The sequence below is a fragment of the Centrocercus urophasianus genome, unplaced genomic scaffold (genome assembly GCF_019232065.1).
Source record: "Centrocercus urophasianus isolate 14NV4802_14NV808 unplaced genomic scaffold, USGS_Curo_1.0 seq_24, whole genome shotgun sequence".
Classification (NCBI taxonomy): Eukaryota; Metazoa; Chordata; class Aves; order Galliformes; family Phasianidae; genus Centrocercus; species Centrocercus urophasianus.
In genome coordinates this window covers 14,044,489-14,303,389 of record NW_024884800.1, presented here as the reverse complement: position 1 = coordinate 14,303,389, position 258,901 = coordinate 14,044,489, and the positions used below count along the sequence as shown (strand labels likewise).

The window sequence follows — 258,901 nt, the reverse complement described above, 5'->3', positions numbered from 1 at the left end:
AGGAGCAGTCTCAGTTCAACACCTGAGATTCCTACTTCCAGGACACCATGCCCCACACTAAAAGAGAACAGCATTCAATGAAGTTGAAACTTCCATCACCTCTTGTTAACACCAAAGTCATTAAAATCCACAGCCTTGTTATGGATCAGTTGGAACGTCTTTAAACCCAATTTATTGTGTCACCTTCTAGCTGCACATATTTGATATTTCTGTGCTTATTTTGATCATCTACTTTTACATTCTTTGTCACATAACAGTGATGCACATACCTTCTTGAGGATGAATGCTGGTAACTTAACTACAGTAAGCCATGTGCATGTTTTCATAATACCTCATAGACTGTAATTCATGGTTTGTTTGCTTATCTGTTTTTCTGCCAACACAGAAATAATTTCTCCTTCATTAGAAGGAATTATCTATCTAGAATTAGAATTTTCAAATTAATGAAAATATACACAGGAAAAAAAAGAACTATTTCATTTTTATTGCATTTAAACCATAGTCTTAGCAGCATATACTGAGTTGTTTGCCTACACAATAGAATCCATCTGAACACAAAAGCAAAATGAGCTGTACAGCATTTTCACATCAAAAGAAATCAGTAAAAGCTCTACTTAGCCAGGTCTGCTACATCTGACTTTTCGAGTCTGATTTGCACAACACAAATGTACCCAAACCTTACATTAATACAGCATTTTCAACTAGGATAACATCCAGTTCATTGACATTTTGCTCTTCTGTAGTTATTCCTATTTAAAGACAAAATGGGCTCAAAAATGTAAAATATATATGGCTAACAACAGACCAAATCTAAGGGATTATTTCAAGAGTCAGACACTGAAGCACCAGGCACACAATACCTGTCTGTGTAAGTGAGCTCACATGCAGACATTTTGCTCCTCAACTGTTAACAGTTATAATAGCTTGAAAAAAAAAAATAAAGATCTGTAGTTCTTTGCTGTCTTAATTCTGATTTCCAAAACACTGCTTTCAGAGTTTGACCAAGATGACAGCTGCTTGCCAGTGCCAACATGTTATTGGCTTCTCTGTAAGGTTTTTTTGTTGGATTTTTTTTTTGACCTCTGTAACGATAATGCATGAAAAAGAAAGAAAATAATCTTACCTCTCCATTTCTGACTTCTCAGTTTTTTGCTATCTAACCCTGAAGTGAAAGAAATTACATGTACTTTCCCACATTTGTTTCTCATCTTTGCAAATCCCAGTGGCTCCACAGTCTCAAATGTGAGATAATCTGTAGATCAATGAGGGCGGATGTAAAACTCTTGCTAAGCCATGTTTTCCCAGCTGGGGGTAAATTCGCTTGCCTGTATGTAAAATTTCCTAATTAGAAATGTCAAGTCTCTGTTAAAAGCTTCCAAGAAATTGATGCTGAGCTCCTCAAATTTTTAACTCTTCCATAGCTGGGCCATATCTGACTAGTTAAGAGAAACTTTCCATATTGCTTATAATTAGGGCTATATGAGTGGAAGAATCAAACCTTTCCAATTGTCAAATCTGGCACAAAATGCACCCTCTGCCTTGCAGAGTTTGAACAGCTGCTGACCTAGGGCCCCTTGCTTACGGAAAGCCTTGATAAAGCCCAAGATAATATCAGCTCCTGAACTGACTGCGCTTCAAAATTTGACTGGATTTGAGTTTCTGTATATCCCCCATAAAAATAACCCCATTACACCCTACTTGGGAGGTGCCCCGTGAGGATCAGAGCCTGAGCCTGGTGTAAACAGAGCCGTTACAGGAAGCCTGTAGACAAGAGCAAGGCTGGGGGCTGGGGACATCCTGAAGCACCATGATCTCACACTGAAAGCCTCATTCTTCCTGAGAAGGAGGCACAAAAATTTGGAAATACAGCTAGTTGCTAACTGGAAATAAGTAAAAAAATACATCCTGGGAACAAAGTAATGAACTCCAACCCAGATCAATTCCCAGTGCTCTCTTCAGAGACCATAGAAGCATCCAAGAACAGAGAGGTCAAGCCCAGCACAGATTCTCTCACCTAGACTAGGACATAACATTGCAAGGATGGCACTGTGCACAGAAAAACATACCTGATTTCTCTCCCCAGATTAAAGTCCCCAACTCCTGTGCCACCCATCCCCACCCACCACAGCCTTCTCTATCTCCCCTTCCTCCAGCAGTCATCAGGGATCAACAGGACTCCACATAAAGCAAACCAGGGAAGGAAGTAAAACAGATACCAGGTCTGGAACCTACAAGATTAGTGGTAATTTCAAAATCATGGAGGAATCTTCCTTATGAGGGAAATTTCAGTAAGTACCTTCCTTAGGAGAGCACCCTTCCCTTTCCATATTTCACTCTCCACAGATACTTGACAGATACATAACCTTTAAAATGAAATACAGAATCAAACATCTACAAATTTCTCCTGCTCAGTGCTACAGAAAGAACTGTGTTTGCAAAAAAAAGTCCTGTTCCTCATGAGTATGTTCTCAGACAACAATTGCACAGGTTACATGCATGAAATAAACAACTTTGGGCAGTTAGTGACCTTCCCAGGTGTTAACAGATCTGAGAAAGGGTATATAGGATTAAAATTTCCCTGCTTCTTTTATGTCCTCACCACTGGTCATGCACCTATTGCAATTCTGATTTAAATGTGAGGCTGGAAAAAAGTAGCATAACAGACTCAAAATCAATAACCTGTTCACTGATTACTATGGACTTTTTATTACTATAACACGGATGTGTCCTGGATGGGTCCCTCTGATGTGGTGTGCTTCCTAACTCTCATTATAATTTGAAGATATTTTAAAACAAGGGAATAGAATAGTTTAAGCAAGTACAACTTCCAGTGTTAAAATCATGCTGTTGTACAAAATGATTGAGTAAAATTGGAGAATGTTGGTATTGCTGGAGTGGCAAATTGTTTTAAAGATGTGCACAGAGAGAGCCCTAACATGGATTTCACATAAATGTACAAGTCAGGAATGTGTTCATTGAAGAGAGTGTAAATAACAGTACCTTGAAAACATGAACATGGTATAACACAGGAATCATGGCAATGGCATTCGTGTTACTCTCATTTTATCCAGTAGCCATGGTTACATGGCTGATACTTGGAAATCTGAAGTTTAAAATGCCTCTGAATCAGCAGACACAAATTCAAGACAAGATGTTCATACTTGGGTCAGAACTTCAAAAAGAAAACATATCTGCGTTTGAGTTCTCAGATAAAGTTGGAAATTAAACATAAAAAAAAAGGAAGAAAACAAATGCCTATCGAGGTGTTCTGCGAGATGTTTTCTGAAGTACAGGTTAGGAAATGGAACTTATTCTAACAGAAGTTACATTACAAGTCTGTCTTTAAATTGCCATCAATACTGCTAACTGTAACAAACACGGCTAAATCTTGGGCAGCTTCAGCTCTCTCAGAAAGACATCCTGGGCAGGAGAAAGCTCAGAAACCACAGCAAGTCCTTACACTGCTGCCAGCCTCATTTTTAACACTTGAAGTATACAGCAAGAAGTCTTATTTCTGTGTGCTTATCCAAAGAGAAGTACTAACATTTTCCCAAACAAAATAATGCCGGAAGTCATCTGTGTATCCAAGCTTTCACAGAGCGTATCAGTAATTGTCCTCCCTGCTTAGGCTGCTATCTATGAAATAACCCATGTTTCACTCCCACTTGCAGAGTTCCATTTATTGCTATGATTAGGTGGTGAATAAGTATAGGGCTTCAGGCCCCAAGTGCTATTCTCTCCCTATGAACAATCAAACAACTGCACTGTGTTCTTCATACAATAGCTGGAAAGCTTAAACTTGTGCTCATTCTTTTTCTTTCCGTAAGGAATAAAAAAATTATGGAGGGTAAAAAAAAAAAAGAAAAAAGGGCAGCACATTAAAGGAGTATCTTTTACACTTTAAGTGAAATAACAGGCTAAAATGTGATGCCGCTAACACGGTGTAAAATGGCTTTCAGATAATGGGAAGACATGAAAGCGGATGCCAGAAATGATAAGTAAAATGTTTCCCAGGAAGACAGCAGTTTCATTATAGGAGGTAAAAAACAAACACATTTTCAAAAAGCAAATACATTTGGACTGTAAACAGGGGTCCAAAAGATTGCTCAAAGGCTCGCCAATTGACTCCAACGCTCACACATAACAAATATCCCTTTGTTCTGACTCATTCTGCCCATACATAATAGCCACTTAGTGAGTTTCAAAGACAAGTAAGAGAATAATTGAAAAAAAAGGAAATAAAACAGGTTATGTCGGCAGTGAAATTTCCATTTAAGAAAGGCTACTAAAACCCAGATAACCTGTCCTTAAAGAATAAAAGTTAGATGGGCTCTCGCACAGCAATTAAGGTTAAGGGAGACTCTTTCTTTTACATCGTGGTAAGAGCAGACTGTAGTTAAAGCAGAAATATAAAAGTGTAGGGATGTATTTCTTGACACACAGCATAATCAGCAGGGCACAGCAGCTGTGGGAGGCACAGCCCAGGCACCCAGCAGCCCTCTGGCTCTCGGCAGGAATGGAGGCACGCGGCGGCTCCAGGTGGAAGAGAAAAGCTCCTGAGAATGCCGTGTAATAACCTCTGAAGCACCAGGATCAGATGTCTGCCAGAGCTGGATATTGATGGTTATATTGTTTTTTTCTTATTAGATTACTGCCTGACTGAGGTTTTTTGCTCTTTTTTTCCTTTAAACAGGCTCTTCCCCTAATCCCAAACCCAAAATAATCTTACCAGAAGAGGCTTTGTGCCAAGAACTAAAAAGCACACCATTTCAGGAAATGATACAAGTGATTGCTAGGAATAATCTATCCAGAGCAGGACAGAAGCATGATTTCAGTCTTTCCTCAGCTTCTCCCCAGCCTACAGCTCTGCCCCCAGCCACACTGCCCAGCACAGCTCCAGGCGTAGATGTGAAGCTTACCAGTTGTTCTGCCTTTCTGGGCACTTGGACTTTACATTGTCTCCAACAGAATGCAGTCAGCATTTTGTGGGTACTTACATAGTGCTGGAAGCAATATGCTGCTCTGTCCAGTCTTGCTGCAGAAGAGACAACAGATTTGAGTATTAGGCTCCTGGGCATCTCTGCTGGCACAGAGCCGTCTGTAGTAGGCATCAAAATTGTTATTCACTGTCATGGGGAACCTGATGTAATTAGCTGCTGAGTGAACACATGTACAGTGCTGGCACAGTGTAGGTAAACAGGGAGAAGAAGCAAAGAAGGACAAGGAAACTCAAGCCCTAACCAGTGCTGGTTAGGGATGCATTGATTCCATCCTACGCAGTTTTCATGACTGTCTTGACAAGAGATCTAAGGTTAGCCAAAATTTAGTAACCCTCGTTTGTTTGCTGTTTCACAGCTTGAAATCAGTTGAAACCAGTGAAAGTTGCTTAACGCCAGTATCATTAAAGTAAAAACATCTAATGAAAATTCTTCTTCCCTTTCTCTCATTTCTAACCAAAATTCTCCCATGCTCTTTTGGTCCCTGTTAAAATTAGTCACGACCTATTGAGGTGAGTCACTGTGACAGACAAGAGAAAAATGCCACATTGTCAGGAAGCAGCCTTGAAATGTGCTTAAACTCAGGAGAAAATTGCAATTTGGGGAGCTAATTCTCATTTCTTGCTGACTGTAGATTTCACAGATTTTAATTAGATATCTATCATTCTCATAATCACTTCTGTAATTACAAAGAGTTATGAAATGCTGGAGGTGGCTCTTTGTTATTCAAAGTTCACTTGGAAAAAAAAAAAAAAAAAAAAAAGACAGAGATGGATTTTGAGAAACTCCAAGTTTCTTCCTGGCAGAAACAATGTGCTATTTTAGATCATGGGAAGTCAACACACTGATCCAAGCTCAGCTGTGATCATTGTAGCTCTATAAATCACAATTTGGTTTCACGTTCTGGTACTGCAAGAACTACCATTACACCATGAATTTTTCCCCCAGAACACACAGCCCAGAGTCTACCTGCAGGAATGTGTTGCAGTCGCTTTCCATCACTTGGATACTGATAGCTAGGTGAACTCTGGACCCAAATACATAGAAGAGCATAGAAGATGACACTGACCTCAATCACACTTGCTAAACGCCATTACATTCACAAGAGGATAAAAGGTGCGACTGTGAGTGGGATTCTATCCTCCCTGATAAAATAATTTGTTTAGACTGGATTTAAAAACAAACAGAAGTAAACTCATTAACTGAGGGACTCCTACTTCCCTCACCTGGCACAAGAATGATCAGATAAAAACCAAGCCCCAGCCTGCAGCATAATGTGACATATACCAAACATTTCCAGCAAGAGGGACACGTGCTTATTTGGCATGAACCCATGATTGGGAAGCAGATCTTACTAGCAGCTTCAAGCAGAAGAAAAGTAAAACAAGCCCTTTAAAACTGCAAAGAGAATCTTTCATTATAAGGTAAATACATCAAAAAAGGCAGCACAGCTCTTTCAATTCTGACATGTGTTGTGCTATTAAATAAAATAACAGTGCTAAATTAAAGCAAGAAGATCCCTTAAGGGTTCCATGTATTTTGCTTTCCTCATGGGAAATAATAAAAAGCTTAAGACCCCGAGTCTGACAGCATTCATTAGAAATGGAAAATCAGCCTCACAGCCACATTCCAAATTTTCATGATCACTGCTCTGAATTTTGTCTAGCGAATGGATTTCTAGGAGAAAACTGTGACTTGCTACCATGATAACAGGTGCCAGTCGGCTGTTCCCACGATCAGTACGTCACGGCAGAGCTCTGTCATGTTCTCCTCTTCCTTGACTAATTCTGCTCAGGAGCCACCTGATGTCATTTTTCTCCTTACACCAGAAGGTAATTTTAAGGGAGAAAAGTCTTCCAAAACAAGGACTTGGTCACTCTGAAATGTGACATTTTCCAGCAGGAAACTTATTCCAACACCAAACACAAAAAACACTGAGTTTGATTCGGTGCTGGAGAAACACAGTGCAATGCGACTCTCTAGGCTGAAATTACCCTGATTAAAAAAAAAAAATAGAAAATATGGAAATACCACCAATTATCAGGTGTGAGGCACTGCTATTAAAGTTGTGGTAGAGCCAACTCAGCATGAAAACTGCTCTTGGATACAACAAAAAAACAAACAATATGTCACGCATCTGCTTAAATCGGTTCTAAGTTGGGAAAAATAAGAAGCTCCCACAGTGCTGAGATTTGTGTTTGTTTGTGTCCTTCAAGCAGTCTGAGCTCTGGGGACGCATGCTGAAAACTTGAGGTCAATACTAAATATTGTCTAGGTCAACTGTGCAAGCCCGACGTTACTCCTGAAAAGAAAAAAACCAAATGATTTCCTTAAAGCAGCCTCTAGGCTTCTATTTTTCCCTTTCCTAAAGGAAGATGATTACTTAGCAAGTTTTCAAATTAAATATTTGCGCAGCAGAATATCATTAGCATAGAATGTGTGATATTTCTTTTCAAAAATGATCCATTAGAAGGGAAATATTGTCCACATTTATACTTCAACCCATGGTCTGTAGCTCATGCCTCATCTAAACAACTGCATATTTTGGTTACAGCTTTCTATATTCTTACTTTTGTCTGGCACTGTGCCGTGGAGCAAATAGATTGAGAGATGCAGCAATACGCATAACCTTTAGCTTCGCTGTTATCACAAGGAAAACAGTTACTGTTGCTATGGTTGTTTGGTCAGACTGTCACCCCATATCAACATTGTTAGTATTCACACTTGATAAAAAGATATCTTTAAAAAAAAAAAAAAAAAAAAAGGAAAGAAAGAAGAGACAGAAAAGTAAAGCAAAATGCTCTATAAAAAGCAGCCCAATTCTCTCATCTAATCTCTTTAAAAAATCTGCTGTGCTGATGGCAGCCTATATGCCTATCACTGAAACCATTTAAGACTTCAAATAATGGAAAAGATAGGTAGAATATAATGACAAATAGAACACCAATGCGTATTTTTTCTGATTACAGTGATGTTTAGATTGTTATTTGCAAACCACCCATAAGGTATTTTCAAGGTCAGGAAGAACACTGACTAGAAAAAGGAAAAAACAGAGATGATTTTCGAGTGCATCTAAACTGTGTTAAATCTCGGTGCCGTACTCTCTACAGACTGAAGCCTCTCCCATATGAGACTATTATTTCTCAGCATCTTGTTAGCCCTGCTTTGCACATAACCTTGTGAACCACTCAGCTTTCAGAATAACAACCCCCAGCCCTAAAGCCATACTGCCAACTTTTATGATTAGACTGAGAAATTTAAATTAAACTTTCTTCCAAGCACAGATGAACACGGCGAACATTTGACAGTATTCCTGCAAGGTATGTTGTTAAACAGTTCAACAGTCTAAACAGTGAAGCACATAAGCCAAAACAAACTTAAATAGATCCCACAGCAAACCCATCCATTGGAGCTCAGATAAAAGCACAGAGAGCTTTTTATCCACAGAATTGCGAGTGGCCCAGTTGCCACCCCCCATCGATGGCCAAAGAGGATTACGTAAAGAACAAGATTCCCATTAAGCATAAATACACAAACATCAGCAGCTTCTCAGTCTTCATCACAGCCCATGTCTACAGAGCACTTCCCTGTACCCACAAATAACATACTGATGCACTCTGCTCATCCAGCCACATCCGCAGAAAGGAGCAGAAGGTTGCTGGAGGATTTTGTTTTCCTAAAATCCATTTGCTTTGCTATCTTCAGGAAATAGGATGCCAGTTTCTGTCCTTCCAGCTGTAATGGAGCCAATATTTTACCTGTTGCCTTCATGCGAAAGGGCGGGAAAGGTTTTATTCCATCCTGTGGAGAAGATGGAGGATCCATGCTTGCAGCCCACTGATTTGTAACTATTGCTACATGCATAAATAAAAGTCGGCTTATTTAAAAATCGTGACAACTGACGCTCTTTCAGATGTCTTAACAGAGACCCCTCTTGTTTGACATAACTAAAACTAGAGCTTTCCTAGAAAATTCATCACAAGATGGTGGCTAAGCCACAGTTGTTTCCAATGTTGGGAACAACAGCTCTTACTTTTTTGCCTCATCACAATGCTGCAATGCAGCTCGCCAGCTCATTGGCAAATGTACATAAACGTATACCCAACGGAACTGTAATATACAAACAATGCTATTATTAAAAAGCTAGAGTTTGAGAACGACAGAGTAGCAGCTTGCTGTGCTATGCATGTGCACTCTCAAGTGCTCAACATTGTGCTGGCACCTTTTTGTGCTCCATCATAAGGCTCCAGCTTTTACCTTGAAGAAGCCTCCCTCATGATTACTATAAGCACAGAAGTTGCAACGTACTTGCTTTGGAAGGCTGAGGAAAAGCTGTCTGCTGACAGTCACAGATTTATATTCTTTTTGGAGGGGTAAGCCACAACAGGCTCTCTGGAAGCAGTACGGTATATTTAAGCATAAATAGAATAATCACTTGTATCAGCAGGGCTGGTAAGACTGCCATTTGTTTTGACATTAATGCATTTACTGAATTGACGTTCCTGAACTCAGCATATTGATTTATATTTTGTAGAGGTTACACCCCACAGAAGAGCACAGGAGAGAAAGCGTGAGACTGACCACCCATGTGACAAGCAGAATTCCCCCCAGTTCATTACAGAACAGTTGGCAAAAGCATTCTCTCACACACAGTGACAGTGTCACTTAACAACTAAGGAAAATGAACTGCAGAAGAAGAACTGCATCTGAGGCATGAGGGGAAGAAAGTCCAGGCAAACGTCTACTTATAATCTACTGCAGATCTAGCTCAGACATATCCGTCAGGCAAAAGGGAACGAACAAGCATCTTGTTCTCAATTCTCTTTTTCTTTCTCTCTGATACAAAGTTGAAGCTCTACGGAAAAACAGAAAGCTATCTCAGCTCTCATCAAATCTCAGAAAAAATTTCAGCTATAAGAGAACTGTGAGAACATAATGAAATCCAGTTATGACATGTTGCTCAGCTTGAGCAGTCCCTCTACGTCTGCGTGAGCCTCCTGTTGGCCATGCCCCGCTGAGCTCTGTGTCTCCCTGCAGCTCCTGCAGGCTTGTAAGAAACTCCCTTGGAAGGTAAATAGGTGTGCATGGCTGGAGAGAGCCAGGGGGGTGTTTAGGTTTGGGTTGCTTTGCTTTATTCGTTTTCTGAGTGCATCAGTATCCTTTAAGTGCTATAAAATCAAAGCAATTATAGAGCATTTTCTTAAGTTAAGAGCCAGAAAGGAAAACCACCACAGCAATAGGAGGGAAATAAAATAGGAAAACAGAACATAAGAAATGGAAACATAAGAACAATTATCCTTCTAGGGTACTGCATATTTGAAGGAGGGTATGAAATGGCAAAAGCTAACTCAGCTCCAGAATGTCAGGCTATCACAGCTACTGAACATGTCATGGAACGGAGAGCATGCACAACAGTAAGAGACGAGAAGCTGAAATGCACAATGGCCGTGGGGCTGGAAAGGATGGAAAGCACCCTGAGCAGTGCTGTGCCACTCACAGGTGCACACACCTGGGAGGGCACATGCCTTCTGCATCTTGTTCGACTCCTGCTGTAGAAGACAGGAGAAAAAGCAATGCTAATGGTACTACAGACCATGTAAACCACAAGTTTAGTCATCATGTCCAACAAGGGGATTTTTGCTATGTGCTTTTACAGATATGAGGATCATGGGGTGAAGACTGAAATTTGTTATTGCCAAAGTAGAACTAAAGAACTGTTAACTAAGAGGGAATTAATCCACTAAATTATAAAGGGAGCGATATTGTACATTTTCCACTATGTGAGGTATTTAAATGAAGGCCGGTGTTTTTCTAAAGAATTTTTTTCCACGAGGCCACGTTTATTTCTGTTGGTGCAGGTCCCAGAACACCCTATGTGCTATGAAATCCCTAGATGACACTGTACCCATTCCGTTTTGCAGGGCCTTCACAAGGCAGAAGCGTTACTTCACCCTTTTTATCTAAAGCACAACACCCAAAAAACAAAAGCGAGAGAATTTTGGCTGACATGGAAACCCTTTTGTCCAGAACAAGTTTTCTGTCTAAATCTTTCATCTGGCAATACGAGCAGGTGCCCTCTGCTTTGATTAAATCAGGCCAGCAAAGGCCGAGAGGAACTTGGACTGAATTCTGAAGACTGCTGCTGGTCAACACACAACGTGGATTTCAAGGAGACCTTCTGTTCAGCCCTCGCCGGCGGGAAGCTGAGAGATGAGGTAGATATGTGCACAGAGAGAAAAGCAAGCAGAAAGATGCCTATCACTCAGCCTTTCCCAGACTTTGATCTTCCTTCACACTTGTATTAAAAAAAAAAAAAAAGAGAAGAAGGAGAAAGATAACAAACACGACTGCCCACTGGACTTAAAGTTCTGTAAGTACAACTCATGTGCAGGAGATATCAGCCCTTCCCTGGAGCTGGGCCTCCGCTCCTCCTGTAGCTCCTCAGTGCAGTGATGTGCAGCCGCATCTGTCATGAGGCATTACCCGATGTCAGCAATGTAATGCAATAAGAGATACAACCGGTTCTGGCACGTAAGAAAATGACAAATCAGTCTGGAGAATTTGAAGAGACAGTTTTCTGGAGGAACGCAGGTGCAGAAGCTGGGCTTTAACAAAACTTCTTTCAAATGCAGGAAGTAAACAATAAAAAAAGGCCATTTTACCCTAAGTAGATTTTAGAAAATAGGTTTTCTCTCCAAATGTTTTGCTACAGCTGCAAACCACAGATTCAAAAGCTGACAAACAAAATTTCTTTCAAACTCCAGCATGAGGAGAATTGTGGAGTGAAAGAGACTGAGGGCTTCATATCCATTAGGATCCCACCACTTCGTTCCAATCAGGAATCAAGCACGGAATGTAATAAACTGTCTGTATCTTTCTTACTGCTAGAAGTTCAACAATTTCACATGTTCAGAGTTGTGTCTTCACATAGGAATGAAGAGTTAGCAAAGGTCTTAGTGAGACTGTAAGCCTTTCTGCACAGAAGCAGTGCTACCTTTGAGCAGCGCTGACACGAAGGAGCACTCCCTTTGTTACAAGTCTGTTATTTTCTGCCCTTGGTGGCCCCTCTTGCTGGTACAAAAGATTCTGGGTTCAGCAGTGCACGTATCAAATGATCCCATTTGATCAAGGTTAAGAGATGTTTTCATCAGACCAGAAGCTTTTTTTTTTTTTTAACTTTACTTTCTGTCCACTGCCACCCAGAACATTGCCTCTCTCATGAAACAACAGTTAAAAACCCAAAGGAGCTGGATTTTTCATGCGTGCTCAAGCTCTACCATCATCTCACAGGACACAGACTGCAATCTCCTGCTAACTGTCCTCTCCAAAGCATCACACAGACTAAGTAAACCCATGACACATTCTCCACAGGTCTACCCAAAGCCTTCCCAGGCTGAAACTTGGGTGATGAGAGGCGAGGCGAGATCAGGAGAGATTTGTTCTCCAATCAAGGTCAGGCCTGTGAGTGTCTCTGTACACCTTCCACAGGAACCAATGGGAGCTGAGCAGCAAGAGGAGGAAAATACAGAAACAGAAGTGCTGCTATTTTAAAAATAAAAGTAAAATATTATTTTTATATCAAAGAAGAAAAAGAAAAAACCAACACAATCCAACAACAACAACGAAACCATACCAATAAGAACAGGTACAAAAAGACGTGCGCTGACATAACCCAAAGACCCCAGATACGTTGAAGGTATGGATTTTGTACCTCAGTACAGACTGACTTGCTGATATTTTGTCAGTACCAGAGATAATCTTTTAAAATCATATTATGTTTGCAGCATTAATTATGCTTTTGGCTGACGCTGCAGCATAACTGCACATTTAGCACTTTTGTTATTTTTTTTAAAGGAGAGGAAAAAAAGAAGAAAAAAAAAAGTGGAAAAACAAGTCAGGACTGATTTATCAGAGATGCAGATAACTCTGGACACAAGGAGCATCTTAACTTGAAGAGTGGAGGGGTGCTTTCTGACAGACACCACAGTTCTGTTGGCAAACAAAACACTGCTTGCAGTACCCACACACTACAGCACTCCCAGCTCCCACCAACACCCACAGCAATGCACAGCACACATGGGCTCACTGTGCCACCCCGGGACATGAGCAGCCAGCTCTGAAAGCATTCTGCAGAAGCAAATAGGCTGTTTTGGCAAAGCTGATCAAACCATGCTATTTACATACAGGACCGGGAGCTGGTTACATGCACATCTGAAGTATAACTCTAATGCTGGTTCTTCCTTCTCCCCCTTTAAAAATCTATATAGTACCTGAGAAACTGTCACCAGTGTTTGGAGCTTTATCCACTGTTTCTAAAGTTCTCTGAATATGATACATACAAGGGCATACAATAAGGAACCCACTGGCCTAACGAGTATTTATTTTTCCACTCACTGCCACACCAATTTTAACTAAATAAGATACCAAACCAGTTAATAAGCCCTACTAATAAGATCCACTGTCTATTAGCATAGGAAGCTAAAGTAATTTCTTGCTGTGACTATTTATGAGAGCAGTTATTCACTTGGTAACCATTTACAAAGTAACAGCACTAAAAAATACAATAGATTGAGGACCTAGTAGATGGGAAATTAAATGCTGGATGGTTTAAATTGCATCTTTTTAAAAATACATATATCCAGTGAGAATAAAAGGGGAAAAATTCCTGTGAATAAGAGTAACAAATAAATGGTGTCTCCTGTTTTCCAAAGCCACTACAGTCACTCTGCCTGTGCATAGGAAGGTAAGCTCCCTGCCTTGGTTGCCCCGCAGCCCATGAGATGCAGAAGACATTGAGGTCGCGACAGTAACAAGTACCATTAAAACTAAGGTCACATTTAAGCCAATTAAGTGTTGTCACTGATCACAAAATCCTAATAAATTAGGAATTAATTAGCCAGCCTCTCCCAAAAGCAACAGAGTTCCATGCTCAGCTGTCTAGAATGCAGTGCCGAGCCGTGTGCGACCATAACCAGGAGTGTGTCAGAGCCACTGGAGCACACAGCTTTGCAAACGTCCCCGAAGCAGAGGCTCGTTAGTTGGGAAACATTCTTTCCCAAGTGGCAGGCACAATCTAATTTATCATCTCCCAGTAATTGCTGTCTCCAAGTGTTTTATTCCACACAGGCAAGCAGAAGGAAGCTTTCTGGGACGAAGCGCACCAACATGAGGAGATGGATTAAATTAGACCTTTTAGTGTTCCTCTCATGGCAACTGACAGTTTGCGCTTTTTGCTCTCACTGAATCTAATCTCTCCCTCCTTGTGGGGCGGGAACACACTCTATGTCCAGTGGAAACTGCTGTGGAATATTCCCAATTGTCCCCATGACTCAGATGGGAGACAGGTTTGGATAAAGAGGACCAGAGAATGATAGAATCATTAGGGCTGGAAAAGACCTCTCATATCATCTAGTCCAACCATCAGCTCATCCCCACATGCCCACTGAACCGTGTCCCTCAGTGTCACATGTCCATTTTCTTGAACACCTCCAGGGACAGTGACCCCACCACTCACCACCAGCAGTCTGTGCCAGTGCATCACCACTCTTTCCGAGAAGACATCTTCCCCAGTAACAAATGAACCTCCCCTGATCAGACAGCCTCAGAGAGGGTTTGGAAAGAGTTTCATCTCAGCACTGTGCACATACTAGAACTCATGTACACTGGTTACGCCAATGTAGCACAAAGTGACAGAAAGCCTTCCAAACCACAAGAAAATCTGGCTTCCAGAAACTACTGCAAAGTATTTGCCATTCTTCAGGAATTCCTGAATAAGTCAACAGTAAAGCAAGGGATGCAAAAACTACTCTGTCTACAGTGTACAAATGAAAAAGCCATCTAGCTGTGAAATTTATTAAGAGATTAAAACACTTCTTGATCTCAGCTGCGCCATCAGCTCCTGGTTGGCACTGGTGCACTCAGCAAAGCGGACGGCAGTGTGTTGCAGGCTCCCTCGCAGGGAGCACTGACTCCAGCACTAGTTCTGTACGTTTCCACTTCCACATCTTTGCGTGCAGTATGCCTATTATTTATCTGCTTGAATGCCATCCCTTGGCATAACAAAACACATTTGTTTCACAGAAATCCAAGTGCTCCTCCCCATCTGCGGGCTGGCTGTGCTGCTCTGCCGAAGAGTGCCTCTGAAGCTTCAGGAGGTTACCCAAACAATATGACACCAAAGCTGAACACAAGTTAGCTATTCAGAGTCTTTTCCTGGGAGGAGAGAAGGGAAGGAGGAGCCAGAAAAAGTGAAGTCTCGCCTCATTTTTGGCAAATTATTAATTAATTCATTTCAAATTTGAACGAAGTCAGCATCATTGCAGTGATTTGGGAGTTGCACATCAGCAAACTACATAAAAATAATAAAGAAAGAAAGAAGTCTTAGGGGTGCTTTGAGAGTTGGGTCGTGTTGGACCTTTTTAGTCCAGATCATTTCAGTGGTTCTGCAAAACCAAAAAATGGCAAAAGGGTTGGGGTTACCATCTGCAGAGAGGGGCAGAATGAAGGGGACAGAGCTGGAACTTCTGAGCCAGATTTACTGTCAGAAAGGAGACTGCTGCTAGAGACAGGTTTGCAGCAAAATGCTGCACTTGATACACAGAGTAGAACTCATGAAAAGTTTAATTGAACACAGAAGCTTTCAAATTCTGAGTTGAAACTTTCATGAGATAGAGGTGCAGAGGCTGCATGGGACCAGGAAGCTTCACACCTATTGGTAAAGATCTGCCATTTCCAAAAAACTGGAGTTTATAGCCAACTTTGTGCATCTCACATAAATATTCACTGATCTGCTGACAAATGTGAATGTGCCCTCTGGCATCAGAGACTAGTGAAATTTTCCAAGTGATTCATCACAGCAAATAAAATCTCATGTAGGTGTTAAACAATTATTTGCCATTTAAACCTACTTAGTCTTGACTTAAAGACAATGCTTAAGATGAATTTTGTTGCTGAACTCCAGCTCCAGTCTATACTGACATACTGACATAAGTAGCAGGTTTGGTGCTGTGTCTACTATTTGTCCTTCAAGATTTTCAGCTGAAGTTAACCTGCCTGAACACCTGAAATTCTTTCTGAAATTCTACCTGAGATACTGCTGAGGCAAGTAACAGGACACAGGGAAAAGAAAAAATAAGGTTGGCTGCAGAATTAACTGAGATGTGGTGGGTGGGAGGAAGACGGAAAACACACTCAGCACAGTGTCCAAGCTGCACTCCTGAAGAAGCATGCCTTACATCTCAATGCCAGCAGGTGAAGGAACAGGGAAGAGGAAAGTAGAGGTCAGTGAGGGTGTTACAAGCAGCCAGCAGGATGGGATATAGGACTGCCATTCTGCCTGCTGCTATGGGGATGAGAAGGCTGAGAAGTGCTTCAAACCATGCAAATGCGACAAAAAAAGCCAGCCCAATTCTAGCACTTCTCTTACGTTTCTTCTTACTATTCATGAAGAAATGAATTGCTACAGAATTGCACACAACCAGGCGGAGGGTTCAAGGAGGATATGGGCTTCTTCCTGGGAAAAGAAAGAAAAAGAAATATCTGCTGGCAACAGCCAGGTACCTCATTGTAGCACCTGCAGCGGTCAGCCTGATCTTTCACTGAAGAGAAAATATTCAATGTAGTTTCCAATGCTGCAGAAAAAAAGAAACCCAGCAAACAAACAGCAGCTACAAAAACCACAGACAATATCACAACTAAAGAAAGGCTTAGAAATGGATCTCAGACTGATCTGTGTCAACATTCAGATAGTGTTTTAATCATCCTGGACAGCTTCCTCCCAGCATCCTGAATTTCATAAGTCAGAGCCAGTTTTAATTAGAACAGCCTCCCAGCACCCCCTCTGCATATAGCTGTGACTTCAGCTATAACACAGAATAGAAGCACTCACCTCACCCAGCGGAGGCACAGATAAAAGACATGTTGTCTGAAAATCTTCATTTTCCTCATTTCTCTTGTTGTTGTTTCAGGTGTTTTTTTTTCATTAGAGACTCTACTACTGCTGATACCCCTAAGGCAAAGCTTACGTGAGTGGCTCTGAGCTTGCACCTCCTATGCAGTCAGAAAAGTGCTGTTCTGAAATAGCGCTAGCAGCAGAAACCATTCACGAACTGGGCAGCCAACTTCTAGGCACTGCTACACATCAGTCTCCTTTAAAAGAACTAACTGGAAAACTCCTCAGTCTTATGTCTTAGTTCTAAAGGATCATAGTGGCAGAGGGTTTCTGAACAGGAGGGTTACCAGGTCACAATGCCCACAGCATTTCAATCCTCCTGAGGAGCTGGCCTCAGTCCACTGCCAGCCCCCCACCACTCACCAGTGCTGGCTGAATCTTTCTGGAGACCAAATAGTGGGTGTGAGCGCGATGAAGTGGTGGGTGGTGCATTTCAACAGCTGCAACAGCAACAGTGGGGCACCTCCACTGGCATGTAGATTTGTATGAGTGCAATATGTAGGCATTTGTTTATCACTGGTAAAAATGCACAGCTCATGGTGGTGGCTTTGTTGAAAAAGAGCAGTTTGTAGCTGAGAACTTGCTCTGCCAACTAGTGCTACAATGCTCTTTGTAGTAATTTCCATGGAAATAAATAGGAAGCATTACTTTCAGAGCAGCCTATGTAAATATTTTGTTACAACCAAAAATACCATCAGATTCCTAAAGCAGTTTATGAGACACAACCAAATCATTAATTCCTCTCCTGCCATGCCATTTGCCTGTAGTTGCCCTATTAACCCCATTGGAAGTGGCAATGGACCATACTGTACAAAAGCTGTGTTTTTCCTTTCCCCTTCAGTAATGCACACTTGCTCACAGCACACTTTCTGACCTGCCAGAGCTTGACTTCACCCCTGCTGTAGAATCTGCAAGGAGTATTTGCACGTAACAGGCAAATGAACCAAGCAAGGTCACAAAGCCCAGAATGGATTAGAAATAAATACCGTGGGTCAGCGCCTCAGGGGGCTGTTGAAATCAGGAGTGCTTCATCTGCTTATACCAACAGAAGATTTGTGGCAGAAATACTGAATTTAATGCAGAAATATTTCTATTCAGTCTTGAATCTGCATTTCAGCCACCCCATACCAGACAAATGTGTCATTTTAAAATATAACACATCACAAAACTCTGTCTCTGCCCTATTGCTCCTCTTGCCGCTGTAACTGCCAGCATAATATTATTTGCTTGAAAGAAGTTACTCCCAGTATACGCCATGGAAGAAAGAGGAAAATCCTTCCAAATGGTTTATTCAGAAATGAAAAATTGGGGATCGGCAGCTTTTATATCCAAGACTCGCACCTAGTGTACAGAAAGATGAATGTATGGATGGATTTAATCTAGACCATTACTAGAAATCTCCTGTGACCTGAATTCTTATCAGTGTAACTCTGCAGATCCTCCTGCGAATGGAGGGAGAGCTGGACAAGCCAGGAACGTGAGCCAAAGGGTTAGGAAACTGGCACCCTTTATTTTTTCCTCTTTTGCCATTCAGAAGTTTCTGTTTGTTTGTTTGTTGGCATGTTTTTGAAAGGGATCAATTCTCTAATACGATTGAGTTATGCACATCTCATTTACTGGAAGAAAACATGAGAAGAGCAGCTTACTGGAAGGGAAACTTATAAGAAAGGCTAAATTGGATCTCAAATAGCTCCTATAACACAGCTATTCTTTATTTGGTTTTGACATTTTTTCACTTGTCTCTGGAAAAGTACATTACTCGGGAGGAACTGCTGATGAATTTCTGACAGTATGCCTGGGGTTTTTGTTTCTTTTTAAAAAGGCACCTTGTAGCACAGTTTCCAAACTTTGCATCAAAATCACACCATCGCCAAAATATTCCAGGAACCATGTGCAGAATTAGCCTTCCTTCATGTACAATTCAAAATGTTCTTTGGATGTCAATACATAATAGCTCAACAAAGGTGGCTTTGTTAGCAGAGTTTTTGAGAATAAAATAAAAAGAGGCCTCAAAAAAATGGTAGAAACTCTGGAAGCACAGTCAGCAAGGGCTAAAGTCTGATACAGGCCCATTCCAAGCATTTTTGAGGCATTTTGTAAACCATATGTAGTCTTAGACGCTCTGCCAAGCCTCGCCTCCTTTTTCAGGGTTTTAGGACCGTCAAGATCACAATGGCTCTGATCAAAATCAGGGAAATTTTTTTCAAACATTCTGTCAAACAATCTGCCTTCAGGACATTTCTCAACATCTGAAAGTCCAGAGAGTGCATGGTCACCCAGTGCTGCTCCATATGGATCACAACACAGAGAGGTGGGCAGCAAACACCAGGTTAACTGGGATCAACACTCACAGACCGTACTTCCCACGGTTTGTAACAAAGCAGGTTTTGACTTGAGGTCCAAAGTCACAATTTCTTCACCAAAAGGGACTGTGTGTTTCTAGCCAAGGAAGAATGGAGCACTATCCATTATGAACATGCCAGTAAGCTCTAAAAGGGAGAGAAACAACTGAGATCCACAGGCACAGCAGTGAGCTCAGGCAAAGCCTGCAGCGATTTCTTTCATACAGCACATTGACAGCACACCAAGTTTCATAATTCTCGTGGAATTACGACTCATAGAGATGCTGCAAAATAAGTTCTGGCAAGAATGGGTGAGAGTGACCCACACACCATCCTCAGGTGCTGTAACCCCAACCCACTCAGGGTTAAACAAGACATAGATTACATATCTTTCCAAGGGTAATCATTTTAGTGCTCTTCACTTACTTCACACTGATGCTGAGGTTATAATGCAAACAGCTGCTATGAGTTCTCATGGATTCGCAACTTACCTTCTCCTGCAGTAACATCATCATCTGCCAACGTACCTGAAAGTAACACAGACTCGTGTCAAATTTCACTAACAGGATCACAGCAGGTGTCACTTTGTTTTGGAATTACAATCGTGAACATTTTGCTAATCAGATTTGCAAAGCATAAGCACTCCCAAGGCTTAACAACAAGAGAAGGTAAATGCTTGTTGGGAATATCTGCATGGCTGTGTGCTGGCCTGCATGCTGTGCTCACACGTGCCACTTGTGCCTCTCCTTGTGTGTACTTACTGAGACACACCTCAGAAAAACAAGCTAAACCAACAGCCAGTGCTGCTGATGCGTTTCTGAAAGGTTTTTTCCTGCAAAAGCTGACCATTTTGAAAAGCTACAAAAATGCTTTGGCACAAAATGCATGAAGGGCATACATTAACATACATTGATTACTTGTATTTTTAAATGTAAATGTGGTCTGCTCAGCATCTAATAGAATTATGCCTGCGGCAGTTAGCAAACATCATCGACATTCAATCCTCTGTTCTGAAGAATTGCAAAACATCTGATTCAACAGTTTTTATCGGGATAATATTCATAGTGCAAAGAGGAAACAATTCAGAAATGCAGCTGGTTCTGTTTCTCAGGTTTGGGGGTTTTGATCACAATTTCCCCAGGTGCTGACGCCTTTATGAGAGGTGATGGAGTTCCCTGTGGCACAGTGCTGGTAACCTGTACACAGGTGCATGTCTCCTGCTCTATCCTCTCCCAAAGATGGCAAGTCAGGCTTGGCTCAGCAGCACTCCCACCCCAGCAGCCAGTCCTCCTCTGAGGGAAAGTCACAGGCCAGAACACATCTTCTAAAAGCATCTGAAGTGAACTGCCTGTCGTACATATGGCACAAGCTGGGAAGCCCACTCTTAATATCAAGGGTATTCATACAGTCAACAGATTATCTCTTCAATCAGGTCTGGTCAGTAGCAATCAAGCAGTTAATAGCTCTACAGCAAACAGGGGGATGCCCGGAGTCTCACACACACAATAAATCCATAACTTTTTCCTTGTCCTGATAGGAGACTCACATTTTCACCCCCGCTGATAAATGCACAAAGACAACTCTCTATCAATCAATAACCCAGCGCTCTTCTGACATTCTTTTGAATCCATATAGTTAATTAATATATATATGCACATCCAAAATCTATACAGATTAAGCCTGGATTACAAAATCCTTTCCTTGCCCAGTTTGAATAACCGTGCAAAAATGAAGATCCAGCCAAAGAAAGCTGCTCTAATTCTTGTGTATTTATTTGGCTTGAAACCTGCCATCAAAGAAAAGACTGTCGTTATTTGAGCAGCAGACCTTAAGTGATAGATTTCCAAGTGCATCATTTTTAGAGACATTAGAGCTATCAGGCCTATATGGTTGCTAAGATACCATGAATCATGAAGGAAAATATAAGATAATGGTAGGCAGACACTGCGATGTTTATCAGAGTATTTTCTCTGCATCTTTCTTAATAGCATCATGATTAGGATCATTTTCAATAGTTCCCATCTATTTTCCAGCTAGGTGAAAGAATGCAACTGCATTAAGTTGGCAAACATTGTTTATAATTCACATTTTGCCAAGTGTAAATGAATCTGTGGAAGTCAGGATTTGTAATTGCTACAGCAGAACTTATTAATAAGTAAGAAGGTGTGGCTGCGCACAGGTTTCTCTCCTGGCTATTAAATACTATCTCCAGACTTGGAATGAAATCATCCTTCAGTGATTTCAAGTATATTCTGCGATAACACAGACTGTGCTTTCAAAGAGTTTTTAAATTAAATTTGTAGCTGAGGTAATTGCTGCTGCAAAATTATGCAATCGAAGTAAAGCTTTATGCTGCAGCTTTCTTGATATTATAATTTAACTGCCTCTTTTCTAAATCATAAAAGTGTGAGATATCAGATTAGTGCAAAGCATTAGGTTATTACTGAATTATTTCATCTTTTATCTCTGAGACTAGACAGTGATAAGCAAAGGGACAAATCCACAGCCCACTGTGCAGTGCTGCATGCCAGCTCCCAAAAAACTCTTCTCTGGGTTCACTCTTCTACTGCTTTAAAAAGGTAACATCCAAGATTGGGAAAGCATTGTTCATCAGCCCCCTTCTCTGACTTGCATCCCCATAACTGAGCCTATGTGTAAAGGTTTAATTCCTGCACAGGAATACTCAAACATATTGTTAATAGAAAACTTAATGGAAAAGCTGTTCTGAAAGTAACATTTTGTATTTTATGATGTTGGTCCAGTACATCAGACGCAGATGTTGGTGGTATGGCAGCAGAGGCTGAACCTTCCCACCAATATCCCATTACATTCGGTTGCCGTGTGACAGATGGCAGCAGAGGGGCAGTCTGGTGGAATGGCATCTGACACAGAAGTGCAGACGAAGCAAAGGGGTGGAACTGAATTGCTCCATGTGGAAAAAATGGCACCCATCAACATTCATCAGTGCTTGCTGAACGTTTCTGGAGACCAACACAGTGGGTCTGAGGGTGTGAGCACAGCGAGGCAGTGGGTGGTGCATGTTAGCAGTAGCAAGTGCAACGTTAGAGACAAGTCATGTTCTGGATGGCCACGCACATCTGTCACACCATGAAATGAACAGCATCTCGATCAGCACGTCCATGCAAATTATCAGATCATGACCAACTATGTACAGAGCAGAACATTATCTTCAGCGTGTTGGAAACTACTGTAGCAGTGTTGAAATATCGCAAAGTTTTTGCCTCATGAGGCCCACGAATGCTCATGCAGAAACAGAAAGAACATTGTCTGCAAGTTTGGCAGGACCTATTGAACAAATACAAGGCTGAAGGCAACAGTTTTCTGGATCATATCATTACTGGTGCCAAGACATGATGTTACCACTACAAGCCAAAGTAGCAGCAGTTCTTGGAGTAGCAACACATGAATTCTCCCATCAACTAAAAAATTCAAGACACAGCCCTCAGCTGGTAAAGTGATGTGCATTGTTGGGATAGAAAAGGGGTGATCCTTCCGGATTTCCTGGAACTCAGACAAATCATCAACTCTGATGCTAACTAAGCTGAAGGCTCACATTTCCAGCATCAAAACAGAGAAGAAGACAACCCCTCCCTTGCAACAAGGTAACGTCAGGTCCCATACCAGTTTGAACGCCATGGAACACATTGCCAGTCTTGGCTGGAGCGTCCTACCACAGCCGCTGTATAGTCCACATAAGGCACCTTCTGACTTCTATCTGTTCAGGCTGCTGGACAACACCTTCCTAGCAATTATACCATCATAGCAGCCATGAAACAGTGGGTCTCCTCAAGTGGTGCAGATTTTCAGAAGCATGACATGCAGGACCTTATTCACTGCTAATGAAAAAGGGTAGCTACATTGTGGTCTCTATCAAAAAGCAGAATTTTGCAGATGAGAATTTGCTCTTTCTGATAGTGTTACTGTGCTCTTCATAGCTGGTGCAGTTTCTATAGAAATAAATAGGAGGTATTACTTTCAGAGCAATCTACGCAGGTGTTTCTTATTTGCCATTCAGGAAACCCACAAGCTTGTGGACCATGTGTCTCATCCATAATAACCCTGGAAAGATTCTTGGAGGCAACGTCACTGGATTACAAAATACCAATTAGAAATTTCCTGGCTAGAATGCAATATTTCTCTAACTGAAATCCTTTTTGACTGAATTCACTTTGAAACGCAGCCATCATAACATCATTCTGAATTGCATAGACTCTCGTCTGTTTAATAAATAAAGTAGAATGGAAAGACTGGTGTTTTTGCCACAAAGCACATTTCTGGGTGCAATATCACCCAGCCAGAAGTCCTACCTTTTGTGCAGACATGGTCATCTCGTCTATGTTCAGAAGAGGTCTTACACTGGAAAGGAAGAATATTAGTTACACTACTGTAGCATTATCCTACTACTATATTATATCCTCCTGGTATTAGAAGGGCAGCACATAATGAAAGGTAAAGACTAGACAGTTGGACTTTCCTCGTCCAAGCTTTCAAATAAAGCACCTTTGCATTTTGCACTAGAGAGACATTTTAATGTATCTTGCTTTCTGAAAACAAAACAGGATAGGGTGAGGGTGAGGGAGGAAGCTGGTGGCACACAGGAGGAGGCACCAAGCAGCCTAAGAGAGCAGTGACAATATGCTACAGCAATTAACCTGCAGCTGCTATGAGATTTAAACCGAATCTCCCACAAAACATAAGCAGTGACACCTTCCTGGAAGCGTCCTCTCTGTGTCCAGTACATATTTGTTGTTTAGCTTGCAGTTCTGTCTCAAAGCAAGGTTTCCCTGTCCTTGAAAAGAACTACGAACACTGCCTCATAATCCAACACTTTCAAGAACACTGGACATTTTTCCATTCACTTAACAAACATCAGTAGGAAGGCCTGAGAGAGGCTGAGAGAGGTCTGCTCACAGCAAAGAAAAGGGGCAGTAATATTTCTAATTTTCCTGGCACCAGCAAAGGTAAATACACATTGATGCTTGGAGACTGTAACTTTTTAAAAGTAAATGAGCCTTGAAGATTATCTGTCAGCTAAAACGTACCCAAGGGCTTGCATTGCAATGCTTCTTTTTTAAAGAATGTTTGTTTTAACATTATGGTTGCAACCAGTGGAAGAAAAATGTAGAGCCGTCATAAAAGATGTGAGTAGATACCCAGTTGTTAGAGCTGGTTTAGGAACAATCATAGGAGTGATGGACTGTGCGACCCAGGAGAGGTTCCTTCCAACCCTAATGATTCTCAGAATTGATTTTCTTTTGCAACTCACTTTCAGTTAGCTTTAGAAAGAAAAAAAAATAAAAAGGGTGAGATCAATGCTAGCTTCAATGACACAGTCATTCCAGCTCCCGCAGCATTTTCTTACCATGGCAATCTCTTTATTTTCTTTCTTATATGAAGACCATTCTCTACTTCTCTCTTCCTGGTTGTGCATAAATATAAGGGGTTGAACTCCTAGTTTACTGACTCCAGGGCTGAATGCAACATTAATACAAATTAGTTAGCTCTCAGAGAGTGAGTATATAGTTATTCTGCCCACAGTTCAGGAGAAGTGATCTCTGCATTCGTTATCATGCTTGCTAAACAGACTCCTCTAGCCAGAAGCTAGAACAGAACTGCATATGTAAGAAATGTTTCTCTCTCTAGAAAGATGCATTCTGTAAATTTAACATTGCAGGGTATTAACACAGTTCTGTACAAACTGGTATTTCCACTGCTAAAATGCTGGCGGACCATTAAAGGCAAATTTCCTTGCTTTCAGTCTGCAGTGTAAGGGGAGGAAAGAACTATTTATTCCCCTCTTTCCCTATTCCTTTTTCAGCCCACTGACATAACAGTCTGGATCTAAACAAGAAATCTAACCCTAAACTGTCTCTCCTATACTTTTCTAATGATTTGCTGTTTCCACTGGGCTTTTCTATATCTTCTGCTTCTTCCTTTCATATCCCATACCACAGCTGACAAAAGGGAGTAAGAATCATCAGGCTGCACCTATGATAGAACGCTGTTTCATGCTGCAAATCAAGCCATGGCCTGAGCTTGCTGCTGCTGCTATGCTCACTATTCACTGACGGTCACCACACTCTGGAACACCTCCTACCACCTACCATCCAAATCCCCATGGCAGGAAGACACACTGACCTAACAGACACTCTGCAGATCTCTGCATCAGACTGCAGTGTGTTACCACCTACCACACTCTCGGTTGTCTGCCTTAGATGAACAAATTACCTCACCAGTGCCCACCATGCCAGAGTTTTGCTCTACATGCTTTCCTGACTTGTAGTTTCACTCACTGTCTGAAACCACCTCCTTGCTTCATCTATGGCAAGTGGAAGAGTATTCTTCTGCATACTGCCTATGTATGGATGCCTGTAAGGACTGTCGTGCTGTGGCTGGAGAACAATAATGAATAACTGCTGCCTGCAGATCAGGAAAAGAATTAAACTGAGATGATGACTCCGAGGTCCATCTCCATCTCCTGTGTCACGAAGGTTTGATGGTTGGACTAGATGACCTTAAAGGTCATTTCCAAACTTAATGATTCTACAACCATAAGGTTTAGGATGAGATGTAGAGATTAGCATCTGAGAAGACTACAGTGATTAGAGAATGGTTTATGGGAACTCCAAGATTTCCCTCTCAAGACAGCTGCTCAAAAATGAATTGCAGAGCAGGCAGCCCAGGCATTTCTGGAGGAATCAAGCTGGTTGATGGCATAAAGAAATCTCCTTAAAAGTAAAAGTTAAAAAAGAAAGCACCAATGGCTTTAGCATGCCACATGGTGCATTCTCCAAACTGCCTTCCAGAGTCCCTGATACTAAGTACAGAACAGCCTTCATTTTAGATGAGAAGGAACAGCAATACAGAAAAGAAGAACTAGAAGGATGTAATGCCAAAATGCCCAACGAGACTGAATGTTGAATACTGAAATCAATGTGTGACAACACTTAGGCCTTTCCACAGGGCTGCCTATTGTTCATGGGCTATGAGGGCTTGGGCCAGACAGGATATCCAGAAGCAACGGGACCTGAAGCAGGCACAGGATGTGAACTTGCCACCCCAGGCTTCCTCATGGCCTGGCACAGCATGATCTCACCTGACAGCAGGCAGCTGCTGCTAGAGCCACATGTTATGCAGCAAAGCAGCACTTAAAAGTTGAAGACAGCCAGGACCCCACATAGAAGCAGCAGCCATTACAAAATGAAAGTACAAATGCACCCACCTTGACAGATTCATCCCCAGGAATGGGGTCCTGCTGCTTCACTTGCCCTACATACTTTGTACCTTTTTGCAGGCAACACTTCAGCTTGAAAACCTGAGCAGACCTCTCCCTGGCAAGCCCTGTGGAGATCTCCCTCAGGCAGTGTTAGCAGCAGTCAGTCTCTTCTAGTACTCACCATATATCTTGTTTTTGTATTTCTCACTTTAACAGCTCTCCATCCCAATGAGAGTGCAGAAGCAAGCTATGCAGACAGAAGCTGGCATGTCTACACAGCAGCAAGGCTGGCTATCATTTTGTAACAGGTTTATATAGCTGTCTATACTGAATGTTAGTATTAAGCTTTGCCTTCTCACATGTTAAGACATCTCCTCAGCTCCACAGGACGAATCCTAGCTCTGATCCAGCCTCTGCTTTGCAGCAGCAGTGCTCACACCCTTCTTGCGTGGCTTGGACAGCCTAATGGCAAGGGCAGCCCAGGAGCTAGGGAGCCTTTGTGTTGTTATTCTTCACTTTTTAAGTGCTGATGCTAAGAATTAGCACGAAAAAAGTTGTCTGGTCTAATTCATCTATCCCCATAGGGCGGCTCATGCATTCCTGCTCTTACACTACACTATCTTATATTTTTTGTGACAGAATTTCATTTACTTTATGCCAATACAATCCAATTAGTTTATATTGCAGCACTAAGATCCAGACTTGCAGTAGTTTGCTTTTTACATGCCATCTTTCCCTTCAGCCTTTCAGAACTGTCATCAATAAACATTTTAACCAGTCCAAATGTACCTGCTCCTTGTAAGGCAGTGACAAAATCTAGGTTTTAGGCATAGTCCAACATCCAAGAAAAGTCTGTGGCTTTTCTAAGTTTTCTTTCTACTGTGCTTCTTTCCTTATCACACACATCTTCCACACCTTTTTGACTTTGTTTTGTTTTTTTGCTTGTTTCTGTTAAATCCCAGATCTCTCTTCTTCTTCTGTTCTCCCATACCTCCTGCCACTCTTTGGATTTTCCTCAACTCATCAGGAGGAAATACGTGGATACAATTTAAGGAGTTGACCTGCTCTGTCCTTAATTTGTTTTGTCCCAGTCTTACTGTTCATATTGCTTTTGTTGTTTTCCAGACAGACAATTTCTGGTTGATAAATGCATGGGAGAAGCACGTATCCAAAAAGCACTGCCATTTCATATAGCCCAGTGTTTGGCATGGACTCACAGAAATGTTGGTGGCCTTGCCCGGGAATTAATACCTGCAAGTCCCAGAGATGGTTGGCTTCAGTTTCCTTCGTTCACAAAACCCACTGCTTTACTGACACTGAAGTCCGATACAGTGGTGTGTAAATAGCAGATAACAGCCTGTACATTGTTAGCACACTTTTTGTGGATCTATTATGAAATTCATTTATTCCACTATCCCCTATGATCCCTCTTTTCATTTTATTGTTATATTCTAACCTTCACCTCGACTGCTCCATTGCTTTTCATTCTTCTGAAGAAAGTATATTTATTTCAATACTTGATCTTGAGCATTTTAGCTAACAATACCTATAACATCCCTTCAAATACCTGTTCCTGCTCCAGCAGAATTTCTTCTATTGCTTCAGGCAGTGTGATATCATTTCATTTTCCCTTGAAGAAGTGCAAGGTATTTTGGACAGTTTTCTGGGTTATATCAGAAGGTGCTGTAGGTGGGCACATTGCTCCTCAGCAGCTGGCCACGTAAGCTCTAGGGAAACACTGCATGCACAGTCCCCTCTTTAGCTGCAGATCACATCTGGGATGAATCTCCAATAGTAGCGCTGCCGCCATGGAAAAAGTTGTGATTAAAACTGCTTAAATATGTGGACAATAATAGAGAAATAGGCAAAAGTGCTAAACTTTTCAACATTTTCAAAACCAAACTTTCTGGTACTGTTTTTTGAAAATCCTATTTCTCGAGGGGGGGAGGGGAGTGGAAGAGGTCTGAATTTTCTATAGAAACAAAAAATAGTAAGAAAAGAGTTATATGACATTTAAAATAAAATAAAATAAAAATGTTCATTTAAGGAGAAGCTGTAGTCCTGAACAAAATGAAAAGATACAAACATTCTGAATGGAGGCAAGCAAGTTAAGTATTTCTGCTTTCTTGTTACTAAGAACTTCACATCCAAGAAAATTCTCCTAATGCCCTGAAAAGAAGCTCTTAACTGTGAACAGTGTGCTCAAAACTCAGCCAGTAAAACATCTTACCTCCCAAGGGAGGAAAATTTGCCCTTGCAAGATTTCTTGTTGTTCTTGACACAAGAGTTGATTGATGAACTGTTTTCATCTCTCACTAAAAATCAATGTTATTAGACAGAGGAGCTATATTCTGGTGTTTCACATGCACTAGTTCTCAAACTATATAAGAGGAGGAGCTGCAATTTGACCCTTTCACATTCTGTATCTGACTGATGGCCATTTTACAAAACCACGTTCCCATTCTCCGATTTACAAGATCACTAAACCATAAGAAATACTTTCAAGTGATAAGTTACTGAAAGCAGTAGCCTCCTCATCACACTCACAAAATATTGTATCCACAGAGGCTTCCATGTTCTGTTCCACTTAGGCTTTTTTTTTTATTGTAGACTTTAACTATCAGATAAATACTAAGTAGTTCTTACCTTACAGAGATAAGAAATAATATAACTGAGTCTTTTTCAATCCAGGACTAGAATATCACACATGTTGTCAGGTTAACGGCGTTCACTGCTCAGATACAATTTCATTTACTAGGAACACCTTACTGAGTCAACAACACTAAATACTTTTACTTCTGCATCATAACATGTAAGTGAATGAATTGATGCACTAATTTCAGTCTTTTTATACATATATAGATATATGTATATATATATAATGTGTACACCCACCTTAAAGATGCGGTGAAACTGCACAAAGCTGTGTTTCAAATATGGATTTCTACTGGCAATGTCAAACTAGCAGTACCAGACTGCAACACACTGGGGCTTTTTTTAGAGAGAAGGTCTATGAGGTTCACTGTTTGCCCCAAAAGGTGTTCCAAATTTTTGCCCTGGGAGCAAAGATGCTGAGGTCACTCCCACACCCATCCAAATTCTAGGGCACATTTTCATTGACTTCAGTGATGCTGAATTGAGCACCCTAACTGAAATGTTACATCTGCTCCAAAAAGCCTTTTCAAAGGAGTTGCTTCACAAATTTGGTAGACTCAAGACTTGTTGTCTGCATCCAAAGGTTTTACTAATCAAACCTTCCTGAGACAGGCTTGAAACAGAAATGAAAAGACACTGTATGGAAGAGAAGGTAGAAACAGAAAGTTTTGCGTCATCGGAGACCACAAAGGAATGTGAAATTTGGTAACCTAGTAAGAAACATAACGTTTAGGTTCCCATTAAACTAAAGAGAGAAATACAAATCTGTCTTAGATCTGATCAGTCACCCAACAGCATAATACTGTTTTTATTCTTTATGCCAAGTGCAATTAACGTCAAATTGGAACAATCTAGTAAAAAAGCTTAAATAATAAGACACCATTCTCCATAATGGGAAGTTCCACAACACACTCCCCCACATACACACATAAACAAACAGCAAACTAAAAAGCTCTAATAGCAGCCTTTCTATTGGCTTTACACATTATCATCGCTCATTGATTGCTATGATACATGTTTAATTACGAGGACAATGATCTGACCAAAGCAGTTTTAGCACCTATAATTGTTCAAGCTTCTAACAATGTTCTCTAGTGTGAAATATTATCAAGTAACTAAGAGCCGCCTTCAGGAAACATCACTCCCTGTGCCAGAAGCATTCATTGCCTGCTGAAGCTCTTTCATTGAGTCTCTCCACTTTGAGTGGCAAGTCTTCCCCGATATCTGCTTACAAGAACACTGAGAAATGTGGTTTTCATTCCCACTGTCTCTTGTTGCTTTCACTGGTTCAAATTCAGATTAATATAACTAATATTGGACTCTAGCAGTAAGGTCTGTCTTTGTTGGTTTCTTTACAGAATCTTAATTGTTTTTGTCAGTTACAAATTACGAGTTCAACACAGAATATCTTGAATTTAAGTGGACAGACTTTCCCTGTTTCACATAGATTAAGTCTTCTACCCATAAGGGAACAAAGCCGAGTCTCTTGTCTTCAACTTCAATTTAAATTTCTACCCTTATGCATATCACAGTAGCTATACCCAGAAATTCAGTGAGTTTTACAGTCATTGCTAAGGAACAGTAGAAATGGCTTCACTGCGTTTTCCTCCTTTTTTCCCCTCCTCTCATACATTTCAGGAGACATATGGAAAGAGATTAAATGCAGGAACATAACAAATGGTCCACACCGTTGTCACCAGACAGGGCACTAGTCACAAAACTTGCATGGTCTCATGCTCCCTTTTTCTGCACTTCTCTGCTTTGTAAGCTGAACATAGAAACTTTACACCCTGCACCTGATGAAATCCCGTATTTCTGGGGATGGTACAAGCATGGCAGATGAGAATCAATTTGATTTTTATAAAAAACTCTGGAAAATGAACAAATAACAACAACAAAAAGCAGAAAGCTCTGAGCAGTTTAGGAAGATGAAGTGTCCCTGCAATCACCCTAGCAGGCAGAGCCATAATCACAAGCACATTGGTAACACCCTACACAGCAGAAGGCTCTTTGCTGCAGCCCCCACAGGAGCCCCATCTCAGCTCTGCCCACCTGCCCAGGAAAACTTCAGCACTGGAAGCTGTAGTTATTCCCAGAGCAGAAATAACTGACACAGAGAAATGAAGAGACTCGAGGAGAATCCAGTCCTGCATGAAGTGAAAGCAGCAATGAGATGTCACAGCTTAGAAAGCAGAGAGCCATGGTATGGAAATGGGGGAAGGAGAGCAAAGAGAGCTGTGCTTCTTAGCTGCCAGGGCAGAGGGCACAAGGGGAAATTTCAAAAGTCCCTCAGATAATAGGGGAGGATAAAGCTGCACGGCCTGTGTGCAGTGCTTGCAGCCAGCTTAGCCACCAGAATTGGAAGGGAGGAGAGCTGCCAGTTTTAGGTCTTTTTAGACTTAAGTACTTTAGGGCAATAATTCATCTTTCTGCTCCATGCTTTTCTCAGCACAGTGGAGACTACTGTTTTTGTGCCTCTGGACAATGCAAAGAACAGGGCAGCACCTAGCACAAACAAGGTGGCTGAATGCATTGCAGAAAGAGCCCAAACCCCATCGCCAGTGTATTTTTTCCCTTCTCACTCGTTGCCTAATGTTTACCGTCCAGGGCATTTGAGGTTTGGGTTTTGCATTGACTTCTCCAGGACTGATGGCAGGCTTGAAGCTAAACACACGTTCAGATGCTCTGGCACAGCAGCGACAATAAGCCCAGCACAGCAGAGGATTAAATCTCAACCACAGCCACTGTTAGGATATTGAACTGCAGACTTTGCATTGCTTTATTGCTAATTTCTGCACATATGTCTGTGATCAGTTGCAGGGCTCTGGCATATGGTGAATGCACCTGCTAAGTTAGCCAGTGCCATGGCCTCCGACAACAAGGAGCACTTCTGGCAGGATCTGCCAGGGTTAAAAGAAGGGATTACGAAGGCTCTCATGCTGTACTGCCTTACATTCCCCAAACAAACACAGCACATGCCACTGTAATAATCTCAAACAAACAGTCTGAAATGCTTACAGCATGCTACAAAACAGATTCATCACTTTCTCACTGCTAACCAAATTTATTATTAAGTATCCATGACTCAAATTGGTAAAATATATTATTGCATTTTTTGGTGCCCGTTTGTGTGAGTTGGGGTGGAATATTAACACGCTGCTTATTCACCCAACTCACATTTTCATCTATAAAGTTACATATATCGCATAAGAAATTGGCAGCCGTATCTGCAAGAGGGAATCATAAACTCCAACTAGTCTTTATTACAGATTTTGTCGATAGCATTCACACTGTTCCTTTAGCAGCAAAATCCCTGAGACATATTCTCCACGTTTCCTGTTCATTCACCCACTATCCAATTAACAGCCTGTTAAGCTGCTCACCTGCAGAGCCATCTATTCTCAGGCCTCTGAAGCACAGCTCTAATCCCTCCACTACTCATACCTGATTGCTGGACTTACACGGTTGCAGTTCTGGATGCTTTTTCAAGCCCAAACAAATTGCCTCTCCCAGTGTCCTCCAGCATCTTTATAGGGATTATTATTCCCCAGATCCTTTCAGGCCTACCCATGCGCTCGATTTGCTAGACCTGCAGTCAGGCTTTTAAAGCAGCTCTTTGCAGAGATCAGATAGAGCTATTTACCATGTTTATCCTTCTGTGTTTCCACAGACTTGTTTTGGCATCAGCCTCGTCTGCCAGATTGGAAGCAGTGTGACAGCAGCGCTGTGCTGCCCGCATGAGGATGGGAACAGAGCTTTTAGGACAAAGAATCCTGAGCTCAGATCCAAGACTACAAGGCGTGTAATATTCCACCTCCAAACCTGCTCCCCAAAAGGAGGTTCTGGCTTGAAGCCACAGCTACAGAGCAGGGAGATCTTGTAGGAATTCCAATTCTCCTTCAAGTAGCTAAAAAATTGAAAATGAACTTCAAATCGTATGCACTGAGACACCTTCTAAAGATTCGAATGTCATTAAATCCAAACCTCACAACCTCATCTTTACTTTGGACTTGAATCTGAATTTGCGTGTGCTAGGCATCTATATTATTCTATACTATGTCATACGCAACACTATTCTTCAATCACAAGAAAAAAAGAATATTTTCAATTTATTCACCTCTGTTAATTTTTCTGTGGATACTGAATGTGTGGGTAGCATCTCTGAGGTAATTAGCACAGTCTCCATTTGCCTCAGCACTATTTCCATAACCCTCTGTCCTCTCCAGGGATTCTTTTTACAAGATTATTTTTTCACTCCTCAAATTTAAATTACTCCCTGCGCTTACACCTGAATATATGGAATATATAATTCTCATGACATGTTTCAAACTCAGTCTTTGGAGGCTTCCCTGTCCTAGTGCTGCTAGCAGTCTTTGTCTATGGAAGACTGGAAGACTCTCCAGAGCATATTACCATCAACATCTGCCAGAGATGCTGTGCAATATTAGTCAAAGTGTCTTTAATAATGCAAGAAAGGCCAGCAGCCCACAGAATATCAAGACAGATATCAAAGAATTACGAACCTCTTTCTCAATGCAGATTTCATAGGTATTCTTCACTGTTTTCCCCCTCCATTTTATATTAGCAAAAGTTGGTGGTTTCTTTTTCACATTCAGCGTATGTCAGAAAAAAATATATTTTATTTGCCACCATTTATACATTAATGTATACAAATTAGTGTAAGGATCAGGTATGTAACACCTTGTCTACGTGAAACATAGTTGATTTCTAACAAGTCAATTAGAAATTGCATTATAGCTGCAGGTAAGGAAGCTGGAAGCCAAAGGCCACTGAACACAAGCTGCCAAGTTCCCTATTTTGTTTTTATCAAGCCACTAAAGTTAACACTGCTTCACTACCAGCAAGCTTTTCCTGGAACGAGTCAGGATGCGATCACATAACGGGCCCCTGACCTTTTGGCTACATAGTGCTTTTGCAAATCAATAGCACAGAAATTAATGTGTTTATCATATGAGAGCATTTTTAAAATTTCATACATACTGTCATTAATTACCTCAAATGCCCATGATACTATGTTTGGAAGTGCTGGTCCACTGCTTTCAAAATTCTGCACAGGAACAAGTTGAATCAGGCAGTCTGAAAAATCAAACCAACTAATTCTTCTATTCTCCCCAGGTCATTAATCTTCATGGGACAAAGTACCACCGGCAGCTCAGTGGTGTGGCACTGATGGACTGGGGAGACAACAAAACCACTCAGCCATAACTGAGAGGAGTATTTGCCTTGTATCTTCTGCAACCTCCTCCCTGAAATTTCTGTCCATTTCCTCAGTCAGTTTGGTGCAAATGATTATAATCTATGGTTTTTCATTGGCCTTCTGTCAGAGCCATCCATCCACGCTCACACCAACCACTCCCTGCGGACATCCACACACCCGCTTTGATTTTCCCTTTCTCAGGGATATGAGCGTTCTTGCATTGCAGCCTTCAAATTTGTTGAGTCAAAGGCATGAACCCTGAGACAGCTTCCTCTGCAACCTCTTTTTCTCCTGTTTCCATAAGGCCCTGCAGCCTCAATGTCAATGTTTGTTTTTTCACTGGAGAGTGGTATTGACATAGTTGTGCAGGAGTCTGACAGTACAATTTTAATACCGAAACTGAAGGCTGTTTGCCATGGTAGGGAGCATTACATACCTCAAAATCACAGGCTGCCATAACAACAGAGGGAACAACACATAATATCAGCGTTAAAAAAATTCTGCATGAGAGAGAGAAAGAAATAAAAAAGCAACCTTCAAGCTTTTTCCCCTAGTAAACTACTGTCTACTCAAACAGCAGACTTGTACAGCACATTTTGCACATATTCTCATGATTACCTATTTTAAACACGCTAAAAAGATATCCGCAGACGTATCCAAATAGGTAATCTATTCAGTAAGGCCTTCACTTGAAAGGCTGGCTACCTGTTTCACCCTGCTGAAACCAAGGCAGGTGCTGCACCGCGCTCATCGCTGCACTGAAGAGCTAATTCCAGATGCAGGCAGTCCTGTCTGCCCTTTGGCTTCAAATAGGTTTTGTTTCATTCCCTACCAAAAGGGAACATAGACATATTTGCCCGTGCATCTGTGTGCGTCCTCTGGGAGGGGATGTTTGCCTGTTTATTAAAAGGGGTAAAATTTCATCAGTGTATTACTGAAGTCAAAGGAATTTTGCAAGTTTTAACTGTATTCACATTCTACTGTACACCATTCTACTCCATGCTGGAATAGCAGAACAATTCCAACAATAATTACGTTAGAAACAATCCTGTTATGGTGTTACAGGCACAAATGTCAATATTAAATTCAGAGGCCGTTAGCTGAATTCAGTTGAGAGGGTATTTTTTTGCTCCCATCACAAACACGACAGTGACACAGAAAGCTGAGACCAACCTGATAGAAGCACACAAAAAATCAATTAGAAAAACAGTACTAAAAAGTCTGTTTCATTTTCCCAGCCAAAAATTATGCTCTTTTGTGCGTGGTGTGCAATGCACGCGATTTACCTTCAGGTCACATTTGCTTTTGTCTGAAAGCTTAAGGGGAAAAACACACAAGTGTTTTTCTTTAACCCGCAGCAGTACAGTCAAAGGCACTGATGAGGTCACAACAGTACATAATAAACATTCAGTAAAGAAAACGGTGCCATATGTTGCTTTTCCTCTGCTCTACTTAGTTCTCTGGAAAATGATCAACAGTAGTTGCAGTTAAACCGCATCATATTTTTCTGGTATCAAATGGGGTTAAAAAGTCATGTAAACAGATACACATGAACTAAACAGAAACAGCTGGAAAGCTCCCAGAAGGGACCTCTAACAACCTCCAAGCTGGACGGACCATGGTAGATCAAGGGATCGCTATTAAGATTAAAGGCTTACACCAGACCCGCTGTGAAATTCAATCTGCTGAATTTAAAATGTTGATGGAACAAAATGGAAAGTACTAAATGGTCCTATTTATTAATTCGTAAAAAGAAAGGTGACGAGAGAGAGGCTGTGTTTCCTGTGCTCCCAGCATGCACGGTGCTATTTGCTGAGACAAACAGCTCTGTAGGTGCCTTCTATGAAAATCAAACATTTCAAGCAAACTCTTGTATTGATTTTCTAGGGGAGGGGAAAAAAATTTCCTGCATCATTAGCACTTCTGTGAGGTTCTTTTTTAATGGTTTTGGACCAAATTCTTCTTAGAGAAAACTTCAGCAGTGATTTGGAATTAATTTTATATCTGTACTCCAAAGAGCAAGCTCTCTTTTTTTTTCCCCCCCTTGTTAGTTTGACCTATGCTATTCCAATTGCATTTAATGGGATTATACTGCTGTGCCTAACAAATAACTAATATGACAGCTGCTTGAGCCTGCAGGTGCTATTGGTGTTTTACCATCCTCATGGGATAACTATCCCTGAACTGTGTCTCTTACCTAAGCTGGAGGAATGCCCTACAATTCCCCCACAAAAGCCCGGCTCTGGTTGCTCCTGCAGGGATATGTCAGCACTGTGTTTGTGCTGCCGCCGACTTCCCCACACAGGTTGTCACCCTCCATAAGTCACTCAACTTCAAATCTCAGATCCATTACCAGCCAAAAAGTCCAAATGTTTAAATCTCAAAAATCTCTCGAACATTCTGCAGTTCCCTCCGTTTGAAATTCAATGTCTTCAAAGAAGTGACAGCATGACAGTAATTAGTTACACGTGCTGGGAGATTTACACTTGTTGAGAGATTTGAGAGAGCTTCCTCCAAAGACAGTGTAGAATTTATATATATTTGGAATAATATTTAGACTTCTGTCATAGATTCACCATCTGCATTTGTTGGCACATGTGCTCCCCAGGCAAAGACCTCTGCTGGCAATGTAAATTAGGTCACAGCATCACTGCTCCTCTGGGATTGCTGGGAAACCTTCAACCCTATGGAAGAACAAGAGCAGGCTGCAACTGGGAAGGGAAACCCCATCACCTGGGGTTGGATTTTCACATGATGGTGGTATCCTTATAGCCAGCATGGAGCCAGCACAGAGCTGCACCACATGGCCGTGTCCTGCACTGTGAATCAGACCTTTAGCCACAGTGCAAATAGAGGAGTTGGCTTAAAGCATGAAAAAATATTTTCCGTTTCAAAACACACTGTTGAAACACTAAAAAAAAATGTCTTTGAGAAGATTATTAGAAACTGTAACAAGCCACTTGCTTTGTGCTTCAGCCAGTTCCCACACTGAGGCCCACTGACAACATTTTGGAAGCCAATCAAAACAGATCTACGTGTCTAAAAGCTTAAGCCAGAGAGGTTACGTTCTCATCTGGCACATGGCATCGTAATTCAGCTGGCTCTAAAACTGCCACTTCAACAGGTCCCTGAGAACAGGCTGCTACCTGAGTGCCAAAAGCCAGGAGCTCAAGGAGCATCTGCCAGAGCCCTGCACCAGTACAGCCATGGGAGCTATTTAGAAGCAGGTCAGAGGGGTTCAAGCTTTTGGCAAAGGCACAAGTTTGATAAAAGACATGGCAGGGAAAGTGAAACTTTAGTCAGCTGTAAAAAACAAGATTATCTTTAGTTCTGCTTCTTTTAGAAATGCATCAATTTTTGCTCTGCTGCTGTGTTAACTCCAGAGTTTTTCAATCTTACTTTAATCTCACAGCATTTGTAAGCAAGGCACATACTTAGGAAACTTGGAAGAAGCCCATTCACCAGGTGGGTTTCCCCAAAGAGATCCCTCAATTCCAACTATCTGGCAACATTCTTGGAAGCCAACCCAATACAAAGGGACCACACAGCACCTCTGTGAGTTGATTTCTGAGAATTATGGTTTCAGTGAGAACCGTACATCTTTACTCTTAATATACAGCCTCATTAAGTTTTCATAAAAGATCTGCATTATTAAAGTCCCTGTTCTCTCCTGACGAATTGAGGTATAGGCATCTCAGGTGATGTTATGGTGCCCATTCAACAGAACTTGCAATAGAGATGCTATTTTTAAAAAGAGCACTTAGCAATGGGGCAGGTGACCTGTTTTTGCAGGACAAAGCCCACTCTCATCAACAGGAGAGAGAAAGCACTTTGTTACGGGGGGAAGGGGGGAAGGAGCGTCTGTTAAACTGCATGCTCATCTGCCTGTCCGTCACATCTTGCTTGCAAAGCGTTTCTCAGAAAAGAAGAATAAAGCCCAGGGAGGGTGCTTCAGTGAGCATCTCAGGGCTGGCAACCTCTTTTATAATTACCCTATTGTAGCATGTGGAAAGAAAAAGATAAGAAAACCAGCGTAGAAAAATATTCAGTCCCCGTTGTTTGGGCTTACTCCCTCCTACAAAACATCAATCTGCCATTATCCTCCTGCCAGGTAAATGGGTGAGGTGGCTAAAAGCAACCTGCCAAAGAAATTTTTAACTCGGGAGCACATCATCACAACAGAGACAAGATTTTCCCTGATGACTGCAAGCTACTTCAAGACAGGTGGCTCTTGGTGGCACACAAAAAACACTACACTGCCCGGCGTGCAGGAGAGACTCTCACTTTGCATGATAACGAGACTTCCAGGTTTGGAAGCAGCTAACAAAGTAGCTCTGGAGGAGGCCCATTGTGCTCGCGTTCATTAGGGAGCCTGATTTACAGATGAAGTGAAACCAAATGGCAGCATCGCTGCCTTAGCCTGAAGCCCTCTTGGAAGTCCTGAGCATTAAGGGAAAGCTCTGGAATTATAAGCATCAAGAAGTGAGAGTTCAGAAAGAGAAATTTAAATTTAGACGTCAGTGCTGAGATGGAAATTAGGCTGAGAGTATAGGAATGGGTTCACAGATGACATGAAATAAAATGGGAAGTCTATGGAAGGCAGTGAGGAGAGGTAAGATCGCAGCAGCATCGTCCTGTGCTCAGCAGGTGCTGGCTGGAGGCTCTCAGTCCCACCCGGGGGTTACAAGGTTAGCACGTGTAAGGCTGTAACTCAGCTGAGAGAAAAATCTCTGGGCAGTCTCAGATTCGGTGTAACCCTCCAACCCTGCCCTCCTCATCCGGATATGGAGTCCTCAGTACAGGAGGGCCACAAAAATGACACGAGGGATGGAACACCTCCATACGAGGACAGGCTGAGAGCTGGGCTGTGCATCGTGGAGAAGGGAAGGCTCCAGGAAGACCTGAGAGCAGCCTGTCACTAACTAGAGAGGCTGTATAGAGATTGGGTGACGGAGCACTGGAACGGGCTGCCCAGGGAGGTGGTGGAGTCTCCTTCTCTGGAGATGTTCAAGACCTGCCTGGATGCCTACCTGTGCGACCTGCTGTAGGGAACCTGCTTTGGCAGGGGGTTGGACTCGATGATCTCTGGAGGTCCCTTCCAACCCCTACAATTCTGTGATTCTGTGATTCTGTAAGAAAGAGGGAACAGACTCTTGTGCAGGGTCTGTTGTGATAAGACAAAGAGAAATGGTTTAAAACTAAAAGGGGAGAGATTTAGACAGGATATAAGGAATTTTTTTTATAGTGAGAGAGGTGAGGCACTGGCACCGGTTGTCCAGAGAGGTGGGGGTGCCCCATCCCTGGAGACACTCAAGGTCAGGCTGGACCGAGCTCTGAGCTCCTCATGGAGCTGTAGGTGTCCCTGTTCATCGCAGGGGGGTTGGACCAGATGGCCTTTAAAGGTCCCTTCCAACTCAAACGATTCTATGATTCCACTCACAAACAATTGTCATTGGGTAAGAAACTATGTAAGTACAAAGGAATCATAAGGGATTCTGATTAATAAAAGCAGGTTTTTGTTACCCTTCCTTTTCTGGAAACAGCTTAACTGAAGTTTTATTGTAATGTCATAACACTTCTGTTCCACTTGAGGACATAAGGAACAACAAAGAGCCTTCCTCTTGCAGAGCACTGGGAAAGCAGGAGGCCTGAGGAGAAAGAAAAATGCCTCCAGAAATAAAGAACGGGGACTGTCTGTAAGAGCTGTGAAGCACAGAAGCTTGACTCAGTGACATCAGAGAGTATTTCTGCTATCAAAATGGGAAGTTATTACAGTCTGCAATCAGAAAAAAAGATGAAAGCTATACCAATGAAGTGAAGTGCCAAACTCACACTTGAGAAACTGTAGAACTAAGTGCCTATTAAAAAGCCAGAAATCAGACAAAGAAACATGCAAGGGACAAGGTTAAATATCATCAAAGAGAAGGATTGAAAGAAGGTCAATAACTGCTCGGACAGGAAAGGAAGATGAATAGAAAATTGTTCTGGACCACCTGAAACCTCTGCTTGGCAGAAAGGTATTGATGGGATTTGAAGTGACCAAGAAAAATGTGAAAGATGTGTCCTCTTTTCTCTCACAAAGTGAACTAAAAAAAGACAGAGAGAGAAAGAAAAGCCAAAGTCAAGGAAACCTCCTTGCAAGTTTCAGGGGATTACTTAGGAAAAAGGACAGGCTTCAGACTGGATGCTATAAAACAGGGACTTTTCAGAAAAGTGCTTTGCATATTTACATAATAAAAACTGGTGTATAATTACTGGATTAGCAACATACGCTTCCTTGTATTTTAACCATATAGGAACTAGTTTCTACTTTTAAATTGACAGAACACATTGCAGACCCTTTGAAAAATCACCAGTAATTTATCCTGCTTGCCCAGACAAGCCTCAGAACTGCAGGCTTCATGAATGCTGCAATCATCTCATCAAGAAAACAAAAGCATAGACCACACTTTAAAACTGCTTATGAAAATCAAGGAGGAAAAAAGCTCCTTGGTAAGAGAGGAAATGGCTCTGGAGGATCTAGGAGAAGCCTTGCTTATGGCACAGGCTCCTCATGGGAACTTCAGTCCCGTTAGCTCCCCACGCTTCATTTCTTTACCCCATAGCAGAGGTCACTGCTTTTCCTGCTTTGGTGTAAAGAATGTGGAGTTGTGACTATGAGGCAACACAGCTGAATGCAGCATTTACTGTAATGAGTCTCTGATGTAGTTTCTCACTCCTTTGTGTTTTCAGTTCCTTTTCCAAAATGAGCAAATGCCCTTCCAACAAATGATTTTGTCCATAATTGTACGAGAGGATTTCCAGAAACAGGGGATGGGTAAGTAGAAATGTCTGGAAAGGAAAGCAATATTACTTGCTGCTATAGGGAGCATGAGTGAGAGAGGGTCAGAGAGGGCTAGGGGCAGCTGAAGAAGCCCTGAGCAGAGTCCCCAGATAGAGGCATGGGGCAGAGCCTCTTGCAGCACAGAGGGGTATACTGGCCGCACCAAGCTCAGCAAATCTTTTGGGCCTGCCAGGGGCTGCGAGGGTGATAAATCCTTCTCTGCCCTCCCTTTTAGATCCTGGCACTTCTTCCTTCTGCACCCCAGCTCGTTGACTGAGAAATGCATTCAGTAAGTGCAGGCAGAACATGGTCAAACCATGACAACTATCACAAATGCTCAGCCCAAGTCTGCATTCTCTTGGAAGAGCCACATAACTGATAAAGAATATACCAGGTTATTTCCTCGTATTTTGGTGTGTCAAACCAGAACCAAGCTGCAGGACAGAGATGGGGCAGTCCTGGCCCCCTCTGCTGTTTGTGGGCACCAATAGATCCTGTAATTTCTCCATGCAGCATTTCAAACTATGTATATTGAAATAAGAAACTTACATAACATCAAGGACAGCAGAATTCAGCTGTCATAGTGACAGAAGCTTGAGAGGCTAGATGAGCACCTGATGCATGCAAACAGATCAAGCTAAGCAGGAGCCAGGAGGAGACATCATGGCCACAACCTTGAGCAAAGCAAGCCGCCTCTCCCTGCCTCCCAGGGTAAGAAGCCTTAAGCAGGGTTTGGGCCAAGTGTTAGGGAAAGGCTTGGTTGTAAGACCTGCCTCAGAAAGGCTCCATTTCCACTGGGTTTCCATTCATACCCAGCAGCGCTCATCGGTTTTAGGTAAGCTACAACACATGAAAAGACCTTTTTTTTGTTTTGTTTTTTCACCAAACTTGATCTCCATTGCAGGAGTAATTGTAATGAATTCCCAATCAGGATAAATACAGCCTGTGGGATGAATTTAAGAAGGTGAAATTAGAGGTTGGTAACGGAGACAACAACTGCTGGGAAGCACTGCAAGAAAATGATGGATGAGACCAAGGCAACAAATGGATAGATTGTCAAACACACAAACCGACAGCACAAGGGGAAATTGATGGCAGCTGTTCCAGCCCGAGCCCGGACCTACCACACTGCCTTAAAGCATCATTAACTTTAGTATAAAAGCTAGTGCTACAGAGACTTTATTAGGCAGAATCACAGGTGCTTAAGAACCTGGTGAAGTATTTTTCTTGACACAAGCATTCCTGCTGCACGACCAGACTCTGAGGGCCTCGTGGGTACCCTGGAGTGACCCAGCATGTTTGACATGCTTAAGGTTTCTGGGGCGCTCCAGTAAAAGGCCTTCCTGGCCAAAAATAAACCCTGTGTCTAGTCAGGCAAAAATAAAGTCCATTTACAGAGGTGAAGAGGCTAACAAAGTGCCCATATTGGAAGCTGTGCCTTGTAGAAAGTGCAATAAGTGGGCAGGAGAAGTGGTACAACGTACGTCTGCCAACAGAGATCCGAGCAGTTCGCTGCTGACATCCTTAACATCTCATCACCTACCTGGGTGGGTGGAGGGGTGTTGCCACAAAAGTTCACACCAGGTCACACTGCCATGCACGCACCCCAGTGCACAGGATGGCAGGCAGGCTGCCTCTGCGCACGCTCAGGAGCTCTTCCTGTAGCATCCATTCAACTCAGTTTTAGTTGAAAACTAAAGTTGATTGGTGTTGAGAAAATTAAAACAAGCTGAATCAGTAAAGAGAGCAAAACTTTCCATAGATGTGAGCTGCACAGAAAATCTTGAGAAGAAAAAAAGTCCTGCTCGCCTTGTCAGTAATTCCTTTGGCTACTTTTGATAATATCCTAGAAGCTGTTAAAGGACATTCAACAAAAAGGTCACTTGAAAGTGTTTGCAAAGATTAAGGAAGATTAGGATGCGTTTACTTGCAGTACCTGTCGCATGCTCTATTCACCGTCATGGAGGAAGAAAACAGCAGAATTAATCCTCAGTGAGGGAATTAGGATGATATTGTGCTGGGTCACGTTCCTGGATCATAAGATTTCCACCAGTCAATCCTGAGTTATTGTAGTACAAATACTTAACCTAATTTGATAGCTAGTCTAGTAAAAAAAAATTACAATAGGAAATTGGATTCTTGGTGCTTCGGCATAATCTTTCCATAAAAAAACAAGAGGCATTAAGCTTGACACCAGCGATGTCCATCCCTTTTTAATGCAGGCTATATCACAAAGCAGGCCTCTACCATTCTGTTGCTGTCAGCCCTCCTCATAAGCAGATTTTTGCAGTTAGCATGAATTACTGTAGTGTGAGGATGCCCAGGCTTGGTTAGATGGAGATCATCATTAGGTGTCATCAAGGTGAAGCAAGACAAGGGTTAGGATGCCCCAGTACAGAAAAGCCTTTTACTGAAGTTCTTTCCTTTAAACACCTGCAGAACAGTAAGCCTCAGTCACATGCTTTTCTGCAAATTTCATCCTGAAATACATGTTTTCCCTTAACTACTATCCACACATTCACTTGAGACAGCTTGTGCAAATGACATAGCTGTAACAGTTACACAGTTCAAGCAGAATATTGAAACACATGGAGCTTAAAGACAGAGTTTGACTTTTTGCTTTCAAGGCCTCGTCAGCACCACATACAGGACTCTCTAAGTCATTCGTGTAGGTAAGGGTATCCATATCCACACGCTGTTCATGGGAATGTAACTCCACTGTTACACTATTTCCAACTTCCACCAAAGAGTTCTTAAAAGCAATACTTGTGCTCTAGTAAGGTCACCTGAAAAGAAGTATTTCCAAAGCACTTCTTTGGAGCATGGGAAACAGACAAAGCCTCCAAGTCCTGTTACCATAGCAGATGCTGCAGATCAATGCCAGTCCTCTCTCTCCTCCAGCAAAGGCATGAGGAGTCTGGCACACTTAATGGGGTGCTTAAAACAAAAACAGAGGCATTAAACTCAAGGAATAGCATGTGTGAAGGGTGTGCAGTGAGGCAGGGTGATGTCTACTTCTAGAAAGGAACCGGGAGAAGGAAATCTAATCTTTTTCACACCTTGAAGTATGTTTTCTCCTGGTTCCCCTCCCTCACACAGAGCCCTTCCTGAAGTGGCTGCTCACACAGCACAGAAATGCCATTTGGCCTCTTAGAAACAAAAGGACAAGCTAATAAATGTAAAGCTAACAACATAATCCCAAGTGGACACACTCCAAGCATATTCTTCTCAGCCAGTCTGTAAACCAGCCTAGGCTGGAGACAAAAGCATCTTGGAGAAATAAAGTGCTCCAGTCTCTGCTGAGATCTCAGAAGCAACAAACTCTTCCACCACCTCTCACCATGCAGCAGCAGAACAGCAGAAGCTGTCGAGGATGTTTGCTGTAGGCAGGCACTCATCTGGCTTGTTTTATGGTGCTCACCATTTCTGTAGAAAATACTCCTCGTCTCTATAAATCCTTTCAAGATAGTTCAATAAACAATGTCAGGAGTTGCAGGAGCTCCCAGACAACTTGCTAGCAAGAGATGAGCAATCATAAATTTTAAAAGTGAGGAAAAAGCATTTCTTAAACAGAAGCGATGCAAAAATGCAAAACAGTAAAATCTAATATGAAGAGAAGAACAAAAAGCTTAAGCAGCAGTTATCCCAAGTAGTCTGTGACTTGTGCAAAGCCAGTGCTTTTATTACATCCAACTTAGGCTTCTTTCCAATATATTTTTTTTAATATTCGCAATGCAACGGGGAGCAAAGTGTCACTGAGCAAGGCACTGTACAAACAGGAGAATAAACAGCATTTGCCCCAGGGAGTTTAGGTTGTGTTTAGAGAAGACGGATGGCAAATACAGGAACAGAGGTTCAAAGGCAGCTGATGGTTGATGGAGCAGCTCTGCACTCAGTAGTCAAACCTCTTGAGCATTAGCCCAGTGACCAGCACTTTGGGTCTCGTTGCTTCCTCTAGCCATAATGCTGCTTGCAGAGTGAAATTCAAATGCCTCGCAGGACTGCACTGGGACGTATCTTGCTTTGCATAAATCTATAGAGTTTCATCCATTCTGAAAATTCATCAAATCCACCCTAATATTCCTGCTCTAAGGAAAACATGTGGATGTAGAATGCACGCATGCCTAAACTCTTTCCAGCAGCTGACAACAAAACCAACCAAATTCAAGCCTGGAGAAAACATACCCTACTTTAGAACACTCGAATTAGTCACACTCATTTAACTCTCCACATTCCTGCTGTACAAAGCACTTGTGTTTATGGTTCAGACTGCAAACTCTTCACTTTTTCAAGACACTCACAAAAGAAATCTGATTGCATTTAATGGGGTTGTTTGCAACAGTAAGAAATCAATGGCACACATGGTTCACCTATTCCTTTTGGTAGGGCTTTTTTCTGTCATCTGTGTTTCTTTTGGTCACTAGCCTGACCAGATTTCTCCTTGGAGAAGAATGCCATCCAATCCAATGCAATAGATTCACTAGAGAAATGTGGCCCATTCAGCCCATAGCTCCAACCTAGCACTGCACACAGTGCTTTTAGGGTCTCTGCTCTCTGTCTAAGGGTCCAGATTGTTTGAAGACTGTGAAAGAGTTAAATGTCAATTTTAGAACTGAGTGTCCTTCCCACCAGAGAATTTTATTTCAGTGTACCATTATGGTGAATTTTACTAATGCTTGCCTATGGGGATATCTGGGTAATGGCACCATCTGACTCTTATCATAATTTGATTCAAACTCATATTGCTTTTGCATTTTATTTCTCTTTGCCATTCTGGCTTGTAACAAGCAACAGCAGGCTGAAATTTTACCTAAATGAGAGCATTTTTGCTCAGCAAAAGAACATTACTCTGTGCCATTTGCTTAATAGTTCACATTACTGTGTAGGGAGAGCTGCATCCTTAGGCCAAGTTCCTGGCACCCAGCTTGTGAAAAGTTTCAAGGCAACATAACTGTAGCTTCTGCATGGCAGAATCTTCATTGTCTGGGCAAAATGATGGTTTCTGAGCTAGACCAGAAGTCAAGAAAAATGAAGAAGTCAGATGAATGAAGTCTAGCCATACTCTTGCCACAAAGCATTCACATTTATTAATGAAAACAGCCTCTCTTACTACTCATTCCCTATCACTGGTATCACAGGAATTTAAGAGATGGATTTTGCCATATTGTGTTGATAAAATCCTTTTCCACAAGAAATGCCATTGATATTACTTACCCATAATAAATAAATAGGAAAGGTTTTCTGAATTGCAAGGAACTACTGCTAACACCATTTAGTATTGATCCTAAAATACACTATCACTAATTATTTACTTTTACATAGTACTATTTTTTAAATGCAAAATGACCAGGCTCTTTCAGTAGTTCCTAAAAGCTGGGCAAATGCATAGGGAAAGTAAGTAGGACAACGTGTCTTAAATAATAATTATTCTGCCTCATGAGTGGATTTTCTTATGTTCAAGAAACGCTTAGATGTTGTACTGAGGGACACTGGTGAGGAAAGATTGGCTGTAAGTGGGTGGTTGGACTGGATGACCTTGGAGGTCTTTGCCAGTCTTGGTGACTCTATGATTTTAGAAACTCCGGTTAAACCATACACTTGAATTTTTCATTTTTTTTCCACTTGTACACATCACAATTTCCAGCCATTTGGCATGATTTTCTTATTATTTCCTGCAAATTTTTTTCTGCCTTCCCATTGTTCACCAACCTTCATTTGAGAAGACTTCAGCTTCTACGTTAAAACGCAGGAACAAAGTGCCAAGTGTAAGCGCCTGCCTTCATCAGCCCAGACCTCGCCTGAAGAAGAGTCCCGCAGCGCTTGTTTGCCAGCTTTGAAGCAGAGGGCTGGTAAGCCACTGCCATCACCTGCATGAAGGGGAGCACATTCTGGGGAGCAAAGCCCGGCGGTCAGTGCCTGCAGAGCAGGGTCACTGCGAGCCCCAGCTGGAAGCACCAGGCCAGCACTGAGCTCAGCTGCCTGCCAGGGCACCCGTGACTTGAGAGCATGCAGTTCAGACTGCAGGTGCCCGCAGAGCATCCCATCGTCCTGAAGCAAGCATTCGGCGTTTAGGCAGTGGGACACATGGGTGGGGAAGGTGTCACATACCAACTGCGTGCCCTAATGCTGAGAGGGATTTTAGCAACGGGAGTCGAATTGGAATGACAGAGCATAGAAAAGGACTGATATGAGAAAGGACTGCACAAAACCAGCGTTTCAATGCACAATCAGATGCACACCTGTAGCCAAAAGTGGAAGGGGTTCTTTCTGAACTCCTGACCTCCTTCCTCCCAGTGGCTGATCATATTTTTTCCCCAAAAAGGCTCAAAGGACACATTTAACAGAGTTTGATAAATATCTAGAATAACATGAGAAAGACATTAGTTATTGCCAGCCTGTGATTAGGGTTGATATTGATCTAGAAAGCCAGATATTATTATTTTTAGCCTGCTATAAAGTACTTCAGTGGCTTATATTGAAATTATTTCAGAAACTGTTTTTATTAATACACATCTGTCTCCTTCTAAGCAGGTGATAGAAGTTTGATCTCCAGCTTGAAAACCTCGAGACCCTTAGTTGCTAGGAAACCACCAAATCTAATTCCTGTGGCTCTTATAACACAAAAATATAATTATATAGTGATTCTCTCAGAGAAACTCACGCTTTGTATTTTTCAGCACCCCCTTTGTTGGTGATTTGAAGCTTTCTTTTTATTCATTTAGATTACAGAAAAGGCACATCAGTTATATAGATATTGGTAAATATGTTAACAGAAGGAGATATGACGTTCTTTCATCAGAATTTTGCATTTATCTAATTGCAGGAATGAAAAACTACTATGTAGCATGTTACAAGGTCTTGAAATTTACTTCTAATACAGATTTGCAGATTTATCTTTAATATTTCATTACCATGATTGTTGATCGTTTCTGGTTCAGATGATGTCTTTGCAGACAATCAATCTAGTGTCTTTATGAGAAACATTATTCATAAACGTATGTAAAAGGTCCCTGCTTTCGTTATAGCACAACCAGTTAACCATCTATCTATGTATGCCCATCTGACCTTTCAATTACTGGCTTATCTGTATGATGCACTGCAGTGGAATTATTAATTCTACCCCCTTAGATTTTTATTCTTTGGCCCAGCAGGTCTACTAGGAAGAGTAACACATATGCCATTAATAACAATTATCAGTGACATGACAGAACCTGAATGAGATTTCATTCAGAAAGGTGATATTCTGTTTATACACTTAAACAAATAAAAATACATTATATTCTGGGAGTGTCATTCTTAACTGCATCGAATAAATGTGGCTATGAATGAAGCAGTGATACCTTAGGAAATGGTGGACTTTCATTCTGCCCTTTCAGGATCATGATACGTTTGCCTGGATCACACAGTCTGAACTGCTTGTGCAAATACTTTGAGCAAGATAAGAGCTCAGTGTTGGAAGATAAGTGTTGGAACAAAGCCAGCATGCATAGGAATAAGATTGGAAAGAAAAAAAGAACCCTATAAATTTACATTTTCCTAGTTCTCCAATTCTTGACCTTGCAATTGAGAATCACACTTTTTAACATATAACTTTAACGAATATACCCTAATGGTGTTGCACAAATATCTCAAATACAGATAAACTCCATTTTGTCTCATGAAACTACTTCTCTTAAAGGATAATTATTCAAACCCTTTGCCCACAAAAGCATTCCTAACAGACAGACCTTACTGCAATGGTGTAACTATGCCCTAAAAACTCACTGTGTACTTTTAAACACAGAACCTCCATCACAACAAAACATAGCTGCTCTCTGCAGTAACAGCATTACTTCACACCCTGTAGTTGCCCACCAAAGGTTTTTAAGCACCATCAGAAGTTCTAGAAGCAGAGCAGAGCTCTCATGGAATGGGGATGGTAAAGACTTGGATGCTATACCTTGAGAGGAGGATGCTGAAGGATGAAAGGAATATAAAGCAGATATGAAATTAGAGGCTTGGAATCCACCTCAGATGAGAACAGGAAGCTGAGTGCTTTCTTCTCCTTTAAGACTCAGCCAGAAGCACAAGAGGTGCCTCCAGCATAGCACATCCCCTTGCTACAGATGTGAAAAGCACAGGGAGCTGTAATAGTATTGTGATTTTCCATTCCAGCACTAATATCTGAGAAAATAATAAGATAATCAGTTTCTTCTCCAAAATACAATGTGAAAATTACAGTTTGTATTCATTCTCCTTTTGTTTCACTTATACCATCACCTCTATGGCTCTGTCATTCTCATTCAGGCACCCTGCAATAAGCCACCCTTGATCCTCTACTTTGTTTTTGTTATTTCCCAAAGTATTTCATTCAAGTAAGTTAAAAAATGCAGTTTGGAAGGATGCACATTTCTAAAGCAGCTGGAATGATCTAAATTAAAAACGCAACAAAACACATGTGGAGCTGTAGGTACAGCAAGAAAGAGATGAAAAGAGAAAGACAAGAAGTCACCATCCTTCTCCTTACAGGAATGTGGAAAGGACAGCCTACAAGGAAATTACTGGCAGGTGGCTGAAGCAAGTGCAGCTTATTAGACTGCAGTATGAATACAGGACAGGAAAATGATTTACATGTAGACTTCAGGAAAGAAAGGAAATTTGAAGAGTTGTACTCATACTTTTTCTTGAATCTTCTCATTTTCTAAATAAAGATGCTGAAAATAATTATTTAATTGCTCTATTAGTATAGCTTTTGTATCAGCATGAACAGGAAAAGCATCATCAATTTCTCTTCCTTTTCCTCTGCAAAACTCACAGGGCAGAACAAAATTTTAACTACAGTATCACTGCTTATATCTGTACTTCTTTATGTCTGAGGCGCAGGAACAGGCCTTTAGGAATGAACAATTCCAGGGAACAGGAGCAGCAATAAACCTGACTCTAATTACCTACACAGTTTCTCTTTAAACAAAACTTGGAACAGGCTGCCCAGGGAAGCGTTCAAGGAAAAGGCCGATGTAACACTGAGGGACATGGGTTAGCAGACATGTAGAGTTGGGCTCATCTTAGGACCAGAGGATCTCAGTGGCCATTTCCCAACTTAAGACTTCTATCATTCTATTCATTCAGGCTCTGAAACCGAATTTAAGCTCTGAACGTAAAGGAAAAGCCCTGCAGTTGCCTCCACAGTTGTGTTGTACACTCCCCTTCTCCCTATCAATCCAGAGGCACCACTTGGAAGCAAAAGTAGAAAAGAGGAATGCAGCTTAAAACAACCCCTGCTTTTACATTTAAGCATTGTAAAGCAACAGTGAGGGCATCCATGGCATCCCAATGCACATGGGGACTCAACACAGAAGTTGTCCTGTTTCCAAAGGGCTCAAATTCTTACCAAAAAGGAAAGTGCAGCTTAAACCACCAATCCAACAGGAAGGAGCAGCAGCTGGATCTGCAGTGCTTGCCAGCGGAACAGGCGGAGGACCAAGCTGACATAACTACCCTCACTGCAAGTCACTTGTGCACACCAACTTCAGCTGAGGACATATCTGCAATGCAAAAAAAAAGAATACTGTACTGTAAGCCTAAAGACAATACACCTGATAACTGTGCTTTTGCATCAGATCCTTATTGAGGAACATGTCCTTGCAGCTCCTTCATTCCCTGGTACTCTCACATAAATTAATCAGCATTGTTCCTTACAGATAATTACTTATTTTGGCATTGCACCTTTTGAGAGGGGACAGTGGAAGGGATGAGTAAAGTAAGTAGAAGAGTAAGAAGTTTAAAACACAATTGATTCTCCTTCCCAAGCAATAGCTCTTCTAGCATTGTTTGAGGACACAGAGGACACGAGAATTAATTTGGAAGATCTCTTGTCTATGTGATACATGAACAAAAAGACCCATATGTACCTTAAGGAGGAATATAGGAATTTATCTCTTTTATGAGTACAAGTAATCTTTTTTCCCTCACCCAGTATTTTATTTTGTGCCAGACCTTCTTTTATTCACATACCAGTGTTTTACATAAATTATGCAAAATACAGAAAAGTAGCCTGAGCTATAGGTTTATTTTCACAGGAAACCTATATTTCTCCTCACAGAGAATCACTGTTAGAGGTTCAATACTGTAAAATACACAGATGATAATGCGTATGTAAAACAGAACACTTGATCCAGTATTTTATAACAGATAACATCCCCACACTGTCAATAATGCCAAATAACTAATCTTCCCTCCATAAACATATCTTTTATAAGAGCATTTCCTTTTACAATTTCTAGCATAGAAATCATAAGAAAGGAACACACAAGATTAGATGAGAGCAACTTGACCTAACATTGAAAAACAGATTACTACTCTCCTGTATTATAGAGGTTATAAAATCAGTGATTTCTATGTGGAAAACAGCTCACAAATTTTAGTAACGATTTCTTGCAGTAAAAATTGAGAAGACAATAAGATGTTCCCTTTGGTCTGAAATCATGCAGCAAAGTCAGATTATTTGCTCTAAAAATGCAAAGATGATTTACAAATTATCTACTATGCCTCAGCAACGAATTCAGAAAAAAGGTAACTTGCTACCTGGAGACATGTATGGTTTTCCATCATAATTAATAACGACAGTTTTATTACAGTTTATGTAGCAGTTAATCAATAGGCTTTGATACTTGCTCAGTCAACAACACTTCCTGTGTGCTTGCATAACGTCCACTATTAAGCTTTTCAGCTTAATCCCTTTACTACCTCTAGCCCAAAGTCAGAAGAGAAATTGTCATTATACTCAGTTCGTCAACATTTCAGGTCCTGGAGGACAGGGAAGGAAGAGGAGGGAGAAGAATAAAACAGAGAAAAGGAGGTGAGAGCATTGGAAATTTAGAGGTGAAAATTTAGAGGTGCCATTCTACTACTTCTAGACTATCTGTGTTCTGATTTAGCCCTCAGAGCAATTCCACACTTCCTCAGAAGAAACAAACTGGAAAATAATCCAGCTTCTCTCTCTATGCAGAATATCACATGCTGACCTCAGGGGTACGAACCAAAGTTGTCAGAAGACAGAAGCAAGAACCCAACAAGCCTTGGGCACATCTCTATTTCAGCTGTTGCAGATGCAGAAGACATATTTCTGCTGCTGTAGTTCTCATCACGTACTTCATTTATTCCCCAATGCCCTTTCATCTTAGCAGTAAGTCAAGAAGAACATGATGATGTTTATTCATAAGTCCAGAAACCAGTAATAAAAAAAAACAAAAAACCAACACCTAAGTAGATGCTGAGGTTCAACAGACAAAGATGTGGCTGGATTTCACGTTCAAATTGCAGACAAATGCTTGACTTCATTTTTTTGCCTTCTTCAGATTTGGGATACTAGGACATCCCGGATCCAGTTCTCAAATGCAATGAAGAACTAAAGGAGACCACGGCCTTTATATGGAAAAATTGGTTTGGTTCTGAAAGCTTAAAATACCAAACCCTCTTTATCTTCCAGAGTATTCAAAACGTCAAAGCTTTCCAGATAAGCATCTACGCTGAAACTAATAGTATCAGTTTCTTCAGTCTTTCTGCTTCTTGGCTTTCATTGCCTTTTTCCAGGAGATGCAATGCTGCTGAACTAACTACTAACAGAAAAGCAGCTACATGTAACAGGATAAAATGCACTGCACGATGCAATACATGTATCTATATATAGATAACCTATTTTTTTGTGCCTTGATACTATCATTTACAGATTTAATAGATACTAAAACTGATATTGCAGTAGTGACTTCTGCTGAAGACTAGAAAACTTGGCTTCCCCCAAGCTGGGGGGAAAGACATCTTTTCTCATTTGCTATACACCTTGCATGTAGGAACAGTAATATTCATAAAGCTCTTTGAAGCTGTGTAAGGACTATGAAAGGAGTTTTGACATCCCTCCTGCTTTTTGGATACCTTGGGCCCTTCAAAATACAAAATATTTTTAGTTTCTGCACAGCAAGATACTAATTTTTCCTCCCTGCCTTTTTTTTCCACTTGATCAAAGCTATCTTCCATTTTCAGTTTTCTCTTCTATTCTTCCCTAAATATTACAGCAGATATTAATTCTCAACTTTAGATACCGTGTTTCAAATTTCTCTGCCTTTTTGATCTCTCTTGTCTCCTCAGTCTAATCTTTTATCCTTCACTGGTTTATCCTATATGCCATTTTATCGCCTTTTATATTCTTTTTTACAAGAAACTCTTTGCTGTACCCACTATTTCATCACCACATGTTCCTGTGAGATTTTTATCTACTAAAATACTGTATTTTGTTTTTTTACCTCTTTTTCCTCCCTTTCTTGTTTTACCTGACCATGCTACCACCTGGCCTCTCCATTTTCCAGTCTCACCCTTTTTAATTTACAGACTTGCCTCACCCACTCCTTTGCAATTAGCCTTTGACTATTCTTATTTTTGCACAGCCCCAGAAGGCACTTAGCTCTAATCTTGCTTACCCTTCCAGCATGTTAATTCATTACCCTCTTCGAGCACCTCTTACAATTCCAGTTTGCTTGGCATCTCTGGGTAGATAAATACACAACCTTGGCATTGCTGAAGGAAACACACTGTGTCAGATGATGGGTATTTTGGAAATGGGCACCTGGAGGAAAGCCAATGCAGCATGAACACCTGCTATGCCAGGTCACCCATTGCTCCAGTAGCCAGGGCAAAACCAAACTCTTCTTTATCCTCCTGGCAAGGCTCTTCTCTGACTGGCTATTTGCTCTCAGTGAAAACATTTGTTCCCCTCATTACATACATTACAGGCGTCCAGTTTGCAAGTCCAGAAACACAAAACGTTTCTTTCTTGGCAAGTCTGGTTTTCAATAGAGTAGGTTAAGTTAAAACAACTGAGAAATATTTTGCTTTAACTTTACTCCTCAGTTAACAAACTAGCTTTTATTTGAGCAACAAATGACACCATGTGCTTTTATGCACCAGAGAAATTTCCTGTGCTCTGAAGGCTTCCCCACCTCTGCAGGGAATGAGTACAAGACCAACAGCTTCTCTGGTTGACAAAAAGGAACAGGTTGCACCACTGACTGTAATTCATTTCTGCAAAGTCAAGAGGGACAGGAAATGCAAAATCAATTGCAGAAGAAGCAAATACTTTAAGTTGTGTTGCTATTGACATACCCTTTACTGGAATTTAAACTATGTCAGCCTGAGAGTTACTTTCACCTCATTAGTGTGACTATCGTGATACTAGTGTTGCCATTTTCTTCACCAGCATAAGCGACTGCACTGCTAGGAGAAAAAAAAGATAATGGAAAGAGCGATGATATCTGAGCCTTTGCAGGGGAAAGAGCAGGTTAAGAGAAACGGGGAGCTCAAAAAAAAAAGATCTGTACTATGGCACTTGGCAAGGCACTTCTAGGGCTGCTCTCAGGTTGGGTGACCTACAGGACACATAAGTGATCTCTCCAATGAGGGATTCTGGGGTGCATTCAGTTTTACGCTGGTGTCAGCAGCAGTTAATATATCAGATACAGCGTTGGTATCAGATCTGCTCCTGGATCCTGAGGAACCAGTACACTTCCTTGCACATCATCTTTGGTAAGTGATGTGCAACGTTCATCTGAAATCTCAGGCTATGGGCAGAGCTGTGACAGGGACCATTTCCCAGAGACTTAACAAAGCGTGGATATCCTAGCGTCCTCTACAAGGATTACATTTCCATATCAAAGCACGAGTCTCTGGAAGACAAAAAGGCAGTGTTTGCTAAATGGTAAAAGAGAACATTTCTTTCTGCAACACAGTATAAGAAGAGAACATGGAAATCTGGTGCTTTTACAGTGTACTACCTCACTACCTTAAGTCCTGGACCAGTACCAAGTAAAAATATCAAGTTTTACTATCATTTTAATTTCACATTTACTGTTTAATCCATTTAGTAGAATTTCACCCAGTGATTCCTCCACCTCTGGGGGAAGTCAGAGTGGATGATCACGGTGATGCCTTCTGGCCTACAAATCTAGGAAATCACTGGGCCATTATAGCCTTTCCAAAATACGTGATTAAAAAGTACTTATAACACCAGCAGCTGTTGAAGATTCAAAAGGCCTCAGAGGCTTATGTGGCTCTGGAAACTAGAGGAGCAGGAAAAAACTATTAAAACTGCCAACATTTCTCAGAACAACTTCTTACCGTACAGCTACAAGATGATAATCAGACCATCATCTCCTGCATACCTAGCGTCGCCCGTCCTAGAAAGATACGAAATCATTTGGGTACTTTCCAAGCTGAAGGGCTTGCCTAAAAGCAGTTTTTAAAAACAATGTTTATGCATGCCAGAAGTGGAAAACAGCCTGGATTAATTCTTCAGATGCCTGGAGACCTGCTCACAATGTGCTGCACCCAGAGGTGCAGAGGGTGGTTCTTCCTGAGGGCAGAGAAAGGTGAAAAAGAATGAGAGTGAGCTCACACTTCTCAGTGCGGTTGACAGAAGTGCACAGCCCATGCGTTTTGGCCCTATACGAAGAGCCAAAGCAGCAGCTTCCTTAAGTCTAAATCTCCCCTCTTTTAGTCTGAATCTACTTCCCCTCATCCTATCACAAAAGGCCCTGCTGACCAACCCAAAAGTCGGTCTTTTTCACTCTCACATCCCCCCTTTAGATACTGAAAGCGTCTAGTAGCCAAGTTGGTTACAAAACTTCAGCCACATAAACCTACACAGGAGAGATCAGGAGCAGCCATGGCAGCAGAGCACTTGGCTGCTGGAGCCCAAGCCACTGCAGAGCCCCATGCATTGATCTTCTGCCCTTGGAGCCCCATGCATTGATCCAGAAGCCTGCTGGTGTTTAGAGACTGCATCACAGAAGACATTTTTAAAAGCTGGGTAACGCCTACTGTGCTGCTGCACTTCTTTCCTCTATACATGTATTTATCTGCTTTATTAGAAGGGAAACATGGCTGTTACCCAAAGTGTTTGTTTTGTTTTTCCACTACTTTATAGAGAACTGAGAGCATCCCTGCATTGCCTCACACACCAGCAGTAACAGCTGCCTCTTGCTGACCCTGCAGAGCACCAAGGTTAGATAATAATGACTTGGTTTGCTTTTCAGGTGAGATTTCATGTTATGTTATATGCAACCTTTAACGTATTACAGGGTCAAAGAAGAGGCTGTTCAGAGCAAGGAAGTATGCAGCAGAGCTCCAAGACCTTTAAAGAGGGGAGAGTTATGGGCCAGACAGCAGCACCAGGTCAGCCCAGCTCTGAGAGGAGTCTGGCAGTTTTGCTACTGAATTCAATGAGAAGGGAAAGACGAAAATTGTGAGTACTGTAGAAGGGAAAGAAGCAGCAGAAGTGCAGGAGACAGAAATGAGTGGTAGATTGCTCTGAAGAAGCAAAGTGCTTAGGAGGAAGGCTGCAAATGCATGTTTTCAGGGGAATAGAAGTGCTGGGAGGAAATGGAAGAACTGCATAGAGAAACAGAATGAACATTTTAATGAATACTTTCCATCCCCAATAGGAAAAATAAAAGGAAAAAAATAAATGAAACCCATCTATACAAAAAGCAAATAACAGGTGAGGAGGGAGTTATACTTTAATAAAAATTTACTGGGTAATTTCTGGTTTTGCAAAAGGAAACTGGGACTAAATATACACAGCTTCTTTTTTCCCCAGGATGTTTCATTTTAATGGTGACCAAATAAAAGGTCATCTCACTTATCAGCACCAACATTTACCAATAGGGCATTTCTGTATTCCAGGCACCAGCACCAGCAATTACTCATGATGGTGTCCCTTGTTTTTAAAATAAAGGTTTTATTTAGTTTGTTTTTACAAGCAACGGTTTCACAAGTCTCTTTGTGCTCTAGAGTAGCTGAAGCAGGCACAGTAAGTACCACACACTAAATAGCTCTTTATACCTCTCTATTACAGATATTTAGTAGGTGGAGGCTTAAGAACACACACCATTTAAAGACAGGGTAAAAATGCCTTAACAGAGGCAGCACTACTAAAAAGAAAGAACCTGCACTATTTGCCATATGCTAAGATCAGTAATACATTAAAAGCCATCAAGAAGAAATTACACGCAGCCCACATTGTTTTCAATGTGCTTTTTTATTTTCTCTTTTTTATCGTCTTGATCCACACAAATGATGGACCAACTACAGAGTGCAAATGGCTTCTTGGGAGACATGGGTATAATGCCCATTATTGCAGTTGATTCCCAGTGAGTAAGGGATGGCGTTACGCAGGAGATTGCCGCAATCTTAGATTTCACTGCAATCCATTTTCTGTGAATTGATGCAGCCAAGTAAAACGAAAAAGTTTATTACGAGTCCTTCCATGAGAAGAAATAATTGGAAATCACCAGCCACTAAAGTACACATGCCAGAGCTATGTTTAGTCTTAGACACTCGCACGTGAATGAATTCACCAACTGGGGACAGAACTGTTGCTTTCCATCTCCCAAGCCAGGATTTATTTTTATCCACTTTGAATTACGTCTATTAAAGACAAATGAAAAACACCCCTTGAAAATGCTAACTCTAGATTCTCCTAAAACTGCAGGGTATCTGCTTTTCAGACTACTGCTCTTGTACTCGATGTAAACTGAAAAGGAAGAAATGCTTTCTGCAACTGCATTTTCCAGATTTCTCCTCAGTTTGCAGAGGGTTCAGTTAATGTTTTTGATGGGAAGAACCTCAACTGAGGAGGCATTCAATACTAGCAAAAAGCCAAATAAGCAATCTAATTGTAAAGCATAAATAAATAATAATGAAAAAAAAAGCATTGTAACACATTTAATTTGTACTCAAGTACTTCAAGCCTGACCAAAACACACTGCAGCTGAAGGCTGGATTTCAACCAAATGCCTTCCTGGTTGCATTAGCAATGTCTCTCACTCCTACTGACAGCTAAGAATGTGCCCAAGAGACTTCTCAATTTGGTCTTTTATTCAAGTTGAAAAGAGCATTTAGTTTTCTGGTTAGAGAAAACAACCAAGAGGGTGTTTGAAAATACCTGCGCACATAGAGTAAGCATTTAACCAAATTACTGCTCTTGAAAATTCAAGCAACAAAACTTTCTGTTTCCCTCAGCGGTGGAGGAATATTGCTGGGAAAAACAGTGTTAATTGAAGTACATATTATGTATTTTGGGTTTTAAAAATATATTTACTCATCCATTTAAATGGCTGGGGACCCAATTCTTGTTTGCAGGTTTGCTACTTTAACACACCACCAAAAACCATTGCACAATCAGGACACTTAGTTATAACATGGCCATTTGTTAACATAGCATGTTTTAATGAATCATTAATATATTTTGTGGTACTTTAAGTAATCAGTCCTTTACTTTGGTACTTCACAATACACCCCGGGACTAATGGTCCATTAAAATGTGCCCTGTTGCATCTTGTGGCTTAATTGATGCACTTTTGCTGTTTTGATACTGTTTTCAGGAAATTTGTTTTTGTTTTCAACAAGGAAGGACAGCACTAAATTGCAAATGAGCTCAAAAGGCCATCTATTAAATGTAAATGTGGGTGTTCTCTTTATGATTTTTTCTAATCCTCCTGGTGTTCAAGATTATGGCACATTTAGATTTAAATTACCAGATCGGTTGATCACAGCAGGAAACAGAGTAAGCACATTATTTCCATTCTGACAGAACAATAGAAGACTTTTTATACATTTCATTAAGCAGGTCTACTAAAAGTGGGGGAAAAAAAAAAAAAAGATAATAATAATAACCCAGCCTCACTGTTTAGCACCACCCTTGACTCATGAACATCCTGTTGAAAATCCAATTAGTGTTTTCAGAAAGAAGTCCCGCAGTTGAACTCCAGCAGCAAACACTACGAGAAGGAAATGAAGCTCCCATATTTAAATTTTTCTGTGATAAACCTTGGCGGTGCAAAAAGTTATCATAAATTATACTTTACATTAAGAACTTCTCCGATCTGTTTTCTGAATTCATGCAGAGAAAATGGAAGTACATGAATAAGCTTCAGAAGAAGCCTGAGAACTCTTTGCCTGGTAGCAATGAGATGCTGGCCAGAAAAATCTTGATTAGTGGACGCACAGCAACACCTGATTCTCATTAATTGCAATAATGCACTGAGAGACAATATTTGTTTTTTCAAGAGGAACAGATAAGGAGAAGTCTAAATTTAATTGAGTTTGATAGAAATATTACAATTCAGTGTATCATTATAAATCCCAAACAGATCAGTCAGTTATTTCTCTTCTAATTTGGCTTCATTTTTCTCAGGTTTTAAATCTGACTGTTAGCAATACTAGAGCAACACGACTGGCTGCAGAGTCCATGAATGATACAAACACTGACACAAGTGTCCAATACTTTGGAGGTGCTCAGCTTTACACCGAGGCTGCTCAGGCACAATAAAAGTGCTGGCAACCCCAACATTGAAGGTTTCTTTCTAAAAAATCTGCTGCTATGGTTTTCTATGCATTAAGGTAATGATTTTTGTTACCACTCAGATTTAAGACTCAGCAGCAAGGATGTTTCAGAAGATGTTTACTGCAATAGAGAAGTTTTCCCTAAGGGAAAACTGTCTCATAAAGAGGTAGAGCAAGCAGATAGTGTGGGTGCCATGGCAATTTAATTTAGCCTAGCATGGAGTAAAAGTCCTTAAAATTGCATAATTAAATGCTATGCAAACAGCTACGGCAGACAAGACAATGCAGAGGAAAGTCAGAGATGCTTGAAATGCAGTGACATGAGGGCACTCGCTATTTGCATTTGTTTTTCACCAGCCTGGATTGTCCCAGTCTCATCCAGTCCAGGAACACCATTCTGGTGAAGGTAATAGGAATTTTTCAGCACAGACACCAGCACCACCGAAGATTAGCATGTGTACCTAGTGGGTATACAATGTACATTTCCAGAATTCCGACTTTATTAAAAACAAAACAAAAATACAAACACACATTGTTAAAGTTTCAGCTAAGGAAGCACACAGAACACACAGAATACTAAATAGAAGGCACCAGACTCAAACTATTCCTGTTTCCTCTAACCTCCTGTCTCTCGTTAATATGCTGAAAACCAAAGGAAGGCTCAGATTCCCAGTCTATGACAGAAATTAAAATTAAGGATACAAAGCCCAAGAAGAAATAACATATGCATTGGACTCAGCAATTATATTCAACAGGCAGATGAAAAATTGATACGGTGAGAAAAATACACTGCTACAGAGTATTCTTCCTGCCCCTCTTCCTGAGGATAAAACAGCACTTTGAATTGCGCCTGCAGGCAGCATCTACATTCACTAAGAGAGCAACAGCCCAACTAACTACACTGCGTGGCTGCAAAAGCACGGGTGTATCCACAGCCACCTCTCCCTGTATTCCATGAGCCCCACCAAACCACCCCACGCTCAGTGACCAGTCACAAGTGATGCGGACTGTGCCAAGTTTTCCACTGGTGAATCCCAGATGTTTTCTCTTCCTATGAGAGAGGAACAAACAACTTTAACTGTCCAGAGATGATCTGTAAACATACATTCAATTTACATTTTTATCCTAGCAACTCCCAAAAACACCTCTCTGCTTCAACCTGTCCTGTCTAAATTAAGCTCTATTCAGAGATACCTCATCATTATTTTAAGCTTAGCATAGCAATTATCCCCAAATCTTTTCCCTCCTTTCCTTGGTCACTGTTCAGTGCCATGCCACTCTCTGCACTCCATACCCTGGGGTAGCCGTTGGCTCAGACCTTTCTTAGTCACTAAACCCAGCATATGTGCCAATCCTGCAGATGATCTTTCTCTACATAATGAATTCATTTCTGGATTTTCTTATGGAATCACCCGGGAAAAGCTCTCTCCAGGCTCCCAACACTTTTTACCTCTATTAAAACATCTTTTTCCCAAGCTTGACAAATGCAATTCGTGCCCTGCTCACATCCATTTACAGTGGGTCTGAAAAGCTGACTTCCCAAGCCTGTCACTTAAACCACATAACCCTCTCTGTCTGTTCTCTTTTGGCTCCTTCTTCTATGTTGTATCAAACAAAAGACACCTTCACTTCCTAAGCCCTTCTGGCCTGTCCCTGCCTTGCCATCTCTCATTCCACACTGTGCAACAGGCTGTCGGCATCACTTCAGCTGGTGATTTCAGCCTTCAGCATCCACTCACTACAAAAACACAACAGCAGCTTCATCCTTTCTGCCAGGAGCAACGCACTTCAAGCATCTCCAAAGTCACCTCTTCTGCTCCCTCAGCTCTCTCCATGAGGATTTCCTTGTTGCTGCAGGTAGAGAACAACCAACCTTGGGCAGCTCTGTGCTGAGACACAGCACGCCATCTACTGCCTTCACACTGTTTCTTTGTGTTCTTGTCTTTTTTAACCAGTTCTGTCTCATCCCACAAAAACAATTCATTGTTGCAAGGTGTACAGGACATTTCAATCCTTTCTCACCCAAGGCTTCTTCTAACCAAGTGTTTTTGGGCACTGTGGCAACGAAAAGCAAACAAGACCACTGCCTTCTCCTCTGCTCTTGGCTGCGCTGCTGCTCACTGAAGGCATCACGTGGAAGCTGGGCTCCAGCTCCACGCTGGTTGCACAGATCACATACATACATCAGCGAGTGCCATGTATTTACCAACCCAGGCTCTTGTCATTCCACTGGTGAGTGCTACAGCTCAAAGGATTTTCAAAGTATCAGATATTGACAAGTAAAAGCTTTCATACTGGAGAAATATGAAATGGCAGAGGTCCTGGGCATCCTTTAAGAAACACATAAGCCACAAGATTTCACTTCATATCATCAGAGTTTTGCTTTTAAAGATCAGAAATCTGTTCAAAAAGCCACTTCTTTGCCCTAGCAACCATTTCCAGAGCAACAGACTTTCCTCTAGAGTTGAAGATCTTCATGACTTACAAAAATCAGTTCTTCAGTAGTCTCCATTTCCCATGCTTTGCAAACGCTAATTGCCCAGCGAGGTTAATATTTGTATGCCTACCATAAAATGAAGATTTATGATTAGAAAAATTATATCAACATTCATCTTGGTTATTAGTTAAGGGCTGAATACTGAACATCTAGAACCAAAAAATAGGCTTTGCATCTTGACATACAGTCTATACAATAGTCATAGCTGCAGACTGGTGAAGACACTTAAGATCTATAGCTTACAGTGCACTGGCACCCCAAGAGTAGATGCAAAAATAAAGGAAGAGGTTGGAAAGACTAGCAAAAGCAGAGAAAAGGGAAATCCCATTAGGAAAGAGCTGGAAAATTCCAGGTATTTAAACAGAAGATCCTTGGAGTGCTTCAATTTTTCTTTCCCAAGAGTACACAAAATGAACTCGGATGGTTCATAAATCTATGTTTAAAAAGCTTAACCTAATATACCGAGCTTTGATCCACTCACATCAGCTTTCATCTGCAACTAATCATCGTGCTCTGGGCTGGTGGCAACAGGACAGGTATATCCTTCCAAAAGCTATTGGACAGTAACTAATTTTCAAGATTGGTTTGCAGTTTGTAATGACACAGCTCCTGTACATGCTCCATATAAATCAGTACAGTCTCACATGCTACACTGAACAGATCAATAAATCACTTACAAATAACACTTGCAGACCCTTTATTATCAACTGCCCTTTGAAACACTTCCTGCCCCTTTCACATAATATTTCCCATCTTGAGTAGCTACTAGAAAGGTATTTTATCATTTAACTGTCCATCATGTTGGAGCCATTTTGTGCTGAACTGCCAAGTTGCTAAAAGATTCAAAGACATTGCGAACTTTTCTTCCTTGGCCTCAATGCCCTTGAAAGTTCGGACAGGTGCCAGAAAACGCCAGGAAAAATACTGGCAAAAGGAAATGTGACCCCAGAACCAGATCTAGTTCAGGAACACCAACATAATATTGTGGGATCTGTGCATTCACTCAAAATAGGCTTCTTACTTTCGGTGGACGTGGTTTATGAAAAACTGCTCACAACCGAAGAACACGTGGAGTATTCTTTACCAGACTCATTTGATGGATTAATTTGGAAAGCAAAGCATTTGCTAATGGTGAATTGATAAATGAAACAGTAGATTTGATCAACTAAGTTATCAATTACAAACTCTGTTTTAATTAGAAAATTGCACCCAGAAGAACTTACATGTGTTAGAATGATTTCTAAAAGGGAAAAGATTCACATATATTCATTTCAGTTACTCATTTTCATAAACACAAACACAGCCCTCACCCCTCTCTGTATAAATTAAACTGTCTTTCACTTTTGCCTTGTTTTGTAGTTAGCTTTTCTTTTTCCCTTCCTCTCAACAGTGCTAATGGAATCAATGGGTGCTACCCCAAAAATAAATTGTTTGAAGTACAAAGGAAACGTCATCCTCTTTTTCAAAGGTTTTAGCTTTTTAATTCTTTCTAATTTTCTTCAATGCTACCAGTATGTCAACCATCATTCTTTTCAAAAAGATCAACAGATGCAAAGTTGGGATAGGTGTATACAAAAAATGTCACAGCTTTTTGTTAAGACCACCCAGATGGCATTTTGGAAGTGCCTGTGTGAATCCTATGTATCCAAATCTCCCTGAAAATCAGTCCAGCATAGCTGCTCATGCACTCAGATGTATCACAGAAATTTCTAATGGCTCATGTAAGCAGAACATTTGTGTTTCTAGCATTCGGAACTCGTGTTCCAATTTGAGATTAGTGAACATAGCTTTGCTCTTCCCACTATAGACCTCTGCTCAAGCAAGCATGTTTAGATTCCTTTATAGGATAGATGTGAGTGACTTTGTTTAAGCACCCCACAGTTGTACATGAAGAAGAAAAGGTTCTAAGGATCTCTTTACAGTCCAACAACCAACTCCTGCTGATACTGACTGGGGAACGAGCAGAGGAAAAGAAAGATTTTGAGCAACCCACCATTATCAGTTTTTCTACACTCTAATTTCCATATCCTGCCCCTGCTCATTCCAGACTACAACTCACATAACTGATGCACTGCTAGGACATGTGGCTGCAGCTGCCACGTCAGTCACCTGGGCCTGCCTGACACATGTAACAGGAGGTATCTTGTATGAAGATAAGAAACCAAGCTATCAGAACAGAATAAGCAGAATATTAAATCCATATTCCACAGATGTGGATGTAATTCTAGTCATGGACTTACATTCCCAGACACCTAAGGAACAATACATTTGAACAGCAACATTAGTGGATCCCTCCATTCTGCTCTTTCTGTGAAACCAATAAAGAGCATCACATGCACTTGAAATACAGATCATTACAGAAGGCAAGGGATTTCCATCACACCCAACAGCAAGGAGTAGATGATGGATTTTGTAATGAACTTTAAACTTTTAGTAGAACCTAGAACAACTAATCTCATCCAAGCCCTCTTTTCAGAAGAAACATGCTCTGTTCCCTGTAGTAGATGTGACAGACTGGATTCCCACAGCTAATGTAAGACCTATCTTGGACCTTACAATAGCTAGCAATTTGGCACAAAGCCACATAAAACAAAGCATTTGTATATTTGATCTAATGTTTTAGAAAGAGCAATAGCTGTAAGTTCAAAACCAAAACAGATTCAACCTTAAAATCGAGACCACTTAATATATTCTTTTTAAACTTTTACAAATAAAGTTGGAGATGCTGCTCTTTTTGGACCGCACAAATTAAGAAGCCTGGCTGAATTCTGAAGGTTTTGCTGGAGATCATCTCTTCCTCAGAACTTTTGGAAGCTGGCACACCAAACTGCCATTCTACAAGGCAGCCAGTAGCCTCTAGAAATAAGAAAGCTTTACAGAACTTAAGGTTGTCTCCTTATGTTATATAAAAATATGTGTATTTCTAACATGACAGCTGATGAACTAGTGTGTGCAGGGAGGTGAAAAATAGCACTAATGAGAATGAAGATATCAGGAAATAATGTTAACTAGGCCTTTTCATTACAAAGGAAGAGAGCCGTGCATGTGTAAAATGGGTACATAAAGTTTTATAACATATTGCCTACTCAAAACCTCTAACATTTATAATACATTTCCATTACTATTTGTTGTAAATTGCCTATGTCTTTAACATTAAAAATAAATGGTGCCAGCTAGACAGCTAAAAGGTTTGATTGCAAGCAATTTTACTTGGTAGTATCAAATAGAAAAAAAAAAATCTATAACTTTGAACTTAAAGGAGAAAAGAAAGATGCAACTTTGCAGAGTTGATCACTACAGGATGAACCTTGAGCTGTTTTCCGCTTCATTAATGCTTTGTCCAAATTCATTGGGGTTACTCTTCCACATGACTTTTGGAAAGCAAGAGAAGCACCAGCCCCTGTCCCCTTCACTCACCAACGAGCTAGAACAGTCAGTAGCAGCTTTTAAATTTGATTCAGTTTGTCAATAGCTACAACTGTAATCCTCCCTAATCAATGCTCACATAGTGCACAAGAGGCCATTAAGAGTTTTAGTGGCTTTTATTTTATTAGTAGTCAGGGAGCAGGGACCTGTCAATACTTCCTGGAGCTCTTGTTACTGTGTGAGCAAGCATTGGATGGCTTTGCCAAGGAACACCTTTATGCACTGAAGGGAAAAATAAGGGACCAGTGGAGACACCAGCCCTTGCTTTGTTAATCTCCTCTGTGTCACATGCACTTTTGTAGAGCAGGAAACAAACAAACTGAACAGGTCTATGGGCTTCTTCATGAGCAAGGAAAAATACACACATTGTGAGTGGTCCTCTCTATGTTGCTGAAAAAATACATGTATGTGTAAAAGTTTGAGCATATATCAGGAGCTCACACTACTCTCATCAAGATGCTACCTCTCGTTATTTCCCCACATCAGTCACTTGAAAGCAGATGGAAGAGTGGCACATTGCCAAAGGAAGGTAAATAATTGATGCAAACATAAAGAACACATACCAGTACTCATGGTAACAGGGAACAATTAAACCAGAAGTTCAATATCAAATATGCTATTGTAATCTGCTTTTATCTTTTGTTCTTCCCTGTAGGTGTGACCCATTGCATCAATCTCCACAGACTGACAGAGTGAGAGCAGCAGCACCAGAACTGCCTGAGAAGGAATCACAGGTCTGGTGATTTTAACTATATTGAAGCAAGATGAAGTCTTTCAAGTAGGGATACTCATTAAATCTTGCCAAAACGTACCAAGGCCTGGTCTTTGGGACACCTGCACACAGCACTCACTCAGAGCCCTACCTTCACACTCCCTCTGCCATGACCTGCCATTGCTGACCACAACTCAGACAGGATCTGAAGACCCCATGAGTGGTAGAAACAGCTAATAAGCACGGAGATGTGCAAGGAAATTTACACTCCCTTAGCAGTTTCCAAATATCTACAGACCAGTGAGAATATCTGACTGCTGGAGACTGCAAGAAAAAAAATATCTTGTCTCTGTAAATTGATGTTTTGACACTGCCACAGATAGGAAAGAGAACCTGATCCCCCCCCATATGATCCATCCATCTGTTCTTAAAATACTATTCCTTTTAACACGTACAGTTAAGTGGCATTTCCAAACTTTTTTCTCCCAGACTGAGTGGGCTCAAAATCAGTTCAATAGCTTACTCACAGTTGCACAAACCAAGACAACAGGCCTAAGCCTGTCTTCATCGACAGCACCCTCACCACCTAGTAGTGAATTACTGCGTGAGATACATGAAGGAAAAGGAATAATCTTCCTGGGTTACACAAAAATCACATGAAGGTTTTCTGGAGACAAACAAAGCCTCAACAACTAACAGGTAGAAAAAAAAAATCAGTTTATCCAACTGTCTACAGATTTCAAGAATAACGTCCTTCACACTTCATTCAGGAGCATGGCGAAACAAGGCTGTGTGTCTGCAGCAATTCAGAGCTCAGCATCTGGAAAACTTCTAAGATGTACAGAAGAGATAAAGGAGGAATTACATAAATTTAGAGCTTAAGAGAGGAGAGCAGTTTATTCCCATATAATCTACTCTTGCTTAGAGGAAGGGTGTGGTGGAATGGCGAGAAGAACCTTTTTATTCAAATATCCTACAGCAGCTCAGCCTAATGTGGGCACCAGGCAAGAGGCATGACCAGGGGTATCCCACGGGCTCCACTCAGCTGCAAGAACAGCCTTCTCCACTTCTTCCCCATTCAGTTCTCACAGTGGTTGGTCCTAATCTCAGGGACTCAAGCCACATGGAGAGCCAATGCTGACCGCTGCAGCATAGCACTGAGCAATATCAGTGTGACTCATCCAGCCAAGGGGCAGTCCTGCATCCTCATCTGCTTACAAGTAAACATATACTTTCTGCAAAGTGAGAAGCAGGTACCTTCACCTGCTATAGTGAGTGCTGAACTATGGCAGATGCCCTCTCATAAATACATATGAATTTGGTGGCAGCAACTCCATTCTTAATGACAACTGCACTATTCTGCACACAAGGTTCAAAACAGGAAACACCAAGACTTGGTAAGGCAATACTATACTACCCCCATAGCAGAATCTGTGTGCCCATCAGCTGTACGTGCACATGCTCTTTACCACCAGATTTGAATGCTAGGTGTGCTGTGATCTAACATTTAATGACAGCAGATGCATTCACAGCCCTGGAATAACGTTCAAGATATCTGAGTTCTTGAAGAGAAGCAGAAAGAGCATGTGCACATATGTACCACTGCAACCTCTGTGAATTTTATTCCTAGACGAGTAATGCAAACAATGCTATCATAAAATATTCTTTTGGTACCTCTTTTAGTATTCATAGCGTGCTCGTGTGGTCTAAAAACAATTTAGACTGAACAAAAAACTAGCGCTGCTTTTACTGATTCTGATATTGAATTCTTTTTTTCTCTGCTATCCCCTCCATGAATACACAGCGAGTCAATCTGGTATGTCTTGATGGTTGAATAAGCTCTTTGATTTTTGAATTATTTCGAGATTAACTGAATTTGAAATGTGTGCTGCATGCAATGTCTTGCTGGCACAAAAAGATGAGCTTTGTTATTGACAGAGAAAAGTTGCAGTGCTACATTTTTCATTATTACTCTGTACTGCTGAACTTGTGTTCCTGTCAGACCGCTGCCTGCCATGCCAGCAGGGGCCACCAGGTTGAAAAGTTCAGTTTCCCATATTCTCTTCTGACCTGCCTGAACTTCAGAGTAACAGAGTGGTCTTTTCCAGCATGGCAAAAACACAAATCTCTTGTATAAATAATAAAAGACAGGGGGCATTACATTAGGCTGCTTGAAAGCTGTATAATGCCAAAAGTGCATCACATTCCACCTGAGAAACACATGGGGTTTTTTTTTGTTTGTTTTTTGTTTTTTTATCAGTATAATCTGCTATAACTTCAAGAAAAATTTCTGCAAGTTCTGCCCCACTGGCATTCTGAGGAGCTCTGTCAAGTTGGCTGGTCCTTTGCAGACTTCCAAGACTGTAAAATAAATGACTTTAAAGCATGGACACAAACACATTAACACATTCCTGAAATTATGCAAACATCTATTACTGCTCTGATTTCCACTGCAAAACTGCACACTGAGAGGAGAAAACTTACTGAGCCAAATGGGCTTAAAAATGGAAGGAGAAGACCCATCAGATACCTCACTAAAACCCATACAGAGTCTGAGAGGCTTTGCCCTTCGGACAAAGAGAGGGAGGAAAGGGCAGCACTGCAAGGCTGGTTCTCTGCAACACCTCCTAAGCATCTGCTAGAAATGTCACTTCTAACAAAATCCCTCTTTTCTGCCCGATTTCCTTCCATTCTTCTTTCAAGGGCAGCCCCTAAAGAGGTCTCCTGTGAACTCTGGGTGCTCCTTAGCTGACCTCTTCCTGCCAACCGAGGATGCCTAGCTGCTACTTAGACCCTGCTGCAAGCTCATGGAAAGGGCTATATCTGTGTCCCAGCAATAACACAGAAACCAGAGGAACCCAAAATAGAACCTGAAAGGCATGAGCATGTCCATTACTAATCGAGCTTCACCTGAGGTCTAGTGAGAGGGAGGATATGACTCAGGAACTGGGCTGCAACACGAAGCTGTGAAGCAGAGCTGCATAAAGCTGGGGAGTGTTGCATTTCTTAAGGAGTGAAAATTACGTGAACCCACAAATGTAGGAATTGGAAGAAAGGAGCATTTCCTTCTCATCCTTTCATTACTGCCTACCAGCCCTTTTGTCTAGCTGTGGTTTTTGTGCATACAGTAACGCTTCTGTAGTTCTCCAACTACTTTTGTAACACTTCATACCTTTGCCCTTCCTTAGCTGTCTTCTTCAACTCTGACTCATCCCACCTTTCTCACCCCTTCTCTCCTGCCTACTCTTTCAGTTCCCCATTTCTTTCTTCCTCTTTTATCCCTCTCATCTTCCTTTTATCTCACGTTCCCAGCAAAGTGAGAGGGATTAATTTTCCCTTGCTATTCAGACACACCTGATGCATTTAAAAGAAGGGAGAAGAGAGCTCTTGTCCTGAAGAAATGAGTCTCTGTCCATTTCCAGAAAATCTATGCTGGTACAGTAAAAGCAGAATTGTTAATATCACATTTCACTAGCTTCTCTGATGACTGGTGTAATTGAAATAAATTATGAATCCCACAAGTGCCACACTAACAGAAAGCAATAAAACAATACTTATGAATAAAGATAGCAATTATCTTATTAAATCAGATGGTAATGTTATTCTACCAGAGGACTCTTCATCTCATATTATAATCAATACTGATTATGAGCGTAAAGGAAGGCTCCTGTCATTACTGTAACAATGTCCCATAGATTTTCAAAGGTAGTGAAAGATTGATCTGGTTAGTAGGATTCAGCAGAGTTATCACAGATGTGGTAACAATCTACTTGGCTTTTGAGAAAGAAAGTCCTGGATATTAAGCCAGATATTTACATAACTGCCACCAGTGTTGAGCTGATGTAAGTGTATTGACCAGTATTCTCATCTGAGATCGATGCCAGCAAGACCAAGAGCAAAATCTCAGTTGTATTTTTTTCCTTTTAAAAGGTCAAAAGAACTCAGTACAAAATCCAAGATATTTCTGCAGCTCTATTCCTACAGATGGTATTTTTCTGAGGAGTAGCATACAAGCTTGATTAAAAGATAATGACCCAAAACATATGACAGTTTCAAAAAAAAAAAAAAAAAAACTATTTTAGTCATTAAAGCAAATAATGTTCCCAAGAAATGTACACTGTGTGCTTCAGTTCCTCCTCTGTACTCAGGGACAAGCTTGACCAAGATTTTTGGAAACAATAAGCAGTTCTGACATCTCAGCTCCATACCTATTTCCTCATGGTTTTTCCACCAGACATCCCTGTTCTGGAAGTATTTTACACGGATGACTTAAAATCACAATGGTGTTACTGAAATAAGACATAAAAATGTTAATTAACATTGAGTAAGCTGTATAAATGACTTCCATCTTAAGACAAAATATTAAATCTGCATTTAACACTGTTGTTTTAAAGAGAAAATATTTTGAAGACAAAAGAATTCTATTCAAAGTTATTTTCTCTTCATTTTTCTGGGTTTGTTTAGAAGGAGGAAGGAAAATTCTGCCATTTACCAAAGTTATCTGTACAATTGCAAGCATTTCCATATGCAGACCTAGGACCTCCATGCACCTAATCAGTAAGGGATGATCCATTCCACCTCTGAAATACACTATAGACGAATAAATCAGTGAGGAGAGAACACCCCTGCCCACAGTCACCTGGGCTGTGATGCTCATAGAGATGGAATACATGGGTCAGGAAGGTCTGGAACCAAACAGCAGTTCAGAGCGTGCTACTGATCTGAAGACTGAAAAGAACTAAGTCAGCAAGAGAGAAAGGAAGCTTGCTAGAGGTTGACCCTCATGAAGAATGTTATTATCCAATAGTTTCTGTTTTATTTATTTTTTACTAGCAGCTAACACAATTGTCAGGTCTACCACGGTGCACAAGAGAAAGTTTCACTTAACGTGCGAGCTGAGCACAAGCCTTGCAGCACAGCCAGTTAAGAGCATCTCACAGAACACACAGATACACACTGGGAAATGAGCTGCTGCCACTGTATGGGCAGTGGCAGCAGGTAAAGAGCTGAAGGAAATGCACTGAGGTAGTGACAGAAGCCTGGGGCGCTGATTCCCGAGCAGCCCTTGCTCCACAACTTTGCATGCAACACTCCATTCCCTTCATTCTCTTCTCTGATTTTTAGTTTCAAACCACACTGAAAGAACAACTCTGGCTTAGCAATTTTGCCTTGTTTTCATTCTCCTCTTTGAAATGAAGGGCACTTGTAGATCACGAGATCCACGAATGTCCCCTGCTCTACATTCAGCACAGGGATTCTGACCGAGCGTGTGAGCCTGCAATGCAGTTGGTCACTATTAATAGAAACAGAGCTATGAAAAAACTTCCCAGCAATTCTGAAATTCCCAGAAAAGTTCCCTGACCTCCTGTTCCTTTACTTGCAAGTAACGAGCTTAGCCACAGTTCTCTGACATCTTTTGGAGTTTGCAATTCTTTCAAATAACCTTTTACTAAGTTCTGTGTGAACCTACCAGACTTACAGCTTTAGGATTAAATCACTCAAATCTCAATGGGCTCCGTGTAAAAATGAGGTGAAACCACAATGGCTTTGAGTTCTGCTTGCAATTTTAGGCTTGCTTTGAACTCAATGCACAAAGAAAAATGCACTTTAAGCCCAAGCAAGCAGCCTTTTGAAATACCTCTCTCTTGGAGGTAAGACAGACAAGTCACTTCTGCACGTTGTGGGGAGCTTTCTTCTGCAGCACAGGGTCAAAAGGAGGGAAAACATTCTTGCCCTTCTGACTGATAATTTCCATGTCCCACTTTTAAAGGTGTGTCCGTGTCATTCGATCAGTCTTCCCAGCCAAACTCAAAGTTGTACCTTTCAGGAAAATTCACTTTCTGCAGCCTGCCTGAAGCCAAAAATAACTTACTGTAAAGTCTTGAAAGCAGCACTCATTTCCTCCACTCCTGGAGTCTGTCTCCTCCTCCTTTTTTAACAGCCTGCAGTATATCATATATCTAAGGAACAGATTGGTCATGTCATCCATATTCTCCATGCCTCCATCCCAGCTCTCCAAATCCAGCATGCTAATGGGCTCTACCCCATTCTAGCACCTGCAGAGTAAATTTCTCATTAAATACTCCAGTATTCAAACATCCCCTGCTCCTCTAAGCAGATCCCTACAAGCAGGGTTATTCTAAGGCTTGCAACACTTGCTATCTATTACAGAAACAGACAAAACAGAAATGTTTCTGCAGTCACGAACCTAAAATCAGCATGCATTGATCTAACCTGTCATTGGAGACTTAATAACCTTGATATTTTAACCTAATCATTTCTATGTTTTCTTCTTCATTTCTCTAAAAAAAGTGAACTTAGCCAAACAAAAAGGAAAAGGTGGAATCTCATCTCATATACGCCTTTGTATCCATAATGATCTTTGCTACTGTTCTAAGATTTTCACATCCAAGGCATTATCTGCATCAGTTCACTGTCCATAAAACACACAGAAACAAATGAAAAAAACAACAAGAAGTTAATATATGTAGCACAACTGCAAATGATATTGCAAAACTAAGTCAAGTATTTCAGTAAGGCAGTTAAAACACTGTATACACAGAGAAAATAACAGGCACCAACTGCAAGTTTCCTTAGAGATCATGTTGACATAGAGCAAAGAATTAGGTATTTCATTTCAGAAACCAGTGTGATCACAACATTACATTCTTGTACCAAATCTTGGTACTCCAAATCAGCAAAAAGCTCATCTTTTTTATTAAATACTGGTATATTTCATGAACTAGTATTGGAAAAATCCCCTTTTTAACTCCTACATAAAAGGTGTTCTGTTTCCAACTTTGTTTTGTTGCAGCAGTTTTCATTTTGCTTTGACTATCAGCTGTAACTGTAACCTGGGAACTGAAAATGAAGTGATATGTCTTCCTATTTCACAGAAATCACTGGCAAAGAGTATTGAGTAATCAATAACGAAGAATTAGTACTTAACACATGGTTTCATTTGTACAAGAAGCAGAATTCGCCTCCCTCTCCTAAAACGATATTGAGTTTGCAGTGCCCAGGTTACCCAAGTGCAAAGTAATTTATAAACAAAATCTACCAATATGTCTTGAAGAGAAATGCACAACACCCGATCTAAAAGCCTTACATCAGTTCTGCAGTTCAGGCTGATATCGATAGGTTGAAACAGGATCGTGGTATAAATATGTTTTTAAAAAAATATGTTTTTATAAATATGTTTTTTGTTGTTTTTTTTTACATACTATGTATTTTTTTTTTTACACCTTCGATGTAAAAAACTAAACTGCTCAATACATACTATGCAAAATTAGAATTTACCCAATCACTTTTTAAAATTTTAATTAAAATGTAAATCTTGCTTAGAAGCAAATTTACTTGAAGGGTCAAAGTACTGAACATCACAGCAGGCAAAAATCAAGGCTCCACATTTGTTCATAAACAGAAGCATGCAGAATATGACCATGAGTCTGCCAAGAATATTTCCAGGTTCCAACAGAGCCATGCTTTCTCTAGATACACTAATTGTTTCATTTTGGCAAAGATACATTTTCCAAATTAACTTTTACTGACCCTCACTCCCACCACCAGCTTCATAGTTCTCATCACTATCAAAAGACATTCGTCTTTTGAACGAATAATGTTTATTTATTTCAGCTTCTCTCCAGCAAATGCTTTCCATCAAACATCTGTCTCAAGATATGCACTAGCTGGAGGGTTTAAGTGATGTGTTCACACTGTTCTCCATTTCTCACTGCCAGCCTTTACAGCAGTCAGGCTGTCTTGCAGCCATGCAGGCTGCATACTCTGGGTGCTTTCTGCAAACACAAGTGAATTTGCCAGCCCCCCCTCTCCTTAACTGTTGGATGCACAGCTCAACATTTGTCTCCCCAGGTCAAAGTAAAGCCATGCCAGGCTGCAGAGTGCAGCGACCAGCCTGAAGTTTGCTCCTCCATCAGTCAGCTCCCATCAAACAACCAGAATTATTTCCTGGCACAGATACGCTATTATAGGCAACCTGATCACCAAATGTGATGGTGCAGAAAGCTTAGAGCAATGAACCAGCATGAAGTCAGTGGACAACTGTATAAGAAAGACCATATTAATCACCAGGAAATGCTACAAAAATCAGGTGCCCACTTCATACTACATCTGCAGCTCAGATGGTGAAATACATGTTCCATCAGTAGTTTCCTCTGCTTCTTTTCAGTGACAGATAAGAAAAGAGGCATTTACAGCTAGTAGCAAGCACTTGGTAGCAACAACCTGCATTGCATAGTCCATCCCAGAGATGCCGACACGGGTCACAAGACCTGACTGGGATTCAGGGAAGTTTTACTAACTGTTATCTAACCCACTAGCAGTGCTTCATCTGGTGGCAAGGAAAAAAGAAAAAGAAAAAAAACCAAAACCCTAGTTCTACTCCTGCAGCAGAACTGATGTGTCATGGAAGACCTGAGGGTGGTCCTGCCCTGCCATTACAGCTGCTCCCAGGGCCACTGAAATGTTAATGCAGATTTTGTGCATTTTTTGATATCTAAAACTAGAAAGTTTACAAACTTAAGACTAAGAGATAAAGGGTCAACACAGTGTTTCTTCAGGAGCTTCTGCAGAACATGCCCTAGGACAGTGCAACATACAAAGTCAGGAGACAGGCTTTGCCTCTGTCAGACAAGCAGAGTGGAAATGTGCAGAAAGATCAGCAGATATTAATGAAGATATTGCAGTACTTCAATATCCTTCTGGCAGAATCAAGAAAGAAAGCAAACTGCAATGCAGAAAGGAAGGGAAAGATCACAGAATGGACGTGAAAAGGCTTTTTCCTTACAATCCCACCACAGTTGTACAATAGAAGTTGATAATAGGAACTGTCAAGGGAAAGAAACCGTAACAGGACAGCATCAAAGCTGAGAAAGAAGCAAAAGAACAGTGAATAATAGCAAGCACAGGTAAACAGCGGTGCAAAAGTGCCATCTACACTTATAACCAAGGACAGCACTTAATGTTAACGAATGCATTAACATTCCCAGGCGATAAGCTCACACACTCATAGCATTAGAGCATTTTAACATGTCTTGAGTAGCCTGTTAAGGGAGGAGGACAGGTAGTGCTTCATAAATTAAATCCAATACATTATGTGATCACATTTATTTTTATCTGAGCCTACACCTCTTGAATTTTTTATCACCTTAAAGAAGAAAGAAAGAATATAGATATGCCCTGCAAACCCACCAGTTTGTCAAGTTTAGACTTTGAAATGCATATAAAATTTACACCCACTGAGCATATTTTTATACCCACATAAAAATATATTCTGGCAGTGTTTTGCCAATATGTCATCTATAAAGTTTTGTTTAGACACATATATATATGGCATATATATCTATAGAGAGAGAGATAGATATGTGTATATATAGTATAGGAGTCTAAGGCTGCTTTCCATTGAAGAGCTTTTCATCGCAGTCATACCAGGGTGCTTTCAGCATCACTCTGCCCAAGCATAAGACACGACAGCTTCCAGGTGGAGAAGCACTGACCATCTGATCCCTAACTGGATTTCTGTTCTGATTGCTAAGTCAGAAAGGGCTACATGGTCCTCTCTGGGCAAGTCAAACCCAGTATTTGCATGCCTCCCCACAGACACAGCCACCTGCTTGCCTACTCTATCTTATGCGCCTGGAGGCTGAGCTATGCCTTCCATGTCCAGGGCACTCCTTCCTACGACAGACAACTGCAGAAGAGTGCTGGGCATGCTGGCTGAATGCTGCTTCTGCACCCCCAGAAAACATCACAAAAGCTGCCAACATCTTTGCACACAACCCTGGATATTTCTGGTGCAGAGCCACAGTGCAGCCTTACACACATCTCACAGCATGGCATAAAGCTATGTGTCATCCCAACCCACAAACACACACTGCAGTGCAAGAGCCAGGAACTAAGAGACAAGGAGACAGCGGCATCTGAAGTGAACTACTTTGGTTGTTTTAGAGGTGGGGGGCAGAGTGCAATGCCATAAAAGTGGTAACTACAGATTCCCACTTGAATGCAGAGTGCAGAAAATCACTTGCAAAGGTATTTTTCTGATTATTGCTGTAGCAGAAAACAATAACACAGATATGCCTATTTTCTTTTTAAGCTAAATACCTGTCACATCCCACTTGGTTCCTTTTCTTCCTTTCCAGATTCTATTTGATTAGTAAGAGACAACTTATGGAAAGCAATTTCAAAGGCTGTACAGTACCACACTCATTTTTCCAAATGCTTCTTTTAATGGGTTCTGCACACACTGTGGTGTCCAGGGTTTTGTATTAAATAACCATAGAAAGTCTCACTGTGATACAGCTTCAGTGATCAACTGACACAGACCTGATTATACGACCAAGGAAAAAAGCTTTTATGCCTCCTCTGGGCCATGGCTGTGTGGTCTCCTTTCCTTTGCTGTTGTGTACTTTGTACTCCTGTCTGCTTACTACCACCAAGACAGTAATTTCAGTGAATCTACATGGCAGGTAACGTGGCAACACTACAAACCAGCATAAACCACTTTTTGTTAACATTTCCCTTAAGCTGCACAGATGCATATGAATTTCATCCTAACATTAGTACAGCATCTATGTGCTACCATTGACTGTGATCACGGAGAGCCGTTTATCAGCTCCCCAGTGGCCTCTGAATTCCCACTGTACTCCAGGAACTTACTGGCATCCTTAAGTATGCCAATAACCGTTTTATTTCCTTCCCTCGTACTTAGGTTGACATCTGACACATTAAAACAAAAATTTGACTTGACTATGGAAAAAGTTCATCAGCTGGTATATGGAAGACATCGCAAGGAGCAGTAATATCACATGCCCCTTCAGTTCAATGGGACTGGTTAAGCTGTCATGCTCACCTTTGACTTAAGTAAAAACAGGATTGTCCAGTTCTGTTATTCAGGTTTTGATGTGCATCGTTCAGTCTCATGTTACCCTATTACAAGGTATGAGCAGAGAAATACAGGAGATCTGAGCCACAAAACCCAGGGTAAGCCTTGGGCTGTATCCTGCACTCGCACCAAACAGAGAGAGTAAAATAGCAAAGGTGGGGATGGAGGGAACACCTTCCTTGTCAAGTGGGACCATGCCCTGGTCAGACAGTACATTACAGCTCAGAAAAACGTGACCCAAGCTCAAGCCCAGAGCCGTGAGCAGCCTGCCAAAGCGGTGCTTTCAAACTCTGAATCAGTGAGAATGCTGAAAATTACCTAACGTATTATTATTTGACACTGGCACAGTCAAAATTTTGTCCTTATTAATTTAAAGCATGCAGTAAACTTCTTGTCCTCCCTGTTCTGTACATTCTCTATATCAAAGTGTGCACTGTGCTGGGATATATAATCCCTAAATCATTTTCAGATCTGACTTGCACAACTGCAGTAAATTTCACCTGGGCAGTTCTTGTGCTCCTTTTTATGTGTGAACTGAGGAATGGTATTTATGTATTACATAAGTAAATACTCCATCACAATCAGATTTGTTTGCATAAAGCAACAAGAGAGGTTGAGGCACTGTGTTAATCGGCCTAGAGAGCTGCTGTAAATCCAAACTCTTTAGTTCTTTAAAAGGGGACTTTGGGCCTTTGGTTAGACCAGTGCATTAAGCCAGCTGCAACAGGAAGAATCAATTCTGCCCCATCCTTGCTCCTACCCAGTCCTCAGCCACGTGCCCATCCTGCCCTTTCCCCAGTGCAGCTGCCTCATCCTGCAGAGCTTCTCTCAGAAACCTGAACCCTTACATCAGAACAAAATCGGGCCCAGCACAGATCTTTCAAGCATGGATTCAGCACACTAATGACAACCCAAGAGATAGAATATCTACAGCCCTTTGCACCAGTGTTCCTTACAGCACATGGTTCTGCAGTCTCCCACCACCGTGAAGCTCACTCAACTCATTTTCCTTGTAACTTTTGAGGCTGCTACAGAGGCTCTGGTGTATAAACAATAATTAACATCTGAAAGCAGAGGCTTACAAATGGCATTGTTTGACTTGCAATAAGCTTCACTCAATTTTTCTTCCGTATAGAGAATTCTTAAAGAGAATGCTGACAAACAAGCAGCATAAGGTCTGTGTTTTATTAAAATTTAAAACACATGCTGCATACACAGAATGTCAAAAGAATATGTTAATTAAGTACAGGAGTGGGCAGCCAGCTCAATCAGCTCTTTGCTGTGAGGTGTGAAGCTGGGAGGTGCCAACAGCAGAGTTATGTCGTAACCATATAGAGTACAGATCCAAAAAAGTATAGACATTTCCTCTTCAAACTCAGCATTTCTCATCTTCTTTGGTATTCCATGCTGATAGATCAGAAAGCACTGTAAACCATTTAATTTTGTTTTTGTACAGGACATTACCAGGACATCCGATCAGTGCTCCCATGCTAAATGAGTGAGGAAGAAAGGGCTAGGAACTACAATTGCACACAGCTCTTGCCAGATGATATCCAGAGCAGCCTTCAGAATATCCAGCCCTTGCTGTTCTTGTTCCCCATCCCCCTTGGGCACTCAGCTGCAGCACAAGTTACATGGCAGACAACAAAACCCAGCCACAGGTACATCACCTGGCCTTCACTTTGTCAAGCTTTCAGCACCTCTTAAAGAACAAACCCCAGAATCAGAAGACAAAGCACTTGATTTAGAAAATACATTTCACATGGCTGAACACTGGCTCGTCATCAGTGACATCCCTTATCCATCTCCTCCGCTGCTTTGACAGATAGTGACAGGAATTAAAATACTACACTCATTTTATGTTCTAGATTCTCATTTGGCTTAATTCAGGACAGCTCCTTTGACCTATGGTAGTTGAAACTGTGGGTTTTGGTTTCCAACTTGAATACATTTTCTCTCACTCAAAAGAGAAGCAGTTCTATGTAAACCCAAGATCCAGTGCAATTCCCTTTGCTGCACATTCATTCTGGACACAAATGAAAATGGATGGAACGGCATTTTTATACTGACACTATGGGGAAATCTCACTCTGCTGAAGCTGGGCATGTTCTGAGCCATCTAGTAGTGGAGTCCATTTAAATGCATAGCTTCACTGCAAAAGTAATGTTTTGGTGGTTTTTTTGTTTTAGGGCTTTTCACCCCCCCACCACCAAAAGATGAATAATGAGCAGAAACATAGCGCGTGGGCAGGCCGCTGCTCTTATCTCATATTTACATCATGCTTCTTGAAATGAAGATTATTCCTTTCAACCAAGTTTTCCTACTGCAAGAGCCAATTGCTACACTTTTCATTTAACTTTTTGTTAAAATTCTTTTTTTCTGTTAGCATCATCTGCTGTGATGTTGCTGGTTTGCTGGTAGTTATTCCTTTCATAGTAATTCCCCGGAACTCCACTGAGTTACTGTTTATACCCTGAGCTGCATCACAGGTTGGGAAAAGATGCATGAAGAGACAAGGAGAATACAGAAAAGATGTCATCAGCCCACTTTACTGCATAAATCTTTCTCAGAACTCCAACATCTTCTCCTGTTAATGTAAACCATGCACAAAAGGAAGCATAAAAACTTTAGCAATTCAGGCCTTAAATGTTAGTACTACAGGGAATTTTCAACGATTTACTGGTAACATACCGAGCTAATGGAAAGAGCAGAGCCCAGGGCAAGCACTCTTACAAGGGATGGGCTGCTGAACTGGATTTATGAGTCCAGCCGCCTTTTAAAGGTGGAGGAGCTGCTGCTCCACACTTCAGCACTGCATTTCCTTGAAGGCTGCATTTCCCTAGGACAGTAATTGCTGACAGTTATTCAAATAAAAGTAGCAAATTGTTTTTACCAATAAACTCTGTTGTCAATAACAGACTGATACTGTTTTTGAACGGCTTAAAAAAAAATAAGTGTGATTTATTCGTCAACCAGTTTTTATCAATACCTCTAAAGTTTATATTCAGAAAGCATCTCCACTTTGCTTTTAAACAAATAATTTCATCATAACACACTTCTCAGTAAAACTACAATAAGTTTTCACATTATATTACAGGAGCAATGGCTATTCAGCTCTAAATAATGGCTCCTTTGCTAGACAAGTCAATGGAAATTGATTTGTTTCAGCCTCCTGTGCTCACACACACAAAGCCTGCATACAACAACCCTATTGACTTTTGCAAACAGTACTCAACCTTGCATCCTCAAGGACCGATAGCAAATTTTTTAGATCATTCCCCTCCTATATTGTACCTGTTATGAACTGAGACTGCATTTAAATGTCAGACTCCAGTAATAATACCACAAAGAGTAAATTAGTCACCAAATTGGAAATCTAGTTCATACTGCAGCACACAGCCCAAGATATTATGTGAGGAAGAAGAGAATTAAGATGTATTGAATTTCACTATAGAAAGTATCAACTGTGTGTGTGGTAAAAGGAGAGGGGTGCCGCACTCTGTCTACACAAGAAGTTCTGGCACACAGGCCACCCTATGGGCTCCCATCTGCACACAGAGCATTCTGCATGGCAGACAGGCCTTTTCCAGTCCTGTGTGTACTGACTATTTCCTCTCTTCTATAAACAAGAACATTTAAAAATTATTAAAATAAAGATTAGGGGTATCAGCATGGCAGAAACACTACATGCAGTATCGAAGACACAAGAGACCATATGGGCCATCAAAATCCGCATTTATAAGCTCTGGAAATACAAATCAACCATTTTTCTATCTTTTTAATCCTTCCATTCCTACTTAATTCTGATTATCCTACTTAACTCTGATATAAAGCTGATATCCCTACATATCCAGAAGAAACCTGCTATTGTTGCTGTGTTTCATATTTCAAGAATTATTGCCATAAACAAAAGCAGTTGTGAGAAGTCCATATATGAATGCCTTCAAGGCTGATGCTTGACCTCAGGCTTTTGAGTCAGTTACTATCTCAGATAACTTATTGGCCCCAAGTTGTTTTACTCCTTTTTGATTTTTAGAAAACTTAAGAGTGAACTCTGGCATCCAACAGGCTTTGTGATAGCAGCTTTGTTTACACATGTCACAGCAGTATTTTCACTTACATTTCACACAATGCCAAGTGCCTAGTGACAACGCAGTACATTAAGCTTCAGATTTATTTAACTGATATAAACCTCAGAAGTGGGCACTTGAATATTCTTTATGTTGGTTAACCCTCACCCAAAAAGAAAGAACAGGTGACTGTTTTTGTTGTTGTTCCCACTATAGTAGTGTAAATACTGCGTGCTTACCAGTGCACTGAGCTAAGTGTCCTAAGTGAAATCACAAAGCTGGTAGAAATCAGCCCTGATTATGCCCCAGGCTGCTTTGCTGAGGTTTTTGGTTCATTTGTTTTAAGAACAAGATGGGACCAACATAGCTGTTCATGACAAAGGACAGCTTGGCTATTGGTAGGATGTGTCACACAGGAACGAGTTCTGGCAGGCAATAAAAAAAAGAAGAGTTGACCGCATAACTTGTTTTTAGCTGAAAATGAGTTGTGCAACTTGTTTAATGGCAATCCCATTAGCCACTGTTAATCTACGTTCTGTATAAAGATAGATACCTAAACTTCCATAAAAAAACATGTATAATCATGCAAGAGATGCCCTCTGAAGGCCAGCTGCCAGATGAGGTGACCCAGAAAAACGTGTGATCAGGTACATGAATCACAAATCTTTTGGCTGTATCAGATAGATGAGTTCACTGATGCAGCATGGGCCCAAACTGCTGCACCAGGCAACAGCTTTGATAGATCCAGCATTGCCCCAAGGATAGGTGAAGAACCCGTGAATGCCAGCAGAGATCATTCTGATACACATCTGAACTTCCCTGCCTCCATTTGTTTTATTTAAATATTTAGATGTGAACTGCCTGACCCGGAGCAAAGCTAACAAAACAGAGAACCTTTAACTGAGCACTAATCTCAGCGTGCCTGAGAATAGCTTTCAGATAAGAAGCGAAGCCGCAGATATGAAACGCTTTGGGATACAGCTGCAGATGTCATACTGATTCCTCCTGATTTTTATCTCTGAACGTTATTTTGAGATAACCTTGATTTTTTTTTTTTCCTAATTTCCAACAAGTCTTGTTTTAGTTACTTTACAGCAAAGCCTGCGAGCCACTGAAACCGTAAGGAACTCCAACCCAGAGAGAAAATAACATTATTCAAGTTCTCCCTCCTGGCAGATAGCATACAACTCCAATAAACCAAATTAATAACATTTTCTGTGTGACTGCTCATGTAATAATAATAATTTGAAAAAATATATATTTTTTATAAAGCTCCACTCCGGCTGGTGATTCCCTTCATCTCAGAGCTCTGCAGAACCTTTTGCTTCCCACAGCGATCCTACACCAGGTACCGGCCCCAGGTCAAATAGCTGTACCATGATTAGAATGTTGCTTTCAGGTTCATTTTTTTTCCTCCTGCCAGCGAACGCCACTCGAGGTGCTTCTCCTCTTACAATTGCACATTTCATATCATTGTGTCACATGTATTAACATTTTCCCTCTCACCCCATATTTGCTGCTGCGTTCTAAAACTTTTTCTTCCTCCAGGCTACAGAATAACTAGCATCCATTTGCTTCTCATAAATGGCCTTACGTATATTCAGAATTAGTCTTTCCTCTTTCTGATCTAACCTGGCCTTTCTCTTCTCTCATTTTTCTTCCTAATTGCTTCATTAGAACAAAAAGGGTCCCCTTTTGAGTGACATCACCCAAAGCAACACAGTTATCAACTGGGAACAAGTGAAAAAGCAAGAAGACCTGACCATAAACCATCACCACAACAAAAATCTTTTGCATATCAGAAATGCTATTTCCAGCTCTGAGACTGGAAGTGAAAGTCTTGTCTGCACTTTGGGGTGCCCATATTTAACAAGGAAAGAAATGTTAACTGAAAAGGCTGACTGCAAAAGCAAAATTAAATAACTTGTTTGGCCTGCTTACGTGAGAGTGCAAAATTTCCTCATCGGTATAACACTGGGACAGCCATCAGAATAGATTCAAAACCACGCATACTAATGAATGGAGAAGTGAAAAAAAGTTATGAAAATGTTCTGAATGATCAGAAAAAGATGGAGGCAGTAAGGGTGTGGATACATTTTTTTACCCTTCCCTTTAAAACTGGGAAAACATCTTAAGAAACTATATGATGATAACGGATTAGACCTGGACACAGTGATCAAGCAGATCCTCGGCAGCCAACCCAGTTTTTATGTCAGGGAAAAGTGTTCTGTGTAAAGCTGGATGTTATATAGACAGATGAGATTATGCTATTTGGTGTGGAGTATTTGCAAGAAAAAAAAAAACATATCAGCAAAGATTAAAGCAATACATTTATAAGGATGAAAGCTCGGGGGAAAATAAATGCTGACTACTTTCGGAAGAGAACTCAAAAACAAAGAAGTTGTGCAGGAAAAAAAAGTAGCAGAAGAAGAGCATTGCAAAAGAACACACATGCTGACTCTAAGTCTCCAGCCCAGGACATAATGCCATTATCATATGTACAACATCATGAGGTTCATAAATAAATTGAATTATCACAATTTTCCTCCTCCATCTTTCCTGGCAGTTTTTGATTCCCAATTAATATTTTGGAAAAGTACAACCTTGTCTGCAATAGCTGTAAAGTCGTAACCTGATTCATATCTTCAGCCCACCATCCTGGGGGCAGCCTCAGAACTGCTCACCATTGGCTGTCACCTCTGAGAGGGCTCAGCTCTTGAATGCTTCAGGAGAGGCTTTCCCTGAAGTCTCAACATTTAGTGCCTTGTGAAAACATCAGCTTTAATTTATAAACTAAATCTTCAGTTCTCAAGTTGGCAGGAGAAAGATTTACTGTAAGTACAATGATCTCAATGCAGAAAACAAATTAAAAAAAAAAAAAAACATTTTATAAAAGAGGGAAATGTGAGCTTGAGGATGGAAAGCAGACAGTGCAGGAGCTTGGCATGGGTAACTGCATCAGCCTAGGGCACAGAGTGTGAGCCCACATCGCTGCTGGCGGGAGGGAGCAAGAGGCAAATCTCATCCAGATGCATGAAACCAGGTAGAACAGATGAACAGAAATGAACCGCATAAATATCAGCAAGACCAACGACGAAATCTAATACTGCAACTGATGACAATCAGTGGGAGAATTATTAATACTTAGGGACACCTGAACGTACTTTTCTTCCCCTTTTTCATAGGGAAGGATAGCCCATTCTTTACGTAAATGTTAATCACAGTGTCACACACTGAGCAGTGTGCCAGCCTCAGCAGGAGCTTCTTTGTGGCAGCACTGCTGTGGGCCATCGCACCGCTAAATATTTAAAGCTGGTGCTCGAATTCACAGCACAGTGCAGTTTATCAGAACACAATAAGCAACAAAGGAAGCACGCCTTTATCCAAGGAAATGACGACCAATTTGTGGAGATGTTACCTCTCCATTCCCCAGTGTCTCTTGGCATTACAGCATGAAAAAGTGCTTCACTCCATCCCAAGTCATGGCCAGCTATTCAACAAGTACTAACTGGACAGACTGTTCAAATACATGGAACACAGCATTTATCTTGGCTGGACAGGATCAAAACACAGCCATTCCTACTTCATGCAACAAGAAAATATACAGTGCAACCCACTCCTTGAAAAGCATTAACCCTGGATGCTCAGTGAATGCACGTAGCCTTCCACCAACCTTCATTATTCCATACCTTCAATTTCTGAGGTAGCTGAATGAGATACAAGCTGCCTAGCTACTGCTGGGCGAGTAATGAAGGAGTTAACAAACCAGCCACTATGAAAAAGAAAAGAAAAATAATAATTTGTTTCCTCCACTGTGTCACCCTTTTGTATTTTAACAGGTACTCTCAATTAATTACAAGTCTGCATTATGACTCTTAACATTTAGACTAAAAGTTCAGCATAAACTCAGGGTCACTGTTTGCAGTTTCCCAGTGCCCCCTGAGCACACAGCCTTACTTCTTAGAAGTAACCATGAATGTTAAAGGTACAAGTATAAGCAAAAAATGAAACACAAAACACTAAAAATATCCCCGTGATCTATGCATGTAGCCACGCTGCCTGACAGATTCAATTAAATCTGTCATACATCATTCCTACAGCGTTATTGATAGAGACATAGTGGTATTGAATTTTAATTATTCAGCTAATATTGATCCCACAATAATCTGGTGAAAATCATCTCAGGTTGTCAGTACCCCCAGGAGACAACGGCTATTATCTAATTATAAATCACACTGTGTCATTTGATGAAAGGTTAGGAATTATTTTTTTTTAAAACACATTTTTGCAGTCAGATTCTCGTGTATAAATCAGAGTGACATGATTTGCTTTAAATGTTAATTATTTTCTTCGCATTGAGCATCTATTCCATTATCATGACTGACTCATAAAAGCAAGCTCTTAGTGCATGTAGCAAATTCCCAGAGATGCAAGAACAATTAAGGAACTGAGATTTCAGTTTTACTTCACATTGACCTTGAGCAAGCAACTGTAATGCTCACAGGGCTCGCCTTCCCCCCAGGAGAAGAGCGGGACACATTTGCAGCACTCACTCTTGCTAAGCATATAAGATTCTCAGAGGAAAGCTGAACAGCAGCAAACTTTCCTCTCCAGCTCTCAGACTGAGACAGAGGCCTGCCAGTAACCCTGCAAAGTGTTTTGCTACGCACCCTGCAGCAGTGACCAGGGTGCTAAGTGCTGACATTCTCTATTCTTTCTTTTTCTCCCCTCAGATCCCATTTTACCAACCTGCCCAGGACAACATCAGCCTGCAGCAACAGTGGCACAAGGCAGGAGCGTGGCACCATGGGACCACATTACCACCCCTGTGCCACTGCTCCACATGTGCCCAGGATCCCCAGGCAGCTGCTGCAGCCCCTGCTTCCACCCACCTCATTATGCTGTCTGCTCCTTTTGCCAGCAGCAAATAGCCCTGTTCTTGAGTGCTCTGCAAGATGCCTTCTTGCTGTTGCTACACTGCTCATTTCCACACTTTTCAATGCCAGGGAGATCTTAGGTGTGAGCAGTTTTCCTAACACTCACCCCATGCCCTGCAGCCAGGGGGCTACTGTCTGCTATATGCTCTTCTATGATATGCTGCTGCTCTAAAATTACTTCTAGTTTGAAGTAACACGACATGATTCAGCATCCCTGAAATAAGCTCTCAAGGTGGTCTGCAACAGTCCCTTACAGACTTCCCTTCTTCATCCATTACTATTCAGAAAACACACCTCACATCCAAAGAAACCTCTTACTGAATCTGGAACCCTGGGACCAGAGGAGGGAGCCCACCCCCAAATCACAAAGACATCCTGGCTCAGCTTCATCCTTTTGTGGCAGCTGGCTCAAGCACCCTCCACTGACCCAAGGTGGGCAGAGAAGTGCCAGCCTTTTCACTGCATCTTATCCCTACTGAGAGACCCAAGGGCAAGCAGTGCACCTCCCTGGGTAAGGCGGTCAGAGGGAATCTTTATGCACAATCCAATAGCACATGACAGACGGCATCCCTGCAGGGTACATTTCTGTATAAGGAAAGAGGGTGATAAAAGTGCCTGATCATTGCTCCCTAAAATACAATGACTTAAACAACTGCAGTGATGGTCTGTAATAAACGCACCATTCAGTGCCATTCTGGGACTCCCTTTTTTCCCTGTGCATGCCTTGAACTTTATGATACAGAAATGAGGATAAAATAAATGATCAGCGACAAATGGCCTAAACTGAGAACATGAAACCTGAAAGGGGAGGTTAAATATTTAGAAAACTGTAAGTGTCCTCCTCTAGATTTGAGTTTTATCTGATTCAAAAATGTCACTATTGAGTCAAGGACAACTTAGAGACTAAAGAAATTTTTCAGCTGAAACAAGGGACATTTTGGAAAATCAGGTTCAAATGAGAAGTATACACATGAAAGCTATCACTTGGCACTCATTGCAGTCTGTAAGCCCTTATGGGCCATGGGACTCACTTTATTTTGTCAAAGGACATTTTTACACTTGTAGTTGAAACCTCCAAAATCATGACATTTTCTGCATCTAATGGATTTTGGAGACTCTGTAGGGAGACTGACTAAAATCCTCAGCACTGCCCTCAACTGAAGGAACTTTCAGCAACAAAAACATCCATTTTTAACAACAGCTTTAGATTAGCACCTCACTCACGTACTTTCTTGGGGGTGAAGCACAGGGGTCTTCAGAAGGATTCCCCCCCAAATGCCAGAGACTTCCACACCCAGTGTATGTTTTAGATCCTTGGAGAGCTGAGATGCAGTTTGAAAGGACTGAGATTCAATAACCCAAAGCGTTATTTCATTTTTCAAAGAAAGCTAAAACATAAGGCAGAATTAAAAGCTCTTCCAACATACCTTCTCAAACCCACCCCTAGGGAGTCTAGGTGAACCACATCCAAACTCAGTGTGATGTTCATCCCCAACTGATTACGCATTCTTCATTTTTATTCTTTTAATTACCCCAAAGATCTTCAACACAATGCAGTAGAATAAACCACTACGAACAAGATCAGAAAATCTCTAGTGTTATTCATTCAAGCTGCCATTTTCATTCCATTCAAAGCATTTTCAGTCACTTTTCATGCATGCGTCAAATTTACCTCAGTCATCTAGAGAAGAAAACTGTCCTAAGTTACTGCTACTTCAAGCCACCTTGGTTCTTTGTAAATAGTTCATTTTATGACTCCTTTCTAAATTTAGGTCCGTTCTATTTTCAGTCCTTGCTTTTTAGCATATATCACACCCAACCAGTTCTTTTCCATAATTAACCCCACGCATTCACACCTACTAGTGTTTTTTCTTACTCCAAATGCAACTTCTCATTTTGCTTCCTCTCCAGAGAACCCTGCATTGTGCCAAAAGCTTCATGAACAAATAAACACACTGGGAAACACTCTCTCAGCAGGGTGTGCAGTTTTGTGTTGTTATTCCACCAGCATGAGGAACAGAAAGCCAAAATGAACCTCCAGAAGAAGCCTTAAGGAAAATGATGCCAGAAAATGTCATGTTTACCATGCACCATTTCTTCTGTTCTGCCTGCAGAAGCATTTGTCTTTTCAGTCCAAGGCCATGTAAGCTTACCCATACCCCCCAGAGAAGAATTTGAGCTCACATCGCTGGATTCACAAATGGGGCAATAATGCAGAAGGCACTAATTCCTTCTCTGCAGGGTGACACAGCTACCTCAGGTCTGATTAAGAGAAAAAGCTGTGATATCTCAGTTTGCAATGCAAAACTGAGGTTACGCCTAGAAACAAGGAAACAGCCTTTGTGCAAAACATAAGAGAAAAATCTACATGCTAATTTCGAGGTAAAGTTGCAAAGAAATTCATACTTTAAACAATTCAAGGATTTTTGAAAACCTGAGTACCTGTGCAATACAAAGAGGTTACGTGCATAATGGTTCAGATTTGTACACCTGAAATGGAGGTATACAAACCCAACAGACTGAGTGATGGCAACGACAAGCACGCAGAAGATCTGCAGCTAAACAAAAGTAAAAAATAAACAAGCAATTAAAGAAGGACTGTGAAGTGCATGGCTTTGAGTATTTCCCAGAGGCCATCAATCCAGTACCATCCTACTCGTCAGCTGGCACCAGACCCATGCATACGTAACACCTCCTTGTTGTTCAGACCCCTGCAATCGTTTCACATATTTATTACTTTTCTTTCCTGAAATTTAAACTACTATTTCATCAAATGTGTTTTAAACCGTTTGATTATAATGGAGTATTTCAATATTCTGTCAAGCGAAATATCAATGACTTAGAGATTAGCAGCACAAATAAAATAGACTTCCAAAGGAAATGTGGCCTTTGGTAAATAACAAGTGAGATACCATCAGTACTTTTGGGTCACCCTGCATAACACTGGCTAGTGTACTGATTTAGGCTGGCTTAACAATCAGGATCAGTATATTAAAGGACCAACATATTAGATTAGCAAGAAGAACCAATGAGCGCAGGTCCTAAAACTTCCCAGTTTAGTTTCACTTGGTGTGTGAACAGCCTTGTTCTTCTCAACTATCCTGCTTCACAGGAGCACTGGAGTCACAGCAGACTACTTTCATCTTTGCATCTACCAGGAGCAAGGATTTTTTCCTTGAACTGCAAGTATACCATTTTGGGTTACAGTGCATTAAGATAGAAAGTTGCATGTTATGCTATAACAAGCAATGGAAATTTGCTGGGTTGGGGAAAAACAGCTGAAGTCACCACAATGAAGCTGATAATGGAAAAACGTGGAGGAATTAAGTGATCTGAGACCACCACAGGCCACTACCACACATGCCCAGAAGAACATTACCATATATTAATGAGTTCTTGGAAAAGAATGAATATGGATGCCAATGTATTGCATATGTATGTCTTAACCGTTTAAACGTAGAACTTGAACTCTGAGAGCGCACGCTTGATTCATCAAGTCACCCAGTACATATCGTGAGGAATAAAGGAACGCCGCCTTCTAAGACCACATCTCTAACTTCAGTTAGAGAGTTTTCTCTCCAGATTTCAGTATATGCCCTAAGAATGCTGCTACCACATCTTTACATCCACCCATCTTCCTAGAATATGTGGTGTGACCACTTCAAATCAGCAAAGGTCTCAGCAAGAGCTGTTGAGTAAAAATAATGTAAGAAAAAAAAAAAAAAAAACAAAGAGAGCCATACGGGCCTTTAGCAGCACAACTCTTAAATTTTCCCTGAACACTTTTAACAATCTTGGATAATTTTCTCTTTAGGACCTCAGCATTTTTGTCAAAAAGCTAAACTGAAAGTTTCATTTTTTTTCAACAAAAGATCTTAATGTTAATGAGGAAAAGGTGTACTAATATTGACAGACAGAAAGAATACGTCCTTAGGTAAGCGCTGAACACATTTGAAATTCTAGTCCAAATGCATCTTTGCTGCTGAAGTATACAAGGGTTTTTTTTCATCTGATATCTGTACAATCAAGTGATCTGATTTAGTGAAGTACGTATTGAACTAGTAATCAAACCCAGAAAAACAGAGCCCCTCGAGCAAACTAAGTGGCTTTCTGATGTCCTTGCTGACAGTATTTCTAAGAATTACTGAGAAGCAGTAAAGACTCGCAATGAGAGACAGAATGACTAAAGATGCACTTCAACAGAAAGAGCTGCCACTCCTCCCTTTCTGTTGGATATAAAGGGAACAAGAACTAGCTAGAGCTGTGAACTCATGACATTTCAAACACTGGATTTAAAAAATAAAGGTTTTCTGAGAAACACAACAGATTCATTACTCCATCCAAGATGTTGGCAAGCATTTCTGCACTCCAGCAGCCAAAGTCAAAGCTGCAGGAGGAAGATCCAACAGAATCAAGAATACATACAGGGGACAAAATGGGTGATCAGGGCATAGCCCCAGGCCCTCAGCGCAGCTCCTTGGATAATGCACTGTTTTGAACAAAAGGAAAGGCAGTGCTGGATAACCAATTTGTCTCCATTCACTACAGGGCCTTGGGGCAGTGGTGAACTTGCACTGTGTAACACTGATGAGCCAGCCTCATCTGTGATGCAACATTTCTCAGCTTGCCTCAGAAGGAGAACGGCTGTTCTCACATTAAAATCATATCTATTATTACAAGTGAAAGATGTCTAAATTGCACATAGGTGGCAGGTGCAGAAACGCACTTCGGGGTGAATGCATTATTGACTTTAGTGTCACAGGGGCTCAGAGGAAGAATACGCAGAATCAGCCAAAGCTGATTTCTGAAAAAGAAGCATTTCTAAGAATACTCCATGATTATAGAACAGGTTTTAAAGCATCATCACTTTAATTTGGGACATGGCCCAGGCAAGTACTTAATGAATTTTCATAGAGCTGACCAGGATCCTACCTGTGCAGTAAGAAAACTTTCACGTGGATGGCAAAATCACCAAGGTTAAAATGGCTTTCTGCTCCATTCAACAAGCAGAGACACTCACTTTGGAATCCAGATTCTTCTTGCACCCTTCTGCATGTTCCTGCAAGTCCACACAACAAAACAAGCTTCCACCTCTGAACTAGGCTGTGTTTTCTATTGAACAACACTGTGGAATTCAGTAGTCCCTACCTCACGCCAGTCAGAAGAGATAGCAAAATTAAAAGTTGTCCAAAAATGAAATGCAAGAGTTGCTGCCTTAGTCACACCAAGCCTCTATTTCTCTGCTTCTCACACTGGCATTATTGGATCAGCTCAAGGAGAGTCATATCCTTCAAAGACTCCTGGTTGAAACCTACATGAAAATTTATGGTTCGCTTTTATCTTTAGCCTATATCACCTGCAAGGCTCATACTGATCTGTAACAGCCTGAAAAAAGTAATAATTAAATTAACACAGGCAGACATCTGTGACCTCTGACTGAGCTTCACCTGAGATTTCCTAACCCAAATTGCTGTATTCATAGAGCTGCTTTTCATTCTCCTGGTAGTCATCGCTGATGCTAGGAGATTCTCCACAGCTATTTCCTGTCCCTCTGAGTGCCCCAGTCCTGCTACAACTGTACTTCCTTCTCCAATGCCTAACACAGATTTTTAGAACTTCAAGAGTCTTTTTTTATGGCTAAAACCTTGTGGGATCATACACATCATTCGGTGGCTTGAGATCATTTTATTTACTTCCTTAAACATTCCTCCACAGACAAAAAAAACTGGATGACAAACATACAAGTAGCAACAACTTCAGTCAGCCCATGATGGACAAGGACAGCACAGCCTTGACTGTACCTGAGTGATACTTGGTGGCATAGAAAAGACTCCACTCCAGGCTTAATGACAAGCAGCATGAACTGGTAGAGATGTTTGCTATTAAAATAACTTATTTCTGGCTCTGTATTTATCTGCAGATAACATCAGTGAGACTGTGCTTTTTTTCTCCTCCTGATGGTTGACGCTGCCATCAACTCACTTGACCCATTCACCTACCACAGCCAACCCACAGGGGGACTTCTGCAATAGGGCCACCTCCTCCAGCTTCTCCTCACAGATCCACCACAAACTGCAACATGCTGAAATGGCTGCTGTCACTCAACGTACAGTTGCAGCCAAAGACCCAGTCAGTGTGACTCCTCCAGGATTACTCTTCTCAATCTGTTTCACTCCAAGGGTGAAAAAAAATCAATGCTTTGCATTCACTTTCTTTTTTCTTTCTTCCCTTTTCTACGTCGAAGGAAATGAAGCAACATCCATTCCAATTATTACTACTATCTAAAGCCTTTCCAATAACGAGGCATATGGACAGCTAAACACGCACAAACTAATCAGCTTTTACTGCCTGATAAAGCGTCACACTTGTCGTGTTTCCTGATCAGCCAAGCTTATTAGTTCACTTCACATGACGGTCACAAATTTGCATCTATTATCCACTGTCTGAAGATTTAAGAGCTTCCTGTTCTGTAGAGATTATACATCAATGGAAACAATTCTTAAGGGAGAGAAAAGAATATATTAGTTCAGTGCTAGCTTTGCTGGGCAGGCCTTGTTGGATTCATCACTTTAGTCTACTGCACTGACTGAAACCAATGCAGATGGTTTTACCCAACTCCCTCAGAACTGAATGGCACTGTACTAGTAATAATAGCGCTGAACACTCTTCTGAATCCTTAAGAACATAAAGCAAATGAGACTTCTTTTTCTTTGGTTGAATAATAAATAGTTCATTATATGCTCATAAAGTCAAGTGGGCACCTGAGCAGATGCGAAGTACCTTCAAGGCAGCACCGTGTTTAACAATTTCAGAAACAGCTTCCTCACACCCTGCCATTGCTGTGTCACCAGAGGTGCAGACACAGAAGGAGGGAGCAGGACAGCAAAGGTTCTCTGTGGTGCCCCACTCCAGCACGTAACAGACACCCAACTGCTCATCTCAAGCACATAGCTTCAGATACTAAAACGCGGGGATGCACTCAATCACCAAAAATAAATCAGTGATAATCTTCATTTACACATTCCAAGTAGGACAAACAATAAGTGGAAATCAGAGCCAAATACTTTCCCTTGCAAACATTAGGGTTTGAGTCTTATATTGTTGATTCAATCTGACTCCATTTCCTTTCCCAATAATGCCAGTTTCTTTCTCATTATTACCTCCAGCCAGAAAAAAAGAAAAAAAAGGGAAAAAAAAGGCTGATAGTTATTCCAGCCATGAATCAGCAAACGGAGGAGAGTACATGAACATTCAGGATTGCATCTTCCCTGAAGAGACTAATTGTAGCAAGCTTGCCTGGCCTTCTGCCACCTTGTTCTCCTGCATAACAATCTATGCACTACCGTTTGCCACCCTGCCCCTCAAAATGGGCATGGATAGCTGGTGTAAGTGTGCTCTCTAACAAGTCAGAAAGAGGGAATTAGCTGCCCTTTACTTTCTGCTCAGGTCAGCTAATTCTCAGAGTGGTCAGACAAGCTGCAGGGGGAGAGCTGTATGAAAATCACATCAGGCAGACAGATTGGTGAGTCCATTATCAGTGTCTTCCACATTGCCTGAGAATCCAGAGCGTGAGGCAGGAGCAGGGAGAGAGGGGCAAAGGGAGCAGTGAGGCTTGGTACTGTATGAACAGCCCTTCCACCAACATGCAGCAAGGGAAAGGAGAGCTGCACAGTTAAATTCATTCTCTTGTTGAACGGGGCTACAGATAGAAAGAATCAAAAAGTGAGATGTTAACTGTCAGTGCAATTCTCAGTTGCATTTACAATGAATACCTAAGAGCTGGACCCTTTCTCTAACTCCCTTCCGTATTTCCAATAAGATACTCAGAGTCACATCTGAGAAGAGCAGTGTGCACAACAAAAAGCTCAACATGCTAAAAGCGATGCATTTCAATAAACACGTTAAGGCTCTGTTCTGCTCACAAGGAAGAAAAATTGCTTCTCCTGGTGACACCAAGCAAAGTTTTTGCAGGTAGGCCAACAGTCATATATAGAAAGAAAAGCTGACATCACCCAGCTGGTGAAGGGAATCTCCGACTAAACAGCACTCCTCCTCAAGAAGGAGCCTAGCTCCAAGAGACACTCTCCCATCCATGACTGGCCCTTATGCGAGCCCAGAGTGGTTGCACCCTCGGTCCCCCCTTCTGGTCACTTGGGAAGCACAGGTGCAAACAATTTATCTACGCTCCCTGGGCAGCCACAGCCCTTCACTAGATGCTCAATCACCCATTCAAGCCCTAACGGCTCCCCTACAGGCACCTACTGACATTTATTCAAGTTCTGACAACATGGGTGCTGATGATGAATAAGCTCACTTATTTGGGCTAATGCTGCAACCCTCTCACCCTCACATGTTCCAAACTTCACAGATATTCAGCAAATCCCCAAAATATCCCAAGTATCCCATAAAGGTCAGCAATCCTACTCCTGGTCTAATATTCACGAACCAATTCAAAAGCTATAGAAATCACAAAGCACCTGTTGGCATCCACTGGTCACCAGGATTTCTGTAAAAAGCACAAATTCTCCATAATAGACTGTATTTATGTATGTATGTATTAATAATCAGTAATGAAGAGCAAAACACAGAAATACCTAATTTGTTCACAGTTGTCAACTACTTGAAGCTTGAATGACAAAGAAGTACTGAGAAAGCTGCAGCAATTTTGTTGTGATACTTGCATGCTCTGTGAGATACCTCTTCCAAAAACATGCTTGTCATTCATAAAGACAGGGCCATGTAATCAATGGAAGAAGAGATACGTTAACTGTGAAAGACACCATGTGAACAAAATCTTTTTTGTCCCTAAATTCCAAAAGAGAAAGATGGAAAACAATTCTCTCTGACTTAGTGACTGGGAAGCAGAGACTTCTTTGTGACCTGCACAGGTCTAGGCAGCAGCCAGCAGCCTGTTGTCTCAGTCCTGTGCACCTGCACTTTATTCTTCACATCCTCCTGCTCCTGAGACCACTAAGTACTTAGAAGAAAATAAGTATTTATAAGAGAAGGACATAAAGTGAGAAAAACAGACAAAATCTTTTACAAACTAGAAAACAAACTGTCCCTGCTGTTACATAGTCTGTAACCAAGGGCATTGCGCCATTCTCTCAGGTCTTTCTCTCCCAAACTGCTTAATTCCACAGGGGGATTTAGCTTTACAGGTCTAATTCTATCTGTGAAGGTAACAAAAGAAAAACTGTTCATTGAGCCCATTTCCCTTTATGGCTCTGCTCAGACTCTCAAGTCAAGCTCCACCCTGGAGAAGAGGCACTCCAATCCCTATGGATAGTGAAAATGCAGCCAAATACAAGCCCAATTTAATGGCAACTATTTAAATCACTGTAAAATAAAGTGTTTTCTCAGGAACTTAATGAAATAAAATACAAGTCAGAACTATTTTTTTCTCAAGTAAACCAACTGGAAGAGTAGATAATCCCATTAATGTAAAGCACTGAAAATAGCTGAAAGAGGGATTCCAAGAGCTGCAAACACAATGCACACTGCAGAAGATGGAGCAGCAGCAGATTACCCATCCCATCCCTATTTTCTAATGGTGTATAATTAGTGGTTCCTTAAAGAAGCTGCACATGGCATTTCTTCAAACTAAGCTTGGGTTCTGTTTACCAAAGACACAGAGCTTCATTCTTATCTCAAACACATTGCAATGCCTGGATATGCCCTTCCTTAGGAGTGTGTTCTCAAATAAGTACCATACCACATTTCAACAGCAGTAGGCTTGTTCTCTGAAAAACCTTCTAGAATGTCACAGGAAGGAGTTTTAGGGGAAAAAAAAAATGTTTGTGTGTGAAATGTTAAAAGGGATGCATAATACCAAGAGCGTATTTGCTAAGGAAGCTGGCTGATTTATTTGAATATTTGCACAGCTTTTGCAGCAAATCTCCTTCGCTGCTTCTTCTGCATTTTCAGATCAGGGAAAAACACAAGCACATACAAAATAAATAAACACACACACACACACACACACACACAAATGGAGGAAACAATTCCAGCCTCAAAGGAGTAAAGCTTAAAGAAAAAAAAGCTTAAAAATACATACACACAGGAAGAACTTAAAAAAAAAAACCTGAGTAAGGAAATAGTTTTATGCCATTATAGATCTTATTGCAGCAGAGTTAGGATAAACAACACATCATATCATATATCATATCATATGGCTAACCACCAGCAAAAAAAAAGTTATACGACTATATACCTTTCAGGTGAAGATCTTAACAGTGTGCAAAAAGTTCAGAAGTACACCATGAATTGAACATGTGTCCATAACCCATTAAGTCACCTCACCACTCACGTTTCCAACTATCTCAATTAATCGAGAAACATTTTTTCCCCTGCCAATCTCAGCAGGTAAATGCCTATAACAAATCGAAGGTGCACATATGTACCTGTGGCTGAACATTTCTCCTAAGAAATACATTACAATTTCAAAAACTCTCTTTTGACTCCAAGCAATTCCCTATAAGCAGAAACACAAATGAATTTGTAGCTAAAATCAAGTATTGCAACCTCATGCCATCAGGTCTTGGTACAAGAGTCTGAATGCCATTTTTTCCCCTGTATTGCCTATACAATACACAAGGAGCAAGACAAATCAAGCATGAATTTTGAAAGAGAAAATCTTCACTTACTGTGCGTTGGGCATATGTCAAAAGTACATCAGAAGTCACAAATAGGATGCCTACCTTATGAATCCTTAGTTAACTGAGAAAGAAGCAGGAATCTCCTGTCTCAGTTCCATGAAGACAGAATCTCTCTGGACTGAGGTAGAACTCTTAAACCTGGAAAAGAAAATTAAAACAAAGACGTGAGTCAATGATAAGACATGACTGTCTTTGAGGCTGAGTGACAGCTAAGCAGAACTTGAGAATCAGCATTTTGGATGCATCTTAGTTCTTCATCTATGAAATAAGATGAATTTACCTGCTTTATGGACAGCAGTAGTAATTATAGACAAAGCACTAAGATAATACAACACCATCAGCCATGAATACCTATGAAAACCTGGAATCTTGCAAACTGAATATTAGCATACAACAAGTTATGTTGGATTATGCAGAGAACTCATTAAAATTAGTTCTGTTTAATAATATGTTAAAATCTCTCTACATAGCAGTACATTAATTTTAAGACCAATTAATGACTGTTTGCTTCAAGACGCACTACAACTACTGTTGCTCCAATTACTCACTGTTACAGCAATGGCATTCAAGAAGCAAGCCAGGTGCAGTTTGCCTGTTCTCCCTGGGCCAGTCACACCTCTTCACCATGTGCTCGATCACCAGCTCAAGCCATGACCTAACAGTTCCCCTACATGGTGACTATGTTTAAAAATAGTGTTTTGTAGCTGAAAATTTGCTCTATCAAATAGCTTTTTGTTGTATTCTTTGTACCTGTTGTAATTTCTGTGGAAATAAATAGGAGGCATTACTTTTGGAGCAACCTACGTAGTAGAAGCTATTAATTAATGAACACGTTCACTTACATGCTGACATGCTGATTGCAATAGAGCCTCAGGTGCTCTCAACTGACAGCAGACAACAAAGCAGCTTGAGATGCTCTGTTAGGACTGGTGGACTTGAATTCTGCTCTCATTGTAGCATCAGATCCTACAGCTACTGTGGGCCAGCTGTTTTTTACAAAGAAAAAAGAGGTAGCACAGCACCCCTCTAGGATTACACTCAGCATGACAAGCTCGTTTATTCCCAGCAGCTGTTTACCACTCTGTATCTTTCCTGCAGCAAGTAAGACAAAAGCAGAATTTGACTGCAGAATGGCTTGAATGCTACAATAGAAATGGGGCATAGGAGGACCTAGATTCTCTTCACAAACCAAGTGCAAGACTCAAGTGAGGCTTTCAGCATCTTCTTTCTCTCGTGCACCTCAGTTATCCTCTACAGAAACCTGAGATACTCAGATGAAATATTATACCCTACTGTTGATCCATGTGAAATATCAGCTGTTTGAGATCTCAGGACAAGAAGGGCAACAGATCATCAATTTGCAATTTTGCTCATTTTCAGTGAGGAAATTTCCTGTCTCTCTTCTACCTGGTAAGGGCATCCTACTGGAACCAGTCTTCATGAATGATGGCAATAAGAAGCTGAAGTCACTAAAGTTTCACCATGCACTTGGTGCCAAGTTTATAGCTTGCAAAGCGTGAAACTAAAAACAAAGTTATCACAAAAACATATTCAAGGACTGTTCCCTTTCACTGCAGCCCCCTAAGCTGTAAGGTATCATCATATGTATCATCAGAGATCAGATTTATTATTATTTTGAGTAACTCAGGGTTGATTATTCAGAGCGGAAGAAATATGATCAGTTTGGGCTTACAGGAGAACCCACTGAGGAGGCTGAGAGCAGCACCACTGCAACAGCTCAGGCAGGGCCAATGCCCATCTGGGACTCTGTCAGGGCATAGCATTCAGCCTCAGAACCAGCCAGCCTATTTGCTTCCTGCTTCTGCAGGAATTGGCCCTACCAGCCCATTGTCACCTGGAGAAATTCACCCCTTCTCCGGCACACTCTTGGAGCTGTACCTAAAGTCTGAGGGAGGAGAAAAAGGTAACAGGCTTTTTTTTGGAAGAAAAGAGAAGTAATATATTAGTGTACATATATATACACACAAATGTGAATGTATATATTTGCCATGTATTTGACTTACTGTGAGACTGTTCTCCCTAATAAAAATGCTGAGAGACACAGTCATCTTAACAGTCACCTTGCAGGAAATCACGTTTTGGATTTGGAGGATCTGGATTTATAGAGTCATTCTATTTTCACTACATTTTTCATGTGTTTCATAAAGCCAAACATGGAGTAATTTATTGCTTGTCTAGCATCCTTCATACCAAAAAGATTACAAAAATGTTTCACTCCCAATTAGAGCTAACCAGCTGGCATCAACCAGCCTCACTCAAAGGCAGCTCAAAGGTAGCAGAGCTAATAAGTTGGACTCACAAACTCAATTCATGGACAGATGAAAGTTCTTAAAGTTCAATTACTTTTGCATGGCCTGAAGTCTCACCATCTTCCCACTAACCAAAGCCTTCTGAGGAAGAAGTATCTGAAAGCTGAATAGCTCAGCAAACGTGCCTTAAAATAAAAGCTGTTAGCCAAGTTGGCTTAGAAAAAAATATGTCATACAGCATATCCAGGAGCAGGATACAGAGATGAAAAAGCTGAATGCTCTCCACCTCTAGCATCCTCAAAATAGCAAGTGTGGGACAATGAGCATGGTTAGAGTCATAAGATAAGAGAAATAGGCTGGGGCACCACAGCAGGGAGGTTTTTAAATGAGCACAATCATTTGTATTTGACTTTGAAGAGAAATGATATGAATACCCTTAGCCTGGTGTGGAAATATTTTTATTGCTTGACTTTTACATGAACTTATCAAGCTAGTATTTGGACAGTAAAAATACATTGCAGAAATACATCAGTATGTCTGCAGTGCATCTGGCAGGGACTTGCAGCCTCTCTGTTCCAAGCCTCAGGCAATAATGTCCTGGGTGACAAGTTTTTGTGCTGAAGCATGAAACATCCACTGGATTTATGCAATTCACAATGTTCATGTGCTGACTTCAAAATCCATGAAGTATAGATGGCACTGAGATTTTTTTCCCCAAAAAAAAAGAAAGGGTTATTCTTCTTCTTTTAGAAGATGGCTGGAGCCACAGACAATGCATGATGCTATGAAGTCTGAGCTTTAATTAGAGAGATAAAGAAACGCATGTCTTCTGTTAAAAGGGAAGGTTGTATTGAATGTGTGACAATGAAACCGCTTCCAGGACAACCGCTGGAGCTGCTCCTGCAAGGAGCTCTGGAGAAGGAAGATAAAGAGCTCAATCTTCACAAACACTGGCTTTTTGCCATCTTTGCACTTTTGTGACTCATCTCCTACTGATTTCAGTACGAAACAGAAACCTTTAATGTAAATAATACTTCTCATGGAGTTTTAACAAGGGCACCTTCCAATGCTAAATCCAAAACTAGTAAATTCTTTAAAATTAGTAATACTGAGGAAAGAAAGGGATGTTCAGGTGGAACTTTTCTGGGACTAGTGTCACATGAATAAAGTATTATAACCCATGAAAGAGAAGGGGCCTTTGGAACAGAGCGGGTTTAGTTCTTGCAAGTTCCACTACAAAGAGTTAAAACGGAGACTTCCTCATTTAATAGAGACCCATACAACAATATGCCAATCAGTGCCTCATGCTTTGGGTTTGAAACGAACCTTTGTCCGGCACAAGCAGAGAACAGCGTAAGCAGCACAATTCAGTCTTCTTCCCTGGCACATGGCAAACAGCAAGCAAACCCTAAATCCAGGGTAAAAAGTCTCAGCAAGCAGCACAATTATCTTTGCACCAGAGCTCCTGTATGTTTCTCTCTCTGAGAAAAAGAGATCACAAGATCTGGGCAAATCCTTCCCTAGAGCACTGACAAACAAGGTTGAAATGACCCCTGCTGCAGGAAAACATAAACATGCAAAAGAGAACACAAAAATCTTACTTTTAAAATGACAGCCTGTGTTTTCTAGCCTATAGACTTCAAATAATAGATTTTCAAAAGCTGATGTCTGAAAGAACGAATAATGTTATCAATGCAACTTAAAAAAAGAAAAATCTAAAAAATAACATAATAATGGCTCAGCTAAGGACCAGCTTGGAAGTACAACCTCAGGGGAACCTGCTTTTTCATGAAATTTTGGAGATGTGCATAAAAACAGATGTTTAGATTATGTATGTAGTATTGTGTGGAATGAAGTACCAGTAAAAAACTCTTCAGCAGTACCCATTTACTGCTGCAAAGAATAAGAGCTGACAATATGGATGCTTAAAAACAAGATTTACCTGAACCTCAGCAAAACTTCTCTTCTGCTTCCAGTGCGTTTTCCATTCCATCCTCCTCACCTCAGGAGCCAGACCACTACAACTGCAGACACCCCAGAAAGCATAAGGATGCTCTTCTTCTTAAGTAAGGTACAATTTACTTCATGTAAGGATTCTACTTTTCAGACTTGGAACTCAACTTCAGTGCAAATTTTTTTTAGAAGTGATGCTGCAGATTGGCATTCATAAAGCAAAGGGGAGTTTCTAATGGCTGCTGCTACAAACTCTGGGCAGAGCTGAGCTTCCCAGGCTGGTAGCAAACCAGCATTACTGTTTCCAAAGTTGTTACTTCTTACACATATCTCTGTGTCCCTGCCTGCTGAGCAGTTTCCGTTCACCGCCGGAGTCCCTGTGGTGAAGCAGTCCTTGAACCCAGAGCAACGAGCTGCAGCAGAGGGGATTTCCAGCAGGGCTAAGCTGGTGCACAGACTGAATCCCGCCAGCAAAAGCACCATGTATCGCTGTCGTGTGGAGAGACATCACTATCTCAGTCTCAGCATCCTCAAGTTTGTTTAATTCTCACATTTTAATTTCACCATTATTCGCACTATTCCTCCTGATCTTGTAATTATTTTTTTAAAGCAACAACAACAAAAAACCACTAATCAAGATCAAGCCCATCAAATACAAACGGAATATTTCAGCATACTATCCCCTCCCCTTTTGCAAGTTAGTGCATCACTTGCAGCCTTGCTTTGATTTCCCTGACGTAAGGATCATCCAATTTGCTGCAATGCTGCACAAAATAAATCACTAACCTCTTAAAACAACAAAAGGAGGGTATTTAATGAGTCAAAGACAATATTGTATTACCAAAGCAAAGATTAGAGGAACTGAATTGTTCCTTCAAAATAAAATTTGAAAGCTTTACAGAACCAAAAAAGGAAAGAAGAAAAAAAAAAAAAAAAAAGCAAAAAGCCATACATAAAGAAAATACAAACCATAGAAATACTGATGTTATTGGTAGAAAACATAGCAGGGCTTTTTGAGAGAACACCACTGAATGAAAGCAAGAGAAGCAAAAACCAGATGAAAGGAAGAAAAGAAGAGACAGATGAAAGAAAAGATGAGAGCTGGAGGGGTCATTGCCTTCATCTAGACTTGCTAACTTCACTGTTCAGAAACAAAAGCAGTGACTTCTTCCCAAAATTGTCTCTAAGGACTCTGTAGCCATTTGATGATTTAAAAATATACATATATATGATTTGAAGAAAAAACTATATTTTTTAATGTCACTCAGCAGCAGTTCTGCAGCTGGGGATTTCTGTTCATAGAATGATTTGAATTTGTTTCTGCTCTAGTTATTTCATTACAACCATAGGATTTATTACATGGTAATTCCCCAAGCTCTTATAAATCTATTTGTTGTTTTGTTTGCAGTTTTTTTCTTTTCCTATGATTCCAGTCTGGCAACAAATTTTCCATATAAAATTTAATCTATTGTATCTCACTTTTGCATAATCAGATCATTAAAATGCATTGCTAATATGTAAATCTGAGCTAACCTCATTACCATAATTATGCTCCATAATTATTGAATAAACAAGCATTTTAGGAGTTTTGAAGTCTGCTGAGAATGCTTTTTGACTTTGGGAGTGGCCTTAATTATGTGCTCCCTAATCATTATGATAAACCTTTGTGACAACTCTGTTACGTGACCATTTTAAACGCTGCTCCTAATCTGCACAGCAAGGACCAAAGGTGGATGTGCTGAGAGCACGGCAGACAGCATCCCCCAGTCACAGCCCAACTGCCACATTCCACACAATTAGTATTACTGCTTAATTTATAGACAGTACTTTGCTCACAAGCCTCCACATACTTTAAGGAACGACAAGGGATGAGTCAAATTTTGCCTTTTCCTCTGGAAGCAGTAGAATTAGTGAGCAAACATCTCTGTGTGGCCTAAGTTTATTGGATGGAAATTGTTCTGCAATAACACACTCATCATCATGAACTTTACACCAGTACTGCATGGATGCCTGATGAAACTGCTTTCAAAAGCAATGACTAGTAAGTTTTTGGGGTTTTTTTGGTTTCTTTATAAGAGTTTGTTTGTAAGTTTTTAAAATATACCCCTAAATGAGGCATAGGGTAAACACTGAAGCTAATAAACCTTAGCCAATGTATGAAAGATTCAGCCCATTACCTTTAGGAAGCATCATGAGCAGAATCCCGCTGGCTTCCTCAACTCTGTCACATCTTTAGTAAGAAGCAGATAGTTCCATGACTACCGTTGCCAGAAGATGTCTGAACCTAAACAGAAAATGGAAACCTCATTGTTTGCAAGACCCCCAGGAAAAAAAAATCCAAAATCTGTGGTAGATTGGCTCTTTGAACAAGTGTTTCAGAAATGATCAGTAAGGACTTGGCAACAGTTGGGTGTCCTTGGCCCAGAGTGCTATAAACAAAAATACCTGCGTATTGAGCTTTTCTCCTTTTACATGAGATTTTGTGCAGGAGACTTAATTAAAGTTTTTGTCAAAGTGTAAGAAGGTCAATAAGATTGATCCATAACAAGTTTTCAGGGTGAAAATGAAAAAAGCTGTTTGATCTATGTTTTAGGAAAAAAAAAAATCAAGCATATAAAGCGTAGTAGGCATACTAACTTGCTAGTATAAAAGACAACTGATAAACAACTCCGTGGTTGTCCAAAGGGCAACAGAAAATATAAAATCCACAGATTATTTTAGCCATTTTTCTTAAGTTCCAAGGCTGTTTTGTTGTTAGCTGATTTTCTAATAACAAACAAGAGAAAGTGATGGAAAATTTTTCAGCTCTTTCAGAAAGCAGCTCTCTTTCACTACTCCTTTGTAACAAAGCCTCTCAATACACAGCCTCTACATACTCAGTCCCTCATGTCTTCTTCCCTGGAAACTGAACTAGAAAGGAAACTCAAATTAGATTCAGGCAGTGATGAACATTACCATTTTGGTGATCTGAAGCTTGTCAAGCCTTCTTATCCTTTCAGTGAACATCACATTACCCTGCCACTGGACAAAGATTTGATGTGAAATGACACTTCACTGTGCATTTAAAGGACAGACAGACTGTTTTACCTTAGATGGGAGGAGAAAGAACAGAAAAGAAAAAAGGATTATTCGTGTTCATGGACACAGGCAAACACCAGCACTTCTCTACATATCGATTTTGTATCCTTCTGCACAGCCTTTTTTTTGAGAGTGTTGGGACATGACAGAAGTAAACGTCAGTGAAATAAATCATTTGGTTTTAAGGAATTCAAGACAAAGAATAAAAAGAAATTCAAGTGATTCGAGAAATGCATTCAGGGAAACATTTTAACCTATAAATTAGCCACAAGAAAATTGTTTGGGTATATGAAATAACATTCAAACTACATTTAAATTTTTATTGATCCCATTAAATCTCGAGTCCATCCTTTCCATACAGAGTAATTTCCAGTGCAGAATAGGTTCTTCTGTTTGCAGAACAGGTAATAGAAGGAAAAAGACGATCACAGCTTTATTTGGTGGGAAAATCTCAGCACAACACCAGCCTGCAAGCCCACCCCAAGAATGGCACTGAATAATACAGAAATACTTCTCATTTCTGCAGAGACTTTCAGTGCAGAATCTGGAAATATTTTAAGGTATCCATTTCTTAAATTTCACTAATGAAATGATAGGGGCATGCACATCTTCTGGATTTAAAGAAACAAAAAACTATGTAAAGATACATGGTTACATTCCTTTTTGGGGAGAGAAGGGAAAATGACTAGCTTCAAGTCTTTCTTACAGGACTATTCAGACATCCTATTATCCCTTTTTCTGCAATCTGAGTTTTTTATATCCATCTGCATTGCACCCTAATTTTACCATGGTTTTGTTCCTCCATTACCCAGGTGAAGCAGGTTTGGCCCCAGTCTTTCCTCCTGCCACTTCACCCAGACACCCCTAAGCAGCCCAGATAATTTCTGTGGTGATGCAGGTTTTTAAAAAAAAAATCAGAATCCCCACAGTGCAAATAAGTAGAGCCGGCCAGGACACAGCCATATCCCTTAAGTCAGTATCAGCAGAAGAGACTCAAAGTGATGCCAGGCTCCCTTGCCCACTTGCTGCAGCACTTCACCCACAGCAGCACAGCAGTTCCTGGTGCTGCACTTGGCTCAGAGCAGAAAGGGGCATTGCAAGGTGAGGAAGGAGCAGAAGGAAGAAGTGCTTGCCCTGCTTTGAGAGAAGGGGCTCACGACTTTACAGAGCCGCCCCATTGTTTAGGAAGAGTTTCACAGAAAACTCTGATTAAACCTGCAAAGCTGCTGGGAAGAGCTGCCCAGTGTCACAAAATGAGCGGGCTGAGTTGGAATCTTTCTCGTCCGTTCTTCTGTTTGCTTAGTTTGCTCAAGGAGTTTTCAGGACCATCCACCTCTCTGAAACGCTATCCCTGTGTCACAACCACTTCATACAGGCTGTACGTTTGACAGTTTCTCTGTCACAGATAAGCAGCAGGTATGACAGCAAGCACTATCATGCCATATGCTTCATTTTCTTAAGTGAAAAAAATGGTGCTGATTCATCAGTAAGAGCAGCTATTTTCTCGAACTGCAAAGCTTGCTTTCACTAGGTGTCAATACGTCAAGATACCAAACCAAGATGGGCCATGCCTTCACCTCTGTCAGCTGATTTGAACTCCCAAAAAAGCAAAAAAGGAACTCTGTCTGGTCAAGGTGACTGCATGGTGTACTGCTGCCACAGCACCTTCCATCACATCTGTCTCTCCCACAGGCCTCGCTTGTGAGAAAAGAAAGGAGCTGCATAACATACCATGGTGTCAACTCAGACCTTCTAACATTCCTCCATTAACTTCAGTAGGTACATTTCCCAAATTCAATATATACCATGAATTACACAGCTAAGAATTGTGAGCTGCCCTTGTAATTTTTTCTGCCTATAACTCAGAATGAAAAGTACTGCTTATAAAGGGCACTTAATGACTGGTCCTAGAATTGGACAGGTTGGGGGACCTTCCCATTGGCCTGGAAACTGTAGTAAGGTGATGCTCAGAGTCTCAAATTCAGTTTCAAATGCACTGTTTCACTGGCACAGCCTCTCAGCTGACTTCATTTTCTCCTTTGTTGAAGAGCGAAGTGACCATTCTGTTCCAAATCTCACCACCTTCCTCTACACATTTCCTAAAGCATTTTTTCAATGCAGAAAAGTGGTTATTGCACTCTGCACATGCTTGTGACACTTTGCTTCAAAGAAAGAACTGCAAACCCCTCTTCCTGAAGCAAAACAGTTAATTACACTAAGCTAGTTAATAGCCTTTCATCATCAAGGACTGGTTCTTCCGCACACACAGGGACAGAATCCATTAATTTTTATGTATATCCTTTTATTTATCTTTCTCCTACCAGCTGTATGATAATTTATTCTCTGTCACTGTTCTTAACTCATGAGTTCATTTAAAGTGTGATAGCAGTAGAAATATATTAACAGTTTCCAGAGAATAAAATCTTTCTGAAAATGGAATCCAGCACTTTACTTTTACAAATACAGAATTTAAACCTTTTGCACTTAGCTTAATTAATTAAGTCCATACGGAAATTACCCAAGCAGCTCTGTATGGCACAATGTGTGTGCTGATACCTAATTATCATCAATTCAGGCAGAACAAAGAAGCCAGAAAATTGCCTCAATATAAAAGGTATGTTGGGATTGGCCACGGAGTGAGCAGAGCAGCCCCACACCAACAGGAGCTGCTTCGAGGTTTCTGGGCTGTGATCTCTCAAGCTAAGGCTGCTGCAGCCAGAAGGAACAGCCACTGTCTTTTTCCCATCTATCCCTGCACGCGCATCCCACCTCCTCTTCTATGTCATACACTGTTTATTTAGTTTACTGATTCAGCTGAAAAGTGAACAGGTTTGGAAAAGCCTGGCAGTGGAAAGTAAGCCCATGGAACTGCACCTTGGGCCACCACAAGGTTCTGAGATGCCAGAGAAGTACCCCGATGACCTTCCAGAGCCATGCTGCCTCGTGCCACAGCCAGGGCAGGATGCGAGGCCCTGAAGAACAGACTCATCCATGCCCCAGCACACTTACCCTGGGTTGCTGAGCTCTGCAGGGCTTCTGTGAGCTTTCAGCATTCAGCTCCCTGTTGGTTTTACACACCAGTAACACAGCCGTCAGCAATGCTTTTGCAGCATGTAGAAGCGACAGCCTCTTCTCTCTTGGGAAGCGAGTTTGTAAAAGAATTCTCCTCCTTTAGCCGCCAGTCCTGCCAGTCAGCACGGCAGGGACACCGTGCGCCCTGCCCTCACGGCAGCCACGTTGCGGGGCCCGGCCCTCTCGCCCTGTGGTGCGGCAGCATCCTGGGCCCCGTCGCGTGGTGTTGGGCAGCCTTTTCAAACCGACATTTCCGCTCCTCCTTTCTCCTCAGCACCTTCAGTGTCATTAGGAGTAGTTAGAAGATAATTAGTCAGGAAAAAGCTATCCGATTCTTACGTAAAAGAGCCACTTGGCAGAACAGCTCCCAGAAACGGCCGCTGCTTGGTGTAAACGGCCTTGCAGAGCACGGCAGCGCCAAGCAGAATCAGAGATGGCACTCAGCTCCTGAGCTGCAATGAAGACAGGAGGGACAAACTGACATAAAGCCCTGCCAAGCTGAGAACTGCCAGTCTCCCCCAGTGGCTGTGGAGCGCTGCAGGGAAACCTCTGATACGAGCAAATAAGCAAAAGAAAACTGAACGTGGGGAAAAGTTAGGAAAAGATACACATCCACATTCCATCCTAGCAATCATTATTATTGATTTCACTGCTGTCTTTAAGGGATGAATCTATTACAGGAACCAGTACTTGGCAAAATTACAAAGAAACACATGCTTTCCCATAAGCAGCTATAGACAATTGCCCATCTCTATTTGTTTGTTATAACTCTCAAGATCCAACCACTATCTGGAAAAAACATTTCAATATTGACATCCGCTTTAAGCAAACATGTAGTTAAGGAGGAAAGAAAAAAAAAAAAAAAAAAAAAGAAAGAAAGAAACCAGTGAGAGAGGAAGTATAAAGTAAATTCTTCTCATTCTCTTTCTAGTTAAACAGGTATGTTTTCATGGCAGCACTGGGTGGAAACTTTCTGCTTCCAACAAGAAGAAACTAATATGCAGTAGTCAATATCCTAGTGGAGAAGAAATAGGTACCATATTATGTATAAAAAAGTATCTCAGTCTTCTTGTTCACCTGTCACACCCTTGCTCATAAACAGTTAATTCAGTAGAGCATTTAAAGGTCAAAGGTTTCTCAATTTTAAAATTACAGTTCTATTAATCAGCCTGCTTTGGCTAGGATTGATTTGTATTTTTAAATAAAAGAGATGTAAATCCCAGAGTTTATTACACAGGCCTTACAATGGTTTTATTAAACATGTCTCAGATGGTTTTCCTCATGTCTAAAAGTGTGGCTGTAAAGTCACCTGCCACAACTAACTCAGAAAGAACCCACTGTGTACAACCTGGTCAATTCCACATGGCTCCATCTCGCTCAAAGCATGTTACACACCCATATGAACCAAAATGTTCATCTTCAGTTATTACACAGTTAAACGACATAGTTGCCCTAAGAAAAACAAGAGAGTTTTTTTTTTTAGTTCAGTTCTGTGTACCAGACCAAAATGCAAAAGCATTTTCTTTTATTTATTCCAAGATCAAACTCTCGGAGCTTTTCAGGTTAACTAGATTATTTCTGAAATTCTGTTCATATATAATAGAAAATTGCCGCATTTCAGTGTAATTCTTGCTTCTCCAAAATGCAATGTCAGTAAAGCAGGGCTGTACTAACATGGAAGTAGGCAGTAGCACAGGCCCACCAAGTGCTGCCATAGACATCAAATTAAATACAATTATGGAAAACCTCTAAGGAATTTTATAAAACATAGTGGGCTTTTTAGAACTGATTATTTAGAGCAAGATTATTTTTCTTCTAACTAGTACTACAAGTTTCAAGAATTTCAAAGCTATCTCAGTCTCTTTTGAATTCCATCTGCTTTCAGAATCACTTCTATAAAATCCTGTTTCGGCCCAGTGTTAGCCAAAACCTTTCTCAAGTACCCAAGTTTAAACATATGACTTGCACCACCCCAGCTCCTGAGAGCACTTCAGCTCATGTTAATTTTAAGCACATGTTAATTTCAAGCACATACTGAAGGCTCTCCTGAGCCAATGCTAGTAAGAGCTGTGGCTGTACATCCTTGGCAAGGGGATTTCTTCAGCTTCAAAGCACTTGGACCCTGTTTTTACTAACATTGCAATAGTCTGCCTTTGCCCCTTGACAGAAGATGAAAATCCACATGGCTGTTAGCTGGAAGGGACCATGAACCCTGCCGAAGCAGCTTTAGGTCCCACATGTGCCACTGAAGGCAGATTTCTACCACTGCCACCCCTGGCACTTCTCTACTACCCATTTTCCTTACCAAGTTATACGTGTTGCAGCTGCATCTCCATATCTGCCTTTCTGCATACAGAGAGAGATGAACCACAGCAATAAAAATGAATCTGAGTTTACGAGCAATACTGTTTGCTCCTAATGTTTGGAAGCATTAATATTTTAGAATTTACTTCATCCCTTCAAAAAAGCAGTCTCTGCCTCAAATAGATTCATAGCATAAGAACTTCAGTTTAAGCTGCCCAAAAATTAGAAAGCAATCCAGATTCCACAGTTGCCTGTTTTACAGCACAATGGTTCATCACATATGGGATTGTAAAACTGCACTCCTATGTGCGGGCAATTTTAACACCTGGGGAAGGCAGGAAGCTGAGCTATACAGATCCATGCTCAAGTTTCATGCCCATGCAGAACAATCTTGAAACAGGATTGCCAGCAAACCCTATGCAAATGATAGCAAGTTATGCACTTTCACAACTTTTTAATTAACAACAATCACAATGACATCCATGCTAGCAAATAAACGGGTGGTGTTCTGTCACACAGTTGTTAGTTTTCTCCTCGCAGCTCAACTTATTTGAGTGCTTTTGCAAGGAACTCCAGCATGTCCTACTGGGCAGCAGAACACACAGAGAGAAGAAAGCTGTTAGCAAGTCGATCTTAACATGATTTATTTCCAAGTGGCAGATACCAAGCAGGTAGTATATATTTATCATTTGGACAAGGCCTCAATAGAGACAAATTTGGACTGTGAGTCTTTCTAAGAAACAGCTCAGCTACAGATACACCAAAGCTCACTTTGCTGCTTAATTAGACGCATGCTTCAGCTGGTCTAGCTGGAGGTTTTAATATAGTTGATGTTTGTATTCAGATATGAATTTTACTACTAGCAGTTTAAAATATGAGAGCGTTGAGGCCAAAGAGTGCAAAATCCTTTTCAGACTGTGTTTCCAACACCAATAATCAGTAGACATTACACATCAAAACACAGTTCCTGAGACAATAATTAACGTCTATTTATTTCCTGAATAAAGGTACTGTAAAATCTCATTAAAATACATGAGCAGCATTGAATCCTGTTGAAGACTCGGAATAAATGACCAGTTTAGGACAAACAAGCAAGATGTTGGAAGTATTTCTGGTCACCGTGAAATGGAGGAGGGGAGTGGGAGAAGCAGAGCGGGGTAGAGGAAGAAAAAAGCAGGAGCAAGTTTCATTTTGCTAGAAGAAAATAATACACTAAGCTTTCTTTTGTCTATGCCTACTAGCTGGCTATCCATCATAAAAATCATCTATTATTCACTGTAATTTAAAATATTTTCTGTGCTCTGTGGTATAGTTCCCCAGTTTCTTTGAGACTAACCTAGAGTCAACCCAATAGTCATGCACAGATAATCTTTCTTTCAAGTCAATGGGAGCTCTGGGAGCACACAGGTTGCAGAAATGAGGCTGAGCAACTCCATGGGATTTAAATACACGTTCCATCAAAATGAATGAAAGGTAAACCTCCTGTGTGGCTTGAAAATCTCAATTACTGTTCTGAACTTAATTCAGTGATAAAAGTTCCCATCGTTCATCTGCTCAATAATATGTGGAGCTGCCATAGGACAGCATGCTCTGTGGCTGTCTATTAGCTTTGTAAAATACAAACATAACCAACCTGACTCTAATGTCAAATCTCAGTTATAAATAATTCTGTTCTACCAAGTGACTGCCCACGTGTCCAGCATTACACACGTAATGAAAATCAAGTTCTTTGCTTGCCTACTCTGCCATCAACCAGGAATAACTCATCTGATGTCAAGGGAGCCATGTGGAGTAAACCCAGTTCAAGTGCAAAGAGGGGAAAAAAAAAAAAGGAAGCGTCTGATCTGTGATTTCTCACAAACTCCTGAACCCACTGTTCTTCTAAAGGCAAAAAGTTGCCTTAATTTCTGTCCTTTCACAGGTATTGTTGGAACAGCCTTTCTAAAGAGAGTTTGCAAAAGCAAGGATGCCAACCCACTGCAGAGGAGCACAAAAATATCCTGAGCACTTTTCCAGTTCTCACGGTTCCCATCACTAACAACATGGATGTCTGAAGGGAATCTAGAGCTTAACTGCACCAGGTACTTACTAGCTGGAGAGCTGGCAAGCACCCAGACCAGACCCAGCAAGCCTTCTGCTGTGGATGACAGATCCACTTCCTACATAAACTGCAAGCCATATTTACAGCTGTTAGGTCTTCTTAAAAATACAGAAGCTTGACGATACATTTTAAAACGGCTCCTAGAAAAAAAAAGAAAAAAAGATTTTTGTTAGCGTATGCTGTTCTCATGTGCTTCCCTCCAACCCCTTTTTGAGTGAAAAATCAAACAAGAAATCTGCACAGGGCTACATAGAAGTGTTCTTTGCACCAAGAGCCCAAAATATTTCTTAACGTGATGTGATTCAGACAGGTTGTACAGGTAAACAGCCCTTCTCCTAGGTGACTGCCTAGTGCCTCCCCTAGCCTGAAGAAAGCCCTGTTTTCTAAAACCTTTTATGCACCTCGAAGTATTATAAGCAGTAATAGCTCTTATCAAGCTTGTGTTGTAGCACATCTTCCTTAACAAAGGAGACCAAAAAGACTAAGGAAACCTCAGGGAGAAATGGCTCTGGGTAAGGCCTAAACACAAAAGCTGAATACTCTCACGGGAAAGGAGAGACAAAGGAAAACACAAAGGATAAGCTTCTCTACAAGTTAACAGAAAGAGAACCTAACAAGCAGCCATATTTCAGGTTATCACAAACCTCACGTAAATGCATTAAATCATTTATTTCTGAAAAGAACATGAAGATTAACCCAGCCCATCTTGTTACCTGCATGGTGCTCATTAGTTTCACTGAGAACTCACAGCAGAAAAACAGCAGCTGGAAGGGCTGCCAAAGCCTAAAGGAGCTGCCTAAAGCCAGGGTAGACTTGACTGAAGATATCCACCTGATTCTTCTTCACAGGAGGAATGCAATTGAAAAATTCCAGCCTGACAGGTAATTTGCATTGTTGAATGATTACATATAATTTAGCAGCTTTTTAGCTTTCCTTGATGCATCTGTGTTAGGCAAGTGTGGCAGCACAGGTCAGCTAACATAAGCTAAATACCTCAAAATGCAAGCAAAGGGGAATTTTTATTTTATTTTTCTTTTTTATAAAAAACACATCAACAGGCCTTCAATGTCAGCGTTAAAATTCTGTGGTCTAACCTCACTAAGCAACAATTGTGGAATGCCAGGTGTCAGGCGGATCGGGAACTGTAATGATTTATACAGCCAAAGAGTTTTTCATCTCAGCATTTACTGAGAATTTTAAAAGCACTCTCCCTTTTACCACGGATGGATCTTAAAAATAGTAATCACCGCCTGGTATACTTCACCAACACTTAAAAAAAACCCAACCAGACGAGGTTGTACTTTGCATTGAGGCAGAACATCAGTAGGAAAGGAAGTACTATGTACTGTGTGCTAATGTAAGTAGACACATGGAAAGAGAAAGACATGAAACAGTTTAGAGGGCATAATATAACAAATGTTGGCAAGAGTTGGCTTTTTAACAGCAGTGGCTTCAGGAATTGGGCAGGAACCCATCAGCTAGCAGGTGCTGAGATGAGAATAAATTGCTTATCTGTCCCCGCTGCTCAATCTCAGGAGAGATGCTGTATCATGTCATTCAACTTGCTGATCTCTTCAGACAGATTTTTCCAGTGAAAAAAATGTAGTGCCAAAAGTATTGGTTTACTAATAGGGAAACATAGCTTCTCTGAATTGACATTTCTATATGCTGAGCACATAGGGATCCCCTTGGGAAGTCACAAGTAGCGACTGTTTTCTGATTAATTAATCCACACATCTCTTCTTTCAGCTACATCTGTATACATCAGTACTGACATCAAGTTGTCTGTTAACTTCATCAGAAGTATTTCCTTTCCCTGAATTTCCCAGGGGTGTATCAGTACCTGCTTCCCTAAATAAAAGTGGCAGGCAGATGCAAAGTGGGTATCAACTGACTCTCCCATTCAGCATATCTACTGTGCAGACAAGAGTTCAAAATGGTTATTAAAAGGTCAGAGAACCTTCCAATTGACAAGGCATCAAGTTCAGGTGATGCTCATCCAAAAGTGCTAATAGAAATGGGGACCAAAATTGGAAAACCTGCAGGAGACATTTTGACAAGCTCAACCAAATAAGGAATCCCGGAGGACTAACATAAAACTGTGTTTTAAAATGACCCAAAAACAAACAAACATAAGAAAATATTTACAGACTATTTTTCAGGAATATTTTGAGCATTATTTTCATGGTTCAGAACATAGAGAAGTCAGGCTACTTCAGTATCTCAAGCAGATGATACGGTTCCAAGAAAGCACAAGCCTCTCTTTTTTTGCTGCCTCCTGCTCTTTGCAAACTAGGTCTTTGCTTTCTTAGTAGAAGAAAAACCCTGTTAGAGGGATCGCATTTAATGAAAAGGGGCTGAAATGGAATTCTGACAGCATCAGATGTCAGCAGTTGATGCCACTCCTTATATATTATTGTATTCAGAAAATCCTACAAGTACTCAGCCAGAGAAAATTCCCTGACTTAAAATCAATACTACACTGAAGTCCTTTATCCTGCCAGTAATTGCTGTTTGCATGCAAAGCTGATGCATACACCTTCACTGGGAGGAAAATTAGTAAGAGTTTCCCTATATTGGCAGAAAAAGAATGAACTCAAGTATCTGTTCCTAACACTTTTTTCAGGGATGGATTGTGAGGAAATGGTAATGGCTGCATATCTTGCCGTGAAAGCCATGCAGAACAGCGCGTTTCGTTTCTTCAGTGAACTGCAGCTCTCTAGATTGCAACTGCCTGCATAAATCACGTCAGCCCATTCTGCTGTGTTCACATGTAATTCCTTATGTATGTGCCCAAAACATGCAGTTCTTGCATGCTGTAGAGGGATGCCCCATTACCTTAAGGTACACAGGGAGGCATCTAGCTAGCGATCAGAATGGAAACCACAAATACCTATATAAAGACAAGTTCTTCTAACAAAATCTGATTAAATGAAGAGATGAACATTTTAATGCTTCTCTGAGCTGCCCAGACTGTGTGAATTTAGAAAAACTGGTCAGGAAGTACAGCTATCACTAAGGTCACTGGTGTGAGGATAGGTGTCTTTTCTGAAAATAGCTAAACTATCCACATTTCAAGTTCTTGCTTCATTGACATCTCATTTCAATCTCATTCAGATTGGATGGGGCCCTGGGCAGCCTGGTCTACTATTAAATGTGGAGGTTGGTGGCCCTGCCTGTGGCAGGGGGGTTGGAGATTCATGATCCTTGAGGTCCCTTCCAACCCTGGCCATTCTGTGAATCTGTGATTCATTTTTTCCTATTAACAGGCACTGAGCCCTGTGGCACACTGGTGAGGCTACATGTATGCACCACACTCCCTGCAAAAAATCTAAATCCCACGTTGCTGCAAACACCGATTTACTAAGTAGGTTCACAGGTCAGTACGGGAAACAGCCCGAAACATCAGCTGCAGAACATCCAGAGAAGTTTGTTCTGTTTTTGTTCTGACAAAATGACCAAATTTCAAGGAGCAGAATTGCAGCATTTTTTCAGAAAGATTCACTGTTACTAATTGGTAATGGACAGAAGATGAGGTGCCATACTGAAGGCTCCTGTTGTAGAAGGGCCATCCTCGATAGCCTGTGCAAAGGGGGTCGACTCCATCCTCCTCAGATCCACTTGTTCTTTCTGTAGGAATACTATTCCTGTGTGGCAGTGCTCAGGCCACAAGGCAACAGCTCCTCCTCACCCTGCAGATTGACTTTGGTTTAAAAGAAAGACAGCAAAAAGAAAAGACACCAAATTCTACAGATCACATCTATCCCAAAACTTCATAGGATGCTTGCACACACTATAGAAATTGCAATGTATTCTCTATAGCATTTTCACCTGGGCTGCACAGATTGTTGGCTTTGCAGTTGGCTATATGATGGGGGGCATTTGATCACCTCAGGCTGGAAGATCGAATTTCTCTTTTGTTCCTCTGTGGCTGCAGGGCTGTATTAAGCTGTATTTTTTAGTCAGCCGTTCCACAGCTTCTGCAGAAGTATGTAATTTCCACCAGCACCTTTAATGCCAATGTTGTTTAATCCATTCCCGAATCACAATGAAAAGGAGTTTAGAAGCAAATGAAAGGCACCTGGATGAATAAGGAAATGGAATATCACTATGTCAAAGCCTGAATTAGTCACTGTGCCTGCATGCGTGTTGTTTATTATAGTTCTGACTATTAAAAATATGCCAGAGCACCGCACTGGTGGAATCAGAGCTTGTGGACTTCGTGAGCTCTCTCAGTGAATCAAAATCAGACAATCTCCTCTGCTAAATAACTCTGTGCTGATGTGCTCTGAAAATGCAGAGACTCAGCTCCTCACTCTGCTTGCTTATCACCTAAAGTGGGCTGGTATGGAAAGAACGTTTTGGCTTTGAATCTAAATGCAAAGGCAATAGACAAACATCCAAGAAAAAGCCAGTGCTTCATGGGAAAGCAATCAGGTCCGTAGTTTCTCAGGCTCACTAAAGGACCACTGGCATTCAGTTTTTGGGAAGAGCTGGTTTGTTTGCTTTTCTCTATTTGATAGAACAAGATCAGATGCTTTCATGTTATGCTCAGGTGTTCAAATAGATGACCTCTCTCTGCTCAAGGGGGAGCCCTTCAGCCACTAGAAACACTCTAGAATTTGAGAAGTTACAGAAGGAAACTTGGGATTTGAATCCAGCTCATCTAAACACCCACCATCACACCTTTTTCCAGAGCAGTATGGCTCTGGGACTCTGTAGGGTTCTGAAAGCTCTCATCTTGATCTAATTTGGCACACACATCAGTTGGAAATAACTCCTGGGATGTCAGTAGTAGTTACTTGTAGCCGTGTCCATTATATTACGAACACCATGTGTCCAAAACAAGTATGAAACACTTCCAGAAACCATTCTTCTCTCTGTTGGAACAAAATGGCATTTCAGACTCACTCAGAACTGCCTGCTGCACAGGACCGTAAAGAATCAGTTCCCTAAGGGGAAAAGTATTCAACTTTCTGCACTTACCAGCTCAAGAAAACAAGAGATTCTGGCAATTAAGTGTTTCAGGAACAACTGAAAGCTATTGAACTCTTCCCATGAATCATAGAGTCATTTGAATTGGAAGGGCCTTTAAAGGCCATTTAGTAACTCCTCTGTAGTGAGCAGGGACACCCACAGCTCCACCAGGTGCTCAGAGCCTGGTCCAGCCTGACCTTGAGTGTCTCCAGAGATGAGCCACCCATCACCTCTCTGGGCAACCTGTGCCAGTGCCTCACCACTGTTGTAAAAAACTTCCATACAACCAAACTAAATCTCTTCCCTTTTAGTTTGAAACCATTTCCCCTTGTCCTGTCATAGCAGGTCTTGTTAAAGAGTCTGTCCCCTTCCTTCTTACAGCCTCCATTTAGATTCTGATAGGCCACCTTCTGGTCCCCACAGAGCCTTCTCCTCACCAGGCTGATCTGCCCCATCTCTCTCAGCCTACCAAAGAAGACCCACAGTTTGATTTGGACATATTCCTCTTCCAAGTCCCATAAAAACCATCAAGAACGGTACCAACAGATGATGTCCAAAGCCGCCTTTGTGAATTGGTACCCCGTTCTGCTTTGTCATCAGTCTAAAGTCTGAAGCATGCAAAAAGTAGAGACAGAGACTATGGCACAGAAAAGGATGAAGTAAGTGGGGAGTTAAACAGGATATGTTATTCCTATTTCCCATGTTGTACTGTATTTTATTTAATTTTTAATAAAGGATGGGAGACAACAAAGCTGAATAGAGCAAGAAGAAAAAACAAAGCTTGTTATCTACCTAGCAGAGGTTACTAGACTAGAGATGTTTCTGGGAGAAATGGGGAACCTGCTCTTGACCTTGTTCTAATGGGACAGCCTCACAGCTCTGCCCTGTCCTTGCCGCATTAACTCTGGATATCTTTCATCCAAGTCAATTATTTGGAACAAGTACCAGTCTCAGTTCTTCCCCAACATGAATTCTAGCTTTTCTTCACATCTTGTCAGCTCTCACACTGACTCCTCTCAGCCCCCATCTCCTGCTGCAGCAGGAGACCCTTCTCTATGCAGCACTCCCTATGCCAGGAGAGCAGACAAGAGCTGCAGCCATTTTCAGGACATGGGCTGCAAGGCAGGCAGAGAAGGGCACGTGGAGCCAGGAAACCCTTAGCTGGTGTGCTGAGTGAGCACTAAGCCTTGCTGACAAGTTCACACTCCCAAGTGGACATTTGCTTTTATTTTTAATTACACTTGAATTTCCCATGGCTTGCGTGGAAAGGAGTTAATGGCAGCTGTTTAATTAATTAATTAATACTCCAAGGAAGAAGAAGTCCTGCCATGCTCTGAACTGCATTTAGATATGTTGACTGTGCTCCAGTCAGGCAGTGAATCCAAGCAAGATCCTCGGGCTGCGAACTTCACACAGGATGCTTCAAACCAATACATACAACTGAGCTCAGGACAGTAGCTGTGGTTATGGCTATGGGTAGCTGCTTACTGCACATTTCCTTACATGTGCCAGGCAGATCAGTGCCTACAGCTATACTTTTGACAATGCTGATTTAAACCCACGCTACGGATTTCAGGGACCTCTAATGCCCTTAGAAAGAAGAGAAGCTCCTGAGGCCTCCCCTGAAATAATCTTTACCCAAGTTATGTCAGAGCATGCACATACACTCATGAATCTATCTAATAACTACTTCTGCACTGTGCACTGTATTCAGAAAACTCTGAGGAATGCAAGTAGCAGCAGCACTGAATAACAAATACGGATGGTAGCTCTGCAGCAGCTCTTCTTGTTAGCTGTCAGGAAGCTGGAGTGGCAGGTGAGCCTGCAACAAAATGAAGGGTAATGCTCTCCAAAGGGAGTGTTCTCCATCCTGTTACTGCGGCATGGTTTTCAACTTCTTTTTTCTTTTACTGCAGTGACACAATACCTCTATGAAGTGCTGCTTTACTTAATTAAGTCAAAAATGAGACAACAATGCATATTAATGAGCATCCTAATGAGCATTAATTTTTGATGCTCCTCATTAACAAGCATTATAAATTACAACAAATTTCTGTTTGACTGAATGTCAAAATTTGGACGAGCGGTGGCTTAAAACTGTAAATCTGAATGCTTCCCTGGGGGATTAGAAGGCTACACATAAATACTCCAAGAGCTTGGAATGTCAAACAGGAAATATAAATGCTGCAACGGGCTATCTTCCACTGCCCTTCTACACATGTCTAGTGAAATAGCACTCGTGTCTTTCAAATAGAGGCAATTTAGATTCAGAGAATGAAAAAAAGTAGCACCTAGCTCTTAAATGGTAAAAGCGGATTACTCTGCTGGCACTGAAAGCAACAGATGTCTTGTTATTGAAAGCTGTGCATAAGCAGAGGTGCACTCACCCCTCTGAACTGCATTAGTGCAATCAAACATTCGAGCTCACAGGGCAAGGTATAAAGCATAAACAAATATCTTTAAAAGATGAACACTTTAAAGAAAAATAAAAATAAAGAACTCGAGAGCACACAACACAGTGATAAGACGACTTCTCGGTGAACAAACATATGTATATAATCCATGCAGCTATTGTTACCAGGGGTTTCTAACAACTCGAGCAACATGGTTTTGTCACCTAGCAGCTCTTCCAAAATATACTCCCAGTGCCTCTGAGTCACTGCTGCATTTTGCTCCTTTACAGATAATCAAAGTAGCTCTTGCTTTTAGGCATTTCTACCTTGCTTTTGCGTTCCAGTTCTATCACAATCAAGCACTACTTGAAGGTGATAAACATTACACACCAAGGCAGTCTCATTTGTGCTTCTCATGCCTTGTTGTTTCAGAAGGAACAAACTCATAGCGTAAGACCTGCAGTAGTAAACAAATACAGATAACAAATCAAGTGAGGAGAGGTAAAGTTGCAGAAAGAATAGAGTCTGGCCTGCTGTGATTTCACCAGAAGCTCCAAAAGTTTGCTGCTACGCTTCACCATACCCATCTAACTATCCTCCAGGCATGAGATTCCCATTCAAAACCGTACTAAAATGAGAATAAGATGGTACTTGTGACATAATTAATATAACCAAAACTGAGGTGAAAGAGGAATAAAATCAGTTTCATTAAAAGCTCAGCTTCCTGAAATTCTTTTGCAGAGTATTCAAAAATAGTTTGAAGAGATTTTAAAGTTTTTTAGTATTTTCCTCTAAATATCATTAAAATCACAGTAGTTACATTTCACTTTATCAAAATATGGTATTTCTTAAGGGACAAGAAAATAATGTTCATATATGCCCCCCCTCCAAAATAACACATTATTCAATAAACTGCTTTCCCTGACCAAGACACTGATCAGTCCATCATAGATTGACCTTGTAGCAATTAAAGCACCAAGGATGGGTTTCCGTTTTCCTGAAGCAGACAGCTGAAACAGGACTCATAAACTATACCCCACAAGTGCCTGTCCATTGAATCCAGAGAGACTAGGGGGCCCCATCTGTATTAAACAGGTAAAGACGTAAAACAAATCCCACCAGTAGCACAGAAGTGATTGTTCTCTATAAAGGAAATGCAGCCAGATTTTTAGTGCTATCTTATTCGTCTGTAAAGCTGAACTCAGAAAGTCGGTACATAGGAGCTCTAGCCAAACAGGTGACAAATATATATTTCACATGATGTGTGAAAATGAAAAACATTTGGGAAGTGCCTGTGAGGCACCATCTGCAGCCATTACACTGAGCTGGAATAACCACTGATACTCTTGATTACCCAAGTAATCCAAGGTGTGCCCACCTGTGCCTGGTGTCCATGCCCAGCAGGGCTGCAGGACCCTGCAAGGGACGACTGGGGCTGCCACAGATCCATCCCAGCTGTCCCAGGTGATTCCAGCTGCCCCACTACAGGGCATGGCTGTACCCATCAGCTTTTAATTGGCAGTAAACTAGATCTCCCCAGGTCAAAACTGTCTTGCTCATGACAGTAACTGCCATGCAATACCCCTATCTGTCTGTACTGTCCAGCTTTTTATGTTATTTTCTCCCTGTCTGTTGAGGAAGGGAGCAAGCAGTTGGGCGCCTTCTGCCAGCCAGCCACAGCCAAGCCACCACACCACAGCGTGCAGGGTTCTGCAAAACTCTGCTTCCTGCTGCTTGGTGTTACAGCTGCTGCTGACACTCCACAACAGCGTTCCCCTCATTACTTAATTTAATAGGTATTCCTCTGCCCATGCTTAGTTGAACAGACTCCCTGTACTGCTCTCACCACTGCTAATAAATTAGAAGATGGGCATTAAAGAAAACATCCACTACTGTCCTCTTTCTTCAACAGCCACTCCTGAATTGCCAACTGGTTTTCTCTGTGATTGCTGACACTTTAAACAGCACAACTATTTCTAACACTCACACTAAACCAACCTGGATGTTTTATACCTGCTGAGCATCCTGTGGTCCTATTTTTCCAGCTGGGGAGGTGAAAACAATGTTGGCATTTTCAAGTGATCCATCACAAATTTTCATTTCTATTTTCAGCTTGCTTTCTATTGGTATGGCTTTGATTTCTACTTTGATGCTGTTTCCAATGATCAAAATAAGAAATACAGCCTTTTACTGACATCTTTCAAAACCATCTTCAAATTATGCTGTTTCAGCATCACAGCAGGAAAACTCAGAGAGATCTTCTGTTAGTATTTACACTGCAGGCTCGAAGTTTAAAAAATGGATTATTTTACAACCTTTGTTTGGGTCAGGAATATAATCTGTAATTGGCAAATAATGACATGCTTATTTTTTTGTAAAAGTGAACGATAACTGGCAAATGGATTTTCAAAATATCTTCCATCAGAGTATTATTATGGGGGGTTAACTATTTTTCTTTTTGAATCGGTCAAACTGTCCAAAAGGGTTTCTCATTTTTGCATGGATGAAACCAGAATTGGTGTACCCTCCAGCAGATGGCTATTTTATCTGCTCAAGGTGTGATTCACCACCTGTGAAAGAAATAGGAAAGTTTGGGAAAGGGGAATGAGGATTCTCCAACAGGAGCAAAGTCTCTTCAGGATCCCAGGAAATTTCCCAAACCACCCAGTAAACATCAAAGTAGCACTTGTGCTTATTCCTTGGAAGTAACATTAAACACCTCTGCAAGAAAACAAACATATTTTGTCTTGATCAATGGATTTGTGCTATTTGGCATAGCTCAGAAAACTTCAGAAACCTCTGTCAACACAGGCAGGAATCCATCTCTGACACACTGAAATTCATCAGTTGATATATTTCAGGAACAGCAGACTACTCAGTGAATAAGGAGTTGATTGAATGGTCACAGAGTGTTGTGGTCAAAATCTCTACGTCCAGGTGGAGGCTGGAAATGAGTGGGCTCTGCCTTGGGACTAGTACATCTTTATCAAAGACCTGTACAGTAAGACTGAGCTTGCCCTCCGCTGATGACAAGAGGCTGAGAAGGAAGGCCAGGTTGCATGGGGCCCTGGGCAGCCTGATCTACTGGGTGGTGACCTTGTCCATGGCTAGGATTTTGAACTAGATGATCATTAAGGTCCCTTCCAACTCAGGCTATTTTATAATTCTAAGAGAGCACTGGCAGTGCCAGCATCCCCTCTTTCCTTGCACTCCAGCATAAATTGCGGTCAATCACAGCATACCAAAGCTTGGGCATCCTGCCCAGGACTAAAGGGGGCTGGCTGACCCACTGGGCAACCATGAGGCCTTTCCCCAGAGGAGCAACCATGCAGTGTGATGTGGGGACAGGGTGATGCAGGAGCTGTGAAGAGGAAGGGAAATGACAGGAATTACCACCTGCCTTACGAGAAAGACAGCCTGCTCCCCTCTGCCAGTCCATAGCAGTGGCAGCATCTACAAAGTTACTGTCAGCCTGATATTTGAAAGCCCTACTACCCTTTTGCCTGGTGCAGGCAGCAGGAGTAATCCTCATCCTGCCTTGCCTCAAATTCAGCAGAGCCCCACAGCAGCAAGCAGTAAGCTTGCATGGCACTGTATGTCTGAAATTAGCTTTTGATACTCAGAAACAAAGGGCTCAGTTGTGCACTCCAAGCGCGTACCCCTCAAAACTTGCCAGCAGGCTGCAAGGGCCAGGGGAATGGGACCAGAATCAATACTTGCTGCTGTTTTCACCTCACCCCACTTAAACACATTTATGGTCAGTAGCAGAGGTTTACTCTCACTATAGTCACTGGGAAGATACAAATAAACTTTAATGAATATTGCCACTGCCCAGGTCAACAGATAAATGATTCTGTTATTTAACATAGCTCTCAGAGCTATATCTAGAAGTGGAAACCTACATTTTATACCTCCTTGTTCACAAACAAATGTTACAATGAAATTTAGCTTGCTATTGGCGGCATTTTGTGAGTTAAAGGGATAAACCCCATTAATTCTCTGCTGATAAAATGTTATTGAACTCACTGTAATGTCTATTTTTCCTTTGCCAAAATCCCTGATTCCTTTTTGTCCTTGCTACTTCCTCAGTGCTATTCCCTTACTGTAGGCTACATAAAATCAAAGCCGACTATCCAGGCAGCAGAATATTTCCTTTATTGAAAAATCTCCCGTATTTTCAGTTTATAAACTGTCAGCCTGCAAGGGACAACTGCTCACAGCCCATTCCACACAATAACCATTCTTTGCAGGGCATGGCAGGTTGCAAGAAATGCCCCCTCAATCTTACATCCTTCCCACAGCTTCCAAACAGTAAAATTACTCTAAAGAAATACTAGGCTTTCTAGATCAAATGATTTCACATGAACAGTTTTACACAAAACCATCTTCTAAGCTAAAAAATATATATATTTTAAATATTATAATATTCTGCTTTAAGATATGAGACCAAATGGTTGGGCTAGTAGGTGAGACCACTGGGAACCAACCCAAAATTGATGTATCTGATTTCACTTGCCAAGCTGAATGACAAGCTGAGAATTGAGGCAACCAATTTCAATTTGAAAATAGCTGCCATTCCCTCTTCTCATGATGTAGAGCAGAATTAAGAAAAAGCAGCACCCATCCTTCCTGAGAGACAGTGCTGTTAAAGCCACCCACCCCACTTACAGAGATCTTCAAAACAGCATGGTGTAAAAGCTGACTTCTGCCTGGAGAGCATGAGCCTGTGCTGGTAGAAAAGAATGCAGTTCACAACTCCAACAACAGGACACCGAATGGAAAATATTTGTTAAGAGTGAGGAACTAATGTAAGGAGAAGATGATAGGACAGCCAAGGTGGAAAGGAGGAACTTGAACAATTTTGCAAGAACTGAGTGCTTTTCTTTATTTAATATATTTATTCACGAGTCAGGATACTATTAAGAGTGTGCTAATGAAAAATCATTAGCTGATGATGTCAGGTTAGGAGATCTGATCAATACAAAGGAGGAATGGAACATCACACAGGAAGAGCTACAAGATCAAAGCTGAATTTAAGAACAACAACGGTTTTGATTAAAGTAGAAAATTAACATCAAGAGAGGTTTAAGAAAGAGAAAAGCCTGGGTGTGTGACTACAGAAACAGCCAGCACGGTGCTAGCATGGCTCCACCAGCCAGCTCAGCAGGGACACAGATATACTAATGAAACTCTCCAAGCACAGGAGAGAACGCAAAGCTGAGAATAACACTGGTTAACTTTAAACTGGTCGTTAAAGGAAGTGTCTTGTGGCTAAGAGCTACTTTTGCCCCCAAAATAAATGGGTACATAAAGAAAACTCTAGAAAAGTCTTCAAAATAATGGCAACAGCAAGAAGGAAAGTATCCTAAGACTGAGTTTAACATATTTCTGAATGGGATTATTTCATCTGACACGAAATGAATGATAATTTCCTGCTCTGGCCAGCAGGTGGGCAGTGCTCTGGGAAGCACGTCCCAGCCCAGAGCTCCTGTGCTCCAATGGCAGGAGTCACCTTGAGTTGGATGATGCTGCACGATAAGGGCCCAAGGGAATTCATCATATTTAATATTAAAGACTTTACTTTGACACAATTTCAATTGACTGCAACAAATCAAAGCAAACTCTGCAATAAATGTCTTCATAATGCCTTTGCTGTAGCTGTACTCTGAAAGTCCAAAATCAATAAAAACAAAATGGTGACATATGTTTGTATTATTTGAAAAACTAAATGCGTGCAAGGGGATCTGTCACTGCAGGATTAATAGAGTACAAGATGTTCTGTTTGTTGGGCAGCTGATTGTCTGTCTCATAATATGAATTTTGAAAAAGCTAGGGATTTCTGCTAGTGCATTTGCAGGTTTATGCTGAATTTCACATTAACAATAAATCATCCTGTATGTATAGCTCTCTTTTTCAATTTACTGCTACATAACTTCATCAGTTCACACAGGGAATAGGGCCATACGCATAATGAGTAAAAATCTGATAATAAAATATTAAGTAAGACAACGAAACAAAAACATCTGAAATATTAATACCAAGGCTCTAGAATACCCCTCATTGCCATTCAGCACACATTTGGTGTGCACATACGTCTTACATGTTGGTGGAATGACTGAGAGAATGCCAGGTAACATGCTCTAATGACTGCAAAGCAATATACTCAGAATTAAGAAATCCATTTAACAATGATGTAAATAAAAATAAGATGCGTTCTGTTGTGAGTTGAAAGACAGTATTTTTGTTCTAGTTTGTTTAGCTCCCACTGAGGAAGTAATTTTTCACTAGGTTAGTACCCTTCAAAACTGAACTCAAATTTATTTGTGAAGACTGATCCTTGGCTGTCTACATGGCTGTTCTGCTGGGCTGTTACAGGAAAGTCCTTGTGGTGCCGGACACTTGCATAGCCAGCATTAAGCCTGTACTTAAGCATTGCCTTGACTTCAGGCAGTTCTTTTCAGAAGGCATAGAAACGTATGCTTAATTTTAAAATTAAGCATATCAGCATATGCTGATATGTGTTTGACAGTTAAAAGAACTTTCTGCATATATCTATGCATAGTCTGCAGAAATAAGGGCATATACTTTTGTCCTAGCTTTCTGGGGACCTTCTGCAGATTCAGACACTGAAGAACAGGAATTAATCCAGTCTAAGATTCATTTTTTACATGCATCTATATTCAAAACCCATAGGCAAGACCTTTTCAAGACCGAGTGTTTTCATGATTCCACAAAATGCAGCTCTCCCATCCCATGTGTCATGCAAATAGGCTCATGAATCGAGTAATTCTCCTCAACTAACCAGGATCGTATTTACTTAACTGATGTGAAAAGACAAAGGAAAATATACTGCTCAACGTGTGCAAAATTTATGGTAACATCATGTGTTTAACAATTTTATCCAAGTTTCAATCTGGGACAAAACAAATATGTTCACATAATCCCAAGCCATATTATAGTGGTTGCAATGCAGTAAGCAATGTAAAATTTTAATTCATCATTAGTATTCATCATTCATCACAGTACACATACAGGTTTTGTTTTTAAATAACAATATGCAAAACTTTCAGAGTCATTAACAATTTAATAAGCTGTTTAAACAAGAGAACACTTTGAAATGCTTGATCTGACTGTGTCTATGCTTTCCACGCATCGTGCAATAATTTATTATCATTTTCACAAATTGCTTGTCAGCTGGAAAAAAAAAAAACAGAACTGTTCTGCAATTATCTCCATTCCAGAAAGTCTCTATATTAACTTTATATCAATGCATACAATAAGTATATGGATACAGATCAAATATGTTTTCCATTAACAAAATGTTAATTGCCCTTTCCATGTCATAAAGACTTGCTGATTACCCATGGAAATTCTACTGCAAGATCACAGAACACCCCGTATCCTACTGCCAGGTCTTAAGGCAGCAGTATCTACATGTTCTATGCAGTAACACACAGAGTCAACAGCTGTAACGACTAAGTAGAACAAACTAGGCTTGGCAGCATAAAGTCAGCTGCAGGACACTGCTCATGCTTCTCAACGTTTTGAAAAGATCATTTTATATCTTCACCTGCAACTGAGGAACTGCCTACCTCCAACTTGGGCAGGGAAGGAGGATAAATCGTAACGTGGTTGATCTTCTGCATTTTGATACTCCCTTGAGATGGAGATGCATTAGCATAACATAAACTCTCTATATGTGTGTCTTGAAAAAGGGATTCATGAGCAGAACTAGTGAAACAATTCCCTTCCCTCTAGAAGACCGAGATTAAATGGTGTGCTATGAATCAGGGCTCTGCTTTCTCTCTAATTCTGCCTAAACTCAGTCACAATTTGAGGTGAAGTCTGTGACCCGTGCTCAGAAAAAAAAAAGGAAAAAAAACTACAGAAAACAACAGTTGGCGTGATTACTATGACTAAAGAAATACAGGGCTAAAATTTGATACTTTGCTCTAGCTTATATCAGGGCATTGCCACGATGTAAAGCCAAATCTCTTAACTCTGGGATTCTGAGCATCAATTTGACCAACACCAGAACTAGCTCCTTCCACATCTGCCTTTATTACCAGAGCATAACTTTCCTTGAAGCTTGCCTCTGGCCTCCACTTCTACAAGTAGCCCTTTTACAGCTTTCTGTTATGCCAAATACTATTTAGTCAATAGAGGGCAAGTCTTCCAGCATTTTGAAGTTTAATACCAATGTCCAAGTCCTTCTTCCAAGACCAGCTGACAAGTAGTCATCACCATTTTACACTGAGACTTGCATTCTGTTTTTCTTGCATTTTCAATTAATCACTGACACAATGTTAAGAAGAAAGAGAGCAAATCTAACATTTGACCCCATCTATTTCAATATCCAACCTGTACTGCATCAAGTGAAACCTCCTATGGAAGCCTGCGGAGAATACAACAGTTGACCTCACCCAAATTTGTGTACCTGAATACTCACAACTTAGTAATTCAGTTCAAGTTCTATTTTCTGTGATTGTTAATAAAACTTTATTTTATAAGCATAAACTTTTGTAATTTTTAACTGCAGGGGCAACAACAGTGCTTGCCAGGATACTGCCAGTCTCTAAATGCTCATGCTGGCACAACACAGCAGTTTTGCGTTGTATCTTGTTCCCAGACTCACATTGCTTTGTTTTACTTTACTGAAGTATGAGAATGCACATAATTGACCGGCCACAGCAAAGAAATCTGCTGAGAGTTTGAACTTGGGTTTTGAAAATGCAGGTTAAGGAAGAACCTACACATCTCCAAGCCTGTACCACTGAAAGCGTGATTCTTGTGGTTTGGGATAGATTTGCAAGATGGCTTTGACATTCTGTAAATACCCCCAGCCATGCACTGAGAATTATTCCATGCATTTCACATCCAAGATCCTACAGCTTTCCAACATGAAGAGCATGTAGTATTGCATATTAAGTTGAAATAATAGGGCTCTGAACTCCCATTGCCTGCCATTTGAATTGCAGAATTACTACAGAATGAAAACCTTTACAGATCAAAAAAGTTTAGTCCTAATTAGGACAGCCTATTAAAATAGGGTGACATCTACTAGCAAAATTAAACAAAGAAAAGAAAAGTAGCTCTTCTAATAGAAACAAGGAAGTGAATATAGTTAATGTTATTACCAGCAATGAAAAATCATAGAATCACAGAATGGCCTAGCTGAAAACAACATCAAAGATCATCTACCACTAGATCAGGCTGCCCAGAGCCACATCCAGCCTGGCCTTGAATGCCTCCAGGGATGGGGCATCCACAACTTTCTTGGGCAACCTATTCTAATGCATCATCACCCTCTTATGAAAAACTTCCTCCTAATATCTAACCCAAAAATTGTGGTAAAAAGATTTGTAGGCATGATAAGTGAAGAGCTTGGAAGAGAAACATTGGCCCAAAGGTAGAAAGATGTCCACCAATAGAACAAAGTACACCACTTGCAGTGCACATCCTTTAGGTTTCAATACACACTCTGGACTCAACAGTAAATTACCATTATGTCATGGACAAACTGCACAGAGTCCTGGTAAGAAATGTACAGCAGATGAAAATAAAATAATAGACTATCTGTCATTAAGGATTCCAGCATTCACAAACGAGGATCAACTTCATATGAAGCACTGATGAAAAACAGCTGCCTTAGAAGAACTAAGGTCTTACTCAGATTGTAAGAAATGGTATTTATTTCAGATGCTTTGGGAAGATCTCTAAAGACAATGTGGTTACAGAAATGTTGGTTCTTAGTTAACACTGTATGTTTTTGCTCTCATTTCATCATAGTTGATTCATAGCATCTCTGGCCATTACGGGTCTGTTTTTCACTACACAGTGTACCATAATCTCTCATTAATACCAGTGAGATGCACTGAAGTTTCAAAAAGCATTCTGCATTTGGCAGGTATAGGAAAACTTGGCAAAATGAGCACTGAAGGAATAGTCTTTCAAATAAGGCCTGCAGCACTCCACGCTGTAGTTGCTTGTGACATGCTGCTCGTATGGCTTGCTGAATCCTAACCATAAACTTCATTAAATATGATTCCCTACAGAGAAGAATAAGCATGCATCTTACCTACATACATTATAATTTTGAGGCCAGCTGAGGATTTACGAGAGACAACTCCAGCTGGGTTGGGAAGGTAAAGCAAAATGAAGAGAGACAGAAGCAAAGTACTGCATTGCTAATGCAGTAGCATCCTCTGAACAGATCAAAATGAGCTTGAAAAACAAATGCAAATCTGAAAGCACAGAGTAAAGCTCTAGATCTTGGCCCTTACATATGAGTTACATCATACGAGGGAAGTAAAATATCATCTTGACCTACATTGCTTGCCATGCCATTCATTATCATGGTGTTGTAAGACAAGAGCTGGGACAGATTCAGCCCTATGCGTGTTGTCATCCAAATGAGTGAGTACATAAATTCTGATATTCTATCTCCATTTGAACGCTCAAGTGCCACCAAACTGGCACATTTGTGCCTTTCACTTTTTCACCAATATGCACAAGTGGGAATCCTCGGGCACCCACATTTACAAATTAAGCAAATATTTTTCTGTAACAAATAATTTCATACTTGGAAATTATGTTAAAGCAAGCTATAAACAAAGCCTACCAGGGCACTACAAATTTACTGCAAAACAAAAACAACATTAAACTACAAAACAATGAAAAAAATAACATCATTTCCCATATGCTCAATGTGTCAACAGATATACAGTCCTTTAGGTAGCAATAGTACTAATGAAAAGTCAGCTGGGACAAATGGCATGTTTCTGTTTACTATTAGCATTATTTAAACTAGATGTAAGGTGTGAATAGGGCTTTAAAAATAAGTAAAAGTGTGACTGATCCCTGCTCTGAAACATATGTGATCTGAAGTAGAAGAATCTGTGGATAACAACTTTCAACTTTTTGCAGTGTGGAAAAACATTACAACAAAAAACACGTTTCAAAGTTTTTGTCTATGAGGGGAAAGTTTAATTCACTATTTCTTCCTTTTATTACAGCAATGGGTTCTGATGAATTCCTCCACTACTACAGCTGAAGCTGCAGACAGGACTATCTCCAATTCTACCACACAAATGGAAAACAAGGAGAAGTGCCATAAAACAGAACAAGCTTCAGATCTCATCTATCAGGTGCCAACAGCACACTGTGGATATATTCCTGAGGAACTCATGTGGTCTGAGCCAGTTTCCAAGTCAAGGCAAGTCTCCTATGGTTAAACTATGGGGCAGTATTTTATTAACCACAAATCAGTTATTGCTGCAAAAAGCATCAAATCCTGCCTACCAATGAGACCTGTTCTGAGCTGATGCATGAGCTGCCTGGCTTGAGCCTTCAAGGGGCTGTGGAACAAACCCTCAAGACTGCTGCTTGCTGTCAGCCCAGCAGACCAACCCCGCAGGGCCCCTCCATGCCTGCTGCACTCAGGGACAAGAGCAGAGCAGGCAGCCCCAGAGCCAAGGGAGCAGGTGGCAGCAGCACAAACCTCAGCAAGCAGCGTGTGTTGGAACAATCCAGTTTGTTAAAACTGAATTGCTCAAATACCTGGTAAGGCTTCACCTGGTGATCCTACCACATCCAAGCTGGTCTTTCCATTTGCTTGTCTGTGTGGTGAGTAGATGACAAAGTCCTGATGAAGGACTTTGGGGACAAGGGGAATGGTTTTAAACACAGGAAGGTTTAGGTTGGATACTAGGAAGAAGTTTTTCACTCAGGGAGTGGTGATGCACTGGAACAGGTTGCCCAAGGAGGCTGTGGATGCCCCATCCCTGGAGGCATTCAATGCCAGGCTGGATGTGGCTCTGGGCAGCCTGGTCTGGTGGTTGGTGACCCTGCACATAGCAGGAGGGTTGAAACTAGATGGTCATTGTGGTCCTTTTCAACCAAGGCCATTGTATGATTCTATGATTCAAATCTCTGCCTGTCATGGGAAATATCCAAAGATCTTCCAAATATACACAAATGAGTTCCTGATGCCCCAGGGCATATCAGGATGCAAAGAAAACAAGTTCTACAGTTTTCTGAGAAGAAGCAAAGGGCATCAAATGCTAGGAAAAAGCATGGTGGAAGTACAGACACAACACATCTTTCTAGATCTGTATGCATAAATATCAGGAAACAAAAGCAGTACACTAAGACTCCTAAACAGAATTCCTCTTCTGTTATAAATCCTTTTTTTTTTTTTTTTCCCCAATATTTATCCAACTGCAAGCTCTGACAGTACCTTCTAAATGAAGTAATTTGTTTTAATTATCAAATTTACAAGACCAAACAAACTAGCAAATAAGCTTAATAGCATATTGGCAGTTATTAGATTGTTGACGAAGAGAACGGATACAGATACAGTGACAGCATTAAACTGAACATCATATCTCATAGAAACATCTACAAAACAGGTGAACACAAGAACCTAACACTATGTTCCCATGTCAAATTAAAACTTTTTTTTGTTTGTTTCCAAAGATTTGTTATGCAGTATTCTTAGCATGCATCACAAGACCTCCTCCCCCCTTCCACCAGCTCTGCTAGAGCTGAATGAAATAATACCAAGAAAGGAATTTGCCTCAGGTTATTTTATGCAGCCTTTTTGAAGGCTAAGGGCAAAAATACAAGCAGGCCTATGAAGAATTTACAATAAGCTGACTGACACAGTTAAGAAAACTTGGAAGTGTTCATCTAATGAGCAATACATATAACTGCTAAAACCTGAACCATCAGCACCTCTGTTGGGATCTTCTCTCTTCCTAGCCCAGTAATTCTGATGTGCTCAGACTGACATCTACCTTCCTCCATGCTTTTTATACACTGAAAGTTACTTTATTAACATTAAAAGACTCCTTCCAACAACGGTGGCCACCAAGTCCATTTTCACATGGATTCACAGCTCCTGGAGCTGATTTCCCTGGAGCTGAACAGCCCGAAAAGTAGCAGGGATCCCCTGGGCTGGGGCTGTCAATCAATACAGCTCCCATGTCTTACACTAGCAGTTCACACCTATCTAAGAGTCCACCTCACCTACCAACCTGCCCTACCACCTTGGTTGAAATTCAGTGCACAAAGAAATAATTCACATTTACAGAAGTACAATACATAAAAATTAATTAAAACATTAAATCTTTCTAAAGAAATGTGATGTACACAATTAAACTCAGCATTTAGTATAGGGGAATAATCCCTTCAGACAAAGGTCACTGGTGCGGTGATGAACATCTTTCAGGTCTTCCAAACAATGCTATCATTCTTTTGTCCACCTCATTAATATCCTCCCCCACAGCCTGCATTACCTAGTTCACACTACTAGAAACACTGCTTTCAGCAATGCCTATGTGTGCTGATTTTATTTCTCTCAGCAATTTCCTTACCAGATACCATATGCACGTGTAATGTTATTTCAGCTCAGATTTACACAGCACCTCTGATATTTCCCACATGCAAGTGTACGTCTCTGAATTGGATTTCCGAATATAACAACAGAACATTCCACATATAAAAAAGCTTGTTTATTAGCACCATAAAATTGTCAGTCGTTTATGCCCCACTTGTAAATACCAGGCCACATTAACATAAACTTGCCAAATGCAGAACAGGGGGGAGAGTGGGTGATCTTCCCTGCGATCCTTCAACAGGAGAGCGAAGCATAAATAAAAAGTGAGCGTGGTGGGAAGTGCTACTGTTAGTTCTAGTAATTCTACTCCAGCTCAGAGGAGCAGACTCATGGCCCGAAGGACATGAGCGTGCACAGCCAGCATCCCTTTATTTACTGCCCTGAGTCCCTGCCATGCTCACTAGCTTGACTTCACAGGAGAGCACGTTGGCTCATCTTGTGCAAAGATATACATATTTTAGATGCTGACTACTCTCCTTGTCAGATTCGAGACCTAATCAATCCCTTATGCTATAACCAGGTGTAAGTCATAAAGAGGTTGTTATTAAAAAGTTTTATAGAGTGAGAAGCTTAGGTACTCAAGCAGGAGAGAGGTTTTATAAACAGCCCACTGTGCCGTCATGGTTTCAGGCACTGATGCCAAGACTTCTACCCTGTGGCCAGTTTTAAGCATATTTCGTTATTCTCAATCACTGGTCTTGAATTCTAGAGTTACTTCTGCTGCTGGCTTATAAAAGCCAAATTCTCCATCCACAGAAAGATCCAAATAAGACTTACCAGAACACTTTGGCTTGGAGGCCAGCAGTGACAGTCAGCGGCACCACAGCACTGAATTTGACTTTGCACACCTGTTTCGGTGGTAAGAGAGTGAAATGTAGAATGACTACAAAACTTCTACAGACTGTGCTCTGTGTGAAAAATGTGACTGTAGACAGTGAGTTACTCTAAAAATGAAAATATGAGCAGCAAAAGAATACAAAAAATCAAAAATAAAGTATGGACTTTATGTTACCAAAATGTCAAAGCAGCAACAAACATCCTCGATGAATTCATGAGTGCTTGCAAGCTTATACTTATTTCAGGTTATTTTTCAGTATAGCTTAAATCAATGGAGTATAACTTAACCTTAAACTAGAAAACCAATGCAGATTTATCTATCACTTGCAAAAGAAAAAAAAAAAAAAACAACTAAATAAATTCAGTAAGTTATTGCAAAGGCAAAGTTAGAGCCACCCTGCCCACACAGGACAGCACTGCTCCCTGAGCTCCTCCTGCTCCCACTGGCTGCTTGTCCCCAGGGACCACCCTGTGTCACTTTCTAAGCAGCAACTGCAGAAGCCTCTGTGTTCAAAACCCGAGGAAATCCCTTAATAAGGGGAATTTATATGTGCATACTGCAGCTGCAGTCCATGTTCAAGCTGCTCACTTACAAATTTCCTGCTACATCCTCCAAATTCCAGCAAGCTATTATCTTAAGCTCTGCACAGCAAGTCCAGCCTTTGGTGGCATCTCACTCTGCTATTTTTGTCCTAGGTGATACTGCCTCCCTTGTCATTTATCAAAGTAATCATGACTCAAAGGACCCAGTTCCCACCCACACAAACAGAAAAAAATTTAGAGCAAGACAGGATACCAGGTATCCACAATGCTGTTATTATTATCTTGATAAAATAGCAGGGACACACATTCTGCCTGTCACAATTAAGGTGATAAATGCCTGCTTCTTTGAGGCTTGTTTGAAAGTCAATTATGCAGATTATTTCTAGAATACAGACAGATGGTCTTTTCCCCCATATGAGACAATCAAGTTGAACTTTGATATGTGCATAAAAATACTGTAATTTGTCAAGCTCCAATGGGGCCATTTTATCACAGATAACCAAAAGACTATATGGATTTTTGTATTTGCCTCTTTTCGATTAACACAGCCTATGTTCCTTTTTATTCAGAATTTTTTTTTTAATGGAAGCTTTGCTATGTTTCATCTTGAAGCCAAATATTGATCTTTCGGTCGAGTCTTCAGGTTTTGATTAACGCAAAAGGTTGCCAAGCAAGCAGCTTTTTGTTTGTTTTTTGCTAATTTTTTTTTATTCACTTGCCACAGTAAATCTTGCTTTTATTGTCCCACCACTGAAAAGAAAAAATGGATTTATTCGAGCACCTAAATAATTTACAATACAGAGCTTTTTGGAAAGACTGATGCAATGCTGACCTTTGTTTTCCCCCTACTCTAGTTGACAATAGAAAATTTTTGATTGACTTGAAAGGAATAGAAAGGAAGAAGATTGATTTTGACATGTTAATGATGGTTTAATGCAACAAAAGCTTTAGAAAATGAGTGTTTAGTAAGGAGCTTTTTTAACAAAGCAAAAACAAGCTGTTGTAAATACAAAAATTGCCATCAATATTTTTCTCATAATTTTCATTCTCTAACAGGTTGAATTTTGTGCTCCCATTTAAGAAACAAGTTAAATTTATTTTTGATGCACAAATATTCTGGCTGCCTAAATTCCACTTCATCCATAGTCCATGCTTATCAAATCCACAGTAGACTTGATATGCCAAAGCACACAGATCCTGGCAAATGTAGGAAAGAATATTCTGAAACAGAAGATGAGGGGACCAATATCTTGTTTCTTGTAGACGTTTTTTATATCCTCGTGTTGAACAACTTTGGCTCCCACACAAATGCAACCAAATCAAAGACCTGGCTCCAATCCAACTGAGCCCAGGGAGGGCTTAAGCCTGCTTCCAAAGCAGTGCAAAACCCCATGAAGGTATAAATATTGATAAATATTTGAAGTCCACAGCATGTAGAGTCAATAGTAGATACTGTCTTACCTGTCTGAGGTTTAATGTCAGACAACACAAGATTAATAACACCTGCCTAATCAAGGAGCGTTTCAAGGTCTCCAATGAGAACTGCAACAGAAAGACAAGATATTAATTGAAGGGAACTTTTTGGATACTAGAAGTCTTCCTTGACACCACTGTCTAGAGCCTATAGTACAAATCACTGCTGGACACAGACATATACAGTTAGATCCAGATGGACATTAAGGCAACGGGTATTTTGGCAGAACATTTTACCAACTTTCACTGTAAGATACGTCAGATGGATTATCGTGGTTCATAAGGAGACATGGATATCAATCATCAAAACCCACATTTCAGCAAAATATTCAATACAAGCTTAAAATAACTCTTCTCAATCTATTAGCCAAAGTACTTGCATTACCTACAAGTTTCTGCTTAGCCCCTCTCAAAAAACATATACTGACTTCTTATGCAGTGCTTTAAACTCAACCACACACCAGAAAGCTGCTCACACAGTATTAACGCCACCAAATCTGACCCCACAAAGCTTCCAAACTGCACAACACTGCAAAAATCTACCAGTCATTCAGGGCAGAGGCAGCTGCTGCTGAATGCAGCAATCATTTTGCCTTTCTTTTTTTTAAAAAAATTTCTCCAGACAAACCAAAAAGAAATGGCTCCATATCAATAAAATGGTATGTCAATTTGGTAATAAATATTCAGCTTTTCTCTTGGGAACTTACTGCTTCATTCTAGTTCTGATGGAACATATTGCCAGCCAGCACTCAGGGGCCCAGTATTTCACGTTATTATACATCTGCCAGATATTCATGTCCACTCTCTCCACGTGAGAAGAATAATGTGTTGATCTACGTGTGGAAGACAAGAAGGTGTTCAGGAGCAGTCAGCATACATTAACCAAAGAAAAATCATGTTTAAACAACCTGATTGCTTTCTACAGTGGGACAAACAGCCGGGATCAGTGGCACAGTGTCCAGCTGGAGGCCTGCAGCTACTGGTGCTCAGCAGGGGTCGATGCTGGGTCCAGTATTATTTAATTCATTCATCAGTGACTTGAGTAAAGGGATAGAGGGCCTCATCAGCAAGTTTACCACTGCATGAAAAATCCAGGAAAGAGAATAAGGGCACAAAATTCAACTCATACATGAAAAAGTACGTTGCAGCAGCACCATTGTATTTTCCGGGGAGCAAGCATGAGAAACAAAAGGCTGAACATATGCAAACGGAAAGACTATGTGATATGGCAGATGAAAGTTCTTCAAATTATTTTTAAAAGTATTCTGTAAGTGGGAGAAGATGCGAGAGACAAGGGTTTTCAAAAGAAAAAATTGTTATCATGAAGTGAAGGAATCAAAAAATTGTTGAACCTTGCACATTCTTAAAGCTACTCACGCAATTTTCAATTGTGCTTAAGTTTACAAGGACAAATCAGACCTTTGAAACTAACAATTCCATTTTCAAGGGTGTCCATGAAAGACTGAAGCCATATACAAATAAGTTACAGGATACAAAAGAAAGCCACGTAAATAACAACAACAACAAAAAAAACCTCAGGGTGAATGTCAGCAATTGAAAACATACATGCAGCAGCTGCAAAGTAAATTACTGTAGTCAAAGTCTCTCCTCAGACTCAAGAGCTCATACGGCCGTCTTTTAAAGGTCAGTAGTGAAGTCAGTCACATTGGAAAAGTAGTCCAAGAATATGAAATCCAGTGTTGAAATGATTTGTTTGCCCAGGGGTCCTTATTAGAAAGGTAATCTCTTCTCTATCACTGTTTAATAACATATCATTACTTTGTGAAGTGCTTTAAAATACCTGGAGTACAAAAGATGATATTTAAAACAAATTCATTCTATTCTATCCCAAACAATACATAAAAAACTGAAGAGAAAGGATAAAGATGTTAATTTCACTGACAATTTTGTAACACTCCATGAGAGAGAGAGCAAACAGCTATAATTCCAAAATTACATATAACCACAGGCCATTTTGTCATGTGAAAAGTACCAAGAGATGATAATTTCTCCACTGACTTTAATTAAGCTTCATGTAGACTCTCTCACAGACTCTCCTTCCGGTTCTCCTTGTTATTAAAAGAAAAAGTGAAAGTACCTTCCAGGTGAATTTTGACGAGCGCTCGTAGTTCCGCAGTCTTGCAGAATGAAAAGTTTACATGTAAAGTCGAGGTTTTGATGAATGCCAACGTGAAAGCCAATTAAATGGGCTGAAAGGAAGACACAATTTCCCATTGTCTAATTGCCTCACAGCACCTTCAAGGTAATAAATTTGTCATATTGAATTATTAATGAGCAACGAACATTTGACTTGTAGCCTTGAATAGAAAATAGTTCATTATCAGTTGGCCTTGTTCCTTCCAAACAAAGAGTGGCAAGAGGGGCGTTAAGAAAAAGGTGTCAGACAAAGCTCTTCCTCACATCAGCATCTTGCACATAGCATGCCTTTTGGTGCAACATCCTGCAAAAATTCCACTGAGGGGGAAAAAATCTAATTCCTAATGCTCTTCAGCCTTTGCAGCCTAACAAAATTCCATCTGGATTTCCCAAAATACTCTACTTCACTGTCCCTCACTTGAAACATATACAAGGCTATGTCAGTGTAGAAGGAGCTCAAAAAAAACAAAGGCCAGCTTTACGATTATGTGGCTCTTTGAGACTCTACCTATCTTCTTTGCAGAGAACTGCACACAGAAATGAGATGGGACAGGTAGAAAAGACCTCTGTAATGGTGGAGGACTCCACTGTATCTTGTTCTTAGAACAGAATGAAGTCTAGCCACTTGGTTTGGTGTTAGATCTGCAACTAGATAGGGAATTATGGAATAAAGTTCATTTGCCTATATCTGGGCCGTCTCAACAGCAAAGGCTTAGGCTGTGCCATGCCTGGGGACATGCAGCTGCCCTGGTAATGGGCATGCTAAGAAAGCCCCAGATATAGGAGCACTGGTACTGGTTCTCCTCTGAGTCTGGATCACACTTTCTCCAAGGGCTGCCACTCCATACAGCACACTTCAGAGTAGCATACCCTACATTAACTACTTTGCCTTCAGAAAGTAATTGCTGGTTGGGAAAGCATTCCTTGCACTTAGAGAGTTCTCAGGTGAAGGAGAAGAAGAGAGAGGCAGTCAGTTTGTGTCCTGATTGTAAAACATAACAGGAAGACACAAAGCCTCCCAGCCCAAGCACAGAGAGCACCTGCACGTACCCTGGATGTTCAACTCTGTACATTCAGCGAGCATTTCAGCAAGCGTTTTCTGAAGTAGTTTTCATTTTTACAGAAAACTTATAATCGTTAATTTGAACCACAGGGCTCAAGTTCGCAGTGTCAGTAGGACTAGTTCATAACTCCAGGATAGGAAGCCCTTCTCTTTTTGATCTCGAGATGAATAAAATCGGCTTCTTTGATGCCTGACCATTCCAAAACTCAACTATTCCCCCTTCTGCCTCACTTCATACCAGGGTTCCCCAGTGTTATTCAAAAACAAGATTAATACCTGCTCAGTGGCTGTTTCCATGGCCAGGTAATCACAGCCGATGGCTATAAATGCTCACAGAGCCCAGTAGTTTACTGGAGCTTCTCACCTACTTTGTAAACAAGCTTGTTACAGAAATCATACAAGCTGCTCAGAGTTCATATCACTTCTGCCTGAACACAGCACCTGTAGCTTGTGCATGGAAGAGCAATGGAGAGACCAAATACTCGTCACAGGGCCAGGCACCGAGGCTTCCACGCGCATTGGGCCTAGCTGCATCGTGCACACAGACAAAGCTTCTCCTTAGGTGGAAATGGAAGCGGTGTTAACTCTCTCTTGAATTGCAGCACTTCCAGAGAGTCCTGCTGATTGAGGAGGTGCTCAAAGGGCCTGTTCCAAATGCATGTGTGAGCCCTGAGCAAGAAATCTCTCAGCTGCTGCATCTCTGGCACTTTACCAGAACACCTCAGAGATTCGGCAGCTTTCCTTTTGCAGTGAATTTGAGCCTTTCATGCACACATCAGTAACACCTGTAGTAGAAAGCTTAGAAGTTTTAATGAATAAGGCAGGGAGATTTAAAGGTTTGGGTATATAATTACTGTAGCAACATGTGCTCTTTCTTGCACCACCATGAGATCTTCTATTAGGCATGGTGCAATACACCAAATAAATTACAGGTCACAAAATACAGCAGTAAATCCTGCCCACATTAAATTACAAAGTAATTAAAACCGCTCCAGTGTTTACACTTGAAATTCACTAACGATATCAGAAAAACTTCCAATTACCAATGCATCCAAAGCAGCCTCTGTAGCATCTGACTGCTGCTAACATGAAACTGCTTTTTCAGCAGGGCCAGACAAAAACAAAAGTACTTAGACATAAATAAGCAGGGGATGCTTCCGAGGCTCTAAAGAAGATTCTTCCCTAGGTAAATCCCCAATTCCATTTATCTGTTAGTGAAATTATCATACACTTCAAGTTCACCCTATAGAAAAACACCAAAAATGGGGATTTTCATCTGAACACCAAACAGTACCAGCTTTACTACTTATAGCCAACATGCTTTTTCATTTCTCAGTCCCACCTCCATCCTGGTTCAATCCAACAAGGAAATGAAAAGAGCAAAAGGGCAGCACCAGTGTTGCTCTGTTCAAGGATGTGGGTGGCGCCAGCCCTTGAACTGCCTCTGCTCCTTGAAAAAAAGGACCATCAGCAGACAGGATGTCTCAATTCCCAAAAACCTTCCAGGCCAGGAAGTTGCAGCGATGCTGAAATAACAGGCAAGACAATGAATGCACTCCGACAAAACCTGACAAGACAGTAGCGAAACACTCATTATTATCCCTGACTTATAGGGCAAGTCAAGCCTTTAGTCACCCTTGTCTTGATATACTCTTATTACTGATAGTGAATGGCATTCATCCTATTTCAGAGTAAAACACCTACTACTGCTGATACACAGAAATTAAGTACCAGCTTTCATTACACATATGGTAGATTTGATTACTCTATTGCTTCTCACATCAGTCACTTGGCAGTAGTCATGCATCCTCCTCTGAAATCGGGATGCAGCAATTAGGTACCTGTGTGAAACAATGATATTGCTCCATCCCATACCTGCACTCAGTGCAGTGCTGCCCAGTACATCACCAAGTCACTTCCAAAAAGCACCTGACGCTTCCTGGCAACCTATGAAAAATGTCCTATTTTGAAACAGCATTGCCTCTGCGTGATGTATGTGCCGTTTTTCCTTTCCTCTCAGTCTTCATTACTAACATTTGCATGAAAAATAGCATCTTCAGTCTTCAAAAAGTTCATCCGTTGCTGCTGCTGCTATTTTTTAACTTTGCACTTGAAGTCATAATCCTCTTTGCGTAGTTACAGCAGGATGCTGTGAAACTTCTTGTGGCAAGGAGAAGAAAATACAGCCCTGATGAGTACTCAAGAGGAGGCCTGGGTGCCAGAGCAGAAATGAAGCAGGCAGCTGCCAGCATCTAGTATGTTGCCACCATGTAAATACCACTCCTGGGCCTCCTTTCCTCTCCACAGTCCTTCTGAACTTCTCAGTGACAGCAGAGTCCCATTGCACACTGCTACCACCCACCATGGCTAACACTGCCCCACATTTCCCCACACTGCATCCAACAGCTGCTTCCTGCCCTAGGCTACGACTCCTGGCCAGGCACTGCTTACTCCACCAGGGCTGCATATGAGCAATGCTCCAGTGTTCTCTGGCACCAGGAGTAAGTAAACGATAAGCAGGGGTGAATTGTGAATAGCTCAGGCACGTGCTCATTTAGCTCCTCTGCCAGTGTTTCTGCTAGCCTTTAACTCATAAATATCATGCCAAAGACATTATATTAACGGTGAAACAAGATGTAAGGGACTCAGTCCAGTCACTTGTACTTGGGTAATGCTACTACGTAAAACTGATCCTAGCATGGAGATGGAGCATTTAACTTCGTGGGGAGAACATGGTTTCCGCAAGAATACAGCTGAGGAAATGCATCCCCACACAGAGGAAGAAGAACCACCTACACACAGGCAACATTAGCCCGGATCACTCTGAGTGGCACACAGACTCTGTTTGCCCTCAGCAGGGCCTCAGCTCTTTGCAGTACAACCATTCTCACGCAGACAGGAAGCTTTGCTACCAGACCATCACTGCAGCCATCAAATCCCTGCCATGTGCTTTCTTTTCACAGGATGCAATTACTCAGATTGCATTATGACTCCAGAACAAAGCAGAGGAAAAAGCCAACAGGAGCTGCCACACACTGCGAATCCTCAAAGGCTGCCTTTGGGCATCACACTGTGCCTTTAGCTCTCCATGGAGGAGCTCACTGCCGAATGCCACGCTTTCCAGCCCTCCCACCTCCTTCTCAGGATTACTGGGATTGCCTGATTATTTCCTTCTGTGCAGTGGACAAAAACATCAATCATTTTAACCAAATGTTTTAGGATGTTAAGTTCAGCTTTCTAAAGGTGGTTATTTCTGTGAAATACATTGTTATGCATAGATTTAAATAGAATTCATTTTCCTGAATGCACATGGAGAGCTCTTTCAGCTTCCAGTGGTCTTACTTTACTGTATTCATCCAAGGAGCTCTGTAAAGTATGAGGGACCATCCACACCTAACGGGAGCAGGAACCTCGCACCCGGTAACACCAACAGCTGAGGCTGGAACCCAGCTGCTGGAGAAAGGTGGGCCAGGACAAGAGCACCAAAAGCAAGAAGAGAAATGAGGAGGAATGAGATCTGGACATCTCTGTGATGAGTAATTATCCCTGTAAATTAACTCGTCACCACTTGGCAATCTATAAAACTTGCTCTAACACAAGTAGCTTGAGTGGTGGGAGATGAGCCTCCAGCTCTCCCCATGCTTGCCCACCAAAGTTTTCTTCTCACTGGTTATTAATGTGATAAGCACAAAGGCAGAAAAGATGCTTCAAGCAAAATCAATGTTTTTAAGATAAAACTTCAATGTAATTTAAACAGCCTGAGTCAAACGCCTATACTAAATTAAGTTTAAAATTTTAGCAAACTGTCAGGTAAAATTGGTGGTGTCTGACAAATTGAATTATGATAGTAATGCATCACTCACAAAAGTATTATTGATAGTGACAAGAAGATATTGAATTTAAATTATTCATTTTTATTGATTAAACTGTACATCTTCACCAAGAATGGGGCAAAATGTCTGACAAACATTTGAGATTCATATTTTAGCTTCTGGAATAATAGCTGTCAATCTACCCATGCTGGGCTTTTGCATACTCCCCTGCCGTGGATCAAGTCAGCATTGAAACTTTGCATGCAAAGAACTATTTGCAAACACTTCCAGCAGAAATCACCCTGCTGCAAAATGGGCTTTACCTTTCCAGAGACCATTACAAAAACTGTTTCCATAAGAATACACAGCACGGTGCCTAGCTGTGAGCAGCTTGGGGTGGGGACCCAGTGCAGGAGGGGCTCTGTGCCCAGCATCAGACAGGTCTGCCACCAAGTTCCTGGGACCCAGCTGAAGGCTCAGCCTCCCCCTCATCCCACACAGCCACTTCGAACTTCATCTCCTGCCTGCAACTGGGAGATCCCAAAACAAAATGAAAGGAGTAATTGCTTTCTGAGGCAGTAGACTGATCCCAGAGACACAGAGAATACCGACCCCAAGCAGCTCTAACACGTGTACACCGAGAAGAAAACTAATCAGGCAATGGAAAGTCAGGTCAGCTTCTATAACTAACGTGCACCTCTCCCCTCATGCCATTGCCTGTGAGAAGTCCTGGGGACTGCTGGTTCATTTAAGCTCCCTTGTTTCTTGGCCAGCTTCCATATGTGGTGGTTTGCATTGCAATAGCAAGTAACATCATAAGTGTAACAAGAAAAGAAATCCACATCAGTAAGGAAGACAGAAGCAACAGAATGAATTGATAAACAACAGCTGGCCCAAAACTGGGCAACTATCTTCTAAAGGAAGGAGCCTCTTGCACCCTTACATTTACATTTTCTTATATATTTTGGGGGGATTTTCAACTGTGGTAGCTTTCACATGCCCACAAAATTCCAAGCTTTTCCCTGCTACAGGAGAGGGAACATCATGCTGATAAATTTGTGTTGTTGGTATTGATACTTATCTGTGTGTTCTTAAGGACTGCAGGAAAGTGCATAAAGATATGCAATACTCTGGGTGACTCTTGCACATGAAGTAGTGCCAGAGCCAGTGGAACAAAGACCCCTTAGCAATCTTCTGTAAACCAGAGCATGAGGAATGAAGTCATGCTGTCACATACATGTACTGGGGAAACAACAGGCAGGCTGTGCCCATCAGTAGCACATTTATGTACATGAATAAGCATCAGATAAATTTCACTCATCATCATCATGCTTCTACAAGTGATTTGTAGATGTTCTACTGTCTTTATCTATATGCTGGGATGTGCAGTGGCCAAAGCCAGCCTGGAGAGCCAGCACTCCCATTAGCCCCTGAATCTTGGTATGTTTGATTTCATCCTGCAGAAGAGGGCATTTACTCCTACTCTGAAATGCCCAGAGGGAACAGAAACGTTGTGCAATTGCTCTGTGCCGCTGAAATGTTTCTCCAAAGCACTAATACAGGAGCAGCACGTTTTATTATTTCCCTGTTCTGCAGAACGAGATGGAATTAAATAAGATTATATTAAAGAACAGCTCTACAAAGTTAACAATCAAACTTGTTTAGGTACTAGGCTGATGCACATTTTTTTAATTCAGAAAAAAAACTTTGCCTGCTGCCAGTTGACATTTTTATTTCTTTTACATGAAGAAAAAGTGTCTTTCAGAACAAGAAAGTTCAGACTACTACCTAGATTATTTCTTTCTACATGAAATAAAAGGGAATTTGTTTTATATACTTGACCTTTGATAAACTACCATACAATAAATCCTTTTCATTTCCCTCTCCCTGCTGAATGTGTATTTGGGCAGTGTAAATACAGCACTTCTCAGCAGCTCTGAGAAGCTTCAACAAGAGACCGTGGAAAATTAGTTTGTTCCTAGCATTACTATGTCCTTGTTTAAAAGCCCTCTGTGATCCATCAGAAAAAATACATCAAATACAAAAAAGAAAAAACCCTCAGTGCTTAAATGATTCACAGCCACTCTGCCAGAGAGCAACAAATCCAAGCTGTTTTGATGCCTCTTAACACCTTAATATCCAGTTTAAATGTCCACTTCTCAAATGTCCATCAATGTGGAACGCTCAGCCTTTCAACTGAAAGATTCTGAATCATGGACTCAAATGGGACTTCCTAGCCCCGATTTCACAGAATGGCCAGGGTTGGAAGGGACCTCAAGGATCATGAATCTCCAACCCCCTGCCACATGCAGGGCCACCAACCTCCCCATTTCATACCAGCCCAGGCTGCCCAGGGCCCCATCCAACCTGGCCTTGAACACCTTTAGGGACAGGGATCCACAGCCTCTCTGGCAGCTGTTCCAGCACCTCACCATTCTCTCTCTGTAAAGAATTTCCCCCAACATCCAACCTCAATCTTCCCTCTCTGAACTTAAAACCATTTCCCCTTAAAATTAAAATTTCCTACTGATATTATACAACCTATCCATTTTTTAACAAACATACAGTGGAAACCTAATGGGGAGAATTTGGATTAATCCCCACAGGTCTGAAACACTGGGAGAGAAATGGGGACGAGATTTTATTAATTCCCTTTTTAAATCCAGAAAATGAACTCTCGGTTTTCTGGGGAAACTTGAACAAAATCCAGGCTTTGCTTTATTGTTCTGCACATTCATCTTGTTACCTTCTAGTGATCACCAGCGCCAAAAACAAAGACAGCTCTCCAGCTCCTAGCAGATAAGTGCTACTCAGACAACTACAATTAAAACACCATAAACCTGCTGGGGGCAGCTCTCAGAAGCAGCAGCGTCCAGCTGAGAACATCCTTACAGCCTAGCTGCATCTCCTTGCATCATCACACACTGCTGAGAAGATCCCCCATTGGCACCCTGGGTTCGGGCAGGGAGAGGAGGCTGCCTGTCAGTAGCGACTAATTATTTCTGTGCTGCTCTTCTGTGCTGTTCCTCACCTTATGTGGCACATGCTGACCAGCAACAGCAAGTCATGTACTCCTGCCCACGGGGCCCAGTGCCTCTGATACAGTGTAGAAAATCTCATAGTGCTCAACGGGCACACACGTACCCAGAGGGACCGTGGCTGGGCAGTCCTCACCCCACCTCTCTGCTTTGCTTTCATCACTCTGCCTTGCCACCTCACACTCCTTCCATACCATCTGATTTCTACAGGTCTTCTCTCCTCCCCCCCCCCCAATGGATTGAAGAATGACCTTCCATCACACAGAGTGATTTCCCAAGCAGCAGCAGATGCTTTATGCTGCGTGCAAAGTTACCAAGAGCCACAAGCCTCTGCCCTCAGGGCTTTACCTTCACTGCCAAAACCCAGTGCTACTTTGTTGCTGTACAACAACTCACTGCCATTTCATCTGCAGGAAAACTGCGAGGTGCTGCAACCAGCTGAAAACACCAGGAGAGAACAGGGAGGACCTCTGCTTCTGTTGGGGCCAGTGAGCTGGAGGCAGGGTGATGCCCAGCAAGGATGTGAAAGGAGAAAGAAACAGCCCAACAGGGGAAAAAAGGGAAGAGAGACTCTGACTCAAAGCCTGCCAAAACCTAATCCCACATGGCACCCTTCTCTTATGTGGCATCCCAGTATGCTGAGCTTGCAACACATCTTGAAAACAATTTGGCAGCTATCAACTGGAAGTGAAGAAATAATATTCCGGAGATTCCTGCCAGCCATTCAGAAGGAAATTGCTTGATTCCACATTGCACCAAAGGCCAGGGAATAGTGAGCGCTGCTAAGAACAGTAAACGACAGCTCATCTACTTCAGCAAATTTTCATGAATTTAGCTGAAAGTTAGTTGCAAATAACGTCTATTTCTGAGGTTGCAGTGTTCAGCATCATTTCTCTTAATTATTTCTGACACTCACCATATAATTTAGGGCCCCAATGACACTGAGAAATTGACTTTGTCTTCTTTAAGGAAAATGTGCCAAGTAGCAGAATTAAGTGCTGCACATTTTTATTACTGCACCCAGACCTCTGAAGTAATCAACCTGGTGCATGCAATGACATGGCAGGGATAATACTCAAGTGCCTACACGTGGGCTGAGAACATCCTTATGCAGATTGTGCTCTCTGGTGTCCTTGTCTGAACTGCCAGGGGAGCAAACTCCTGAGATTCCAAAAAGCTTCATAGCCCAGCTGATAGAGAGCCAGTCCAAGCATGGTTTGTGTGGTGGGCTTAAGGAAAACAAAACCATTTCCCTAAAATCTCATTTCAAAATGCCTCAGTTCAGAGGTGTCCAAGTTACAGCTGACCTGGAATGTGAACCAATGACAGCCCCACTCAACTTTCCCCCAGGATTTGTCCACACCCCCTGTAACAGGGGCTCCATTTGGTGTTTTCTGACCCATACGAGATCTCCCTCAGTATGATCGGTGGCTTCAGACAAGAGCATCCATGATGTGTTTTGAAAAGTTAATGAAATCTGCCCACCAGCAAGGCTGAGGGATCGCTGTCCTTCAGCTGTGTCATATTTACTCTTCAGGGCTATTTCCTTTTCAAAGTAGTGCGTGGGCAGGAATAGCTCTTCTTCCTCTGGCAGATGCAGTTACAAACTTACAGTTCATGGGTAAATCAGTAACGGGGATTATGTGCCAAAGACAGGAGTTGGAATTTCACTATCACCAGCTTCTCATCCCCTGAGCTCCCATCCACTCCTCTGGGCATCTCCCTCCTCCAGCAACCTAACCCAGACCTGCCTGGTGCAATGCCCAGGTTTCTGCTGGGAAAAATAACAGACTGCTTCCTGAGCAGGTTTTCTTCACAGTAACCTGAGAACAGGTCCCACATTTACTGGAGTTTAACTCAGGCAGCTTCTTTCCCTCCTTTTCCCGCAGAGAGCAATGGAAAGACGGCCACACAGAGGGCAGGAGTCTAAAATACTCTCCTGTTTGATTCTGCTGGGTCTGACTTCCTACCTCCCTGTTTTATCTTTAGTCCACAAATATTTTCACAAGTGGATTTGTATACGCATAGATGTCCGGGGAATGGTTGTTCTTCATTCATTTGAATGGAAACAAGGCACCATAATGCACAGTTTCCATATCTCATTAGCACCTATTATTGCTAAGCAAACAACTGTAGAGGCCCACAGATGCAGCTCCTCCACCAGGACCAGGGTACTGCTGTGCCACCATGCCAGCGAGGACAGCCCCCACATCCCATCCCACCATGGGGAGAGCTGCCCAGTGGCTGGTCCAAGGCAAGGAGGGGTATGATGGAAGTGCAACCATTACAACTACTGAAATTTACGTTTAAAAAATATTTTTAAAAACACTGATCTTGCAGATAAGCAAATCCTGTATTAGCAGGCAGAACAGTCCAGCAGCTTGCTAGCAGGACTGCAATATCAGTCTTAGCATGTTATGAATAGACCAAGGACCTGCTTTATTCCTCAGCTCACAGCCTTAAATACATTTCCACAAATAATCTCATCAACTAATAAATGACTTCCAAGAAGGTTATAACTCATGAAGAAGAAAAGGACCAAGTTTACAGAATCTTACGAATGATTAGTGGGCTGCATTGGTCTGACAGCACTTGATGGCACTCAACAAGCAAATTGGCCGCATTAAAATGGATGAAGTCACTGGCAAAGCAGAACATCTGACAAAAGAATGAATACTGAGGACTTTTCCCCTTTTCATGATTAACTTGATCATTTAATGTCCAGATCAAATGCAACCCATAAATGAGAGCCCTGACATGATTAAAATGGCCATGAAAAGGTTAAGGGCTGCTTAATTGTCATACAATTCAGCGTAAGATTTAAGAGAGAAGTATCACACGCAAGAGACGAGCATTAGGAGATGCATGGAGTAGGGGTTAGGCCAGCCTTTTAATCAGTATATCAGATCCTGAAGGCAAAGACTTGGCAGAGACACTGATGTGAAACACCAGCTTTTTGAGAAGACAAGGTCTGGAAAGCTCCTCTGTACCCATGTTTCTATTCAAGTCTAGTTTCTGCAGCATCTGCAGCATTAAGGAAACAATTACCTTTCCAGTGTATTGGTAAAGCTATCAAATGCAAAGCACCATGCAATCTTGGGGTACGAGATGGCAATAAACACCTCCAAAGTACAGGCAGCAGGCCAAAGAAGAGCAGAGATTTTAGCATTTTTAATTTACTGACTAGCAGGGAATGATATCATGGGTGCCTGAGTGCAGGCGGAATAGCTGCTTCAGTTCATTGGTATAACTGTCAGCACTGAATCCAGGCAGAGCAAAAAAAATGTGACACCTTTCAGCCAAACTTAATAGCAATATAAATGGATTGAAAGAAAATTGCAATTGGGTCTACAAGAGAAACATCTAGGTGCTCAGGAAAAAATGACTTATTGTGATAACACAGTAAATGTGATATGAACCAATAACTCACAGAAGTAGTCACTGTTTAGGAGATAATTTTAAAATATATAGCTTTGCAGTTGTTTCAGAGTAGGTAGCAAATGCTTTTTAATACACTTGACAGGCAGTACTTTGTGAAGGCTCACGGAAATTTCACATTTCACACTCATTATCCTAAATAAATCATTAAATGTTGTGCTGCTTAGTTATCTAATGAGCAAGCGCATGCATATAAAACAAAAGGGCAGATTGGCCCTTCAGCAAGCCAGCAATTGTTCCCTCTCACTTTGAGGGAAAGTTTAAGTTTGAATTATGTGAATCACATTAGAAACGTACCTGAAAGTCAAAGCAGTATTTCTCCCCTTTTGCAGAAGCTCTTGGCACAGAGAAGTTGCTTCAGAGGAGGAGGCAGGAAAAAAAAAAAAGTCACAGAATCAGTCCTGTCTGACCCTCGGCCTTCACACAGAAACCACAGCAGAGATGTTCTCCACTCACCTTTGGCAAAATTATTACAATAAATAAAGCCCTCCTGCTTGCTGAATCCTTACCTAACCCATTCCAATGCTATGGTAACAACACCAGCTCACCTTGCCAGATGGAAGTCTTTAAAAGTCACATGTCAGGACCCAAAAATCACTATATTTTGGGTTTTGCTTATAAATAAAAAAAAAAAGGGAAAAAAAATGCAACAGATGTTTTTTGAGATCTTTCATTTTATTTTCTAAACCCTGAAAGTTTGTACTTCCGAGCCTAAGATAACATGATTGCATGTTAACAGGATTTGATAGCTCTTCATAATCACCCAACTCCACACGCTGGAACTCGAGAAGCAGAAGCAGATGTTTTCTCCCAGCAACATCTTTATTTGTTTTGTTTGCTACAACCAGAAGCAGTGACCACCTGTAACCCTTCAGACAGCCCTCCCACTTGTTCCCCACTCGGATGCTTTTGGCAGTGCAAAAGATGAGCACTTGGTACCCATTTGGGCTCATTTTCTTCTGTTGTGGCTGCTGGACCAAGGGAGAGGTGAGCTCAGGGGGGTCTTCACATGGTGAGGGGAGGCACACAAAACTGACCATGGCTAAGACAAGCGATCTTCTCCAGGCTGTGGAATTAAACAGCAAAACCACTGCTGCAACAGCCTCCTCTCCTCTGCTTCCCCTTTTTGGAGCACAATGATCCAGCAAGCATTTGTCTGGTCCCTTGCTCCATCTGCTGCTCAAATGCTAGATATGGAAAAGCCACAGCCCCTGGGCTGGAACAAGGATGCTGCCTGGGGCCTGCTGCTGCAGGGATTCTTGCTGGCATCACCAGCCCGAGGCAAAGGAAAGGTGTTTCTGTCCCACCCTTGTGCAGCATGGGCCTGATTCATCTGCTATTGGGCAGATCTCAACACAATCACCATCAGCTTTAAACAAACACCTAAAAACTCCCCTCTAGCCAGACTAAAATAACAGAGCTTTCATCTGAGACTGTGCATAAGTGGACATCAAACAGTAAGTCACAATAAATAACAGCAAGAGAAGAAAAACAGGGATTCAACTCAAGATGCAGGTTTATAAAGACTGGAAGTAGAAGATCCAGCAGCTGCACAGCAATAAGCAGTTTACTTTAAAGAGAGGACACTAATTTTCATCCACTGCATAGCAGTTTTCCTCAATGTTTCCCATGCCGTTTGTGTTCACCAGCTGCAGTCTCACTCCGCTCTGAGACCAACACACCAGTGTTACATCTGTTTGTGACAAATTCAAGCTTGTGATGGTGCCCCACCACTAAGGACCTACAAACATAAGGACCAGGCAGCACCCAGCCAGCAGCTTCAGCAGTAGTGGATGTCCACCAGGACTCCTTAAAGGAAAATTAGCAAGGAGTGCCAGGGAAGGATCTGCAGATCTTGTTATCATTAGTAATGTCAGACCCATTTCTGCCTTGTCTTTTCATGTTAAAGTCTCAGAAGAACATGGAAGGGCTGCGCTTGACAGGTCCTCAGGTACCTTTGATAATCTGATCAAACCTAGCACCTACTTGCCACTCTCTGAAATAAATGATCTCTGCAGCTCACATATACATCGCATATTAGCATATGTAGCTGTTTGATATCTATTTGATATGCACCATTCTGTGCCACTAACCCCCTACTTATTCCTCAGACACTATTGGTCCCACGACTTCAAATACAGCAAAATCATCCCCCCATCTTGCTTATATTACAAAACAAATTAGAGATCCTGAAGAGAAGTGTGTTAATCTTGTAATTACCATGGTAATAATGAGGCAGTTTAATGATCTTGCTAATTTTCTGTTCAGCGAGACAGGGTTTGGAAAATGCTCATACCCCATCTGCCCTTTTAATTCTGCTGAAATCAGAGATTCCTTTTAAGTGAGATCTGCGACTGCGTGTCATCACCTCGCCTCCATTCTCATGTTTAAGAATTGCTGCAGGTCTACCCAGAGGCCAAGTATTACATCACAACCAATGCCTATGCAGCTCCAGTCAGCAGCTATTTAGTTGTATGTTAATTCAGACAAGATTGCCAGAGGAAGTAAAAACTGAAATAAAACACCTACATGAGGACTAAAATTCTGCACATCGATTGTCTGCATCAAAAGTCTTCAAATTATCAGCTGCAATGAGCTGCCCAAAAGCTGCATTTGCCTCACTGGCTCATCCTCACCGTGCCAGTACTAAGTTACAAGCAAGTGCAGCTGTAACAGGTAACATTTACCAAGCATTCCAACAGGGAATTCTGTCTAGAAGCTGACACCTGCTCTCCTCCAGCAACTGATGGCACAGAAAGTGAACAATAATGGATCTACTAATTAGCAGATGAGAAGATCCTCCTCCCACCAGCGTCTCCAGAAAACAAAGCTGACTGGTCACCAGCTCTGGTAACAGCAGTTCTCAGGATGGGCACACAAAACCAGGGGCCACGTTCAACCTGGGAGTAAAACAGTGAGATTCCACCAGCCACAAGAGATAGCAGCTCACCTGGAAGGCCAACCCCCTTGCATCACATTACCCAGGCAAGTGTCCCCACGCACACAGGCTCCACCTCTGCACAAAAGAGAAAAAAACCCGTCATTATCTCTTACTGTAACCATATCTTAATCCTCAGTACCAACAGATATTGTTTCTAGCACATTTGACACGCTACAGAAATAATGAATAGTAATTAGAATTAATAGTTGCAAGTACCAGTGCAATTAACAGCAGCAGTGTTTAGCATGCCAATTATTTACGAACACGGGAATGCTGCACTGGATCAGCCCAAGGATTTAACTACCCCACTGTTCCACTTCCAACTATTACCAGCAGTGAATGCCCAGAAAAACATGCGAGAGCAAGGCTGGTATCAAGTGATCCTTCATCCTGTGACAACTCACAGCTCAGGCACTTCCCAAGGCAGACACCACTGCCAGACACACAAGCTCCATTTCTCTGACAGAGCTCACCTCTGAACCTGTGCAGGGTGGGAACAACAGGAAAGCACCGCAGGGCTGGTTGTGGGACTTGGCAATAAGCAGGGTCCTCTTGTGATACTTCTCACCCAGAAGCAGCCACAAGCTGTGTTTGTGCCCTGCCAAGCATCACTGCCTGGGCTGCAAAGGCCAAGCCCCTCGGGTATAGGAATGCACTGCACATACCTTTATTTCTTGCCTTGAGATACAAGCCTTCCCTCAGCGTCACTGTGTGATCTCAAACTATTGCAGGGGTGAAACGCCCCATGAGCCAAAGCTGACACCGAGCTAGAAAAAAGGGCTCACAAGCAAAACAGCTTTCACAGCAGCAGTACAAGCTACAGAAGAGAGAGCAGTGTATATGTTTAAAAAGCTGCTGTGGTGGTGTTTAGCCAAAATAGGTAAAGGACACCCTGAAGAGAAGGCTTGTAGGTGAACACTAGATTTTATTAATGCAAGCACTAATGATTAGAAGCAAAGCACAGCCCTGCCAGCACAGACACCCAGCCCTGGACGTGGATCATCCATGCTGGAGGAAGGCCAGAAGAAACCAACAGCCCTCTTGCACAGCTGCTCCAACACCCTGACTTGGGGAGGTAGCCTGGTGGGGAATGCAACACGAAATACACACTGATTACCAGACACACTGCACAGCAAGGAAGCGTTCAGAGATGGAAAGTTGTTTTTTTTAAAAAAAAAAAAAACTTGTGTTTTGAACAATTTGACAAGAACCACTCCAGAACAAGCTGCTGCACGTCAAGTGGCAGACTCAGTACTACGTTTTAAATGAAACAATTATTTCTCATTCTGCCTTCAAAATTGCAAGCTGGTTCATTACCAGATAGGCTCAGAAAGGCTCGTGTGATGAGATGTGCTGCTGCCAGGGAGAGCAGCAGCTGGGTCTTCACCAGCATCACACCACCCTCATCACATAACAGTGCTGCAATTGAATTTATTCACATGTTATCAGTGTTTGGGGCCAACTGCAGCAGAAACTGCTCGTTCTGTCTGAGCTGCAACATGGCTCAATGTGGTCCTTCATCAGACACTCATTGGTGCATCTTCAGTACCACAGAAAACTTGAGAAAGATGGATTTAAAGCAGAACTAATAGTTAGAAGCCGAGCTTGCTCTGCACAGCCCCTGAACAGCCCACTGCCTGGCCACAGTTCATCACCTGGCTTCACCACGTGCTGCATCACTTCAGATCTCACCAGCACTGCTCAGAACACACAACTGTGTTGATGTGAAAGAGAAACAAGTAAATGAAAAATTATGAGTGGAAATTGAATCTGCTAGACAAATGCTCAGTGATAGATTAGCATGTGCTGCATTTGCAAAAAAAAATATAATACTTCAACTTCAGCTATATTAAATATTGGAACTGCTGAGCTTTCCTCGGTGTTCTGCATGTCTTGATATATTGTAAGCAAGCATATTTCATTAGCTGCATATATCCATACCTCTCTAATAGCTTCCAAACTCTTGGACTCCTGTCATTTGGACTTGTATTTGAAGAGGCACTTGAGACATATAAAAGAAAAAAAGAAAAAAAAAAAAAAAAAAAAAAAGCAAAACCAATACTAAAAGCAATGAGCTTTCACTGTTTTTGTCAGTGGAAACTTTCCTCTGAGCTGTATAATTGAAAAGCAATGCAGTCACACAAAATATTACAAGAGCTGAAGAACACTTCAGTGACAGACTTACAACCCACAAACCAAAACATAAAGCATTGCTTATCACAGATAATTGCACGTTTTGCATCCCATTTTAATCCTTTTGTTATCTTTTAAACAAACTCCCTGCCCCAATTTTAGAGACAGGAAATAAGAAAAAACATTTGCATTCTTTTCTGAATCACAGTCATTATCCAGGATAAAAGAGAATAAACTGGGTCTGCTGCAGAATGTGACCTGCTCACAGTAGCTCCCCCTTTTCCCAAGGTAAAATACAACAAACCACCGCAATGCATTTACTTTATTTAGTTTTCATAAAGCTGTAACTGAGTTCTAAGCTCCTCTGGATCCCTTTACTTTTGATCTGTTTTCCAAATTAAAAAAAAAAAAAAAAAAAGTAAAATCCAACCTTTTTGGTACAGAACAGGAGGTAATTCAGTAAATGGATCTGCTAGAACAGGATTTTTTTTAAATTTGTTTTTAAACATTTCAATTTTGAATTTTTCTCAGAATGAAAGGGAACAATTTGAGAGGAGGAAGGGGCAGGATGACTTAGAATATTTTTCACCATGTCTAGACAACTCTGAATAGCAGGCATGGTCAGCATTGTTGAACTCTGAACAGTGAAAAATCTACAGGTAATTCATAAAAGTAATTGCGGCCCCAACCTTACAGCCTGTTTCAGACACCCAAGCCTTTAAGGGGAGGAACAAAGTGCAGGAATCAACAGCCAGAGAGAGCCTCAGACAAAGCCCTGCCTTGGGTTTACCCATTTAATGGACATCACTATTGGTGACTACTCTTATTCTCATTTTTACCATAGCAATGGTATCCACAGAGATTACTAAAGGGTGAGGATTTAGCAGTTAGATGTACTGCACACAGGAAAATAAGAAACTCAAGAGCAGGAAGGTTTCCCATCAGTAAGCAGCTCTGTGCTAGGAGTGCTTGCTTGCTACAGGCTGTAGTTTTCATTTGGGATAAAAGCCCAAAGGTTTGGGTTCCTTGTGGCAGAATTCATCAGAAAACAAGATTGTTTGTATTGCAGCTGGTACAGGTGCGTGGTCTTGCATCAGCCTGAGGATGGCATTTGCTTTACAGTCATTTACAAGCTTTCTCTTCTGTGATATCTTCCCTACAGATGTCACAGGTAATCCACAGAAATGTGATTTTACTAAAAAAAAAAAAAAAAAAGAAAGAAAAAAAGAAAAAACCAGAAAACACACATTTACCCATACCTTGAGGATTTGCATGGTGACTGCTGCAGCACAGCCCATGGAAGCCAGTGGCACTCCTCATGCACAGCCACTGTTCCTGAAATCAAGCCGACTCCTTACCATCTGGTTTTCCCTTGTTTCTCAGGGTGACCCAGCTCCAGCCTTACACATACATTTAGCAAAAACTCATTTCCCCTCCAATGAATGAAAACTGTGGCTTAGTTATTTTCTACAAACACAAAGGCTAGATAACACAAAATTTGCACAAAGTCAGCTCAGTTTGCTGACGCTGCTCGAGGATTTTGTTCCTGCAAGGCACCTGCCACAAAAAGATTTGCAATGAACCAAGTGCTCTTCAAAAAAGTGAATACCCATTAAACACAATGCAACACACACATAATGCAGTGTAACAGGTCTGAACTAAGGCCATAGAGATAAACATCCGCAGCATTGAACAAAATATACAGGTTTCCCAACAAGCCCCATGCCTCCAGACACCTGCTGTTTACTCTCAGATTTAATGGCAAACTATCAGAAATAAGTGCAGACATCACCGTTAGGTCATGGGTGATTTCTTGCTGTCTCTCAGCAGCAGGCAGACCTCCCTGGTTGCACAGTGCTGCTGTCCCAGAACGTGCCAGGATGGATCGAGGCAGTGTGGCAAAGCCCCAACCCAGCCTCAGCTGTGGGGATGTTTGAGGAACAGCACGGAGAGTAAAGGATACTTAGTGCATCAGCCACTGGCAAAGCACGAAGGATAGCATGAGGCCTAATGGAGTGCATTGCAACACTGCCTTGGTCTCCAAAGAAACTGCAGAGGTGGGAGGATGGAACTGAAATCCTTGTGCTTCAAAGGCACAGATCTCCCGCTGCTGAAGTGAAGAAGAGATGGCCCGGGGCTTCTTAACAATACCTGATCCAGCACGTTTTTCCCCAAAAGAAAATAGGAAAAAAACCCACAGAAAACAGCAATACACAAGAGTTTGAAGTCACTGGTTTATAGAATTCTGTATTAGACAGGTAATTGAAGAGCTTGCTTCTAGGGCCTACTGCTTTTCAGTTGCTTCTATTATGCTCATTCACTGTGGACTTCTTAAACATTTACTGCACAAAACAACAGATAGATTCTACACTTCTGGGCTACATTTTGTCCTAATTCACTCACAGTTTCCACTGCAATTCACACAGGATAACCTCACAAGTGCTCTAGACTGAAGCTGTCTACTCAAAATGCCAAGTGTTCTTCTAGCAGCCAACACCAGTAATAACAAGTGCACGGGGACTCCGCAAAGGCACAGCATGCTGCTGATCCACATCCCACTGCTCCACACCCTTTCCCCAGCATCATCCCTCCACGCACAGTTGATCATTCCCTGAAAGGGAAGCCTTTGTAAACCGAACCAGGCATTTATACAGCTGAAACACCACCAAGAAATCAAGCACAGGGTCACAAACCAACTGTTCTAGCTTCTTCCTCATTTCAAATTGGTTGCAAACATTTTCACTTGCTCCAGCAGTTGGAAATTGACAGCCGTGAGTGAGCAAAGCAATTCCCACTGCAGCTGGATAAACCCTCCCTTCCCAATCTGTAACAGCTGTAACAAGATACGCGCAGAGAAATAATGTTGATCAAAATGGAATAATATTTAGAGCAGAATGTCAAGTTCAGCACAAGTAGATTTGCTTGCTGAAGCAGCTGCTCCACGCATTAGAATTTTCTAATAAACAGTTATGAAGATCGACACCTTGGAAGTAATTAAGTATTAGGTATTTTTAGGTAATTACTGCAGCAATAACGTAAGACGTGCTCATTTTCAGAATGAGGAATCATCTGTAGCCCCCATTGCTGTGCCGCTTTTAATAATTCATAATAGTTTTGACACCAATGATTATTTTTGATTACTCCAGCTTTTCAACTTCCCAAACAAACTAATGGGAGTAAGAGAAACAGTTTATCATGTGTGGGAAATCCCACTGATCCATTAGGCTGTATGGGACTTCTTGGGGAGAGGAACATGTAGAAAGCAGGATGAGAGTGTATTGACAAGGTACAAGATACCCACATGAAAAGTAAATGCTTACTGCAAAATGTTACTTTAGTGGCTTGAAAATTAACTTGTAGTGAGGTTTTGGCCTTTTTTAGTTTTAGTTTAATATAGACATTTGCCTTAATTTATTGTGAAGAAATTTAAATGTCAAGGAAAAAAAAAACCACCATGAACTGAAGCCATATTTAAAATGAGAAATTTACTGCAACTGTGCTCCTGTAAACAGGCTTCAGCAGAAAAACACCCTATCAGCTCCATACTGACCAGTGAGAGCTTAATGATTCTTACCATGGCCCCCTCAAAACTTGCCTGCAGTGCCCACCTGCTGGGAGACACCCAGCCATCCTTCTGCAGCATGGTGGTGCTCATGGTCAGCACTTACAGCCCTGCCCCATTCTGGCAGAGCTGCTCATTAGCAAGGCTCAGATGGGGGCATTGATGTTTGGGATGAGTAGCTGTATTCAGATGAATTCCCTCTTTGCCTTCATTCATTCCCATTGCACCAAAACCAGGAATATCTAGCCTGTATACAGACTCTGCCCAGCCACATTAACACTTGCTTACAATAGGCACCAAAGGAGAGAATAACTGCTTCTCATTTATTTTAAAGTGTTTCCTGGTTTGTTTTTTAAAACGCACCATCTGTGCTTCCACCAGGCTGGTGTTAATGAAACACAACTCCTGCTCTTCGAAGGCACAGCAGTGATTTCTCCACCCCTACAGCTCAGAGGCTGAGGGCAGCCCAGGACAGCAGCATCTCTGTGCCAGCCACAGCTCCCTGTGCACAGCTCTGCAAAGCCCCCACAGCACCCAGCCTCACCTGCTGCAAGAGGTAGCAAGGCCAAGGAGCTGCCAGTGCCCATTGATCTGAAGCAACAGTTCAATTGGAACAGCTAGAATTGAGACACTCTCACGACCAGTTCCTATGTTTGTTTTAACCAGCAGACTTTGGGATAAGCACGTCTTCAAGTTCCCAAAGCTTTAATGAAGTCACGTTTCTCCCCGCTCTATTTTTATTTGCATTGCTGCCTCAGCATCTGCAAGACAAAGGCTTGGAAGCACAGGGTAAGAACACAGGTTGACTCTCCGCATAAATACATAAAGCCTGCAACAAAATTGCACTTTGGAATTGGAAGTTTTGTTAGCTCTCTCCTTGGTGCTCCTACTAGCATGTACTCGAGGCAGGAACACAAGATGCTTATCATATGTAAGCAAGATGCAGAGGTAGTGGAATTCCAGATCAAATCTCTGAGGACGTGCACGGAACATGCAAGCACTTCTCTACAGGAGGTAACCCAGATCACCCTAACAAGACGGGGGATTAACTTCCTCTTATCTCAAATTCTATTCTGTTAAGCAACATCATTTTAAAGATACAAACAAAGCCAGATGACACAATCTTGGCTAGCAGAAACCCATTAGTGTTGAGAGAAAAAAAAAAAAAAAAAAAAAAAAAAAAATCACTCTTATTAAATAGTAATAACTTCATCTGTTCAGAAACAGCTTTCTTCTGGGGGAACCAGGGAAGGAGGCAGGAGGTGGAAGAGGACGGACATTTCAGTATCCATCTTTAAAGGTATTGTTCTGTTTTACTTAAGTGACATTGTAATGCCTCTAAGGAGATGAAAATCCACACCTAATGATTTTAAGTCTGCTTCCCTCCCATCCCCCTACCCTCAACTCCAACACATCTTATCCATAAGGTAAAGCAATTCGAGTTATCATGGGAAAAAAAAACCCATACTGCTTCACACCCAGATCAAAGGTTAACTATATCCTTAAAAGAAAAAAAAATGTGGGAGTGTTGTGGATGCCACGTGCAACATTTTATTCCACGTTAAACATAAAACACAAGCCTACCATAAAGCTGGGGGGAGCGTGAATTATGACTGAAGAGTCTCTGGCCATATGTGGTGCAGTACTCAGAAATTTCTTATTAGGCTGCTATGGCACCGTTCCATTTGTTAAATTATTTTATGTTAGTGAGAATGATTAGGTTTCTTGTGCAGTTATTGGGACCCGAAAGGCACCTTTATTTACCTCATTTATCACATACAGCAGCATTCAGCTGAAGCACAGAGGTAAACAATTTTAAATAGCAATACTCCTGCTGCAACACAGTCGTCTTGACCAGAGGAGCATTGGAAAAAATGCAGATTTAAACTGCTCACATTACTGTTTTATCTGCATTTCAGTCTGAAGTACTAACTTATCACCAAGCTCAGCAATAAAGAAACATGGAGAGGAAGGTATTAAATATTTATGCCTACGGTACCTTACGAGGTTTCATCAAAATATTAATTGTAAAACAAAAGCACAAGTGTCCTAGCCACCAGAAATGGGAACAGCAATACATAAAGCCAACGTGACAGTGCTGCAACCAATTTAGTTTGTAGTGCTGAAAGCATTCTTTGCTCAAATTAAATTTGGGGAACAAAATACTCTGGAAACGTATATTGAAAATAATCATCAGTTGCTCAGAAACCGGAACCTGCTAGAATTGCTAAATTGCAATTTGCACATTATGGGGTAAAAATAATCTAGGGTCACATCTCCCCACCTTGTCTCCCTGCTGATACTCTGAATCACTGCCATCGGTTGCCTCAACATTCACCTCCAGTGACACCCACATGGCACAGGCTTTTCCCACAGCTGAAACAAGGCCCGAAGCATCACACATGGGTATGCACCAGCATCCTCACATCAGCCTGGGGAAAGGCTGAGCAAAGCTCTGCTCAGATCCTGTGAAGTGCCAGCAGTACTTCAAAATGGAAATAGATTTATTACTAAAGACTAAACACTACAGGAAACAAGAAAAAAATAATGCTAAATAACCTTCATCGTTATGTTGCTTTGGAAATAAATACAGTGAAATATGTATTGGACATAAATAAGAGTTTATCCTGACATAAGGTTTATCAACTCCGAAGAGCTGGATGATTCTCTGCAAGTTATTAAGTATGGATGTAGGCATCTGGAACAAGAGTAACTCTCCGGAGAAGAAAAAACTCTCGCTCAAATCCTGTGTAGCTGGGGAGATGTTTTGTTAGGTACTACTTTATGGTGACTCGTATGCCTGGAAAACAGACAGCAGAAACCAGGATAATGGGCAGAACGCACAAGGAAACCTGAACACATTCTGGATGAACACCAACAGCCACTTAGAGGCTTTTTTTGGATTGGTTAAGAAGGACTTAAAAATGCAAAGGTAAGGGAGAGAAAGTACGTCTCCCACTGCTCAACTCCTGCCATGCTCAATAAAACAGAACTTCATGCATTCTTTTAGAATAAGAATGGTACATCAAAAATAAATGAGCTTTTTAAACAAATCCTGCTAATGGAAGCAGCCCCCAGGACTCCTTATTTGATCATGCAAAAGGGCAGCAGCAGACTGCCAGGCAGCATGCCCTCTGCTCCAGGGCCCCAACTCTCACCTGCCTTCGCTGCAAAGCCTTCACACCTCACCAGGTTTGCACCTGGAACATCAGAGACCAAAGGCCCTGGGGCAGTTTTGGAGTCGTGCCCACCAGCCAAGTTGTCCCTGCGGAAGTTGAATGACAAAAGAGTAAGTAGTAAAGCTGTGCTTGTGATGGGAGATTTTCACATATCCTGTCTTCCACTGACAAACAAGAAGCACTGGAAATCCAGGGAAAGGACTACCTCCAACCAGTGAGCCGCCATCTCTGATCGCTCCTATTCAAAACGCTGTCATGCTCCTTCCAGATACAATTTTCCAGTACTACAGAATGAGATTCCTTTACAATTATTTTATAGTCACTGGAACATTCCAATCAATTCGTTCACTCTGCATGCCTTCCTGCTTATTCTCCTAATACTTGACTTCCATCATCTTATATCACTTCAGTAACAGTGCTTGAAACTGAGTGGCTGCAAAGAGCAAGACTCTGGTTTCCTTAAGGGAAAAAGCATACCATTGACTTTGCACCTCAGATACTAGGAAATCCACACAAGGGAGATGTTAAGAAATACTCAAACAACAGGAAAGTTTCCAAAGTTACCCATACACAAGCAAAATTCAAGTATGAAATACAAATTCACAGAAAACAAAGCTTTGTGACTGCACATGCTTGTAGAAAATACTAGTTATAAAGTTAAAAAAAAATAAGATCACATTTTAGAAAGCAGTAAGTGCTTTGTTCATCTGGTTTACCTTGCTTTGGGGCAGATCTAGACAAGTTATGATTACCAAGACTTCATCTAGCACAAAGACATCAGGTTGGTGAATTACTGTAGCACTGCACACACAGGGTACAGGTTCATATCTCCTAGAGCCAAGCAGCTCCAAGACTTTGTGCAGATCTGAAAGCAGAAGCAAACACCAAATTAATTCACTGCAATTCTATCCTGTTCACAAAGAAGCAAAATTGCTTCTCAACAATTCTTGGTGATAGCAGGCAAAATATTCACAGGTAGGCCACCAGTCATACAAAGAAAAAAGGAAGAAAAAAAAAAAAAAAAGTTGAACTCACTCAACCAGAGAAGGGGATCTCTGGCTATGCAGCACTGCTGCCTGAGAAGCAGTCTAGCTTCAAGACACGCTTTCCATTCCATGGCTGACCCTTATATGAGCCCAGGGTGGTTGCACCCGGGTTCCACCCCTTTCAGTCGCTTGGGGAGCACAGCTGCAAACAATTTGCCTGTGCTCCCTGGGCAGCCACAGCCCTCACCAGGTGCTCAGTCACCAGTTCAGGCCTTGAGCTAACAGTTCCCCTACAGATTCTTTTCAGCTTCACACACAGGTGGACAGACAGACTTGGGTACTCCATGGTCTGGTCCAGGTGCTGTGCTTAGCAAAGTGAGTACAGCTTTGCAGCAGCCACTGCAAGGGTTGCAGCTCCCCATCATACCAGTGATCTGCTCAAAAGAGGGTGTCTTTTATAGTAAGACATGATCATTTTTATGTGAAATAAAAGCTTAGTGCTATCAGAAAAATAAAAAAGCTGGACTTTGCTGAAAAAGCTTATTAGGAAGGCAGCCAGCGTGAGTGAGAAAGGGAGAAAGGCAGAGATGCCAGCTGAAATGGGCCACAGAGAAAATCAAAGAACACTTGGGATAAATGAAGTGCCACCTCTACTTCACAGAGGTTAAATTATTAATTACTCCTGAAGAAAGCCCTGTGTTTACCTCACATTCGATATCATAACAAGAGCCACCACCAGTGCAGCATTATACCAGCACAGCACACGCTTAGCTGGAGCTCAGGCTTATTGCATTACAGAGGATTTTAAATACTGCTGTTCCTCAAAGGCAATGATACAGGTTTGAGTATAATACTTGTTGTAGAGAAATCTAATTCCAAAGCTAGGAAGGTCTCTTCCCACCCCAAAATGGCATTAGGTATTGAAATGAAACCCAAATTACAGCTCAGCTTTGGTCAAAGTAGAAACGCTGGCAGATTTATTACTACCTTGTCAAGTGGTTTCAAAAATTACATATATTCTTCTAAAATCCATTTATGCAGGCAGAATTCAGTGGTCACACGAAACGTGCTCCATGATGGAGACGTGCTCCGGGCGCATGGCAGGGCTCCCCAGCAGCCCTTCCCTGCTGCCCCCTGGCTCCCACACTCACAGCCCCACTTAACAGTGCATTCAAGCACTTCCTCTCGCACCTCTGCATTCTCAGAAAACTGCTTTTTAACTCAGGTCAGCTTCAATTTTAACTTCATTTTTTAGGAAGCGTTTTTCATCTGCAGCAGCCTGGCTCTTTTTGCCTTGCCTTGCTCCTGCGGGTCTGAGGGAAGCAGCCAAGGACTCAGCCACAGAGCTGCTGTCTGCCTGCTGCGTGGCTGCGAGGGGTTCAGCCCAGGTCCCCTCAGCCCTCACTGTCAGGCACAAGTGCTGCTTTGTAACACTGGATTTCAGGACATGTCCATCCACACATGTCCAGATACTACCTCAAGGCGTTTTGCACATCCAAGCCTGATGATTCATGAAGGAAGCTCGAAGCCCTTACAAGAGGCCAGACAGCCCTGGAGAAGGAGGGGCAAGCAGGAGTTAGCACTCAGCTAAAATGTCAGCTGCACTAAGGATGCACCCAAAACACCTTCAAGAGCAGGCTCATACTGTTTGTCACATCATAAGAAGCTGAGGCAACAGATGGGAGTCCCCCATGGAGCCTCAGGGACCAGGCCCAGCTGCAGACCAGGCAACACAGGATCACGCTGGGGAGAAGGGTCTGGCAGAAAGGAAACTTGTCGGTGTACCTGGATGGTCTGTTCTCAGGCTGCATCGCTGTAATGCCGTACATCTCAGCCTCACCTTGGAGGTTTGCTGGGAGTGTTTACTGTGTGCTTCTTGGCCAGGGGTGTTGCAGATCCTTTGCAGAAAAAGCAATTCTTAGTTTGGAGAGGCTGCCTGCTGCTCCTTCTTCTCTTGGTATCATCCAGCAGCAGAACCTACATTCCCCTTTTAACTGAATTTACTGTGACTTCTCAGGGTTAGAGTCTGAAGCAGGGAGTCTAGCAGTGGCAACACGAGAGCAGCCTTGGTTTCCAAGCACCTATTCTAAATCTAACCTACTTCCCATGAACATCTCCTATCAGGATACAACAAACAGCATTCCTGTTTGTTTCTGATTCCTAACAAGCATGTGATTATTGCTAAGAAATAAGGCTGAATAAGCAGGGAGACTAAGAAACCAGCATTGCATATAAATGAAGAGAGATTCCAAACATAAAGCAAAGGTTTGCCTAAAAGCACATTACGAAGGAAAATCCTGATGGTTATACAAATGATTGATCATAATGGAAAGATGTAAGCTACATATTGAAGGTTTTTTTGGGTTTTGCTTTCTATTTCCAAAAGGGCTGCCACAGGACGGTAAGTTTCGTCCTGGGCACTTTTTGTGGCAATGCAACAAGGGGTGTCTGATGGACCCAACTCACACTGGGGCTCTGGGCTTGTTTCATTAAGGAAATCTTAACTTAACCCTTAGGAGTGACCTCATCCAACAGCTATTCCATCCCCAAAGGATTTAAGGGGCCTGGGCAACCTCAAGTTAACTAAACAGCTTTTTATATCTATACGTTGTACTGGTTTTGGTTTCTATAATGTATTAGTAACACAGAAGAGCTGATGCTTCGTATTTCTTTTTGTCCACTTCCAATCACAGTGCGAAGTACACTTACCTGAAGGACATTATTTTAATGAAGTCATTTATGCCCTTAAAATTAATATGTCAGAGCAGTTAAACTCTAGTGACTGTAACCAAACCAAATAATGTGTAATGGAGAAGTGTAATGAGAAAAAAATACAGCCTGAAGTCAAGGTTAAGTTGTTAACCTTAGGAAAAAAGTGAGAGGGGAAAAAAAAGCCACCGCAACTGTATGTCCCCTTGGCATGCCATGAAGGATACCGCTACATTGTCATCACCACCTTGTATACAATAGAGAACTAAGATTTTTGGCTATCACTATGCTATACACTGGAGGCAGCAGGAGCTGTATCTTCTTTTGAGGAGATAAAAATGGGGCTCATTACACCCTCAAGCAGCAAAGTAGTAGAGCTTCTCACAGTCTATGCTCAGTCTTCTCTTTTTGCAGTACAGGAACACAAGTTGTGTGTGAGATCAGAGTACTAAGAAATATGATGAAACATTCATTCTTTCTGTTCTTTAAGGTAAGTCATACAGAAACTGCTCTTAAATTCCATCAGCACACAAAAATATTTCATTCATCATCTGCATAAAGCCGTAACAGACTATTACTGCAGCAGCTCCTTGCATTAGAACAGCTCCAAGTCAGAGCTTCTCATCTTTAAATAATTCCGTTTTTGCTGCTTTCAGGTGAAACTAAGCCAGCTACATCCCTCCAGCCATGAACCGCCGAAAACACGAATAGCAAGAACACAGAACGTACATGTTGGTATGCTACTTCCTATCCTTCCTTGTCATGAAATTTTCATTGTAGAATACCGTTATTTGAATAATGATTAACAGAAGCAGCTGTTAAAAGCAGCTGTCAAATGAAAGGAACAGTTCACACCCAGAGCTGGAGCTCCTCACCACAAGCTTCACCAGGTGCATTGTCCGTGAATTCGCTGCCCTCCTTGGGCAGCAGAAGGGGATTCATAGCTTAGTACAAAGGATATCTGAATACATGAAGAGTTTCTCCTCTGTCCAGATTTCCTACCCAAAAATACGCAGCAAATTGAATGTTTTTCTCTCCTGCAGAGAAAGACCACATCTGCTGGAACCCAGCAGTGTATCAATAATCTAATAACACGATAGCTCACTTAAACTACTTTTCAGGAGGGTTGATTTCTTCATTATTAACTGCTGGTGTTCCCAGACAAGAAGGCAAACAGTCCAGTTTGCAGAACCCATCACATATTTACATGTTCTTCTACCTGGCCCATGGAATCTGCTGCTTTGATCAACTTCCTTCCCCTCGCAAAGCAGCTTAGCAGTCTCAGAGGTGCATTTCCAAACTGGGTTAACGTACCTCCAGAATGTTCATGAGGTGAAGAAGTGTAATTTAATTTGCTATTGCATAAACCAGTCACGGAAGCTTCCCAAGAAGCGTGAGTTTTCATTTCTTTCATAGTAGACATTTAATTATACGATAATTACTTACAGCTTGCAGCTCAGCTTCTACTTTTATGAAATATAAATTGCACTTCACTCAAAAGTGCAGGGTGAGCATTTAAAAGGCTTCATTAAGTAGGTTTTAAGATTTTCCTGACGACTTAAAGCTGTGGAATAGAAAGCAGATGTACCTGTAAACTGAAACTTGCTTCGTGGAAGAACAAAGTAGAATAGCTAATGTAATAACAAGAGAGAGTGAGTATTTACAAGAAAAAAAATTAACTTGAAAATTAACTTTAACAAGAAAAAAAATACACTTTTTTAAGTAACAAACAAAATATTTCTCCCAGTCTGCATGATGAAAGGGACCAGGAGGGAAGAAGCAGGTTTGCCACCTCTCAGATACAAATAATGCTCCGTATTCCAACTTTCCAGTGCACAGAAATACCTGTGGTTGGATCAGACCCACATCATCATTAATGGAGAAGGAACAGAAGCATTCAACTTGTTTGCAGCATCCCAAAGGCCTGGAGAAAGGAGTTGTGCAAGTAAAAAGGTTAAGACAAGAAAAAATAACTTCACATGAATTTAATTACCATAATCTTGCAATATTTTTTACTTCCCTCTTGATTTTGGACCATGAGGAGGTGACCATGCCTGTATTTCTGCTGTGACACAACTTCACTGTTCTGCAAGCCTGGACCTAAGTAAAAAGGATAAAGAAGCAAAAATCAGACAGGCCCTGGCTGCTACATCGTGCAGGTGTTACTGTCACCTGGTGGCTGTAGAAAAAACACACACTGATGAAGGGAAGGGGCTGTTTGCTGCAACCCTGAAGGAAGCCATTACGTGGACAGGCAGAGCAGCCTTAGCTCTGGCTCTTCTCATCCCGGGTACTCTTGTCTCAGCTGGAAATACAGCACCCTTCTGTCTTCCGTGCTTCTTACTTTCTTCCCTTTGCTGTTATTTAGCTGCTAAGCGCTACGTGCTGCAGTGGAAGATGGAAGAAGCTGTTCAGAATGAAATGGCATGGCATTTTATGCCCTTTTGTAAACTTTATAAAATAAATATGAACTTCCCAGCTTATCCCAGCCAAGGCGCGCCTTGCAGTCGCATGCTGGCCCTTGTGTTTTCTGTTGACTCTGGGATCAGTAAGCTGGGAACACCATCCTCAGCCAGTGTGTGGACATGGTGTCAGCAGGGATGCTGCCACACGGTTGCCCTTAAAAGGTGTCTGTTTGGGGTTTGTCCCTGGAGGAAGGACTCAGTAAATGGAGTTCACTTACAGCACAGAGCGTGCCTAGCGTTGCAGGCTGGGTAAGAGCACATCCCACACCATGTACACTGCAGTCTCCAAATGCCACTTTACACAAGAGCTCTGAAGAAAATTATGCCAAAATGGCATTTAAATAGAATGATCAACATTTTTCTGTGGACTCGTTTCTTCAGAACCTAAGTCACTAATTTTTCTGCGATTGGAAATTAATTAAGCTTCATTCAATTAAAGTTATTTCAATGTTGAATGATGCAGGGACTCAATGCAGTTTAAACATGCCTTTCAATTTGAGCTGTTAGATCTGATCTGGCAAGTGCCCAGCTCTGCGTTTCTCCATTTCAGTGACAGTTTGTCTCCTCCCTGTGGCCCCACCTCAGAGGGTGGCTGTGCCATACTTTGCAATGCTCACTGCTCAGCCTTAACTTCAGCTCAGTCTTCGGGTTTGTTGGTGAGAGTAGGATTCTGGACAGCATGTTTTAAACAATTATTCAGTCTTAAATTCAGAACACACAAAAGTACAAAATGCAAAATTGCTTTGACTTTGCATATTAAATATTAACATATCCAAACAACTTAACACACTTTTCTGATACTATGAAATAGCACGTATATTTATAGATCTCCCAAGGCAACTGAAGCCAACAGTCTGTGCTCTCTCTGGCATCTCAGTTGAATGGTTATGCTATCCAGAGCTGCTTCCAAATAAATCAATTAGAAGCACCTGCAAAAGTCATTGGGAGACCAACATCATTATAGGGAGAGGATGCGCTACATAATAATTCCTATGCAAATTTTATTCCTCTGTCATTAGTAGCTGCTAACAGCATTAGACATGTAATGCCACAACGCGATTCATTTCAGTTAAATAACTCAGTCTGTATCAGCAGCCGTTTGGGATTGATTGTTCTGACTGGTGGAAACAACTGCAAGCTGCTAGAAGAGGCATCTTGTGCTGTTGTCTTAGCCTTAAGCTGGGATTGCATGAACAAATTTGCAGATGGGTCCTGTATGTTAGTTTTAGCATCTCATAGAGTATAGCATACATGTTTAATGAACCCAGATGTAGCGAATAGCATGGGCACAGCCAACTTAAACTAAAATAGACTTACCCCTTGGAGGTTCACAAGGCAAAGTTTGTATTTTAACACCTTCCACAGCTCACCTCTTCTTCTGTTCATTCTGAACAGCTTCTTCCATTATCTACAGCAGCACGTAGCACTTAGCAGCTAAATAACAGCAAAGGGAGGGAATTAAGAAGAGCATTGTATTTCCAGCTGAGACATGAAGTGAATCAAGAGACAGTGAAGGGCTTCTCTGCATAGGATTGAAGCTATTCTCCATACAGTTAATCACACCAACACCGTTTGCTGGGGTCAGGCTCTGGTATACCCCATACTGATCAATATGTCTCAGCTTCTGGAAATCAGCTTGATGCTGATAAGCTACTTGCTGGCATGCTGCGTGTAAAAGTTTTTAAATATTTTGTGAGAACAAAATCACACTGAAAGACGGTGGCCAGAAGCCTGGAAGGGCCCTTCCCACAGGGAAAAAAGCCACTGAGAGCTGCTGCAGGACCAACAACGCTTTCAGTCACCTGCATCACCGTGGAAAGGGATGACAAACTGGAGGGACATGCATGGAGACCTACGTCCCTGGAAGCTCCCTGGGCATGGCAGTGAGTCCAAGAGCTGCTGTCTGAGAAGAGACCCTAGGAGTCCAAAGCTAAAAGCCTAAGAAAACAGAAACACACCATGGGCAGATACATCTTCAAAACCACATCCTACTTTTGAGGTGCAGCTTGTACCAACATCACTGATTCATCCTTCAGACCTTGCTGTCCGCATTTCTGTGGCTTATCCTCACTCACATCCTCCACAACTGCTTTTCTGAAACATATCTCATGTCCAGAAGAAAGGTGGGCCAAGCAGCAGGGGAACCTCATGGCCTTCTGTCCTGCCCTTTCTCCAGTGCTTTTGTTTCCACCACAACCTAAACATTTACTACAAAACAGCTCCTTCACTAAAAAGATCATTCCATGACACATTCTGGAGGCAGCAGTAAGGTAAGGAGGTCTTATCACACAGCCCCATAACGATAAAAGGTTTCTCTTGATCTCAGCTGCTGCAGTTTCATTAAATCTGGCTGGAATTTTGCATCTGCACAATTGTGCAACAAATGCACAATTAAGACTACGGGAGTTTAAGCTGTAATTTAAACCTATAATTAAAACAAAACTTCTCAAGAGTTATCTTGTATACTCCTCAATCTGTGCTTCCAGTGTTCTATCAACTTGAGGCATTTTTAAAGCCCATTGCAAGACATAAAGCCGCTGTTCCTAGGAAGTCGGGAGGCAGGGCCTCAGACAACATCTGTGACCAAGCAGGTGTGCTTTGTGCTCCACTGAAGACTGTCCCATTTTTCATAGTTGGATACTGCTGGGGAACCTCATTAGAAACCAAATTACTACCTGCATCAGGTTTACACTAATGCATTGACATCTACAGCACTTGTTAAATGAACCATAAATCCAATACACTAAAGTCATTTTCAACTGAATCAAATCAGGTTTCAGTCAAAAGAATTACAATTGTTATATACTTAATGCTTGGCACTTTCATGGTGTCTCCAGCTAGATCATTTCAGACACAGAAAGAAAATTGTAAACCTAGAGACAGTGCAAGCTAAATTGGATGCACTACAAGCATACTAAACACAGTGCTAGGAGTTTAAGGACGATAATTGGCTCTAATTGACTAGTTGGTAAAGCTATCCAGGCATCCATAGTCGTGTTCCTTATTAATCTATTTTCAACATGCTATTTCCTTCTCCATAGTTAATTTATACTTTCCCATTATAAACTACCTTGTTTGCATTTCCTAGAATCCTTGCTTTTAAAATGTTTAACTCTTCAACGATCCTCAGGATTGACTTTATAGGAAGCAGGCAGAAGGGAGAAGGCAGAACAGCAGAGCTGCTGCTTCAGCAGGAGTCAAAATGCCATCCAGGATTTGGAAAGCAAATGCACAGTCGTGTTGTTTCTTCCCCTCACAACCAGAATCAATCTTCTTTTAAGAAGGAAAGTCCATCACCTTGAGCTATGAATAACTAAGGACAGCACTCACCCTTCATTTTCTTCTTATTCAGGGGGTAGATGATTTCCCAGGAAATCCAGTACTACCATCCAGCACTTTCTTGCGCCCACGTGCACCATAGAGAAGGGGATGCCAGCAAAGAACAAAGCCAATTCCTCAAAATACCCAGTTCCAACACCTATGAATTTGAACTTGGAGATTTTTCCTGCCTCACAAAGATGCTCCCCTAAGTGGCCTTGTTTATGCTTAATTCAGAAATGAAAGACAGAGAGGCAAAATGAAAACTAAATCATATATATGTATACAAACCAACTCCTCTATCAGCACAAACTCCTCCTGGTACTAGTAAGTTACAGAGACACACAGTACCTGAACAGGCTCCTGATTAAAGAATGTAGAGATTAAATTCATTTACTAGTGCAGACTCTACACCTTCTCTGGTATTTTGATATCATAATCCCAGGCAGAGTGTCTGTGCTGGCACTCCTCTTCCCTTTGGCTCAAAACAGTGCTGTCCCAATGGCAATCTCCAACAATAAAGAGGTGCTCTTTGGTAGAAGCAGCCACACAAAGTAATGAAAGGCCACATTACATTTATTCAGCCTGGAAGCAGTTCTGCTGCTCAGCCAGAAATCAAGTAATGACCTTTTATTGTGTGAAGAAAATCTCACTAGAAAGGGTGGAAGTCATTTACTTCCACTGAGGTGCAGTTGGACTGCCTGGAGAGCTGCCCAGCTGAACAGTGCTCTCTCACCTCTGGCCCTGCCACCCCTGTTCACCATTTTCCACAGTCTGTGCTGGCTCTTGGCAGTCCAGTATGCTGCTTTCCCTAAGGGAAAGTCATGCTGACAGCAAGCTGAAGGACAAATTTTCAACACACTGTTGCTCATCTAACACTTTTCAAGGCTGATGGTGAAAGAACAGATCATTTACTCAGTGCACCTTACTCATGGGGCTCCTGAACCTCCCTTGTCAGCCAACATCAAGGCAGCTGACCTGATCCCTGAATCAATCCAAACCGGCACAGGATCAGGTCTGCAACCAGGAAAAGCCAACACGGCCCAGCTGAAGTCAGCAGGCCACTTGCAATTGAGTGCCAGGTCAGCAACTCATTCTGAACAAATAGGGAAGATTCTGGTCAATTCAGCTAAAGCCACAGCCTTAAGTAGAGGCTGTGCCAGCCCACTGTTAGTTCTTTCTCCCTCTGAATATGAGGGAATATCAAGCACGCAGATTTCAAATGGGTTGCTATCCTGGGCTGCCCGCTGTTTGCAGCGGTGTCCATCAGCTTCGCACCCTGTAAAGCCAGCTGCAGCTGGGTACAGACACTGGATGGGTAACAGATAAAACAACACATCAGTAGGATACAAGCAGCATGGCTGGTACAGAAGTTGGGAACTGGAGATCTCTTGATAGTGAATACTGAAGGTAATATAGCATGAGAAAGAATAAACTCTGGCACTTGGCAGTAGCTGTGTCTATAACACAGATCTCTATCTGTCAACCCAGACCTGGCACACACATTCTCCAGAGGATTAGGGCACCATACGACTACTGTGGGCTAACTTTACAGATGACAAACAAGCTGCAGGGCAAGTGGGGAACAGAGTGCAAGGAAAGCCTGGTCCACTGGGTAGGAGGAAATCTGCACAGCATGTACCAATGAAAGGGCAGTAGTAAGAAACTGAGGATAGCTATGAGCCAGCTGCAAAAGCTTGGGAACAGAAAGAGAGAGGCTGTAGGAGACTTCAAAAACAAGTAGCAGATCCAAAAATCAAAGCCAATTTTCAACTGAATTTTAAAGAAAAAAAAAAAATAGATCTTCAACACAGTACCAGGACAGAAGGGTTGTTTCAGTGCAGAGCTCTTCAAATACACCAATGAAAAAAAAAGACAATAAGCTAATGCTGTTCTGGAAGAGACAGAATAGATTTGTTGTAGCACAGCATCTATGCCAGACAGAGCAAACCAACCAGCAAATCCAGCCAGAGTCAACACACTGAGTCCTGTCATCAGGGCACGAGATCAAAACACCTTTCCTAAACACCTCTGATGGAGGTTTCTGCCTGTTGAAGTACCTGCTATGCTTCAAGTTATTACTTTTGATGACAGTCTTTTGTCTTCATTCATACTAATTGTGCCTAAATCAATGGTAACAGTAGATTTGGCATTGATCAGTCTTATAGATGCTCTCAACTTAAATTATCCTTTTGCATACAAATAATTCCCATGGTATCGCCTGCCAGAGCATTGACACCGGAATATTTATTTAACTAATTATTCTTGTCCACATCATCGTGGGCATTTGATATAAACTGCAGGAATGCAACAAGCATCTCTAGCATGTATTGCGCAGAGACATCACAAAGTGAACTCCTTAGCAGTGAGCTGCTGCTTAGTGCTCCACTAGGATAGGTGAGCTGAAATCAGCGTTCACATGGTCAGGTTCTTCAGCCACTGTACAAGATGACAAAGAGATCCCACACAGATCATTTGAGGAGTCTTACCTGTATAAAACCAAATCTACTGATGTGTCTACATGAATTTAATGGAGTGCCAGCAGTTCAAAACAGCTAAAAAGTGTCGGGATTTCTGTCATAATAAAGATTTCTGCTGGTTTGCAGTTGCACTTCTAATTACTTGCATCCTCAGTTCTTCCCTTGCTCAAAAGGAAACTGGAGATTCTGAACTGGAGATTCAGTCACCCACAGTGACTGGGATTACAGCTGGGTCTGTCTGCTGCCATATCTACCAGAAACTCCACAATGTGAAGGGGTGTATGGTATTTATGGGGATAACTTTTTTTCTATCTGTTTTGCTTTTAAATTAAAGAGAAAAGAAGAAAAAAAAAAGAAGAAGAAAAAGAAGAAAAAGAAAAAGAAGCTTGCCTTGTAGAAGGGGAAGGTTCTACATTATCAGAGAGAATTGCTGTTGGCGACCTTTTTACCTATATAAAAGTTGTCCAGATCAAAAGCATATGATTGACTTTACATGCAGAAAAATGTAAGCCAGCAGACAAAAAAGATTTGGACATTTGAAACTCGGTGTAAAGGTTTTCTCAAATAGTTCTTTTATGCTTGTGCTGATCTGTGAAAAAAAAAAAGTTTAAATGATTAACAGCACGATTAGTATGATGGAGTGGCAGATTAATTTGCTTTTAGATACAGCCAAAGTGCTCCACAGCTGCAGGAGGTGCAGCATGTTGCACCTCCAGGTCACTGGTTCAAACACAGCCTGGGGGTAGGAACATTTTTCACGTCTAATGGTTGTTCAGTGGCCCATGTGAAACGAGTTTTGTGTGTGCACGTTCACTCCAGGTATCACAGTGAGTGCCTGAGCAGTGGCTGAGGCCAAGGGTTGGGTGGGTACGGTGAGCAGCGATTCCTCACTTCCCATGATTGCCCTTACTGTGATGGAAGATCCACACCTGAGCTGGCTGCTATACAGCTGCCCAGCAACAAAACAGACAGTTGCACAGCATCAGGGCTTGTCAGCTCAATTCTTGTCGCCAGAATTATTTTTAAGCAAGCATTCAAGACAGAATTAATACCAAACAGACCCTCTTAGAAACAAGATCTTATTCAGTGGTGAATAAGCAATCCCCCTCCAAAGTTTCTCCTTTTTTTTTTTTTTTCCACCACTTGCAGATATTTGAGTTTGGCTGAAGAAATGGGAAGTTCCAAAATCTAGGAGGCTGTGGGCTGCTCTGGACCATTTGCGGATGCAACAGACAGGGCACGCTGCACCTGGAAATGTCAGCTGTGGGCAGACAGAAATAAGCAGCAAGTTGTTTGTCCCTTACATAGTCCTACACCATAACACTGCCGAGAGGCCTCATTCTGTACCCGATATACATTTGAAGTTGCTTTTACTCCTGTGAGATAACACTTTTATTTTAAAGGCAGAAAGCTGCTGGATTTTTTCCAAATTGGAAAACTCGTTTGAAGTCCAGAGCTTGAGAGCACTCAGTCTTAATGAGGGAGAGGAGCACTGCTCCCATAAAGGCTGCTCTGAGGACACAGCCAGTCACCAAGTAGAGCTGTGCTGGATGCGGTGCTTTGCAGAGAAGGGAAGGTGTTGCACAGGGACTGCAGAGGCAGCTGCACGCTCCTGGCTTCAGCAGCTTCCTCGGTGACACACAGCAATGTGATCCTCAAGAGAACTAAGAGTTGCTGTGAGGCTTTCCTGATTTTCTTCTGCAAATGACACATCTTTTCAGGGGAGCTCCAGCCATACCTCTTTCTTACCCTGTGCACTCTACACGGGAGAGGGAAAGAGAGGCTGCACCAGATCACATCTACAATAAGGAGAAGAAACAAAAAGCTCACGTTTGCGAGCTCTCTCCCTAATGCTATACAGAACAAACTGCAGATGGGGTAAAGGTTCTTGCCCCAGGTGCCCACACATAACAATTTATAGCACCAGATTTGGGGGCATTAAGCCGTACACGTAAATTGTGCCCATTATTATTATTCACTGTAAACATGCCATAAGTATGGAAATATGGCCCTGCTAGGCTACAGAAGTCTGTACTGCAATATTAAACAGCCCATTAAGTAGAAGCAGTAAATACTCCAAAGTGCAGGAGACCTTATTCAGTTATGTAACTCTGCGCAGGCTTTAAACCTGGAAAATGCTTGGCTCCATCTAAATGCCCTCCTTACATCCCACAGCTCTGCACTGCAAGAAACCACGGGAGAAAACAGCCAGCGAAAATCCACACAGGGCAGCAAATGCACTGTCACTTCAGTGACTGCTGGCTCCTAGAGCAAACAAATGGCATGAAAAACAGGCTCCACTAAAAGACAAGAGACAAGGAATGGAGACAAGGAATGCAGGCAAAGGTTACTCGAGCACACCTCCTGGTCCAGAGCAAAGATCTAATTTAGAGGTTTTAAACCCTAATTTAGGAAACAGAATTCAGGGCCTGGGGGTCCGAAGCTGATATGAATCCCAGAAAAAGTCATCAATCCCGGACTCCACAGCATCTCTGATAGGGTGAATCCAAGGCCTTAGAGATGCATACGCTGCTTTTAACCCCTGTGTTAAGCTGCTGCCCCATGTAAGGCAGGGCCAGGAGTGGAGCAGACTGGCGCAGGATGGCACCTGTGTCCTCCCAGCACCAGCAGAAATGCCAGGATGAAACACCTGAACTGGGGGCTGTAAGGCTGGAACGCAGCCCAGCCTCGTGGCAATTCATACCACTGTCAAGGACAGAAACCACACGCTTCTTTCTCTACTGAAGAACACAAAACCTCATTTACTCCCCTGATTGCATTAGCCAATACGAAACAAAGTAACTTTTAATAAAGTGTGCCATGGCAGAGAAAAATTGATACAATCACAGAGCCGGTATAATGGGATTTAATTCTGCTTCAGATGTGCTAGTTTTAATAAAAAAGGATTGAGCAAATCTAAAATAAATTACAGTGAAAGGTCAGGCTTATTGCTTGTACTGTTACGTTAACTCTTCTGCAGACATTTTTACAGACTGTATTTATGAGACCTTTTGATTTTCAGGATAGGTATAAAATACATCTGCAATTTTCCCATTATTTGTGGCAATGTTTCTTTTACAGGTGTCATTTCCCAGTGCTTCAATACAAATTTCCCTAGCTGACATTTATAAGAAATGATGAGTTATTTATGGGGTGGTGTTGTTGAATTAGCAAAACTATTTCCCACTAGAAAGTTAAACTCAACTAGAAAAAAAATTGTCAAGGGAATGATTATCCCCATTTTTGTGTCAGTGACACTTGTGATTTCTTTGTCATTAATCATTCCACCAGCACATCACTTATTCAATAGGAAGCAAATCAATTACTTACTGTTCTATTCAGCTATGTCCCTGCTTCTCTGAGTACTGAGAACAGATAAGAATGGGAAAAAGCTGCAAACACTGAATCTTATTACCTGTCTCTTATTAAAATTACTGCAGCACCTAGAGACCCCAGCCAAGATCGCAGCCCATTTCGCTCAGCGTTGTAACACAGAGCTCAATATCCATCCTAACCCTAAAGGATACACACAGCACAGACTGCTGTGGACAAGAAGAGAAGGTGAGCAAGCTGCAGAGGAAGGAGCTTGTTGTCACAGAGGAACTACGAGTGCATCATGGGCACACGGGTGTTTCTGGATATTTCTGTGCATCTTTACCCAACTTAGGTGCACATGACACTCTGTGCATGGAAGGGCAACTATCCATTTTGCACTCCATTTTGATGATGCCCAGACACAGCGAGCTCAATGCTCTAGAGCTGCAGCCAAAGAAATCCTGCTGAGCTTGATCAAAGGAGCTATTGGAAAGAAAATGCAATCCCCTTCTTGGTATCTGTCTGTATTCACTCTGTCAGAGAGCCTGGCTACAAAGCCATAGACAATACACAAACAAGGAAAGCCAGACTGTGTGATCTTAAAGCCCAGTTAAGTCATGTGTCCAGTTAAGTCAGCTCAGGACCATGGAGTCAACTGGGAGCTCCAGTGGGGAGCCAGCAGGCCAACCCCACCTGAGCTGTAGGCAACAAGAATCCACCCCAGCAGTCAAGGGCTCTTCACAGGGCTTATGGCTTTTAAGAGTCACTTTGATCCTGAAACGCTAGCTTTTATTTCATTCTGATGAAATCAACAAGAAATTAATGCCAGCTATTGAGGAGCAGATACCTGCTTTGTGCACAGCACAGAATTCAATCAGGAATGTCACTGCTCCATAATCAGGAACATAAGCAGACACTACTCAAACTTAAAGAGCCATGGATTGATACTGTGGGCTGCAGAAAGGCAGTCTTCATGAGCTAGCAGCAGAGATTCTGCAAAACACACTTATCAGAGTCTGAGTTACATGAATGTGTAAAAGGGGGCATGCTAAGAACACTTCTGAAGCCTGTGAAAACTCTGCATCACTCCAACATTTCTGCTTTAAACAGTCAAAAATTGCTGAGGTAGAGTGGTAACCAGAGAGCAAAGTTTGTGGCTTGGCCAGACACACATTGCCTATGAGCTGTGTTACAACCAGACAGGTTCCACGTGCAGGAGGTTGCCAAGGCCTCTCCAGACCCTCGGTGCTGCCCTGCACCTAGAGAAGGGGGAACCACCACGGCCCTCCTTCCCCCCTTCTTGGCCTTCCATGCTCAGCCAAGGCCCAGCACAGGCTGTGCCCACAGAATGCCCTGGCAGCCAGAGGGGCCAACCATCCCCTGGGTTGCACCAGCCCCAGCACTGCCTTCTGGACAAGGGAAGGGCCTGCCCCACTCTGCTCTGCACTGGTACTGACTTGAGTACTGAGTATAACATGCTGCAACGTGAAGAGATTAAAACTATTAGGGTGTTCAAAGGAGGGGAAGGGGCTGGAGAAAGAGACAAGTGGGAAAGGTCTCACTCCCTTCCAACTCAAGCTATTCAATGATTCTTCCATTATATGCGCAGCAAGTGTAAATGGTAAGCAGAGCACACACACTAAGGAGCAGTGCTTGCAATATAGGGGAATTGATCAGCTCTTGAGTCTCTGATGAGCTCTTAGGTCTCTTCCTTAAGAAGCCCAAATCCTGGCCAAGGCCAATAGACACTACACAGGAAGAATAAAAGACAGTCCCACACATAAAATAACAGAGCCAAGAACATAAAAGAGGCCAGGTAGTACCAAAAACTGACTAGAGAAGGCCAATAGCACTTGCACAAGACAGAACACAAGATAGCTCTCAGCGAACAGATAAATGTAAGCTGCCAAAAAAAAAAAATCATACTAAAAGTTGTGTGGTCTTTTTGATGACTATTAGATAACTAGTAAACTGTAAGAAGATGTTATCTTCATTTTTCTCATTGATAAATGTAGCAACCTTTAGACATACCCTCCCCAACTTTGCTTCAGAAGGAAAAGCATCTACTGAACTCAGTATTGTGATAGATCTGTTCATATATACTTTTCCTTATGATGCCACTGAGTCTTTGACAAGGTATCTGTATCTATTTCTAGCTATCTAAGATACAGACATAACCCACAGTCTTCACAGAGGACCTACTATTTATAACCTCCAGCAACTTCAGAGGATTCACATCAATCACAGCAGATCTCCAGCAGGAATGTGGTCCTCATCTGACAAAACTGTCTGTCTTATTTTGTCTTTTATTTTAATAGGTTTCCTGCCAGCCAGGTTCTGCTTCCATTTGATCAAGGGTACTAAGTCTTCAATCAACTCTTCTCCTTGCTTTCTGGTCTATTTTTAAAGGCATTGACCCAAATCCAGAGAGCAGTAAAAATATTGTAATTTCACAACTTTTATTACAACAGCTAATTCCCAATGAGAACAATCATTTCTATAGCAACCCTCCAAAGAAGGCCTCTAAGCTAAATCAAAAATAAACTGAGTACATAGGCAAGCTAGCAGTGCTGCTCATCTTAGGTTCCAGGCACCATTCTTCCTTGAGGAATGGCTTTAAAAAAGCAGGTAGTAAATCGCTGACATTCTCATCAAAGCTGTATGTCAACACAAACATACTGTACTGCATTAATTGCAAAGCAGGCTCTCCTTAACTCTCCAGCACCCTTGGCACACGCAAACAGGCTCTGACTGAAGGGCTGACTGTTTAGGTTGCCTCACCTAGTCTACTTCAGGAGCATCTAGGGATGAGCAAGGGATACAGCAACCACTCAAAACCACTTAACTACGTGTTACTTTTAGTTTCCTCTGCTGATGAAGACTTTCTGACCGTGTTCAGACAGCCTACCTTCAACACAGTACCAAGAAAATTGTGCGTGAAAGATGTGTTTTTTTCCAAGAGTGATGCAGCCAGCCCATGCACAGGATTCTAAAGGCAGATGAACTGAGAAAGCTGGAGGTAAACATTAAGTAAATCAGGCAGACCTCAGGATGGTTGAATGCCACCGAACATACTTTTCTAAAGAGTTCTGTATCTCAAAATACCCATGTGGAAGACGGAGCCATTTTCTTTATAAAGTACAACTCGACAACACTGTGCTCCTGTTTTCAAGTGAATTACTGTCCACAATTCTAATTTTCTGCCTCTGCACCTAAGACTACAGTAAACCTCAAATACTCCACAAAGTACATAAATGTTTATGTGACTCTGCAAACAGAAAACGAACGAGAGGGCAGCATGCAGCAAGGCATCTGATGCAGAATGATGGAGATTGGTACAAAATCTGAGAGTCAGCAACGTTTGCTTTAGGTAACGTCTGGCTCTGGGGAGCCCTTATTAGATGTGTCTTGTACACAAATCAACAGAGTAGAATAGGGATTGTTAAACAAAGTGACTGCAGCAATCGGTCAATACAGAAAGACCATTAGGGTTGGATGTAACTCTGCAGAAAGAAAATAAAAAAGTAAATTACCAATGTACAGAATACCATAAATCTTACAGCAAATAACTGATGCCTGTTTCTACTTCTGCCAGAGATTCAGTCTTTTTATAACACCATTGTACCTGCCTTTCCAATTCAAATCACCTTTATTGTTGAAACAAAACACTGAGCACCAAAGAACAAGCTTTGCCACTGTGTATGGTAGTCGGTGCTTTTATTAACAGAAAATCTGATGATGTATCTGCATCCTGCTTTTCAGTGTGTTTTGGCCGATTTCTCACTCATCCATCAAAACTTCTGCTTGTAAGGATCCTCATAAAGAAATGCTTGAGCAAACATGATGGCACACAAGGGTCATTCTCTCTGCCTGTGATGGCTCTACCAGCACCTGCAACCCAGCACATCTACACAAAAGGCACAAAACCACACGTAAAAGCATTGCACCCAAGATGAGTTCCCACAGAACACTGGATAGGAATCAGGACTGGTGCTCAGTCAGCTCTTACTTTTCAGGTCCCCGAGTACACTTCTAAAATGGAGCACCTGTCAGTGCTGAAAAAAATAGGTTGTCTCTGATTCTGTTTCTGATTCACCACAAAATAACTTGCAGCTCCAAAAACTTGGTCATGTTGTCACAGTACAAAAACAAAATCAAAAGCTTATTTATTCACTTTTACCTCCTAAGTCCTAAATCAATAATTGCACCTAATGACTAACAACAAATTCAAAACATTAATTTGCATTGAGTACCGTAACCTAATAAGAAGGCAACAACTGTATTTGTTGAAATTGATTTTCCTTTTGTTACCAGCACAAAATCTTCAGGTCTGTATAATAATAAGATACAGCATATGGAGGAGTTCATTATCACAGAATACCAAATAGGCAAAAATTAAGTTTCTTTTTCAGTATGGAAGGGAAATGTTGAATCTCCAGGGCTGATGTTTGAACAAAGGAAACTTCTTGTACCTCTTCCGCACGAGCATTCAAGCAGTGGGAATCATCAAAAGGTGAATTTCAAAGCCTACTAAAATCACTTCGTAATGTAAATAATTAAAATCATCTCTGAAGTACATACCCATAGAAGCTATGAAGTGATGCTGAAACCCTGTTCTGAAAGGGGCAGGTGTTGTTTCCTTTGTTTTTCATTCCAGCAACAACTCTAACAGCAAGTCACTGAAGCCCAGCCCTGCGGCACACTGAGCGATGCTGGGATCTTTATGCTGCTTTTTGGCAGAGGCCTCCGCTCCAGGAGAGAGCAGGTGGGCACAGGGAGCACCACATCCACCAGGAGCTGAAGCAGCAGAGCCCTTCAAGTTGAAAACCTGTGGGGCTGGAGCAGGAAGGGGCACCCGGCTCATCCCTCACGACACCATCCATGCGGGTACTTTTGGTAAGGACCGACCAACTGGGAGGGGAGCACAGGACTATGGCCTTGCTGAGGCAAATCTAAACTAAAGCCCCAAGCACCTCAGTACTCAGATAACACTCTCAGCAGCCAGTTACGTCAGCTTTACTTCAAATTTCAGTTTTTTAACCAATAAAACATAGATTTTATCGCTACTTGCTAGATAACTGCACACCAAGTTTCCCAGCACAGGTAATTGTTTTGAAGCCACAACCTTTTCCCTCTTCATTTCCAGTGTTAGCAGAGAGGCCCGCTGTGAGAGCAGCCTTCACAACAGCTCAGAAACCTGCCAAGATCCCAATCTGTTAATTTGGACAGGTTTCCAAGGAACCTCCTCATGAAAATATCCATGATGCCAGCCAGCCCAGCAGGATTTGAATTAAGGCTTGGATGTAAAATCTTCCTCTCAAATCAGAAGCACATTTTTATTGAGCACATCTCACACACTCATGCATCTCTGTTCATTACAGAGACTTGACCACCCTACAATCCAAACACCAAGCAGTATTTCAAGTGGCAGTAATAACCTACAACTCCTCTCTCTCCTCCTAGCGGTTGGCAACCCTGCCCACGGCAGGGGGCTTGAAACTAAATGATCTTTGAGGTCCTTTTCAATCCAAGCCATTCTACGATTCAGTTTTTGCAGCCATGGAAGCATCAATCAGCAGCACAGCCTGGCGTAAGCTGATCGTCTCCAGGGCTGCTTGAACTCGAGCTGTGGCAAGGTCACACACGCCAAGCAGGAGAGCTACAAACAGCTCTGAGAAGGGCGGAAGCACCCAGGGATGTTCCTACCAACCAACTGCAGAGCACAAGGAAATCAGACAGCCAACAACCTCCAGCGATGAGGAACAAGGTACTGAATGAAAATATGAATCCTCATTTAAAACCATGTGAGGGCACCAGGGATTTCCAACCACAACAAGAAGGAAGCAAGCACATCATCTTGTTTTATTTAGAGGGGATGACTGAAGCAGAGTTGATGGTATAAAGTACATGCAGTTTCCCACATGCAACCAAAGTAGGCTTTTAAGTCAAAAACGGTTGGAAAGAGTTAACTGATCAGTGGTATCACTCAAATCAGATGCCGAATCAGTGGTCTAGTTTGCCCCTGCCACAGAGTGATTAATACATTCACCAACACATAGAGGCAGGCCCCCCATCTGTTGAACAGTATTAAAAAACACTCAGCAACAAATGTGCTGTCAATGAATAAGGTGTATCAGCCTCTAATGAGCAGCTATTCTTTCCAGAAGAGCACCTTGTGAACAGTATCTATTCAGAAGTTCTGTATAAATAAAAGACAGGACTCCATATCAGTGAAGAGCCAAATATAAACTCCTATTATCCCATGTTCTTACTGTGCCTACTACCACAGAATAAGAGTTCATTAAAAAAAAGCATTAGTTGATGAACAGGGAGCTCAGGCAGAAAAAAAAGGAGCAATTAGCAAAGTTGAAGTTCTATCCATAAGTATATAAATACAGCTATTGACACAGCTAATAAATATTAAAAGTTTACAGTTTACCTATATAGTTACTAGTTGTACCATCGTGGTTGTATAACCAGTTCCTCAAGGTGCATTACAATTAAAAATTTAATAACAGCCAATTCCTTTGAGAATCTTAAGCTATAATGCAGTTGCTACCTGAACACTGCTGTATTACGCTCATTTAGAAAAGATGACTCACCACCAACATAATGGATTTACTCTTGGAATTGTGTAGAAGCTCCATGAAATTCCAAAGCCACCAGTATGCAGCATTTGGCATTACTGGCACAAAATCTCAGCTTCTCATTAGTGGCAGGGCTTAGGATTGCTAGGATTTAAAATACTCCATAATCAAGTGTTCTTTTCCCCAGCAGAGATCACAAAATAAGAGGCAAAGAAAGCACTCAAAAAACAATCCTGAAGAATCTGTGGCCTTGGGCAGCATCCAACTAATCAACAATGGATAAAATAAAAGAAGGTAACTTTTCACACTGTTTTCTTAAGGCATGATACTGCCAGATAGAAGCAGCAAGTTCTGTTCCCTGAGAAAGATGGCCTTCCCAGACACTGAGGGCTGCAGTGAGAAAACCTCACACAACACCAACCACCACTGCTCTTCTGGCTGCTCCCACAGCTGCAGCTGCTCACCCCCTTTCCACCTGCCCCAACTCTCCTGCGCTGTTTTGCAGATAATCTGTGCACTGTAGCAGATCTCAAGTCCTGCAAGCAAAGCACCAAGTTCCTCCAGCTTCCCAGCTTAAATGGGGACATCCCCACTCCCCTCCCACCCCATTTGCTTTCCCTAGTCCCTAGTGGAAGTGCTCTCATAGCACCTATAAAAGCATAGGTCACACAACTATTATAGTTGAGAGCGATGTGGAAACGTTCTCTTCAGGAATGACTACAGAGATCTTTGTTTATAATAAACTGTTTTATTGCAACAGTTTAGTATCTCTCCAGATGGAACAGATCTGCCCCAAGTTTTGCTAGTCCTCCATAAGGGGAAACTACCAACTATACCTGCAGGCAGGATAGCTGCTCCCTTTACAAGTCCTCTTATTTGAGCACAGAAGCTTCTTCAGAAGACTTAACAGGTCCAGCTTCCAAAACATTCTGTAAATGATAGGCATCAGTGCTCATAGACAGTATGAAAGTAGGAAGTAGCTACAGATATTCTCAGCTGGGAATTAAACTGAGCTGAGGAATGAGATTGTGGAGTCACATCTACTGGTGATCAAAGGCTGCAGTGATACAATGCCTGGTTCTTACTACTCTACGTCAAGAGGACATAAGCTCCAAAGTATTTTATTTCAGTAACTCAAAGGGATGAAAAAACTGAAAAACAGCAATATACTTTAATAAAGCATCAACATATTTTGAGACAACAACAGGTAAGGCTGTCACAAAAATACAGACACTAACACTTCAAGATTATAGGAAATTAGATTTTGGAAGCAGATGTGGAGCAGCCACACACACTTACATTCAGCTGTAATAGCCTGAAAGCTCTGAGAGGTATGAGAGAAATGGAAATAAACCAAACTATTTTGAACAGCACCCCAAGTGCATGGGCCAGTCAGCACCAGAGTGCAGTTACTGGAAGACGATAGTTCATATCAATTTTTATGTACAATGTAAACCTCATTTTTAAGAAGTTCAGAAGTTACCTTTCAACACAATGCAGACTGAACACGTAGAGGCTGAATGTAGAGGCTGGATAGCATGCAAATGCAATTAACACATTTCAAAATATGCAAACCGAGTTCAATTCTACTCTTCTGGAAAAACTAAAAGCAAACATTCTGTGATGCAGCAAAGCTTTTACGTATGTGCTTGAAGTACACGGACTAGATAAACTCACATAAAATTTAGCAATCAACCTTCAGTTCTTAACAGATATGAACTACAGAGATCCAACTCTTTCCAACCCAACATCAGCAAGGGTGTCAGTGTCACACCTGTCATTTCATACTTTCAAACTACTGCTGGCTGAAAAATTCCATGCTTTTCCAACCTGTAAGGCCCTCGGAGGTTTTGGCTGTTGTTAGTTGGGGCTTTTTTTTTTTTTCCCTTCAGTAGCTTTGTTATAAATCTGCCATCGCTGAACGTGCTGAATCCCAGCAGTGAGCCTGGGGAGGAGGCAGGCACAGTGAGAGCCTACAGCCAGTGCCAGGGTCTGTGACAGCACACAGCAAGAAGTGCAGGTGCTGTAGGAAATGCATAGGAAGTTACTTCCATCAGGCATTCAGATGGATTTACCTTTATATACTGCATTCCTTTGCTTATGATATCAAGGAGTGAAAACTATTTTTCTTTCTAAACCATAACCAGTATTAGCAATAAATTCAAGAAGCAATGCAAATTTACAACAAAAAAAATCTATTCTAGCACAGTGATGCTACTTGTTCAAATGGCACCTGAAGATGGTTTCACATTACTAGCAGGGAGAAAACCCTTCCTTCTAGATGTCATTATGAGAAATAGGAATTAAAAACAATGAAGATTCAGCCATGTAAGTTTATCACCACAAACATAACTCAAAAATAAAGGGTGGCTAATTTGAAACAATAAGTGAAAGAGCTGTTGTGCCCTCTCCAAGGAGGATACGTGCACTTTGAGAAGTGCTGCATGATTGTGCATTACTTTCTTCAGCCCCAACACAACCATCACCAAATTTTAGTTGTGTACTCAATAGGAGACAAGAAATTCCTTTCAAACTTTTCGTATCATATTTCTCCAACAACTACCCAATTGTCTGAAGGCCCAGAGTTTTCAGGAGTTGTGTGACATTACATTCAGTGCTTACAAATTTCTCACAGGCAGTATTCCTAATCTAAGATAAAAGTAGTTAAAACTAAGTGATTCCTTTCTTTCAGCCCACCTAATTTTGAGCCACAGCAGCACATCACTTAGATTCTGCTAGGCACATACTGTGGTTATATCTACAACTAGAAGAACAGAAAAGGAAAAGAAAGATCCATTTTATTTTAATCCTGACCAGCACATGTTAGCAATTTTCTTTAGTTATCACTGTGGGACATGATGAATAGGAAGACTCAATATGCTGAGGAACTAGAATATAGTATACAAGTGCTCTCAAGGATGTTGTTCAGCACCAAAGTTAGTTTAACCAGGAACCACAGACTGTACGAGATGACATATTTCCTGGGAGTATCTATCATGCTTCAGAGAAGCTGTCTGATCACAAGGGTAGTATCTGAAAGGACTGCATGATCTTGTGCTATACAGCTACTGTATCACATCACTGAAGGAGCAGTATTAATTTGAGGTAACCAAAACCAAGAAATCTGCATAAAAGAACAAGTTGAGGTATTAATATTTCAAAACTTCCCATATACTTTGCAAATAGTGCAGAGAAACTGGATACACAAGAATATAAATAAGAACATAAGTGTAACAAAGCTAATCTCCAATAAACAGAAAAACAGATTTCATGTATTTTAAGACTTAAAGCATTAAAAATATTACCTGATTACACCAAATAGTAGCGAAGGAATAGGGTTCTACCCCTAGCTGACATAATCAAGTAAAAATTAATTTGGCTCTTCCAGTTTATTTCCCTTCCTCTCTATACACGCTGTTATAACTTCAGGCAGTAAAGTTACTGAGTGACACAGGAGCTGAAAAGCAAATGTAAATAAGGCATCTTCCTCTATTAATAGCAATGCTCCAGAGATTTGTGATTTATATGTAGGTAGCTGCATAACAATTTACAGACCATAATTACACTAGATGTCCTCCTGCCAAGGACAAAATAGGACACCGACTACTCTGATACCAGCAATACTATTTGGAAAGCCATCCTTCTCCACATGCACTCTACCCCACTGTGGTTGCATACTCAGTTAAAAGTATGCTGACACCCATCGTTAGCCTGCTGCCTGAAAGCCGTGCCCCATCATTACCAGGCATGGCTCTCAACTCAGATCTCAACAATAAATACTGTTGAACTACAAATCTTACAAATAAAAGCCCAGGGCAAACAATTAATGACTGGGTCCCTGGAAAAAAGCTCCATTCTGAAATACGAAAGCCAAAAGAACAGCATCTTTCCAAGTGCCCAGCCAAGCCATCACACCCATTTTCGTACAAAACCTTCTACGCAGACCATCAGGAAAGACTGGTAATCGTTCATCAAGTGTACAGACATTAATCCCAGAAAGCCTCAGACACATTCCAGCAGATTTTAATTAACACAAAAATGTGGACAGAACTCTGTCCTAGAACTCAGTAAGTTTTTATTAAAGCTTAAGTTTTACAAAATTCAGAAGAAAGTAGCCAACAAAAGCATGAAATACAAGGCAACATTATCATCTCAAACAACTCACGAAGGAAGCAAACTGCACTAGAAGAAACTTACACATCTTCAAGGAAGGTACCATGTAAAGCACACTGCATTAATCTAGACTTGACATTATAAGGTCATGTGTTGCTGTGGCAAGGTCCATACTAAACACCAGATCAGAGACAGAAGATTAAAGTAAAACATTAGATGTCACAGTCACTGTTCTACTTATCTGAGAAAGGCAGAGACTCCAAGGTGAGCAGAAACTATGAACCTGCTTAATAAAGGCCATTCTCACAAAGAAAAGGTACATCCAACACTTTCATCCCCTCATTAAAATGGAAATACTAAAAAGGAGCACTCCATAGCATATCCCCATTGCTTCTGACTGACGTGCTGAATCAAAGGTGAAAGGAGAAAGAATTAAGAGCTAATTACAGCAACAGGTCATCTAGCACAAGGCATCATATCTGAGCAGCCTACCAACCAAGAGAGGAGTTTTGTTTGCTACTTAACGAAGCTACTAGTTGTACACTTCCATTCATGAGGCATAGAAAAGGTTTGATCTGGAGGTCATTCCAGGAAACACTTCACCCTGTGCTTAAGCACACATGCAGCCTAATAGAAACCAGTGACTAGGAAAACAGAAAAACTTATCTGCAGCATTTCCTTCGGAGTACTTCTGAGAAAAACACCCATCTGATTCTGACACCAAACAATGACATCAGCTTCATTAGATTTTGTTTTGTCATGCTCCTGATGCTGTCTATATACTCCAAAAAAAAAAAAAAAAAAAAAATCTGATTGATGATGAAGGCACAATTATACAAACCTTAACATTCACTTTAAATGAGGCTATGCAGAAAAGAGGGGAGGGAAAACGAAGATGAAGTATGTTTCTGTTCAAATAATTTTATTTTCCCACAGCCATATAAATTTAAAATATGAAACAACAATAATACAGCTATAGAATCTAGTTCTTCTTTCAAAGCAGCAGCATATAAAACATATAAAAGCTAAAACCTCAGCACAAGCTTAAAAAAAAAACAAGGACTGAGTGACTTTTGCTGAAGACATGATTTCACAAAATACAATACACAAAAATACTGGAATGCATAAAATATAAAGCTACACATTCTAGGTAAAGAATGACATTGTAAAATATACAAAATTGCAAAATTAAGCCAAGGGATTTGTGGGTGGGTACCATGAATACAGAGAAGTTGGCAATTAATACTTGTAGATGAAGAGAAGAAAGAGACAGCTTTATATTCTGAATTTGTTTTCCAAGTTCACGATTTAACTTTCTTAGCATCTTTCTTTCCAGAGTTTTCAGCAGCCAGGTCTGCTTTTCTCTTTTGTGACTAAAAGGGAGAAAATTATTTTAAAATTAATAAATCCATAGAAATGGTGACATCACATTGCTTTTTTGCAGTATGTTAACTAATCAAAAAGATTAGCAACATTGATGTACTGCAAGTTCCAATTCAAATTTTACAGGCCAAAACAGCACAGTGAACAAAACAATCTTAGCCATAGACAGAATTCTGCCACCCCTTCTGCTTTCCTTAAGACCTGCACAAAATGGTCTCAATGGCACAGATACCATACAGCACAAATTAGATACAATCAGGACCACAATTTGTTTTATTTTAAAGGATTGTCATCTTTAAAGCAAGTAAACAGAACACTTCTAATTTCTTCCTCCAGGAACTACTACAAAGGGAGCAATGACAATCCTTAGACTCAATTAGAGCCAATATATCATGTATACAAATAGGCAGGAAAAAAAGAAAGCTTTGTTTTCTTACTAGCTCCTCAGTTACTTACACTAAAGCCTCTTCTGAGGAAAAAAATGGAAAGACCCAAGCTGGATGAATTGGGAATATCAACAACAAATCTAGGGGAGTTGTTAACACAGGTATTTGTTTAATCTCTCAACTAATGGTATATACTTGAAGCCATCAGATGCTATTATCTTCATTTTCTAACAAGATACAAAGGAATTCAGCCCCACTAGAAGTAAGGTGCTGCTCAACATACCGATGTGACTTTCGCTCCTCTTTTCTTCTTTTCAGCTCTTTCTTTTTCCTCAATTTCCATGTTTTCTTTCTCTATTAAAGATATGAGAGTATTGCAGCGTCTCTGAAACTCCTGAGGAAACAAAACAAGTTCTAAATAAAACTAATTAACAAAAATAGCTGAAATTCTTGAATTCCAAAGTACTCCATTTTTACAGAGTTGTCTTTTTCTTCTGAACCAACTACAGACTGATCCAGTCTTTTGTCTTGTTTAGATGAAGCAAATAATACACTGCCTGCCAGCATACTTCGCCAGATTTTAGAAAGAGGTCTTAAGGTACATCTTTAACACAGAAGAAAAGAAATCCAAACCATCTGCAGCATTAGTTTGCTGTGACACACGGAATCTCTTTGCAAAGAGAGAACACAGTGCAGAGCTCCAAACTAGCAAAGACCTGTGCAGCTTTAAGCTTAGAACTCAGTGCTGAATTTTGGTCAAAAAGCACCCAGAATGTAGGAGGCCTTCAATACTTGTCAACAGCAAGTCTCCCGTGGCATCTGAAAGCAATCTAGATTAAATCACATAATTTTTCTTTTTTTTTTTTTTTTTTTTTTAAAAAAAAAAAAAAAACCTGTAAACAACATTCTTCAGTACAACTGCCACCAAGCTGGCTTGGTAAAGAAAAATCCATTTGATTCTTTGTATCCCATCTGAGAATAAAAAGTCTCCTATGAAATACAGAATAAGTACATACTACTGATATTGTGTTTCACGCATGTTGTGAACAGCAATTCCACTGCTTTTCTTTTCTGCTCAAAGAATAAATATATATATATTCTATCACACTCATGTGGAAGAAACCCCACAGCAAAAGAAAAACCAATTCGACCACTACAAACCTTCAAACTCCACACAAACACTGGCATTCAAATTAACAGTCAGCAAGTATGAGAAAGCTTGGGTGCGAGCAAGGCCAGGGGTGTGTTTATCATGCCAAATACACCACTCTCTTTAGACCCCTAGGGACGACTAAAAGCAGAGAAGAGTAGAAAGATGATCATCCACGTGGCAGAGGCACTTCACATTGTTGGAATCTGTGTACATTGCACTCAGGGACTTCAGAACTGTAGGTAAAGACCAGTGACGACCTGTTCCACACAAAAACCATTACTTCAACCTGTATGAATGTAAGAGAAATTGGCTTGTGCTAAATTCAAGACAAACCATTATCAGAAAGGTGTTGAGAAATAACCATGCACCATTTGCCTCAAGAGACAAATACTCTAATTTCTCAGGTAAAAAATGTCTGCATAGACACATTCAGGTTCACACTTGGGGATTCCCAGATGGACTGCCACTCCAGAGCATGCTGTGGACAAAGGACTCAAAAACAGCTTTCTCAGTAGAATCACAAAAGCATTTGACATCAATAAGCAGCATGCACATGGACTTCTGCTACACCTACTATCACAGCATGATGAAGTCTGCCTTCAACTGCAAGTAGTACTGTATGGGCTGATCCACCTCATTTTAGTGCTATGAAAGTACACTCAGTCTGAAATGCCTTGCACCTCTGCAGATGCAATTTCATTCAGTATGGCCTGATACTTTCCTCTTTAGGGTTGAAAGAGATAAGATGTACTCTGCTCCCTGCTTTCATGGCTATAACAGCTAGTATTGCAGGAAATAAGACGGGTGCGCTGAACCATCACCTCCTTCTGCATGACTGAAGGCAGAGATGTTGGCATGAGTGTGAAAGTAGTTCAAGGCTCTGTCAACAGGTCTGAATATTCCCGTATGTACAGTGGGTCATTTTTCTTACACTGGGCAGGGTCTGCAGAAAAGCCAGAGGGCATGCACAAATTATGCCCAGAAAACAGAGATGATTCATTATTGTCACAATATTCTGCATTCTTCCTACATAAGACAGAAACAAATCAAACATGCATGCCTCCACGCCATGTTAAGAACTTTATCACTTTAAAGAGCACCTAAGCTCTCTCTCTGCAAACTTACATTTTAGATTAAAAATAAAAAAAACTGTTAGTGGAATAAGTCAATGAAACAATTTATTTTTGCTTTCCTATGAGAAATTTATAGAAGAAAAATAAGATGGAAGATAAATCAGCTATTTATGTGGAATTCAAGAGACATCTAGTGGATAGTAGAATGCAAAGTCTTCCTGGAAAGCCCGATCACAAGTTCTTCTCAGAATTACACTCCCTGCTTAACTTGTTTCATATGAGTTTGAATGTAATACAAGGTAACTTTGAGGTTACCTGTGAATTTCAGTGTTCTAAGGAGGGGTTTTATCCACTTCCACTAAACTTACTACACATATCCCTCTGTAATGATTTCTATTTATTCTTAGTATGTAATTCTTGGAACCAAGTTACCCTCCAACACTTCTCTTCACAGAAAGTATCAAGCCTGCACAAAACAGATCCACAGAAGTGAATGCTTCCACAAATATCACCATATCTGTATGCATAAAATACACGATTATTGGCAGTTTAATCTTAACTATCCTAACAATTTAAAACTATTAAGAAAAATAAATGCATATATGAAGTGAAAGATTATTTTCTCTGTATTTTCATACCACTCCTTCAGCTAACAGTAGAAAAACAAATCAGTATTACTGTATATAGTTTTATGAGAAAATAATCCAGAATTCACTGTATGCCCCTCCCTTGGTTTCAGCAATAGCAAAACATTTCTGCACTTCAGAAAATGACTCCTTTCTCCTTCAAAAATAAAAATTTGAGTGAATGTATGATTAGGAAGATTTAAACATAAGATTTAACACTACCTCTGACTTAAATATGCCAACCAAAATTAAATGTTGAGCCATATTTTTAATTTCTAGTACCAGTTTCTATGACTGACTTGAAATCTCTCCATAGACAACTTAAAATTAACTGGACTTAATACTGGAGGCTTCTTTATGGTTACAATTTTACCATCAGTAATTCTTCAAACTGACATTTCAGCAAGAAAAGCTTGCTATCCTTTTTAATTAAGGGTAACCACTGGACCATCCAGAAACACTTCAATTGCTGAAATGTCAGGCAAAAATTGGGCTGTGAAGCTGTAACAGTGGCAAAGTACACATTCAAAAACACACCTGAAATATTTCAACTTGTTCTATTATTCTTAGTACTGTACCCACAATTCTGAAAAAACATTTTCTTGACATCCTGAAGGAGACTGCATTAAGTAATGCACAAGTTGTTCTGCTGCACTGAACTATCGTAAACTGCAGCTTTGCATACAAAATAGTATGTGAGTTACATGACCACAATGTAACACTGAATTAGAAACTGGTTTAGGGGGCAAGAGGGAATACCTAGGACAGCTGCATCTAGAAGAGGGTACTTCCCCTAGGTGTCTCAGCCATGCCATCATGCCTAGCTCTCACACCTTAGAAGTAAGATCACTTGATGTTATTATAAGAAAACTGGAAGGACATATTTCCCATGTTTATATGATCACATACAAGATACAAATGCATTTGTTCTTTACATAGTGCAGACCTGCACACTGTACTCATGAATAGGCTCTCAACCAAAATTCAGAGTATTCATATATTTATCTACTGAACTTGGATTCGTTTTCCAAGAATGAACAAAAATCTCCAGAAAATGTTAACTAAAAAGCACTTACATATGAAATCCCTATTAAAAACTAAAGATAAAATAATGATTAGCTCACATTTAGCTCTGAAAACTTCCCTGGGCATTTAAAAATTAAAGAGCAAAGTTAGAAAAGCTGAAATTCCCTCTAAATATCCAATTCAGATGTTTTCAGATTTTAATGTTATCCAATAATTCTGAAGAGCAGTCACATTTTAAGAGATAACATTAAAACTTCCAGCTTGCAACAGCAGTACCTCTGCTACTTGTAAGGCTAGCTTTCTTCTGCATTAGTCCCTTTGGTAGCACGTGACTCAGAAGATTTTCTGTGCACTGTGTTGTTTGCTGTGCTACAGGAATAGGTTGTTTTTAGAAAACTCAAGTGACAGTGAAAGCCAACACTACTTTCTCAGCATGTTTTTCCTAATTTCCAGTATTCTGGCATGAATCCAAAGCATGTGATCTCAGGAAAGCTGCACTTAGTAATGACTTAATCTAATGACTTAGATCATGTAGCCAATACCTACCATTGCTGTTCTGGATTTGATGAACCAGTCAAATCTGAACTGAGGAGCGTTGCGCACACACTGCCTTAATTCCTCATACACATTTTCTTTGTCAAAGCCCATCTTGTGCAACATGCAGATCAAAAATCTGTCTTCCTCCTCTGTGTAATTTTTCCCTTTGTTTGTTCCATACTGAATACGCAACTGATGAAAAGGTGCTTTATACCTCGCGATCTGAAGAGAAACAACCACTGTTAAACACACAGCATGTCACCATGGATTCATTACACATTAATGCTGATCACACACACATGGTTACTACGTAAAAAGCTAGAACTCCCAACCCCAGCTGCCCCCTTTCTGAAAGGATTCAGAAGATTCCATCCCCCTGTAACCACAGGCACAGTAAGAAGCAATCACCCTAACTTAAAAAAATCTTGCAGTAATTACTTTGGCATCAAGGGCTTTCTTGATACTGATCCTCCGTTGAATTCTTGCCTCTCCTCGTTCAATTTGAGCCATAATTCTCTCAATGTCCTGCAGTTCATTGCAACGTTCCCAGAAAACAGCTGAAAAACACAAACCAAAACAATTAGCAAAACAAAGTCTTCCCCTTTATTCTTACGCCTTTCCTCCATTAAAGCACTCCAGCAGAAAATGTAGTGCAGTTTGTAGATCTGTGAAGTTTTAAGGAATTGGTAATACTCTCCCTTTCACTGTGCTAGCCAAAGACAGCTCACACAAACCTTCATTCACCATCTTTACAGGCAACTACATAAGTTGCTCCAGAAGTAACGCCTCCTATTTATTTCCTTGGAAGCTACAATGGATGCAAAGAGCACAATAACACCATCAATAGAACAAATTCTCAGCTACAAAACACTACTTTTCAACAGTCATCATCAGTTCCGCATTTTCAATGGCAAACAAGAGCCTGCATGCCACACCTGTGAACATCTGCACCAGCAGAGATGAGCCCTGCTCACGGTTGCCACTACTGAAACTTACCCCTCCCACCTCTCACTGTGCTCACATCCACTGCTTGGCTACCACAAACGTTCAGCAAGTGTCAATGAATGTCAGTGGGTACCATTTCTTCCATATGGAGGAATTCAGTTCCACCCCTTTGCTTCATACACCCTTCTATGTCAGACTGCCCCTCTGCTGCTGTCTGTCACACAGCAACAAACTGTAACAGGACACTGGTGGGAATGTTCAACTTCTACTGCCATCCCACCAACATCCACCTCTGATCTTGCAGGCCAAGATCATAAAATAGGTGGAATTGCTTGGAGAGCAGCCTTCATATAAGCAGTGATTACTAACAACTGCAAGATGATCTACATGCAAAATAATTAACTGAATTACATAAAACTGAAAAACCTTTAAGTGGGCTTCTTATAACAATGGTGAAACTGGTTAATAACATGAGTAGACATATTTTAATGTCAGCTCTCACTTGCTGGGATTACCTGGTACTTCTGTTATACAAAGAACTTTAATTTGTGGCTTCCTCCCATCACATCTTTTTATTAACTCAGTAATTCAGCACTTTATAGGGAACTCTTGATTAACTGTTTGTGGTTTTGTTGGTTTTTTTGTTTGTTTGTTTGTTTTTGTTTTTTTAAAGCAACAGGGAGAACACTGCAAAGTTCAATTTAATGAAGGATTTCAGCACAATTAATATAAAAATGAAGCAAAGAATTCAAATTAAAAGATACTGCATAAATATCTAGCTAGAATAACAAATATATCTATAAAGAGTTATGTAGCTTCTAAAATACAACCTTATGAATCTGCAAGACCATAGCATCAAAGTCAACTATGCCACCTTTTAGATTTCAACTAAGGGATGGATAAGGACAGCTGCAGATGTTGTATGCTGCAAACAACTTAACATAACTAAGTCACCTAGGAAGAATTACAACAGTTCAAAGAGTTCTTCCAATACACAACCAAATCCTAATCTTACAGAAGAATATGCAGCAAAAATTGTGGATATCAGAACTAAGAAATTTATCTCAACAGATCCACATACCTGAGTACTCAATGACCTCCTCAGGCGATTTTCCCTCCACCTCACGGGCAATATTATCTATATCATCACGGCCATATTTCTCATTAGCTTTAATAAACTGATTAAAATCCCTCTTATTCCAGTTTGTAAAACCCTGTAAGCAGCAAGAGATCAAGAAGCCATTACTAAGGAGAAAGGCAACAAGTTTTGTCTTATGTATGTGTCTTAGTTCCAACTGACAATGCCTCTGCAGTGCCACACAGTCACAGTGGCTAACAGTTCTGCAGGATTTCCTTAACTTCTATGACCCAGGGCTATTAGAGAGTCATTAGAAGTCTAATGAGTTTGAGAGTTGGTTTTTCTTTTTTTTTGTTTGTTTGTTTGCTTTGCATGACTCCGCATGCATTAATAAGAGCTTCTTAGTTTTTTTCCTCTTAAAAATCTTCTCTACAGTATTTCTGCAAAGAAAAATCTCACTGACAGGTCAGTGTAGCTTCACCTAAATCACCCTTCACCAAAAAAGCAACAAAAAGTTTTAGGAGTGGAGAAAGCTCCATTGCAAGTGTCATTCCAAGTTCCTCAAGCAACGCACACAGCTAAAGCAATTGCTGCTATTTACAACATCCACAAATTCTGAACCAAACAGCTGGATGAAAATTTAACTATGTCAGGAAAAAAATCTTGTCTGAAAAGACGCAGTCAAATTCTATAGCACTGTCAAATAGAAAACATGTTGTGTACTGAAGTGAATTCAGAACTGAACAACAGTTAAGTGAAATGCAATGCACAAAAACATCATTCAAGAAAGACATTTTCAAGACAGGGAGAGAAGAAAACATCAACAACATCAAATACAAGCCATGTGCCTTAACAGCAACTTGTAAGAGTATTTCTGTGACGAAAAAAATGCACTACCAGGAACTCTGCCAGTTCTACAGCTGACTCTACTACTAGACAGCTTCGTTACAAGTTTAATATACACAACAGAAAGATTTTTAATCAATCATGAACAGCAGTACTGACACATACAACAACTTAAATATTCCCTCTACTATAAACAGGTGAGATTAACAGATTAACAAATTGTTACCTTGCAAATTTCAAGGTACACTAAGCTCAATTGTTTCAGAGAAAACTTATTACTTTGAGATATACCTTTCTCCTTACAAATTTGTTTTTAATAAGCCTTATTCAGCAATGTACAGTCCAAATTGTCAAGAAACTAGCCAGTGACAGAGACAGCCATGGCAGAAAAAGAACATACCAAACTAAACTGGGGCAGAATTCATGACATTGCTTTATACAGCTGTGTGAAAAGCTCATGTTGATAGCAACTTGTCCTCTCCAAAACCTTTTTAGACAAAAATCAACGGTCAGCTGCAGGTAGAAGGAAGCCATTGCCTGGTTTCTCCAGGGACTGCTTGGCAGGACACTGACCACACAATGTTTGCCTCAGAAATACTGCAGACATTCAGGGAACAAGAGCAGACTAGGAAAGCTAAGACTCAAGGACAGGAAAGGTCACTCAAAAGAAAAGCAAGTCAGAATTGTTGTATCTCTCTGTAACTTCAGTGCAGCTTTCCTTTGCGTGTGGCATCATTATTACTTTGTATTTATGTTCCATGCCAGTAAAAATAATTATATTCATACACACACAATGTAATACTCGACCTGTCCTTATTTTACCTGCGTTAGTAGTTTCTCTTTCTCTTCAGTTTCTTCAGGATTCAGAGGCATAGACTCATCTATCTTCTTTTGTTCTTCTTTTTGCACCTGAGCTGCATTGGGGAGGTCAGGATTCCTGGGAACCTAAGATCCGAGGCATCAACAAGCAATAATGAAATGTTACTAAAGACACGTTGTGATGAATCCTGCTTTACCATCTAGAAGTGCACGTTAAATCTCACAGACTGAGGTGGTAACCTGCACCCATCAAATATCTGTTATCACAGAGCAAATCCAAACAGCATCCCACACCTTGCCTACCCTGAAGGAACAAACCCATAATAAAAATATTTTTAAATACCAGATTACTAAAATACTTTTGCAGCTATTTAACTACCACAAAATTGAATATCCTCCTGTAAGACAAGGCAATGTATTTATCTCTGCTTGTTCCTTCTTGTCTCAGGTAAGAAATGGAAAGTTGCTTCACCTGTAAGTAATAAAAGGATCCTACTCTACTTTTCTTCAAGAAGCTTCAGTTTATCGAGGTATCTTCAATCTGTTGTTCTCTCCTGTCTAAAACACACTCTAGGAACTTTTCTGTGTACATACTTTAACAGGTAGGTGAACTGCTACTGCAAATAAAAGCTTTGCATCAACAAAATTGTACTATTTGTATATAATTGTATGCTTCCTATGTCTAGCCATCTAACAGCCTTAATCCATTTTCCTGTATTCATGTTTCATTTCTAGAAGTCTTACACTTCTTTCACCTGGCATTCCTTCAGTTTTCAGAAGTGAGCAGTGACCAGAACATCCTTCCTCCTTTCCAGGCCTTGAGTTTCAGTCTTCCCAATTCCAATTTCAACTCTCAACCTCACTGAAGCATTCATTGAAGAACTCCTCTCAGCTAATTTTACTTCCTTTAATTCTCATCTATCCTGCCTTACAGAAAAATCTTTTTGCTTCCTACTAGGCTTTAAGACACTTTCTACCTTTCCTTAAAAACAAACAAACAACAACAACAGCAAAACATGTTGCCAATATTTGTTCTACTCTTTTGCAACGGCAGTTTCCTATCTTGCCTCGTATGACAGTTTATGTTCTCCACCACATTTTACAAATGCTTTCTTCTTATCACAATCCCTCATGAGACATGGTTGTTTTGCAGTAAGGTACATGTCTGGAAGTAGGGGGATCTAATCCAGTTAATCAACCAGCAGCGGCACAAGCAATGAAAATCAACATCAGAACACAATGCTCCTGTTTGCCTGGTAATGTCAGCAGGGAGAGGGGGAAATTGTGCTAACACACAGTAGGGAAAAAAATGTAAGTCTCTTGTCTTTTCTTTTGTAATGGTAACGCATTCAGACTTGACATCTTTGAACATTTTATATCCCAACAAAATGCGAGGAAAATTGATGTCACTTAGTTTACCATCCTATCAACACAAAGCTGATTTCAATATTACCTGAAGTTATTTTCTGCATAAGATACACAACTATGAAAACCCACAGCCTGTACTCAGGAAGGTGATCTTGTATTTGTCAAAAACTATTTTCTCACCTTAGAGCACTTTTTTTTTTTTGTGAAGAAAAGTATATTAAGCATCAGAACTGCCTTCAGTTTTTCCACTCAGTCTTACTGCTAGGAACCCACCACAAAGCACAAGGATACCCACATAGGACATTTTTAATAGAGGAAGGAATTACAGACAGCTTTTTCTACTCTATTATGGAACAGAAACAGGAGGAGAGACTTCAAGCCATTTTCATTCAAAATGAGAAACACATTAAAAAGAAATAAGACCAGAACAATAACTTAATACAGTCTCATTTACTTTATTTAGCTCTTTTCAAGAGAATTTGCAAGGATGAATAAAAATGCCAACTATGAATTTGAAGTGGGGGTGGGGAGGCAGAGGAGGGAAGAAAAAGCCTTACCTTATACCCTATCGTCTTACGATAATACAGAATTTCTTTTTCCAGAAGTTCAAATAACCGCGGTGGGAAAAACTGGAAATCCTGAATATTTGGCTGTTTTGGAGGTCGTGGAGCCTTTAAACACAGATAGGTACATTAACATCACATAAGCTTGATTCTGAGTATTTAAACCGCCATAACTGAAGACACTGATTTTATTACCAGTATAGGATGAGAGCAGAGGATGCAACAGGGGAGAAGAGCCAGAGCAGCACAAAAATGATTTCCACACTCGGCGGTTTCTTACCTTTGGGACTTTGGGTTCACTAACACGCAGGGCTTCTCTGAAATACGCATCAACTGCGTAATTAGCTTTGCGTTCTCGTTTAGGAGGCTCTATCCATTCCATCATGCTCAGCTACAAACAGAATTGAATGACAACATAGTGAAGAACAGTTAGGGCAGGCCATAGTCTTGCTACGGTATGGCCAGATACCTTTACAGTATTTACTGACTTTGGTCACTTGAGGGAAGTTATGACTTTACTACTCGAACGCCATTGATGGTCTCAGGCTCTAAATTCAATCATCTAATATGATACAACTGAATTGCTTCTCTAAATATCCCAATTAATAAGCTCTACGAGAACTACAACGTTGGCAAAAAAAATCCATTAGTAGCAGTGAATTAATCTTACTGAAGAACTTCAATTCAACATTATTAAACTTACAAAATCATACTTCAAAACTACATTGTATTAAGCTGACTTCTTGTAATGAAGTTACCAAGAAAAATCCTGATGTTTGTGCAGAGCTAAGTGAATTGCTCAGTAATTTCTACCTTCTCTAGCACAGCCTTTTTAGCCACAACATTTCTAGAGGTCTAAGCATACAAGGCTATGCTAAACTGAGGTCTTAAAGACTTGTCATCCTAAGGAAAATTACCTTTTGTTTTTCTCTATAATCTTCACCTTCAAAGTTGTATAAGCTCATCTCTGTGTCCATAGTGAAATTTCTTAAAGAGCTCTCCCCCATTTTCTGCAGTCGTTCATTCATTTCAGCTGTCTAAAACAGAAAAAGACATTTCTAGGTTTATTCAATTTGTTCTGTTTTCAAAGAAAAAAGCATTCATTATTAAAATCATTTTTCATATTTTTATGCTTTACACTTTTACTTACATTTTTCTTATTATCCAGGAGAGATGCCCACTGCGTTTTCCAATTTTGAACTGACTCTAAGCCTTCCCATCAAACTGAAACTATAAATGCTGTGATGTGGCCCTACAATTATATGATTTCACTTCAGATTTAAATGAAATTTATGCCCAACAGTTTGGAGCTGAAGTGCTAGTTCATATTTTTTTTCCCCACAAAGCTACCCATTCCTCAGTGAAGTTCCATAAAGATTTTGTGTCAATTAGAATTGTTGGCATAAAATTTACACGTTTCTAAAAACCCCATGAATTAAATGATGCTTAAGATGCAGTGCTCAGTCTGAAATGGTGGAAGTAATTACAACTCACTACTCTTACTCCTTCCTAGCTTTGAAATATTTATGAATAATAAAGTAATAGGTGGGCATATAAAGCAGATTTACATATAATTACACCATTCTTGTCTTCTTCAGTAAAATACACTTTGCGTATCTATTTTTCATGTTTGACACACTTCAAGATCTATATAAAACTGCTCTAACCTTCTTTTCTCCTCTTTCTAAAATAGTGGTTATGTCTTCTTCTGTCAGCTCACTGTCTTTGGAAGCAAAGACATGAGTGGCTCCATGCCGGATCATTTGCAGCATTTCATCTTTTGCCAATTTGTTAGACTGCTGGTCTATGAGCCTCCCTAGAATTAGAAGAAATATTAGGAAAGCTACAGAAAAGGTAAAAGTTCCAATAAAACCATGAATACAGAGGATTTTTACAGTTCTCTGGCAGCAAAGAAAAAACAAAAAACAAAGAACCAAAGAAAAAAGTTGTATTTAACTGAAGCTAAAAACAAGCAGAAATTGGGAACTTCTAGGAAAATACAGAATGCAACAACGGGTCATGGATCAAGCCACAGCAAACAATTTCAGTCAGATAATCCATTTTGTGTTTAAGGCATTACTCTTGCAAAGTTAGCTAAACTTAATATTAAGACCCTATTTCAAAATTAAGAATGACAAATTGTTCTAGAATAACCACTGAGTAGAATTCAATCTCTTTTAACACTCACTTCACTGATTTTGACCCATCTTTGAATGCTTTAATTTTTTACAGACCTCTATTCTCTGCGCCAAAATTTCACCAGCCTGGTCTCCACAGACCATCACAATTTTGACCATTATCCATTCAGCAGCCCATTCTTTCAGAAAGGAACAATCCAATGGCTCACAAACTTCACAAACTCAGCCACAGAACTTTGGTTTTTGTCAAACTGTTCTCCCCGAGCTTTTAAGCAAAGTCACACAAAGCAGCTTTAATCTTTACTAAGCTCTGATGTGGTAAGTACAGCTATTCTTCAGTACCTTGCTCATTTAGAATCTCTTTGAATCTATACTCACATCACTCAAGGAAACAGTTGCTTCAAAAATTCCAGCTGAACAATTGAATAACTTCTGTATCATACTTGAATTCAGCATACTGTTACTATACACAAGGCCTGCTTTCTCTCTGGCTGCACTTCTGTACAGCAGTTTAACAAATACTTGAAGGTACTGAACAACTCTGTTGCAGAAAAAAATACATAGCAGTTGATACCTTGTTGTATAACTATAGAGTCCAGCCTCAGTTTTATTTCAGCTCTTTCTACAATCCTCTCTTCAACAGTATTATCAGTGATAAGGCGGAACACCCGTACTGGTTTCTTTTGACCAATACGATGCGCACGATCCTAACAAAAATAAATTGAGTGTTCAGCAACAGAACTCACAAGCAATAGACAGTTAACTTGCTACATAGGCAGAAACATCAAGCTGAAGCTAGCATGAATTTCTTGGCTCCTTGCTTATTCAGCAGAACACAAAAGTTGCCTAGCTACATTGCTGGCTATTACACCTTCTAAATTTGAGGTCTTTCTATTGCAAGAAATACATCTGCTTCACTGTAAATGCACATAATTAAATGTCTGTGTAAACTGCAGCTGTGGGATATACGTATACAAGCCCACAGTGCATTCAGTTCACAACAGAAGCACTGAAACAGCATCCTTGGCTTGACAGCATTAATTCCACATGCAAAGCCCATGCAGCTACAGCTTCAATATCATAGCTGTCCCAAGTTGGCTACAATAAATCAGCAGTATAGAGCTCACAGTGTACAGTATATGAAGCTACGACTAACATTCTGTATTTACATGTATCAGAACAGGTGGTTATTCTCTCTACAAAATATGAATACAAATATTTTGTCTTCAATTTAAAAAAATGGTCCTTTCAAGTGCTGCACCAGCATTCTCTGACTGTCCTTTTAAACAAGATCTATGTATGGTATTCCTGAAATTCCTAAAGCTCACAAGTCACGCTCAGCAGTTTGCAGGAATTTCATCTACGACTGGTAAACAACATGCATCTCAGAAGGAGGTGTGAGATAGTCACAATAAACACTTAATGCACTTAACATTCAAAAGCAGAACTGTCCAAAGCATGCAAGAAGGCTCGTGACATTTTTAATCCACAAATTACATAACTTCATTTTAGAAATTAATTAGCAGTCAGAAAGAGGAAACATTTAAAAATCAAACATTAGGGTTTCTTTGCCCTTCCTTACAAGCAATGATGTTACACTTCTGCAGGAAAAAAAAGGAATTTGCAGAAGCATAACATTTCCAGAAAGGTTCAATACAATGCTGGATGATTTTGTTCTTTTCCTATTACTTTGGAAACAGCCAAAGCACTTTGACTGATTCCTTAATTTGCTGGTAATAGATTGTAAAAAGTAACAAAAAATAACTAGAAAGAAAGTTCTGGAAATGCTCCAACTTGAACAACTTCAACAAAACCACCATGTGTCAGATGATTAACTCACCATGGCTTGCAGATCTACTTGAGGGTTCCAATCTGAATCATACAAGATAACCACATCAGCAGTTGCCAAATTAATTCCTAGACCCCCAGCTCTGGTACTCAACATGAAAATGAATTTACTGCTGTTGGGAGCATTGAAGGTATCTATTGCTTCCTAAAAGAAAAGAGTATTTTTAATGCATTGCAGTTGTCTCCAAAACACGGGTGAGTTTTCAAAGAAACGCCTTCAAAGTTTAAAAACAGTGTTCTATGACAGCACCAGAAGCAACCATGTGGATAGTTTTGCCTGTGCAAACCTACTCAGAGTGAACAAAACACTCAGTTGTTCAATTAGTTGAGGAATGCATGAAATCTACTTTACTATGCTTTCAATTAGAAAAAAGGTCTTAGCTGCCTTTCTAAACTGTAGCATTTTCTTTATTTTAATGAATAATTCCTTTTAAGGAATGACAAACATCATTCTTGACGTATTATATACTTGATCACAACAACAGTTTAATAACAAATTGAGGCGTAAACCAGGCATTTCTTGCTTTCATATCTTTACCTCTCTTTCTTCATGTGGCGTCTGCCCATCGAGTCGGCAGTACTCGTACCCACGCCACATGCAATAGTCTTCCAAAATATCCAATAAACGGGTCATCTGACTGAAAAGCAGCACTCTGGAGCCTGACAACACAGGAGCTTCAGTCGGTTTTATGTTTTCAAGTTAATTTTTATAGAGGTATTGCACTAATTTAAATAACTCTCTTCATAAAGTTGAGGAGAAGTTAAATCAATATCAGAAAAGTAAAACAGGTTATTTGATATTCTCTATAGAAGAAATATACAACTTAAAAACATGGTAAGATGTGCACAGACACCAATCCTCTCAGAGAAGTTTAATCTCTTCTCTAGCAGTAGAAACTTTTCCCTTCTCAATTGCATCACTAGTCTTCTTCACCATTCTTATAAGGCTTCCTTGCAGCCCTCCATGCATTAAGGTCTACTGAAAACTGATTTTCCAAACAAAACCTCACTGAAAATAACAAACACGTTCACTGAAGACAACACGTCTCCACATGCTTTAAAAAGGTAATTTTTACCTATGAGCACTGCTTCGATTGTTTCTGCTCAACTCACCTTGCTCTCTGAGTTTTGCCAGCAGTTTATCCAGAACTAACATTTTACCACTGTTAGTGATGAGATGTGTGTCAGTGGTGTAAGGAGGGCCGGGCTCAGCACCATCAAACAGGTACGGATGGTTACAGCATTTCCGTAACTGCATCAGAATGTTCAGCAGACGCATCTTATCCATTTTCCCAGCTGAATTTAGGATATCAATATCTTTCATCAAGATCCTTGTATACCTGAAGTTTTACAGGCAATTTTGAATAACTCTCAGTTTTTATTTCATATTCAAAGCACGAATGAAATCTGCTAATCCCAATTACTAATCTCCAGAAGCAGGAGCTGTTTCCGTTTACTTAAATAATGAGCCATTTTATTATCAAACCTGAAGAAAACATCTGACTGATACTAAGCACTTATAAATCAATACCTAACACGAACGGCAACTTGCCTGCAAGTGTCAGTGATCTGTCACTCACAGGCATTTCTTCAGCTTTCCTTACATATGACTATGAAGTTGATTAAAGATCTCATTGATTCTCCTGAAGCTGCTACACTGACCTGCCATTTTCATTTTCACTTTTCCTTGGGTACATGGCTCCTGTGGCCACTGGTAGTTTCAACTCTGAGACTTACTGGCACATACCTAGTTGCATTTAACAGAAATAAAAATAAACTTAACAGGCATACATTTTTTCAAATAAACTTAAGGAAAGAAAAGCTCTGCTTTATTCTTCCCATCCCGTTTTATGACAGTTCCTGAGTTCTTCACAGCTTGTGTACCTTTACAATGCCCCAAAAATAGCTACAAATAGTCTTCTCCATTTGACTGCCTTTGTGTGCAGCTACCAAGAAAAAAAAAAACCTTCACGAAGAGTCGTAGTGTTCTGTATCAGAGAAGAATCTTACTTTAATGCAAGTAACTCACCATTCCCTCTGCATTTTGCTGAGTCCAAGATAAATTTTTACTTCTTTCTTTGGAGGCAAACTCTTTTCAACTTCAGCCTTTATGCGACGCAATAAAAATGGCTTCAAAACCTACAAAAATTAAGAGTTTTTTCAAAGACACAAAAATACTTAAAACTGATCACCTGAAATACAAAGTTATTAATTTCTGTGACATTTACTTCAAACTAATCAATATCTGTTGCTATCACAGTGACTCCTTCTGAACAATTCTGCTACAGTCTGCAAAAATGAAGCATCCACTACTATGCTCCCAAGTTCACACTAAAGATGCGCAGTGTTACAGATTGCCATACTCATCCCAGCTGCTGTCCTGAGCAAGAACCAAATCCTTATAAAAGTCTATTTCCCTTTACAGTCTGTTTTTTCCCCCTCTAGAGATGTAAGCAAATTACATCAAGATTCCAAAAGATAAGCACTGTGTATTAGACTTCTTTTGTTGTAAGCGATAAAACAAATGGGGAAGTTGTCTCATTCATAGCAAACCAAAGATGAAGACATGACTCTCAAGGCTTGCATGAAGCCTGTATAAGTTTAGTACTCAGGATAAGTTGCTTCCAAAAGGCCTCAAAACCCATTTTGTATTTTAAGCACAGATTTGGTCTGCTTCAAAACAGTAACACTACAAAAAGCAGTGACTAAACAGCAAGTTCCAGCATTTCATTCATAAGATTTATCTGGGTATTTCTGTAACTCAGTATCTTTACATTCATCTTAACTTTGACTTAGACAAAAGGAGAAATATTCTTTTATTTACTTATTTCACACCACGTATGCTAATGATGACATTGATAGAAGCTTTACTTACAGCATGAAGTCTTTCTACAAGTTTCTGATCACCAAGACAATTTTTGGTATCAAACCATGAGTCAAAATCCTGTGGGAAGAAGCAGCACAAGTAGCATGAACTATGTTTACCATCTGTGGTGATAACAGACACATTGATTCACTTTCACTCCAGCTGACTGACAAACGATTTCTATGAGTGAAAGAAAAGTGGGGCCACAATTCTCTGCCAGCTGCCCAGAAGGTTACAACATTTAAGTCAACTGAGTAACTCCACTGATGAAAACTTCACTACTATGTTCCATTTCCAGTGTTACTCCATGCTCACCACTGGAATATGCACATTCTTGCCTTTAGTGCTTGTTTAACGGTGGGGCAAGAGTTAAAGACAAAAGCCTGAAGAAATAAACATGATAGAAAACATGACAGCAAAAACAATGCAAGTAATGCACAGACATGGGAACATAAACAGTGAGAGATGACTCCAATTCTCAACAAAGAAAGCTTATGCACATTTGGATGTGCCCAGTCTCCGTTCTGTGTTACCTTCCACAGTTCTACTCCATTTTGCAAAACTCTATTTTTCTGAAGTATTAAATTGTTAATGCCAGTCTGAGGCCTTACCTGCACACTAATGTAACACACTATTTTAACCTTTGCAAAAAGACAAAAAATAAAAGAAGAGAAAGGTCCAGAGTTAGGCAAAGTCACAGAGCTCCTACTGAATCCAAGTTTTCTACATCTGATGTCTCTTGCTAGGCTGAACATTCTCTTCCGCAAAAAGCACCTTGAGAATCAAAAGAAGATTTTACTTCCAAACTCTACTTACATCTGCAGAATTAAAGACATCAGGTAGAAGAAAATTAAGCAATGCCCACAGTTCATGGAGGTTATTCTGTAAAGGAGTCCCTGTAAGCAGCAATCTGTTTGTTGTCTTGAACTCCCGGACAATCTCTGACAGCTGGGAATACAACAAATAGTTGTCATCATAATGTACATGTAACATAACCTATTTTCATTGGTTTCTGAAACATGAAATCACATGAACTGAATTTAAAGACGGGGAATATTAAAAAATATTAAAAAAAAAAAAAAAAAATATTTATAACCCATTAGCACATAAAAAAAAAAAAAAAAAAAAAAAAAAAAAAACCCACATACTTAACATTAAAAAACTGCTAAAACCAGAGAGAACATTGTATAAAAATGCCTTAAAAAGATCAAACATCTGAACTTACCTTAGACTTCTCATTCTTTATTCTGTGTGCTTCATCAATTACGAGGTACCTCCAGTTAAATTTTTTGAAGACTGATTTCTCTTTAATGACCATCTCATATGATGTAACACAAACATCCCACTCACCAGGCATCATAACATCGCGGATAAAAGCAGCCTACAGTACAGCAAGTGAATTAATAAGCTTTTATGAAGTAGAAGTATCTTTGCAACTCATGAGAATCTCTCTCTGCCAGCAGCATTGAAGCACTAAGCACACAAAACAAGTCTGAAAAATACTCAGTATAACTGAAAGTTACTATCACTTTCAATCCTTCCCACTTTATGGGGGAAATTATTCTGTACAGAATTAGATATTTGCTCCTTAGGGTATTTTTTTTCTGTAGTTGAAGTACAGTACAAATTACTAAGGGTGCAAAAGAAACACCACACTAAACTACCCAGTCCAAAACACCCCCACTAACGGGAAAGTGGTTTTAAAACAGCCCATCTATTCCCCCTCCACCCCTCTTCATAAAGGTGCTATTAGCAATAGAGATCCATGCAGTCCATCTGGAGAGCCAAAGAAGTCATTCCCCACTTCAAGCAACAAGCCACCCTCCACTGAACTCAATGCCTACACTATGAGAAATGGAAGCTCTGCAACAGGAGCCTAATTAGAGGGGTGAGCATGGACACTGGATGCAAGTACAACTAAGAGCATCACCTGAAGCAGGTGAAGACAGAGGCAACAAGGTGAGAACAATAAAGGAAAATGAACAAAACTGTCACATTGCAAATACAGAGGAGATCCAAGATAGTGCAAAAATCAAGGAGGAAAAGTCAGTCACAGACAGCTGTACTTCAATACCAATTTATTATTTCAATTACTAATTTGCATTTTATCCTCAAGTTACAAGTATAGCATTTTGCATTTTCAATGCTAACATAGTTAAAGACCACTGAAAAATGCTGTAATTAAGAAAGTGGCTTAGGAAGGGTTCCATGCCCCCAGATGGTGGTTTCTGATAGAAAAACACAGACATGGTTTAAATGTAGAAAACTTACCCTGGCATCTTTATCTCCAATAAGGCAAACGGCACGTAATGAAGGAACCCAGCGTTTAAATTCATTCATCCAGTTGTGCAGAGTTGATTTTGGAACCAGGACCATATGTGGCCCGGGAATGTTTCGATAATGCTTCAGATAGCCCAACAATGCTATTGTTTGCAGAGTCTTACCAAGACCCTACATTGACAAAGAAGGGAAAAAAACTTTCTGAAACAAAACACGGTACAGAAAGAGCTTCAAACAATTTCCCCAGTGTAGCACTTTATTGCCAGGTACACAACAGAAGTTTGCCATATGGTATCTTTCACTATTTACAGATCCAGATGTGAAAAAATGTAACTGCTGCGAAATGGCACATACAGTAAATACTAGAGGTACAGTGTTAGAATTTTGCCCAAAACAACATCTATTGAAATTCATGTTATCTTATACATATCTTGTTTCATCATTCATAATTATTCTATTTTGACCAAAGAACTCTTCAAATACTCTAAAGATATAGTAACTTGAACTCCAGATGCAAAGAAACTAAAGAAACTAATTTTGTTTTTGAAACAAAATTAAAGCAAAATCAAGCATGAAAATCTTGGACTTTGAGGCTGCACAAACTCACCCTTCTGGGCAGTGCTGAAGGAAGGAACATGCACACTGTTGTTACTTATGAACATACTAGTCACATACAAAACAAATAAATGCAAATCTATTTCTATCTATTCGAATTACACATGGACTCCCATTTACTGTTTATATAACTGGAATAGTAACTCCTTGAATAATATCTCTTCCATGTATTTTTTACTAAGAATAATGTAATGCACAAAGCACACAATGTACATTCACTGATGGGAAACTGAAGGATATAAAATATAATATACAAATTAATTTGAAGTGGCAGAAAAGGATGGTGAATTCCCACAGAAATTTCCAAAGATCACTGCTTACCATTTCATCTGCCAGAATGCCATTAACGCCATTTTCATACAGTGAGATCATCCAGTTCAGACCTCTGACTTGATAATCTCTTAGCGTTCCTCCTTTCACATCTGCAAATGTAACACTTCTCTAAGTAGAAGAACACTAAGTACAACACTTTGTGTTCTGCTCATCAGCTTCTCATCACTCCAAAGCACCAACAGAATACTCACATGAAGGAGACTCCTCAAATCGAATGCACACGTTCGATGTTTTTCGACTTTCTGATAACAGTTCTTCATCTTCTTCCTGTTCTGTGCGCCTGTGACGATAACTGAAGAACACGAGATGTGTACAGGAAAAATTCAAAACACTGGTTATAAAGCCTAAAAAGAAGTTACCACAGAAATGATTATCCACCCACAATGAGCATGTATGTTCCTGATCTTTGGCCAAAATCACGTACTGTGTATCATCTATTTGTCCTGGTCCATTCCAGCTGTAACTCAGAAGTCTGATATGCATCCCTCTCCTCCAGAGCCATAGCTACACCAACAGGTATCAAACACTCCTTAAGGCACACTTTAATGAGCAACACAGCAATACAACACCCACATCAGCAGTGAACTTAGAATTACTTGTTAAGTACACCATTAAGAAAACACATTTACTTGACTCCAAAAAATATTTAAGAATTGATAAAAAAAGTTTTATTTTGTAAATGCTTCAAAAATTTTGTGTTCATTCATACATAACCCCTCAGCAGCACTGCATGCAGTGCAGAGGCAGTTCATGCTGAGGATCCAAGCCCAGCACTACCTGGCACTGTTTGAACTCGGTCTACCTCTGCTCTGGGCCCACTAACACGTCCACGAGTAGCTGGAACAGACCTGGTGTGTTCCTGGAGAGCATCTTGTAGTGGAGTGTCATGCAAAAGAAACTCAGCTCATGCCACCTTCACAGCACAGACCAGAGCACAGCAAATAGCAATAACCAAGGATTTTACTTTAGAGGTGCTCTCCTGATCCAAGATCATACTGATGCAGAGGATCCAACATGCACACACAAATCCACTTTTAAAGAAACGGTGATACACCACTGACTACAAAAGTTCTGGACTTAAAGCACAATCTCTATTGCTGAATGGATACATTAAAATGAATAATTTTCTTAAAAGCTTAAAGTCAGAAATAACAATTAAACATACTCCCCAGCTGAGATCAAACTCTGCTTTTCATCCTTCTTTATCCGCGGACGTCCCAGCTTGACTTTCAGTGGAGATGTTGGTGACTTTTGTGCTGCAGGCTGGATAAAATGAGCGAAGAGTTCTGTCTGCTTCAGGAGGAATTCAAATCTTTTTGCACGATCTGCTTTCTAGTTTCCAGAGAGAAATAAAATCAGTAACTGTTCTTCATAGGAAAAAAAAGTGTATTTTTCTTAAGAAACAGAATTCAGATATTCATGAAGACAACTTCTGAGCATAGACTCGGAAGACTCTCTGCCTACTCTCAACCAAGAGGGCTGCAGGCACCACAAAGCAGCTCTTGAGCTCCTACTGCTTACAACTTTGCATCTTTAGAGCATCTAATTGTAATTTGCTGTCGTTCAAAAGGTCCTTCACAAAAACCACAGTAATCTGGAATACAATCAAGAGCTGATAACCTCATCCCCACAACTCATCTCCCTTCAAAACCCAAAAGCAATAAAAACAACTCAAAATTTACTTGGATATATTGCTTACACTGACACAGCACCCCAGTAACTGCAAGGGTGTGCTTCAGATGATATTCTGAAAACATCAGTTCTGAATCTTAGCCTTTCACTTGTCAGCATTAAGACTTTCTGGACCTCACCCAAGACAACACTGTGGTAGCTCTGCTTTTAGAAGTATGACAGAAGTAACAGGGATGCACAAGGTCAATACTGCTTGCACTGAAGTTAGTGGCATTTGTTCTCAGATTTCCAATTTCAATCATGAAGCACATGCACTTCACTATATGAGCACAGCATCTATATATACACAACTCAAATATTTTTAAAAAGAAAAATAGGACAAAATGCAAAACCTATCAGGTTGAATACTATTGCTATCACTTCTTTTATGCCATTTCTAAGCATCACATAATGCTCAGTTCTCACATAGTTTTGTAGGTTATGGTGATACATGAAGTTAAACCACAGTTTTGTACCATATATTTCCTAAAAAAATGTGAACAACGGAATGCTTCTCTGTGGGTAACTTACACATAAAAGCACGTGCCACAGCACCAATCAGTCTAAGAAAAAGGCAGTGAATGAATCTGGGATGCAAGGCAACGTCTCGCCACATGAGGGCAATGTATTCACAATACACTGATTTAGCAGTGAATAACCTGTCACACAACACTTCTGTTCATCATTCAGCTCATCAACAAGCAGATTTACTTGTGTTTTCCATGTCAAAAATTAAGTAGTCATTCAGGCAGGTCAACTTTTCTACATCTAACAGTGATACTCTTCCCTGGCTCTTGTGGCTTTACAAACACTACTGCAATTATTAAGCATCCATTTAATGTTAAAGCTTCTAAGGAAAAAAAAAAAAAAAAAAGCAGCCAACTAAGAACTTAACTACATGAACAAGGTTTGCAAAGTCTATTTTTGCTTTTTTAATACAAAAGTTACCCAATTATCTCTCTTCTTCAGTGCTCCCTTAATTTTTGTCCTAGACAGATGCTCTTTTGCACTGAGTATATATTATGAGGCATATCAATATTTGAAACCTTTGTATTTTTGTATAAGAAAATAGCAGCTTCAATACTGCTTTCATGTAAGTGACCTCTTTTCATTTGGTGACTGGGAAAAGAGAAACAACACTCTTGTTTCTAGGAAAAGGAGAAAGGAAGACTAGGGAACTACAGGCCAGTGATCCTCACCTCTGCACAGGGGAAGATCGTGGAACAGATCCTCCTGGAAGATACGTTAAGGCACACATGAGATGGAGAGGTGACCCAAGATGGCCAGCACAGCTTCACCATGGGCAGAGCGTGCCTGACCAACCTGCTGGCCCTTCTAAGATAGAGGAATGGACAAAGGGAAGGCAACTAATGTTGCCTACCTGGACTTCAGCAAGGCTTCTGACAGGGTTCCACACAACATCCTCATCTCTAAATTGGGGAAATACAGATTTGAAGGCTGAACTATTTGGTAGATAACAATTGGTTGGATGGTCGCAGCCTGAGGGCTGTGGTCAACAGCTTCACACCCAGGTGGAGGCCACTGTCAGGTGATGTCCCCCAGAGGTCCCACTTGTTTTCTCTTTCGTACATATCCTGCCTGTGGGAACTTCTTATTACTTGCAACTTCACTGATACAGTTCAGGCAAACAAACGGTGAAAAAAAGCTGCAGCACCTTTTCTTGTGAAATTACTTACCATCTTCTCTTCATATTCTGGGTCAATCTCTTTTTCAGGCCTGGCTGCCTTAGGAGGAAGCTTGAGTTGAAATGGAGGATCATTTTTCTGGAATTCAAATTGCAAATATCACCATCTTCATTTAACAAAGCAAAGATAAACTTTAAAAACTAAATATTTCAACAGCAAGTGATTGCATTACTTTACCCAGAATAGAATTCACAGTGTTACTAAAAAGTAGGAGAGATGGCCAGATAAAATGTAAATTGAAGCTGAGTCTCATCCTCGTTCGTTTTTACAAGTAGGATCCAAGTTGGAAGGACTGAAGCAAAGCACTAGGAGAGGGCCAAGTTCAGTTTATCACAGAGATCTTACTTGAAATGCATAAATTCAGTATCTTGAAAAGACATTTAAAGAATAAATGTGAAAACTGGAAGTAAATGCCTTCACTCTTATTGTTAGCACTTCCAGGTGAACAACTGGAGTTCAAAAACCTTAAAGTGAAATTGTAAACTAAACTATTCAGGGCCTGGTAGCAAAACAGAACTAAATATCCAACAGCTTGTCAAGCAGAATTATGCTTACTTACATTCCAGAACTGTTACTGATAAAAGAATCTGCGCCACTCAACTCTTTAACTTCAGGCAGAGAGATGCAAATGGGACAAACAATTCCTGATGCTGAAGAATGCTTTTAAAGTTTTGGCCCAAAGATACAAATCTCTGTGGTGATGAGCAGTATTTAGTATATAATTAAGTTGTTTGACTATTCAGTGATTTTATAACTGCCTCTGTTCAGTTGTACAAGACTAAGCAATTTAGATGCATTCAAAACATTCTACATTAAGTCACTCTTGATATACATATTTTCTGAGTTAAGGAAGTAGATGAACAGAGGTGTGAAATTCATGCAGCTTCAGCAGTGTAATTGCACAGCCTACACTTCATGTGTTCAAGGCGGAACACATCTATGGCCCTGCTGCCCCTTGTTTCTCATTACAGTGTTTCTGCTGATAGCACCAAAATAGTAGGGGAACCCAAACAAACCAAAGCAGATTACCAAAACATGATGACAGCAGTGTAAGACACACAGCACAAGACCCTCCTGATCACTTAGCAGGAGAAAAGCATGCTGTACTTTCACTGGAGTGCTACAGTTCTGTGCTGTGGAACTGACAGGCAGCAGTAACAAGCATCACAGTCCAGAAACAACAGAAATTGGCCGCTTCAAGGATCCAAAATGCTGCCTTTGACATCTGTGCCAGCCAGACCAACAAAGCCCTGACTGCAACAGTCCTAAGCCAGGTGGGTCACCACACACTCTAAGCATTGCGGGCAGCTTTGGTTCACTCCACTCTTGCAATTAAGTACTTTGAGAATGCACTATGAATCATAACAAGCAAACACTTGGGCATCCACCATGTGCATGCAAAGCGGAAATACACTTCAAATAACTGTTAGGGCTACAACTGATGGTGAAGTAAAGCAGCACAAGAGGAAAGGGGCACCACAGGTTCCATTATATTCAGTTACCCTGCAGCTTTTCAACTACAGAACTGTGAAGAGGACTTGCAGCCCAACAGAGGGGGTCTCACAGCCTGGGCAGGAGCTCCAGCACCCATCCTTCCAGCCCTCAGAGAGGCACGGAGGGGCAGGCACAGGCTGGCAGCCATCTGAACCATTCTCTGCTTTCTGCAGGTGTTACAGCCAATGCATTGGTATTACATCCCAACCAGTCTTACAGAATAGAGGGCATTCCCCTGCAAAAATAACCCTTAAGCTTCGCCTCCCAAATGCCCGGCTAACGCTGAGAACTGCCGTATTTCACAGCCTTCCTGCACAAGAGCAACGAACCAACGGGTCAGGCGTGCTTTTCAGCCAGACTTCCACGCACCGAAACCCCGCCGTCCCCACTATCGGTATTTGCGAGCCGCATCGCGATGACGGGTCACACGCGGTCTGCGCTCTCACGCCGAGCTCCCGCCGGAGCACGCGCGGCTCCCAAGGGCACCGAGGCCGCCCCGCCCGCCGCCCTCTCTCACGGAGCCAGCGCTGCGGACGGAGGCTGCGGGCGAGGCGCCAGCACCGGGGCAGAGCGCACGGAGCACGGCTCCGGGCCCGGAGCCGCCACGCAGGCCGGATCGGGCCGTGCCGCACCGCGGCCTCCGCGCGGGCCCGGCGGCTCCGCCGCCCCCCAGTTCCCGCCTCCCGCAGCGGTACCTCCTCGGCGCCAGGCTCCTGCGCGGAGGCCGCGGAGGTGGAGGGCACTTCGCCATCCAAGCGGGCAGAGGCAGCCACGGCTCCCTGCTCCATTTTGTGCGCGGCGGGGGCGGGAAGAGCGGCCCCTCCGCCCCCAAACACGGGGCGCCCCGCCCCGCTCAGCCCTCGCGAGGCTTCGGCGAGACCCGCCGGGCCGATTTGGCGGGACGGGTCGAACCCCGGAGCGCGCGATCCGACTTTCTCGCCGCTGGCGGAGCGCCCTGAACCGCAGCATCCAGATGGCGGTCCCGCACGGAAGCGCGAAGCTCCCAGCTGCCCTCTCCCCACTGCGAACGCTGCAGGCGGCGTTCCTCAGAGCTGCCTCCGGGCCGCGGCTTGCGGCAGCGAAAGCCGCGATCGCTCTGGCGGAAAAATCGTCTCTGCGATGAGCCCGTTCTGAGGCTCGATGGAAAACAGCTTACCAGCAATTCTTAGTATCCGGCTGTCCCACTGCAGCTTCAAACGCTCCTAGCTTCTGTTTACGGGAAATGCTCTAGAGTTCCTTACAGCTTGCCTTTTGCTGGCAGTTCGCAGGAACGTTACACACAGTACCCAGCAATCAAGCTGCTGCTGTCATGAAAGATCCCCTTCGGATATTACTTTCTCGTGTGCCTGACATCTGCATTCAGCAATTAGCTGAGAAGTTCTCACTTCTTGCAGGCTATGCTGGATGCTCCTGTGGTTCTGCAGGCCATCGGCTGAAAAAGACTCATACAGTGCTATTACCAAGCAGTAATCTAGTAAGTTACCAAAAATATATGGAGGTGTGTTTTATATTTACTATTTTTCCTTCTTACACAACATGTTTTCAAAAGCATTTGCAAAACCCCACAGAATTTCCCCAAATTCTTCTTCATTTTTCCGTGGCTGGGAGGCAAAGAGCTAGTTGCCATGTAAAGAATGAGCTGCTGGCTCTTTGCTTTTCCTCTTTTACCCTCCTCTCATTTCAGTCTGCAAACACAATTGGCAGGGCTGCATGTGCTGTGCCTTGCACTCAGAGTTCATAACAGTGCTTGGTCCAGTTCAGGTGGCATGTTGTGTAAACAAAGCTATGCTGTCCTTAGGCACATCGTTATTCATTTTTACATATCAGGCACTACAGACATACATAAAAAGTTGGTGAGGCATTTCTATTACTATCCAGAATGCAAGACTTCTGAGATCCTGGACTGTAGATACTCTTCTCCCAAATACAGAACGATTCTGGAGAACAGAAGACTAATTGTGCTGGTCGTAATTTCTCTAACACAGAGACATTGCTTTGGTGTAACTTTTAAAAATTGAACCATGCAAGGAAATACACGTATGCTCCTCATGAGCAGTTACCTGCTGCCAGCAGTGAAATGTCAGTTCTGTCAGCAACAGCAACGCAAGTAAGGAAAGGCGTTGTAACTACAGGTCGTGATTTGATCGTTCTCTGATGTGAAAAGGAATTGAAGTGCAGCAGGCAGCAGCACCCTGCCCGATGTCACTAGGTGGCATTGCCACACCACGGGCTGGATGGAGGCTGCAGAGCAGTGGGAAGCTGCCCAATCATACGGCTGGTTTGATCATGGGAAGGAAAAGGATAATGCAAGGCAGATGTGTAAGGCCTCTTGCACCTGCTGCTGTATAGTCATACTCAGCACTGCATTATGCAGCAGTACTGGGGGAACCCATTGTGCATTGTTAGAAGGGGCCGGGTGCCATACCTCTGGTTATTAATCTGTTTGTTTGTTCCCTTATGCATCATACAGACTTCCCATTGAGCACTTTAGACCAAAATCCACCCCTGCAGCACTAGTTTTTCCTCATTTAAATGTATCAGTGAAAACTTAGACTACAAATGGCACATGAGGCCTGCCAGCGTCAGCAGTTGACATCACGACCACTGGGAAACCAGCTGGGCTCTTTGAACCATAGAGCATGGCCAGAGAGGCCTGCAAGGACTGCCTCTTGTCTGCAGCCACCCTCATCCAAGTCCTGCATGCTGCTCAGCCCGGCACAGCATCCACAGCCTGCACCTGCCTGCCAAAAGCAGGCCCCCAAATGGCAGCCCCATACAGAGCCCCATGCTGGCCTGAGGGAGCCTGGTATCACCAGCTGCCATGAGGTCACTCGAGAGCATCTCAGTTATGGGCACAGGCAACAGCCTTAACATGAACTGTTCATACAGAAGGGGCCTTGTTGGTTTTGCTTTTGTTTTGGTTTGAGTTGTAAGCACCATACTCATGCCTCAGTTTCCTGTATCCAGTTTTCACTTTGCTCTACAGACAGTCTCCAGAGTGGACAAGAGAACATACAAACAAGACATCATTCAGCAGTGAAAAATAAGAAAATTGCTAGTAGTAGTGTCCAAAAATCCAGCCCAGTGGAGAGATCTGCTAGTTGCCCCTCAGCTCAGCTCAGCACATCACCCCAGCTGCCCAGGACACTGCCTGGTACCAATACAGCAGGGCAGGTAGAGGCCAGGGCTGTGGCCACTCTAAACCACGTCTGTTGAGGCTGCCATAAACCAGGCTATAACAAGCAATGGTACCACTGTGTGTGCTGCCCTGAACCACTGATTTTGCCCACCTATGCACAGTGATGTCCTGTGTATTCAACAGGCCAGGATCCTAGTTTCATTGGAAGTGAAAGACACTTCAAAAGTGTTTTTTAGATCAAAGCAAAAGAGGTCAAAATAGATTTTTCCAACAGAAATACAGTGATTTGGCAGTATTGAAAACGTATAAATAACCTGCCTTCAAAGAGACAGCATATTACAAAACGTTGAGTGTTTGTGAGTATTGAGCAAGCAGGTCAGTACAGTGTAGGCTTGATCTCTCTTTAAAGCTTCCTGAAACAGTTTTTTCACAAATTCTCTTCCCAAAATAAATTGTCTTAAGCAAGAGCATATTCTGGTGATTGATTTCACTGTTATCACTTAGCATATCACAGAGTATTTGTAAATGTAACAGTGCTCATACAAAGATTTTAGGATGTACCAGGGTTTCCTTTGAGTCCAAGCAATGTGTGGAAGCATGCTGCAAAGCACAGTCTTGCAAGCATGGCCGACACATTCCTGAGGCCAATAGCCATCACAGCAGTAAGCCACAGGCTTTATCATGCTGTGGAAGTCCTCTTGCTTTCATCCTGTTTGGATGCTTTTATTTGCCAACATCCACTCACAATAGAAGACCAGACTACACCTTTTATGTTTTCCAAAGCATTACCAGTTTCTGCTTCAGGAGCTGTTAAGCTGGAGTAGCTCTGGCTCACTTATTAAAGCCTACAGAGAATCTGCTTCTGCTCCCCATGCCTTGTGCTGTGCTTCCCTGCCTGGCTGGCTTCTTTCTTCCTCATCCTGCCATCAGCCTTCCTTTTCTGCAACAATCTCAAGCACAAAGCTGCCACCAAATTGTTCTTCCTTCCCTGCACTCACAGATATGGTTCAGAAGCCTGTGCTGCCTGAAATGCACTCTCTTTGCTGCAGTACCCTCTACTCCATGGTAACTGCACACAGTATTTCCCCATGGGATACCGAGGGGAGGGGCTGAACGTTTCCTGTAACGTGGCTGAATGTGTCCTCGTGAACGGATAGAGTGAAACATGCTGTCTGTGGGGGAGCAGGGTGGGAGCTGTCAGGAGCAGCTGGAACACATATACACTGTCATGGCTTTTTAGTGGCACGGGGCATTCTGCTGGCTGTGGGAATGCTGCAGAGGCATGCCAGCATTTTGCTGAGTAAGTGTGGTGGGAGCCCCACATGTAAACAGGGTTCAACCACCGGGTGAAAGAATGGGCTGTTCCCCAGACTGGAGCTGCCTCTCAGCTGCACTCAACCTCTGCAAGGCTTTATAGGTCAGCATGGGGTAAGTTGCTAGCTAGACACTTTGGATGTGTTTCCCGCTTGAATGTGTACTTTGGTTGGATATCAGAGAGGGTACAGCTGTGGTCAAATAGCATTTCTTACTCTGCATACTATTCCTAGATGTCCCTGTGAGGTTATTTGTGTTATTAACCTAGTGCAAGAGAACAGGAACTCTATCAGGGATGCTCAGCTGAGGGCACGCAAGAGCAGAACAGAAAAAGACAAGGAAGGACAACCAAGAGGCCAGAAAAAGATGCAGAGGCAGAATTGCTCCCAACAGTGGGTTTCTTTGCTGTCTGTAGCTGCGTGTCTGTGGAGACAGCTTCATCAAGCAACAGGGGTTGAATAGTTAAGTGCAATACTCTATCATCTAATGCAGACAAGTAGCAGAGACAAAAGAGCACAGGTCGTGTGATAGGGGCACATCTTCTAAATCAGTGTCCGAGGAGTGTCGTAGTGCCAACATTTCGGTTGCCTGAAGATTAGTTATTAGAGCAACACATTGAGGGAAAAAACAATACTGTTGTTTTTGTAAAAAGGTGGCCTAGGGAAGTGCAAGTCAGTATGAGTGAAATGGGGACTAACAGTGGTGGATGCCAGTTTTGGTCTCTGTATGCCAACAGGGAGATAGAAATAGCTGGAGAGAATTTGAAGGGAAAACATAAATATTACCCAGACAGTAGAAAACAATCCTTATAAATAGCTGCTTGGGAGCTCAGCCTCTGGCTGCAGAAGGGAAGGTAAGGGGTGATGTGATCCCTGCACAGTGAGACATGCTTGGTATTTGTAGTGGTGAACTTTTTAATGAAATAAAAGTCACAGAGCAAGAGAAAATAACCAGAAGGTCAAATTTAGTTGAATTTAGGTTTCAAATAAAATGTAACATACTCTGTAGAAGAGCACAGGAACAGGCTACAAGGAAATCTTTTCTCTCACCATTGCTTGATGTACTGAAGGTCAGATTAGATAGCTCTTTAAAAGATGTGCTTTAGTCCAGACCTGGGAGAAACGTTTGCTTGTGGGAATGTCAGCCCAGATTACTGTGGCATCTCTTCCTGTTTCGATACCCACACATTTGTCAACCAAATAAGTCCTCCTGTTCTGCCTTTCCTTTCCTTCCTGATTGCTCCTCTCAGCAGTGCAGTGAGGGCTTTCACACTGTGCTCAGCATTCCTCACAGCACCATTAGCTCTGCGATATGGAAACGAGCAGGTTCAAATAGCACACCTGTGTGTTCCAGTCAGGTGCCTGTGGGGACATGGGGGAATCACAGAATGGCTGAGGTTGGAAGGGACCTCAAAGATCACGGAGATCCAACCCCTGCCGTGGGCTGGCTGCCCCCCTAACACAGGGACCAGGGACCATTCCAATGGCCCTACACACCTCCAGGGATGGGGCACCCACAGCTCTGTGCAGCAGTGCCAGGGCCTCAGCGTCCTCTGAGTACAGACTTTCCTCCTCACATCTGACCTAAATGTGCCCCTCTTATAGTTTAAAGCTGTTCTCCCTTGTCCTATCTGTATTACATCATGTAAAAAATCACTCCCCTTCCTGCTTTCCACAAAATGCAATCAGGCAATTTGTTCTCTTCTGGCTTACCAGTTGTCAGGGGTTGTTTTTCTTTGAAACATTAAGAGCCTGAGAAGGGGAAGTATAGAAAACTGCAAGCAGAGAACTCCTCTTAGGTACTGGCTGAGATGAAGTGTGCCTGTGTTTGGGGTCAGACTGATGCCCCTTTGCTGGTCTTTGCCAGTGGCACGTATCAGATCAGTCTGGTGAGGACCTCAGTGCTTCAGTTCTGTGTTCTCTAACAGTGCCCAGGCTCCTCAGCTTACGCATTTATTCTAGAAAATTTCCATGACCGCATGGGATACGGAGGAGAGGAGAGGAGAGGAGAGGAGAGGAGAGGAGAGGAGAGGAGAGGAGAGGAGAGGAGAGGAGAGGAGGAAAAACAAAAACCCTCAGCCAAGCGAAGAAGCGGCGAGGCACGTTGTGTTGCAGGCAGGTGCTCGGGAGGGCGGGAGCCGCGAGCCCGGCGGCATCCCCGGGTACCGGCAGCATCCCCGGGTACCGCCCCACCCCCGGGCCGCCCCTCGCGCTCACCGCCCGCGGCGCCGCATCTTTCGGGCGGGGCCACCGGCGGGACCCCGCCCGGCCGTCGGTCCCCGTCGTCCCCATCACGTGCTCGGTGTGCTGCATTGTGTTCGCGGCGGAGGGAGGAGGGCCGGCCGTGTCAGTGATCAATGTCATGACTTCCTCCCCGGGCCGGAGCGCAGTGGGAGCGGGGCCGGAGGAAGCTCGCCGATCGCCGGGGAACGAGGCGCGGCCGCGCACCCGCGGACCCGCGCACGGAGCGGGGGGAAGATGAGCTCCGGGGACGTCGTTTGCACCGGCTGGCTCATCAAGTCGCCCCCCGAAAGGAAGCTGAAGCGATACGTAAGTGCGCGCGGAACCCGTCCGTCTCCGGCGGGCTGCCGTTCCCGGCGCGTCCCGACCGAGCGGACGGAGCCGCGGTCCGTCTGTGCGCCCGCGGGCTGCGGTGCCCCGTCCGCGTGCAGCCCCGCTGTTGTTATGCAACGTGCTCTAGGTTAAAAACAGCAGCTCGCTTTCAGTTAACGTTACCGTAACCAACAGCCTCGTAAGAATTTCGGACGCGTTTTCCCCATGGAAGAGCGCAAAATCCCCTGAAAAAAAGAAGAAAAAAAAAAAAGCACATTCCATTCGGAGGCTCAGCTTTGTTAAGATGCCTGTAACGCTTGCTAACGGCTGCGGTCGGGATACTTTTATTTATCAGCCCAGTGCGCCAGAGGCGGACACTTAACGGTGCTGCCGGGGAGGCTGGGGCAGGGGAGCAGGGACGGCAGGGGGCCGTGCTGCCCAGCCCCTGCTGGCTGCGGGTACGGGGACTGGCGCTGCTCCGCGCGAACGGCTCCCGCTCCGCGTTGCATCTGTTTTTCTGCAAAAAAAAAAAAACACAAAACCAACAAACAAAAAAACCGAAACAAACAAAAAGAAACAACGGGTGTGCGTTGCAAACATAAGAAACTGCATCGCTGCAGAGCTGCAAGGAAGATATTCCGGGTAATATCCTTCACAAATAAATAAAATCGCTTGGGACAGCGATCAAACCGTAAGCCCGTCGGGGGCCGTCCTGCGCCCTGATGATCCCCGTGCAGGTGCTGCGCTGATGCTCACGCTGCGCTGTGCGCCCTGCCGGCCTGCCCTGCCCCGGGCACCGCGCTGCCGAGCGCAGCTCACGTCATTCGTCGTATTCGCTTCTGTTTATCAGCGTTTTTTTGCCAGACTGCTGATGTGAGCTTTTTCGTATCGTATGAGGAATAAGTGCCTTGTGAAGAACGTGGCAGAGATCGTTTAGTGGTGTAGTTTTTCCTTTCTGCTAAAACTAGGAGAAAGGCAAATTTTCTGAGGTTAGGATTGGATTTACTTTTGACTTGCTGTAAGCTGGAGTTTCTTCTCTTAGATTGTAGTACACCATTGAAATGGCCGAATATTTGCTTTGTTCCACTAACGTTTTCCAGTTCTAAAATAAGCACAGTGATGTGTCTCAAGGGAGCTGCAGATAAAATATGGACATGTAATTTTCATCGTGTGCTGTCCCGGGGGTGCTAACAGCCCCGTGCAGCATGCACCAGACAGCACAGGAGCCACTGATTCACCCAGCTGGTACCATTAATAACTCTGCCACTGAAGCTATTTTTGATGACTCAATATTCATAAAAGGACAAAGCAGAGAAAACAGAAAGTGGTAAAGCTGGGTTTGAAAGCCCCCATTATGCAGGCAGGGGGACGGCCGCGACAGGGGCTCCGAGTGCGGCACTGCCTGCAGCTCACCCCCACTGGGTTTTGCACTACGTACCTTGGCGCAGTGGCTCTGTGCTACTCTTCCAGCAGGACTAGATTAGCTAGATCTCTTCAGATTAGACTTTGTTTTCTGATTAGGAGGATGTACTACTCCTTTGTCTACAATAAAGCAGAAAAAGATCTGCTGTAAGCACAGCTAAGGATGGTGTTCCCTCTCATATGACTGGTGACAGAGGAGATGATGCAAACCAAATGGAAAACGTTCCTCACGTGCTACAAGACGTTGTGTTCACTTCTCATAGTTCCACCAGTGTGGCAGCTTGCACATCTCGCTCAGGGCTGGAAGGCAGCACAGCCGAACCGCCCCGCCTGCTTGAAAGCAGCGGAGCTGGAAAACAAAGCCTGCTTCAACAGGCTTCAGGAGGCATCAAGCATCAGCCTGGTGCTGACTCCACAGAGCAACCGACAGCCACACATCAGCATGGCAGCAGCCCTCCTGCCTGCTGGCACCACCTGCAGCAGAGCTGGCTGGGGGCTCAGGGGCTGCCTGCTGCATCCCTCTGTGTCACCTCCCAGCATACGTTTCTCTGAGTTCAGCATCAGGCCCAAGCTGCGCCTGAGCATGGATCCCTTCTTGCTCCTCAGGCTTTATCCATCATTAAGAAAGTCCCACGACATTCATTGGGATCTGGGCAAAATGATGAATTTGGGAACTGGGAACTGCAGATAGTCCCCCTGAAGCCAGTGGGAATGTTTAATGTTTATAAAATTAGGGCAGCGTGCCTTTGAAAAATGGGACCCTAAAGGCCAAAACATGCCCTCCTTTTTAATTGCTCTTTACTGAGACCAATCAGGCTTTCCATGCATAAACAAGGGCAGGATTTGGCTCTAGGTTAGCAGTTATTTTCAAAACTTAGAGAAACAAAAAGCAGGTGTTAGGAGTATGTATTTTTCCTGTAAAGCCTCGCAAAGCTGATGCTCTCAGTAGTACTATTCTTAGAAGTGTCTTATCATTCCCTAACAAAGGCTGCTCCCTTACATGTGCAGGAAACGAACATGAGATTAATTACCCGCATGTAACTTTCTGTAAAAACAGAGCGCTTAGTGCTAAATGCTAAGAATTCATTAGAAAGCACAGGGAGCCTCGCTCCAGCAGGCAAATACTCTGATACTGTGCTCATAGTACAAGCAGTTCTGCTCCTCTGCCTGACACCTGAAATGTGAGTCTGCCATAGCAGCCTGGCTGGGGAGGCAGAGGACTCTCCAGGGAGAACTGTGGGTGTTTGCTGCCATTCTTTATCCCCTATGTGTGACCTGAAAGCTGTGCTGCTCTCATTTCCCCACTTTGTTTTAGGGTCTGTTGCCCATTGGGGCCATGTGTGCTGGGGGCTCAGGGGAGCCGAGCGTGGGGCGGGCAAGAGAGGAAGAAGGCGCTCTGCAAAACTGGGAAGTGGCATGGCGAGGTGAAGTCTGTCCTGCTCGAGGCTGAAAATGCAGTTTCAGGCACACTCAGATCTGCGGGAAGAAAACCTGGCCCCACTAGAGATGTCTGTTATGGGCATTAGTGGATCGCGAGTACCAGCCTCTGCAGGAAATTAGATGTCATGGAAGAACCTGCTGCAAGTCCAGTGGTTGCTCTGTGCCTTGTGTTAGAGCTAAATGCTTCCAGCCAAGGGGTTGGATTAGGCAGAAAGAACCTCAAGTGGAGAAAGCCTGTGTTACAGATAAGAATCACAACATCAGGGCGGTGTTGTAGCCCAGTTCTGTAACATCGGCCTTGAACATCAAGCTTTATGTTGCTTTTCATGTTGAGATGTACCTGATCACTGAATCGTAATAGTTGTTTTCTGCTTAGTGAAATAGGGAGAAAATCGCTTCATGGTCTGGAAAACAAGGGCATTTTACAGGCAGTGCAGAATGTCACAGCGAGGGAAATAAAAGCATGGCAAGGGCACAGAGGGTGCTTAATGAAGTAAGAGATAAATGCCATGGAGAAGGTATGTTTTTCATGTGCTGATAAGGAGATGGAGATCAGATTTTTAGCAGGCAGCTAATCTGAACCCACCGTTGAGCTGTTGTGCTGTAGCTCCTCCTGCTCAGGAGCAGCAGTGACAGGCAGCAGCCCACCTGCTGCTCAGTGAGTGCTCCTTAGGTGGGCTGCAGGAGTGAAGGCTGCACATAGACTCTTGCTTGGTGTGGGTCTGTGCAGCTCCATTAAGCCAGCTCTGCACAGCTGTACCCCAGCTGAAGAACTATTTTTAATCTCCAGTACTGTACAAAATGATGAGGAAAGACCACTTGCTCAAAAAAAAAAAAACCAAGTCTCTCGCTTTACTTGATGAACTGGATTCTTTAGACACTACTGAAAATCTAAATTCCTTCTCAGCATCTCTAGAACAAGAGTCCAAAATGAAATAAAAGGGAGAAAATTCAGCTTTGCACTTCTTAACACTCTACTTCTTGGAGTGTCGGAGCTGCAAAGGTAGAGGGCTCAGCTAGCATCAGATGAGCAGCTTGACCAGGTTGAAACTAAGAGTTTACATCCATTTGGATTTTTGGGTATGGGATCTGTGCCATACAGGGTGTCTGCAGGCAAGTTCTGGTAAGTGAAGTGAAGTTTAAAAGATGGCCTGTGGAGTTATGGCTTCCACAGCAAGTTGGGTAGGTTCACAGAACCAAAATTAGCAATGTCATAAATCAAAAAGGTAGGAAAGTAGTGTCCCTGCTGCTGTCTGCGTGGGAAGGGCCATCAGAAGGGCACAGCAGGTAGCACGAGATGGCTGCCTCTGCTGGGGGATTGGCCAAGACTTGACCATTGTGCCCATCGCTATGGTTGTACGAGATAAGAGAATTTAGATGACTTCCTCATTTTTAACTGAAGTTCTGATGTTTATCGGGAGAGCAAATGGGAAGTTACTGGCCACTAAGAAGAAAAAGTAAAGTAGAACTATGGAAGAGTTTGCTCAAAGAATAGGAACAAGAATCACTCAGCACAGCGAGGGGCGGGTGGGACGTGGAGCTGCTCTCTGCTCTAGTGTCGTGTAGTGACACTGCCATGTCTGAAAGAAATCCCCAAGTGCTGTGTGACTCAGATACTTCTGCTGCTGTTTGGGAGCTGGGGTATTTTTGCAAAAAAATAACTAGAATGTAACTTCTGTCCATCAGTCTGTTCATTTCCAGATGTTCCTACAAAGCCTCTCACGCTCTGCCCTCTCTGAACAGAGAGCTATGGCCACCTTTCATACCGTGCTGGAATCCACATCCCCAAATTGCACTGAGATAATGGAGTGCGTTTAGATAATGTGTGCAAATCTGGGGAAGGTGGGAATTAGAGTGGCCTGTGATGAAGATTATGGAGCCTTTTAGCTGATCTCCTTCTTTGTGAAACACTGAACAAACAGATCTCACAGGTAAAACAACAGCAGAAAATGCATTTTAGGGAGGAGCTTCCATCCTTAAATGTTTATAATTAGTGTGATGCAAACCGGACCGCGTTCTGCCATTTGATCGCGCTTCGGTAGGTTAAGCACAATGTTTATTCTAGACCATTTTCTTCCATCTTGACTGCATTTTGGTAGTTCAAATACAATGTTCAACGAGATAGGCTGACTTCTAAGAAAAAATAATTTCTAAAAAACACTGCTGTTCTTGGCAACCTGAGTATCAGAATGTTAAGCAGAATAACTTCCCTCAGACTATTTATTTGGGTGGGGCTGTAATAGCTCTGAAGCCCCAGTTTAATCTTTGCCTACATGTTTTCAGAGCACAGGAATGTCCAGCTATTGGTTTCTATTCAAAACAGAAAGCCAACTTATCAGTTCTTTGCATTCAAAAGTAAAGACTTAAAAAAAACATGTTTGAAATTGAGAAGGAAATGTTAACTTGAGTGGTAATTAAACTGGTGATGCAACTGAGCATATATTGGAGGAAAAAGCATTAAAAGTAGCACTTCGGTGAACTATTTGTTGTAGCATGAAAAGTGTAATGTGAATAAACACATTACTTTTATCGACGATGTGTCAAAATGCTATGAATGCACATTATGCCCACGTGATGTTTTCAGGGGAAAGGGTGAGTTTACTCCTATGGCATCACTTTGTAGAGAAACAGTCTCTTTTATTTGTTTGCTTGTCCTTTTCATTTGAGTTGGAAATGAATTAACAGTGAGATAAGACAAGGAAATGAAATTTGCATGTCAAAACATTACAAGCAGCCAGATAAAATAGATTTTCCTCTTTCTCACCTATTGTTGAATAAAAATGCTCGATTTCAACCTTTTCTTATTTTCTGTTTTATAAAATTCCTCACTTGTTCTTGTAGGTGTTATGTCAGGAAAAAGAAGCCCTAAAAGCCATGCAAAGTTTGGTTTTAAAATCTGCTGCATAATTTAGTACTTGATATTCGTTAAAAATAAAACAAAACCTGTGTCTAGCCTTCACAGCAGCACAACATTCTCTTTCCTTTCTGAGCTTAACTCATTAATAGCTTTCTAATAGCCAGAATGAAACCACTGTTCTTAGAGATTTTGCTATTTCCCTTCTTCTAAAGTAGCTGATGCCAGAAACCCCACTGAGCCTCGCAGTCAAAACCACCTCACAGCTTTCCACCAGAGCCTGGAGCAGTGCATGGCAGCTGCTCAGTATCTGTTCCTATGGAACTTTTGATGAAAAGACAGTAAAATGTCATTACTAGTATGAGTTCAAAATTACTTACATGAAGGTGTTAATTTAAATGGAACTCGGATTGACACCTGAAAGCTTTTGACTCATTTTTGGCAGCTCGTTTTAAAAGACAGTAGTTTCTGTGAGCCTTGTTAATGGCAAATGTTATTTGCCCTGTGAATCCCAAGCCCTGGGGACTGCGGGTTCTGCATTTGCATTTCTGTTGAGCAGAATAATGGTCATAATGGGGCCCTTTCTAAATGTGCACCCGTTGTAATCTCAGCACAGTGCATAGTTTTCACATAGTCTGTTTTCACATACCAAACTTACAAACTGTTTGTGGAAGGTCAAGGATCTTGCAGTTGTGGAGACATTTGTTTAAGCTGACAGGAGCTGGTGGTGCCAAGAAGAAGAAGCCAGTAGTTGGGAGCAGTCATCCATTTGTTACTTGCAGATTTCATGGTCTGGGTGATAAAGCCTCTAAAACAGAAGCACTGAGCTGATGCCTTGTGAAATCCTGCTCTGCAGGGGCTGGGTAGGCTGGACGCTCATGCCTGTAGGTGTGTAGGCACACACTGCAGAGCTGCTGGCAGGCTGGGTGGCCGTGCGCTGCCCAGAGCTCTGCAGAGGACACTAAGTGAAGAGGTACCAGCTGGGCTTACAGAAGCAACGAGGCCACACTTGCACAAGGCCCACACTGCTGCGTGAAGCGCTCACTACTGCTCCAGCTACTGCATCTGTGTTGTTTACTAATATTTATAGTAGAAGCTTTGCAATCGTAGGTAGTTTTATTTTTAATAAATTCAACATTTTGAACCCATCCTAATAAAGTGATTGAGTTCTCACTGAGGCCCTAGGCTTAAAAATAAGTAGCACTGCTGAGGGAACTGCTTTTCTGAGGTACTCGGGCACCTTGCTCCCACTTGATGCGGTTTGCAAAGTGTCCTTAGGCAGTACCCCTCTGATGTGACGGGTGCTTTATGGCTCTCCGCTCACTTACTCTTCCTGTAGTGAGATTTGATCTGCTAAATGTTGGCTGTAAATGGGACTGTTGCTCCTATTTCATTTCACTGTCTTCTGTTGCGTCGCTTCTGGACAGATCACCTGAGCTGCAGATCATAAGATAATGGGAAACTGTTCTTGAAACATGAAGGGAAAACACCAAATACATTCCATCATTATTTCAGTATCGTCCCCAAACTCCTGCTTTCATCTCTGCTCGGCCTGAGAACTGTTTGAGCTGAAACACCATTAGGACAAGCAAACAAGAAGGTCAGGGGCAAGCGTGACTTGCACAGCTAGATGCCATCTCAGTGGTGATGCTGCCCACTTCCTTCAGGCATCTCTCCACTGGCTTTGCAGAGTGGGAACCTCATAGTACTGGCTTGTAAAAGGGAAAACAGAAGCATTTATTGTAGTTACTAGATTGTAAAGCCTTAACAGTTTGCTTATGAAAAACGTGTTCTTTTTTCTCTGGGTTTTTTTTTCGAATTCACAACTGAAAGTACTGTTGCTATGTTACTGTGATGGTGTGTAGGCTGCTAAATAAATAGAGGCAGTTTAGTCCATGCCAGAAATAGAAAGACAGGTCAGAGGTGACATTTGGGACATGATGAGAAAAAAAGAATATATAATTTCCTTCCTATCATTCTCTTCAGCCTCATTAACCCCAGGCTGCTTAGAAGGAAATTACAATAGAATTTCATGGTATGTGAGAGTACTTTAGCAGTAGTAGTCAATTTTTAAATCGACACCTATGGAATTTCACTGAGACTTTTGTTTTGTTTCTTACATGACTGAATTTTCAAGGGCAACTCTGGCAAAAGTGTGGCAGCTCGTGCACTTCAGAACATGTGCTCCAGGACATTTGGGGGATAGAGCATTGCTGAGAATTCTCTCTGGAAAGGTGTGCTGGGGAGGGAAAGCACGACAAAGAGAACAAGCTTTGAGAAAACACGCCTCTGTGAAGCTAGAAACAGGAAATCTGAATCCATTGTCCTTTTTGGGACAGTCTGGCCAGTGACCAAGGCCCAGGCACACAACAACATGTGTAGGTCCTCACACAAGTGTCCCTGGGTACCTGCTTGAACACTTGAATGCACTTCAGGCTGGTGAACGTGCACAAGAGCTGGGCCACACTCACACAAAGGCATCTCCAGTGGTGTCCCCTGCTGTGATTACAGCACAGCCACCAACGGAGCTGTTAAAAACAAATTATTGATCTGGCACAACAAGGAGTGTCTGATTGCCTTGTGAATTAGGAAGAAGCCCACAGCCAAAACCTAAACCAGTCTGGTGCAGGCAACCCCTTAGAGATCTTTTTTTGTGGTGCTTTGTACCTCCACAAATCTGCTTTCCTACTAACAAAACATGTGAATGTACTCCCTACCCAAGAGACCTTTGGATCCAAAGTGGAAATCTGAGGCATTCCAGAAATTCCCACGTTTACCATAAAACTTAAAGAGGAGAACTAAATTATAGGGTAAGGCAAGAATTAGTGATGCTAAGTACAGGTTTCCTTGCTCCCGAATTGCAGGGCTTTTGCAATTCTCTTTTTATTTGTTAACACTTCTTGAAAGGAGTGCTGGAATCAGAATGGCTAGGAATATTTCTTTACATGATGGATTTGAATAGCTGGTTTAATAAGAAGCTTTACTAATTTTCAGCCAGAAGCCAATCCCCAGTGCCTTAGACCTTGAGCCATGTCCATGAACAAGGTTTGGTGTCAGCACGTGACCATCAGGGTCGTTTATTTATCTGTGCAAAGAGTTTGGTGCTGCCATGTTTGGAGACCTTTTTTTGTGCACAGCCAGAGTTATGTTCAACCTTATGCTGAGGGGGTGAGTGTCACAGGCTTTCTTGTCCCCTGTGGAGTTCAAGCTCCGCTTTGAGCCCACTCAGATTCTGTACCCTTACCAGAGGCTGCATTTATCTCAGGCTCTGAAGAACAATTACAATGATTTATCTGTCTTCAGAGTGAATAAGATTTTATCAGGCGTTTTCTGCATGGAAATCTCCAGCCAGGAGAATTGCAACCTACAGCCCATCCTTTCCAGGACTGTGTTGCTCATACACAGCACATTGCCCAGACTTCACCATCACTAGCAGCACTGCTAAATGGAAAGGAGAGTGAATTACATCCTCTGCAGCTCTGTTGTGTTCTTCTCCTAAAGGACCTATTTGTCTCTTGTATTTCCACGTCTTTTGTGCCTGAAATGATCTTCAAAACTCTATAAATAAACTTGGTGTGCTGGAAGGTGAGTTAAAGCTGTTTGCTATTAGAGGATTCCTAGTGGGCAGTGACATTTGCCTCTTCTCTTTGTTGGAGACAGTAGCTTGAATGTTAAAACAGAATGAAATTTTGTCAGGCAGAAAATGCCTGATACAACCAGGTTTCAAATATACTATAGCTAGCCAGGAGAAGAGTAAGTTTGTTTAGACTGCTGCTTTAAGTCCCCAGGGGCTCCCCTTACCACGGCACTTACCTCGTGGTGGCCCCAGAGAGGCTTTGGTGAAACCCACCACCCAAGAACAGGGGACACAACCTGCGGATGAAGAGCCAGGCAGACCTGCTTGAACATTTCACCGTGCTGATCTTTCCAGAGCAGGGATGAAGAGGGAGAGTCACAGAGATGCACCCAAGTGATATGTCTCAGGCATATTTCTAGGCAAATGAGTTGCATGCAATTTAACAGCGTGGGCTAGATGGAGATTTCAACAGCGTCAGCCCCAGTTCTCATTGTTCAGAACTTACTGTGCACCCACAGGCACGTTTTGGTTTGACTCAGGTTCACTGGATTTGGAAACGTAACTTGGATCTCTATATGATCATAACATTGTGGATTTTAGTTCAGAGGTTGGGGGTTTTTTTTTGAAGACAGGAAGTGTTTAACACATCATCTGAGCTTTGGAGTAAAAGATGTAGAGCAGGGGAACGCAAATCCAGATAGAAAGCCTTGGTGTATTGATGGTTCAGGTACACAGGATCATTTTGTAGCAGGGCAGCCAGCCACTTCTGGCTGCACATCTGGCTTGATGCAGTCAAGATATCTGTTTGGATTAGAAAATGGTAATGCAAATTCACTCCACATCTGGTTCTGTCTCAGAGTATGGTGGGATCTTCATGGGTCCTTGCTTGAACCAGCAAGAAAAGGCAAATGATGCAGCAGAACAATAGCACCAAGTAGTCACAGTGATGCAACTGATAGGCAATAAACTGTTCTTTTGCTAAATAAATTGCATCCACAATGGACAGAAAGACCAAGTAAGCACTGTCTTTAATAAGCTGCCGGAATTGAGCAGGTGTGCAGTCAGACTGGAGCGTTAGATCTGACGCTTTCATTTAAATTTATCAGCTTGCACAAATCTGCTTGAAAAACCTTTTTGTCCTCTCTGAAAGGATTTCAGATACAAGTATTTGGCTGGACTCATCAGAAAAAAAGTCCTGAAATAGAAATGGCGTCTCATGTTCTTTAGCAATATCAGAGCTTACAGAGAAACCAGGAACCAAAAAATGCGAGTCTCACATTCTAAATCAGTAGGGCTGCACTTCTGGGCAAAATTTAAATAATCTGAGCAGTTTCCCCCACATATTCCTTACTACTAAGCGCAGCACCTTATAACTGGTGATAGCTTTCCTTCATTAAACACTGAAACTGAATATCAGAGTTGAGCACCAGGCTTCAGTGGGCTATCAGCTTTTGCATCAATTGGGTCAACAGAGATCAAGGGCAGAGCTGTGATTCTCAGCAGCAATGGGATGGGAAGAGGAGGGATCTGCTGTCATGAGAGCTCCAGTCAGTGAAACTAGGAGGTGTGGTGTGAGATATGGGATCTGCAGTTCTATTAGCTAGTAACTGGAAACTGAAAGCCATGGATGTTAAAATGCAGGGTTTCAGTTCATTTTGCGTTGTCTTTCAACAAAATGTTTCCATTCAGAGAGATGAGAACCAGACAGTTCTATGGTGATTTCACAGAAATCGATAAGTTCTTCAAAGGAGTAAAGTCACCAAAAAAAAAAAAAAAATCACTTTCTATTTGAGAGATAAAATCTGTGCATGGTGGAGCCATTTTTGCTTTGCGTGGCATAAGATTTGCATGACTCATGCACAAAGCGCAGCAAGGGCCTAGAAGTCATCATGCATGATACAAAAGGTGCTGGGGAGTTCCCATTGCATCTTTGAATGGTGATCCTGTTTGATGGGGCAGCACCCACGGTGGGAGGCAAGTGCAGGTCACATCTCCCTGTTGCGTCAAGTTGTTCATCCAAAGAGCCTGAGACAAGACAGAGGCTGCCAAACAGCTGCTGTAGCCGACAGCCCCAGCGATTCCAGTTCCTCCAGTAGTGAAATCCAGTGGCCAGAGAGATCTCATGCACCTTCCCTGACAACTGCAGCCTTTTGGGAGTTTTAGGGAAGCACTCATCCATTTCAGAAAATCTCAAAAAATCCATTCTTTGTTTAAAAACTGACCCGTTTGCACCCTCTCTTTCTCTGGGACATCCTCTTATGTTGCATGCTGTTGCTGTGGCTGCTGGGCTCCCTCTGCAGCGATGCCATTCGAGCTAGATTCTGAAAAAAAGCATCTTTAGAACGAATAGCCCATAGCAGCCATTGCCAGTTTGCTGTCACACTGCACTGCTGTGCACTATCAGTGGTGTTAGCAGCTGCCTTTTTCCCCCGTGGCTTTCTAACAAAACTCTTATTCCAGGGATATATATTCCCATGGCAAACAGCAGTAATCCAGGCTTTGTGATACAGCAGAATTCTGTCCCACCAACCAGTTTACAGATAATGCTGGTGAAAAGACAACCACTACGTTGTCTCAAGAAGCTCCACTTCCAGTGCAATCTGCAGGAAGATTGTATGCATATATGCTGACGCATTAATTTAAACCCATATTACTATGCTGATAAATTTCTTGCTTAAATGTTCTTAGGAAAAGTGACATGTTTTTCCTTTATCTTAAGCCACTTCTAGACAGTATAAACTAAACCAGGAAAAATGCTCTTTTTTCTGCTATCACAGCTATGCCAGCAGATACGTGGCAGCTTGGCTGTGCTTGTAAAACTGCAGAAAAGCCCTTGGATTCAAACAGTAACAACAAGAGCAGTGGTAAACCCCACTTCCCGGAGTACTATCTTGACAAAATTCCTTTTATTATCTTCTGTCTTAAGACCACAGTTCAGTTTCTGTGGATCTTTTGCCCTTGCTGTATTTATTTGGACTGCAAACAAAGAGAGCCTTGAATTCCTCCTGTATTTGTTATGGTCCCCATGGAGCCAGCACTGAAGCTACCAAAGGCACTGAGCTTGTCCAAGGGGAAACCCCAGCTTCCATCTGGGTGGGCTGGTCATAGGGCCAGCTGCTTCTGGGAGCCCCAGTGATGGTGGATGGGATGGAATGGAGTGGAACCAGCATTGGCAGCAGGGATATTTCGCTACTGGACCTTTGGAGTGTCCTTAGCAGAGAGACTGCTATGTGCTGGGAATGCACAGGAAAATGTTTTTTCCAGAAAATTCTATACCATACTAATAATGATCTGCTGTAATTACATTCTGTACGTACAGCAGCCAAACAACAATAAAAATATTCCAGATCTGTATTCGCTGTTTGTTAGATAATACACTCCAGACTATCTGCCAGCTTCAGGACTGTGAGTCAAAGTGGAAGGTTTTGTGTTAGCAGAAGAAAAGTTCAGCATCATCCTCTGTTTTACTGTAAGGATGTTAAAAGCTACGTTATTCTGACTCACATTTATTGTACGTGAAGTGAGTTTCTGGGATATTGTACATGCTTATTGCAGAACGGTTAAATAGGAAATAGTGAAATCCGCCATGAATTTTACATAACTCTTTCTTTCATAATGGACTTGTGCAATGGAAGAGTCAGAATGCAATGTTCTGACCATGTTTCCTCCATGCTTGAACACTAGTGATCATCTGAAAAAGTAAATGCTACATGAATTCAGTGAATCAATAGGTGACACATAATCAGTGAATTGGTCCAGTGAAGAAATCCCCTCCAAAGAACCAAAAACTTGCTTTATTTGCTTGGGTAAGGTAGTTTGTGCCAGGAAGGCATATGACAAGACAAAACCAAACTAGTTTGCCACCATTTGTACTTGGAAATGGCACTGATCTTCCATGTCAGACCCCATTTTGTCAAACTGATCCCTCTGTTGTCACAGAATCACAGAATGGCCAGGGTTGGAAGGGACCTCAAGGATCATGAATCTCCAACCCCCCTGCCACAGGCAGGGCCACCAACCTCCACATTTAATACTAGACCAGGCTGCCCAGGGCCCCATCCAACCTGGCCTTGAACACCTTTAGGGACAGGGATCCACAGCCTCTCTGGGCAGCTGTTCCACTACCTCACTGCTCTCTCAGTAAAGAACTTCCCCCTGACATCCAACCTAAATGTCCCCTCCCTCAACTTCAAACCATTTCCCGTTGTCCTGCAGTTATCAACCCTTTCAAAGAGTTGATTCCCCTCCTCTTTGTAGGAATTGAAATGCTGCCATGAGGTCACCTCGCAGCCTTCTTTTCTCCAGGCTGAACAAGCCCAGCTCCCTCAGCCTGTCTTCACAGGGAGGTGCTCCAGCCCCCTGATCATCTTCATGGCTCTCCTCTGGACCCTTTCCAACAGCTCCCTGTCTGCACCAGGCTCTCAGTCCCTGCTCTCAGACCCCATCCCCAGCTTTGTGAGAACGGTGACAACCCAGGAAAGGCACTGAAGAAGGCTGCATAGCAGCGAAAAGAAATGCCTAAATGCTGGAAAAACAGCCACCTTCTGCTTGAAGGTCTGCTCCGAGAGCAGCCGGACAGAATCTCACCGGTGTGAATCCTCTGAGCAGGATTCAGCACCCACAGTTCCAACATGACTCATCTTGTGGCCACAAAATCCACAGGGCTACTTTGTCCTCTTTACTTTGACGCAGACATTATCAGGCCCAGCTTTCATCCTTCTGCTTTTGGAGGGGTCTGGAGGGTGAGAGGAGAGGCTGATGGCTGCTGACAAGGGCTCTGCCATCACAGATACCCTTCTGGCCTGAGCCCTTCCAGCCAGTGCGCAGCACCGGCGATGTGCAGTTATCACCCTGCTAGCGCCGGGTGGTGCCGCCTCTTCCCAGTACCGCTATCCAGATCGCCATCTCCCTGCTGAAGGCCCAGGCAGCTCTGCTCCTCTCGTTTTGCAAGGCATGTCTGACTGTGTCACACAGCCGGCTTGATGTCGTTCCTTGATTTGCTCAGCTTTTTGGTCATTCATGTCATAAATGTCATCAATTCATAATTGCCATTTACTTCATGTGATGTTATGGGGAAAGTGATGTGGGTCTGCAGGCAGCTGCATTGGCATGGGGACCCCGGAGCAGGACAGAGGCAGCAGCTCTCTGCTGTGGCAGTGCAAGGCAAAACCGAAACATGAGTCTTACACTCTGTGCACCTGTAGCTTTTCACTACAAATAAAACTGGGAGTTGTTTTATTTGTCAGTTAGGACTGAGCACAGAATCTGCCTCCGAGGAGGAGTCTTGACTTGATCAAATGCAAAGTCCTTATCCAGCTCCAGCTTCCTTTCAAGGCAATCAGATTATTCTGCTTGATTTTAGTAAGAATTGAAACAAATGAATCATTGTGTATGTATTGCAACTCCACGACAACCGTACTGCAATAATATAACGATAGTGTACTGTATGCCCCATAATACTTAACTTTAAGGAATAACAAAGGCACAGAATAAAATACAAACATGATAGGTTTCAAAAGTGAGTTCAAACAATCAGTAAGACCAGAAGCTCTGTAAGTGCAGAACTGCTCTTTTTATCTATGGATCATTATTTCCAAGAAACAAGTAACAATTGTAAACGCTTCCAAGCATTTGTCCCTTTGGGTATAGGGTGTGTTAAACAACAACAAAATATTCTTCGTGAGCAGAAAAGAATTGTTGGCCAGGGCACTTCAGGCACAAGTGAATAATGGCTAACTTAGCGAGCAGTCATTAAGAAGAATATTGCAAATGGTCATATTATCTGTTCATGGCAATTCACCATTCACCTCAGCCTTGAAATGAAGACTTCCTCAGGGTTAAAGAAGGTTAAAGAAACCAACTAGAAACTTCTTCCTGCAGTAGAATTCAAAGCAAGAGATACAATTGCTGGTAAGAAAACAGCAAATACGCGCAGCGGTGGAAACCACAGAGCTGGAAATCAAGCCTCTGCTGAGCTGGGTCAGATTCTGTGCTTGATTACACTGCATGAATAAATTATTGGAAGGCACACATCAAGCTTTTCAGAAGTGAGAAAATAATTAAGATTTACTTTTTGCCAAGCAGACCAGAAATGGGCAGAAGAGCGTGACACCATTAGTTTGCCGTGTTACTGGTTTATGGGTGTCTTTTTAGTAATGAAGTTAAAAATATCCTGTTGCTTCCAGCATAGATTGTAAGAATTTTAATATTGCATGAGTTGTCTAAGTATCTCAATCCATTTTGTTTCGCATATTACCTTTTTGATGATGATGATTTGACCTCACAATAAAAAGTGAAACAGTATATGAAAGGTAGGGTAAATGGAAATTGGCAGCAAGCAGTCCTTTCTTGATATGAGAATTAAAAAGTGGCACAAGAATTGCTTCCTCTAAACCAAGAAGCAGATAGAAAACCAGAAAAAAATAGTAAGGTTGCTTTTTTTTTTAAATATCTGCTGGAACCCAGCTGATCAAATTGCAGCTTTTGCCTGTTGGCAGCAAAGGCCGAGCAAAACTCTTTGTGTTGTATGCTGTATATACCAAGACCATCAGAAAAATTCTCCCTTGCCTTCTTTGGAAGCTTTGTCAGTTTCCTCTGTGACTCAGGGGAAGCAGCTCCCTGGGATTTTGCATTGGCTTCCATCACAGCAAACAAGAAAGTATTAGCATGTGATTCTTCCAGGTCATTATAAAAATGATTTTCTACTAGAAAAGGCTTTTATATTATCAGTAGTTAAACTTTCAAGTTCACATATATCCTTGACTCTTGCCGCATCTCCTGCCCTTCAAAAGCTTCCTACATCCATCAGCACCACAGCCAAACTTGTTCTCCAAAGGCCAACGTTGCAGCCACGTATGCTGCATGGCTGAAGCACCTCCATGAATTCCTGTTTAAGAGTCTGCTTACTTGCCAGAAGTTGCTAAGTTCAGCACTTCCGCATCACACATCTTCCTTCTCACCAGCAGGTACCTGACCTCCCAGTTGGCTTCATCTGAATTGAGCAGTTAGTCTAGGAGCTTGAGGAACAACCTGGTTCATCGAACCATTGTGGCACAGACCTTCCTGGTGCACTTCATCCCAGCGAGTCACATTTACAAACTGCTTCTCTGAAAAACACAGTGAGAAAGAGTCACAAGCGAAGGAGAAGAGTAGGAGTAATCCTGCATTGGGATCTAAGTTTGTGTCAAGTGTAGGATGCAGTTTAAAATAAGAGGAGATAATAGTTAGGGTTCTGTTGTTTCTTTCCACCTCTTTGAAAAGTCAGCTTTGATAATATTCCTTACCTCTTAAAAAAAAACAAAGCAAATTCCAATGACGGACTTTTGCTGAAGTGTTTCATTGTTAAAATTAACCTTGAAAGTTAGCATGCTGTTTTTCATTCTGCGTTTATTTCTATTTTATTTTTCTTGTCTGACCAGAATTGGGTAGCATGCAAATGTCTTCTTGTGGTTTAAACAAATAAGCCGTGAAATCTAAAAATGGAAAGCAGTTACTGCTTTCTGTGTACAACCACTGCTTTCAGATGTCTCTTTTGTGTCTGCTACTGCTTGTGACTATGGCTCCATCTTTACTCAAAAACGAGCAGTTTTCTGCATTGTTGGGGAGGAGGGATCGAAGGAAGGGATTTCACTGGCCTGGTTTTTTCCTTGAAAGGCAACTCCCACAATATCCCTGCCCTGGCAATCAGCAAGGACCCACCATAGGGCATGAGGATGGACCCTGCCTTTCCCTGCAGAACAGAGAGGATTTGTTATTCAAAATGTCAACTAATCTACAGTAGAAAGCTACAAAGGTTTCAAACACAGTGCCCATCCCTGAGCTCCCTTGCCAACACCCATGGTTTTACAGTTGTGCTTCCTGTGTGCTGCTCTCGGCACTATGGCAGCGTGTTACACCCCAGTGACACCACACACAACCTGTATTCTCAGCTGGGACCCTTCTGGGAACACGTGCAGGCATTATTTCAGCCTTCACAGGACAACATTTCCCTCCTCTCTGTAACGTGGCTACCAGACTGCAGACAGCACTTTGCATTGGTACGTTTTTGTGAAAGCAGAAGAAAAAATAATTCATTTTATTTTTCCTTTTCTTCTTTAATGTGTTAGTTTTCTCAACTTGGAGCTTTTGCATTGAGTTGAGCTCTGAGTATTTTCAGTTAGGATGAGGCACATGACTTTAAAGAACTGTAAGCTGTGTTAGCTTTTCTCTTCCACTCCCTCCGTCTGTGCCCTGCTGAAAGGTTTGATAGAGAGGTTTTGTAGAGGATAAATAAACACTAATAAAAAACTGACAACCATTCTCTTTGTTTTAAATATATATTATCCTTTACATTCAGAGTTGTTAGGCATTCTTTGCACTTTGAGAAGTCTCCAGAGGCTAGTTCAGTCATTCATACAATTAAAAGTTAAGCATGCTTAAGTTGAAACCACTTTGTTCTTCGTTTGTGATTAATCGGGTTTCTCATGTTGCACTTCAGCCTTTGGTTTGCATACTTGAGGAGTATTTGGTTACTGAGATCTCCTTTATAGTAATGTTGAAGATCAAAATATGGTAAATTTGGACTCTAAGAGAGAGGGAGAAGTTGAAGACATCCAGAATCCTTTCCCGTTCGTTAAGAAAGTAGTATAGTGATAACACTATAAGGAGCTCTCTTTTAAAAAAAAAAAGCAGATTGTGGATACAGATGAAGAAAGATGAACTCACAACATTTATTAGCCTCAAATGGATCTACAGATCGTGTCTGATGATATTCTGGTTGGGGTTGCCTGTTGTTTCAAGGCAGCTGTGCAGGACCTGTCCCATGGGAAGCATCTCCCACAGATGGAGAAGCATCTGCACTGAGCTCAACCTGAGCGTCTGCTAGGTGGCTGAGAATTGTACTGATTTGTTGTCTTCATATCTATAGGTAAAAAATAAAAGTGTGATTCAGAGCTTGGCTTCAGCTGACCCATGGGCTGAGCTGCTGTTTGTTTTTGTAATTTCTATAGTTACACTGGAAGCACTCTAGGCTTTAGTTATTTTGACTGCTGAAATCCAGAAATAACTAGTTGGAATAAAAGTGTTAATAGCCTGATGGCTGTGTGAGTCATAGCGCAGTGGCCTTTGAGACAAAAGAGAGATTGCTCTGAGCACAGCAGTGGATAAAGCCCTTCCTCTGCACAGCCTGACTGCAGGTCAGATTTAAACTTCCTTACTCAAAGCACAAACAGCTTTTCTATTTCTACATCCCAAGCTCCCATACTCCAAGATCCCTCTCAAATCCAAAGAAACTGAATGGACCGCTGCAAGGCCTGCAGAGGCAAACCCTGCCTGGTGCTCATTGCTCATTGCTGCCCCTCAGGGAGATGCCTTCTTCTGTCCGGGGAGAAGTCAGGCATTCCTGTTGGCGTTGCATGGCCTACTTGCCATCCAATGTTGGTCATCCAACATTCAGCTGAGAAAGATTTCCTCATATCTCACACACATTTGTGTATGGTGCTTGCATGGCTTTCCATGGTGCCTTGCATTCACGCAAGAAGAGGGAATGTCCACTCAGTTTCATGACACTACACCCAACATCTACATTTCAAATGAATACTATGAAATTGCATTTTTCAGAAAGAAAAAAAAGAAGGTGGTTTAACGGCAGTTGGTTGGAGTCAAGATTCTCACTTCATCTTGCCAGGCACTGAACAGGCTTCAGGTAGTGAAAATGGTGGGGAGGACTTGGACTGCAGCCCGAAGGAGTCAGGCTCAATTCCTCAAAGTATTTCAGTTTAACTGAAGCTAAAAGACTGTTCCTGAACTTGCTGTGAAGAGTGTGAGTACATTCTAGAGCTGGGATCTAAAGTGGGAAAGCAAGTGATTTGGTTATAAATGATTTGGCTTTTTTGGTACCTTCAGGAAACAGGCTGCATCAAAACACTTTCTGTCAGGTTGAGTTTGGGAGGTTAAATAGCACGCTTATTCTTTAGGATAAATGAGTATCATATCCTTTGGGATGCCTCTCAGGAGAGAAGGCCTTTCTTAATGCTTCCAACCATCTTGAAGCCTCAGGACCAAAATGCTCTAGGATGTTTGTTTGTTTGCTCTGCACTCAAACTGCTCTTATCTCACATCACTTTTTGTGGGACTCAGCTAGCAAAAACAGTGCCTGTGAACTTCATGCTTCTGCTTCTAGCTCCTGACACAATCGCTGCTTCTTGCGCTCTGTAGATGGAGCAGATCGTGTTGAGTTTTGTTGTTACTGTGAAGATACGGTACCATGGGCACAGTTTCCTGCTCTGTGGCCAAGCCAGGAACTGGGTCAAGCAGCAAAAGCAAATTGTTGTCTCAGTATGAGAAGATGTGCATCTTTGGGAACGGGGCATGGGCCAAACTACAGATCTTTCTTTTTTTGCAGACTTTAGGAACTTTGAAAGAGCACATGCAGATATTCAGCATAATCTAACACTTCTGCTGACACTAAATTTGCCTGCTGCCATAAGAGTACCTTGATGCTGATGGATCACTCAGAGCCGTGGTGCAGGATGCCCGGTTGAGTTTGTGTCAGAGGACTGAGTTTGGAAGAGTTGGCAAATCCAGCAATGCTTCACCTTGCGGAGTGAAACTGCAGGGAAAGGGAGCTGAAGTCTGAAGCAAGTCTGAGCAGCAGATGCTCTGTTTGCAGCTTTGATTTTCTAGGTTAGCAGAGAGCCTTTGGGGAGCTGAGCTGCAGTGTTTTGAACTGACATTTGTGTTGATTCTTTGGGGAATCCGCTGTTGGTTTTGGGCTGGTAAGGCTGCTCTCACACCTACGCATGGCATTATGTTGCACTGCACCACAGGCTTGCTTCACACACCCTTACTGAAGCGTGAACAATCATGTACATGCCACTAGTGTGGTCTTTTCGATGGCAAAAGTGATATGAGGTGTAATTGCATATTGGTCCTTAAATAAACAGGGAGGTGTGTCTGCAGTCACCCGTTCGGGCTCTGCTAACAGGGCAGGAGGGAAAAACCCACACGTATGAGAAACTCAGAAGAATCTGTTGACGTGAATTGTTCTCATGGTAATTGTGAAGATATATGGTGGTTTCTTACCACACAGCAACCAAAAGAATTGGTCAAATTGTTGGAATGAAAGTGAGATGAGAAGGACTAATTACTCAGCCCTCCGATGCCTTTAAATAGTGGGTGAATAGATGCTCTGTGCTGTGACAATCCATCACTCTGCTTTTGACATAAGTGATTGGGGTGGAAAAGGAGCACTGCACGCAGCGCCATTTATCATGGGCTGCATGTTTTCTTCAGACTGTTGGCACCTGTACTTTTATTTTCAGCTGCTTCCCTTAACTAGATCAATCCCTTGGATAGTTTCCCTATGTACAGCGTTAGTTGCTGATGATGAGTGTGACCACAGATTTTGATCACAATTTAAATGAGAAGGTAAAAATCTTTACATTAAATTAGAATGTGTTGATATCATTTTTTTTTCTATGGGTACTTCTCAATTTTTTCATCAAAATACAGTCATTAGTTCCTGTCTAATGGTTTACCTCTAAATGTAGTTTTAAGAAAAAATCTGGCACTTATTTTTGCAAATGAGGATGCTCTGTATCTCTTCACAACTACCTCAGCCTTCGTGTGGCTTAGTATACAGTTACTCATGTTTTTATATTTACATTTTGAAATTAGAGAGTAAGCATTATGCAAAGCTTTTACTCCCTCAGTAGGGATTATTTTATGTGACTTGAAACAAGCTGCATTTGAATGAAACTGGAATTCAGTAGAACTGCACAAAAGAATTAAAGCACTTAAGATTAATTATTTATGTGAAATTCCCTACAAATAAGCTAGATGGTTTTTATTCAAAGTGCAATCCTTCTTTGATTGCACTACTTTTCTTTGTCTTAAAAAACAATTTGAATACAAAATTCCAGTTTCTTTTATGCTGTTGTTTAGGAAGAAGTATGTGGAATGCACATAGGAGCCAGAACTGTAGTGCTAGCTGATGAGCTGTGAAGCCCATTGCAGCTTCCTTCAGCTCTTTAAGAGAACTACTGTGCACTTCAGCCCAAGCCCTGGGCTCGATGTTCCCTTCCATGCCATACTACAAAACCATGTTGTAAATCACCTATGTTGACATTCATCCTGAATTTCCTTGAAGCTAAAAACCTATGAACGGTATCCATGCATGGAAGTGCTCAATGCATTGGTCTTGTTTTAGTGCTTGCAGCACAAATGCGATCTGGCTTTGGGTAGCTGGGCTTTTGCTTGTCAAGAACAGCTGGCTCCGTTATGACTTAACCTCTCTGAAACATTCACTAGAGGAAGGCACAGATACAGCCACTGGCTGTAGGGTGGGAAGAGCCCTCATCCCAGGAGAGCTGTTCAGGGAGCAGACAGGGCTGTGGCCACACCGCATGCGCATGGCATCTTCAGCAAATTCTGCTTGAAGACTATGGGCCAGAGGGGTGCTAACCTGCTTTTTTCAGCCCAGGATCCTGCCCACCGGGTGACAGTATGCTCAGCTGTTTAAAGGATTATAAGTAAAAAGCAAAGATCATTCCTACTGCAAATTTCAAAGAGAATCAGAAGCAGCCAGTTGAGTGAGTCACACAAAGAAACTAGTGCACATGACTTGTGCACAGTGATTTTGCCTTCTGATGAGTAAAATACAAGAAACATCTAAAAGTCTTTGTTTAAAATACGTATTTTCTTAATTTTTGGGGGGGTTCCAGCATTTCAGCCAAACGACAAGAGGCCATCTGGGTTAGGCCATGCTTTGTCTCTCCCAGTAATGGCACAGTGTGGGGATAGGACAGCAATCACAACATTTGCACTGAAGTTCACTACCAGCTTTTACTTCACTGGCTATGGCTGGAGCTGGTTGGCACTTCTTTACCTGGTAGCAAGTGGAGATCTTGCAAGGACCACCGTGAGCTCCCGTGCATTGGCTGTGTTTGGAAAACTCCTAGGTTTCAGTATTTTTGTCTAGCACAACAGGGTGATGGATGAAGACCATCAAAGAGTGCCACACAAGATCTGCACCAAGTCCTTTTTGGATTCCCACTGGTGCACAAGTTTACCAGACTGAAGACACTAGCTTCCGTCACTGTTCAAAGAGGAGCTCCAGCCTTCTCCTATGTGCCCCACAGTGCCAGAACAACAGCACAGCACAGGCCTTGGGCTACTTCACCTCCTCAACCATATGGTGAGCTGAACACATTTGACTTGCAATGCTGCTCATGAAGGCTGCTTTTTAAAGTCAGGGAATGTAATGGAAGGATGCACAAGAGCTGCTAAAGGTGCAATGAGAGCAGAGCAGCTCTTTGCTGCAGCTCCAGAAGACTGTGGTAGGGAAAAGCTGGAGGAGGGGGGGAGGCTTGCACAATGCAATTTGCTCACATCATCCCAAAGGATCAATTTTCAAGCCATTATCTACTTTCCCACACGTGCAAGCACATGTACCTCACTGATCTGGGAAGGATTTGTGCATTACCACCTGAGGAATAAACATCCCTGTAGGGACACCATTTGCTTTAGGGGCTGTTAATGGCTGCCCAGGCCCCGCTGCCCCACCAAGGACAGCATGCAGTGCTGTCCGCTTATTTTTCACTGAGGCACATCCAGTGTCTTTGGGGTCTTTTAAATCTGTCTTCAGCCCAGACACAGAGCTGAGGCCTTCTCCATTCCTAAGCCAGCCCGACAGACACAGCTATCTAGCAAGTCAGACTAGCCCTCCCTAGCACAATCGCAGGAAGTTATTCCAAGCCTCAGACAAACCCCATTTCTATCTCTGGAAGAGTAAAAGGTCAAAAAACACCAGGCTGTAGCAGTGCCAGCAGCAGTAATCCCAGCAGCCCCAGCGCAGCTGGAGCAAGCTGCGTCCCTGCAGGGCAGGGCTGAGGCACTGGGGCTCTGGGGGCTCGGTCACGGCCGGCCTGGGCCCACAGGAGGCCCAGCAGGGGAAGGGGAGTGCAGCCCCCGGGTTGGGGAGCCAGGTCACAGGGGAGCCAGCGTGCTTGCAGGCCCACCCGCCCTGCTGCTGGCTCCCAGCCACCTCCCCACCCGCTGCCGGCAAGAGGCAGCGCAATTAGCACAAGTCCTGATTAGCTCCTTCCCTACGCTCACAGTGTGCTAGCAAAACAGGAGGTTTCTGGGGCTCTAGGTCGTTCTCCAGCAACGGCTGTGTGGTCCCGGTCTGTCCAGACCCAGGAAGGCTGTGCTTTGGTCCCTATTGCAACACAAGGAATCTCTTGTCGATCCCTGCTGTCCTCACAGGGTTTCGGGAATGGCACCTTCCCTCCTGAAACCCCTTCCCTCTTGTTGTGTTGCTTTCCTTTCTGTTTGGCACTGGCAAGGAGACCCTCCCAAACACCGCAACAACCAGCCAGGGCCTGGTGATGCTGCAGTGCATCTCTCCCCACACATGCCTGTTTTGTTTGTCCTTCTTCTCATTCCTGCTTTTCCAAGTTTCTTGCTGGTTTGCGTCTCCTTAAGCTTTCACTTTAGCTTTCCTTTTGAAACCTCTCACAGTCACCTACTTCTGCTTTGCTGCTAGGACAATAACCCCCGACACCAGCCCTGTTTAAACACAGCCCTCATCTTTCCGCATGCTGCTGCCTGCAAGCGGCACAGCTGTGCTGCTGCTGAAGGCTGACAGCAAAGGGAGTGGGGGAAGCCTTTGGTAGTTGAACCATTTTGCTTGGAGAAGTGGGAGAGTCCAGGCAGGGCAGAGCGTGGCCACACGGACTTGTGGACGAGTTGTGCTCTCATTCCTCACTGATCTGGAAGCAGTGGCACTCATGGAACACCAGGAGGTTTTGGTCATCTGCTGCGTGCTTTGAGCAGATCCAGTATACAAGGGTGTCTCAGCATTTGTGCTATTGCGTTCTCCTTCTTGGTGGATCTTTCCCATGGAGTTAGATGAAACAAAAAGCACTTAAAAACTGAAAATGGGGTTATATGATTTCAAAAATCACAGAGGAACTCTGAGCTCGCCTGAATTTCACTTCAGATCCTGTTTAGCAGTGCAGGTTGACAGCGTCAGCGTTAGCATTAGCCGCTCTTAAATTCACTTCCTTCTCAAGCACATGCAAGTGCTGCAGGCTGCACTCTGGACTGCGCATTTTTGGATCTGAGAATTTAAGAAATTTTGTCTGGATTAGGCAGAAGAGAATGACTTTAAAATCAGTAAGAAGCCATCTGGCAAAGCCTCCCCATCAGAGGAGAACAGAGCTGCTGGAGTTGCAGCCGTGCTTCAGGTGCCTCCTTTTGGGGTTGGGGGGAAGAAGCGCTGTGACAGTGCTGCTGGCACCCTGACCAGCAGCAAGTGGTGCAAAGGCACAAGGCAGCATCCCCATCCTGAGAGCTGGCTGGTGGCCTCCTTTTCTGGGTGTAGTTTGACGTGCATAAACTCATGAAAGAGGGGATAGGGGAGGGATGAGAAAAGAGAGAAAAGCTGCAGAAAAGCAGAAATAAACACTGTAGTTTTGAAAACGACTGTGGAAAAACCCAGCTGGCTCTTTGTCCTCACTTTTGTAACAGTAACATTGATCCTATTTCACCGTCCCACAAGCACATTCTCTGTTCATAGTTTTACTGTTAAAAAAAGGGGGGGGGAGGGGGTCTGGGTAAGCTGCACACCACTGCTGCCTGCCTCCCAGTTTACCAGTTTCCATTTGCTACGGATTTAGCTTTTGGTGTTTAGTAGATCAGTGCTCTGACAGGCTGAAAAATGATGGAAAGGGAGCTATTACCGTTCTCCCACGTTGCTCATATTTGAGATACTGTTGAGAACGTTAATTGCACGTTGTTCCTGATAGATCAAGCTGAACTTTCGTTTCTGAAATCTGTTTTCACTCCCAAACCGTTCCACTCTTCGGGGAGTTTGGCAGAGAGCTTCACTCCTGCTGCGCTCACACAGAGTCTGCATTACAAAATACTGACGACTGCCCGAATGTAACCCCACAGAGAAGGCACCTGCTCAGGAAAACCGGCCCATCCTCTGCAAGCTGCAGCAGGGAGGTTGGAACCCTGTCATGTTAGTGCCATGCTGAATTTTGGCTTTCCACAGCACAGGGATGGTCAGGCTGAAGGGCACTGACTGCTGCCCATGGCCAGGGCCAGGAAGCAGCTTTGGGGCACCCTGGGCTCATGACTGGTCTGGGTGCTGCTGTGGCACTCAGGCTTCCAGGCAAAGCTGCTGTTTGGCAAGTCTGGGGATTTCCTAGGAATAAATCACGGCACATAGTTGTTTTCAGAGCTGCTGTGATCAGAGTGCAAATCTGCAGCATGAAGGCACTCCAGAATTTGGAGCATTGAGGCAAAAGCATACAACGTGCCAAATGTGATTGTTTTCCTTTTGCAGCCCGTTATATTCAGAGGCTGAGGAAATGATTTAATATTTCTGAACATGTTGTGATTTCATCGCAGGGTTCAGCAAGGGAAGTTTGAGAAGGCATGCAAATTAAGATAAACATTTAATACTCTCTTGGTGCTGGATTTGCCATGCTGCTTTCTGACCGTGTGGCTCAGGAGTTATAAATGAATAGCAGCACCATGCAGAGGTGCTAGCCAAGGGCACAGAGATGTCTTCAGAATGAGCCAAGGCTGCAGCACTACACTAACAGGGGTCTGAGGAAACTTAACTGATCTGCAGCTCGCAGCTTGTACATCCCGCATCAGGAGGGGAGAAGAAAAAGGACTGAGAATGAGCGATGCAGGTTGGGAGCAGTGCCAGCTCTGGAGCACCTCACTTTGTGTGTCGATGTGAGGCTGGCAGAGAGCAAAGCAGCACAGTGAGAAAAAATGCGTGGGTCTGCAGAATTTCACAGGCAGCAGCGTCGTCCCACTGCAGAGCAAAGAAATGTGCAGCTCGCCCCAAAGCATGGCAAGTTTATACGATGGCTGTTTGGATACTGGGGCTGACTGGAGCCAGCTGACTTGGTGATGCACACCTTGAGCTGTTGAGGTACGAGCCCGCAGCATCGCCCTGCACACCCTGTTTGCTGGGAGGAGACGTGGGACACAGCAGCAACAGAAGAACTCTGACAGCTCCAAGAGGATTCTTAAACAAACAAAAGAAAACCTGGCACGGGGAGCTCTGTTTATATTTTTCCTAACATTTATGTATTTTAAAATAAAAAATGATGGGCAGGAGATGTTGTGTGTTATGAGCCACATGAGTGATGACCACTTTTCCACAAACTAAGGAGAAAGAAAAAAATAATTCTAAAAATGTCTAAGAACCAGCTCAGTCTCCTGTGAAATGTAAAGCAGAGAAGATTAATTTAGAAGAGCTTTTGAAAAAGAAGGAAAACCAGTTCTTAAAACGAACCGCTGCCTAGCAGAATACTTTACAGAGGGGTAAACTAGCCATGTAGTTGATGGCAAGGCAGCTGAAAACAGCAGAACTGCAATCAAAATAGATGTCTAAACTCCCTAGCACTGGCTTTCTAACACTGTACTTTGAAATGAGCAATTGGGTGAAAACCCAGCTGTCCTCCTGCAGTGCTGTGCGGCTCAGCCTGGCCCAGCTCAGCCCCCACACACCCACAGCGAAAGAGCTCGCCCCGTGCATTTCAGCCCCATGTGTATCACTTGGTTTCACCCACACACTTAGCATACCCTTAAGTACAGTTATGATTTTTACTACAGTGTGGGGCAGATAGTACCCAGCTGTAGGAGGGCCTCTGTTGCCGTGATACAGAAGATGTTTGCAGTCCAGCTGCAGAAAAGTTGGGGCTGGGGGCAGCTGGTGTGTAACACGCATACCCCAGGTTAGACACACAAGGAGTGAGTTCATTGTCTGATGTAACTGATAGACAGGCTGCTCATCGGTCCGAGACAGATTTTCTTTATTGGGATAATTCCTTCAGCTCGTGTTTCCATTTTTGGGAATCTCTCAATTTCTCAGTGCTTCCTGTCAAGAGGTGGACCTGGTCCTCTCCAAGCAAATGGGAGCTTTGCCATTTACTTCAATAGAGTCTAAATGTCATCTCAAAGGCCAGTGGCTCCCACGGGAAGGACTGCAAGCCAGCACATAGATCCTAGCAGAGATCTCCAGTGTCTGCACAACAGGGAGTGCACCAATCTACTGGGAACTAGCACTCCTCACACAGCAGGGTCCAGAACTCTTCTGGGCACTGGTGGTTACTGCTGTGATATTGGACCTCTCTCTTTTTCTATTTATCTCCATCAGAAAGGTTGGTTCTTGTTTCCAGTGCTCTTGGCCTGCTCCCCAAAACAAGCCCTCCCATGCATATGGCCTCCTCCCCGCTCTGCTGCTTCTTCCTTCACTCTTCCTTGCTCCAGGCAATTCTGGGAGAGAAACAGAGTGCAAATGTCAAAACCTTTGCAGCATGAAGTGGGGAGTTTGATGTGGGTGCACAAGAGATCTGGCCCACGGTGGATGTGGAGATGTGTGTGACACCAGCCCATCCCTGCACTGAGCCATGCTGTCATCGTTGGGCAGAAGTGTTGCAGCGTAAACATCTGTGGCTTTCTTTCTGATCGTGCCGGCCACTCTGGTTTTCTTCATCAGATCCAGCAGGGTGTTGTTAAAGAGTTGAGTTACCAAAAAAAACCACCAAAAAATGGTGCTGTGGTCCCCTACTAAAAGAGTCACTTTGCCCAATTTCCTGTTTATGTTCCTTCTCTTCAGAGCCGTAGCATCATGTGAGCTCAGACAGTTATAGATAGGCTGCATGACTGTTGCTGACCTCACACCACATGTTCAGTTAACAAGGTGAAACAGCAAAATTTGTTCTGTTTGTGTAAAAATACTAAGAAAACTGCCAGTTCTCAGTAGAAGAGAAGAGAGAGATTCCAGATAGCCAGAGGTGGGGTTCAATCTCTAGGCTTGAGGAACCTGCAGCTCCTTCTGGGCAATAAATGCTTTGCACATCTGTATTTACATTGTGCTGGTGACTTACAAGGAAGGGGATTAGCCCCAAGGCGAGTTTTTCTTTCTTTAGCAGGGGAGTTTTGGAGCTCTTCCATAAAAGCTATTAGTTTAGCAAATTTGCTAAAAATTTGTTCAAACTTCAGTCTCTTCACTGTATACATTCTGCTACGTTTGCTTCCAAAAATAACCAGAAAGTCCTTTGACTTGAGTATCTTCAGCCATCCAGCGTATGACCGTACTCCCTGAACAACCTGCAGGCAGCCTTGCTTGTAGTAAGATCTCAAGGATCCACGCAGAGCCTTGTAAAAATCCTTTCAGATTGAGCAAGAGTTTTGGATTAAAGCCTTTCCAAGAACTTGAACTTACCTCTAGGCAAGATGCTATCTCATTACTGTGTCGGTATTAAAGAATTTATTGCAAAGATTAGAAAGATCTGAAAGGTTTCCAGGCTTTTACGTAAGTTTTACACAGGTAGTTTTCATGCAGCTGTAGGAATCCCTGCTATGCTGCATGAGGTTTCAGTGGCCCCTTTTCTGCTGACAGAAAATGAAGTTTTGATGTTAAACCCAGGAGGGCCTGTGAAAATGTGTTGGTTTCTTCTTTCGCCCTGTTCTGAACTGATTTCTGCAAAAAGCCCAGCCCAACCCGTCGCAAGAAACCAGGATTCTGCTTTGCAGCTGGTGAAGGAGTGGCAGTAAGCCAGAGGAGTGGGCTGCTACCCGCTGCCCTCTGCCATATCACGGGTAAATAAGGATTTCAGAAGGAAGAGCTGCACCACAGCCTGCCCAAAGGCAGACAGCACACAGGGGTGAGTGCACAGCTCCAATGTGCAGGCAGGCGTGCTGAGCATCAGGAGCACAGCGTGGCTCTGGGAGCAGGTGTACCCATAGCAGGTGAACTGGTCAATGCATATGTGCTGTGTAACAACCCTGTACCAGCTGTCAAGTGACTCAGGGCTCAAGGTGAAAGAAAGCACTCTAGAAATTCATGCTGTGTTCAGGATGATAATAATAATGTCATTTTAGATGCTGCACATAAGAGTGCTGTGAAGGAATATGGAACTAAAACTCTTGGCTGGCTGGTGAGGCTGTAAACATCCTCGTGTGAAGGGCCCAGCCTGTGAGTCTTCACTGTCAGGGAGCTTAACTGCCTGCAGAAAAAGAGCAACAGCCAGGAGGTGTCATCTGGGGGGCAGTGAGGAGGGATGAGTGCTTTGCTGAGCCTGCCCTTGGGAAGGAAGAAGCGTGCCCCAGCCGAGAGGAGGGCCTTGGTGGGAAAAGATGCTTCAGCGTCTTTAAAGCAAGCCTGATCGTTCTGGGGCTGTCTTCTATTGCTGGGATGTCTCCTCTGAACCACAATCTGCCTGACATCTCTGTCAGATGTGAAAAACAGACAAAATGAGAAGGTGGGGAGAGCACAGGGGCGGTGGTAGGACAGGGTGTGACTGCTGTCCACAGGCAGGGGCAGGGCCCAGGGCAGGCTGCCTTTGGCTCTGGCTAGCCTCTTGTAGGGCCATCAAGACAAGCAACGGGCTGCTGAGAGTGATGGCAGCCCAGGCACAGTCCCACCTGTGGGCACAGACGCCTCTTCTAAAAGCCCATGAGACCGTCTTCCCTGCCACGTTGATCCCAGTGAAACACAGATGGATACATTGGTGGAATTACTTTCTGCATTTATGAGTGATGTCATTTTGAATTTTGCTTTCAGAACTTGTTTTCTTATCTTCTACAAGGTTTCTAAGAACCTAAACCTCCCAAGTTTCAAGGTCACTATGCCTTTGACCCTCTGAACCCAACTGTACCCATTTGCTTTACAAAGAATCTGCATGTTTATCAAACAGCAGTGACTCATTCTGTTGCAGATGTTTCCATATGTAAAGCACCATAAATATCATGGATTGGGATGTGGAGCAGGCAGCGCGAAGATGTGTAGGTTAGCAGGCAACATTTGAGTCTGGGTCTTTTTCTTTGTTGTTTCAGTGTGTGTCATTTTTTCTGCACAGACCGCAGGCTCCTTTTTATGAGAAACAGCAACAAAGGAAAAGCTCCCTGCTTCTAAAGGACGTCACTGTCAATGCTTTATGACGAAGCTTTCACTGTATTTACAGTCCAGGAAATTTTTAGGTTTGCATTTTTAGTCAATGAGTGTATCTGCACCATCTTGCAGAGAAGGTATTTCCCCTTACACTTCACACCTGTGGCATCTCCTCTGAGGAGAGCTCATGCTGCCTTTCCTGAAATAAGATTCATTTAGAGTCATAGTGAAACTACCGTGAGCAGATAGACAAGTGACTCAGTAAGTGAGTCACTACTTAGCAGATAGAAATAGAGTGTTAGACGGTAGTCTGTCCCAAAATCATTGCATTGTAGTCCAAACTGCATTACCAACCTGTGCTGAGAGCTGCTGGGAGTCCAGCTCTCAAAGACATGGCTTGGCACAGCCAAGAAGGGAGCAGCCTTTGGGAGCATCGCCAGTGGCCAGCTAATGGAGAAAAGCTGCTGCAGAAAATGTCTCTTTCTGCTCTAGAGGTCACATTAGTGCTGCACGCTGATGGAGGTGGAGGAACAATCCCAAAGGAGGAGTATTCCTCTCTGGAATTGAATGCATATTGATTTTTCTTTCCCAGCCGTAAACTGTGAGTTTCAGCCCCTCACTGATGAACAAGGTGGTAACTTCAGAGCAGAGAATAGGAGGAAACAGCAAGCAAGAGAGACAAAACCCAAGCTGAGCCCGTGGGTGATGGGCAGGGAGCTCAGCTGTCCTCAGCAAAGGGGCACGCAGGCGGTCTCATTAAGGAGATTTATTATGCAGAGCTGATGGGATCCGCCGCCCAGCAGCCAGGACTGAAATAGCAAAGCGTCGCTCCAGCTGGGGAAAGGCTGGGTGCTTTAAGAGGTCTTCTTCATCTCAGATTTCCGCAATTGAGCTAATTGCCCAGCAGGGCAGGCAGACAGTCTTTGCTCCTGCAAAGTCTGGCAGGAGGAGCGGCATCCTGAGCTCCTGGAGCACGAGGATTTTGTGGTGAGCTGGTTTGACCCTTCCTAATACTCTGCCCTGTAGGTGGGCAGCTCTAACCCTGCTTTTCACAAGGCTGTCCATGTATGAATTTTGACTTTCTCTTTGAAATCATTTATAGGAAATGATATCAAGTTCCACCTCTGTTTTTTTTCCCTTAAAATAAGACAACTAAAAATAATTCTTTGAAATCTTCTGTCCCAAATGCTGGCACTGCTGCAGGACAGTCACCCCATGGTTTTGCTGGCGGCCATCCCCAGGGATACCCTGTGGTTTGGCCTCAGAGGGTGTGTGGCTCAAAGCCAGCCTTGCTGTCCTGCTCTCCACTGAGCCCTTGGCCTTTTTTCCACTGGACCTCCCCGTGGGACCGCACACTACCAGCACGTGGCTGCTGCTCATCCTGCTGCCCTCGCCATCCCTGTGGCTTTGCTCTGTACAGTAAAGATTATCCTCATGGGGGAGTCATGAGCATTAACTTAGGTGGTAAAGAACATCAAAGTTTTTGGCTATTCTGTGTTTTGTTATTACAACCAGAAAAAAAAACCCAAAACTCACAGGACACGTAATATTTCAAGTCAGTTTACCTTGTGCAGCTTCTGCGTGCTCAGACACTGGTTATCTCACACCAACACGTGTTCCCTGGCAGGAGGTAGGCAGCCTTGGCTGAAGCCCTCCTGCGCCGGCTCCCAGCTCCCACTGTCCCCTGTTTACCAGCTGGCTCTTGGTAAAAACCTCGCAGGTTTGCTTGTGGCCTGTTTTATCTGGCACTGCCTCCAGCACTCCTGCACAGCAGCTGCCCATGTGCAGCAGCAGCCCGTGTTCAGCTCCATGCTGGAGGCAACAGGGTGTGTAGGCAGCTATTGATTTCTTAAAATCCCTCCCAAAATGAAACAGAGTCACTCCTCTCCCCTCTAGAAGCAGCTCTGCCACATCTAAAGTGAGAAATTCAGAAGTATAAAGAAAACACTGCTAGTTTGTGCTGACCCGAGCCACGGGCTGGCACCCAACCAGCGCCGCCGCAAGCTCCGGCTTCCTTTTGGCACCGAACGCTCCCACTTATGAAGGGCAAATAAAAATTGTTCTGGATTGGCACTGGCTCTTGTCTGATTACAGCTGTGCTGTTCTGATACAGCCTTCTCACAAACAGCACTGCCCAGGATGGAGGAGCACAGCCGTGGTGCGGGGCAGCCCCAGGCGGGCTGAGGGATGAGGATGAGGAGGAAGGCTCATGCTGCTCCACACCATGTCCTGCTCCATGGGACAGGTCACAGCAAAGAACCGGGCCAGGCAGCACCTAGATAAGCAAAAATGGTTTCAAGCACAGATTTTGCAAGTTGAGCTTGGTGAAAGCTTCAGGATGGAAACGAGCTATTTTGGAGAAGAGAGTGGTAGGACTAAGAATGTAAAATAGAGTAAGAAGTGGGAGAGATGGTGCCCACCCTGCAGTGGGGGATTCATCAGTTTCTGTTGGTTTTGCTCCCTTGGCAGCAGGTAAGGAACAGCCCCCAGCAAGGTCCTCAGTAGCTCACCCTCCCCTTGCACCCACACTGATTTTGTTATTTCCACCTAGCGCTATCCTCTGACCACACGTGATGACCGGTTTCTCACTCAGCATCAGTGCCGCTCTCCTCTCCCAGCAGTGTGAGCACCAGGCAGCCCCCCACCTCCACTCGCTGTTCCCATCATCCTGCTCAGGCTGTCTGTCTGCAGGGAGCAGGACATCAGGCCGCTCTTTGGCTCGCACAATGCGCAGCTGTGGCTTTGGCTCTCCTACTGATTGCCCAGGTTCTTCTGAATCCTACAGGCCTTTAGACTCACTAAATCTTCTTCCAAAGGTATTTCTCTTCTTGTTGCTTAGGGGTGAGAATGTGCTAGGAAAGCTGACCTGGCTGTCCCGGTGCATCTGCAGGATATGCATGAAGCATGCATGGTGCTTGGATTGAGGGTGGTGGAGGTGTGAACTCCACCTGGGACTGTACAAAGCAAGATGTCTGCTGAGCTGTGCCCCACTGTTGGAATTAGCTACTTAAGGAAGCATTTTCTCCACAAACACTTCTTTCTTTGCTTCCATTTCTTTTATTTTTGGGTGGGGGAACATTTTTTTTTCTTGGCTCCCACACAATATCTTGGGCAACTTGGGTAATTATCAGTAATCTGATGTTACCTCCAGCTAATTCCAGCAGAGACTAAATCTCTTTCAAACCTGGTCAGGTCATAAATTTGCTTTGTTCAATACTTTGCACTTCAATTCTGCTTTGTGTCTGTTCCAATACAACCTCCCCTTTGAGAGCCACTCCTTTCCCTAGGCTGCTGCACACTCATTCAGCCTTGCAAGAACTCTTAAATACTGCAGCCTCTGGTTCCTGGGTGATGTTTTTGATTTGTCCTTTGCTTTCAAAATAGATTAAAGAACTGCCAAGCTGAGTAGATATATTTATAGATAAAATATTGTGTGAGTATGAAAACACTGAAAAGCTTTGCCCTGCAAGAAAGCCTCTTGAGTAGAGGAAAAAAAACAACCACTTTTTCTTGACTAATGGCTATTTTTTGTTGATTGTTTTCATCATCGGTGTATCCACAGGAACTGCAGGTGAAATGTGTAGTGCTGATCCCTGAGTGTCCCAGAAAGAACTTGTACATGTTAGTGAAAACATCCTGAAATCAGCTGTTTTGCATCAGGGCCAGATGGTTGGATCTGACCGTTTAAAAATGGTCACTCTGAAAAACAAGCGTGAATTTGAACCCAAGCTGTTGCCCAGGTCTGCGTTGTGATGAATCGCTTTGCAGTGAGAACATGAATAGCACTCAGGCAGGGAGGTGGTCCTGGTTGTTCAGATGATTCCTTGTAGAACTCGTAACTGCTGCGGCGATTAGAGCAGCCAGCTGTATGCTGTATGGTGCCTGCGCACCTGAACGGCATGTGAGCCCCTTCAGCCCATGCAGCCAGGAGCCCCAGTGCCATTTGTGTGGAGTTGGATGAGGGGCAAGCTCCAGCACCTTGTTTCAGCTTTCCTCTGCAGAGCTGAGCTCGGGGTGGATTCCGTCTGGCGCTTGAAGTAAGCGTGTTGGTGACAGCTCTAATCAACACAGGGACGCTTATAGTGCTGATGAGCTAAAACAGCTGCTGTAAAAGTGGGGAATGTTGTTTTGTTCCTAGAAACTTGCATGTGGCTTAACGAAGTGATGCAGCATCTTTGTCCTCCCAGAGCTTCATTTAAGCCTGTACAGGATCCATACCTTCAGCCATAGCAGCTAAGGAGGCGCTGGTGCTGACAGGGCTTGGTTCAGGTTAAGAGTCACTGGAAGCAGCATCTGTGTAAGCAGATGTTGTTCTACACTGTTTGGGAGGTTCTTGTTTAACTTCAAGCACTACAGCTCCCATAAGGTTAGTTCTGGGCTTCCAGATGTAGCTGACAGCTCATTAACAGGTTTTTACTGCCCCTGGAAACCAGCAGGTCACCTGCAGACCTCACTTTGGGCAGGAGATCCTTGTTGCCAGGTGTTAGCTTATGTGCTACAGCATGTAGGGTGGGCCCAGATATTTTCATTTCACAGAGGGAAATGCATTATCTCTTCCTGGTTCACCCACGGCAGCTAAAGGCAGGTGAAGCATCAGAGGAGCTGCACCATGCTGGCAGGCCGAGGGGGAGAGGAGGGAGAAGCCTTGTTCCTCATGGCCTCCCAGCTGACAGCCCTCTGCCTCCTACCACAAGCACCAGCTGATAGTAAGCACTTTGGATGGAAGTCACACTTCAGCCAGCTTAGTGAAACACTCGTAAAACCTGAGAGAAAAGCAGGCGTGCGTGCGATTGCTGTGCTACGCTAATGGGGCCCTGTCTGTGCTGCCCGCAGGCCTGGCGGAAGCGCTGGTTCGTGCTGCGCAGAGGGCGCATGAGTGGGAACCCAGACGTGCTGGAGTACTACAGGAACAGCCACGCCAAGAAGCCCATCCGCATCATCGACCTCAATGAGTGCGAGGTGCTCAAGCACTCGGGGCCCAACTTCATCAAGAAGGAGTTCCAGAACAACTTTGTCTTCATCGTGAGAACCACCTACCGCACCTTCTACCTGGTGGCCAAAACTGAGGAGGAGATGCAAATCTGGGTGCGCAACATCAGCCAGATCTGCAACTTCGGGCATTTAGAAGATGGCACAGGTAGGACCATGCTTGTCTTGGGGGCTGGAGGCTGCCGTGGGTTTGGGCTCTTCCATAGCATTGCTTGGGGCAAAAGGAAACGTAGACCGTGGAGCAGCTCTGAGGTGATGCTAGACCCTGATTTGAAGATTATCAGGGAACTGGCTTCTGCTGGGTGGAAATAATAGCTGGCCACTTGGTCTCACATCGATGAAGCAATTTCTGCTAGAATAAACATCAGGCCTTTAATAAGAAAAGGTACTGTTTATGTGAAAAGCTGACTGTTATCTTCTGGGGCCGTTTATTTCATTACACGTCCCATATTTATTTAGTTTGGCTTAATGCAAGACACCTGTTCCTGGAAAGTGTCCTGCAAAACTTGTATTTTCTCAGGCTTTGTTGGATGTGGAAAGTGCACAGATTTGGGTGTATGTATACATAGCTCAGTATTTTTGTCATTGATTTATCTTTGCCTATTAATGAGAAGAAAAATAAAGCAAAGGCAGAGGACAGAAGAGCGCTGGAGAACATGCCTAGACTGAAGAGATGGTCCTTCCGTGCAGCACGAAGCCGGCCTGTTCTGCCAGGCCCTGTGCCTGTGTGTAGGCAGGAGGGTGAGTTTCTTGGATAGCTTCCAGGAGTTAACCACTCCAAGATGGATCTAGCCAGTAATTAAAGCCGGGACCTGTGTCATCATTAACCTGCCTTTCAAACGAGAAAACTGGGCTCAGATAACAACAATCTGTCTTTCCCTTGACATTTCCAAGGGGCAGATACAGCAGCAATTTGAGAGCTTTGTAGGAAGTGAGTCAGAATAAAGTCCTTTGCCGTGACAAAAGCCAGCAGAAGAGCAAAAAGGGCGGTGATGGAGAGACCTGGCCCTATCCAAGATAACTCAAAGGGCAGCAATATGTTTCAGGGGTGTCACGGTGTGACTGAGCAGACTGTCCTGCCCTAATCCATGTGTTAATCCTGGTGATGGCAATTGCTACTTGGGCATATCGCTACCTGGTAGCAAGAAGAAGCAAAAGGTAATTAGATGTTTTGTTTTAACCTGTTACAGTTCCTGGCCTTCTTTAATAACTTTTTCAGTAGTTCATTCTGAGGGGAAATGGGAGTGGGAAGAGCTCTGCAGTGTTCCTGTTAAAAACTGATGTCTTTGCATTAATCTTAGAGACCTCTAGGAAATCTTTTTGTGCCATTAGAACTTGCAAATTTGAGCTGGTTGCCTTTTGTGATAGCAGTCAATGGTCCTTCCAAGCTTGTGGGTAACCAGGGGCCAGTAAGGAATCCACTTCCTACTCATCTGCCCTTGTTGAAACTCAGGTGTAGCTCTTGTGTTGCTGCTTTTGCTGCAGTATTATGTGGGTTATAATTTTTACCAATTAGTCTGAAATGATGTCAAGTCTTCTCATGCAAAATAAAGAAAACAAATGTATTTCTTCATCTCAAATGTGCATTCAGACTTCTGGCACAGTACTGAGGATATGCACAGGGAGATAGGATCTGTGGCAGGGGAGCTAAGACTGTATCTGGAATAGATGTATTTTTGCTGGAAAACTTTGTTGTTATTCTGGTAGAGCACAACATTCCCTGCACAATGGCTGCACGTGGGCAGTACTGGCAATATCACACAGTATTATTTCTCTCCAAACGAAGACCACCAGTGTAGGTGTTGATGGACCAAAAGTGACAGCCTTTGCTGTGGCAGGCTGGAAAGCTGGCATCCTTGCTTTCTGCTCTGTTCCTCGAGGCAAATATCCCCCACAGTGCAGAGCATTTGCTTGGGTCGTTATAAAGTATGGCATCTGAACCTGCAGCCTGCATCACAGACAGTGCAAACAAAGCTTCCAGGCATGACCTCCGTATCTCTAATGGCAAACAGCTGATTTATCCTGCAGTTCCTGTTGATGTGGTTGGGTCTGGGGTGTGTTCGAGTCAGGCCACAGGGCACGTTCAGATCCTATTCCTGCCCTCTGATTTAAGTCTGCGTAGTTCCACAGGCTGCACAGTACATCTCAAAAAGATAATTGCTCCTTTTTTTTTTTTTTTTTTTTGGAAGCACCTAAATCCCCCAAGAGGCTGTAGGGTCAAACAAATTACCCTTAAAAAGTAGCATGAGAAGAGAAAAGCTCTATTAAATGCCATATACTTTTTTAACATGCATGCTACTGTTACAAAAAATAACAGTCCCTAAAATGAATCATCAAAAACGCATGCATTGCAGGAAATTTTCATAAGCTGTTCAGTGTATTAAAATGACTATCAAAGCCAGTATTATATTATGAAATCAATCACTCTCAATCCTCTCAATCTTTCTCAAAATCTGCTCTGAGGCTGACTCTGAGGCCAATCCCAAACCTAATGCTTTCTCTGCTTAATGCACAGAGTGCAGCAGGGTGTGGGCAGTGACTCAGTCCCAAACACCACCCAGTTCTCAACCCTTCCAGCAGCAGGGAAGCCGGATTCCATCAGGCCTTCTTCACCAGTGGCCTCTGGTTTGGCATTTAAGCAGCCAGACCCAGACCAAAGCTATCAGAACCTCTGCTGGCCATGTCAGGAAAATCTTTTAGTCAACATGAGCCGGTGGAGAGGAAGCATGAGCTCCAGCAGCTGTCAGGAAGCACCTGGGCAGGCAGCAGGCACCCAGGCCAGCAGCCGCCCTCACCCCACAGCATTGCGGGATGCAATGTGAGGCTGGCACCACCTCTGGGAGGCACTGCAGGAGGGGGAGCCCCCACTTCATGGTTTGGGATGAGATGAGGTGGCCAGGGAACTCCATGGCTACCTGACATCTCATACGCATACTGAAAGTGGGGGATGCAACGCAGTGTAGCAGCTTCTGATGGGAGAAAGTTGGTTTTCATCTCATTATCATTAGGAAGCCATTCTTTAAAGACTACAGCTGTGCATAAAGTGTTCCCCAGGGTCACACCTTGGCAGGCAGCTCCTAAGCCCAAAAAGGACATTTTGTGTTGGATTTCCTCTTCATTTCTTCCATGGGCTTCAGGTATTGCTCTACAGCCCATGTGAATGCCTTGTGTCCCTCCCTGTGCAGTTCCTTATGATCCCTACTGATCTCCAGTTGCTCTGCCTTCTCTGACAGCAGCCAGGACCACACTGGGGCCTGATGTCCAGTCAGCAGCATCCCCTGAAGCAATTGTTTACCCTGTGTCCCCCTGGGATGCTGGTGCTTGGATAGTAGCATTTCTGGTACTCCATCCAATCCACTGCTCTCTCACCTCTCTGTGGTTCTGGTCACTCTTGCTTGCACCCATATTTGCACATAGCTGAGACCTTCTCCCTTCCCGCTGCTCTCTAATGGTTTCTTTGCT

At 42.1% G+C, this 258,901-nt stretch overlaps 2 protein-coding genes and 3 long non-coding RNA genes across 10 annotated transcripts in view; 1 reads left to right on the top strand and 4 right to left on the bottom strand.

Moving 5' to 3' along the window:
• Window positions 1-18,641: 18,641 nt before the first annotated feature.
• On the bottom strand, window positions 18,642-96,928 carry LOC122163898. Its single transcript, XR_006170069.1, has 4 exons — window positions 96,840-96,928; window positions 50,593-50,746; window positions 23,618-23,666; window positions 18,642-19,436 (listed from the first exon to the last, which is right to left on the bottom strand). It is a non-coding gene; the product is annotated as an uncharacterized LOC122163898 (long non-coding RNA).
• Window positions 96,929-101,039: 4,111 nt separating this feature from the next.
• On the bottom strand, window positions 101,040-107,202 carry LOC122163899. The gene is made up of 4 exons (XR_006170070.1): window positions 107,108-107,202; window positions 103,976-104,107; window positions 103,198-103,304; window positions 101,040-101,091 (listed from the first exon to the last, which is right to left on the bottom strand). It is a non-coding gene; the product is annotated as an uncharacterized LOC122163899 (long non-coding RNA).
• A 174-nt stretch (window positions 107,203-107,376) lies between these two features.
• Window positions 107,377-137,404, bottom strand: LOC122163897. Of its 2 annotated transcripts, XR_006170067.1 has the most exons (7): window positions 137,296-137,404; window positions 136,764-136,998; window positions 135,905-136,030; window positions 135,186-135,266; window positions 133,122-133,192; window positions 111,564-111,715; window positions 107,377-107,447 (listed from the first exon to the last, which is right to left on the bottom strand). It is a non-coding gene; the product is annotated as an uncharacterized LOC122163897 (long non-coding RNA). The 2 variants fall into 2 exon arrangements; XR_006170068.1 differs by lacking the exon at window positions 136,764-136,998.
• Window positions 137,405-186,297: 48,893 nt separating this feature from the next.
• On the bottom strand, window positions 186,298-214,060 carry SMARCA1 (SWI/SNF related, matrix associated, actin dependent regulator of chromatin, subfamily a, member 1). Of its 2 annotated transcripts, none has more exons than XM_042824931.1 (24): window positions 213,617-213,691; window positions 211,745-211,831; window positions 209,542-209,708; window positions 208,568-208,668; window positions 208,365-208,465; window positions 207,420-207,599; window positions 206,374-206,529; window positions 205,965-206,096; window positions 205,158-205,226; window positions 204,312-204,421; window positions 203,396-203,622; window positions 202,821-202,942; window positions 202,275-202,427; window positions 201,009-201,141; window positions 199,964-200,112; window positions 199,214-199,333; window positions 198,577-198,687; window positions 198,291-198,404; window positions 196,369-196,491; window positions 194,704-194,836; window positions 193,116-193,234; window positions 192,687-192,899; window positions 188,546-188,656; window positions 186,298-187,866 (listed from the first exon to the last, which is right to left on the bottom strand). In XM_042824931.1, the coding sequence occupies exons 1-24, from the start codon at window positions 213,656-213,658 to the stop codon at window positions 187,795-187,797; spliced, it is 3,045 nt and encodes a 1,014-aa protein (XP_042680865.1). In that variant the 5' UTR covers window positions 213,659-213,691; the 3' UTR covers window positions 186,298-187,794. The 2 variants fall into 2 exon arrangements, with proteins under 2 accessions (XP_042680865.1, XP_042680864.1); XM_042824930.1 differs by lacking the exon at window positions 213,617-213,691 and adding an exon at window positions 213,943-214,060 and having other exon boundaries at window positions 186,299-187,866.
• Window positions 214,061-219,993: 5,933 nt separating this feature from the next.
• GAB3 (GRB2 associated binding protein 3) overlaps window positions 219,994-258,901 on the top strand; it is a 54,740-nt gene continuing 15,832 nt past the window's right edge. For 2 of the 4 annotated variants that reach the window (XM_042824963.1, XM_042824962.1), the window contains exons 1-2: window positions 219,995-220,249; window positions 255,284-255,587. In XM_042824963.1, coding sequence (XP_042680897.1) covers window positions 220,178-220,249; window positions 255,284-255,587 — 376 coding nt within the window. In that variant the 5' untranslated portion in view covers window positions 219,995-220,177. Of the gene's footprint in view, window positions 220,250-255,283; window positions 255,588-256,065; window positions 256,181-258,901 lie in introns of those variants that run through there. The other 2 variants (XM_042824964.1, XM_042824965.1) reach the window with 2 other exon arrangements.

Excerpts from the sequence above, each read along its gene's own strand:
- SMARCA1 (XM_042824930.1), bottom strand. The coding sequence starts at position 214,035 with ATGGAGCAGGGAGCCGTGGCTGCCTCTGCCCGCTTGGATGGCGAAGTG. Across the intron at positions 209,709-211,744 it reads CAGAATATGAAGAGAAGATG|AAAGCAGATCGTGCAAAAAG; the intron begins GTAAGTAATTTC and ends TCTGGAAACTAG. Across the intron at positions 192,900-193,115 it reads AGAAAGCCCTTGATGCCAAA|ATCGCGAGGTATAAAGCACC; the intron begins GTAATTACTGCA and ends GTTTCTCTTCAG.